Here is a 281,259-nt window from a genome sequence, read left to right as displayed (position 1 = left end):
TGCAGTCAGATCAGCTGACCATGAAATGCTATAAAGCTCCAAAATAGATGGGATGTTGTGAGGGAGTGTCGCTGAGGAAGAAAAGAGAAGATTTTTCTAATTTCGCAAGATGTAAAGAAAAGCAGTCTTCACCCTTCGCCTGAGACTGGAGAGAAACAGGAGATCTTTCTTTTTTTCCCTTCATTCCCTTTCATTTTGTCTTTTTCAGATTTAATTTTTGATTATTAATAACTTTTTCTGTCTTTTTTCCTGTTGCAGATTCTTCTTTTTTCTTTTCTTTTCTTTTTTTTTTATCCAACAGCTTAAAAACAGCGCGTTGTTTCCTGGTGACATTCTGCAGGCAAGATGCTGGACAAAAAACAAATACTTGCAGGTATTTTCCAGAGCGAATCTCCAAAGGCATAATACCAACCTGTGACCTTTGTCAATTATTGGTTAATGTAAGTTTTAAATGATTTAGGTTTCCAGAAAGGATATCTAATGAAATCCCATTTCATTGGAAGCATGTGATAAAAATGTTGACTGATGATTTTCTAGCCTCATATGGGAAACTAAATATTAAATGTTGTCAGATTTTAATATTTTGTAACCTCATTTCAACAAGGCTCCAATTATTACAACAACCGTTCCAAGGTTAAGGAAACAGTGTAATATATACAGCTATGTAATAACTGCATTATAATACAGTATATTAGACTTCAGCACACATTGTAAGTGATATAACATAAAGTCAGACTACATAGAAGCCATTACACAATGTAAGGTTTTTAAACTTTTTTAATCAGCAATCATTTCAAATTGTTATATGAAGGAAAGTTTTTGCCTGCATTTGGTAGAGCAGGTGAGTGCGAGTATTAGAGCACCGATACTCTATAAATACTAATGCAAGACTACACAGCAGATTATAACACACCCACATAAACCCAGCAGAGTGAGAAAGTCAGGTGGAGAAAAGGAAAGTAAAATGGGATTAGTTCATAGACGCGGAGCATCTGCACGGAGGCAGGAATTAGTCAGGTGCACGACAGGAGTGCATTGCTCTGTAGTGTCAAAATCAGTCAGCTGATGTCTGCAAACCACGCCAAATCTAAGTGACATCCCAGTCACTGTTTACTCTCTAAAAGAGCACCGAACATGGGAAACATTGTCGCCCTACAGCTTTTAGTCACTTTCTGCCTCGTCTACGTTTGTGAAAGGAAAGAAAACACAGAATTTAGACAGAGTCGAGGCTGAACCCTCATGGATTTGGTCAGTGACATGTTCACTGTTCGGGTAATGAAATGCAGTGTGAGGTGGAACTTTATATGTTCATGATTATTTATCCGACTGGTGCTTAATTGAATGCCTGCATATATTGAAAAATTGTGCATAGTCAGTTAAGGTTCACAGCAATGAATAACACTGTGGTCGACAAGCAAATCAATTATTCTTTTACAGCTACCTGCAAAATAAAATAATATATATGTCTTTAAACACAGAAACACTGTAATTTTCTTAAATAGAAATGGTTCTGCATGTGCAAAATAAAATCCAATGCACCACTAAACTAAACTAAACAGAACAAGAATGGGAAAAAAAAAATCAAACGTCTTTGCAAATAAGCAAGGCACCTATGCAAGTCTGCAAGTGTGGTGAAGTCCAAGCATTTGCATTCAGCCGAAAGGAAAAAGGCAAGAGTAGTTACCGTGTGTGTCAGACAGCACTGTCCTGGCTCATCCACGTCAACCTTATACACGTTTTCTTTCTCCTGGGCTGAATCTGTTTTTGCTGTTTGCCACACTCGTCTGTGGTTTTTACTTTACATCCCTCAGCCTTCATTTTTTTCCTTCTTTCCTCTCCCCAGCTTCATTTTTGAATATTTCACCCCATTAGTCATAAAGGAAGCTTTTTCTTTACACCTTTTAGACAGTTGACACTTTGATTTGCCAGACAGAGGTGGAACTAATAATATTACGAATTACCGCACTGCATTAATTGCCGGGGCAGAGCTATCAATGCAATTAGTTCCACCATTTGTCCTGCTATAACTAGCCAAAATGCTGGATATAAATAGAACAGTTTAAATGGGGGTGGCAGTGGCTCAGGAGGTAAGTCATTTCCTCCAGGTCATTTACTAAGTTTTTCATCTGCTATTTGAAAGGCTGGTGGTTCGATCCCTGGCTGGTCTAGCCTGTACAATAAATATTCTTAGCAAGAAACTAGCTCCAAGTTGCATCCATCAGAGTGACTGTTAGACAGAAATCACTTAAGCATAGAAAAAAATGCTTGTATAAATGGTGTGAATGGGGTATGTTGTATAAAGTTCTTTGAGTGCTCAGGTAGGGTAAAAGAACCAATCTATTTACCATATATCAAATGTAAATATAAAAGACAGCTCGAGACATGGAAAATCTGTTAGGAGAGATCAAATCTGAGGGACATAAAAGAGAAAAGAAGAAAGTACAAGTAGGTTTAGTCTTTCCATGCCTAATTAAGTGTATTCTAAGTGCTTGTCTTGTCCCCTCAGCTGGCAGCTGTCTCACCTCATTGTCTGTCAGTGACACTGACGGGACGTCTACGTATGAATAACCTTAGTCTGACGTTACTGCAAGTCTGATCCTTAGTTTGTATTATTGATCAAGTTGTGTCTGTAGCCAATTTAGGATCAACTTGGATTACAGCTGGCCTCTGTTCAATCATACCGTAAGGATATTTAAAGCGGCACCAGTAACTATGTGATGCAGATTTGATCCCTGTTACGTTTACTTGACCTTTAACTTTTTGCTCAGTTTTCATTTTTCGCCCTAATTCTTCGTTAGTTTTCTTTTCTTGTCTCACAGCTCTGTTTGTCACCACAAGCCTTCCACCAAACTGCACTAAACATACAAAATAAGCAAAGTTATCAGCTTTTGAAATGAGAAGAACAAATATTGCATTTCATAATAACCTGATGAAGTCATTTTGTGGAGGTCATGCACTCATGTTAACTGACATTAGGTCATGTTGGGGAATAGAAAGATTTTGGTCTATCATAATCCTGAAAATGTGTCTCATATTCAACATTTAAGCCAAACCATTATTACTTACCAAAAGAAACAAGTGGGATGTCAATTCTAATCATAGAAATTATCATGATCATGATTAACCCCCTAACCCTAAATCTCAAATTTCCTCTTCCCATCCTTGCCCTTTAACCTAATCTAAAAAGCCTTCTTTCCTATAATCCCCATCTTCCACCACTCCACCCTCCGATATTCCCGTTTTAAAAGCTCTCAGCATCCCCTTTCCCCCCACAGCTTGTCCCGATCTGCCAGTCACGCTACCCTTGCTGACCCCACTCAGCCCTCCAAGCATGCACATCCTCAACCCCAGCCCTCCGCTTTGCCACTGCTGTCGCTCCTCCCTTCTTCACCCTCCTGCTCCAAACCCATTAATGCCACAAAGTCCATTTCTTATTTCTCATTCATGCAGTGTCCACTGTAGTCTGCTAGGCCATGCTGTGGTCTGTTCTAGCCAAGAGCAACTAATTAAAGTCCTTTCACTGCTCAAATCACAGTTATCTGATTAAAGCCCTTTGCTGCTAATTAAACTGCCATTTCTCTCTGCCATGCTTTTCCCACAGACTCTCCCTCCCTCCCTCTCTTTCTCGGTTCTCTCACAAAACATACAAATCTACAAAACCTTGTGCTCAAATATTGGTCATGTTATACTTCATGTTTTATCGCCTCTTCCTGTCTCGTCCTCTGAATGACCAGCAGTGTCATTTTCAGTTAAACAGCTGCAGCCCGAGGGGTTAAAGTGAGCCACGCAAAGCTTACTCATTATCTGACTCACTCATCTTTGTCCTGAGATGAAATCCAAATAGTTTCCTGTGTCTCTTTTAGCTGTCACTGATGATCATAGCTGCGAGTGATATTTAATCAGTTTGAAATGTGGGAGGAACTTTTTAAATTAATACTCTAATACATTTTACAGTCCTTCTCATTGGCCTTGAGGCAACTATAACTATAACAAATCAGCCATCTCAGCCTTCTGTTATTCTGCTGCTTATCAGAGTAAAGATATTTCACATGTATCTGTGTGGCAAGTATATGATGTAGATTAGGTTTTGTTCAGCTGTTTTGGTTGTTTTTGCTTTTGTTGCCTTGAAACATCTTTTTTTTTAAATCCCACCTGAGTGCTTTTACTGTTTCTGGGAAAGACACTTAACACTGCAGTATCTCTTGTAGCCACTAGTGAGCAGCAGTAGGCACTCAGATCTGTCAGCCAGCAGCAGACTCAAGGATATTTATTTCTCTGGCCGGGACATTACAGAGCAACCCCTGAGCCAAGATGAAAGCCCTCTAAAGTGTTTAGACCACATCTCTGTGTCCGTCCCTCATCCCTGAGGCTCAGCAGCTCAGAGGAGAGGATCGATGGCTCCCCTGACTTAACTGCACGGCAGCTACACGTTCTGTAATGCAGTAATGTAGTTCATAAATATCGACCACAGAGCAGAAATGGCAGGTATAAATCCTGAAGGAATGCCTTGTGGAGGATAATGGGGGAGATGGAGGGCAACGACCAACTACAGGAAACAGATCAAACTGCTGACACTCACCCTGCCACTCACACACACATAGTCCTACCAACAAGATTTCAACACAATATGGGTGTGTGTGTGTGTGTGTGTGTGTGTGTGTGTGTGTGTGTGTGTGTGTGTGTGTGTGTGTGTGTGTGTGTGTGTGTGTGTGTGTGTAGTGAAGAATTAATGTTTCTTGATCTCTGACCACTACAGCATGAAACACTTTCTAATGTCACCTCCTCTGTCCGTCTGACAGACTGCAAAAGTCCAGTGTTTCTCATTTATGACCGACCTCTCTGATGTCTGTCATCCTCCTTCATACCCTTCCCCCTCTCTTCTCTGCCTCCAGCCGTCCAGTTTGATCTCTTTGGTCACACTTCACGATCACACCTGGAAACCTTAACAACAGGATTTCTGAAGGAAAGACCTGTATGCAGTGGTGCCATCTCTGTAGAGGTGTACCTCTGAAGGGACACAGACACACACATGCACACCTTTATCGTATCAAAGACAGGCAGGTCGCTGACAGCGTGGTATAAATGACTGAGGGTCTTGTGGCTATAATACATGTGCTGCTGAAATCTTCGGAAAAACCTACTTTCTTTTTTGCTTGTCTGCAGTCAGTAAAGTTGCCAGCCTATACAATTTAGCCACAGCAGAAGAATTGCCAGGTGAGGCATTAACCTTGGTTCGATTTAAGATAAGCTTGAAATTGATTTCACTTGGATGGCTCTTTGCTTTAATCTTTCCTAAGCTTAAGCTTTGTCTCAGATTTGTTTTCTTATTGTGCTCCTTGTGCTGCAGAGGAAAGGATCAGTAAATCCAGAATGTGGGTAATTGGATGTAAATATGGCAGAACAAAGGCAAACACAAGAGCATGAAAAGATGACAAACACTGCAAGGCCATATGTTCAACAGCAATAATCAAACTAAAACCAAAATGTAATGTGACTGTCTGACTCTGCAGCTCTCCAAAGCACGAACAGCACCTCTCCATCCCTCTCCAAAATCACGTGGCTCCTCTCTCATTAGAAACTGATGCAGATGTCAAGTATCTAATTTATGTGTCAGTGGAGGGAAGATGGGGTACAAAAAGGAGCTGTAATTGCTGAACCCAGTCCCAATTCAGTGGCTGTCACTACATCTCTGGGCTTATGTCAAAGTCATGTGTGTGTGTTGTGTACATGCTTTGTGTGGACACTTTTAGTTCTAAGCTATCACCATGTATTTTTCTAGGGTTTTGTCTGGTCCTTCAAAGAGGTGTGTGATGTGACAACCTGGTTTTGGAGCTGAAGATTCAGTCAGTAAGTTTTAAGTTCAAATGTTTAAACAGTCAGAATTTGAGGACTCAGCTGTCTTGGTTTATTTGAAAAGAACCAGTTAAAGTGTTTGGGGGATCTGACCAGGATGCCTCCTGGGTGAGGTGCTTCAGGCATGTCCTACACTGGCGAGGCCCCAGGCCTGACACAGGACAAGCTGGAGGGATTTCATTTCTCAGCTTGCTTGGTAATGACTCTGCATCTCCCTGGAAAAGGAGGAAGAGGAGCTGGCTGTCTGGGCATCTCTGCTTATACTGATCTCCCCGCGACCTGAACACAGAACAGCGGCAGAAAATGGACTGATGTGTGCGTGGTTGAGCTGGGTTTATTTGCTAGGTCAAAAGAGATTTAGGGAAATAGCACTTGGGGGTAACTTGTCAGGAAATACAACCCTAAGTCCCCAAAAAGATGCAAATAAAAACACAATAAAACATTAAAAACCCAACACTGAAAATGTTTAAAATGAAAATGTTTAAAATGAAAAAAAAGTCCCTTTTTTTAATCCTCAGTGAACATCTGGGATCTCAGGAGACCAGCTGTTGGAATTTTGGAAGAGGAATATTGTCCCATTCTTGTCTGATAAAAGATTCTAGCGGCACAGTCCTGGGTCCTCTTTGTTGTGGTTTCATTTCATGATATACCTAATGATTTTAGTTGGTGAAAGATCTAGACTGCAGGCAGGCCAGTTCAGGACCTGAACTCTTTTAATATCAAACAATGATGTTACGTAATAAATGTGGTATGTGTGTGTGTGGCTGATATAACATTTGCAGGAAAATTACAGTGGCCCGCTCAGTAGTACGTTTGCTGTACACACCAGTTTGTTTGTATTTCTGGTTTGGAAGAACAAATAAAAAAATGTTAATAATAAATATGTTGGAGGTTCTGTTTTCCAAGCTCCAATTGTTACTGGAAATTATATAATAATAGAATAGCAGTAAATAATGACCAAACTTTGACTCTGATTGTGTGAAATGTGATTATCTGTAACATGTACCCAAATATTTGCCTCTATCAGATACTTTAAAACCCAGATAAGTAGCTGCTTTGTGATAAAGCATCATAATACAGACTTTCCAGATTTGTGACTGTGTGTATGTCTGTATTCATTCACAAGCTGTGTCTCTTCAGCAGTCATACAGCCTCGCTGCCATCTTAAGCTAACAGAAGGTGAAGTTGCAAAGCCTGAGGATATGAGACTGTCTAATGAATCTGCAGTCAGCTGACTAATTCTTAGCACTGACCCAGGACACATAGATCGCACACACTCCAGAAACTCCTGCTCAAAATTCTTTTTTTTTCTTTTGTACTTTCAGGTGAAATGATCTCCGACTATATAAGCAAAAAATCAAGAAGGAAGACAGAAAATGAGAATAAAAATGTCCCAGATAGAGATAAACGCAGAAACTAAGGCATGTGGAAAAAAACCACAGGCTAGAGTGAATAGTGTAGATGGGATTCATGAGGCCTGCTTGTTGCTTTCATTACCCTTTATTGATTCATTTAGCAAGACATCAGGTCCCAACACAGCCCCTTACTGTTAGACAAAACTCAGCATGTCACGTAACATGACTGTCTACTGGGAAGAAACATAGAAAGCATGTTTTCATTCAACCATCCACCAACAAATGAAAAATGAAACAAATCAATCAAGCTGGATTAGATCAGTAAACCCTTTTTTTCCCAAGCTGACATTGGCAGCAGTGACCGACGAGTGCATTAGGAAGGTGAAACGTTATATAATACCTCTCAGAAATAACAGGATATGATTTCAAGTAATTCATCTGAGAACAGACTGTAAAGTATACAATATGATGGCAGATAATGAAAGTGAAGCGACAGGCTGTTTGGTCATTTCATCCACGTCAGTGTGTATAAAATACTGTACAATATTATTGCTGCTGGTTTTTTGGTGATGGATGCTGATGAGCACTGCTTTTGACCGGCATGCTGTACTTTTAAAATCAGCACGGCAACAAGCAACAGCTTCAAAGTCATTGGTTTGGAGAATTTTTAGCACTATTTACCCGCCTTTATTTCAAACAAAGATGCTCATAGATTTGATCAGCTTACCAAGTCAGCCTATCTGCACAGTGAGCTGTGTGAGCGTAAACAAAAGGCTGGTCGCCTCCCTCATACACACCTATCATTGTTATTTAAGCAGTCCAGCTGTCAGCTGTTTTGTGTCGGCTGTATATTGGTATTGGCAAAAGGACACAAGGGGAGTGAGCATCTTCTGGGTGTCTTCACAAAGCAGATTCATCTTTTGCTCTTGAGGCGTGCATGAGTGATGTAAAGTCCACATCTGGAAAATCAGCCGGTTTGTAAGATTTTGTTTCTCTTTGGGCTCTGTCACTCTTCAAGTTAACAAAATCAGCATCTGTACTGGTTTGTGCGCATGCTAGTCCCAGTTATGTCATGACTCAGCCACTAGAATTATTTCTTGATTTGGACGCAGCGACACAGATAAGAAATAAATGGGGTGGAATATAAGTCCTGAGTTGTTGTTTGTGTAACCTTTACGAACAATGATAAGGGTACCTTCAGTCTCGTTTCCAGTAAAGATGTGAGTTTTCAAATATGCTACATTTCAGTCCTATAAGAAAGATATTGACCCCTAAGTGATCAGATCAGGCTTAATATTTTATATTTAAACAGCATTTTGGTTAATTGTAACTTGGCTCTTGTTCTTGTTCTTTTCTAGTTTTCTTGTGAGAATGATACAAGAAAGGTATTAAGTATAATCCTTTTTTTTTTTTTAAATTGGGACGCTGTGTAAAATCTTAACATAAATAGAACAAAAAATCATTTAAAATCTTTGTTTAACTAAAAATACTACAAAGTAGAAGCTAAAAATATGAGTTAAAAAGATTTATTTTTAACGTGATACTAATAGCATATTTCAGAGTTGTTTATTTTCTATTTTCTTTTATATTCTATCTAATATGCATTACTATAAAAAGTACCCCGCCCCTTCCTGGTTTCTTAGTTTTCAGCATTCTGTAAAATGTTTCAGAACATAAAACAAATTTTAATATTAGACAAAGATAACTCAAGTTATTCAGTGATGATTTCATTTATTAAGGGAAAAAGTCTATCCAAACCCATGTGGCCTTGTGTGAAAAAAGTAATTTCCCACTAAACCTAAGAACTGGTTGTGCCACCCTTGGCAGCAAGAACTGCAATCAAGTATTTGCAGTAATTCGCATCGAGTCTTTGACATCGCTGTGGTAGAATTTTGCTCCACTCTTCTTTGCAGAGTTGTTTTAATTCACCCATGTTTGAGGGGGGGTTGGTCATGAACAGTCTTTTAAGGTCATGCCAAGGCATCTCAACAGGATTGAAGTCTGAAGTCTACACTCCAAAATCTTCATTTTTGTTTTTTAAGCCATTCACAGGTTGACTTGATGGTGTATTTTTTATCATGCTGTATAACCTGAGTGCGCTGGAGCAAAACTGATGGCCAGAAATTCTCTTTCAGGATTTTCTGGTAGGCCTAAGTCTTCATCTATTATAGCAAGTTGTTCAGGTCCTTAGGCAGCAAAGCAGCCCCCGACCATCACACCACCACCTGCTTTGACTGCAGACATGATGTAAGTTTGGATTTTCTATTTATTCAGGTTATTTTTATCTAATATTAAAATCTTTTTAAAGCTCTGAAATATTTAAGTGTGAGAAATATGCAAAGAAAAAAGAAAAAAGAAAGAAATCAGGAAGGGGAGAAGCAGTTTTCCCAGCACTGTTTTGCAGTGCAGTTCTTTCTTTTTGTTTCATAATGCTCCAAACTGTTGTGGTCCGTCCAGCACTCACATTCTTAAAGCAAAGTGATGCTGCAGGTAAAGGTATAAAGGCTTTTGCCTTGTTGTACTGAATGGTATGCTGCCTGGTGGTTCACGCAGCCATGGCTGTCTGTACACATTTGTTTATAGGGATTAGTGAAAGTGTGGCTGATACAAGAGGCTACACCCAGACTTGTGCTGGCTCTCCAAAATGAGAATACAACCACATTTTGCATAGCATCCCAACCTTTTAGATAAAGGTATTGAAGTAAATATTGTGACAGATAAAAAAAACACAAAAAAACACCTTGGGTTATGTTTTTTTCTTAATTTTTTTCTGTTATAAAGCTTGGGGTGGCAGATCATCTGAAATAAAACAATCACAGCCCCTGTGTGAATGGCAGATGAGTTGATTACAGGACTGCGGGGGGTATGTGTAAGATTCAAAGGGCAGAGCAGGGATGGGGAGGAGGAAATGGAAAGGCTAAAATGCGTCCTTTCCCAGTCAGAGTGAGGTGAGAGGCGGACATATGACTTTATGTGTTAAAATCTGCTTCTGGAAATAAAAAGTCACTTCTGAGTCACATCAAGTTTCAGATTTATGATCCATGTCCTCAACAATGGGGGTGTTATAACTCTGAAAAAGAGGTTGCATGAAGAGCCCCATTGTCCCAACTACACACACAAACACAAAGATCCACAGGAAAAGACGGTCGATAACCATCGCCACGTATTTCCAGTCTTCAATGATCTGCAGAGAGATAAAGACGTTGGATATTAACCACTTGTGTTCATGAGTCTGAACTAAAGTGAACTGAGATTCAGGTAACAAGTGATTATGATTAAACCTTACAAAAGAAAGAAGTACTTTCTTTTATATATATATAAGCATATAAATCATGATATATATCCGATTACTTCTTCAAAACACCTACCCCTTCATCATCATCCTCACTCTTCATCTTCTCCGCAATATAACGTACTCCATCCACTGCATCCTCCACGTCAATGTTGCTCTTGAGCGTCATCCTCTTCCTGAACTCTGTGTTCTCTGAGCAGTCACTGACCCTCCAGCCATAGCGCTTGGCTGACTCCTCATTGACAAAGAAGGATGAGGAGGAATCAGCCATTCCCACGGAGCTTCCACCTCCAACTTCTGTTCCACACTGCTTCCGGTCAGAGTACTTCTGCTTCTGGTGTTTTTTCCGGAACCGTTCACGGATGTTGGAACTTCCTGGTCTCCGCATGAAGAGGAAAGAGGGGAGCCGGTACAGAAAGACACGCTTGACCCAAGGAGGCATGGTGTGCGTACTGGGTGACCGATGGTGCACATTGAGCACGCAAACGCTGGTGACAATAGAGAAGGTGACCAGCACCATTGTAAACATTAGGTACTTCCCAATCAGAGGCACTGCTAGAGACGTAGGTGGCACAATCTTTGAGATAAGGAGTAAAAACACAGTAAGGGCCAGGAGGACTGAGATACAAAGAGTCATCTTCTCACCACAGTCTGATGGGAGGTAGAAGACAAGAATAGCCAGCGACGTGATCAGGATGCAGGGAATGATCAGGTTGATGGTGTAGAAGAGAGGTTTTCTCTTGATAATAAAATCATAAGTAATATCCAGGTATCTAATATCGTTAGGGTCTTCATTCTTGCGTCCAGGCAGTGAAACAATATCCCACTCGCCACTAGGCTTGAAGTCATCGCGTGAGGCGTAATCACTGAGGAGGATGAGATCGATCTCCGTGTGGTCGTAGGTCCAAGAGCGAAACTTGAGAGTGCAGTTCTGCTGGTCAAAGGGAAAATCACGGACTTCGATTTTACAGGCCGACTTGTAGATCGCTGGTGGGAGCCAGGCCACTTCACCATTATTGGAGACCAAAGCGTTGGAGTAGAAGGAGACTTCATATGTCCCATCAGCACTGAGGAAAAGGCAGGAGATGAGATAAAGTCAGTAAAGTCAAGCACTCACAAAAAGATTGCCCATATCACATCATTTAAACCAGTGCTTCTTATATTTGAAGGAGCCAGCTGAGGCGCTTCAAGCATACTCACAAAGATACGCCAACTGAAACAAGAGAACACTCAAGGACACTTGAGTGTTTTAATGCAAATCATTTTTGCTTAACTTTACAGGTAACTTGATTTCCTTAGACAGACAAAACTGTGAATAAAAACGAAAATATAATTCCTAAAATAAAGTCTCCGCTGTTTGCCCCTTTTCACCCAGAATAATGTGCTTTCTGTGGACATCTATGATTCGGACACAGAGTTAGGTTGGAAAGCTGACACGGTTTGAGTTGATAGAGCGTGCTCTGCTCTTTCAGTGAAGAAAAATAATCCTCTTGTGAGAGTTTGTACTTCTTAACAAACACACCTATGTACAGTATGTTCATTTTCTTATTTCCAAAATGCTTTCAGACAGTGATGTGGTTTTGGTGGTATGAGTTGCTGAAGCCACATTCAAACAAAATTACTTAATGAACTTAAATTAAAGTCAACAATAAGCGTTAATTACTGTGTAAATAAAATAATTGCTCCTATAATGATTGATAATCTGGTATCTGATCATTCTTCAATATCACTGATATACCCAACTCTGCCTTTTTACAACATTTGGCTGTTTCAGTCTGATAATGGCTATTGTCAGATTTTAATTAGCATTGTGCTTTGTTATACAGCTGCACACTTTTAGCTTCAGTTGATAAGAAACACTGTGCTGTCGGACACTTGTCAATATCCCATCACATTTATTAAAATAGTCTTTTAATAGCCTTTTATTCTCTGAATAAAGTCAAGAAATCCTGTTACAGACTTTTAGCGCGAGACAAACATGGATTTTATGTTAATTCATTCACCAAATGCTGAGTAAAAGATTGCCTGACTGCTACCATGAGGCTGCAGAGGTGACGCATGCAACAGTTTGAAGTCCAAAGGATGCATTTAGCATCTCAAGGGAAGAGCTTGGCCTGGGACACATGCTGGCATCAAGGCAACACCTGTCCCTCACAACTCAAATCTGCTGAGACTGACTTTTTTTCTTCATCTCATCAGGGCTGCAGGGGATGCATTATAAATAAGTGGCCTATCAATTATAAAGTGGGTCAGGAATACAACCATCCCACTTGCCTCTAATGCTTTGGGGCTGCTGTGTATATCCAGACTAATAAAAAATGCAGAGGTCCCACCTGCTTACTGTGACCTCAGGTCTCCCAAAGTTAGACCTCAACCTGAAGTTAGATAGATGACCTCTCACTGGTCTCTTAAGCTATTATGCTCTTCAGGTTGTCCTTCAGCTGATGAGCAATCTCCATTCATAAAATTTGAATGCCTGCAAGCATAAGGTCAAAACACAAGAACAGTTCAAACAACTGTAAGACTCTGTCAGACTCAAGCTTAGTGGTTACAGTAGCTGAGAGAACAATCACGCATGTTTTCTGAGGTTTCATTTCAAACTCAAGTTTCCCTTTTTATCCTGCGCACTTTGGGAACTTTTCTCCATGTTGGCCTAAAAGCCGAAGTTCAATCATAAAACACCATGATCCGATGAAAATCATGACTCAGAGTTCAAGAACAGTTGTTGGAGATTTTGTCATGACACAAGAGGTTGTTTTCATGTAAATTATTACATAAGTTAAGGGGAAACTTGGATAAATCTGGGAAGAGAATAAAAAACAGCTGCTTGTCCTTCATTAGCAACACTGAGATGCCCTAAAACAAGGTTTCCAAACCCTAAATGCTCAGTAGATAACTCAGTACCCTGCAGCTTCAGAGGTGCGTTTTAGGCATTACATTATGAGCACTGACAGACAACTTGAGTATCACTGACTGTCTCTTCATCACAGCACTTGTTAGTAGGTGGGATAGATTAGCGAGCAACATTGGTACAAGGAGATGAGGTACAAGGAGGAAAAATGGGCAAGTGTACGGATTTGAGTGAGTTTGATGTAGGTGACTGGGTCAAAGTATCGCCAAAGTGCCAGGTCTTGTGGGTTGTTCCCTGTTTGCTGTGGTCAATATCTATCAAAAGTGGTCTGATATCCATGATGAAGCAGAGACAAGGTAACAGCAGCTGAGGGTCACTGATGCACATGGACAGCTAAGGCTGGCCTGTGTGGTCCAATCCAACAGACGAGGTGCTGTAGCTCAAATAGTCAAAAAAAAAAGTTCATGCTGGTTCTGATAGAAAATTGTCAGAAACACAATTGATTGCTGTTTGTTGCGCATGTATCTTCACAGCCACAGACTAGTCAGGGTGTCCATGCTGAAAGTGACAACAATGGACACGTGAGTATCAGAACTAGACCATGGAGCAATGGAAGAAGGTGGCCTGGTCTTTCGTTTACATCCCGTGGATGGCCGGGTGCATGCAATGCTTTGGGCAATGTTCTGCTGGGAAACGTTGGGTCCTGCCATCCATGTGCATATTTGACACATACCACCTAGCTAAGCATTGTTGTAGACCATGTACACCCTTTCATGGAAATGCTTTTCCCTGATGTCTCTGGCCTCTTTCAGCAGCATAATGTGCCCTGCCTCAAAGCAAAAATGGTTCATAAATGAGCTTGAGGTGTTGACTTGGTCTAAATTGTCTAAGGAGCTTGGAAAGAAAAGCGTCTGGACTTCTTTAAGTTGCTTCAAGCAACTTAAAGAAGTCCAGACGCTTTTCTTTCCAAGCTCCTTAGACTACAATGACCTGGATGACTGAGAACCTTCACAGACTTGGTGTAAATTGTACAGATATCAATCCAATCAAGCAACTGGGAAATGTGCTCAACAACAAGGTCATGAATGCTCCAATCACAACTTACTGGACTTAAATATCACAGAGAGCTGGGGAACAGCTGCAATCACAGCATTGTAAGATGGTGAAAGATGTTCCCTTAGGCCTCCTCCTCGATTCAGAGATGGTCTTTCCCTTTTCATGCAAATCTTACTTTCGCCATCTTACAATGCTGATTGCGGCAATTCCCCAACTCTCTATGAATGGTACTTATGGTCTTTGATCAATGGGCTTTAATCAGTGGTTGTTGATCATTGGTCATGAGAATTTGCATATTAACAATCAAGGAACTGACCTACCAGCCCATTGTGCAAATGTACTATTTGTAAGGTTAGGGAAACCTGCAGTCGCCAGAGACAGAAGAAGTCACTTGATTGACTGACAAAACTTTTCTCCCACTGAAAACGCTATGTCCAGATGAACAGAATCAACCTTTTGGGATTTAGTTACCTGGATGACTGAGCATGCATCAAGACACTGCAGAAATGAGTTTATTAAATCCTGTGGCGCGAAAGCGGAGAACGCCTACAAAAAGATTTCTGATGCTGCAAACAAAAAAGAAATTCATCTTTCAAATGAAACATTATGGTCTAATGAATAAAACCATTAACAGGAAACAAAGCAGATTACCACTACTGTGGTTTTTCCTCATCGTAAGCCCACATCAACTGTGGGCTCAGTGTAATTATTCCTACAGCCTAAAGAGGCAGACACAGCTTTCACACTCATATTACCTTTCTGCAACAACTGTTCTTAAATTCAGAAATAAAATTACTTTTACTATTCAAAGAATTATATTCTCAAATTATTTCTCCTATGGGCAGGTAGAAAAAACAGTACCTATTTATGCATGCTTGTGCAAAACTGCTTGACTTTGCTTGACTGTGTCAAGCAAACAACATATCAGGAATTAACCTAAAGTGCAGGTTTCTGGAATGTGGCCCAGAGAGAAGCTGTACAGGCACAGGGAGCAAACTTAACACAGAAAAGCCAGATGAAAAAACCTCTGATCACCACACAAAACAAAATTCAGCAAAAACTCAAACTGCATTTGGCTATGATGCTTTTGTTCTGTGGTACAACAAAGGAAGGACTTTCCCACTGAATACATTTTAAACGGGGAAAATCAACAGTTAATGTTTTTCAAGAAACTAACAGATGGCGATGAGACCCATCTGCTGACCTATATGGGTGACAGACGACGTGACGTTCACAGGCCTTTGCGTCTGTCAGCCGACTCTCCAGTGAATAAGAGCAGTGCAGCTTATTTCTCCGAGTTCCTCTTTTTTTACAGTGCAGAAGTACTGATGTATTGATTTTTCCCTGCAGCCATTTTCCAGAGTTACAAGATAAATTCCAGATGTGCCAAGATATTCTCACCTCATCATTTTGTATACCTGTGCTCGCAGTACAAAACAATCAATAATGTACAAGGATATCCTGCTCTCCAATGTAAGTAAGTTGGAAAGTCTGGATTTCTGTCAACACAGTAGTTGCAGAATTGCGCAGGAATAAATCTGAAGCTTTTCTTTCCAATCATAAACGAACTGCAAATGTTTACAGGAAGTCTAAAAAACCTGAAAGGTAAACATTTAGTGTATAGTGTGAAGCAGTCTCTACTGCGTACTGCAAGGTTAGCCTCAAATGGAGCAGTGAATATTGATTAAAAAGTAATATTATTCAAGTGCACCAAAACTGGTGACCTTACGGATTAACACTTAAGAGATAAAAACAAATTGTTTTACTCTGTCTACAACAGGCCTGATTCTGCCATTGTAATTCATAATCTCCTTGTGTGAATGATTCATACGCTCTCTAACATTCAGTCTTCATTATTATCAGACTGTCTGCAGACGCTCCATACAATGCCATTAAAAATTTGTTGGTTCATTATTCACTATTTATTAACCTAAAAGAAGTGACAAGTGGGCTAAAAATGAGATAGGAGGATAGACTGAGTAAGAGGATAGAATTGGAAAGCTTTTAGGGAAATGGGGCTTTTGTAAATATTAAAGTGAAGTTACTCAAGCTTTCTGTCTGTTCCTACTTTCATCACTTAGTTTTACACACACACACATTTATTGCGTCTGTCACAAAGAGGACATACTTGTTGTAAAGGACAATGTCAGGCAACCAGATGTGCTGTGACGGGAGTCGGATTTTCTTGATTCCCTCGTACTCTTCAGGATCCCACATTAATCTGTAGTCATTCCAACCCTGGTGTAGAAAGGCACGTAAGGGCATGCATGAACATACAAGTAAACAATTAAAATCAAGAGCCACATACAGTTATGGTCACAAGTTAACAAATATTTATTATGGGCTTGAATGTTGTGGTAATTTGAGGCTTTTTTGGGTAGTCATCAACAAGCTTCTGGCATAATTCTGGCCACTATTTCTGTCAGAACTGATAGAGTGGATGGAAATTGTTTGGTTTCCTGACACGACTCCACTTTCAAGAGTAGTCCCCAGAGTTTCAGTACCTTAAAGGTAGACTGCTATATCCACTCCAAAACCAGCTGTGATGTGTGTTTGGGATTGTTTTCTTGTTAGAACACAGAGTTGTCTCCAAGTTTCAACCATCTAGCTGCTGATTTGAGGCGACGCTGAAGAATTTGGAGGTAGTCCTTCTTTATTATTGCATCCAGTTTGTGCAACAGTACCACTGGCAGCAAAACTGTCCCAGAGCATAATGCTACCACCACCATACTTGACAGCTGGTATATTGTTCTTAGGTATTAAAGCCTCACCTTTATTCCTCCAAACATAGTTCTTGTCAATGTGGCCAAAAAGCTCAATCTTTGTCTCATCTAACCATAGAATATTTCTCTAGAAGACATTTGGCCTGTCCTTGTGGGCAGCTGCAAATTTCTGTTGAATGTGAAAGTGTTCATTTTGGAGCCGAGGTTTCTTTGTTGATTATAATTTCAGTCCATGGTAACTTCAGTGTGAACAGTGATGCTGGTGTTCCAGCAACTTCCAGTTCATGGCAGGTTCGATCCTTTGTGATTCCTTGCTTGTTCCTAAACATGCTAACTAATTTCCTCTCATAGGGTGACTGTGTGGATTAGAGGAAATCCAAAAAAAATTCATACTTGTGCACCTAATTCTTGTTTTTTCTTAATCATTAAAGATGTATGTGACACTCTAGAAAACAGTTCAGTGAAGTCATTAAAAGCCCAAAATTACCATGGTACTCATGCCCATGATTTCTGACAAAAAGAGACATCTATCATTAACTACATGAATACATACAAATGCATTTAAAGAACATGTCACGGTCCGCAGGGCAGACCATGTGTGAATGAGTGAGGACCCAGGCATGAACACAGGCAAGGAGACAAAACTGAACTTTAAACGAAAGGCGAGCCTTTATTGAGGCTTATAGAAAGGCAAACCAAACAGCAGGGACAGTGGTTAACCTAAACTAAAACCTTAACTGGAGAAACTTTGGCTACGTTCACACTGCAGGCGAAAGCGCATCAAATCAGATTTTTTTGACCCTATGCGACCCATATCCGATCATGGTATGACAGTGTGAACGGCACAAATCCGATATTTTCAAATCCGATCTGGGTCACTTTTGTATGTGGTACTGAATCCGATACATATCCGATGTTTCAGAAAGCGACTGCTGTATGAATGGCCAAGTCGCATTAAATCCGTCTTTTACATCACTGACACAAGACAGACGCCAATTATCAGCGCCGGAGAAGCGCCCGATAAGACATCGCGAAAGCTTCTTGGCCATCCGGTGAAACTGCTGGGAAGACAACGTTGGAGAAACGTTAACATTTTATTTGTACTGCATAATCTGCAGATTCAGATAGAAATCTGCAACTATCCTTTGAAGCACCGCTCCTCTAAAACAGCAATAAGGATAATTATTAGGTTATCTACATTATTATGTAAATAACAAAATAACTTAAAGCAAAAATTGGGAAACGTGAAGTCCGAAGTCTTTATATTAAGGGCCATCAGTCAAACAATATTGTTTGCTCTGGGTCTAAACAGAGCGCGTTGTGTGTGACGTCTTCTTTTGCGCATGCGGGCCGCTTTGAGCGTTCACACTAGCATTAAGACTAGCATTAAGACCTGCAGTGTGAACGTAGCCTAAGGCTACGTTCACACTGCAGGTCTTAATGCTTAATGAACGTAGCCGAAAACTATGACTACGACAACTGTGACAACTATGAACAAGACCTGTGCTGGAACGTAAAGGAACTATGAAATATATACTAGAACAAGCAACATGACCATGACCATGACCTGCACAGAGTCTTGAAAAAACACTGGACATGACCTGAGGGAAGAAACACAGACAGGGGGGGGGGCAGCAACCATAGAACACAGAAACCGAAACCAAAAGACTAGAAAAGATAAAAAAATGACAAAATCAAAGTTCAACAATGATACAAAAACTCAAAACACTGGGTCACTGACCCAGGACCATGACAGTACATTTATAATTGTAGTGGTTCATGAACCGATAGACCCTAATGGTCAAATTTTTCAATTGGTCTGATCCTCGGAAACAAACAAACAAAAAATTATGAGCAAGGTGCTTTGACACTAACCTGGGTGAGCCAACAGTTGGTGGTCATGATCTGCTCTCTCTCATTCTGAAACACAGGCATGGGAAAATTCTGTAAGCAGTGGCTCCACTGACAACAACCAGGTTAACGTGTTCCCCAGTCATTTGACATTAGTAGGGTATGCCTCTTTGCTCACAGTATGTGAGGTTATGGGTTTGTTTGTGTGTTTTCTTACCACATTGATCAGCTGGGCTAGAGACACCTGGATGTAAATGGTGACCTGCTGGCTGGTGTTGATAGCTGGCCTGATGAGTTTGTTGTAGCGCTCTGGTGACAACAGGTGATTCACCAACCGTTCCTCTACCTCCGCACACAGGATAGCTGCACACACAAATACGCACGCAGGGGGAAAACAGTCAGAAGTACACTACAGAGGATATCACAACTCATTACAACCCAATATAACCTCCTATCAAAGGCATGTTAGAAAAGTGCTAAGCACTGACTTGACTATGATATGACAAGCAAGTGTGAGCACAGTCTAATACACCACTGGTTCCACTCTGTAAATGAAAAGCAAACAGTAACTGGACTGGTTCTTATTGAGTATTTTTCTACCTTTAATCTGAACTCTATACAGCATCGTTCCACATCTGTTCTTTCTGTCTAATATTCACACTCTAATAAAGCTTTAGGATCAACTTGGGGTTCAGTAACTTGCCCAAAGATACTTTGGCATGCAGACTGGCGTTGTGAATCTCTGGACTGTTTCCAGAACTATTGTATACAGTCTTCATCTGTTTTCTTAAAATAAATTAGCTCCAATTTTATAAAGTAAAAGATAAATTGCATTATTAAGAATGAACATATTCCATATTTCTTCCTCATACGTAATAGTAGCTACTCCAGTTTATTCTGTTTCACGGAGATAAATGTCCTCTGGCTATCATACAGTCAGAAAATGTCAAGAATAAGCCAGACTTATTCGTAATTTCATCATCTCAGTCGAGTGCTTGTTGTGATGATGCAGCCAGATCAAGCTTACAGTAAGCACATCTTTACTACCGTGCAGCTTAAGTTATTGGGTACAGTGAACTGGGGCCTTATGTAGACCTTGAATTTAACACAACCTTGAGCTAAAATTTACAGCAGAATAAGCTGTTGTTTGGTTGACCATCCATTAACTTCACTTTGAGTCTCCTGCAGTAAATACCTCCTTGTTTGCAGCCCTGCATTTTGGCTGGGTGACTATAAAATATATGTGTATGCAATTAAAGCATTTTAATGACCGCTAACACACTCACGATTCACATTTAATTTCAGTGGGACTTGAATGAGAAAACACAGATGCCCAAAACTCTAGCTGGTGAAGCGATGTTTAAATCTCGTGTTGTCAGGTTTCGCCAATTACGTGCTGCAGTGATGCAGCCCGCTGCATGCTCTCATGCGCTCGTGTGTATGTGTCATGAGTGGGAGTGTTACTGTCTCACAAACAGATCACATGTAATTGTATTCAGTCACAATTCAATACACAAACACAAAAACATAAACAAGTTTTGCACCTGCTCAAAGCACCTCATGCCCAGACATTTCATCATATAAACTACTGACTGTATATTCAATTTTAAGAGGAATAAATATTGGTGTTTTTTAAGGAATAAATACTAAATAAAGAAAATATTATGGATGACTTATCGCATATCTGTTCTGTTTTATGTTTAACTGCAATTTAAGAAGCCATTGTCTTTTGTGCTGCCACACAAACAAGTCTTGTCACATAAATTTCCATTTAAAAGCTTTCTATGCTGTCCTGTTTTGTCCTGAACGTGTTGTTTCCTGGTATGATTTGCCTTGTGTGTTTTTATGTTATTTGAGGTCTGGGAGGCTTTTGTGGCAGCATTTTTTTTCTGTGTGTGCCTCATAAATAAACTTGACATGACTGTTGGCTATGCGTATACAGTGTATACAGGAGAATGACGAGCAGGGGAAAAAGAAAAAAAGTGAATTGTATTAATGCTTTGCAAAGCAACATAAACTACCAGCTTCAAAAAAACAAGTTACATAGTACATGTTGAATCTTAACCTTTATCCTAAAAGCACAAACAAAACACTAGAGAACCAGAAAAGTAAATAACGGGGTTTGTGTCAGTGTCTTAATGAAGAGTAACGCTGCCAGTCCTCTATTATGCAGTGGTGTCTGTTTAGATGAGTCATCTTTGGCTTTGCCAGACACAAAGCAGGTAAACTGTGATCTGCCTTAGCCTGGCCAAAGCAAGTAACACGGAAGTTGCGAAGAAGCAAGTCAAAATATCATAGCAGTCTCCTATTATTTGCACCTGTGGTTAAAGTTTGAAAATCCTAGGTAATTTTCACCAAAACTGACCTCTGAACCAAGATTTTTATTAGATGTGCCTTGTTCTCTATGACAATACCCCATCAGCCTTTTACTGCTGAGGGGCAAAAACAAATTGCTGTTTGAAACACAGTATATTTAAACAACTTTAGCACTGAAATCTATTTTCTAACCATATTCTACCCCATAATGGCATTGTATGTCAACTTAGAAGAACACACCTGTTCAGGCACTTCACTTGTATAGCTTTGCAGCCATGCTCTCAACTGTCTTGTCAAGATATACTCAAGAAACCAATATGTTTTGAAACATGTCAGAATCAGACTGAAAATAAGAGGATCTGAGCTTTAAAGGCAGGTGACAGAAGAAGAGGTATATGCTACACTTGGTCACTTTACATTAACCTTCAGACAGGAGACAGGAGAAGTGTCCGGTGTCTGAGCAACTATGACAAGAAACCCCGAAGGTAAACCTCCTCAGAGACAAAAAGCTGCGTCTGTCAGGATTAGAGGGAGAGGAGACTCGTGCCAGGAGAAGAGGACAATAGAGACACGACAACATACAATGGAAACATCAGAGCGTGAGACAAAACAATTCCCAGATTAGTATAATCATCAGATAAAATTAAATAGGATCATGCTATATTATGGTGATGAGTAATAACAGGGATTTATGAGTTTCATTTTTAAAGGGATTAAAGCCTGACAACAATTCACTGTTTACATGCAATAAACAGCCGTATGAGGCCAACTTCTACTTCTAATTCAAATCAACTGGTTATCAGATTTTGGTGGCCTTCAGCTCTTCTGATTTCAGAGTTTTAAGGTATCAAGTACCAGAAAATCAGTCTGTTGTGACTGAGTTTTGGTTCCTGTTAATTTCATTGTTATTTTTATGTTAAAATATTAGTCCTGTGTCTTTTGCTGTTTTTAGTGTCTGGTTATTCCAATGTTGAGTGTTTTGGTTCAGATCTTGGTTTTTATTGGTTGTAGTAGTTTTAAATCCCTTAGTATTTCCCGTCTCTTGTCCACTCTCTCATGTCTTTCCATTAGCACCTACACACAGGGGTTTGTTATTCATGTCTGTGTTTAGTATTTTGTCTTTTGGTTACTTCCTGTTAGTTTTTGGCGCTACTTTCTGTTTTTAACCTCCTTTGTGGTGATCAGCCCCACAGTAAGAGGATAGTCTGACTGCTTTGAGCAGGCAAATAACACACGGCACATGACTTCACTGTACTCGAATGGCCTCCATGGATGTGGTGGAGCAGGAGATTCCCATCGTAGATGTCCAGCTGGAAAATCTGCTGAATCCATGTGATGCTCTCGTGTCAAAATGGGCCAAAATCTGTGAGGAATGTTTCCAGCACCTTGTTGAATCTATGCCACGAATAATTACAGCAGTTTTGAATGCAAAAAGAGTTACAGGAAGGTTTACCTAACAAAGTGACCAGTGAGTGTATAGTCCTGTCTTACTCTTGTTACAGTGTCTGTTTTTGCTGTCCTGCTTGGCTCCTGCATGTTTTCTTTGTTATGTTCTTTTGATTTTCATATTTATTGTTCTTTTTTTATTCGCTCAGTACTTTTGATCAATGACTCAACCTCAAATGTCATATATGTGAGTCCTCAGTCGCATACTCTTTACAGATCCATTTTATTTTATTTTTGTTTCTATTTGTTAATTATCACATTTGCTTTGCATGTGATTCTATTTATAGGACGCAACAAATAAAACATGTTTAAAAGCTTATCCCAGCACAGGAATAAAGTTCCAGTGAAAACAATTTTGTTGTCAGATGGGGCAATTCAAGTTAAGCACTGCCAATAAACCATTTCCCACAACTGTTTTAAGATTATAAAGACACAGTATTTTTTAGAGAAGTCTCTAAGCTCTCACAGTTACTTTGAAAATTAACATTTTATTGCTATCGTGACTAAAATCATTCTCATCGCCTTCGCTATTTGCTCTAAGTGTTTCAATCTTTCTGAAGCAGAGAACAATCAGTAAAAAAGTCATTTGGAGCAGGAGCAATAGACAAAATTCAAACACATCTATACACTATACAAAAAGAGCACTGTAGTAGAACAAAGTGAAATAACTAAACAGATGTGGTTTCTAATTTGAATGCACAGTTTTGTAGCTGTTTGACCCTAACGCGTTACTCCTTCTCTAGTGACTTCAGCTTGTGGCTGTTCCATGGCTGCACTCTGATTTCAGCCTGAGAGAAACAAGAAACGTCACATTGCCTTAAAAATGTAAAGGGAGGCAGTATAAAAATAAATCCAGCACAAAGCATGAACAAACTGGGAAAGACAATTTGCTTCATGTGTCTGAAAATGATGAAGAGATGCGATATAGATGGTGGGTTCGACGGTAATGGCTAAAATGGTAGATGATGCTAAAATAAGATGCGGATACGGCTTAAGTAGAGATGGAGCAGGAGGGAGTCTACCAACAGGTCTCATCACACATGTATGCACACACACTCCTGTCTGCCTCACTGCACTCTCCACACCTCAATAATTCATTACCGCTAAAATAAAAATGCCATCATCTTACTTGCGCGGAGACGCAGACACAATCAGAGATTATTCTCAAAGTCTTTCTCGCTCGCATAAAATCGACACCGTTTCCATCACAACATGGAAATAATTAAAAAACAAACAAAAACAAGCTTTCAGGCATGCCGCTGAGTTTGAGTGATGCAGATGGACAGAGAGGTTGTGTCATCAGTCAAGAGTGCAGAGAGGAGAGGAAAAAACAGTTCTACATCCTGTAGGTTTCTTTTCAGGTTAGTGAATTATTCAGCGTGTTACCATCTGCAGTGGCCTTTCAGAGGCCAAAACAATTTAGGATTCAGCTGTCTTTGGTTTTACTCAGGATGCTGTCCATATCAGTCATGTTATAAAATACAGGCCTGCGTGCATACACATCCACAGAGTCTCACATCCACGCATTTCATATTGTTCGTAGCAACTCTACTGCCTGAGAGATTTTTGTGTTTTTTGCGCCTCGTGGGATTTCTTTTACTTGTTTTGCCCCGAACTTTTCCTCATCCCAGACAGTCCTTCTGTCTGTGAGAATAAAACAAATTCTCTTATTACAATGATTTTCTTTTAATCTGTCGCAATCTCTCCCTCGTGTCTTCCTGTCCTGCTTTGCTCTTTTGTTCACAGCGTGACAGGAACATGTGCAGATTTAGGATATAAGAGAGACAGCAGATGCAGTAAAAGTGCCTTTCTTTTGCGCTCAGCTCGCTCAGTGTCACCTCTAAGTGGAAGCATTGCTTAGGTGTGCACCACCTGGTGCCGCTTTCATTTTTTCTTTTTGCTTTGCAAAGCACTTCGATACATCTTTTCATCGGCATGCATCTCTCCTTCAAAGAGCAGCATCCAAACAATCCTGCCAACGCAATGACTAATAGTTTACTATGAAGTGTTGACTCAGTGATGCTGGGCCCTGCTGGCGAGATATACATCTGCAGTTATGAGAAACCAGTTTTAAACTCATGAGAAACTACAAGCACAAACTAGGAGCTGCACAATTCTGCCCACTCACGTATAATGCATCACGCATGAGCTACAGAGAAGCAGAATCAGGGTATGGTGACACTGATGGTTTCGTGCAAAATGTTAAAGATCTTGCAAGCCTACAATGAGCAAAACATCTCATAGGGTAGCTGTAGCACACATTAGCACTGTGCATTTACTGCAAATGATCCTGAGAGCACAGAAGGCAGAGAAATGTGTGATGCAGCACTGAAAATATTAGATAAGTTGCAGTATAGGAAACAAACAAAGTGTGAAAATATAGAGTAAGGCAGAAAAGATGGTGTGCAGGAACAGAGACACAGAGTGAGAACGGTAGGGAAGCCAACACAAAGGAGCAAATGCATCCCAGCAGAGTGGCTGACTGGATTTCGTCTGTTTAGAGTTGGAGCCATGAGAATGTTTGGTTGAAGTGACAGATTCATACAGTGAATCACTGGCAGACAGAGCACAGGTGACACTGAATAAGTTACAGAGAACAAGCAAGTCTGAAACCATGAACTTCACTTTTGTACTTTTTTAAATAATATGAATGCACTTAGCTAATCCTGCTTAATTTCTTAGCTGTTTTACTGAATACTCAAAAAAATTAAAGTGACTTTCTTTTTGAACTTACAACATGTTTAATATTGAGATTTTTATTAATACAGCAACTGATGAAATACACCAGGAGGTAGAACAGGTCATCTACTAATTGCATGCTTGGTGTTTTGATCCCTGGTTTCCCCAGTCTGCATGTCAAGGTATCCTTGCATCCTTGTGCTCTCCAATGTCCCATCAGCGTATGAGTTTGTGTGATTGTCAGATAGAAAAAAGTGTTTGTATGAATGTGTGACTGAGGCATGTTGTATAAATCGCTTTGAGTGTTCAATCAGAGTAGAAAAGAATCAGCACATTTACCATATTCCCCCGTATGAATTCATATTATCTGCGCGTATACTTTTCTTCCAGTAAGAACACGCCCTATTCATGGCAGGGGGGGTAAATTAAACCCTCAATTACTGAATTTAATTCCACTGCAGTAGTTGTAACACTGTTTTTCTATCTCTCTGTCTATCTGAACTGGAGAAGCAAACACAATGGGTACTGGGGTTTGCCTGGTAGAGCTGCACATTGATCCAATTTCAGCACCACTGACAGCTCAATAATAGATTCCTCCTGCCTGATTTAGGACCTCATAAGTTACTTTACTTGTCTGTAGGTGGGGAGATCATCTGATAGGTGTGATGTAAGTTAAAGTAAGCAAACTCTCAATTGAAATGTCTGCTATTGTTATCAAAGTATCTTTTTCACTTACTGGCAATGAAGGCATTTCATGTAGGTTAAATAGCAATAATTGTATCTGCACTTACAACCACGCAGTCAGCTGTTTCGCGAGTTCTCTTCAAAGCACGGTGCCAATTTGTTATTTAAATTGCAGGCTATGAAGTCTTGAACCAAACTAAAATGAGTGAATGAATGCTCCTTACTCAGATTTCACACCCTTGCCCTTAAAATGCAAATGTAATTAAAACTCCGTGGGTTTTCTGCCTAAAGGACAAGCGTGTTAGTTAATTGAAGCGTGCTGAAAAATCACGTGCTAAAGGGTTTGACGCATGGAAATGCCGCTACTTATCCCCACTGGCCTGCTTTCCCGAGACCACCTCTGTCTGCAAGGTAAAAGTGTGGCTTAACCATGCAAGAAATTAAACCCCTTAAGAAAGCACTTATCAGACCTGTTATATTAACTGGCATGCATTTGTGTAAGAGAGGGTGTGCAATTTTGCAATGGCCAACCCAAGCCAGATTTTAATGCCCAATAAAGTAAAGTCTCCCGTCCCGTTCCGAGAGGATTGGAAAGGATTACTCACTTGTCACGGTGAAAATCAGGAGAGCCAGGGCTGCTTTCACCGGGGCTGCCATCTCTTCCTCCCCTCCAGTGCGGCACACACACGAAAACTTGCAGATGACGAGTATTTCCCGCGTTTTCCTCTTCTCTGCGCTCACTTTGCAGTAAGTAAAGTGTGAAACCGAGAAAAAAAAAGAAAAACAATGAACAGGGTGGATTACAACGGTTTCATTGCGAGCGGTGAGTGAGGGTTGGGGGACATTGAAAAGAATACCGATTGCTGTTAGAACCGAGAGATAAAGAGGCTGGATGCTTTCTGCCAGAGCGCACCGACTGTACCGCTGGTCCTAGAGCTGTGATTGCGCGCAGTGGAAACCGGCTGTAGAGATCAGAGCCCCCCTTACAAACAGCACTTTCTTTGGAAAAGTGAGTTGAGGAGCTAGCGGGAATACGTCAATCCCGTTATCGCCAAAGCAGCCATTCTTAAGATAAAAGATTTAAGTACCCCGGTGACCGCATCGCCCTGCCCGCCCCAGTGCGCTCACTGACCGGGCGTCAGTTTCGCTCTGCACCTCCTTGATCGACTCAGTTTAACATGTGTGACAACAAACAGGAAGCGATAACGGTTAGAAACCCCCCAGGGAAGATATTAAACACCCCGAACCAACCTTATTTCCTCCAGTTTATGGAGAATTCAAAGTGGAATTTTACTTTGTAAAGTTGTTGTAGAAAAAGTAGAGAAAAAATAAAGTCAATCTTTTAATTAATTAAATAATGATTAAATGTAGTTAATAACGCCGAAGCAGGTTCTTGGCAGTAAAACAGAAGTCTTGTTGCCCCTGTTAGCATGTATATATAAAATCCTGGAAGGCTGCCACTTGCAGTAATACAAAATGAGCATATAGGATATTCAGCTGTCTTTCTCCCACTGGGCGGTCAAAGGTCAGGGTCCACTAAAAGATAACTCAATAAAGGTTATCATGGAGAGATTCAGAAACCACACAGCTTTTGTCCAAATCCACATTTACTCTGAACACCAGTTTCACCAGTCAAATACAAAACAACTGGAACAACTTTCTCAAGTCCGACTCAGAGTTTCTGAGGGAGGCTGGAGCTTATCCCAGCTCTCAAAAGGTAAGATTGGGATTATAGATCATACCAGTCAACAAGGTCAACAAAGGGACAAACATAACACTGTCACATCCACACCTACAACCAGGTTTTAGAATCACCAATTAACCTAACATGCATTTCTTTGGATTGTGGAAGGAAGCTGGAGTCCCCAGAGAAATTGCACGGGGATCAATAAAATCCTTCATCACTGTCAGTCATCATCAAACCAGCTGTATGATTTCACCAAAACACAAAGATACAGAAATTTTAAAAAGGGAAAATCCCACTGACTTTATCAAATCTGTTTCCTCACAAAAATCTGAGAGGAGGAATTCAGATATATTTGATCTGTGGCTTAATAAGTCAACTATAGTTATCCTACAGTGGAACTGGCCTCAGCTGGTGGGTCTATGGGTCTGGTTTGTGTGTGTAATGAGAATGGAAAAGCTGCAGGCTTCTTGAGTCTGCACACATCAGTGAAGTATAACTACCCAGAACTCCCTTTGGTGATGTGAGAGGAGGAGAGGGCAGAAGGAAGACGTGGTCTTAAATTTGCTAGACAAAACGACTCCAGCTAATTACATGGACAGAGAGGAGGAGGAGGAGGAATAAGACAGGAAACAAAGAGGGGAAAATGAAAAAAGCTGATTGAAGATCATATATTCAATGTGAATTAAAGATCAGATTTTTTTCCCAAGAATTAGTGGAGGAGATGGATCACAGTTTCATGCCTTAAGCAAGACCTGGGGATTCTCCAACATCAGCGAAATTTTCAAAATAGTATATTTAAAGATCACTAATGTAATTCACACAGTAATGGTTTAAAAGATAGTATGAATTTTAAAAAAAAAACTCAAGATGTGCTATCAGCTCCTGACACGTTATGCGATCATTTGAGCATCAGACAAAGAATTTTCACACTTACTTCATACATGAATTAATTTAAAATAATTTTAGCTTCAATAGAGAGTGCACTGGCTTCTTTATTAGGTACAGTTGAACTGCAACTTTTAGTTTAGGCATGTTGTTGTTGCCAGAGGAGCTGGTCTGAGCATTACAGAAACTGATTATCTACTTGGATTTTTTTACCCACACAATCATATCTAGAGTTTACAGATAATGGTAATTGGTAGTTATCTGGATGAATGGCACAGAATAATGGCCAGACTGCTTTGAGCTGATAGGAAGGCAACAGTAACATAAAGAGTCAACCAAGGTATGCAGAAGAGCATCTCTTAATGCACAACATTTTGAACTTTGCAGCAGATGGGCTTCAGCAGCTGAAGACCACACACCGGTCAACCACTCCTGCCAGCTAGAAGAGGAAAAATGGACAATAGATGATTGGAGAAACATTCACCTTATGAGTATCAATTTGTGCTGCAACATTCAGATGTTAGGGTCAGAATTTGGTATAAACAAGATGAAAGCATGGATCTGTCCTGCCTTATATCAGCAGTGCAGGCTGCTGCTGGTGGTTGTATAATGATGTGGCACCAGCTGAACATTTTTAAACAACACAGCCTACCCAAGTATTGTGCTGACCGTGTCCATGACCACAGTGTATCCATCTTCTGATGGCTGCTTCCAGCAGAATAACCCACCTTGTCACAAAGCTCAGATCATCTCAAACAGGGTTCTTAAATTCACTGTACGCAAATGGTCCACAGTCAAAATGAGGATGCAGACAATCATAAATACGTACTCGTGTTTACTGTGGAAATCTATGCATCTGGTGAGAAGTTTGATAGAAGGAATAAACTCATATTTTTGGAAAAAAAAAAATGTATCAAACTTAAAAAAAAAAAAAAGCTTAGCAAATAAATAATCTTACAATAAAGTTTTTAGTACCTAATCCTGCTAATTTCATTGTACATCCATTTATATATGAAGAAACTGTGAGTTAATGTTCCTTAAGTGATCAGCTAAGTGAACTAATCACATAAAGTGATTTGGTAGTGGCACTTTTTAACGGTGTGCCTCGGAAATCCATGACACAGCTTGCATTAAATCAAACATTTGCTAAGCGTTACTTTTTTTTTTTTCTTAATTTGAACAGTAACAGTAAGTGTAATAACTGATACATTGATACTGATACTGAGGCGATCGTGGTTCAAGAGTTGGGTGTTTGTCTTGTAATCGGAAGGTTGCCGGTTCGGGCCCCGGCTTGGACAGTCTCGGTCGTTGTGTCCTTGGGCAAGACACTTCACCTACCGCCTACTGGTGATGACCAGAGGGGCCGATGGCGCAATATGGCAGCCTCGCTTCTGTCAGTCTGCCCCAGGGCAGCTGTGGCTGCAGCTGTGGCTACAACTGTAGCTTGCCTTCACCAGTGTATGAATGTGAGAGTGAATGAATAGTGGAATTGTAAAGCGCTTTGAGGGGTCCCGAAAAGCGCTATATAAAAGCAATCCATTATAGTTATTATTCCATTGTGGCTTCATAGTCTGTGTCTCTATAAGGTTTCCTGGCAACAGCAGAGACCGAAAGACACACCAAAGCAGCTTTGATCAGTCAAAGTATGGATACAGGACCTCCTGCAGTGTGCTGTGGTGTCTGGCAGTGCATCGTCTCGAGCCTCTGTGGACTTGTTGTGGCACACGTCCCCCAGTGTATAGAATTTTGAATTTTGGTGGAATTTTTAGTGCTCTAGTAACATCCATACAACATAATAGTCACAGCTTCATATTCAACCAAATAGCATTAACCTCCCATCAGACCCCATTATTGCCACACATGAGCAACACACGAGCATCCGCCTCCCAAAATCCCCACCCGTCGCTGCTAATGAACATTATCTCTGCATCCTAAAAGCAATGGAGAGGAGCAGAGGGAGGCCAGATTTAATCAGGGTTACTTAGAGCTCACTGCTGGGATTGCTGTGGCTCTGAAGAGCCTACCAGAAAACACTCATGTACATTTAAAGGATAAAAATCTTTGTTCGCCTTAGTCTTGCTTTGTGCATAGTGTAACTGGGAGATGAACATTATTACATGCATCCGCATACAAACACACAAATAGACGGGACTGTGGTAAAAGCTTTTACATCTCACAAATAACACCTGGAAAAACCTTCTTAGATTTCTCTTAAAAGCCTACTCTTGTGATTTTGGAGGAATTAAATGCAAACTATGCATATCTCTAGTATTTAAGTCATATTATTACCAGATAATTTCACAGATTTTTAAAAATTCCTTAGTCTTTTTGGCTTCCCCTAACATCACATTGATTTCCTCATAATGATTTTTTTTTTATTCGCCTTTTTAGAAGTCAAAGGTCAGTTGATAAAAACAGGATGAACAACAATAAACCCTACATCCAAAATACACTGCAAAAAAGTGTATTTATTTAGCCTGATTTCGTCTGAATTTTGCCTGCCAGGAAGGTGATGCTAATAATAAGTTGTCCAATAGCCTCTTGAAAGTTAAAACATACATATGTTTCACATTATAATTTCATGTAAAAACAAACAAAAAATGACATCATTGGAAAATTGAAAAAAAAAATCCTAAATCTTATATTTACACAGTTATTCTGTCCCTAATCCAAACCTTTTAAAGCACACATCCAAACTGTCAAGACTTCAGAGTTCATAAGGATGTCTGTAGTTCTGCAGAAGGTGTTTTTGTTTCAGTCTAGTAATGTTTCTGCCTCTTTAGGCCACCACCACAGTGGAGTTTAAATTTGAAATAAACATTTAAGATAATTGTTGAGTGAAGTGCAAATTGTTTAGCTTGAATTTATAGATTTCGCTGAGGAATTACAGCCATTTTTAGGTTCAAAAGTAATTTAACATTTGACTAACAAGTAGTTTCATGGCAAGGTGAGTCCTGTTCACTTATATTTTCATGAAAAACGAAGCAGATATAATATCTGTTGATTCAAAGTGTTTAATTGTATTTTGTAGCTTTTCACTGAGGTACAGCAACATGACGTTTTTGATGCCAAGAGATGGAGGCCGTCATTAGATGGAAAAAATAAATGAATGAAATAAACAGCAAAAATTTACAATGGCCAAATTAACAGTGTGGTGTACTATTAAAAAAGAATGAATACAGTGACCTGCTCAGGAAAGAGGACAGAAAACTGCTAAAGTGCACAGCAACATAATTAGTTCCATGAATAAGAAAAATTCAACAATCAGGAGACACCTTCATGAATGGAAATACAGAGGGTTTACAACAAGGTGCAAACCACTGGTTACACTCAAGAACACACAGTTCTGAGACAATAATAAAACAATTCTTTGGACATTGAAACTAAGATCATCTAAGATGTACCGGAAAGACAGGAAGAAGAACAAGAAGCACAGAGAAGGAGATAAACTGTATGATCCAAAGCTTCCCACACTATTTGCCTAACATGGTGGAGCCAATGTTATGGCACGGGCCTGTATGGCCCGTGCCATAACATTGGCCAACAGACAGCCACAAAAACATAAACATGTTTCTTTTCCAAACAACTCATGAATTTAACTTTAAAACCCTTGTGTTTGCAGTAAACTCACATTAAGTGCATCTATTCCCCAAAAGCTGCATCATTGTGCGCTTTATAATTGAGCCTACTGACCAGCATCCCCATTATTTTACAGTTTGTTTCTTGCCTCCAGGCAGCAGAGTCACTAGCAGTGTTCCCAGGTTAAGAGGCATATTCCCCTGCTGCATTAAAGTTCTCATAAATTCAGATCACAAGGGGATATTTTTGCCTCAGCCTGACAGCATGAGATGAGACCACTCTTAAAGCCTGTCATGCTTGGTCATCACATTGTTCCAGTGGGACAGAATCAGTATGATAGGACAAAGTGGCTGTGTAGTGAGAGAAGGAAGTCATTGCCTATATCTTGTGTTTCTTACCCTCATCAGTAGCCCTCAATCTATGTCTTTTTCTAACTGTATATGCTAGTGAACCATTCATGTGCCTGCTTACCTTTTTACCTTCATTTCTTTCTCCTCTAGTCTTCATTGAATCAAACAGCGTATAACCTCTAATGAGTTCCCTGGTGGCTGGAGAAAAATGTCAGAAGTATTACATGGATCTTATCTGGGCAGAACTCAGTTAAGTGCTTTGGAGGCTGCAACCTTGGAGCATATCCCCAAACTTCTATTGAGCACCTGTGCAGCTCTACCATGTACTAAAGGAAGCGGGGTATCTGTGAGAGCCCAAGGATTAAACCATGAATATACGGATGAATTTTCAGCCTCATATACCGCATTGGATACTGTTCTTATACGAATGCTAAGCTACTATTTATCAAAGTCTATTATACTGGACACAATTAGAGTTTTTGCAAATACTGGTGATGTGCCTTTGGAGCATACTTGTAGGTATGTGGATTAAATTTTAAAGCATGCTTATCAGTCTCAGTGTGTTCAAGGCAGTGTAAAAATAGAGCAACAGTGAGCTTTTCACATCATCTTTACTGCGGGCCAGAAAGAGAAGCCTATATTCCATATGTTACAGGTGCGCAGCACTGTTTTCTGTTTGCAAAGTGCAATCCCAAACAAATGGAATGGGAGGTAAATGAAACACAGGACTAAAAGCATATGACCTCCTGTCATCTCTATATGTAAACATTTCAGTGCAGCTCTGCTGACCACACCATAAAGAACCAGATGTGACTGGATTATCTGGGGCATACAGCATGCAGCTTAACACATGAGTCTATAGCATAGGTCAAAGCTGGAGTGTGAAAAGGATGCTGCTGCAGTCAAGTCCTGACTAAAGCCAGCAGGGCAGCATTATGGTTCTTTGTTTGGAGGGGTTATGATACTAGGAATTGAAGAACCTCATTCTGAAAGCCTGCAGATGTACAATGTTCTTCCAAGTGAAGAACATGCTTCTGAAAGCCTGTCAATGCTTAATGTTCCACCAGTTGAAGAACCTTCTTCTGAAAGTCTGCCAGTGACTGATGTTCCCTGAGAGGAAACTCCTTCTGAAACTCCATCCGTGTCCCAGTTAGTTGTATCTGTTATCAGTGTCACAGAGAAGTCTGAAGACCTTAAAATCCAGAAGAAAAAGAAGAAGAAGAAAAAAAAGGCTTCTTCCAAAAACTCAAAACTCTCTTAGGGTTCTCACAATACCTCCGCAAGTCCAGTAAATGTTGTTAACATAAAATGTTAGTGTTATTATTTTTAGGAAAACTTAACTCTTTCTTACTGTTAGCATATTAACAAGAGTAACTAAAACTGGTGTCTGTGTATGTGAGTATCAGTGAGTGAGTGACAGACAGAGAAAGTGGGGAACTGGCATCAAATGAACAGGTGAAATAGTTTTTAATCTTGAGCTGTTTTGTTGGTTTTATTTTAAGATTTTGTGATAGTGGGAAAATAAACTATACAGACTAAAAACAGAGACATTAAAATAGTTTAGATGAGTTGAAATGTGGGAGAAACTACTACAGACAGGTAAATGGTTTCAGTTCAAATCATCCAGTCAGAAAAGATGATTCCAAAATTCATCAACTGCCTCCAGCTACCCAGATTTGAGCCACCAATCCACCAATGAAAAATAAGTCTGAAATTAATGTGCCAATCAGAATGCTTTAGCATTCCCACACATTTTAATTCAAAGTGCAATGAAGTTTCAGCCTGTCTGCGATGATTTGGAGTGCCTGGTGTTGGTGGTGGTTGGCCCACTGTATTTTACTGAGTCCAAAGTAAATGCAGCCATCTACCAGGAGATTTTAGAGCACTTCATGTTTCCATCTGCAACCCAGAAGACGGACAGATGGTGATTTCCTTTTCTAGCAGGACTTAGAAAATGTCTGCAACCACAAAAATAGTTGCTGACCACATCATAACTTTGCTTGACTAACCAACTCACCTGACCCAATCACCAACGATGAACACACCTTTCATCGTTGGTGAAAGGACATTTCTATGTAATAAATTATTTTTGAATCATTTTTGATTGATCTAATAATCTTGGATACTGGATATCAGATTTGTTTTTGAGTTTTAACCCATAATCATCAAAAGCCTTGAAATATTTCATTTCATGTGTAATGAATACAGAACATGGAAGTTTAGATTTTTGAATTAAATTAGAAAAAAATTAAACTTTTTCAAAAATCAGATTTCTTTTTGAGATGTAGAAGCACAAGGGCCAAAATTTTGTGTGTGTGTGTGCTCTGAACCCCATACAGTGTTACATCATTATGACTCAGTCTCTCTGACTTCAGCACTCCTTAGTCAAGCTGCTTCCCAGCCTGTAGCCAACACTTTGACCTGAAATGACATGTCAGTAAACAAAGACTAACATGTTTGCAAAGCTACACACACACACACACACACACACACACACACACACACACACACACACACACACACACACACACACACACACATATGCAGGTGAAAAGACACACAAGAAGACAGAAAAGCAAGAAACCAGCATTTTCTTTCCCACTGATTCCACCTCTGTGCTAAAAGAGAAATTTCATATCTATCTTTAAAAAAAAAATGTGCAAAAACAATTAAATTTTCTATTTAAATGAATAAATAAATAAATAAGCTTGTTTTCTTTTAGAAGACAGCTTCAGAGTATTTATCCTCAGAATAGAATAGAATAGAATAGAATAGAATAGAATAGAATAGAATAGAATAGACCTTTAGCCCTTTGTCATTGTACATTTACAACAAAATTGTGGGTCCACCACACCAACTGTGCCAGAATAAAATAAAAACCTTCAACAGCAGGAATAAATAACAAACAGGAGAATTATATACAAAAATAAGAGCAAGCCACACATTAGAGAACAAGTTGCAAAGTGCTTGGAAGTAGTACAAAGAAAAAAGTCTTGGTCTGAATAGAGTCCGTGTGAGTGGCCTGAGTGATGGGGGTTACTCAGACCATGGCTCAAATTGGTGAGGTGGGTGGGCAGGGGTGGGGTGTGGGCGGATAGTGTTTGTTAACAGTCCGAATGGCCTAGGGGAGAAAGCAGTTTAGCACCAATGGTGAATAAATGTATTTATCTTCTCCTGTGGTGGGGATAGACAGCAGCTGCAGCTCTGGGTAAAATGACCATCAGCCTGCTATTACATTATTGTAACCATTTACTGGTCATCTTTGAAGCCCGTGGCAGAATAATGCTATCTCAGAGCAATCAGAGTACAGCATGTCTCTAAGGTTCAACCCCTATAGCAAACTAGAACCCCAAACAAGTATGACCTTCTGCAGGTGACCCGGTCATTGGAGTCACCCTTTATGCCTCGAGCTGTCACGAGTTCATCTGGCACTATAAAATGAAGCTTGGGGCCGGTAGTCGATTTGAAACCATCATCAATCGTGGATCCACTTCAAAATCTTGCTAAGGCTTCTTGAACTCTGAACATGAGCTCAGGTAATGTTCTTTAATGTTGCAGAACGCACAGTAAGGCTTAGGCTCACCCTAATTTGAGAGCTGCACTTAGCTTAAATTCAGCCTTTCTCTTTAGGGGTCCAAAGCATACCCACCAGACACAGAAGATGAAAATCATAAAGGACTCAATGCTTGGATGCACTAAGAGTTGGGCTGATGTGAGATCCAATGGTGGATGATTAAGAAGACACTTCAGCATAATGTGGTTGCCCCTTGGCACTGCTGGTATCAGGTTTGATGGAGTTCTTTGACTGGGAGCTACAAATATCACTCAGTGTAGATATGATTGGTATTGTGCCACTGGGACTGGTGCAGAGGCAGGAAGCAGGTGCACATCGCTGAGCCTGGAAAACAGTATTGATGTCATAACCCAGAGAGACTTTATTTTCCAGAGAGGGAGAAGGTTCCTGCGGCTCCATATAAATGGTAAGGATCAAGACAAGGGAGAAGCTGTGGCTTACCTACCACTTCTTACCACTTCCCCCTGAAGAGACACAGAGTCTTCTAGCGCCTAAAGAAAGGAGGTCACAAGTTTGGCAATGACTGACTGATATTCCATTTTCTTCACTAGCTGCTTGGTCAGGGCTGTTAACATTCCTCTTGTAAGCACCACCTCTATTTGGCTCGAATGTTAAATGTTTGCACTCAAGGTCTTTCCCTTTCTGTTTCTGTAAGTGAAGTTAACACTCAAAACAATTTGTACTGCCAGGAGGTTGGAGTCTGAGAGGGGAGATATTCTGCATCATAGAAGGCCAAGGATTTTGATGTCCAGTAGTCTCTGTGAGATTGATTAGACTGTGGCATAACAAGGGTGCTGAATCTGTCGTGTCTACTTGGAACTCACCCAGCTTACAGGACTGAAGGAGTGCAGCTTCTGAATGATTGTGTTCTTCCATGATATCACTTTGAAGTTGACTTTGACCTTTTAGATACCTCTTTATCTTTTCTGCTTCTCTTACATTTGTGTGAAATGTGGCTTCTGGAGTTAGGGTGAACTCACAGTGAACACATTTTTATAGTTCAATCCTTGAATCCAAATTAATGTTTTTGCCAGGCGTTCCAGAAAGCAGACATACTCACAATATACTGAAGATCATAGATTGAATAACCCATGTCCTTCATGCACACAACTGAGTTTTAATAGTCTGTGTTATTGTCCCTTATCATATTTTCATCCTCACTTAGCAGATGGGAAAAACAGGAGTTGCATAGGTCATATATGGCATCACCTTATCAGCAGGTAAAACTTGCATATCTTTTAGATAATGGGGTAAACTGAAGTCAACATCTGTGTCAGAACGTAACATATGTAACTCATATTGTCTGTTTGCACCCAGTGTGAGATGCAGGTCACTACTTTCCTATTTTCATTGTCTCAAACCATGCCTTAAAACCTTTGCTTGACCACAGTAATAAATTGTATAAACTGTCCTTATTTGATATACTGGAATGAGCAGACATAAACCCAAGAATAAAAAAGTCACCACCAGACAAATCATCAAGCCAGCTGGCATCAGATTTGCTTTTCAGCCTTTAAAAAATATATATAAAACTCACTGAAAAGTGATGTAACACCAAAACCGTGGAGGCTTTAAAATGATAACCAACAGGGCAGAGAAAGTGACAATAATAGAAAGTGGGAAAATATGGCTGCCCTCATCTAAATCAAACTATGATTCGAGTATTGGATCATCAGTCACATTCATTGCCGCATTTCAAGTGTTTTATGTGTCTGTTCAGCTTTGTTGATTTATGTGTGCACATGTATTCACTCTGATTTCTCATGTGTACTTCTATCAAGATGAGAAACAAATACATCTTTGCTTTATAAAGGTTTGCTTGTCCTTACTGGGGTTTCGTTTTAGAGTTAGGAGGAGGTTTGGAAGTGAGATAGAACCTTGAAGATGAAACATTTTCAATGCAAAACAGAAGATGCAAGAATGAATTTCTTATGCCAAAGACACATTTTTTGTCATTTTGCCTTCTTCTGCAGCACAGTGGATTTTTTTTAACAGGTGACCATGATGTGATTGAAGCGCAGACTTTCAGCCTTATTTCAAGAGGGTTTTTTTGCACAAATTTGCATTAATCTTGGTTTCATCTGTCCAAAGTCAGAGCTGTGCAGGCTCTTATAGATGTTTTCTGAGCAAAATTCAATGTGGCCTTCCTGTTACTGCTTGTAAACACTGTTTATTTGCATTCATAAAGGCATCTCTTAACTGTTTCTTCACTCTGATAACGGCCTCCCTCATCTCGTTGGGTCTCACATTTAAGGTGAAAAGATATGATATACAGACTCAACACTCTGAGTCATCTTCAAGTACATCTGTTTCATTTGACGTGAAATAATGAAAAAAAAAAAGGCTTCACCTGGCCATGAAACTGCCAACTGTGACAAATGGCCCATTGAATTGAAGCTGAACTCCTAAAACTGGACAATTACTACATATTGTAATATTTTTTCTAAACCATAAAAGCCAACAGATAATGATGGCAGCATTTACAGATTAAAGAGTGCTTTCATGGAATTTGCTCCACTTTATTTTTCACACTGTGTCCTAAGAAGGAATCATCTGGCAGAGTGGGAAGACGACCAGAGACACCCGTGAACGGAAATGATGCACTCAGCCTTAAACCTCACCTTTCCTCCTGCAAACTGCATGAAACCGAAAGCCTCTACCTGACGCTGCCACTTCCACTGAGCCCCGAGTACCCGGGCTATTCCCACACCCAAGCACACATGGCAGACATGATTCTGTCTCTGTTTCTGTCGGGTCCATGTCTCATGTGTCTCTCTCTTACACCCACATCTCATTTTCCACGAGTGACAGTGATGGCCTTTGACAGCTCAGAACATGACATGGCCAGCAGCCACCCAGCATGGCGAGAGGGAAATCCCTATAAAATAAATATTACACACATATACTTCACTCAGGGAGACAGGCAGGGGACTACCTGACCTGCTGACACGTTCACATTTAACCCTCACACTGCTGAACAAGGAAAATGTAAAAAAAAAAAAAAAATTGGAGAAAGGAAGCTACATAAACACCCGTATACGTGTGTGGGTATCGGTGTGGGTGTAGGTGAAGCAGGCATCTCATTTTCTTTTTATATATACAAGCAAGATGGAGAATCCATGTACCCTGTCAGCTTGAGACAGCCTCCTCAGAACACAGGGTCTCACCGACAAACACGCACACACACACACACACACACACACACACACACACACACAACTACAGTTCTAGATTTGCACATTAGAAATGTTGGCTGCTCACAAGGAAAAACTCTTGCCTCTGTTTTTCAGAGAAAGGGTGTGGCGTCTGATTTTAAATTTTTTAAAAAGCCTTATTTTTGCTCCAAAGATAAAAAATGTCTAGGATCAGCTTCTCAGCATCTTCTCAGACATAGTAGAACAGGCTGCCCAAAACATGTCACCAACCCGGGCACATCCTCAGGACAGAAAAGGCAGCCACTCATGAGTGAGCGGAGAGCAGTCAACCAAGCAAACACGTGGACATTCAAACCAGAACTTTTACCCGAGGTTTTGGGCAACTGAAGTTCTACTGTAGGAATATTTTGTACTATCTGAGTACTATCAAGGGTGGGTATTGTTGTGGAAATTGTTTTTGACTTTAACTTCTATATTGTAGTTTTCATTTTGCAGTTCACTTCACAATTACTTAAAATGTTGGAAGAAATTGAATGTTCCTACATTAAGAGGGCTTTATGTGCCATTAAAATTTGGTGAACTTGCCTCATACAACCATGGGCAGGAAACAATAGCTGAGTGGCAAAGAGAACACGAGACAAGGCAGATTATGCGCTTCACGGGAGCAACTGGGTAGTTTTAGACCAAAACCCCCTTATTTCCCCTTCAATGCAGCGGAAGCAAGTCAAAGGAGTGGGTGGAGATGCATAAGTAAAAAGACAGTGGAGAAGAAAAAAAGTGGTGAGCACAACTGAAGGAGAGAGGAAAAACAGGGTAGTGCAGGAAGCGGTCGACAATCACCAAAGTCATTACAGGAAGGACAAAAGTGCTAGGAAGGAGAGAAAAAGGCAGAACATGAGGTTGTAGATCAGAAGATGCAGGTCTAACAAGAAGTGTAAGAAAGAGGGACTGAATGAAGATTTGTAGGAAGATGATATATTTAAAGAAAAAAAAAAAAAAAAAAAGTATGGGGGGACTTATCAGCCCCAGGTCAAGAGGCTTCTCACTTAATTAAACATGAGTGCAAAAGGGTTTTAGGCGCTTGATCATCAGTTTGAACGGCATCAGAAGTGTTGGATCAGCCCCAATAACTGTGACAAGTTCTCAAGGGAGGTGGGGATGGCAGTCTTGAAGAGCAGTTACACCACCCAGTGGTCACCTGAAAGTTGTTACACCTTCTGAAAAATAGGGAGTCATCCACAGCAGCGGTCTGTAGTTTCATGTTTAGAAATCCAGCAAACCAAACACGATTTTTGCTGCTGAATGTTAAAAAATAAATAAAAAGGAGAAAAAAAAAAGAATATACAAATTACTACATTTAAAAAGTCCATATCAAGCCTTTTATTTGGTATACAGATATTCATAGATTTATACAGTTTATATATATATATAGAGAGAGAGAGAGAGCAAGTTTTTTATATATATATATTTAACATGTGCCACTGCAAAGTCACAGACAAAATTATTTTTGCCAAGAAGGAAAAGAAAAATATATGTGCTTAATTTCAAAGTAGTGCTGTGAAGCTTTTAATGAAAGATGAACAAAATTGGAATGATGAGGTAACTGCAAGGAAGGAAAATAACCATTAATAATAGCTGAATAATAATAACCATAATAACAATAATAATAATAATAATAATAATAATAATAATAATAATAATAATAAACTGAACAAATAAGCAACCAAGAACTATAGTGGCAGCATGGACCCTTAGTGTCAAACTAGAGAAAAGGTTTAAGTCTATAACATACATACACACATAGTATGCATACAGACAGTGCATAAGCATACAAACAGGAAGTAAAGTCAGTCACTCATGAGAGCAAAAAGCTCTCACATGTTGTTTACTTTTCTCAACAGAAAACTCAGACATGCTTCAGGAGATGTTTAAAAAAAAAAAAACAAAAAAAAACAAAACAAAACAAAAAAAAAACACTCACACTCTCTCTCTCTCTCTCACACACACACGGCCCTGCATTACAGAATGGGCCCAGCAACAGTTGCACAGGTGTGGTGCATGCACGTGTACGCGCCCGCACGCGCACACACAAACACACACTACAGCGGGAGATACTGGAGGACTTCTGTGCATTTGCATGGTAGAAAAGTGCGAGAGGAAGTCATCCCATGAAAATGACATTACATGTACGAGGAGATGCAACATTTTGGCAAAGAATGAAAAGAAAACAGGAAGAGAGAGCGCTGCACAAACATATAAGATTATGGTCACAAATATATAAGGTTGTGGTGTGAGAGTGTGTGTGTGTGTGCGCGTATGTGTGTGTGTGAGAGAGAGAGAGAGAGCAGGCAGTGCTGAACATGTCTGACAGACATTAAGGAGTGTCTGGCTCCCTCGTGTGGTCACTCCGAGTCTCTCTGGACCTCTGAGGCATCCGCTCGACAAATGGGGCACGTCCTGTTGGCCTGAGGGAGAAAACAGCAAATTAGGTTTGAGAGATGGTCCTTATATTCAGTCAGGATACTGATTTCATGTTCCCACACTTAGATATTTTATTTTTTAATCAATATGCAACCCTTTTAACCCAATTTACACTGAGGCTTTGTAGAGTGCAGCGTGTGTCTAAATCATAAGACTAGTATGATCAACAAGAACTTGGTGTTCAAGAGCCTCATTTAGCATTTTCAGTGGGAAATCACGTGTTTATGAAATCTTCAGCACCTTCTGACTGTAGTATCCTGGGGTTAGTGCGAGTTCACAGATTTCAGTAAATCAGATGAGATGAATTTAGAAACATTTCAACACACTTGGACTGAGACTTGCTTCTGCTATTTATCAGATCTCTTGAAGAGTGAGATTCTCACTAGAATCCTATAATTAAGAGGTGTCTGTGTATCTTAATACATGTGTGCTTGGACTGATTAGGTTTGTGCCTTTCAGCAACTTCCAAAAAGTTTTCCAGGTATGTTATGTAACACTTTGCTGGGTGACTTCTGCCCTGTTCACACATGGTCATGAATGATGTTATTACATTTAGAAAGCTCTAATTTACACTTGACATTAGAATCCATCACCACATGTGTCTCAAGTGACAACCTGTGAGCGTCTCTCACTTTCCTGCTTCATTTGCAAAAAAAGAAAAATGTGTGCCACTTCTCTCTGCAGAGACCAAAGTGATGCAATTTTCAATACTAGTTTGCCAGAAATTAATGTTAGAAGAAGAAATCACAACAATATTAGACTCTGTTTATTCTTTGATACATTCCTGGCAAACCAGATCACCCAAGGTGTTTAACACACTCATAAACTGTCTTTATCATTTACAAACATTAAAAGGCACTGTGTATCTCATTTGAGAGCCAATGAGCGCACTATTATGCTTGCACAGAGGTCATCAATGAGCAGGGCAGTCTTTCATAATGAGGCCTCAGGCACAATTTCATGCTCACTTGAAAAACAAAGTGACCTTATGTGGCTGAGACCAGCTCAAAATCTGGTTTAGGTTATCAGATCATCCCTTAAAGTGTCTTGAGAGGACTCAAATTTACACTTGGAGTGAGCACTTATTTTGATGTTAATGCCATGTGTGAACAGTGATGTGAATCTGTTGCCAAACAATGCGCAATAAGCCTTGGCTAACTGTAAATATGTGTGTGTAACAGAGATCAGCATAAGCTGGTGGGCTTCATGCTGGACACACGTACCCTCAGCCACTTGTCGACGCACTTTCCGTGGAACTCATGACTGCAGGGCAAAACTCTAAGCAGTTGACGCGACTCAAAATCACTCATACATACCACACACCTGCAATGAGATAGCTATTAACACACAAATTACAGCAAAAGAAGAGACCTTTTTGACACTTTCTAAATGACAGACAGTGCATTCAGGCAGATTTAGTTAGGCCAGTAACTTAGGGTATCTGTGGAAATTATTTTGAAAAAGGTCACTTGGATGTACGCTTTACTAAAAAATATGCACATTTTGAATGTGAACATATTTCTCATGGTATCCAACCCCATTAGAGAGAGTTTATGGGTGATATTAGTGTGTTAAGCCCTCAGAAGCTTTCAAAACTATAAATATGCTAAATAAAATGTACAAAGACAGTCTGTTATCGATAAAAGTCCACAATGAGATTCTCAACCCTGAGTAGCTGAAAAAAATAAATAAATAAAAAAATAATTAGGATAATTGTCCATTATTAGCAAGTACATAGTTTCTAAAAGGGAAGTACTCACAGTGTTTGCTCAGACTGATGGTTATTTGGATTAAATCGATAAGAAGGAAGCTGTTCTATGTCTCCCTTGGTCAGTCCCCGGAGTTTAGCCTCTCCCAGGCGCTCAGCAAGGTTCAGCAGAGCCTGTGGGAGAAAACATCAGCGACAGTAGAATTAGAGTCTCTCCCCCACCCTGCACACCAGGAAATGCAAAACCAAAATGCTAAAGAATGGCAAGAACAAACCTCATAATTTTCCACTTCACCATCATCGACATCCAGCTCTAGACTGATTGCAGGACCTGGCTGGACTGGCAGCATTGATCTACAGAAGAGCGATTTAACACAAACCAAAACATTAATAACATAGTAGTTAATTCAGCTCTTGAATCATCACAATACAAAGTTACTTTTTGTACTTCACATTGCAATAAAGTTATGTTTTGTTGTCACTGCTTGGCTGTATAGTACAAAATAATGAAAATTAAGTCAAGGTGGCTCACAAACAGTCAAATCCAGGAGTGGAAATTGAAAAGTACCTGTAAAAATGACAAATATCATCTTGACCTTAAACACAGTTTGGATGAAGACTCATTAGGGGATCAGTAAAATCTAACCAATAGCCTGCACTGCAGTCATTGTATTCTTTGTTTAAATAAATAAACTCTGTATTAGTTCCTTAGCCTCAAGGGGATTTTCAATGACCATGCTCAAGTCTTAATGGCTGCATCTCATATCTCGACTTTATTAATTTGCTTTTATTTTGTCGGTGTGGACAAGATTTGTTCTTCGGTTCTTTTAAACACGCAGCAAAATTAACATATTTATCAATAACACACTAATAAATATTCACATTCCAGCAATAAATATCAGGTAAATTAAAAAGAATGAGCCGATTTAAAAGTCCTTTAATTCTGCAGCTGTCCACCGGTAATGACTGAAACACATACAGTAAGAAAGAGGGAAGTCATCAGTTTTATGTGGTTGTAGGTAAGTAGCATAACAGCAGTGGCTGCAGTGACTCCAGACATGGTCACAAAAGTATAGGAAGACTTGGACTATCATGTGGACATATGCTGTCTGTCTGGAGGGGGACGCACTGAGGTTTTGAACAAAATTTTATATTCAGCCATGTATTTTAAAATTTACCACAAGCTTCTATGTCCATTACTTCAAAAACAATATAATCTTTTGAAATCAGATTATTCTTTCTGATACACTCTGGATATTTGTCTAAAGATAATTTTAAAAAAATCATTCTAAGTGAATTTATTCCCCGTTCTACTTACAGGAAGTAAGGCAAGAGGCTGGGGTGGTAAGGCGAAGGTGGCAGCTGCTGGGAGCGGTACCGTCGCCCTGGGAGACGGCGAGGAATGAAGTTTGGATAGGACTAGGTGGAGAGATACAACAAATACAAGTCAGATGATTTGCACAGCATTACATTTTTTTATATAACACTTCAGTGGGATGAAATAAACATATTTTATAAATTATTGTAAATGCTCACCACTCCAAAGAATTCCTGTGGCAGGGGGTCATGGGACAGGAAGTGGAGTTGTGTGGAGTGTGGGGTGAGTGCAGGGTGGGTGGCAGGAGGATAGTGAAGCCCAGCACCCAAAGACAGATGCTCACCAAGCAGCTCAACATCATTCTCTATCCTCTGTAACGGCTGAGGAGATCAAGGACAAAATGTTAAAATTCAAAACATATAGGTGATATTGCCCAGGATTTTTCCTGTTATTACAGCATAAGAAGCAACTTAACAACTTAATAAATTTAATTAAAGAGTCTGAATGGGATTAAGAAAGAAAGTTTCAACCTTTGAAATACAAGTGTTTACAAAAGGGATAAAGAAAAGAAATAACTGAATTCAGAAAGAAAAAAAAAACAATTGAATTATCTCTGAAATCGTTTTTTAATCAGTTAATTGGCAGCTGCTTTAACATGTAGCCAATGCAAATGAAATAAAGTTTTAGATTAAAGCTGTGCAAAGACAAAATGTGCACAAAAGAGCTGTCAATACCACAGTTTCAGTACATATACTCATTTGTTGCCAAAACTCAAGAGTACCACAAACTGCTTCAACTCTAGTGTTTAAAATATGCATCACCCATTTAGCTTGAACTTCGTAAGACGTTTTTATAAAGTTTACAGTTTTTGAAATTCCAGGAGGAACTTTGAAAGCTTCCCAGAAAGATCTCGACTGACTAACTACTAGCTTAAATTAAAACACCTAATACAAAAGCTGTATTTGATACCAAGTTATCAAAAGGTTTCCCACTCACCGAACGGGCCTGCTGTGCTGGATATGGTCCAAACTGTCCAGGCTGAGGCAAATGAGGTGGATGGTGGGAAAGATGTGTGGGGGTATGGGTGAGATGAGGTGGAGGGAGCAGGAAGGCCGGATCACTGGACAACAGTGATGGGAATGGGTAGGGCATCGGTAAGTGCTGTACAGAACAAGTCTGAAGGACCTAGCAGAAACACACAAAAGTTTCACTTGTTAAAGTATGTTACAAAAAAGGATTTCTTAAATAAATAGATAAATAAAAATAACAGAAGAAGATTAAGTAACATTTAACAGACATGATTTGAATTCATGTCGATAAAATGCTTATTTACACCTATAACTACTTTAATTCCAAAACAAAAAATGAAATACAGCCCTGTGAAAAAGTAAGTACACTTTTGCCACTTCCAAATTAGGCAGTGACGTAGATGCCAGCTGGTGCTAATCAAATGCACTAGATTAAATGAAGATCAACAAATTATGATCGGCTCTTTAAAAGCAGAAGTTTTGGCTGTTTGTTGGTTAATTAGAAAAGGAAAGAACAAGCATGGGTTGCCAAGAGAAAGACTCTCTAAAAAACACATCTGAACAAACTACAACACTTCTGAAGAGCATAGATTTTTTTGTGTTCAAATCATGCATGCATAAAATGTATTCATAAATTGATAATACTTTTGTATGCTTTTGTTCATACTTCACGGAAAAATTCAGAAACCCCTCTGACCATGCGTGGGATCAAAACTACTATCCTTTTTTTCGCACTATAAGACGCACTTAAAGTCCTTTAATTTTCTCAAAAATCGACAGGGCGCCTTATGTATGAATTCTGGTTCTGCTTACTGACCTCGAACCGATTTTATGTGATACACAACGCTCAAAAATCTGTCAAAAAATGTTTTAGTACGACTCTGGTAAGCTACGAAGCCACACCACTTGATGGATTGTCGGAGCATTACGACTACCGTAGTCAGGAGTCCCAAAGTCAAACGAACACTGCGACATCAGTAAGAGTTAAAAACTGTCTAAATTCTTTCATCTTTAATAAAACGGTCAGCGTTAACAATGAAGTTTAATATCCAGGCATCCATGAAAACAGAATGTATTAAATTTAATGGAGTTAGGAGCGAGCTCGCTAGTTTCCGCCTAAACATGATATACCATGTTCTGACTGAGAGATTTCTGAAATAATTAAAATGTACAGCTCTGCTTTCACTTCCAATATAAATAAAAACATGAAACTAAACAGCAGTGACTCAATAAACATGAGGGTTCCGGATGGTTGGAGACAAATGCAATAGCATGGCAGGATGCTGTAAAGGGACCAAACTTCAGGCAGGAGAACAACTGAGAAAATCCATCCACAATACGAGGTTAGTCATTAATATACAACAACATGGGAATAGAGCAGCAGCGAGAGAATTCAACATTAATGAATCAATGGTACGGAAAAGAGGAAGCAAGAAGAATGAGTTGAGTAAAGTTTGAGTTATCTGACCGTTTTGTTTTGCCTAATGCACCTTATAATCCGGTGCGCCTTATGGTCCGAAAAATACGGTACTATTTATTTATTTATTTTTTATTACCTCCTTCAGGTAATTATTTGCAGTTTTCCCAGAACATCAGCCACAAAATTCTCAGAATTGCCATAAAAATAACTTGCATGTAAAGAAAACAAAATACTAAAGAGAAAGGCCATCTTTTCTCTAGACTTTATCCTTTTAACAAACATATTCTTCATTTAATATAATCTTTTTTATCTTTTCTTTTTCTTGTAGCCAAACTTTTTTTTAAATTAGTATTATTTTCTACCTTGAGTCTCGGATGAAATTATATTCAGCTCAGATATTCAGTTTAGCAGTTTCTCCCTTAAGAAACTGTCACTATTCTCCCCATTTCACCATAAGGTTAAAAAAAACAAAAAAAAACAACAACAAAAAACAGAAAATCACCAAAAAACGTGCAAAAAAGCAAAAACACTCACGGGAGGAGGGACGCTGCACACAGGATAGTGTTGACCACTGAAGACCACAGAGCATGCTGGGATCTGCTGTGGGGCAGAGCGAGGTGGCAGGCCAGGTGGCGCTCCCGGTGGTGTCACAGGATACGAGACTGGAGCCGAACCCTAAATATGGAGATCAGCAGAAAAAAAAAGGTCTGCCACTTTATGGCTGTAAATTTTAATTAAAAGCTGGATAGCTGGAGTTAGCAGACTTAATCCACATTGTCCGAGTTGTAAATAACAAATTTTAAAACTTCATGGATCACTGCTAACACCACAGATTTATACTTGTTGTGGAGCACAAATCAAGCAGATGATAACCCTGAGGTCTGCATTTCCCTGCAGCTGAAAACTCGTTATTCCATTTTTTTCTTTTTTGTGTTATCATTAAATCCATTGTTCATTATGTTTTCTTTTCTAGAGACAAGTTCAAAATGCTTACTTTAAGACTGCTGGATATGTGCATTAAAATATATGTATTGATTTATGTAAAGATTATGTATTCATGCATGTAGAGATGAATAAAACACAAACAAGCCAGATATATTAACAGACAACCCTGCATTAACCTTTTACCTGTATGATCAAAACAAAATTATATTACTAATTAGTCTCCATCTACAGCCATAAATAAGTTTTTACACCCACGAGTGATAGGCTTTCATTTTCACATTGACTTGTTTGCATCTTAGAGTGTTATTTGCACCCATCTCTCAATCTTAAGCAGAGTTAAAAAACAAAAGGAGACAAAAGCACAGAAAATGATTCAGTTAACAGGAATTCAATTATTTTTCTTTCCTAAAACAGGTTACATCATCTGCTTTGAACCCACCTGCTCATGAAGATCCAACACCACACTGCTTTGTTGCTGGGAAGGGTGGGCGTGTGGGTGCTGTGGATGAGCTGCAGGGTGCAGAAGCCTGGGAGAAAGGTTTGGAGACTGGTGAAGAGGCCTCGGGGAGGGATTTGGAGGATGGTACCCAGGGCGTTCTTCAGGCCCGGGCCCTGCCCCAGGCCCTCGGGGAAGCTGCTGGTTATAGGGTGGGTAGCCCTGTGGAGGAGCCGGATGGCGGTAGTTTTCATCCTGATGGCCAGGTGAAGGGCCGTTATGGGAGTGCAGGTGGTGGTGGTGATGATGATGATGGTGGGCATTGGGGTGATGGTGGTGATTGTTGTTGCTGTTGTAGTGGTGATGGTTGTTGTTGTTGTGGGAGTGGTGGTGGTGGTGTCGGGTCAGACGGTCTCTCCGGCCACGCTGACGTCTCATTGGAGGGCTGAGGTGGAAGAAAGAAGGAAAAACTAAAGAAGAGGCAGAAGGAGTTATGTTGACATTTGCATCATGAAAGACCTGATAAGCCACCTATGGCAACATGACTAAAACTTTAATTCCTAATCATTTAACCAAACAAGAGTCAAAACCACTCAACAGGCAGATTAGTATTCAAGTTATTAAGCTTTCTGAAATGGAATTTTTCATTCAGATATTCAAATCAATTCTAACATTCAGACAAACAGCCAAATACACTATAACAAGTGAAAATTCACAAATGCATGCAGATTGCAATGCATCAGAGCAAATTGCTGTGTATCTGATACCTTAATACATTCAAGTATTTTGTTTTTGTAACCTCAATAGACCTTCCTGATTTAACACATCTGATTAATTTAATTATACTAGAAAATATGAGAAGACAATACTAAAATTTATTCCAGTCACATAGAACACAGACACTAATATGCCACAAAATATAAGTTGCCAGCTGCCAACTAATAAAACTGAGCATAATAAATATTAATACAGACAAATTCAAAGATACTATTGCAAGATCTCCAATCTGTCATAAGTCATTACATTTACAGGCTGAAAAATTAAATTTATTAATGAAGTCTGTTTGTATGCATTTGTGTCAGACACAAACCTGCGACGGTTTCGAAGGGGGGTGTGGCATCGCTCTGGCATGTAGTGAGGGTGTGGTCTGCGACTCGGCGGCAGCTCCCAGGGGCGAATGGGAGAGGAAGGAGTTGAGGGTGGGGCGGAGTTTAAATCTAACATGGACTGCTGGGAAAGACGCTGCCTTTTTGGGCTTGGGCTGTCTTCCATCTGGACACAGAGGTGAGGGAGGAGAGGAAACCACAAATGTTCGGTTAGAGGGGAAAAAAAAAAAAAAAAAAAGTGAGAACAATAAGGGAGAGGATGAATAAGAAAGAGAGCACAATGAAATACAAATTCTATTTAAACCAGAAAAAGAGCAAGGAAAACAGGCGGTGGTCATGTTTCATACTTACTTTGTCCCGATCCTCGCTGCACACGTTATCTGAATGAAAATGTAGCACTCCTCCTGCCGGCCGCACAGATTTTAAAAAAAAAAAAAAAATCATAATCAGATAAGACAGGACTGAGGAAAACATCACAAGACACATGGACATTTGCAAGCCAAGCAGACAAAAATACACCACCCGCAACACACAAACATACACAGGTAACTGGCTGCCTCTGGCATTTTATTTTCCTTTTCTTGCCTAAACATTTCTACAGACTTCACACCACAAAGTCCAACGTAGAAAACAAAAATGTGACATTTTGTTACACAACCAGAAAAGTGCTTTGCCCTCCCATAGGGTTTGTCTTCTAAACAAACTTAAATTCTCTGCTTTAAATGAGCAGACAAGAAAGCGAGTCATCTCTGGAAGATGTCACCCTGGACGTCTCCTCGCTAGCTGTCACAGCCAAGTCACTCCCTCTGATCTTACATGAAAAGCCCGCAAGCACGCACACACGCGCACACACACACACACACGTATGTATAACACGCCAGAGCAACTTTTTGATTTTTAAAATGTGACCTACTTCAAATGCAAATAACTACTTTACCCACTTTTGTAGCATAAAGAAGGAAAATTATTGATAATGAAGATAAGGAAAATAACTAACATAAAAAGCGATAATAGGTGCTATTCCTATCATGCAATAGTTCCAAACATTTCCTGAATTCAGCTTCTCAAATGTGAAGATATGCATTTATCCTGCAATCTAAAGAGATCTTTTGGCAAATTATGATGGACATGCTCATTACTACTTTTTTTTTTTGCATTTCACAATACATTTAACAACTGAACCCCCTAGCATTAGCCCATAAACAGGAGTGACCCTATACCTGCTGACTATCCCCTTCACGTACAAAGTATTAGCAAGAATCTTGGCTTCAAATGTCATGTTGACCCACTTTTAGTGTGCTAAAGATTTTCTAAGCAGGTTAGTCAAGCACTATCAGGTTTGCAATGACAGCTTTGTTTCTGATAAAGAATCTATTTTATAAGATCAACAGAACATCACTAAAAGGGATTGAAATTAGTATGTGCCCCCCGCCCAAAAAACCTAAAACTAAAAATAACATTGCTGAATAAACCACTAATGCTATAAACGTAATCTCAGAAAAACACAGTGCTCTCCTATCTGTTTATCTAACAGTCCACATGTGCAGTCTGGAAGCAACATGTGCATGCAGACCTTTCAGCAGCTTAAGAAGGATGTCCTTGAACTTGGCTGACAAGAGTTTCCTCTAAGCAGTTCCCCAAAAAACCTTTAATCACCAAAAAGAGGAGGGGGGGGGGGGACTCCTCCCCTCATGCTTTTCTGTTTCTTCCTCTGTAAACCTCTCTCATCCAGACAGCCCTTTCTGCCTCCTCAGAAACAACAGATCTGAAGGCAGCCCCCTACCCCTTTCTTGTCTTTGCGACGCCACTCCAGAGCCATGTGAAGTCTGCCGATAGTGACAGCTCAAAGATGCCCCGCTAGTGGCTGCGGAGAACAGAGGGACGGGTGATTGAGTGTCTAGCCAACATTTGGGCCAGTACATTGGCTTACATGTTTATTCATCAAACCATTTGATATTGCTAGGGATGATGCAATGATCGGGGACCATTCTTAATTTCGTTGTTCTCATGACAATGACAATAAAGTTTCTGATTCTGATTCTGATTCTGAACCATCCCTTTTTCTTTAGACCTCATAGGGTTCTGGGCCTCAGATGGCCATGCAGTTTATGCAGAATTAGGCCGGTATATGCTGATTCATCCCGGGAAGCTAGGAGAGGGGATGGTGAGTCTGACTAGACAGGTTCTGTTGGTGTGTAGATGCGACCTTGCTTCCCTTTGAGCATGGCTGCTGATGGGAGACTGACACCATTTCTTTTACAACAGACAATTGAGTCGAGCAGGGTAGTGAACTCAGAGCATCAGCTGTCATCAAGAAGCAATTTGTTCATGCTCTTTAGCTGAAGTTCAAAAACTTCAAGTATCATGTGGGAGAGACAGGATGTAATCAGAGAACCACTCGATTTACAAATAGAATCTGCAGATGAAGATGTGTAAATATGTAACTACAATGTCAGCCAGCTATTACAGCTATACCAAGTGATGACATTGCTTGAAAATGGAAGAGAAAAAAATAGGAGGAGAAAATAACAGAGGTAAGGCAGTTAGATACATTTTTAACAACCCCAAATCCAACCCTGTCACATTCTGCATAAAGTGATGCCAAGAGGCGTAATACAGTGACATGTACAAACAAGACCTGGCAAACAAAAAAAATCTGTGATGCCCTTAAATATACACAGTGTTGCTTTGCTTACACACAGAGAACATTTTACACACAAACCCCTGCCACAAAGGATGAGGCATGTGCAGCTGCTAAGAGGAATAAGAAGACAGCTCACACAGATGGGAAATATAGTGCTGAAGTCATTCACACAAACCCTACTTTGGTCTGTCAATTTGGGAAGCGTGTGTTTCTGTGAGAGTCTGTCTATGTGGCTCATTTTGGCCGTTTGGCAACAGTTTCTTCTATTACGACATGGCACCATTAAAAGCCTGCTTTCATTCATTCCCTGCACTTTTGTTTGCCTTTGAGGGAAGCCAGTCTAGTTTTACAGAGGGCTTCCAGTCACTTTTCACTGGAAACTTGCTGAACACTAAAGAGTGGTGCCAGTGGTGAGATAATAAACAAAAAGAGGCTCATGTGCAATCTCAAATGTTATTTTCTTTTATGAGAGTTTCATTCACTTTTTCCTCTTCTGTTTACATTTTTTTCTGTTGTCTCGTTGACGAGTTTGGGTTTGGTAAAGAAACACCGCTAACTGAATAAACCTTTGATGGAAACCGGACAGTACAATTAGATTTGATGTGAGAAAGTGATGAAACAAACAATGAGCCCACACAACTGCACTCAGCAACATCAATCTTTACTTGTTAATGGCTAAATACAGTAAAGAAAGACATATTTGACTAATCTGAGACAATATCAAGCTTTACTCAGGGTAAAATGCAAGTTGAAGAGTATAATGCTTAAGGATGAAACAAGGAAAACTGTATAATGCCAGCCTGCACCACAGCACTGAAACTAAAAATAAATCACTATCGAGAAAAGGACAAGCCTTGTTTCAAGGCTCCAACTGCTCTATTAATCAGACTCCTCTCATACATGTCTTGCAGAAACTGAATAAGAGCATGTGGGATGTCTTAACCAGTGGGCTCATGCATTTGTCTCTGATCTGATAAATGAAATTGCACTGCTGCTCTATAGCGAACACGGTTACAGTCTGAAGAACTTAAAGATTTGTTTTATTCAATGTCAAAAGCAATTCAACTTTATCGCTAAATATCTCTATCTAGATAACAGTAATCTGAATGTTTTTGGTGTTACTTTCCTTATACTGTTTAACTGCATTCATACGAGTAACACGATGTGATCTGGAGGCCTTAAGCACAACTGTGCTTGGATTAGCCTTAGGAAAAATCTGCAGTGTGAAATGTCTACTAATAGCCAAGATCATTTGCATTCTGAGAATAAAGCCAGACAATGACATACAAGGAAAAGTTTGTGACCTATTTGCACTCTATTTCTAGAGATGTGTGAACAATGCACACTCCAAGACACACTGCAATAAGAGATAACCCGTTTCCTTGATCCTTAACATGCATTTTACATTTTTTTTGTATTTCTGTAAAGATTAATAAAAGCAATTCTACAAGTTTAACCTTTGTATTTTTCAAAAAAACAACAACAACAACAACAACATGCTCCCTGCCAATTTTAAATATACTTTTCCCCAAATGTGAAAAAAGTCAAATATGGTTATTCAAACATCAATCATTAACCGTTACTTGGATGATAAAACTAAGACATATAAAAGTCATAGTCTTCCAGTTAAGCTACAAATAAGTTTATACAGGGAGAAGTTGCAGGCCAATAGAATAATATTATTTTTGATTTATCTGCAGTGCTTAGTTTCTACTGTGGGCAGGGCAAGTTGAATTCTGGAAATAAAGTCAGCTCAGGAGGTAGAGTAGGTCACCTACTAATCGGAAGGTTGGGGGTTTGGCAAGATAGTTTGGCAAGTTGGGCAAGATACTAACCAGAAGCTGAATGTCAGATAAAAAGCACTTAAGCCTAGAAACAAGTGTTTGTGTGAATGGGGCATGTTGAATACAGTGCTTTGAGTGCTCAGAGAGAGCAGAAAAGCGTTACATAAGAACCAGTCCATTTTCCAATGACATACAAGACAAAGTTTGTGAACTTGGTTTTCCCTATTTACATGAGTAAACGCTGACCAAACCTCTAAAGAAAAGAGACTGCTGCCTACCGAGCAGCGACCCATAGCTGGCCTTTCAAGCAACAGCTGGCAGTGAAAGCACCAAGCCTTTTAAGCTGCTAGTGATGAGGCTGCATCCCTCAGAGGAGGGATCCATCCTGTGTTAGTATGTAATGTAGATGCAATGTATCTAGCCGGGCTGCAGGCCCCGACTACTTAACCCTGCTTACCGGCTCCGGGATGCCTGTGAGCTCCGTGTGAAGAGTGGCGCTGCGCCCCTGCGGACAGGTAGCTCCCCTGGGTGTGCTGCTGCTGGTTCTCGGGGTAGCTACGACCTCCGTGGTGCGGCGCCCAGCTAGAGTTGCTCTGCTGCGGGTAGTTCACCCCTCCGCCGCTGGCGCTCATCAAGCCCCCGTTACCGATCGCGTTAGCGCCGCCGTTGCTTCCAACGCTGCCGTTCATGGCGAAATGAAAGAAGCCAGACCGAGACCGCGAACGAGTCCTCGGGGGGTCCATGGCTAGAAAAGGACGACGGCGGTGGTGGATGTAATGTGACGTACGGGCAGGTGCCTCGCTCTTTAGACCGCTTTTCCGTCTCTCTCTCTCTACCCGCCCAGTTACCTCTGACGATCACCTGCTACTGCGAGTGTTTTCTGAGGCATTTAAAGCTATTGTTTTAATGAGATGAGACACCTGAAGGCAGCAGGTTCAGGGAAGCACAGCCCTCGTATGTCGCACAAGCACCATCTGCATCGACTCCATCCACTTTCTCCTTTTTGCTATCGGTGCCGCTCAACTTAACGAAAAACCGCTTATTATTTTCTTAAACCATAAGGATTCAAAATTAATACAGCTGCATACAGTACAACAAAATTATGTTTTAACTCTCCGTTATCGTCAGTGCTGTCCTCATTACTAGAACGGTTTAATCATTTTCTGCGTCTCTTTTGTGTTTTCACAGTCAACAGTCAGGCTTTCCCCACATTAAATAAAAGTATTTTATAAGCACTGGTCGCACAGAATTAAGTCTTATATCAGTGAAACCATTGCCGAGACTTATGCTGAGGAACAACTGAAAATAATAGCCAGCTCTGTGCCACCAAAAAGCCAGCTAAATAAAACACTTCGATCCGACAACACAAAACATAAGCAAGATGGCTAGCTGTAAAGCGTTAGCGAACTAAAAACAAAACACAAAAAACGGCCGCCCGGTAGTTGCTTGCAAAATAAAGTTATTAGCATAAGTTTTTCAATAAATTAGAAGTAAACCACAGCGGCTTGCCTACAGTAAACAGAAAAGTTACACCCCTCTGCGTTTGCTAACTATACCTACTCGTTCATTAGCATAAATTCGATTTTCCAGCTAGCCCAAGGCTAACAGGAAGCGGGGTCTAGAGGGGAAAACAAGTCCAACAGTGCCGACATTACGAGCTAGCGAGCGTCGTTCCGTGTCAATGTCAGGCTGGTCGGTGAGCAAAGCTAAATAGCGAATATCCTATCTACATGAAAAAGCGAACAGCTACCTCGTCCGTGAACTGAGGTGGACAGTATATGTCTAATTTAAATCCCCTCTCGCATTCGCTATCGAGTGTTTTCTCTGGTCAGCGGGGAGTGTAGTGGAGATCAATCAATGGGAGGTTCGCATCGCTGTCAAGTCATCATCAATCGATAGCAGAACGACATTTTGCTAAATTGCTTTCTACTTTTCATATAAAATTATACAAAGTCGCTAGAAAGGAAAAGTGAAAAGTGACGAGAGCAAAATATGTCTTATTAGCATGCGCCAAGGTCGACTTTAACTACTGGCTTGTTTTCGGAATTGACTATTTTTGTCTGGCCAACCGCAGGCGTCAGCTCCGCTCATTAATTATTCAGCAGCTTCAAAGCAGAAATACTATGAGACAAGGCTTTGAGAGCCGCTGGCATCCCGGGGCTTTTTCAGCTGGATGTGCTCCACATACACGGATACTCACCAATGCACTGCGTAAATCTAAGTCCGTTTATTCGGTTTCCACGCAGAAAATATTTATTCTTGTGCTGTGATCACAAATTATACAGTACTGTCCAAAAGTCTTGAGTCATTATTCTTTATATTTTTCTAAGAAATGAGAAATAGGGGCAGCAAACATACAGGGAAATACAGTATATCAGGAAAACAGAGTTTGTACAATGGTCATGAGATTGAAAGTCAATATATGTTATGGCCACCTATATTCTTCAACACAGCCTGAATTATCTTAGGCAAGCTTTCCTGCAATTTCTGTAAGTCCTCAGGGAGAGTCTTCCAGGCTTCTTGAAAGACAAAGATCTTATTTGGATATTGGCTGCCTTTTGTTCTGTTTTCTGTCAAGACGATCCCACACCGTTTCAATAGTATTGAGATTCAGGCTTTGGGGAGGTCAATCAAAGATAGCTTAACTGCTTTAACTGCATCGGCAGTGTGTTTGGAATTATCAATCATTCAGGCCTGTTTCCTCAAAATATTGAAGGACTCACTGCACACCATACTGAGACATGCCAAGTCTTAGGCTAATAGCTTTTTGGGAATTACCTTGTTAGTGCAGAAATAGTATTTTATGCTTGTCAAACTGTTATCTTTGGCATTTTTCATAGATTTGGCTTTTTTTTTTTTAAAGGAACAAATGATGTGCCTTTGTGACAGTCTGGTAGTAAGAAAAATACGTTACAATTCCATTTTAAATTGGTTTCTTGCTAGGGCCTCTGTTATTTGTAGATACAACACCGGTTCAGCCCTAGATTTAGGTGCCTTTTTGTGCTTAAATGATTCAATGTAAAAAACAATATTCCAATGTCCAAAGAAAAACTTTGAAAGACTTTTGCTCAAGGCTACTTTAAAACAATTACAGAAAAGTCTGGCACTTTAGAAGGAAAACAAAACGAAATGAGTGATTCAAGACTTCCAGTTTCTCCTTTACAGTATACATGTAAGATAAGATAAGATAAGATAAGATAAGATAGAACTTTATTAATCCCTCGGGTGGGTTCCTCTGGGAAATTCGACTTCCCAAAAAAGCACAGCAACGACCGAAGTTACAGTTACAGAATTGTTATATATATATATATATATATATATATATATATATACATATATATATATATACACACACACACACACACATATAAATACAGAGACAAATATAAATAAAATATACAAAGGGGATAAATAGAATAAATAGGAATAAAAAATAAATAAAAATACAAGTGAATTGCACATTTCAAGTATTGAGTCTATTGCACTGTTGACTATTTACAAAAAGTATTGCACAAGGTATTGTACAGTGAGGTGAAGAGGCACTACAGCTTAGTTGTTGCCCCCTCCTTTGTCCTCCTGTTTCCCCTCCCTCTCCCCTCCAGAGAGGAGTTAAACAGTCTGATGGCGTGTGGGACAAAGGAGTTTTTAAGTCTGTTAGTTCTTGTCTTGGGGAGAAGCAACCTGTCACTGAACAGACTCTTCTGATTGTTTATGGCCGTGTGCAGAGGATGCCCAGCATTGTTCATAATGTCCAGCAGTTTCTTTAATGTCCTTTTCTCTGCCACTGTCACCAGAGTGTCCAGCTTCATGCCGACCACAGAGCTAGCCTTCCTGATCAGTTTCTCCAGCCTGGATGAGTCCCTCTTTGCTGTGCTGCTCCCCCAGCACACCACAGCATAGAAAAGTACTCCAGCAACCACCGACTGGTAAAACATCCTCAGGAGCTTCCTGCAGATGTTAAAAGACCTCAGCCTCCTGAGGAAGTACAGTCGGCTTTGGGCTTTTTTATACAGGTGCTCTGTGTTGCATGACCAGTCCAGTTTATTGTCCACCCACAGCCCGAGGTACTTGTACTTGTTGACCACCTCCACCTCCTCCCCCTCTATCTGAACCGGCAGTGGACCTTCTCTGGACCTCCCGAAGTCCACAACCAGTTCCTTAGTCTTTGAGGTGTTGAGTTGCAGGTGGTTTGTGTGACTCCATGCGACAAAGTTCCTCACCAGACTTCTGTACTCCTCTTCCTGATCATCCCAGATACACCCCATGATGGCTGTGTCGTCTGCAAACTTCTGAATGTGGCATAATTCAGAGTTGTAGCAGAAGTCAGAGGTGTACAGGGTGAAGAGAAGAGGGTAGGTATGTCTGTGTAGGTTCTCAATCATCCAGGTCCTGGTAATCTAAGGAGATACACTCAGTTGTACATCTGCATCTAAAGGATAAAGGTCACTCTTTCAAGGACGTCAATGATCACATTTTGGACAGAGAAGACAGGTAATTTGAAAGAGGAGTGAAAGAAGCCATCTATGTCCACTGTGAAGGACCATAAACAGAAGGGGTGGCTTACAACACCAACTGTCTGCCACCTACGATCCAGTTTTGAGATCCCTAACCCCTAAGGGAGAACTCCCACTAGGGCTTAAATACCTGGGATTCTCCACCATTTGGTCTTAGAAGTGAAAAAGCTTCTCAGATGAGAGGTGAAATGTCCAGTTGCTTTGGTTTCCAAGCTCCTTAGACTACAGTATTCATGCTTTTCTTTACAATATGCCACTTAAACATCTAGGCAGATTTCAAAATAATACAAAAAAATTAAATATTACTAGGAAGGCAACTACGGTACATTCACAAAATATTACATCTGAATAAAAATCTAATTTAATATAATCTAATAAAAACAAAACATGTTCAAAACTGTGTAGGTGTAAAACACTTAAGTATTAAACTACAAAACTAAATATTAAGTACCAAAGTACATTCCTGTATAATTTTCAGTTTTCTGTACTGTCATTAAATGTTGATAAATAACACATCAAAAGATCACAGACACAAAATGACTTCTTTGCAAACTTGTTACATTTATTAGCACCTAAAAAATAAATGCATTAAAAAAAGATCAGCTATCATTTTTTTCTGTGGCGTACTCTTTGTTTTGGGGAAAGAAGATTTACACTCCTGATATCTATGTCAGCATGGGGATACAAATACCCACGTTTTACCCCTCCTCTTTTCTTCCACCTTTCTGCCTCTCTGCTCTTCTTGCTCTTTTTGCCACCTGTCTCATCCCTCCTTTTCTTCTGTGGAGGTGCAGTGGACTGTTTTTGCCTGTCATCGGGCCGACTAAAGGGGACTCTGGGATAGACTTCGTCATCAGAGCTACAGCGGGACTTTATCAGTAGTCCTCCTTCCCGCCTGGCCTGAGCTTCCCTCCTCAGACGCTTCACCTCTCGTCTCTCCTTGCGCCTCTCTTGCCACGTCTTCCACGTGCCAGCTCGGGTGTGCAGCTCCTTCTTTGTCTTTGTCCACCCCTGGACTGATCGATTTTCCTCACCACTTGTCCCTGTTTTTTCAGACAGGTCTGAGAAAACATGTGCAGGCTCTGAAAACACAGAAACACAAAAGACGTCCTTGACAAGTCTGATCCTGTTTTAACTGAATAACAGGTGATTAAAAGCAGCTGTTGAACTAATAAATCTTTTCGTTTATTTCCTGATCAAACGCGGTGTGAAAAGAACGCTTTATCAACCAACTGTGCAGTTCTTCTTAACTCTACAGAGATAATGTTTTTCAGTTCATTGTATTAGTTTTATGTTTTAATTCACTTAATTCACAGTGCTGGTTTCAGTCATTAAAAGGCAGCACTGATAAACCTACCAATCCCACCCAAGCAGTAATTGGTGCATTTAAATAGTGAAGGGGCATACTTTGTTGCAGAGCTGTTAGAGATCAAGAAAATGTGTCCAATAACTAACATTTCAGACCCAGAGTTACACTAATCCAAAGAAAGCACCTTCACAGAATTCACATGTCAATCTATTCTCACCAAAATGAAGCACGCTGGTGCATTTTGAAAGTGTTCCCTCACCATTCAAAAGAGCCAGCAAAAAGCATAGATGCCCAATAACATCATTTGTCTTTTGATAAATCGTTTCATTTGAAATGTTTTTCTGGGCAGGATGTGATCTGCTTGCATTTTGTATCCCACTTCTGATTAAATACCCAAAGCCTTGTATCATTATCATGATTCTGCGATGCTTCTTGGGCAAGGTGAATAACAGTCTGGATAGAATCACAAAAAAACTAAGTATGATTAAAGCAATCCCAAAGCAGAAAAATGGCTGGCATTTCCAATTCAAAACCAACAAACATTTAGGTCCAAACATCTCTAGACAATGACATTTTTAAAATCATTTTTCCTCTTGTTAAGATTCAATATTGAGGAAGGGTACAAGAGGTGATCGAAGAATAACCACACTGGTCCGGCCGGGTGAAGTCAAACGAAGATTTTAATGAATACACGCGTGGGAAGAAAACTCTGTACGCAGACAGGAAGTAGTCTTCGACTTAATCAAAGCATGAACAGATATTTTATAGCATCAGGGTTTATTTACTGACGCCCCTTCATGCGTCACATACATTTTATACATAGATCAGATCAACATCATGACTTTTCACCTAGAAAATCATCTTCTATTTTCATGGCTAGCCCTTCCTGTCTACCTTTCAGTTCTTGTCTTGTTCCTCTTTCTTGCCGAGACACCAAGAAACGGTTCCTCTTTTACCAAGACAATTTTGCAGTTACAGCCAAACATAACTAACCTCTCCTCTAAATAAATCTAATTTAAAGTGTGTGTGTGTGTGTGTGTGTGTGTGTTGACCTCACATGCTCTTTGTGTCACCTCTTACACTTCTGACCTTTTACCAGACCAGAAGCTCACTGAGACTATGTGTATGTCTTCTACTAAATAAATGTTTTAATCAAGAACCTCTACTAAAACCTTAATATAAAATGATAAAGCTATCTGTTACATTGTTAAAGCCTCGTCTTAGCCTGCGGCTCAAAATAACTTCCTGTCTTCTTTCTGCATACAACTTCCTGTCAGCCTGCAACTCAGTCTTTCTGAAAGAGACACTGTCTAAACCTTGGAATGCAATATCCATGCTGCAAATTATATTATTAATGCAATAACAATTATTTAACAATAGCAGTAAAATAATTTCCCTCCTCGACACTCCCCCTTTTGACCTCTGAAAACCAGAGGTCACAATACATTGTGTCCTCACGCAGACCCTTCTCTGGTGGTCTCGAACCTCGAGATCTCCAGGATCCTCGCCCCTCCTGTGGTCGCCGAGATCAGTCTTCTGCAAAGGAAACAAAACACCTTTTCTTGCATCTCCCTAACTTATCCTATCTGGGACTCTTTAATTAAAAGCCTGATCCTAATTATCTTCTTAACTTATTGACTTGTATTTGTGTATACTCTTCAACGTTACTCATCACTTTAAAATTCTTTTAAGCGCTGGTTTCACGTCCAGTTGCTCGCTCTACTTTCCCTTATCTGATCATCAACATCCTATGCACAAGTTGTCGCTGCTGCAAGTTAATCTACTCCAAAAGAAAACAACCACTTCAATCAATTAAGTTTAAGCATATAAGCAATTACTCCTGTATACATTTCATCATAACTAAATGCTGCCTTGAAACAACTCCTATGTGTTAACACTAACTTCATTTTAAAACCTCACATTTCCTATGTTATCACCTGTTTTGGTATAACCTTTTTATTTCATTTTGCTCCCTTAATGTAACAATACCATCTAATTCTAATGTATCAGACTTAACCAAAATATATGCTTTCCTTCCTCTTTGGTCCTTCTTTAAGTTCAGTTAAAAGCTAAATGAATTTAAGGCCTTTTGCCTGGAATCAATACTGTCATGTGTGTTTCTTAACTCTGTGTCTGTAAGCGTGTGCAATCCTTCATGAACTCATATTATCCTCACAGTAGATTGGCTAATCATAGCGCTAGCCAAAGGCTCGTGACCCTCCAGAGACAAATTTGAGCCACAACTCCTTTAAAAGCACAAAATGCAATATGTATAAAATAGTTATAACTGCACCTGAAATACAAAGTTAACATCATCATAAACATCTTATGGTCATCAAAGCAATGGGCAGGGCTGCGACCCAATTTAGCCCTGTCTGCACAAATTTTAGCCAACTTGTTTTTCAAATTTAGGTTCATCCTCTCTACCTCTTGCAAATCTTTATTTTTGAAGTGAGTACCATTGTCTGATCTAATTCTCTTGGGAAACCCATGCCTTGGAATGTAATGATTAAGCACTTAATCACGCTTTTCGCGTCTTCACATTTGGTCGCCCATGCTTCGGGCCACCCAGTCAAAACATCCACACCCACCAACAAATACCTCACCCCTCCTGGGCCTGTATCAATCATGTCGGTATAATCAATCACGACCTCTTCTCCTGGCCTTCCTGGCATGAGAACCTTACCAGCTTCAGGTTTTACTGCTGGCTTTGGGTTGTGTGCCCCACAAATTAGGCACGTTCTGGCCCTTTCCAGTATCATCCTTCTCAACTCAGGATGCCACCATCGGCACAAATTTCTCTCCATCTGTTTCACTCCCACGTGACCAAGCCCGTGAGCCTCATTCACCTTTTGTTCCGCCATTTTGGCCGTTAAAGCGGGACGCCCATCTGGCCCCCTCCACAAACCGCCATCTTGCCAGGCTCCTTTGTTTTCCCACACCCCCTTTTCCTCTGGGGATGTCTCCTCCTGAGCCTGTCTAACTTCTCCCATGCTATTAGTGCTACCCTCCTCTTCTGGGGTTACCTGCACCAGTTGTCTCTGTCCTTTGTAGCCCGCTGCTTCCTTTGCGGCTTCGTCAGCTTTCTGATTTCCTCTTGCCACCATACTGTCTGCTTGTGAGTGGCCTTTGCATTTTATAATACTTACCTCGTCTGGGTCCTCCAGGGCCTTTTTGTGACAGATGGGTGCATTAATGGCCGTTCTGAACCCGGCTCTCTTCCACTGAGCCAGTTCCACATGAGCTGCTCCAAACGCATATGCTGAGTCAGTGTAGATGTTCACTCTCATGTTTTTAGCCAACCTCAGGGCTCGAGTTAGGGCTATCACTTCAGCTTTCTGGGCCGACTGTTGTCCCTCGATTTTTCCTTCAACCTGGGCTTTCTTAATACAGTCATGTGGTTCTCCTGACCCCATTAGGTCTGCCATATTTATTCCTTCATGTGTGAATATCAGATTTGGCGCCTCTAAAATTTTGCTGAACCTTTGTTGCGTCAGTGGAGTCATTGTGAATGCCTGTGAGTTCACATAGGCCACTACACTGTGTGTAGTAAGCACTTTCAGTGGGTGTTCCCTCACTATATGTGCTGTTTTCTGAATTATCTTTGCTACTCCTGCTGCGTGTTGTGTGCATGTGGGATGCCTTGCTTCTGTTGAATTTAATCTTATGCTGACATACATAAGTACATCCCTACCTCCCCCTTTTTTCTGAAACAACACACCATTCACAACTCCCTTTGTTTCTGAAACATCAAGATAAAATGCCTCATCATAGTTAGGTGTGGCCAGATCTGTGGCTCTTGACAAATCCTATTTTAGTGAAAAGAACGCTGTCTCTGTGTCCGGCGTCCAAGGCAATTCAGCCTTCAGATTTCGAACACCAACTTTCTTGATCAAGTCCCTTAAAGGGGCCGTTTTACCCGCATAGTTCGGAATGAACTGCCTGCTGTAACCTGTCAAGCCAAGAAAGGAAAGCAACTCCTTCACAGTTCTTGGTTTTGGATGTGTCAGAATTTGGTCTCTGTGTGTGTTCATTAGCCCCACTGATCTGTGTACGATCACCCGGCCCAGGAATGTTACCTCTGGCCGGACCAACTGAAGTTTTTCTTTGCTCACTTTGAAGCCACACTCCGCCAATCTGTTCAACACCACGAGCGATGCTGCCGTACAGGCCGCTGCTGACGGGGCTGCAATAAGAAGATCATCAACATACTGTATTAATTTACAGCCCCCTGGCAGTTGACATGGGGACAATGCCTCTTTCAACACCTGATTAAAAATTCCTGGTGAGAGTGCAAAGCCTTGTGGTAGGCGTGTGTACCTAAATTTGCGACCTCTGTATGTGAATGAGAAAATGTCTCTGAGTGACTCGTGCAGTGGGAGACAAAAGAATGCATTCGCTAGGTCAATACATGTGAACCACTTTTGGTCTTCAGTTATGTGCTTCTATTATGGTCTGTTAAATGGTATGTCATACTTCAGCCGGAACAGGACAGGCGAACAGTTAGCTAGACCCACATCTGTGGGCCCTGCGGACCACAAAGTACCAGGCAATTTTGAGAGCTCAGCTACTGCATCAGGATGATCCATTCTTTCCCTGCCATGTATTCTGGAGATTTCTTTATGTTCTAAGATCACTGCATCGTTGGACAAACAAGTTATGCGATATATTTTACATTTTGGTGCATACCAGACATTTGGAATTTGGGTGCCTTGCCAGCATGCGTTGTCCAGCGCCCGCTTGACCATTGGTCCCAGATCTCTTGGCCCATGACCCTCGTGGACCGCCAATGTAATGTGAGGGGCTGAATCCTCTCCCACATTGTACCAAGGCAGTTGTTCATCAGTAAATTTCACAGCCGCGGCCACACCTTCTGGTTCAACATAAATGTTATGTGTTTACACATTCCACGTCTGTCCCTCAAGATCAGACTGGAACTGTTCCCGATAGATATCGTTATCTTCCCTATCATAAAAGAGTGTAACGTGGAAAGGATCTCGCGGTGGGGAATAGACGGCCAGGCTCATTATCCAGGGTTTCCACAGCTGATAATGTCTCAGAATACCTTCTTCCACTAGCCTCCCCCAGTAGATTTTGGCAGTGGGTTGTTCAGAGTTCTGGACTAGATATTGAGTCTTTGAAGGTGATCCCAGTTTCACAAGCAGGTCCCTGCCCATGAGATTTTCCAGGCACCTGTGAGGACACCACATATTGGTGCTTCAAAGTCTGTTTTCCCAGCTGTGTCAATGCTGGATCATCATCATTGACAGCATAGGTTCTGCCGTCCCCACGCTGTTCAGTTTCTCCGGGCTCCATCAGTATTGCTCCCCCTCCCAGCCCCAGTCGGCTACTGGGTACTGGGGGGCTGGTGCTGCATTCGGGTTTGGAGCCTGATGTGCTCCCCTATAAGCAGCTCTTTGTCTTGGGCCTCCTCGTGCCTGGGATTGATAGCCTCGCCCCTGATAGTTCTGCGGCGGTTCAGGGCAATCTCGGGCCCAGTGTCCTTCTGCTCCACATCTCAGACACGCAGTCCAAGACACCCTGCCAGGATTCCCCGGATTCCGAGCCCTTTGTCCTCCCCTCACGGATCCACCACGCCCTCTCTGCGGTCCACCGGTCCCCCAATTCCCTACTGGTTGACGCTGCCTTGGTGCATTGACGGGCCAACGGTCATCAGGGTAGAGACCCGGATCCTGGTCTGGCCAGTCAGGCACAGGATCGCGCTGAGACCATGCCACCATTATTTTCCTTGCGCTCTCTTTATCCTCTTTCTTTCTGTCACCTGCCTTGTTTCTCGCCTCCGTCAGCTGTATCTTTACCAGCTGCGCCTGTGCCTCCTCCAACTCTTTCTTTTGTGTGTTCGTCAAATCCTGTTCCTGCTGAAGTCTGTGGGTCACATGTCTCTCCCACTGCACCGAGTCTGCAACGGCAAAATCTGGGTTCTTTTCCAAGTCAACTGCAACCTGATTGGGCAGCCCTGCCAGCACTGCCGAACGACACCACGCTCTACTTTCACCCTCCTTCCCCGGATGTATTCCTGTTTCTGACAACCATTGTTCCTTTGCTTTAGCTAAAAACTCTCTGGGTGTGTTTTTGGGATCCCAAATAATTTTTGGAATGGCTCCAGAGTTAGGAGTTGGATACTTCTCCCGGACTGCATCTGCTAAGTCATTCTGCACCTCATGATATTTCAGGTCATTTGCATATCTGGTTGTTTGAGCTATCTGCTCTACATCTGCTAACCCACCACCCAGCATACAACGTCCGGCCAAAGTGCGAAAGTCGCCCAGCGCTAATTCTTCTCCTTCCCAATGTTCTCCCTTGGTTATTGGTGGAAGTTGTTTAACCAATGCTTCCAAATCTCTCACCTTATAGGCGCGATAAACTGGTTCGTTCTTTGGACCTGCTATTAGAGGCAGACTTAAACCAGGGTCAGGAGCTCCTTGTTCAAAACTCACTCTTCTACTCTTCCTCAACTTTCCTTTCCCCTTTGAGCTCTTAAATATGGGCTGTCTCTGTGCTTGGTCTCTCTTCACACTTCTTTTCCTCAAAATTAGGCTTGTACTTGGTCGGGGTTCAGCTCCTCCATCTTCGTCCTCCTCATCGTCTTCTTCTGATGACGTCGCACGGTCTTCATTCTCCTCTTCTGGCCCTCCCTGCATTACTCTCTGCTTTATAACCTCCAATACCGTTAATGCCTCTATGGACGCACGTAGGGCCTCATGCATTTGTCCATACACTTCTCCTTCAGTTTTTAACACCAAGGTCAGAGGTATTTTATCACCCAGCCCTTTCTGTTGGGATATAATAGGTTTACTTACCTCAACCTCCATCGCTTGGCACTCTTTCTCTGCTGATTTTGATACTCCAGGGGAAGCCAAGCGAACAGCTTTCTTAAGCTGTTCGAGCTGATCCTTCAGAGGTTTGCATCCCCTTTTCCTACTAGGTGTCGCACCCGAGCTGTCAGCCATTCTCTGAAACACAGACTTACCTCTTCCAATGGTTCCTCGGATTAGTGTTTTTTCATTTATTTTAAACCCATTAACGGCGCTGCGCGTCCCTTATATACTTTACAGCAACACACCCTCAAGGGTCCCTCAACTTGTCCCGTACTAATAAGTCTAAAACCAAGAAATCACCTTTATGACATTATGTCAAAGCTTTCTCCATGTTGCACAGCCTGCCACAGGTTTAACAAAAAATCGCTGCCCGAGAAGGGTCCCACATATCAAGGTGGTCGTTTTCACAAACTTCCAGCAGACCCTCAAATAAACAAAAACAACGACCCAGGCAGGCTTCCAGTTCAGCCTCCTCAATTTCTATGCACACTGAAAACTCATGGGGAGATTCTTCTGTCTCCCCGTGTCCTACACAATTCACCTCCAAATGATCCCCTACAATTGAAATTTCAGTGTGGAATGACGCAGAGATTAACATTTCCTTATTTATTCACTATATGTAACCTGAATTTACTCTCTCTTATCAAATAACAAAGGTTATCTTTTCAATTTGTTATTGAACTACTAATTAAGTTGCTTTTTATGGTGTCAGTGATAAACTGCCCCTAAAAAGTCCACTTTATTGCGTGCTCATTGAGTTACTCCTATCAAAACTATTTAACAAGTTCAATTTACACATACTCATTAATCTGTCACGCTTATTAGTGGCTCATGGTTGCTGAAAGCCTATGTCTGACTTGACCACAGAGTTAGAGCATCATTCAATCCTCTCAGGATGACCACTCCACTTACTCTGCATCCAGTCAGCTCATGAATTAACAACCCTTGCAGACTGTAACCCTTTTATTTTTTGTCTATACCTTCAAATCCACCTTAAATCTTCTTTACCTAAACGTTGGTTTTAAACACAAACAATTCTTATATTCTATTTTGAAACGCTGTCACCATTCATATATTTACAGTGTTATTATTTACTAAGCCAGCATTTTAATTGCAGACATTTATCCACATTTGCAAACAATAGTTATAGAGCTGAATGACACACAAAACCGAAAGCATAGTCCTCTCATGCGCTCTGCATCAGCTGCCTCATTTGCATGCACACACACTCTTCATCTAAGAATAGCAGCAGGCAGTCAGTGCATTGCTGACTCGACCCACAGAGATCTTTTTTAATACAGAGACGTCTTATATTTACAACTGCACAGATTTTATGCCTTTTAACACCTACCGAATTTCGAAAAATTTAAGTTAACGGTCTAACCGATAGAAGTCCAACTTTTTTGTAATCAATTAACCAGTATCTGTCCAACAGTTTCTGGCCTCATCTCTAAAGTCCCTAACTCAATTTAAAAGTGTCCAACACCCAAGGTCCAACCTTTGCTGCCCAAAAAAGCGCAGATACCGTTCCAAACGGTAAGGAGACTCTATCTCCTAGCTTAATTCCGGGATGCCCTGTACCCCACAGCTAAACCACACTGAACTAACCCTCTTCGCCGAGAGGTCAATGTCGCGCGTCCACGACAAGGAGGGAGCGTAACCTCCGGGCTCTGCGCTTCCTACCAGTCCAACTGGCGTTCTTGAGTAATTTATAATACTTTGGAACAACAGTAAGACACCCAACCAAGTGTAAGACTGAAGCAGGTCCAACCTTATAACCAAAAAATAACCAAATTCCCTAACCTACTAAACGGTCCAACCGCATTCAATCATTACCAGCAGTCCAACTGCTTTAAATCCTCAGATTCTTATCAAAATCAAAACAGACATCCACCAGTAACTTCAGTGAGTAGACTTAAATTTTATCATATCCAATTTGGCACACTTTGGAAATAATTCAACAGGTAGTGCCTTACCTTTTGGATAAGCCGGCTTATGCCCACTCACTTAGACCACTGGAATTCACGTCTGCCCGTCAGACCACCCAAGACCCCGGATTTCTCCGTCCAAACCTCCAACTCTCCTTCCCCAATAACCGGACGAAGCCCCCAAATGTTAAGATTCAATATTGAGGAAGGGTACAAGAGGTGATCGAAGAATAACCACACTGGTCCGGCCGGGTGAAGTCAAACGAAGATTTTAATGAATACACGCGTGGGAAGAAAACTCTGTACGCAGACAGGAAGTAGTCTTCGACTTAATCAAAGCATGAACAGATATTTTATAGCATCAGGGTTTATTTACTGACGCCCCTTCATGCGTCACATACATTTTATACATAGATCAGATCAACATCATGACTTTTCACCTAGAAAATCATCTTCTATTTTCATGGCTAGCCCTTCCTGTCTACCTTTCAGTTCTTGTCTTGTTCCTCTTTCTTGCCGAGACACCAAGAAACGGTTCCTCTTTTACCAAGACAATTTTGCAGTTACAGCCAAACATAACTAACCTCTCCTCTAAATAAATCTAATTTAAAGTGTGTGTGTGTGTGTGTGTGTGTGTGTTGACCTCACATGCTCTTTGTGTCACCTCTTACACTTCTGACCTTTTACCAGACCAGAAGCTCACTGAGACTATGTGTATGTCTTCTACTAAATAAATGTTTTAATCAAGAACCTCTACTAAAACCTTAATATAAAATGATAAAGCTATCTGTTACATTGTTAAAGCCTCGTCTTAGCCTGCGGCTCAAAATAACTTCCTGTCTTCTTTCTGCATACAACTTCCTGTCAGCCTGCAACTCAGTCTTTCTGAAAGAGACACTGTCTAAACCTTGGAATGCAATATCCATGCTGCAAATTATATTATTAATGCAATAACAATTATTTAACAATAGCAGTAAAATAATTTCCCTCCTCGACACTCTGTACACCATCACTATGGATTTAAATCAAACAACTGAGGTATGACTGAAGTGCAGACTTTCAGCTTTAATTCAAGGGGTTTAATTAAAATATTGTCTGAACTGTTTAGGAATTACAGCTATTTTTATACATAGCCCTCCATTTTCAGAGGTATTTTCAGAATTAATTGGACAACTTACCTATAAATGCTTTGTGCTACCATGATACATCGAATATTCCTGTAAAGCTCACCTTTTCGTCTTCAAATCCGTTTTAATTTAGTCTCAAGCACAAATGGGAACACAGTCATTTAAAAAGTGCCTGTAAATAGGGCCGCTACCAGGTCAAAGGTAAATAAAACAGGTTAATCAGATAAACCATCTCCAGCTGACATCATTTGTATCTCGTGGTGATTCACTAGAAATCTCAAGGAGGAGGAGGCTATCGTTAGACTGAAAAATCAAAATAAACCTATCAGAGAGATTGCAAGCACTTAAGAAGTGACCAAAATCTTTAAAGAATCTGGTCCATTCCTAAAAAGGATGAATGCACTGGCCAGCAAAATGCATGATGACAGAATTATTTCCATGGTTAAGAAAAACTCCTTCACAACATCTGACAATGTGAACAACACTCAAAGAGGTAGGCGTATCATTATTAAAGTCTACAATCAAGAGACACCTTTATTAATGGAAATGCATAGGGCTCACAACAATGCGCAAACCACTGGTTACACTCAAGAACAGTAAGATCAGATTAGACCTTGTCAGAAAACATCTAAAACAGCCTGCGCAGCTCTGAAACAAAATCTTTGGACCAACAAAACCATGATGAACTTGAACCAGAGTGATGGGAAGACAAAAGTATGGGGAAGGAGCAAAACAGCTCATGATCCAAAGCATATCACATCACACAACACATATCTTCCTAACATGGTGGAGGCAATGTGACAGCATGTGTACATATGACTGCCAGTGGAACCAGATCACTGATGTTTATTGATGAGCTGACTGCTGATAGAAGCAGCGGGATGAATTCCTAAATGTAAAGGACTCAACTCTCTGCTCAGATTCAAACAAATGCTGCATAACTGATTAGACAGTGCTTCACAGTACATATGGATAATGACCCAAATTGTACTACAAAAAACCCCCAAAAAACAAACAAAAGTCTTTCTGAAGGCAAAGAAATGGGATATTTCAATGGCCAAGTCAGTCACCTGATCTAAGCCTGACAGAGCATGCTTTTCAGTTACTGAAGCCAAAATAAAGGCACAGCCTGAACTGACAGCAGCTGCAATAAAGGTGTTGCAGAGCATCTCATGGGAGGAAAAACAGCATTTGGTGATGTCGGTGGGTAGTAGACTTCAGCAAGTCATTGAATGCAAAGGATTTCACTATATTTAAAATATTTAAAGTTAGTGCATCCAATGACTTTTGATCCCTGCAGTTATAAAACCAAAGTCTGCACTTCAACACATAATGATCTGATTGTTCGATTAAAAGTCAACTTGGGGGATGTACAGAAAACATATGGACTTGACTGTATATATAAATGAACAACCCATTTCAGGAGATAATTTTGGTTATAATTCACGCTCAGTGTTCAGTTTACATCTGCTGTTTTCGAACTAACAGGCAGCTCCAATAAACTCACATGTACAGCCCAAACAAAGATACACCGATTGTAAAATAATAATGTAAAAACTCTGATATCAGCTTCATCACCTTTAACTCTTTCCTCTCGCCTGGTCCGAAGTTGGAGAATGTCTTCCCTGGTGTCATATTGGTAAACATAAGGCAATGATGGAAAAGTGCCCGTAACCATCCTCCTTTTAGTGCACTCCTGATACAGAAGACAGGCAGTGATACACATGAGACAAAAGAAGAAAAAATGAGTTGAAGGATGGATACAGGACAGTGGAAAATGGATGCAACTGAGACTTAAATAGAGAGAATTTAACTAAGTTTGATTCAACACAAAAAAAGAACAGGGGGAGAAAAGAATTTGGTGTAGCGAGGTGAAGCAAAAAAAAAAACGAAACAAAAAAAGAGTAGCAAGTTTAGGGAAAAGACAAGTGAGAGACCAAACAGATTAGGCAATAGACATAAAGGCAGACAAAGATCGAGTAAAAGTAAGATGAGGATTAAATGTATTTATCACTTACATAACCGTAATGTCCTCTTTTAGAGCAGTTGTAACAATGAATGCGGCACTTCCTGTGATGGAGGCTGTGGCTTGCCTGTGGCCTGAGGGGAACCGCTACCCTAATCTGGAAGAAAAAGGTCAAATGAAGGACATTTCTACAGCGATAACAGACTTTCACTGATCTCTTGGCTATTTTAGCAGTACACACCTATCAACAGGCTCCTGATAATGGGTGTATTCTGGTCTGATCCCCAGCACGTGGGATCTTCATTGCATTTGATTCCCCTGATCTCTTTCCCCCATTTTCCATCTATTTTGTCCTGTGACTATCAATGAAAAGGCAGCGAATACAGCTTTCAAAATTGCCTAATTAAACCGGTCCCCTGCCACCTAGTACCTAGATCAATTCTATTGCTTACTTTAGAGAAAAATCATTAAGAACTCCAATTAGGTTTACACATTGAGCCAGAAAGGCTTGTTATTATGCATTTTGCTGAGTAAAGAAGATTAGATTAAAAAAAAAAAAAAAAGAGCAGATAAAGAGCAGTCAAAACTCACTGTCAAGTGGTATTGTCTCCATGTATCAGGGCAAGCCTGAGGAAAATCCAGAAAACAGAGAAGAAATGTTTTCTTTAAGCAACAACGAGGAAGACAAAGAACTGTTTGCAAGAAATAAAACAACACTTCATAAATTGAGCCCACACAATCATGAGGTTACAGAATCTGTCAACAAACAACTGTCAAATGTTTTCAACGCTTCCTTCAGCACAATAACACACTCTGCAACACCAACACTCAAAGGGGCCAGACCTGCGAACTCACATCAGAAAGGTGCCCTGTCATCCCGCAGCGCAGGCAGTGCTGGTTCCATACTGGAGGCAGATCACATGGCTTGAGCCCGTGTGAAGGCAGTCCACATCTACCACAGGGGCGACTTGGACATTTCCTTTGGATGTGACCTTGGATCCCACAAAGGACACATATAGGATATTTCTGTCAACACAAAGACAAAAAAAACAACAAAAAAAAGATTTTTAAAATGGTCCTCTTGAGGAACCTCTGCAGGTGTCCATGGAAACAGCACTGATGAGTGAGTTCATTTACCTTGCGGAAGGAGCAGCTTTTGGCAAGGTGTCCTGTCCTGTTGCATGCACGACAGAACAGGGAACAACCAGGCGAGAAATAACGGCTGGTCAGAGACTGATCCGCGCCACTCTAGATAAGATGATCCAGGAATAATCCAAGACAACACAGAGATTTTTAAAATTAGGTTAAACCATAATTTTGTCTCCACACTGCAAAATCAAAGGTACAGAAGGCAAGGCAAGGCAAGGCAAGGCAAGGCAAGTTTATTTGTATAGCACAATTCAACAACAAGGTGATTCAAAGTGCTTTACAGAGACATTAGAAACAAGAACAAATAAAAAGCATGATTTAAAATTGATTAAAACAAGCAAATAAACTAACTAACTAATTAACAAACAAACAAACAAACAAACAAACAAACAAACAAACAACAGTATATAAAATCAAAACAGATAAAATCAGAACAGTAGATAAAATCAGTAGTTAAATGTAAGTTTTGAAATTTAAGCTTAAAGTGTGGATTTGGTGCTTTATTCAAATGCAGCTGAGAACAGGTGAGTCTTCAACCTGGATTTAAATAAACTGAGTGTTTCAGCTGATCTGAGGCTTTCTGGGAGTTTGTTCCAGATATAAGGAGCATAAAAGCTGAATGCAGCTTCTCCGTGTCTGGTTCTGACCCTGGGAACTGATAAAAGACCGGATCCAGATGACCTGAGGGATCTGGATGGTTCATACTGGGTCAGGAGGTCATTGATGTATTTTGGTCCTAAACCATTCAGAGCTTTATAGGCCAGCATCAGAACTTTAAAGTCTATCCTCTGACGGACAGGCAGCCAGTGTAAGGACCTCAGAGCTGGACTGATGTGGTCCACTTTTTTGGTCTTAGTGAGGACTCGAGCAGCAGAGTTCTGAATGAGCTGTAGTTGTCTGACTGATTTTTTAGGTAGACCTGTAAAGATGCGGTTACAGTAATCAAGCCTACTAAAGATGAATGCATGGACTAGTTTTTCCAGGTCCTGTTGAGACATCAGATCTTTTATCCTTGATATATTCTTGAGGTGATAGTAAGCTGACTTTGTTATTGTCTTAATGTGTTTTTCTAAGTTTAGGTCTGCATCCATCACTACACCCAAATTGCTCGCCTGGTTTGTGGTTTTTAGATGTATAGATTGAAGTTCTCTGGTGACCTGTAATCGTTTTTCTTTGGCGCCAAAGACTATTACCTCAGTTTTGTTTTTGTTTAGCTGGAGAAAATTGTGGCACAACCAGTCATTGATTTCCTCAATGCATTTACCAAGAGCCTGTACAGGGCCTCGGTCTCCTGGTGACATTGTGATATATATTTGTGTGTCATCTGCATAGCTGTGATAGTTTATTTTGTTGTTGTTTATAATCTGTGCCAGTGGGAGCATGTAGATGTTAAACAGAAGGGGTCCCAAGATGGAACCTTGGGGAACTCCACATGTGATACTTGTCTGCTCAGATGTGAAGTTACCTATTGATACAAAGTATTTCCTGTTTTCTACGTATGTTTTGAACCAGTTTAGTACAGTTCCTGAAAGACCTGTCCAGTTCTCCAGTCGTTTGAGTAATATGTTGTGGTCAACTGTATCAAATGCTGCACTGAGATCCAGTAAAACTAGGACTGACATTTTTCCACTGTCTGTATTCAGACATATGTCATTAAACACTTTGGTCAGAGCGGTTTCAGTGCTGTGGTTCTGTCTAAAACCTGACTGGAAGGCATCGTAGCAATTATTCTGTTTTAAGAAGTAACTGAGCTGTTGAGAAACTGCTTTTTCAATGATCTTACTTAAAAACGGGAGATTTGAGATCGGCCTGTAGTTGTTCATTTGTGTCTTGTCAAGATTGTCCTTTTTCAGTATAGGTTTGATTACAGCAGTTTTTAGTGATTCTGGAAACACACCTGATAATAAAGAAAAGTTGACGATCTGTAACAGGTCTGACTCTAAAGTCTTTGAGACCTTTTTGAAAAAACTTGTTGGCAGGACATCTAAACAGCAGGAGGAGGAGTTCAGTTGACCTAAGATGTCCTCCAGGTCTTTGCTGTTAATAGGTTGAAACTGTTTCATGGTGTTTAAACAGTTTTTTGGTGGACACAGTACATATCCTGGATCTGCTGTTGATGTACCAATTGCTTGTCTAATTTTTTGGATTTTTTCAGTGAAGAATTTGGCAAAGTCATTGCAGGCCATGGTCGAATGAAGTTCAGCTGCCACTGACACAGGGGGGTTTGTTAGCCTGTCAACTGTAGAAAATAAGACCCGAGCATTATGGCTGTTTTTAGTGATGATGTCAGAGAAGTAGGACCTCCTTGCATTCCTCAGTTGTAAATTATAATTGTGAAGTTTCTCTTTATAAATGTCATAATGAACCTGGAGGTTTGTTTTTCTCCATCTGCGCTCAGCTTTCCTACACTCTCTTTTTTCATTTTTCACCAGTGTGGAGTTTCTCCATGGAGACTTTTTCCTTCCAGAGATAACCTTCACCTTAATGGGAGCAATAGTGTCCATTACATTTAACATGTTAGCATTGAAGCTATTGACGAGCTCATTGACTGACCCTCTGGACAGGTCAGGTGTTAATGGGAAGACCTGGTTAAAAATTGCACTACTGTGTTCAGTTATACACCGTTTTGTGATCACTGTTGTTGATATATTTGTGTGGGCTGAGATTTTACTTTCAAAGAAAACACAGTAATGATCAGACAGGCCCACATCAGACACAGTAACCTTTGAAATGCTCAGGCCTTTGGAGATCAGTAGGTCAAGAGTGTGTCCTCTATTATGTGTGGCCTCTGTTACATGCTGAGTCAGCCCAAAGTTGCCCAGAGTGTTACTCAGGTCTTTAGTCCCTTTGTCCTGAGGGTTGTCCACATGAATGTTAAAATCCCCAGCAATAATTACACAGTCAAAATCAACACAGATCACAGACAGCAGTTCACTGAGGTCATTAAAAAAGTCTGTGCAGTATTTGGGAGGCCTGTAAACATTAAGAAACACAACTTTGGATGGGGCCTTCAGCTGTAAAGCCACATATTCAAAAGACTGAAAACTTCCAGGAGATAGCTGCTTACATTGAAATGATTAATTAAATAAGACAGCAACCCCTCCTCCTCTCCTGCTCGCCCTGACCTCACTGATAAAACTGTAGTTAGGAGGGGTCGTCTCGATGAGAACAGCTCCACTGTTACTTTGGTCCAACCAAGTTTCAGTTAAAAACATAAAATCAAGGCTGTGCTCAGTGATTAAATCATTAATTAAAAATGTTTTCCCAGCTAGAGATCTAATGTTTAATAAAGCCAACTTAAGTGTTTTAGAGGTATTACTTGTCCCCTCGTGTTTGGGAGCAGTCTGTGGCACACAAGGTATGTTTACTATGTTTAAAGATCTTTTAGAGTGCAGCTCTCTGTGTTTTGACCAGGCCACATGTCTCCTGTCACCTAAAAGTACAGAAATTTTAAAACCTTCTAGTAAACAGGGTCCCAGCTTCTCCTGGGAAAAGTCATCACTGCCATAATCCTCACAGCCCGGACCCTTCACACATCACGCATCAGACTGCGGAGACAGGGCATGAAGAGGAACTAAGGGGGGCGAGGCTGGGCAATGTGACTTCGATTGCTCTGTTGAGGGTGGGGCTCGATGGCGAACCTTTGGCCGCTCTGGTGGGGGGTTTATGGGGGACAAAAAGGGATTGGGACGGGGGGTAGATCTGAGCCCAGCAATTTGTTGAAGTTATTTGACAGAAAAAAGAATGCTGTACTCATGAATATACATTGATTAGAGTGTAATTACATCTTCAAACACACCAATGCCTTCCAAAACCCTTAAATCTCTTTTTCATTATGTCTTTCTTCTCCATCACTGCTCTCCCTCTGTTCCACCTGATCCTCTTCCTCCTCACCTCAAACCTCCTTTCCTGACTTGAAATCGGAGCTCTAACACACAAAAGCATGCATAAAATGCTTATTTATTCCCAATGTTGTCGCAATTGCTCCAGTCCAACAATTTTAGATCAATGTCAAAGAATGTTTCACTAACACTGGTTAATTGCAGCTAACAGAGGTTAACAAGGGCTAATAGCAGCTAAATGAAGCTAATAGCAGCACTTACATAGAGAAAAGTTCAGCATCTTCAAAAGCTCACCTCAGTGTTGCTGTCATTGGGCAGACGTGAGCTTCACTGACTCGTTGATTCATATTGGACTTATTTCACAACATTTTACAGACTCCCCCAGATTAAATTAAAGTGGACACCCGGCATATTGACAGCTGAGGTAAACTGTGGACTGACAGGCTACACTCACTGCAGATGAGCTGCAGTGAGTCGTCCTATAGTATTCATGAAAGCTGATAAAAATCAAAAGTTACCTCAAAAGTTACCTTGTCTTTCACAGATACAGCCCAGCTTTCTTTTACTGATTTTCGCACGTTGCCCTTCAAATCTGTGTTGGAGAGAAAGACCAGGGGGAACATTAATAAATACAACTAAATATTGTGTGCAATAAAATATCCAAATTTAAGCTGATCTCAGCATAGTTACTGAACAGAAACATAAGCACCTAAAAAAAGGGAATAAAAAGAAAAATAGGGTTTTTCAAAGCTTGGTAATCTTTTCTAAGCATTCAGTCTCGATAAAGCAGGAGCTCTAAAAAATAATGAAGGGCACCTGACCTTTCTGGACTAACTATCACTTATGTGTAAAGAAAACCTAAAACTTTACTGCTCCAGTGGAGCCCCGAGCTGGTGGGTCAAATCAAAGTGGTTGTTCTGTGCAGCTCCCTGGTGTGAATATGATAATCTTCATCCAAAGCACCAAGCTAAGCAAACTGTCTCTGTATACACTTTTTAAATAAATTGCACTCCCACACATTTACAAAAATAACTGCACTTACTGGGTCCATTTACTCTTTTGGTTGAAATGCATTTACAGAGATGTGTTTTTAGTCACCTTTATTTTTCTTCATTTTTATCTCTATGCTGGAAGCTGGTACATCCACAAAAGAATAACTAAACTGTATCACCACAGCCCATTATAGAAAACAATACAGCTCATGGAAACATCAACAGTAGCATAATAAGTAAGCAATAAGTACGTAGCATCTGTTTGTTGTTTGCACTAGCTGCATTTCAAAGCTGTTTTCTCTCTAATTAAATAATTATTAAAGTACATGTATTAAAGTCTTTCTTTTGATCGCCCGCATCCAGTTTTTTTGTGAACCAATCCCCATACCAGTGAGCACAAGCATGTGGTGACAGTTCGTGATTTCTTGGGCTCCCATTTTTGTTATCACCCCTTATTTTAATTTAAGTATTGATTACGCATGTAATTAATTGTGCATGGTTCAAAGACCTATTCATGCCACAAAATTTAGGTGTTTGATGACTTTTGCAGATCAAAATGGCTAAATGTTTCCCTGGGGTGGATTACTTTTCTTTGACCCTCATGTATTATATTCACTAGAATTTGTTGTTTTCCAGTTACAGTACCCTTGGATGTGATTTGGTGTACATTTCTCCAATTGTTAAAACACAGGCACAAAAAAACTTCAGATATTTTGCCAGAAATTGCTGAAACAAATTACCTTTCAACATAAAAAAAAAATTAATCTAAGCAAATCTCAAAATGAAAAATTGCTTTGTTAAACTAAACAAGGAGCATTTTAGAACAACAAGTTAGTACATAATTTTTACTGGATGTTTTTAGTTAATGCAATAATGTTTTTATATTTCTTGTAGTTTGCTTTATTTTGTTTGTTTGTTTTTTTGCTTGTGCTAGCATCGTTTCTGTCAGGTAACACTTCCAAAAGGTCCACTATGAGAATAAGTATGATTAATTTTAATGCTTCTATTCATTTACTTATTGCACGCATAGTATCGTGGGATTGTTTTGGTCTGTGGTATGTATTAGAATCAAATTAAACTGATCAATCAAATTAATACTGCACGGCCTCAGTAATCTTTTGGAATTACATTTAAATGTACATCAATTTTCAATTTTCCACATATATATATATATATCAATAATATACATTAACCAGACAAAACTTCAAAGGTGAAGCCATACAGTAATATGTAATCTACATATAGTCACTGTGAATAACATCCATCCATCTGGATTAGCTGAGCTTTAACGCACATTACAAATAGGTAGTGGAATAATCGCATTTACTTTTATTTATTTTGTTATTGCAGATTTTGGTTGGATATCACTCCTGTATTGCACTTACTTCTGACTTTTTGCTTTCATATTTAAACTCTGCGAAATCTTCCTCTCGCGCTTGCATTAGGACTACGGAAATAAAATGGCAGGAAACTATATTCTTAACCCAAAAGCTGACCAAGTCAAGTTTCACCTTCATCATCTAATTCCTCCCCGGAGCTGTTCCTGTAGCTCAGATTGAGCTGGATGTTTGAGTCCTCCACCTGTTCCTCCCCTTCCAGGATCATCCAGTCCTCTATGGGCTGATCCTCATCTTTATCGTCCCGTAGGTCATCACTAGAAGACACTTCCAGCTCAGCGTCCAGCAGAGCCCTTTTTCCTCCAGAGGAGAATGGAAAGACCAGGAGGAGCGGAGGGGAGCTTTCTCTGCTCTGCCGTGCAGCTTGTTTGCAGCTCATCGAATGTCTCATACACCCTCCTTCGTCTTCTGAACTGCTGGACCCCCGAATAAAGAAGTCTTCGGAGCCCTCCTGCCCATCATCAGCTTCATTTTCCTCAGTGTGCTCCATAATCAGACCTGACACAACCTGTAGCTGAACAGCGCCACTCACAGGCGACTGTCTTCACTGCTAGCAAACAGCGATAACTGACTGATGGGTGTTTTACACGTTTTTATTAACGTCTTTTATCCGACCGAACTAAAACCGTTTTGGTTTAAACCGGGATAGTTACCGCGCGGGTGTGCAAACATTAAAAAAAGTATTTTGTCGCGAGCTAAGTAGCACCGCAGTGCACGAGGCAGTTAGCTAAAGTAGCAGCTAAACATTACCAAGTCAAATAACTTCAGTAAACATGATATCCGGCTACCTACACCTTTAACTCCCAATACTTCGCTTTCAGGTTCATGGCGTAAAATTATTGTTCCTTCAATACAGCGCAGAAAAAGCTTGTTTTTCTCCCATGCTTGTTTACTTGTGTGGAGCGGTTTACCCGGCGTTTCCGGAAAATGTTGGACAACCAAAACAGAACCCAGCGTCCAAAGTCTGTCTAGGAGTTTCCAGGTATAGTCAGTGATAAAAGAGGAAGAGGTCCACGTTTGTATGAAAAACTACTTTTGTTGGGTTTAATTGTTAGCGATTGAAGTTAGACCATTTTATAATATGGACTTCAGTCTGCAGCGTAGCTACAGCTGTAGGATTAATTTTGTGAACTAAAAATAGATTATTTAACTAAGAAATGTAATCACATTAATACATTTTGAACTGAAATAGGACTATCAGCCTACATTCAGTCAAGCGTAATCCTAATTAGCAGAGGTGGGACCAAGTCATTGTTTTGCAAGTCTCAAGTAAGTCTCAAGTCTTTATCCTCAAGTCTCAAGTCAAGTCTCAAGTAATGTCAGGCAAGTCAGAGTCGAGTCTCAAGTCACTGGTGTAAAAGTCCGAGTCAAGTCACAAGTCTGAAACTTTGAATTTCAAGTCCTTTCGAGTCTTTAAAAAAAAAAAAACAACGAAAAAAAGCATGTTGCAGTTATATGCTAAATGTAAATATTAGACCATGTAATTTTAAAATCTGTGTTTTTCTCAACACATGACAAAATAGTGAACTTAGAAAATATACACAAATTGTGAAATTGCACCTCTTTAAAATGCAGCTCAATTAAACCTAGCTCCAAGAATAATTTTCACCGACAGTTCTGAGATAAGCTGCATGTTATTCTTGGATGCGGTTGTAGGACCAGCTTTAAAATCGCATGACAAAAATATCATACACATTAAAAAAAAAACTGTATCACCAACGTAGCCTGGACAACATTTGCTAGTTAGATGAAGTCAGCTATCTCATTGTAGCATATTTATATGCATATTTATAATTATACGGTTCTTGGAGTGAGTGCACACACTCATGAAGTTTAGTAACTTCAGGTCACTGCAACAAGCCCAGGTACAGTTTACCGACAGATGGGTACAGGACCTTGAAACGCACCGTGTAGAACGAAAGACCATCGTACGTATCATAAGTTTACCAGTCTCACAAATCGTCGTCATAAATATACATTCCTTAACCGTTTATTAATAGGACCTTTGAGCTCAACGGTAATTAATTAGTAGTGGAAATAATTTCTGGTAGCATCACAGAAATGTAGCAGTGACAACAATATTGTATGCTGTAATCGTACTGGACAATTAGTGATACAAAAAACCTGTTTTATCCTGTGAATAAAAGCATATGTTTTTGTCAATGTACCATAATAACAGAAGCGAAACGCAATATCATGTCAGGACAATTCACTATTTATGCACAATAAATAAAGGAGCATAGCGCGACAATTTCTGTTCAGCGCCAGACTTGCTTGTAACCTATATCACCAATTATGTTAAGAAAAATGACGCATTAACTACTAAAAAACACTGACCTTCGTGTAAATGCTTGGAGCAGACTAACCTGTGAGCTGGAGTGTTCTGGGACGTTATATTTGATCTTTGAATGGCTGCAATCCAGGCCATCCGTCGCATCTTTGTTACTTCGGAAACATGGCTTGAACAATTTCTCTTCAACGACATAATCCGATAACAACCGATCTCTTTACCCGTCGGCTTCCCGTGGCTGTCATGCGACCGGTGTTCCAGATCAACTGGCGTTTAGATCAACTGGCGTTGGTCGAACAGATGTGTGGCAGTCTTGCGTTTCAGGAGCTCCTACCGACAAACCAGCAAAAAAACGCCAAATGTGTCATCTGTGACACTTGTGAGGTTGTCTCAAACACACTCCGTCAGTCTTGATGCTGTTGAACAACAAAATGTTTAAAAATGTGGCGAGTTTACCTGGTGATATCCTCATGCGCGACTCGATCGCGAAAACAGCAAACAAGTAACACCACGCCGTTGTTGTTCACAGGACAGCAAGAGTAAACGATCGGGAGACCCTTGTCGTCGTTATCGTTCCACTCGCACGGTTTATTTCACCGAATTCAGCGTTTTTGCTCCACAACTAAAGCGAGCAGTTTGCTCTGTGCACCAACATGGAGTCGAGTCAACCAGCGCCACCTCTGGCCAAGTGCCACAGCCTACAGCCAGATCAACTGGTGACACACATCTGCAGCACGTTTGAATTCGTGTCATGCACATTTGTACCTTTCAATTGTGTCTGTTTGTGCGTCATGCAAATAAACCTTTGAAATGATATCATGTATTTATTATCAGCCTACATTTGTACAAAATGCCAAATGACATACACATAAGAATCACCATCCTGATATCAACACTTTTGCCCATAAGAAAAATGTCGTGAACAAATATATGACACACCAATATTTCACCAGTGTTGTAACTCACATGTCGCCAGCATAGTCTGCCTGTGTCCCCCCTCTGCAAACGCACATTTCAGAGTTGGATGTGATATACAGTCTGCATAAGTGTGGTCAATCCCATAACGATCCGTAAGGGGATGGCAGCTACGCTGAATGTACAGCAGTCACACAGTGATCAGCAATAAACAGTCCCCAAAACTTGCATATAATCCCCAATGTGGAGCCCATCTACTGACTACCACATAGCAGCTGGACCAGTCCCCAATGCAGGTCAGTCCACTGCTGCCACCTGTGGCCAAGTACCATAGCCTACCACTAGATTAACTTGTGACACACATCTGCACCTGCTGCTATGATCACATTGAGTAAAGGCTGAGTGGCTGCACTCACACGTGGTGCATCTAAATCTACCCACAAATATGTTGAAACATGCAATGCCAGCAATGTGGATTGTCAACACTGAAAACAATCAGTAAGCAAAGACAACAGGGATCATTTGTTTCTGTTTATTTAGCACCCACAACATTTGTAGTCGCCTTCTGCACAGGGGAAGTCCACACACACCGTGTGGTACCACTTTCCACAGAAGGTGCAATCTGCAAGATTGAATGTGATTGTCAGGGTCATTGTCTGACTGTTTATTACTAATCACTGTGTAACTGCTGTACATTCACAGTAACTGCCATCTCCTTATAAATGTTTATTAGATTGACCACACTTATGCAGACTGTATATCACATCCAACTCTGAAATGTGCGTTTGCAGAGGGGGGACACAGGCAGACTATGCTGGCGACATGTGAGTTACAACACTGGTGAAATATTGGTGTGTCATATATTTGTTCACGACATTTTTCTTATGGGCAAAAGTGTTGATATCAGGATGGTGATTCTTATGTGTATGTCATTTGGCATTTTGTACAAATGTAGGCTGATAATAAATACATGATATCATTTCAAAGGTTTATTTGCATGACGCACAAACAGACACAATTGAAAGGTACAAATGTGCATGACACGAATTCAAACGTGCTGCAGATGTGTGTCACCAGTTGATCTGGCTGTAGGCTGTGGCACTTGGCCAGAGGTGGCGCTGGTTGACTCGACTCCATGTTGGTGCACAGAGCAAACTGCTCGCTTTAGTTGTGGAGCAAAAACGCTGAATTCGGTGAAATAAACCGTGCGAGGGGAACGATAACGACGACAAGGGTCTCCCGATCGTTTACTCTTGCTGTCCTGTGAACAACAACGGCGTGGTGTTACTTGTTTGCTGTTTTCGCGATCGCGTCGCGCATGAGGATATCACCAGGTAAACTCGCCACATTTTTAAACATTTTGTTGTTCAACAGCATCAAGACTGACGGAGTGTGTTTGAGACAACCTCACAAGTGTCACAGGTGACACATTTGGCGTTTTTTTGCTGGTTTGTCGGTAGGAGCTCCTGAAACGCAAGACTGCCACACATCTGTTCGACCAACGCCAGTTGATCTAAACGCCAGTTGATCTGGAACACCGGCTATTGCAGTTAATAATACAACGGCTTCTTGACATTTTTGTGTTTCTTTTTATCGCTGTATAACTGATTTTAATTGAAAGCCTGCGTGCGCTAGTACCGCTTGCCACGAGTTCCCAGAATCCTTTGCGGTTCTACCCGTGAATGACGTCACATTTTCAATCTCTATATAATATGCATGTTAAATTTTATATTTGGGGTAAAATATCAAGTCTTTTCAAGTAAACCGGTTCAAGTCCAGTTCAAGTCCCAAGTCATTGGTGTAAAAGTCCAAGTCAAGTCACAAGTCTTAGAACATTTTTTCAAGTCAAGTCTAAAGTCATAAAATTAATGACTCGAGTCTGACTCGAGTCCAAGTCATGTGACTCGAGTCCACACCTCTGCTAATTAGAGGTTAACTATAAAGGTCTAGTGTTATATTACAATCAATGTAATAAATAAATAACTAAAAAAAAGAAGTGCACCCTTTGTCAATTTTAAGGCTTTACATATCAAGACATAATAAAAGACTCAAGAAGTTTATTGTCATTTTGTATGATGTTACCCAGCCTGAAACGAAATACGGTTTCTCACCAGCCTCCACAGTGCAATAAGCAATACAGTTTAAACAGAATAAACAGATTAAAAAGAATAAGTTTAAAAAGAGCAGTTAAAAGGCAGTAATGAATTGCAACAATAGTTATGGATAATAATAGCATAAAATCAAAGTTCTAAAACAAACTCAAGTGACATTCGTTCGGATGGATAGCAGCAGTCCATTCACTGAAGGGGATGGTTAAATTAGGTAGTGTGAGTATCTGAGGAGTGTATTGTATGTGTGTACGTGTGTGTTTGTGTGCGTGCGTGTGTAGACAGGGACAACACAGTCCGCTTGTGGATCTTACAGTGTAGCTGTGTGAATGGCTGTGTGGGTAGGGAGGGGGCACAGTCCATTTATCAGAAGGCTTATCAGGTCTTAAGATAAAATATAAATACAATGAGATGAGTAACACGTGACTTATTACACTGTCATTATTTATTTTTTATTTAAAAAAAAAAACTAAACCAAGAATTGTGTGGAAAAACTAATAACGCCACATGATTCAGAAGTCTCTCACATGATTGTGGAGGAATTTTGACTCACCGTTTGCAGTATTTACAATATTCCTTCAGTTCATTTGAGGGTTGCACATTTTCAGCTGTGCACAGCTCTTAAGGTCCCACCAGAGGATTTCAATCAGGTTTATGTCTGGACTTTAGCTGTGCCATTGCAACGCCTTAATTCAGAGGAGGGGGTCTCTGTCATCCTGTCATGCTCTACAAATTTTGTTAGTCTTGCAATTATCTTACATCACTGCACATAGCAGAGAACAATAAACAATCAAAATTTAACCTAAATGTTGCGCTGAAAAAGTATACCAGCTGCAGCTCCCCTGCTTCCCACAGCCTTGCCTTGATGCTTTTCTTCAGAAAGTGCCAAACATCTCCACTGTGGTTTTTATCTGTCCAAAGGACATTAAACCAGCAAACCAGAACTTCTGCTTTTATAGAGGTTTCTCACTTGCTGATGATCAGTTTGCATCTGGCTGCTTCTTACCATCTTAATTCTGATGTAAGTAGTTGGAGTGCACACGATAATCTATTATAAAAATACTAAATTTGTGACGTTCTTACACATAAAAATGATTTGATGTGCACACCGAAAATAAGTTGTATGCACCTGATGATTTACTATAATATTTTTGTAATAGACAGATGTCAGCTACACAGCTTGCTTATTGCTCTTGCTTTAAACGTTAAAACTGATTTATCATAAGCACAAATCATCTGCTGCTCAGGCTGTGCATTGTGTGGATTAGCACATCTTTCATATGCAGCAAATGGTGTCTGTACGTGAAAGAAGCCAGGTGTAGTGTTTGTAAATATTAAATATCTCACGATATTTCTATGACAAATAACTTTAAAAGCACATGGACTGTGGGGACTTAAGGGGCTCCGCCTTGGGGACTCTGATTCACCACTTCTGTATTCCTAAAGTCCTGGTACAGCCCTGCTCACACGAGCTGCTGCACGTGCGTGTGCGTTCAAAGCGCTCCAGCAGCTTTCCAGCGCGCAGGTGCTGAAAGTATCAGAGAGGAGCCTCTGACCTGCCACCGCGCACAACTTTAGTTTTTCAGTTTCCAGGTTGGTTTAAAATGTTGCAACCTCCACAATAACCGCACCCAGAAGCAGAAGTCCAACAGATCTCAAAGCATTTTCCACACTTAGACAAAAGTCTGTGATGGAAGTGCATTTTGGACAGGCTCCGCTCACCGTTATGCACAGTAAGTAGCCTAATGATGTTTCCTAGTGAGGGACTTTACCAGCACCGTAGCCCAGACTAAGTTATAGTGTTACCTCTTTAACTTTAAGTAGTACGCGGCAGTCGCATAAATGGGTGGTCCAAAGTATAGCACAATTTAACTGATGTTTCTTCATCCGCTCCGGTGCTCAGGGCACGGTGGAGTCAATCAGCTTGGCGGTGTCTTCATTAACGGCCGCCCGTTACCTCACGTGGTGAGACAGCACATCGTGGAGCTCGCGCAACAGGGCGTGCGTCCCTGTGAGATCTCCCGCCGCCTGCGCGTCAGTCACGGCTGCGTCAGCAAAATACTGGCCAGGTAAACGGAGTCTGTAATGTACGAAGGAGCATCAGGGCCACGTGATTGTTAATCAATGTCAGATTGAAATATAAAGATTGACGCCTTTTATATAATGCTTTATATAGTGAAATCGTACTTCATAATTAGTTTTATTAACCCTTGTTAATAAAACTAATTATGAAGTACGATTGTGTCTTTTTTTTTTTTTGCTCATGAACGCAGTTTGCTGATATGTGATGAGGGCGCTGAAGAGCTGAAAGCTGCATTTGGTCAAAAAGAAAAAACACGAGCTTGGAAGAGTAAAATAAAAACAGCTGGTAATGGAAAGGTGTACGGATACCGATGGTTAGAGGGCATATGTTGTATCACAAGACGCAAGAAGACAGCTGATCAAGTTGTTTCACTAACTCATCTACACAGTCTAGGAGCTGGATTGGATTTATATAGCCCAAAGCGCTTTACAATGCCACTATTCATTCACTCACTGGTGGAGGAAAGCTACGGTCGTAGCCACAGCTGCCCTGGGGTAGACTGACAGAGGCAAGGCTGCCATATCGCGCCATCGGCCCCTCTGGCCAACACCAGTAGGCGGTAGTCTTGCCCAAGGACACAACGACCAGGACAGAGAGCCCGGTGATCGAACCGGCGACCTTCCGGTTACAGATACACTTCCCAACCTCCTGAGCCACGGTCGCCCGTTTGACTTGAAACAACTGTTATTTGACTTGAAACAACTATTTGTTTTATTTAGTAGTGTTAGTAGTGATGTCTGCTTGGCTGTTTTACCACTTTTCCAAAAGCAAAGTGTATCAATTGAATATGAAAACCACATATTTTAAACAATTTTTTTTAGCTTATTTGTAAAACTTGTCATTATCTTTTTAATCTATTCCATGTCCTACTTATATTAATGCAAATATTTTGTGTGAGCACGCTAGTGAGTGTAATTTCTTTGTGATGCTGTGATATTTTGTTGTTGCTTTTTTAAGCTTTAAGCTGGACTGTTAAACTTCTTGGTTTTTCTCACTTCATTACAGCTTGAGGTTTTTATGGAAAATGTAAAAAAAAAAAATTACAATAGCTGATTAAAGGTGAAAATCCTTGAAAGGTGACTTTTTGATGTGGTTGTTATACAGCATTGCTTTCAGGTAAAATGTTAGCCCAACTGATAGTTACTGACATTGTTTGTTCAGGTACAATGAGACAGGAAGCATCAGACCCGGACTGATCGGGGGCTCTAAGCCCAAAGTGGCCACTCCCCAAGTTGTGCAAAAGATCCTCCAACTGAAACACCACAACCCCACCATGTTCGCCTGGGAGATCCGAGACAGGCTGCTGCTGGAGCAAGTGTGTGACCAGAACAGTGTGCCCAGCATCAGCTCCATCAACAGGTACAGTGTGTGAACTCACGTGTGTCTGACTACACAGATTTTAAAAGTGAAGAAAAACGTTGAGTGGGTTATTTCTGTCCTCACAGAATCATCAGGAAGAAAGTTCAGTCCGAATCTTGTGAAGCTGGTAAGACTGTTTCTTTTACCCTCTAGTGCTCTCACAAATGTTTAATGACACTAAACCTCTGCCTCTGCAGTGTCCTCAGCATCATCAGTTGCCATGGGAACAGCCTGTTCCTCCCCAACCAGCTTTTCCATCAGTGGGATTCTGGGAATCTCAAAATATAGCTGCAAGATACCAGAAGGTAATGTAATCTGTGAGCATGATCTGCAATTGTTCATGTTGAAAGTTCAGGCTCACGAGTATTCTATTAATTTCTATATTTTCACTTCTACTACCAATTTCTACACTCGATTGCTTTATCTGCTGTTAGCAGCTCTCCATTTTTGTCAGACATTATTATGGAGCAACTCCTGCCTGCAGCATCACATGTAAGTCCAGAGAAAGGGAAATGGGTGGCTGCTCAGTGTCAATGGAGCAAAGATTTTGGGAGATGGTGTAGCGATTCAGTTGCTCATAGAGGTTGTGAGACACAAAATCTCAAAGGAACTTGAGCAGGGGATGCTCCAGGGATATGAATCTTAATGCTACAGAAAAGATTCTGTTACAATCGTTCAAACAAAAGGTGAAAAAAGCAACAGAAAGAAAGGAGAATTAATGACAGAAATGAGAGATGCTGCAAGAGGTTGAAATAAACCCCAACACTGAAAAAGGTTGTAGGTGAATATCTGGACCCAGGAAGCTTTAGTTTAAATAGAAGATAATAGAATATAAGGTCAAGTCCAGGATACACCGTAGTTTGTTAGCCATCATGGATGGGCAGGTAGTAAACAACCATGAACTGCAAGAGATTGAGCTCCAACTCTTCATACAAGTGCATTTTAATAAAAAAAAAAAACATGAGTTTTGTTTTTGTTAATTTTGAGAAAACTGGAAGATAATCAGATCCTGAGGTCACAGAAGCAGTTAGTGATGTCTGGCAGACAGTTTGTGGTGATGTGGAGCTGAGAGAAAGTTTAGGCTATGCTTGCATATATTTTTTCTAAGTGCTATTGAGCCCTGGGAAACACATTTGTTGACAGAGATTAGAAGAGAGGAGAAACTTTTAAACTGTTATTACTGTGTTTCATATTGAGTCATACAATCTTCTCATCTGATTGTAGTCATGTTGGTGTCACAAATCTAGAAACGTTCATATCTGCTCATGAGCTGGTGCCTCTGGAGCTTGCAGACACTAGCTGGATAACTGGTGAAGAATGTAAAGTTTCTCTTTTTAAGCAAATCTACACATTGTTCAGATGTCTTTGAAAGTCCTATTTTTAATACCTTTCCAACAAGTTTTTTTCTTGATGCACCTTTTTAAAAATACATATATATTTTAAAGTCATACCAAGAAAACATAATTTCTGCAAGAAAAGTCAAACACATTGTTTGAAATTGCATCCTTAAGATAGACAAACTTCACTGGCCATTTCTTTTTCTACTGTAAGAGCTCACACACATGGATGTATTTACAGAGGAGGCTCAGGGTTTAGAGCCTATTCTTCTCCGCAGCTTGTGACCACATGGCAGACAGATGTGAAAAGCCAGCGGTCTTATGTTAATATTAGTCTGACTAAAACAACCTCCGCGGCAGGAGGTCCACCTCAGCTCCCCAGGCTTCTGTCCTCAAAGCCAGCAGGTTCTCTGCTCCTCGCTGCCTCCTCCTCACCTTGGCCTCTCATTACAGGCCCATACACCCTCACATCTCCATCACTGCGAGCATTAGAAGAGGAGATTGCATGGAAAAATATGCATAGTTACCCCTGGAAACGCAGGCATGCATGTGTTTCATCATTCGTCTAATTAGCACAAGTGAAGATAGAAATGGAGACAGGAAGGGAAATAAAAGAGAACCTGAGCTGGAACTGTTTTGTTTTCCAGCAGGGGACATCTCTTGCAGCGTGTACCAAGACCAGCCGTGTTCATGTTATGACACCTGGGGACAGCCGGACCCCTGCATGATCTCTCTGTCCAGCTTAACCTCTTATACAAGCCTGCCAGCTAATCGTAATCCAGACGTGATGGGTCAGTATTTACTGAATTATGATCACTTATCTCTCATATGAGGTCAGCTTTGATGTGTCTTTCTCTGTCTCATACATCCTCTTGTTTAGGACCTTCGTGTCAGTGCAGCTGAATAAGGAGCCCTGAGAAGAAAAAATATCACCGCTTTAGTGCCACAAACAGGATGACTGCAGAACTCGTTTAACTGTAATTCTATTTATTACTATCACCGAGATAGAAATCTGGATCATAATCGAAAACATGTGGAAATAAAACCAAGATAACAAGCCTCACCTTTCATGTTTTATTCACATTATTTGAAGCAAAGAACAGCCTAATAGAGCTTCATCAGTCCAACATATTATCCCCCATCCCTGTCGCCCCTGTGGCCACTTTCTCCTCTGTCAGTGGTATAGGGTTAGCATCATTAGGGGCCTCATGATGGAGAGCAGAGACTGCTTTCTCTCCTTTGTGTGCATCTCCCTGGCCTCCCCTCCAGGATGAGGGATTAAAGTAGAAGATGGGAGCTGCTAGAAGGAGCAGTGGGGTCAAAAAAAAAGAAACACCGCTGAGAAAGAAATCTGCTCAGCAGTAGACATCAATCTGCATGAAGCATGTAGAGAATATTAACAGGATGACGAATGTGTTTTTGTTTTGGTTTTACTAAGTATATCTAGACACGTGCACAAATCCCTCATGCACCACAAAAAATTTATGAAGCACCATGGCAACATCTGTGTGCAAATAATTCAGCATGTGACCACAATAAACCAAAGCTATCAAATCAGCTTCACCTTTAAACTTAGAAACCGCAATTCTGTTTATAAAGCAACAACAATCACCTCAAGGTGCTTTATACTGTAAGATAAAGACCCCACAATAATACAGAAAAACCCCAACAATCAAGTACTTGGTGACAGTGGGAAGGAAAAACTCCCTTTTACCAGGAGGAAACCTCTGGCAGAACAAGCGATGGGACGGGCAGCTATCAGCTGGGCGTAAAATAAATGTTCATGACAGAAAAACTGAATAAACCTTAAGATGGTCAATAAACAAGGCCTGGTTTAGCTTACTGGTGGAGCAGCTGCCCGATTTGTGTTCTTTGCTGTATGTCAAATATCAAATAAAGGCAAAAAAACCCCAAATAATCCTAAATGAAGGTCAATAAGCAAAAAAGTGGTCCTCTTCCTCAGATTTTATATGCCCTGGACGGGCATATAATAAGTGCTATAGATACAGATTAGACAGAAATACAGTACAAAGTAAAAAATGACAGGAACATGGAATAAATTCCCAGATTTATTGGATAGGTGAAATATGCCCTCAATCATTACACATGCTTAAAACTCAATTGGATACCAGATTTTCAGATGTATCTTGGAACGCAGCTCTTCTTCTCCCTGTACTAGTCACAGGCTAGTTGTCCACCAGTGTCACTGCGTTAAGTTGAATTAGCAAAAATATACCCTCATTTGGACCCGATATGTAGCGCATGTAAATCACCTCCCGGTACTTTAATCCAGATGTTTTAGTCAGACCCTGACCTCAGTGCATTCTGGTGTTCCATATTTAAATCACTCAGGGAGGCTTTAAACACACCAGCTGAGCCCAGTCCTATGATTGCCATATTTAGTGTGAAACCTGGTCTAAAAACATCCATAATACTCTTTCTTTTGATTGCCTGTTAGCCCATCATCTTGTTATTTAAAACTGGAACGATTACCTCCACCACCCCTTGCCAGGTGGATGAGGGACACCATGTTCCATTTGAAGTGAGAAAGGGTTAAATACAATACTGTTCAAAAGTCTTCAGTCACCATTCGTTTATTCATATTTTGCTAGGAAAATGGAAAATGGGTGTCTTTGTTCAGTTCTCTGTTGAGATAATCTCATTCTGCTTCACTAATGTTGAAGTCTGGGCTCTGGGGAGGCCAATCCATGACTGATCATGTTCTAGTGTGTGTGTGTGTGTGTGTGTGTGTGTGTGTGTATCCAAGTATAATTCTACTGCACTGACAGTATGTTTGGGATCATTGCAATACTGAAAAAAGAAGCAGCTACACTGTAAAAAAAAAAAACGTTGCTAAAACTTAAAAACTCAAGGCAACCGACTGCATTTACGTTTTTAGGTTCTGATGGATAACTTATAATTTCAAGTTTAGGAGATAAGTTGCTTTAGCTAATGTTTTTGTGTTGACAAAATTAATAATTGTCCTTTTTCTCAACTCATATTTTATTGTTTTTGCAACGTATTTCCTAAAGTTTACACAAGGTATTAGTTTTAGTTTCGGCAACGTATTTCCTAAAGTTTACACAAGGTATTAGTTTTAGTTTCGGCAACGTATTTCCTAAAGTTTACACAAGGTATTAGTTTTAGTTTCGGCAACGTATTTCCTAAAGTTTACACAAGGTATTAGTTTTAGTTTCGGCAACGTATTTCCTAAAGTTTACACAACATATTTTTTTTTGTTTTGCCAATCAATTTCCTAAAGTTTAGAAAAAGTATCTTTCATAGTTTTCATGAGGTGCTCCCTGTTGTACCAATGAATGTTTACACAGTTGATTTTCAAATAACTTTGTGTTCAAACACAACTGCACCACTGACAATGTTGACTTTTGAGATCAGCCATTTTTAACATACTGACAACATTCAGCCACAAATAAAGTCCTTCCAAAAACACAAAAAAAGTCAAATTTTTGTAACAAATGTTACTCATCCAATTTTAAAGGTGGTGTTGTCAGACAGAATATCAAACCTATCTTGATAGATAGTCACTAACAAACGGATTCAAAACATCAGATGGCAGGATGTGAACAACTTCTATCTGGTTTCCATACAGCAAACAACTTTCAAACAAATTTTTCCACCACTTGTCTTTTAATAGTAATCAACACTCCAATTTCCTGTGAAGTTCAGTATCGCGCCACATTTGTTATAAAACTAGTACAAATGTACCTAAAACCAGATTATAAAAATTGTTTAAAACAGCTCAAGTTAGAATAAAACCTTTCAACATTTTATAATAACATGTTATACATGAAATCTGCAATCAGCCATGCAAGCTACATTAAGTAAAGTTAGAACAGAAGACATTGATTCAGAACTTTCTGCACCTTAGTTTTCTTAAAGACAGAAATGAACTTTTTTCAGAGCAACTTGCCACGAAACCCAAAAACTGTAAATCAAAACAAATTGCCATTCTGTTTTACACAAGTTGTATTTGAGTTGAACATGTTGTCAAATAGGTTAGACTTTGGTTAAGAGCTTGGTTTTGAAGCTTCTTATCCTCTGGGAACAGGTAGATGTCAACTCCATAAAAATGTGTTGCACAGCTTCAAATGTGTACTTGAGTTCTTTGGGAAACTCCATGTTGAGCCCATAAAGTAGGCCAAACAAGTAGGCAAAGGCAGTGGGAAGGTCTGGCAGATCATCAAGAATAATGTCCTCTTCCAAAACAATGGCAGTGTTGACCACTGTGGACTGCGAGTTGGGTCCCACGTAGTCCTCCAGAACAGTGAGGATGCCCACCGTAACACCTCGGGTTGCCCTCTCAACTGGATCTGTATCCTATGCAAAATAAAAAACAACAGTACATATAAGTCTCTGAAAACCAAAACTGAAGATTGAGTAGATTTGCATACTCACCAGACATGTTAAGAAGAGTTTGGTCTCGTCGTCGCGAACAAATATCGGTAACCCTTCCAAACTGATGGTTCGTCGATGCTGGACTATGTTTGAGACCTAAAACAAGGAAATCAAATAAGACTCAGTCTCATTTATAAACCTACCATTTTGTTTTTAAAACACATTAAGTGTTGTTGCTCAAAATACAGCCTTAAGAAATAAGATGTTGAAATGAGTTATTACAGATTTTATTATTATTATTATTGGTCATGTTTTTGTCAGATTTTTTTTATTTATTTATTTTTTAAGTAATTTTGATGTGCAACAAATGTAGCACACTTATTACAACATTTATAACAAAAAGTGCCATGAGTGGGATGAGAGTTGAACTGTCTGTCATGACCTGCAATCTGCCAAACACAGCGCTGCTTGTTAGCTTATAATCCCATTCAGGACACACTTTTTGAAAACTAACAATTTTTACATCAATTTAGTAAATATTTAATAAAGTATCTTTCGTTACAGTGGGAACTTCAGGTTCCTCATAAACCAGACACAAATACATTTTTATATATTACCTGTTCATCAAACTTCTGCAACAGGGAATCCATGTCATTGCGGAAAGCAGCTTTTCTAATTCGATACAGCTTAATCAGCCGAAGTGAGTAAGTGTCGAGGGCAGTCAAGAAGGTCCCCATGAGATCCTTGGTGGTAATGCGTGAGAATTCCGCACAAATCTACAAAGCAACAAAAAAAATATAGAAGAAAACTTTTAAAGGTACATTATATAAAAATCACATTGTTTTCAAATTTGGTTAAAAGAGCTTAATTTCAAAACATTTAGTCTCGGTTGATCTATTGGTCAGGCCTTGATTGGATTTTTTTTTTCCTTTAGTGGTAGTGGTGGTACAAATTATAACTGACGTATTAAAAAAACAAACAAAAAAAAACCCAAGAAAAATCTGATCGGCAGATCTTACAGTAAGTCTATAGAATACCTAATCAAATGTTGATAAGACAAAATAATGGTTTCAATTATTACAGGATTCATTGCAGAAAAGAAATAAATCAATAAATTGTATTTTAAATTCATTGAAAAAATTCCATTAATTTTATAGTTATGTAGGAATGAAGTAAGAATAACATCCTGTGGTCAAATTTGTATACTTTCATAACACGTAAGTGACTTTCTCAATCCTGTTCTGTGAGTTTCATGGCTGTTGCCTGCTAAGGGTCAGCACCAAAAGATTCTAGATGCCCAGTGAAGACACGTCATTGCGGCGACCGTGGTTCAGGGGGTTGGGAAGCTCATCTGTAACCGGAAGGATGCTGGTTCTATCCCCAGCTCTCTCTGTCCTGGTCGTTGTGTCCTTGGGCAAGACCCTTTACCCTACCGCTTCCTGGTGTTGGCCAGAGGCGCGATATGGCAGCGTCACTTCTGTCAGTCTACCCCAGGGCAGCTGTGGCTACAACTGTGGTTTCCCTGCACCGATGTGTGAATGTGAGAGTGAGTGAGTAGTGGAATTGTAAAGCGCTTTGGGTGCCCAGAGAAGAGCGAAATAAAAGCAATCCGTTATTATACACAGCAAGTTGACAAGTAAATAGATTTCACTTCAATAGTTGTTGGTAATACCAAAATTAGCTTCATATTTTTAGAGCCAAGTATTTTTTTTATATTTTACCACTAGCATTGTTAGCTCATCGCGAGCCTTCAACCTTTTCTACAAGATATTGGAGTGATACAAACAGATGCTTTTAAAGGTCCTATATCATGTAAAATCAACTTTTTGGAGCTTTTAAACACATTTTAATGTTATTTCCTTAGATTAAAAACCCTCCAGAGTGGTTTTTGGCTTAATTCAGGCATTTCTTAGTTGTCTCAGTGAATCCTTTCCCCATAACCTTGGCTCAGCTCTCTCTTGCAAAACGACTGACTCGTAACATTGGGATTAAAATTTCTTTCTAACAACTCCAAATGCCTTGAAATTTTTCTGGGTGAATAAATGAACGTTTTCCATTTTAGAAATAAGACCACACTGGGGAAAAAGGGAAGAAGAAAAAAAAAAAACGGAAGTTTTCCTTTAAATATTTAAGAGATTATCTTACCTGTTCTTTCAAGAAGAGAGCTGGCCATCTGAGCTGCATTTCCTTGACCAAGGGCTGCATCTCCACAACTTCTTTCCTCCTGAGAGAGAATGTGATGTCCATCTTTTGGGTGATGAGTGCCATGTTCTTATCCCTCTTCTTCATTTCATCTTCCAAAATGCATCTTTCATTTTCAAGAGACTCATCATTGTAGTTTTCTGGGCCATCAGGGATAAAGTTGACTTCACCTCGCTTTGGTTTCTTTAAGGAAAATCTATTTGAGCCACTGTCATCTTCTTCCCCTCTTCTTTTTCGATTGACTGCAACTTCACTACATCCAGCTTTACTTAGCTTGGAACGGTAGTTGCCAAGCTTGAACTTAATGCTTGTTGCCCAACCATCATATCCTGTGCCATTGCCAGGCTCTTTGAGGCAGGGATGTTTGGAAACTAGCTCCTGTGCAACAGATGTTATTTCATTCTTGTCAGGGTACGCTTTGATTGCAAACATTTCTTGTGCCAACTTGTCTAGAATTTCCATCTTGATGTCTCTTGTTACACTTAAATTTGCCCCTGCTTTCTCATATACCTCATTGCCCTTGCGAAGTTTTAACGCTACATCATAGGAAAAGGTTGGGATAGGAAATGGATTTGGCCACTGTGAAGTGCTACGCATGTAGGTCTTTGTGGATGAGGATGGGCTGAAAGAAGATGCTGAACTCACACTGGCTGTATCAATAGATGAGATAGCGCTATGATCAGATGGAGTCTGTGGTGGCGAGGCTGATGCATTTTCCTCCCAAATGAGGTGCAACACTGCCCGTCCAGCAGGTAGCTCCTTAATATCCATCAGGTTGCAAAGTGCGTTCCCAAAATCTGGGTCTTCATATTGTATTGCAAAGTCACCTTCAAGTCCAAGCTTTGCTTGTAGTTCATCTTGAAGCTGCTTCACAGATTCTGGAACAGTGGACAGTTGGATTTTTCTGATAAGTTTTGGACTGACGTGGACTCGCAGTAACAGGGCCTGTGAAGACAAACCAAAAAAAAAGGGCGCAATTCTAAATAATTGACAAATTCAAAGTAATCAACTGAAAACTATTTATGAATAATACATACCATCACTTTCAATGCAGGAGGCACGTAACAGGTGTCACCATCAGTTGTCCATCTACGCAGTATTCAGCTAAAGGGTGGTAATCATTCAAATCTTCTGGGTCAAGTATTTCCAGATCTTTGTAGCTGCTGTCAAGCCGATATGATCTGTAGTGTTCCATAAACCAAGAGGAGAGCTTTGTAGCAACAAATGACACTTTCCCAGAGTCTACCAAAATGTTCAGTATCTTGTAGAATTCAGGTAGTCCACTCAGTTGTCCTGATGAAATGATCATGCCTTTAACATACTGGGTCCCATACAGATAAACACATTTAGCAAATGACACAGCTTTTACCTGTGGATATTTCAGTTTCAAGCACTTCTGAAGATTTTCATTCAAGAAACAGATGTCAACTGTGTCAATATTATCAACATGCAGACTTGGTTTAAAAAGACTGTGACCATCTAACAAGTATGCCATCATTTGTTGATGCTTTGAAGAAAGTGTTAGTAGTATATTCTTAAAACATTGGACATCATGCACAGTTTTCTTGAAAAAGTTGTGCTTAGATTCAAATCGAATAGTCCACAAATCAACTAAGGGACCAAAACAACGCACAAGATGACTATAATGTTCAATATAGTGGTGTTTTGGCTTCAAATTAAAATCAGGAAAAGTCTCTATCAGTAATCGTCGATGATCCAATATTTTGGTGTCCAAGTATGACAATATTTCTTCTGATAGAGTTGTCGAGACAACAATTTCAACAAGCTCCTTAAGGTCCATCAATACTTCCCATGATGGCTCATGTTCTGGTATACGGGTCCCAATGATAAAAGGCAGCAAACGCAAAAGTGTCCAGTTTTCATGTCCATTGCCACTCACTCTTCCTGTTCCAAAACTGGCTTTTGTAATTTGTTGTGGCTTGTTGAGATTATCAGAGAATTTATATGGAAATGATTTTATACGTTTGTTTAATCCTTCAAATGTAATAAAACCCTTTCTGATTAAATCTTGAAGACACAAACACAATTCCACAGGGACAACACCTTCAAAGAAATCATGTAATATATCTGGAGGAAATCCAGTGACTGGATGAAAATAGGACAACGCACTTAAGGCACAGGAACCTTTGACACCACACACACTTTGTCTTTGACCATCCTCAAGCTCTTCTAGAAAAATGTTATGCTGTTCCACAGTTCTTAATGGAAATTCTGTAGGATCAAGAGCTGCAATCTGATGTTTATCAATACTACAAAATCGACAAAATTTGTCGACATTAAAGGACTCCAAAAAGCCTGCAAGGCTGTGAGCCCCAAGGTTATCTGCACAGACACAAAATACAGTTCCCTTTAAAAAACTATTTAAAGATTCAACATACACCCCTGTGCTTTCAAGACATTTTAAATCCTCAATGAGTGGATAAAGAAAAGCATCATACCCAAACTGTTTAACGTCTACACTTTTACCAAGAAGAGCAAGCTGTATTGAGTGTAATGTAGAACGAAACCTTGCAGATAAGTTGAGTACAACCCAATAGACAGCAGTTATTTTATGAATTTTTCGAGATGTTCCTAAAGGGTTGCATATTTCAAAGTCGTCAATATACAAAGCTAAACTAATGCAAGTATCTTGCAATCCTAAAAGCTTGTTGTTTTTGAAATACTGCCCATCTCTAAATGATCTGTAACCTTCACTAATTTCTTTATCAAATGCTAACTTTTCAAAGAAACTTTTCTCTTTCAATAAGTTCTCCAAGACCTGGTTTACTGAGACATAAACAAATGTATTTCTAGTTCTCGCTTTGTAGATGTACTCTGTAGGCTCAATTACATGAAAATTATTCTTGAAATAAATATTTCTCTTGTAATCAGTAGATAATGCACCTTTTGGTTCTGTTGAGATAATTAATGGGTTGGTTTTGAAAAGTGCATCATTTATATTTTTAATTACATCATCATCTGCCTCAATGTTCTGTTCAGCAAGCACCTGTTTGATTCTTTGAAATGAATGAACCTGAGAAAATTTTAAAATGTCACTAATTTCCTCAATAATTCTCTGCAAAGCACTTTTAGAAACATGTAACAATGTTTGCATGCATAGAAAAAGTCTAGCTATTTTATGTTCAAGACATTGGTAATCTACAAACTCATTGTCCTCTTTATCACTTGATGCTACACCTGAACCACTTGGTAATGTCTCTGGCTCCTGAGAGGTATTTAAGGATTTATCAGGGGAGCTACTTTCACTAGGACATGCATTTGCATGAGAAATCAGTCTAATACAGTTTTTTATATCTTTTGAGTTTTTGTGCTTTCTGCTTGTGTGTGACGTAAAGGTTGTTAAATTGTTGGTAGCATAGTCACATTTTTGGAAAGGACAGGATACAGTCTGATTTTTTTTTAAGTGCCTTAAAATATGTGAAATAAATGTATGCTGTGAGCAGTTTTCCTTAAATTCACAAAAATCACAAAAAAATGTTGAGATCTCCTGCCTTTTCTTAGCCCTGTTGTGTGATCTGCTGAGGTGAGACTTCAATGCCCCTCGTGTCCTGAACGAACAGACGCAGTCACTGTAAACACAGGGCAAATGAAATCCTCTTCTATGTCGTAACTGGTGATGTCTTAAGAGTACTTCTTGGCTTGAACAGACAAAAGAGCAGAACTGGCACTGCATACAAAAGCTATAATGAGAAGAGAGGAGAGGACAGTGTCAACAATTCAAAAGAAACCTGAATTAATCTCAAATTACCAAAGTTACATTACCTGATAATGCGTTTGGGGCGGGGGGCAGGCACTCCTGTTCTGATTCCTCTCCTTACCAACTCCTCATCAGTCCCTCATAAATCAGGACAAGCAGTGGTCTGGAGTTGGCTTTTAATTCTCTAAATAAATAAAAATAGCAATTAGTTTTAAAATAAAATACCAGCTTCCTGACAATACTTAAGAATTTTTTTCTCCTGTCCTAATTTTTTTGGCTCACTAAAGTGAGCTGATTCTGCCTTGTAAAATGCCATGTGAAACACAGTAAAACAAATAATTTACAAAACATACATTACATCAAATGTTTAATTTATTTAATTTATTATTAACAAATTGTATTCTACATGGAATGCACCAACAGTATACTGGGATGTATTATGTAAGCCAAGGATAATTTTGTGTGATTGGTTTTACAACTTAGAATGACAAACATTGGATTGAGAGTATGAGTGGGATAAAACTCCTGAAGCATCTGTTTAAATTATCAGTGCATTTATTAATGGTGCTCCATAAATAAACCAAAACAATGTTGTTTTGCGCATAACAAAAAGCTCACAATTGTGCAGTCAAAATGTAAAATAAAAGATGCTGAGCATAATAACAAAGACAGATTTTGCAGCTGCTCTGTTTCCAAGTTCTACTGCGCAACTGACAGCCTGGAGTTTGAAATCCTCTTTGTAACCGTGTCTCTTACAGGCGCCATTTATGGTCCTTACACGCATAATATGGTAATATTACGTTGAAGCAGAGTACGTATCACTCTGCGAGGCTCCTCGGTAGCCGTAATGCTCCAACAATCCATCAAGCAGTGCAGCTTCATAGCTTACCAAAGTCGTACCAAAACATTTTTTGACATATTTTTTTAAGCTGTGTACCACATAAAATTGGTTCGAGGTCAGTAAGCACAACCAGAATTCATACATAAGGCAGACTGTCGATTTTTGAGATGAAAGGATTTTAGGCCGTGCGTCAACGCGTTAGCCCGGTTAGCTCACTAACGCCACCCAGCCCCACGCACGGGGTGATCCGCGGTAACTAGTTAACGGAGATTTGCCCCGTTAATGCAGTTATGGCATTAACTTTACGCTGACAGTACTAAAATAGTAATCTTCAAATGTTTTCTTTTTACCGACCAGCTCCTCTTTGATAGCTGCCGTGTCCATCTTGTCGTTGCCTGCAGGTGAAGCGATGGGGGAGGGGGAGTTGTGTTCAGTGAAGGAGAGAGGCGGAGTAACACAGCGTAGAGACAAAAGTGGACGAAAGAGAGGCAAGCTTGCGGCTCCACGAGTATAATGATAATGTAACATAGACTATATCGATATAAACTATATTGTCACATCTCATATTTCATTTAGTGGAGCTCGCTGGCCATGAGGACTCCACCACCCCGTTCACACAGAAACTAAAGCACACATTTTATTGGCTAGATGTGATTCGAACAAATTAAACGACATGGCAGCAGGCGCCCCCGAACTTTATTTTATTTTATTTAAATAGCGGCGGGGGGTTGCTGCCGTTGGTCATGAGTGAGCCAGCCTATTTTGTTTCGTTCGGTGGTATGGCGGCCACAGACTGCACTTCATGAAATACGCATAGGGGGTGTCGCGGAGGCTTGTCAGATATGAGCGCGCCTCTTTAGTAGCGAAGTTTGTCGGATTTTCATTGTTTTGTGACATGGCACGTAGTTTGTGACATGGAATCTTAAATGATATAGTAAACACATACCCATAAGCCACAAGGCTTCTTAGCCAAGAAAGTAATGCTATGCTAAGTTTCGGAAAAATACGAAGAACTTCAGTTGTGATATTTCTAACAGACAAATTGAGACTGTTCAAACATATACTGTCTGATATAATAAAAGAAACATTACTTGCCTTTAGAAACTTGAGATGAACAGCTCCTAGCCTCACGTTCTCATTAAGGCAGACGGGCAGGTGGCTTTCAGTCCTTGCAAAAGCGCAAAGTAGACCCCGTAGCATCCAAAAATATGAGATGCGCATGCGTACTCAGGCACAGAAAGGCGCCAACAGCTTCAACTCATGTAAAACTTGAATTCATTCATTTTGCCAGCAATAAATTTCATCTGAGACCAACTTTTGCTCCAAAACGTTAAATGATTAGTTGAAACCCTTAATGTATTTGAGTTTATGGGCCAACTGAACTTTTATTGTTGAATTGTGAAAGAAATGACTGTAAGCTCAACAACTGCAAGTTTGATTTTTTACAGTGTATCAATCAGCTGCTTTTGAGATGGTATTGTATGGTGGATTTAAATTTGGTGGCACTTTTCTGCATTCATGATTCCATCAGTTGTGATAAAATCCCCTATTTGGCATAGCTCAACCTTTTTTCCCTGTTTCCCTTCTAGCTTCTTGACTGCCGCTCTTCCACTGAGACCCTTTCTGATGAGGTTTCAATGAACAGTGAGAGAGAACAAATCGTGTATTTTTTGTGACAAACTGCTAATAAAAATAGGTAAAATTGGTTCTTTTCTAAGTCCTTGTGTAGACACAAGACTTTTTCATCCCTTGAGTTTGGTGTCTTTTTTTATACTTGAATGATTGAAAATTCCTCTCAAAATAGAAGGACTGAAAATGAGCTTGCATCAGTAGAGGGCAGCACTTCTGTGAGTAGTTTGTCTTGTAAAGTGACTCTGTACCAAGGATGCATTAACAGAGCTAGTAATGCATCCACACCCACTTCTTATCATAACAGCACAGCTCCGGAAACACTTCAAGCTAAAACTCATTAAGGCAAATCACTCAGAAGAGCATTAACACTTGATGGGATTATGAGACAGTGGAACAAATGCAAAGGCAGACAACTCAAAGAAGGCTCTTATTTTAGGGTTCTGATCACTTTGTTATGATACAATAGCAGCCAGTGTCTTAATCAAGCCGGTTACTATAGTGACTGTAATCCAGTGTCACTAATTCCAGATGTGTCTCAAGAGGTTTTACCGTCTGTTCAGGTTCTTTAACCCGTTTGGATCAGGAAAAAGGAAGAACAAACCTTAAGAAGGCTTATAAACACAATAGCTGAAAAGCTAATAATTCTATCTAACATCCTTGACTTTTAATGGTTGAGCTTTGTTAATGAATTTGTCAGTTTTACCTGCTCATCTTGGCTCAGGTCATATATTGGGGGTTTTTTAAATACCTTTTTTTCTTTGCAATTACCAAATTTATTAAAAAGCCCTATTTAAACATTCCTGGCAGTGTGGCTAACAACTCTAAAGCAAAAATGCAGGAAGTGTCATGCAGACAGACACGTGCAAGTAATTCCTCTAAAACACATTTTAGCTGAACAACTGCTCAAAGGTTTTAATGGCTGCCAATGTCACTGCCTGCTATCATACTGGTAAATGTCAGGGTAAAAGGTTAAAATGCTGCTTGGCATCAGTTAAACATTAACCATGTTCACCACAGATTGAATGCACTTGGAAAACAATGATGCTTTTCTTACCTCCCAAAATCCCAGACAATCTGAAGTAAGAGCCTTCTGCTGGTGTGATTAGCTGCACCTGAGAGTGTTACATGTAACCTTTATGTAACGGTTCATAAACTGTAACAAGTACCGTAGACACACTTCTACCTTACTACTGCTGAGGATAATACGATGTATTGAAAATGTATAGCTAACACTGTTATTTCTGTTATCTGCTACACAATATCGAACTATTTATTTATCTAGCTAGCATCACTGAATTTTAAGTAGTGATGCAGGTTTCAGCAATTTACTTTTTTTTTTTAAGTTTTCAGTCTAATTTTGCCCTTGTCCTTTACACCTTAAAATATATTGATACCATCTCCTTTGTCCCACACGCCATCAGACTGTTTAACTCCTCTCTGGAGGGGAGAGGGAGGGGAAACAGGAGGACAAAGGAGGGGGGAACAACTAAGCTGTAGTGCCTCTGCACCTCACTGTACAATACCTTGTGCAATACTTTTTGTAAATAGTCAACAGTGCAATAGAATCAATACTTGAAATGTGCAATTCACTTGTATTTTTATTTTTTATTCCTATTTATTCTATTTATCCCCTTTGTATATTTTATTTATATTTGTCTCTGTATTTATATGTGTGTGTGTGTGTGTGTGTGTGTGTGTGTGTGTGTGTGTGTGTGTGTGTGTGTGTGTGTGTGTGTGTGTGTGTGTGTATATATATATATAACAGTTCTGTAACTGTAACTTTGGTCGTTGCTGTGCTTTTTTTGGAAGTCGAATTTCCCAGAGGAACCCACCCGAGGGATTAATAAAGTTCTATCTTATCTTATCTTATCTTATCTTATAGTCAAGTTTAAACCATTCATGTATGTATTCTGTGTATTGTATATTTTCAACTTTGTGATAAATCTGTCTTAGTACATGGCGCCGTGCCAGCTCTCACACGACAAATCCTGCTGAATGTTTTTAAACAAGTGTTGCTTATCTTCTTTAATCGTGTGTTCAACCTAAATATTACGCTGACTTGCAATATTAAGAGCTTGTGCGTGCGTGTGTATGTGTGAATTCCTCAGAATCTGTTTGCAGTCCCATTTACACCTGAATTTAATTCTAGGTAAGAATTTATTATGTTTAAAGTTAAGATAAATCTCCAAGAAATAAGTGAAGTTAACTGAAATAATCTTTGATCTGATGTGAACGTGTGTGTGTGTGTGTGTGTGTGTGTGTGTGTGTGTGTGTGTGTGTGTGTGTGTGTGTGTGTGTGTGTGTGTGTGTGTGTGTGTGTATTTTATTGTGGTGTAAAGCTTTTTAGGGATATGCTCAGGTCCAAAGTACAAAAGCACAAGTTAGTATGAGAGTTCTTATAACACCAGCTACTTCCTTCTTTATATATTTACTAACATTTCCTCATTCTGAGGGAGAGGACAGTGCTGAGGCTGAAGTTGGGGGAAAGAAAGGCTTATCTTTGTACATTTATGGCCTCATGATCAAAACTCTCATATTCTGGACGCCTAGTCTCAATTCATACCCGTTATCAGAGCCTCATAAGGAAACAAAATCAGAACAAAGCTTTTCCAGGACTCAGCAGTTCGCCCTTGACTAGTGACTGCACTGTAAGACATAAGCTGAGCCAAACCAGGGCAGAAGAAGACGTTGACTTGAGAGACTACTGGACAATGTCAGTGCCCCCCAGAGTTGTCCACAAGAGGAGGGAGACGATCACAGCCCTGCCTCTCTACTACTCCGGACACCTGCTGAAGAAACACAGTAAAGACAAGGTAAGAACGAATATGGGGAATAAACATGAGGAAATGTAAATAATTAAGAACAAACAAACCAAAAAAAAGCTGCAGAAGTGTAACAAAAGTAAGGACTTATAATGGAGAATTAGCTTTGTCGGCCTGTTACTAAATCACTTACTGACCGACAGTATTTTAATGCTGTAGGTCAGAGAGTTGGGTCTTACTGCACTGCACTGTAATGTTGGTTGCTGAGTACAAGCTACATATCTGATTATTAATCCGCTAGATTACATAAATTTGTGTAGCATAATCTGATTACTCTTGGACTACTTTAAAAAGTGGAGACAAAGCAAATTTTGTGTTACTCAACATCAAAAAACATAAAAATGTTTTATGTCTGTACTCTTCATGCAGTCATGACTTTCAGCAGACACACAGTGCTGTGGTACACATAAACTATGTAGGACACATTTTTATGAGATTGTTTTATTGGTTATCGAAAAGGTTTTATAACTGTAAAATATTTTAATGGCATGAAAAATGTAGAGAAGCAATTTTTGACATTATTATTCAAATGTAATCTGGGCTGACTGTAGTTGTTTCAATCTGACGTAAACTGTTACTGCCTTATTGTGGAGAGGGGACTAAATTTAACCACCTTTTATCACCGGTGAGTGAGTAGCTCGGCTCTGACGGTGCATCATATTTTATAATGGTAATCCTACAATAAATATACAAGACATAGAGGTCTGTATATAAATACCTCATCTGTAAATTATCTTACAGCCTTTAGATACGTGTAAATACAATCATGTGACAAAGAGCATTTTTGAAAAAGCTACATCCTTACTGTTTCCACAGGAGTTAAGAGGGTAAGAGGCAGCCATGGGCCGTTAATCAAATGTACTTGATGAACTGATCACCAGCAAGAGTTTTAGCAGTTTGCTAGTCTGGACCATTCTGGTGTGTTTTAAGACAATCTACCCAGGGTCGATGTCTCATCAAGATCAGAAAAATTTCAACAACAACCAAGAGCTACATTTCAGACTCTACAGGCCTCAGTTGGCGTGTTAAATGTTAAAGTTTACACCAGAACAGTTAGAAAAAGACTGAACAAGTAGTGCATTTTTGGAAGGGTTGCCAGCAGAAAGCCTCTGTTCTCACTAAAGCAAACATGGCAGCACAGCTTTGATCCGCAAGGTTGCATCTGAACAAACCACGAGACTTCTGAAACATCGTCCTTTAGACAGATGAGACCAAAGTAGAAATGTTTGGAGATAATGTACAGCAACACGTTTGGAAAAAACAAACACAACATATCAGCACAAACACCTGATACCGATTGCAAACATGGCGGTAAAGGTATCTGCAAAGTTCACAGGCCCTGTGAACTTTGCAGATACTGAGTTGACTGTGAATCTCTCTGTATACTAAATATACAAATGTGAGGCCATCTGTCTGACAGCTAAAACGTGGCAAAAGTGGGTCATGCAACTACACAATGGAGAGCACCAAATCTACTAAAGAATGGCTGAAAAGAGAAAAGAATCAAGGTGCTGCAGTAGCTCAGTCAAAGTCCAGATAGCAACTAGATACCGAATCAGGAAGTGTGCATAGTTTTCCACATGACTGCGTAGCTGAAAAACTGAAACAGGTCAAGTGTAAGTAGTTTAAGTGTGATGCCTGATATGTTCATCAAATGACTTTCAGGATTTCAAGAAATACTATGGAGAGCTCCGTGGGTGTTCGCTGTTTCTGTACAAGGATGACACACAGGATACCGTAAGCAAACACCTATGCTTGTTCACATTGTGCGCTTGACTTAATCACTGAATCATCTTTTGAAAATATGTGGAGTGTTTAATTCCAAGAATTAGGAAGTAGCTTTGAGGGGCAATAAGGAAGTGCTGGGAGCACTGACCTGATTTTTTTCTCAGTATACAGAGAAGTTGGACCTGGAGCAGCTGAAGTCGATGGAGTCAGACTCTCCATATCAGAAGAAGGAACCCACTGTGTTCACTCTCAGCCTCAGCACAGAGAAGGTGCAACTTAAGGTCTGTTGTGATAAAACTCACTTCAAATGATCCAATTACATCTAATATCTAATCTTATAATTAATCACTGGATGGATCAATACTATACATCGCACCAGCTTTTTATCAACTGTGTGTGTGTGTGTGTGTGTGTGTGTGTGTGTGTGTGTGTGTGTGTGTGTGTGTGTGTGTGTGTGTGTGTGTGTGTGTGTAGATGGACAGTGCAGACATGGGAGAGGTGTGGAGGGGTTTCATCCTGACTGTGGTCAAGGTGAGCAAACACACGCCGATCTAATTGATTCAGCACAATTATTTCCATTTATACAGGATATTACACACACACAGTGATGTAGACAGTGGTATTTAAATAATGTTCACCTGGTACAGATAAAGTCTGAAGTCCTTCGCATTATTACTGCACAGCAGAAATCGAGACCCAGGCAACATTTTTCTGTTCAGTGATGATGACCCTCAGTTTCTTGTTTGTAGCTGAACGCCTGGTGTTGTCTTTTGTGATTGGATGTGTTGTGCATTCAAAGATGCTCTTCTACCTTAGTTGAAATGAGCCGTCAGGTATATGGTAAAATCCCAAAAGATCAGCAGTTTCTGAAATAATCAGACCTGCCCATTCAGCACCAACAGCAAAGGCCGAGTCACTTAAATCACCTTTTTTCCTTCTCAGTTTGAACTTCACCAGGTTACCTTGACGGTGTCCACATGCCTAAAATGTGCTGAGTTGCTGCCATTTGATTGACTGATTAGATATTGGTGTAAATGAGCAAGGTGCCAGATAAAGTGGCCAGTGAATAAACGTTTATATATTTTTAAAATATATCAGGATATATTTTTGAACATGTTACAGATGATCTGAATGGTACTGAGGTCGAGCTCGTGTTTCCTTGCAGAAGGAGCTTCCCAGTAAGCTGCAGCTGATGCCTGGTCAGGTGTTACAGCTGAAGGAGGTTCTCACTCAGGAAATAAAAAGAAAATCCCCATCGTCACGTCCACCGCTCCCACCTCGACCAGGTTTCCTCTCAGGCCCGCCATCCAAAGACAAATTGAGCTCTGAGATTGCTGAGTAAGCACTGTCTGCTGTTTGTGTAAACACTGATCATTTGTAGGTTCAGAAAATTCTCAGATAGACTTTAAAAAGTGCTTCAAAACAGTTAAAATACAATAAAATAGAAGTGTGCCTCCTTGTTTTTCCTTTGAATCCTGTAGGTGTTTCTTTGATGTGACTCGAAAGGAGGCTGAGAAGATGCTAGAGGAAAACCCAGAGTGTGGAAGCATCATCCTTCGCCCGTCCACCATGCCCAACAACTACGCCTTGACCCTCAGACAAGTGTCATCCAGGTCTGCTAATCTATTCAAACCTCTGATATACACCACTGAATGCAGAATACCTGCTCATAAATGACTATTGAATTTTGACCATTAATCTTTTTGTATTATAAATTTTCTCCTGTACTGACTGATTTCATCAGCACATCAGCTATAAATGTCTTGTTTTATATCTCTTACAATAATATATATTACTGAGTTTTAGAACTATTTTAATATTGTTCCTGCTAATTTCGTAATGTAACGTGAGTTTGAGTGCTTTGAAAGATGCCAACAAACAATTTATTCACCTTATTATTATTATTACTGGTAAGTCTGACACATTGACACAGAGAATGAAGTGTTCACCAGGAACTAACTGGCGATAAAAACAGTATTGAGTGGGACAGACAGAAAGTGGAACGTAATATGAACTTTGCTCAGTGAAAGCCCATTGAGCAAAAACACAGTGTGAAGAATTTAACTGTAATATAATCATCACAACGTTTCTTCTGTTTCAGCGGGCCTGTAATGAAGAATTACAGAGTGACCCAAATAAACGCCGGATTTGTCATTGAACTGGAGACACCAGTAAGTCCTTACAGGCTCTCACAGCTTCTCACCAATCAGAATATATTTCAGCTAAAGGACACATTTACACATAAAGTTCCTTCAAAGCCACAGGAGCACAAGTGATTCAAAGAAGAATCATGAGCGTGTAGTGAGTGAAATTAGAGGCGGACAGATCAATCGTGTTGTTAACGATACTGGTTTTGGATCAACACTTTAGTAAGTTGTTTGGAGACATTTACCTGATGGCATTAACACATAATCAAAACACAATGCCGAAACCCGGGATTGAACCAGGGACCTTCAGATCTTCAGTCTGACGCTCTCCCAGCTGAGCTATTTCGGCAACAAACATGTTCAGCAGAAGGACCTATGTGTTCGCCTCACTTGAACAAACCTCAGGCTAGTTTTAAGTCATGATCCATGCCTAGAAACTCACAGGAAAAACAATTAAAATGGGATTAACTTCAGATGAAACCAGATTTTTTTACTGGGGCAACCCACATACACAATTCTGTTCAGGTTCATGGATGTAGAGGAGGACATGCAGAGGGTTGGTGTTGCAGAAAAATACTGTAGTTCACCTTTTCTAAAGATTTATTAATCAGTTAATCAAAGTACAATGCCGAAACCCGGGATTGAACCAGGGACCTTCAGATCTTCAGTCTGACGCTCTCCCAACTGAGCTATTTCGGCACTGGAGTGCCATTATGATGCATGCTCAATCATCCAGGTAAGTAAATCTCCAAAAGTTGATTCTGTTCATCTAGACGTAGCGTTTTGTGGGAGAAATGTTTCATCACTCATCCAAGTGACTTCTTCAGTCTCAGCTGACTGCAGGTTTCCCCAATCTTATAAACAGTACATTTGCATGGTTTCAGTCATTATGTAATGTAATGTTTATAAGATTGGGGAAACCTGCAGTCAGCTGAGACTGAAGAAGTCACTTGGATGAGTGATGAAACGATTCTCCCACAAAACGTCACGTTCATATGAACAGAATCAACTTTTGGAGAGCACTGGAGTATCACCAAGCATCCATGACTTGCACCAAAAAAGGCAAGTGATTCAGTAACTGACATCACCCAGGTGCTGCTGACCAACAGAGTGCCAGTGGAAACTGTACAACTGTTAGCACAAAGACAGAGGAAGAGGAAAAAGGGAAGGCATATGAGGAGGGAGCAAGAGAGAAGGAAAGGCAGGAGTGTACATATGTGCAAATGCATTTCTCTTACTAAACCATTTACTGGTTAAATAAGGGGAAATAAACAGACTTTTCAACAGCATAAGATTAATTGCCAAGAACTACTGTTCCAATAAAGAAATTATTGATCAAACACGAATGTCCTTACTTTCTGTGCCAAGTAATTTTAACTGAGTAAATGACTTGAATTTGGTAGTCATGTGGGAGAGCACCAGACTGAACATCTGCTAAGAGGGCAGTATGTCCTCTCAGGCTTTTTTTTAAACATTTAACCATTTTAGATACAGGTCAGATTTAAAAGGCAGAGGTTGTGGTTCAGTTTTATTAGGCCATTATCATCCTTTCTCTGATTAAATGTATAATGCCGAAACCCGGGGGCCTTCAGATCTTCAGTCTGACGCTCTCCCAACTAAGCTATTTCGGCAATGCACTACACATGGAGAATGAGAGAGAGCACTGTGACCCGTCACCTGACCAAAACAGTCAAATAATTTCAACATTATCAGTTGTTGATCAAATGATGACCAAAAACTCATATATAAAAGCAAAATGCACTTACAGAAAGGACACAGGATTAATAAATGCTGCAGAAAATCATTATGTGATTTATTGCATAGAGCAATAAAACTGCAGAGCTAATAAAGACTGAAGATCTGAGGGTCCTAGGTTCAAGTCCAGGTTTTGGCAATGTAGTACATTTCTGTGGAGCACAAAGTTCAGATTATTGCCAGTTTGCAAGTCTCAGCAGAACAGTGAAGCTTTACAGTGTTAAACAGGCCGCCTGTAATTATCGTTGTTTTATTATTATTTTATAAGCTGTAGAAGTGTCATAAAATCTGCTGTCTGTAATAGAGGAATGACAGATACTTCTGATAAATCAAAGGGGAGCATCATTAACCGAGTCTATCTTTGGCTTTTTTTTTCACACGTCCTCTGTAGGTGACCGTCAGCTCCCTGAAGGATGTTCTAAAATACTTCATTGAAAAAACTGAGTATCGGCTTTGTCCTTTCATTCCATCTCAGCCCTATGACACTTTGATCGGTGAGAGTACTGCTTTTAAAAATGGTTACAGTGAAGTGGGCAACTCCTAACCACCGATTGTGTTCAATAGAGGCGTCACCAGCTCCCAAGTGCCTCAACACAACCGCACGTGCACCTAAACCACTACCAAAGGCACAAGTGCCCCCTATGCTGCGGTCACGGACCAAAGAGGAGATTCTGCCAAACAAGCCTGATGAGGGAGAATATGTCATTCCTGATGATCCCAATGACTCCAGCCTGAATCTAGGTGAGCAGAGTGAATGTTGATTTAAAAACAAAACAAACAAGCGAACGGGCAGAAATCAAGGCAAATGTAAGAGCAAGTCTAAATGACTTGAATGCTTTTGTTTAAACCAGCTCAGTTGGATGATGAGCTCAGGAGAGCCCTAAAACAACGGAGAGAAAACATCTATGTTTCGACTGATGAGAAAGTCTCCCCTTATGAAACAAAACTGAATGGAAAAACAACGATCTAACACGGCACAGTGGACGACCGAGAAACCGACAGTGTGAAGTAGGGACTGGTGTAACCTGACAAGTATAACGTAAAACTTTTACCTACAGCTCAGAGATCACAATGTTCACGGTGAAAATGGCTAAATTCTGCTTTATTGAAACGAAATTTATACATTTTTCTCCAAGATGGGAGAGTTTGGACCGTTGCTTAAATATTGTGACCAAATGAGCGGACGGTGCTAGATGATCAAAAGGATTTCTGTGTTTATTTCAGTGACCACTAATATCTGCATCCGTCATTGCAATCCAGCTGAGGGGTGTCAATAAAAAAGCTGAACATTTCATCCCGTAGTCAGTCCCAAAAACTTTGTAAAAGATTAAATGTTTGTTCAAATCTTTGTACCTGTGGATGGATCCGTATTGGAACTTTTACACTGAGGGTTCACCAAAGTAATCAACCCCCTCGGGAACTTGGATGTTAATGAATGAAAAGTCATGCCCTGGATGTTTAGACTGGGCTGAGGGCGGCCATCAGCGACACCGCTACAGCTAAAGTAATAATACCAGAAGCAGGAGGGTCTGAACATGAGGATGAAACATGTTTGAGAGCCCGAGAATATTTTTAAAAAGCTTGGCCAATGCTAGATAAGATTTTCACATTGCAGAGTTGTAAGATTATCAGTGAAGGTCTTTAATATGTTCTTGATGAAAGATTGTTTACATGTGCAACGTTGCATCACTGTACTCCATTTTTGTATTTTTCATAAGTTTTGTAAGAGTGAGCTTAAACGCTGTCACTGGGGTTGAATATGATTCCAACTCTGCTGAGTGCTTTCTTGCTTTACTGATTGATTGATGACTATTTTCACAATACAAAAGTGATGACTCTGATGTCAAAAATCTCACGTAGGTGAAAACAATCAACTGCCGAAGTAACATGAATAGGTTTTGCAGATTAGCTTTGGTTTTTGTCTCAGCTTCTGCCTGTTATTCATGTTTAAATGTGTAAAAAAAAAAAAGAGAAAAGAAACAAAAGCTTAAAGCACTGTTGTTTATTTCGGATCAATGTATAATTAAATTGTAAATATAGAAAACTGATGTTTCTTCTTATTCTTTATTAATAAATTAAAAACAAACAAACAAAAAAAACCCACAGACACAATCCAGGATCATTGTTATTTTTTTTTATTTTCCACACACAGGAGTAAGCCAACATAAACTTTTGAAATGTTATAGTTTTATAAGTTATTCCATTAAGATTGCACTTTATTTTATTTTTTATCTTTATTGTGGATCATGTTATAGGTTTAAAGTTTAAGGATCATTCATTACTCAGTAAAGACAGCAAGACTGTGAAAAATATTCAATAAAAAAGAAAACCAAACACACTATCCCTTTTCGTCTCACTCCTTCACTATAGTGTTTATTTTTTGTTGTTTTTTAAGAGTAGCGGTCTCTTCCTGTTTCACATTTCTTATATTCAGGTCCTTTACACTCTGTTGTAGCAGCCTTCGTGTGAGAAATACAAATAAAATGTCTGTAATAAGTTAACATCTCAGGATTTAAAAAATAAAACAGAATAAATAAGATGATTGTTCCCTAATGTAGACCTGCCTCCGCCTGCCCTTGTCGGTGTTACATTACTTTTCGGTGAGTGACAGCTGCAGGATCCTCTCCAGCTCCTCCTCCTCCTCCTTACGCTTCCTGTAGCAAAATAAGAAGTTCATCTGTCAGAACACTGACAGCATCATCACTTTAAGATGACTTTCTCCACAGGTTTAAGGCATCTGAAAAGCTGTTCGGATCGTGTTATAAGTGTAATCTGAAGGTGAAGTGTCTTGCCCAAGGACACAACGACCGAGACTGTCCGAGCCAGGGCTCGAACCGGCAAACTTCCGGTTACAAGACGAACTGCCAACTCTTTAAGCCACGATCGCCCGATAGTGTGTTAAAGTAGTGTTAAATGTAAAGTGGTGTATTTGATATCCCCGTGTAGGTGTTCCTGCATCATCTTAACCCTTCAAAGCATGAATCACAAAATAATTGTCAGAAAATTCCAATTTTTTAACAATAGAGTATTTGGTGAATCTTCTGATGAAATTTAAAAAACATGAAATATTAATTTGCATATATGAGTTAAAATTTGTATCATATTTTATAATATTTTTTGCAATTTATTCCATACAAATATCTCCTGCAGTTTATTTGGGTTTTTCAGGGGGTGGGGTTAGGGAAGGGAGATCACACTTGTGATGTAATCTCAAAAACTCACTTAACAAATATGATTTGGCTTTAAAGGGATCAAGCACATTGTTGTGATGTCATAGCTTTGCAATGTGGGAGTGGGGGGTTTGTTTATATTAAGTTTTCCTCCACAACAAACAGTAAACATTTTAACTCTTTTCTTTAATCAGTTTGTACAAAAGAACATTATCAACTTAGGTTTGCCATTAGCCAAATTTAGGTTACTCGTGTTTTAAAAGCATTAACTTCTTGGCTAATGCTGACTGAATGCTCCCTGGCCATTTGCGATGCTGATCCTGGAGCAACATTAGTATTGATGATGCAGGAACAACACCAACACACCAAAAGATTGAACAAATGTGGCTTGTTTGGAAGGACTGAAAGAAGAAAGCCTCCTCTCTCTAAAAAGCACATGGCAGTACAGCTTGGGTTTGCAAAGCTCCATCTGAACAAAGACTTTTGGAACAATGTCCTTTGGACAGACGAGTGGTGATGATCTGGGCTTGCTTTGCAGTCACAGGGCCAGGGCACCTTGTTGTCATTGAGTGGACTATGAACTCCTCTGTATACCAAAGTATTCTAGAGTCAAATGTGAGGCCATCTGTCACAACAGAATGGCTGACTCAACCTGATTGAAATGCTGTGGTAGGGCATTAAGAGAAACCCTGCGAACCTCGATGAACTGAAGCAATGCCGTAAAGAAGCGTGACGTGAGAGACTGATGTAGAAAATAATTAAGTCAAGTTATTTATACTGAAAGGTGTTTCTACAAGCTTCTCAATCACATGGTGTACTCCGTTTCTCACAGGACCATAGCTGAAAAAAAAGTTGTCAATCTAAGAAAACTGCACAGTTCTTGCTGAAGCGCGCATGAATTATGAAAATCAAGAAATTTACTAATAAAAATGAATTTTTTGTTGAACAGGTGAATGTATTTAATCAGGTTACCACCCAAACGAAAGGCACCAAAAGCAACGTGACTTCACACCGAATTTGCAGCTCATTACCATCTGACACAAAGGAGGATGGAAGAGTAACTCACTGCTAAATGTGCATTAACTCACCAGAGATGACTGAGGATGACCGACTGAAAACAATACACGAGTCTGAGTCGTTGTGAGTCCTAATCTGGGTCAGAATTTTTTAATTTTCACCTTTATTTCATAAAATTGTGTCCGTAGAAGTTCACAAGACTGCAGAATGAGAAGTGACCCCCCACAGCCCCCCACTGTTTTGCTCATTCAGTGGACTGAACCTTTCACTTCGGGCATTTAGCATCTGCTGAAATCCCTCGTGCTTCATAAAGACACTTTTAAACTGCCTGTATAGCTAGTAGTTTGCAGGTTCAATCGGGCCTCTTTGACAGCAGCTGAACTATGAGCCGCCATTAACACCAGAAATAATTAGACCGCTACAGCTGAAGGCTGATATAGTTATAATAACATCAGATAAACTACTTTGCTATTTGGCTATGATAGCACTGGGTAGCATTAATGGGGTGCTGACAAGCAGTATTTTATCCCTCATTATCTTCCTCTCCTTTTTTTCATATTTTATTTTTCAAGCTTAAAACATTTTTAATGTTTCCAGCCACGTGAGAGCAAGGAAACTTGTCTGCAGTGTCCCCCGCCTCTAGCCCAGTGACAGATGGATAACCCTGAATTAGATACGTGGTTATGAAAAAGGGTGGTTAGATGAATGGATGAATCCATCTGAATCCAACTGCTTCCCTAAGCAGGGAATAATTTGTCAGCATCATTTGTTTTTTGAGAGATTTTTGACAGCTAAAGTGTCGCAGTTGTTGTTTGTCACACCATGCTGCCAAAATATGAGTTTGAGATGAAAGAGCAGAGGGCGGCACTCTCTGTGTGCACACTCCATTAAATTAAAACAAAAATAAAAAAGATGACTAATACTTTGTAAGCTCTACAAATTCTAGCAGGTGTGAGAGGTTTTTTGTTTGTTTGTTGTCGTTTCTTCCTTCTGTCTAACAATTATAGGTCATATAAACCCACAATTTCAGAAATGACTCATTTCCTCATCCATCTCGTCTCCACTCCCACCTGTCTATCTCCTCCTGCTCCCTGCAGGACAGCTCCATGGCAATTCGCAGCTGCTCGTCGAAGCTGGTCGCCACACCGTAGTGTGCGGATAAGCGCGGATCGGTCACTGTGCTGTAGGAGAGCGGGGAGTTGGCGGTGGGGTCCAACGGAGAGACAGAAGAGGGCTGGCTGGGGTCGGCCATCTCCTCTCCCTCTCTGCTGGCCAGTGAGATGGACAGAGACTCCTGGATCGCCCTGAGATGGGAGAGAAATGAGGACACCGTTAAATAACGACGGGTCTCTTAACAGGAGACTTTTCAAGCTGCGCTTCATTACAGGATAAATTTAAGCTGGTGCTCTCAGGAGAAGGTGGGAAGAAAAAGCTCATCACTGAACTCTATTTAGAAATGTGTAATTAAGTCACTTCACAAGCCAGGGATTTCCCTACATAACAACAAGGAAGATAAGTTAAAACTGTCTGATTTTTCTTTACAGTAACAACTACAAGAGAGTTTGTGAGGTCATAACCTTTTAACCAGACATGTCAAAAGGTGAGTGAAAAGTATATGATCAGTGCCATTTGTTTCCATTGTGAAGAGGAGGAGCACTGGCAAGAAAAAGAGCCTGTTAAATTTGGTTGCAGAGGTGTTATCACTTTCTTAGAAAGTGTAAGTATTAAAGTTTAATACCAGAGAAAACATATGGAGGATATCTACCTGCATGTCCTCATATCTCTGGCTGTTTTCTGAAGCTTTCATTCAGGCATAAAACCTTTAACTAGTGTGAGCAGCGTGAAAGTGTCCGTGAACTGAAGCTGGGCCTGGCAGCTGATCAGTGTTGCATACGATTTAGACAGACTGACTGAGATAGCAGACGTTTAGTCTCATCATTTCATTTGCAGAACAAACAAAAGTCAGAATGTCCAGCCAACAGTCCACGGACCAGTCATTAACATGTGTTGCATAGATGAGTGACTCAGCTGCCAGGTTTATGCTCCTCTCTGTCAAACACGACAATCTGGAAACAGTCCTTAGGTGTGTTGTGTGCCATCTCAGAACGTTTGAAGTAATTATTAAGGACATGGCCAGTTTAAGAAAAGAAGATGGGTAAAGCCTGAGGATAAGCTCACCTCTCCAGCTGAGAGTCTTCCTCGTACAGGGGAGACTGTGGCACCGGACGGCTGTTGGTGAGGGCCTCCCAGATGGTCACCTGAAAACCAGACACAAGGGTTACACCTGGCTTTAGATTTAAGGACAACCTACACAGAGACTGTGCTGAGCTTTTAAATAATTCACAGTGGAATGAGTTTGAGATGATAAAAACACTGTAACAGTATTATGACCCGAGACCCTTTGTTTTTTAAAAGGTGCTGTAAAACGTCACATGAGAAGGGCAAATTAATAAACTGAGAGAAAATTTAAAAAAAAACCCAGAAAAGTCTTGAAAGGAAAAGAAGAACAAGGCTCTGTGACCCAGAAGGGGATTTGTTCTGACCTGGTCGCTCTCTGTGCCGGCGTCCAGCAGGCTCTGCTGAATGGCAAACTGCAGCAGGTTGTCATCCTCGTCCCTCATTGGCTCGCTGCGGCCCGGACCGAGAGTGGTGTAGTCGGGAGGGGGCTCAAACACTGAGGGGTCCACCTCACAGTGGAAGGGAGGAGTGGCCTGACCTGTGATATGAGAAAGTACATGATAATAACAATGATAATGATTACATGTCAATTTAAAGTCATGTAAAGGTATCAGGTACCACTAAATGTTAGGTCAGTAGTTACCAGCTTCTCCGGGGCTCTCTGGTTTGTGAACCGTCACAGAACTGACCGGCTCGTCACAGCCGCACAGGTTGCTGAACGTCACTCTGGCATTCAACACATGAAACAGAGGAATCTCTGAAAGGCAGACGGAGAGTTCAGTCAGACATGAGATGTGGTGGCCAGCAAGGACTTAAACAAAAACATATAAATAAAACTTCTTCCAAACCCACAAAAGGTGATTGGAGGCTCAGAGGTGATTGCATTTCTGGGATCTTCAATATATTTAATATAATTATATACTTCATATAAGCTAGGATTGCACACCCTAAACAAGACAGTTGCCATTTGGATTTAACCAGTTTTGACCGATGATTTGATACATGTGATTTTTACACCCTGGTAAACATAGAAACTAAAGTCTTTGCTCTCTCCTCTTTCATTTATACAGGTGCTTGCTCTTGTTATTGCAAAATAACTACCGTGAGATAATGTCAAGTTGGCAAACTTTCAAAAAGTCTCAAATAGTGCCACTAACAACATATATCTTTAACCACACTCACCTATCTTGACAGGGAAGCCTGGTGGCAGGCGGAGGGTGATGAAGTCACGCAGCTTGGCAAAGTGGGCGTTCGAAATGGCCATGAGGTCTATGATGGGTGTCACTTGCTCGGCCAGGGACAGAGGGTGAGACTCGCTCAACCACAGCGTTGCTTTAAACCTAGAATGGAGGCAGAACAACAAAAAGAGAAATAAGGGTGGTGATGAACATCTGTGCATGGATTTGAGTTGTGTATCTTACCTCTGAACTTTGCTGGTAAGCTCAATGGGGCGTCCAATGTCGCGGCCGTTCAAGTTGAACTCCGGGTTGAAGTATTCCTCAGCTGTGATGGCTGTGGGGTTGTGAGGACTGGCGCACTGGGACACGTTGCTCTAAGAGAAATATGGAAAGGGAGCAGTAAGTAACAGTGTTCATTAAAGGAGGCTGAAAGCAGTGTAGGTGGTGTGTGTGTAGATGTTAATGCACGGGCGCTGCTGAGACTTACCCCATTGTGAGCTGTGTGCTGTTCAGCAATCCCCAGGAAAGACTGCAGAGGAGTCTTTGAGCCTGAGTAGGAAGACAAAAAGGAATAAAAAGAGATCACTATAAAAGTGCTACAAAAATCCATTAAAATTTACTCTGTATGGTCTGTTTAAAGTGGACTGTAAATTTCCAGCCCCATATTTTTATTCCAGCACTTTATTAGAGCAGCTCTGCAAGACCCATAGTTCAAAATAGTCCTTATTTATCTTTTACTGTGCCTATGGACTGATGATCTATCTGACATGGAGCATTCTGAGCAGTTAGATGCTTCGGTTTCAATCTCAGAGGGATTACTCATACTTATTATTTAAAACCTTGACCACGTTTAACATGAACATTCACACTTGTAGCAGTGTATATATGACCAGAAACAAGTAAAAGCATAATAAGTCCACTTAAGGAAAGTATCCATGAAGAGCTAATTTTCTAATACAATCAACATTTTATTACAATAAATTGGTGAAAAATCACATTTTTCAGTCTCCACGATCTGTTCAAGATACACACCTCAGTTATGAGGTGTATCTGTGTGTATCCGTTGTTACCTTTGCTTCTCGACTTGTCCTGGTCTGACAGATGTTCTGTCCTTGAACGAGTCACCAGCTCCACATTGGTAGCGCTGTAAACCTATACACAACAACGCACAAAGGAAAAGCACCCGTGAGCATTTTAGTTTGCTTTCAGTCAGGAGTATGAGTGTCTGCCTGTCTAAATTCAAAAGCACAGTTTGAAATAAATAATTAAATACATCTAAAACTAAATGGGCTCACTCGCACTTACCTTAGCTTCATACCCACTGACGACCTCGCTCTTCTCAGAGCGCCAGCCCCAGATTCCAGACTTGTTCCTAAACACACAATGACAAATTAAGTACTCATTGTGCTAATATAATATATATTTCTACATGACTAACTGTGAGGATGCACTCAGAGTTTATGCACGGAAACATGAAAAATGAGATGTGTAGAAATAATTTAAGAATTCTGCGTATATGTATACAGTATGTTACCGCTCAAATGCAATATTGCGAGTGTTGAGGTGCGTGGAGACAATAGGCGATGTGAGTCTCTGGGCTGTGTTCTCTTGAGATGGCTGCATTGCTGCCAGGAGCGAAGGCGCATCACGAGGGGACAACACAAGCGGCTCTGTGTACACGACCTGCTTCTCATGGTCCACCTCCATGACCACTGCCCCATCGTCTGAGAAGAGACGGACAGATAGCACAAACAGCTAGGCTGTGTAATCAGGGTGCATACAAAACTCAATCAAGATACAGGTGCAAGAGGAAAATGACAATAATTCTGACAGAATGAAAGCCATCACAAAGCTAGAAGAACAGAATTGCTTTTTAGTCTTTCAGGGATGGCCTACATCAGCTCAGAATCTATCTATGTTAGTTTCTAAGTTAAAAGGCTTGCATGCTATTGTGGCCTAAGGTGCAAAAAGCGCATACCTCCACCCTTGAAGATATAGCTGCGTCGTCCTTTCAGCCAAGTCATGTGTTCAAAACCCAGGAGTGTGGTGTCCACACGGAGGCAAGAGCCACTCTTCCACACCCGGTAGACATCACTGGGGCACACTTTTGACACCAAGGGCACTGAGATGGAAGTTGAAGAAGATGAGATGCAGTTACAGTGAAGTAGCACTAGAAACAATTTGAATACCTAATGAATAAAAAGCTGGCTGACAATAAAGCTGACAATTTTTGTCTGAATTTATTAACTATCAATGAGAGAATCATATATGCTATAATCTGGTTGGTAGTGATACTCTAATTTTAATCCGCTGAACAACATCTGTTTGCGGCTGTTGTGGGAGCTGTCCAGCTAGTTGTGGTGCTGAAACTGACCTCTGTGGATATGCATTAATGAGCCACACTCACCCCAACTGGTAAACTCCCATTTCATCTCCACATAAAAGTCTCGTGCCTGGAAGACACAGAAGACACTCTTAGATCTTCTCAAGTCGTCTACCGTTTATGCCTTCAGATTCAATACAGCTCAAGAGCTGCTAAAAACATACACTGACACATCAGACTTAAATTCTTCCCCATCAACCTTCAACCAGGCACCAAGGAATTGATGAGGGTTGTCTCAGTTCAACGGGTCAGGTGTAAAACCCAAGAGATTACATTTGTGCAACCAGATGGATCTACCTGTCTTAGTTTGCTGAGCAGCTCGGGAATGCCCGCCAGTCTCTCAGTGGCACGCTTGAAGTCTCTGTACTGAAGCACCAGCTGTACAAGCTCAGGGTCCCCCGTGCTCACTGCCTCCTGCAAGACTGAAACATGCATTTATTTACAGAGGGTGTTTCTCTTTCCCTCAGTAGCCTGAGGGTAGGAAACAGAGAAGCAGCAGAGCACTCACTGGTCCAGCCCTGTGCGTTGCAATGTGTAGGGTCTGCAGAGTGCCTGAGCAGCACCCGGGTTGACTCCAGGTGGCCCAGACACACAGCAAGCTCCAGCGGGGTGCGCCCTCTCGGATCCAAGCGCTCCAGATCCTGCTGCAAAACCAAACACACAAGCAGCAGCAGCATGAGCGCAATGCAGTTCGACATGCCAAAAAAAAAACCCATCATCAATCACCAGCTCCAAAAAACAAAATCAAGTCTTACCTCTTTCTTCTGTAGCTCTCGATCCAGCTCCAGGTACTGATTGTTCCAAACCAGATAATGCAAAGGAAACGCTTCTTGAGCCATGTTTGACGACCGTTTGAGAGTTAATCAGCAGGAAAGCTACGACTTCTGCAGCGACACCACAGCAGACGGGTGCTGCGCTGATCGGCACCGCTGCTTAGCTAGCTAGCCTCGTTTACAGCAGGGAATTGTAAACTCTGAATGCAAGAGGTGTGTCACCAAGGGGGAAAAACCCTTCCACTCACTAAATATACCAAAGTTGCTAGCGTTAGTCAGCAACTAAACGACTACTGTACCTGCCTATGGAAATTAGTGGGCTGAGTTAGCTAGGCTAACTCAGCCCACTAATTTGTTGTAGTTAACGTTAACTAGCAGCTAGCTGGGCTAACGTTAGCTAACTGGCTAATAACATCATTTCCCTCTCGTTTTGGCGCCTGTGTTCCATTATTCGTAACTGAAGACAGCCTAAAATGCGCCTCAGTGTCCGCTCATTTTTTCCACAGTGTCCTTAAAGTAGTAAAATAGCGGGTGAAATTGCCGGCTGATGGAGTTAGCTAGCTTCTCCCCCGCTGCTGCTACTGCAACCATTCCCCCCTTTCTTATCGCAGGGCTGTCTAAATAACACAAGACACGGCCTTTACTCCGCTTTCACATCCAGGTCCCTCGAGTTGGGGTATCCGAGATGATGCTGGTGACAGTTGATGTCGGGACGGCACTCGTTTCCTGCCAAGCAAACGCCTAATAAAGGCGATTACATCTGTCAGTCTGCTGCGATCCGGTACAAATATTCCTGTGTATTTACAGCCGCAGCGGCAGTTTTCTTTATTATTTATTTATCTAGGCGTCGCTTTATTTCCAGGTTATTGAGAGATGCTGGGTGGAGCCACCGAGGAGTGGATAGATGGTATAAACAGGAAAATACTAGTGATGTAATTGCAGTGCATCTTCCCCACTTTCAGCTCAACAGAAATCACGAAACCCAGCCATTGTTTATCATTCTTTTATTTATTTTTTTCTTGAAAAATAACACAAATAACATAAAGTGAAAAAGGCTTCTGAAAATAATTACAATGCTACAGGTTCCCCGTTTTGATAATCTAAAAGAGGAAAAACACATTTACACAAAAGTATACATTTATATTCTTATATTCATTTTTAAGGGATATGGCCAGGAGGAGCAGTCTGGGAGGAGACCTTTGATATAGAGCCATAACACTATAAGGGAACAAAGAAATGAGCAGAACCCCCACCTCCCTAAACAAAACATCTCTACACTGAATCTGACAAAGTCATGTGAAAAGTAGATGGTCACATTTTTTCCTCTCTTTTTATTTGTAAATGAAAGCAAAACAAGTGTATCAAAGACAGGTGGGGAGCGGTTTAATCTAGAATAGTTTTGCTCTAAATGTTGTCTCTGTACAAAAACAAAGCAAAAGGAGTTTGGAAATTATAGCACCTGAAGTCTAACGTTGTTTGAAAATGCACCATTTATCTGACACCTTATCCTTGGCTCGTCCCCTACACTTAATGCAACCTGCCCTTTTGTTGGGGTGAGGTCTTGTTGCCATGTTGATTGCCTACTCACACTTTTAACTTTCTTACACACTTAGCATCCATATACACCATACAACTGGACTTGTGTCGCAACCAGTGACTTACAAAGCTGAATAAACATCTGGTAAACATAGGTCATTCCCGTAGCTCACGTTTCCCAAGTCTGACATCGAAGTCCTTTCACCTTTACTTTCCTTTTTTTTTTTTTTTTTTTTTTTAAGTATCAAAGCATAGCTGTTGTGCATGAAGCGCAAGTCATCAAACAATTGAACAGAAAAAGATATTAATATGCTTGAAGCACCCAAAAGTAGCTGAAATCAGTTAAGTTCAACAAAACAATGCATGTTTGTTCTGCGGATGAAACTCAAAGTCTCTGCTTATCTTTCTCAAGGCAGAAAGCTTGTGATGACAGTCATGACTGGCTCTGTCCAAAGAAGAGTTGATGACTTTGATATCCACAGGATGTATAGTCTAATACAGCTTGTAATTGCCTGCATTCTCCCACTTAGGAAAATTAAAAAAAAAAAAAAAAAAAAAAAAGATGTTTTCTCCACTCACCACGAAGTCCCAAAAGAACAGCAAAAAAGCTCCTGAGTCCTTTTTTCCTTTTTAAGTACATGGCAAAATAAAATGTAATGAAAAGAAGCATCGTTCCAGCTGTGACATGCCATTTGACCCCTCCCAACAGCACCAGTCAGCGAGCCCTCCCAGTTTAGACCCCACCCTTCCTTTGCGTGGCACAGGTGCATGAGCTTCCCTGCCTCTCTCTGTTGCACAGATTCACATCAGGATCCACTCCCTCCGCTTTTGCATCTCAAATCACGTCTGCAATGACAGAAGGCGAGCCGCTTAGGATATCCGCTGGATCAGTTTTTCGTCCGATAGGCAGTAGAGTGTGTTGACCGACAGCTCAGAGATGAACGCCTCACAGGCCTTGCGGGAGACACCTTTACAGCCTCGTAGGTCAAGCAGCATGATGCAAGAGAGGCGGCGGAGATACTTCAAACACGTATCTGTCAGTTTACTGCAGCCTGGAAAAGAAACGTGAAAACATTTATCTCCAGTTGAATGAAACTTCCCAGAAATGCTGTCCAGTCCATATACTTCCCAACAGTTTCCTACCTCCCAGATTGAGTTCTGTGAGTGTGTTTCGCGTGGACGAGCCCACTGCAGTCAGCAGATTGATGGAGTGGTCGGTGAGACTGTTGCAGTGGGACAGATCCAGTTTTGTTAAATGGGGCATGTGGCGGATCACCAGACGCAGAGTGGAGTCGCTAATGTCCAAACCTGCTAGCCGCAAACACTGCATGGACCGCAACTGACTACGATTGTCACAGCCTGGACCAGAGATGAAAGAAAACAAGCAGAGACATTCTGTAAATTTGGTAAAGGAAAGGGAGAAAGGAAAAGGAAAAGACACGAAAAAGAAAGAAAACTATACTAAATCTATTACTTGATAATGCACATCGTATGATCCCTTTGTACCCTCTGAGGCTCCCCTTTCCTTACCTGGAGGAGTGACTAGATCCCTGATCTGAGCATCTTTGACGGCATCTGCATATCGCAGATCAAGTGAACGGAGTAGAGGGCAACCAGAGGAGCACAGAGCTGAAACAGAGGACCAGGAACAACCTGCCAGCATCAGATCCTTCAGCCCTGTAAAATGGGTAAGATTTAAATAGTGTTTAATGTCATACAATCTAAAAATTGAGTCCCCCTTTTATGTGTTAATATTTTTAATACATCTATATTGTCCCTTTCAGAATTCAATAATCCTGGAAGAAAACTTGAGTGTGTACCAGGCAGGCGGTCAATGAGCCAGCTGAGCTGTTTTTTAGAGATGTTGGTCCAGGAGAGGTTGAGTGTGACCGGCTGTCTCTTTATGATGCCTGTCAAGGCCTGAGGACTAACCGTGCGCTTGATGCTTAGGTCAATCCGCGCCCAAAGCCGCTTGTCTAAACACCTACAGATGAAAACATATGCATAAAGAACATATCTGTGCATTTGTAGATATATGGGTCAGCGATACAGTCTAAATAAACCATCTTTTAGGCTTTCAAAAGGGCTCACTGGGCCTTTTAACAAATACAAATCAAAGTGGTCTGAATTGATTTTAAAGACTGAAATCCAACTGAATCTTACTAAAATCTTTTTAACATTTAAAAAGTAGAAGCAAAATTATCCTGCCTCTACAACATGAAATTGAAATGACCCACAAGACGGCCCAGTTAAACATACCTCGATCGTGTGATTCACACCTGTAGTCTGGCATAATTTAACAACTTTAAAAAAGGTCCAGATTCAGAGTTATCATAAATATCAGATAAAAATGCTGAGATCCTGAGGTGATCAGCCAGGTAACAGTCATCACTTTGCTGAACTACAAAAAACAAAAGTCCAGTAGGGTTTGTAAAGCTCTCTTAAAAAGTGTGAAGCTTTTCTTTAACTTAATGCAGAGACCAGCTATAGAGGCCACATTAACCAGAGAACAAGCCATCATTTGTAGCCAGCACAAGTAACGTCAGTGATTTGTAATTTAAATTAGGTAGAATGGGCCTGAACGCGTATGTTTTACTTTGCTTTTTATGAGTGTAGTGAAACAAAAAACACTTTAAGGAGATTTGTTAGTAAAGTGTCAGGGAAGAGGTCTTACCATTTGTACCAGTTCTTGCAGACTGCCATGCAGACGCAGAGATCTGCACGATTTAAGTAGCGGAAGACAGACACCCACACCTCTCTCTCACAACTTGGGTTATTCCCGACACTCCCCCTTTCTGCTTCGCCCCCTCCTTCCTGCAGGGCAGACAGAGGGACGCGGAGATGGGGAAGCTCAGAAGATGAAGACGAGGAAGCTCCATTGTTCAGTTTGGCTGGCCTGGTCAGTCTCATTCTTTTTGAGGCCTCAAGTCTCTCTGAGTGGGAAGTGCGAGTGCCAGTGTGTCCACTGCGAGTCTGCGGTGGTGTGTGCCTATTTGAGTGCTGATCAGGACAGGGGCTGCGATTTCTAATTGGGGGTCTGAGGAGGGCTCTGGGCTGGCTGTGTACTGTGGAAGTAGCAGTGTGAGGGGCGACAGCCTCTAATTTGGGGACAATAGCTGACGGGTCCTGTTTGGCTCTGGTTGGCCTTTGGAGTGTGACTTTATTAAGATATGTTGCATCTCTGTCCCCTGTTCGACTTTCCTGCTCCATCTCCTCCTCTTCATCCTCATCTGCTCCATTTTGGTTGGCCATCTCAAACCCGTCCTCTTCTCTTTCTTTGGCTGCCTGTCCTTCCCGTCTCAACTGTGGCTGGTTCTCTTTATCACCTCCCCTCCCGCTGTTCTGCCCACTCTCTTCTTCTTCGTCGTCGTCACTGCTGCTGCTGTTGGTGCTGCTGCTGCTGCTGTCCTCACTGTCCTCTTCCAACTCTGCGTGACTCTGACCACCTCTGATGCCTTTTCCTGCCCCTCCTCCCCGCAGCCTCACACCTCGCCCTCTCCCCCTGCGGGGCTCTCCTTTGGGTGCAAGCACTAAACCATGGGAAGACTGCTGCTGCTGCTCAAAGGACTCGGTCTCTACTGGATTGCTGTGGTAAGAAGACCCATTCGCCCAGGTGGAACCTTGACCTCTGCCCTGAGGTAGTCTGCTCGCTGGAGAGCGCAGACGAGGCAGCACCCTGGAGCCCAGCAGCCTCGGGGAATGAGCTAGAGATGACGATTTCTGTTTAGAGGGAAAAGGCAAATATCAATAAGACATGACATGTTTCAGACATCAAATCTAGTTCTACAAAAAATGGTTTTGCATAATTGTGTCATCTGCTGCAGATATAAAACATTGAAAAGTTGATAAAAAAAAACTTCACAAATGCAACAGTTTCAAATGCAATACAGAATAACTGCAGAAATAAGTGCACCACTTACTGTTAACATTTTGACCCGATCCAGTTTCAGCTGCAATAAAAAGAAAAGATGTAGGGAAGAGTCAGCTACAGAAAAAACTAATCTATGAATAGATAAAGTGTTAGCTTATTATTTAAAGTCAGAGACAGTTTCCCCAAACAGGTGTTTCAGTTGGAAAATCAGTAGCAACTAAAAAAAAAAAATACAAATCAATGTGAAACAAACTTAAGTATCCCCAACTTACTCTCTTTTTATATCTGAGCTGAAGCTCAGTTGCTCGTTTGCGGCTCTGTTGATGCTGTAGTAGCAGTTTCTGAGAAGGCGGTGGTGCTGTTGGCCGGCCTTGGGGTCTGCTACGTTTTGCTGGACCCGCCTCTTCACCAACACCAATTCCTTCCCTGTATGAAAGTTTGGACTGTGGCAAGGAGGTTGAGCCTTCTGACTCTTCACTTTCCTCATCGCTGGAAGACTGATATGGGAGTGTCATTATTAATTAGTGTATCAACATCAACTATAAGGCAACAGGAAGTGGCTGATAAACAATAAAGGGAAAAGAAAAAAAAACACGTCTGAAAGAATGAACCAACTAAAGCAAGAAGGAATCAAAGTAAATGTAAGAAATATATTTAAGCACCTCTGATGCTGAATCTTTTCCTTGGTAACATTTGGGACACTCCCAACAACTCGGTAAGTCCTTATTGATCTTCCCCTCACCAGGTTCCTAAAACACAACAGGTAAATGTTTGAATTGGAAACTACAAAACCTGATCACAAATGCAAAAAGCATCAATGCAATAACTGTGTAATGTCCTTAATTTATACGCTAGATCAGAAGCAGACGCACCTTAATGCATTGTCGATGGGCGATTTCTGAACACACAGAGCACTCCATGAGGGTGTGAGTGATTGGATTTGCTTCATCTGACTCCCCCTCTCCACATATGGCACATCGTGCTGTGTTCGGTAACGCAGGCTAGATGGTGGACAAAATAAAGCCCGAAATTTTACATATAATGCTGACAGGACACTTGTTAAGCCTTGATTATACTTTCGGTGTCTATGAGTCGGCAAGGGTCTGAGTGATGTAACCTTTGGCACACACCTGCCTGCTTTTTTTTTTTTTTTTTTTTTTAACTTAGCTGTCAGGTCTTCAGCAACTGAGTATAATCAAAACTTTAGAATGATTTTCCAGTTCAGTTTGTCAACACACTTTAGAGTAAGACGCTTCTGTAAAAGTATGTTTTAACAGTTTTCAGTGTTTCTTCTGCATGCATTTACAGATGGACAGCATAATTATTTCAGTGTATATAAATACAATGATGGGTATGAAATCTTACTGCTAGACACTGTCGCATGACGCAGCTCTTCTTCATGCGCCCAGGTCCACCGAACTTCCTCATGTCATGGCAGTACTGGCAGTTGCCACACTCCTTCCTGCAGCAGGCAGCACAGCGCTTGCACCTCACCCGTCTCCGTCTCAAGGCGGAGATGGAAGACCGTTTGGTCTTCTGACCCAGAGGCTTGTGGAGGGTGGGTCCCAAGCGAGGACGGTAAAGAACAGGTGTAGGAGGAGTGGGAGGCTGGTACCATGATGGCTACATATACAAGACCAGCAGGCAAAATGCATGTTATGATTGAGTCCCACAAACATCAGGCAGATGATTAAAAATAAAGCTTAGAAAAATAGTTCACTACTCACCCTTTCAGGCCATCTGACTATGGGCTCTCCAGTGTAGGCTAGCTTAGGGCTGTCATCGGCACAATCTGTCAGAACAGCCTAGACAAAAAAATATGGAAATGACAGATGAGTATTTGGTCTAAATATATTAAATAGAGCATGTGACTACATTCTAAGTTGATCAACGCAAGGAACTTTGGTGACACTCACCCTCATGTCCTCAAGCAGGCCTGCAGCATTCGCAATTCCTTCAGGGACGCACTTTTTGTGGCTCGGCAGCTCCTCCAGTTTTCCTAAAAGGTTCCACAGTCCTTCCAGCTCAAAGGGGGTCAGCACGGGCCGGGGTTTGCTAACTTGGATTGGTTTTTCTTCTTCGGCATCTTCCTCCTTGATCTTGATATCCTCATCTTCATCATCAGTGTCATCTTCATTGGAAGCACCATTACCAGTGTAGGCATTGTTTTCGAGGTCAGCTGGTGTTAAGCCTTAAAAAAGGAAGCATGTAGTGTTTAAAGTTAAAGTAAGTGATAAACAAATGTTTGTGTTCTGTAGGAAAGAAAAAAAAAAGGGGGGGGGTGGGGGCAGCGGTCTTTATCTGAGTACATTTATCCTTACCTATACCGAGGGAGTACTTCTTGAACTCAGGGGTGAGGTGCGAGATGTCTGTCAGACAGTAAAGGTATCTCTCCAGGACGTACCAGCACATCTCATAGTAAAACGGGTACCTGAACTTTGCTGGCACCTAGGGGATGTTGATAAAAACAGACCAGGAAGAACTGCTAAATCTTATATAATAATGATATATTTATGTCTGCATTTCTGTTCCTGAACTCCCCCTAGTGGATTGGTTCAATCTTTATGAAACTTGGCCCATAAACTACCTCGGGTACCAAGACTAATAACATCACAATATGGCGGTTGATTCAAATATTTACGGCAAATAAAAAACTGCTGGGTTTTTTTCTGCATATTTGTATCCAGAACCTGCGTGACTGAGGCCAGTTTGTAATATACACCATTTTTACGCAGGTAAATAAAACGTCCAAAGAACCACAATGGACATAAAAGCAACCAAGTAGTCACATGAACAATGGGTATGTCAATTCATTTGTTTGAGCTAAAGTGTTGCCTTGCTTTTTCAATTATTTCCTTCTTCGTTTCTATTTCTATCACAATTAAAAGCTCCTATTATTGATTATAAAGTGAAGGTTAAAGTGTTTGACCTGTAGCAAAATGTTGAAAATGTCCTTTTCTCTCTAAGAAACCATGTAAAGGTTCATTTTAAACACTGCTCAAAATCATATTTAACCCTAATTTAGTACTAATTAAACTATTTATGCTTATATTATAGGTAGATCAACATTTACAAATAACAGAAACCATATGTATAGCAATCAATGTAAATAAATGACGGAAATATGAGCCATACCACATACAGGATGGGGACATTGATATTACATGTGTTCCTATAGGAACATGTAGGAAGTTACATGCTTGTAATGCATCTACAATGGTTCCAAATTGTTAATAATTAAATGTCTTTTTTAAAATTCTCAGCTGCACCTATGCAACTATATTATTTATGTTTTTTGTTTTGTTTAACAGCTACTGTCAAGCACCACAAAAAAGAAGCATTTGTCACACGGTAGCTGTGGTTTTCACTTCTTCTTAGAAATATATATTTAAAAAAAATATGGTGTCACTGCAGACACAGCAGTCCAGATACAAGCTGAACACCTGTGTGTGTGGGCTAACCCAGCCGGATACCTAACCTGTGTTATAGCTAAATTTAAGAAAGGAAAAGAAACTTGACATAGTCTCAAAATAAACTTCATATTTTCCATAGCACATTTTGATTTCATCTACCAGTTAAAGTCACAGCATCTCCAAATTTATAATATACAACAATCTCTCACACAATTTGAGGTCTAGTTTTTCCTTTCAGACTTTTTAATGACCTGCAGTAACCCTGTCAGTGGGCTACAATTGTGTGGATAGTGCTTTACAACCCCTGGATTCATATCCAAGAACCAAAAGATGCATACATGTTTCAATTTCAAGAAAATGACAGTACTGGCATCAGATTTCTACAGTGGGAATACCCGAAAAGGTACTAAATGGTTTTTTTAGACTTGTCTTTTTCGCCCCTTGTAATTTCCACACGGCCCTGAATCATGTATTACATTACTCTAAAATCTCAAATGATTTATAAAGACATTTAAACAGTGAGCTGTTTAACTGCTGCTCACCCGTGTGCGATCCTCAATGGTGTAGATGTTGAGCTGCATCGGGATGTTAAAGCTGTGAAGGAAATTCCCCCCAAACACCAATGTGTCCTCTGGTGTGTACACAGCATGGATCCACCCTACACCATATTAAACACAGGATGCTTGTTTACATGTGTGAGAGGCTTACATACATTGTCTCTACCCTCGTCTGTAACTGTATGTACTAACGCTATTATTCTATTACAGAACAGACCTGATGGGATGACGAAGGTGTTCCCTTGATGGAGCTCTATCCTTTGACAGTCATGGCACTTATCCCCCAAGAAGATGTCTCCCTGTTTTCCTGATAAAACCCAGTTCTCATACATCTCCAGGTTCTGTGGTGAGGGTGGAATCAGCCAGAACACCTGTAGGGGGAAAGTAAATCTTAGTTAGAATCTGCAATGCATGCCAACTAAACAATTTGATCTTCCCTCTAGTCTGCTAACAAGAATTGAATTTATTAAAGGAACTGGCATGCACTCATAAAAATGTCCCCGTCAGTATTTACTGCATAATAACAAGAAGTGTGATAACATTAGATCATACTTTGATTTATTCTGAAAGCAAGACTGAAGAAAAGGACTGTCCCAGATTAAGTTTTTACCCAGCTGTTATAGGCACTGCTGTTAGAGTTTCTGTAAACACAGCAGCCTACCTGGATTTTTTAAATACAAAAGCCACAATTGTTAAGTTAGCTAATGTACCTTTACTATTATGTTCAGAATTCCTACACGCTTGTATCCATTTCAGAAAAAGCTCCAACTTATCATTTGCAGTAACCTCAGTGTTTGCATCTTCAGTAAAATACACCTTTCTTCTCCTTCTTGCTTATTCTCCTTTAATGCCACCAAATTTCTCTCAATGGTAAAGGCTGTAAAGTGGGAAACAAATTCTCCTTCTGGAAACCCTCTGTGAGTGCAGAGATGCACACATAGCTCCTTTGCTGCATGTGGGCCTCATAGTTAGCGTTGCAACTGTGCAACAACAGCCTACATACACATAGAAATGTGCCTGTTAAAACCACCAAAGTTAACAACTATTCTGATGGACACCTCGTTAAATCTATAGTTCTTGTGCGGTGTGACATTCAAACTGACCTTTCCTCCTCTCAGAATGTGGTACCAGACGGAAGTGCCTCCAAAGTCAATGTGGAAATCTGTGAAGCAGCCCTGCACACTCATGAGACAGTACCTGAGAGATATGAAGGCAGGATTGAAAACCATCAAACAAGATTAAAATGTGAACAGAAGCTGCCATACAGATTAGCTAGCTTACATTTGCATTGATATAGGAGAGGGTCATGATGGTGGTTTCTCTACAGCACAGCAAATGTTAAATGTTGTTAGTTTACTCACTTCTGTACTTTGGGATAGTGCATGTCTATGATGGCATTGGTGGAGTCCCTCTGCCTCTCCTTGATATGACGGGGCCACATGTTGTCCACCCAGTCAATAAGGTCCACCTGTGTAATACAGAAGTACACAATTAAAATTTCAGCACCAAACCCGAGACTATTCTGATGATCAGCACCACTTTCTGCTTAACACATCACAGTTGGTCAATAACTAAAGGTGAAGTTACGGATCCATTTTTTTTTCCCCCAAACAGTTGCTTCAACAAGTACAGTTTCTGTAAACGTCATGTGTAAAACTGTGCAAACTCTCACCGAAGCAGGCCGTTTCACCAGGTTTTCCAGTCTGGTGTGACTGAACTCTAGACTGATGACATTGTAGAGTTTTTCTCTTTCTGATGGTGGCGTCTCATAGTACCGTCGCCACTGAGCCATCGACATCTCAATTCCTTTCTGGGTGTTCACATCCATAACGTCTACAATACGTCGACTACCTGTAAGCACATTAATGTCAACTGAGATCATTGCTTACTTTGCATAACACTCACCAGCAGGGCTGGGCGATATATCAAGTTTTTAAATACATCGATATATATTTTTATACGAGATATGAGATGTGAAGATATCGTTTATATCGATATAGTCTATGTTACGTTATAATTATACTTGTGCAGCCGCAAGTTTGCCTCTCTTTCGTCCACTTTTGTCTGTACGCAAAATTACTCTGCCTCACCTCTCTCCTTCACTGAACACAACTCCCCCTCCCCCATCATTTCAACTGCAGGCTACAAGAAGGACACAGAGGAGCTGGTCAGTAAAAAGAAAACATTTGGAGATTACTATTTTAGTGCTGCCAGCGTTAATCTTGTTAAAATGACATTAACGCTGCATTAATGCGACAAATCTCCGTTAGCGAGTTACCACGGATCGGCACGTGCATGGGGCTGGACGGTGTCAACGTGTTAACGAGCTAACCGCGCTAACGCGTTTGGCCTAAAATCCTTTAATTTTCTCAAAAATCGACAGTGCGCCTTATGTATGAATTCTGGTTGTGCTTACTGACCGATAACCGATTTTATGTGCTACATGGCGCTCAGCAATCTGTCAAAAAATGTTTTAGTACAACTTTGGTAAGCTACGAAGCCACACCGCTTGATGGATTGTCAGAGCATTACGGCTACCGTAGTCAGGAACCTCGTGGAGTACTACGTACTGTCCTTCAACATGATATTACCGTATTGTGTGTGTATAAGGACCACAAATGGCCTGGTTACAGAGCGGATTTCAAACTCAAGGCTGTCAGTCACGCAGTAGAACTTCGGAACAGAGCAGCTGCAAAATCTGTCTTTGTTATTATGCTCAGCATCTTTTTAGTTTGCATTTTGACTGCACAATTGTGAGCTTTTTGTTATGCACAAAAACAACACTGTTATTTTATTTATGGAGCATTATTATTTAATAAATGCTGATAATTTATTTTACGTACATCTATGCTGAATGTTAATAAAAGTGCCTGTGTGACATCTGGGACAGCTTGGACTAAGAACTCTTTTTTTGTTCTTACTTTATGGCTTAAAAATTAAAAATTAAAAAAATTAAAAAACGAGATATATATCGTATATCGCCATTGATCGCCCAGCCCTACTCACCAATTTATAATGGATATTTTGTAAACCTTTACTCCATTTTTTCCCCCAATATGCACAAATTTTTGGAAACAAAACAAACCAACAAAAAAAACAAATAAACAAAAAAAACATTACTACGTTTTGGAGCCACAATGAGCAGAACAGTACACAAGTTAAAAATCTACTCTTCAGTGCTCTGTGGGGCTGTTACAATACAAGAACTATTTTCTAGATCATGGGTGCAAAAATTTAAAAAAAAAAAAATAAATCAAATCAAGAGGCATTTAAAAAAAATAATAATAATAAAGATTATAACAATAACAATAAGATTAGTAAAAACAATATTTTTAAGTTGAACAATGTAGTGCAAAAACATTTTACAAGTATAAAAATATTATTATAAAGTGTAATTATATTTTAAGATTCCATCTGGCAGTGTCATAAAAACAAAAAAGAAAATATTTAGGCTTTCTGCTGTAGTGCTGTGGTTTTAGTGACATGGCTTTATATTTTTCTTGCCGATAAAATGTTGCTGCTTAGGTGGGCTGCCACATTTTCTGGTAAAAAAAAAAATTTAGTGAATGCAATTTTTGATGCAACCCTCCCAATTATCCAAGCTTAGGATTGGCACTAGGATTGGCACTAGGAGTACACTAGCGCGTTACCCCTGAGGCTGGGTTTGTGGCTACTGGTTAATTGCTTCCTCTGAATGGGGATAAAATAGGAACTTACCAACAAACAACTTGACATCACTCACGCTAAAATCAGGATCTGGCATTCTGTAAGAGAGGTAATAATTTTACTATTACTTTTCTTTGGTGAAAGACACACAGTGAAAAGAGTTTTCTAATGAAACCAGTCCCTTACTGCATGCCAAGGCCATCAGTAGTCTTGAAGATAATGGGATCCCTGAGTCCTTCCCTCTGGATGTATTCAAATGTGAATTCTAGAAAAAAGATACACATATCAAAAACAAAACAAAAACCCCCAAGGGACAAGAAATTTGTAGATAGACTCTTACAAAAAAATAACACATCAACTCATCTCACAGAGCTCTAGATATAATCACAAAAGGTTCTGTTTTAAAAAAATAAAAAATAAATTTCAGTACACTAGTCTCACCTTTACCCTCCATGTGTTTGATCAAGTCACTGCCGAATCTCTCACACTCCAGCTTTTCATCCAGGTCAAACATTCGTTTTCCTTCAATTTCATCATCGGAGATTCCATCGTCCTGATAGCGGCGCTGTGTTCGCGTACGCTGAAGACAAATAAAGGTTTTCAGTTAAAGTCTGTGCCATCCAAACCCTTAGAAATGGCTCGGGGTTTAGTTTCACAAAAACTTAAACTTAATAAAACTTAATAAAGTTTTAACTTCACAGAATTAAAAAAAAAAAAATAGACATGTTTGTTAATTTATCATTTTATTCCTTTTATCTTCATATGGCAAAAAAAAAAAAAAACCCTGCTCACAAACACCAAACAAATGAATATACACTAAAAACATGTTTACAGTTCATATTTGAAAGCTACATATTCAATGTATAAGACAAAATAATCAATTACAGACACTGCAAGAAATATTTTTAAAATACAACATGTAACGTAGATCTAATGTCCCCATTTGTTTTGAGATCAGCGACTACAGATAATATATAGAATTTCTAAGAATTTGAATGTTTTAAAAGTAATTTCCAAACACTATACAGATGTTGATTATCCCGGTACTCTAGGCAGTTTATATAGTAACCTTCATCCAGATTGGTTAACGCATAGAAGAGAAGCTAGTGAACAGACATACATGCATACGCTATAACTATTAGAGTAAGATGTACTCTGGGGGCTTGAGTCTCAGAAAAATATAAATTATATTAAGGTAAAAATTTGTACGGCTTCATGAATTATGCGACACAAATCAAGAATTACAGCTACGCACAACAGCCATCCACCAAGAAGAACAACCGGACTTTCCAGTATTTTCCAGCTTCATGATCTTAACTTCACTGTCAACAGATATCTCTCAAAACAAGGTCCCAAAATTGCAGTTTACCAAACAGTTTCCAGTGCATAAAGAGCAAATAAACAAGGTGCAATTTTGTCTCAAACCCACATCCAGCATAACTCTCAGTTATGAGGGGGAATCCCCTGTCAGCATAGCCACATGGGCCTAGACCTGGCAGAGGTTTTGATAAAGCCTTCAGCCTTTGGCGATAACCCTGTGACGACTGTGATCAATCAGCAGAGTATTGTGAACCTGGTGGAGTTTTGTATAATAAGCTTAATCATTTACAAATGTGGTACAAGTGGGTATTTAACTGTGTTCATGGTTACTACACAACAATAACTAAAAGAAATACAGTTTGACACCTTGAGTTAAATACTCATAGAAAATGAAGAAAGAAATGTTTGAAAGTTTTAGAAAATATAAAACAAAAAGAATTTAGACTTTAGCCTAGTTTCCACACACTTCATCACATATAGTAAAGGTATCTTATTTATAATAATCAGCTGATACTGACGAGATCTGATTGGAGGCACACACAAAGAAATAACTGAGAGCTGGATAAATTAAATGTGCTTGAGAGGAAAACCACTGAAAAACAGCTGTATATTACTACAATATACTTAAACTATTATAACACTAATAACTGGATTACCTTTTGGCATCAAGTTAAATTTCATTATAGGCATTTAACAAGACTTTAGACCTATACCACAACATTTTTAAGAAAAGAAAGAAACTGAAACTAGCAATATCAAAGCTTTAAGCAAAGAGCTGGATAGATGTAAGCCCATCCAAATTCATCAATCAGTCAGACACAAAAATCAGTTCATCTGGTAAACAAACAATACAGTATTACAATAGCAGGGGTTAATCTTCTACACACTGCCCCCCTTTAACTCCCCTCCTGCCATTCATCCTATGTGCACTGCTTGGCAAAACAGATGGATGAAGCACATGAATTCTGTTCTCAGATCTCCCCACCCCCATCTCTACACCACAAATGTAGTATTATTTAAGATATAATAGTCCTTACTTTCAAAGAACACACAGTCCCTATTACTATTAAACTAAAGCAAGTCAATATTACCAACGAAACCAAAGCTAAAGCTTCCAGATAAAGCAATAAAAGAAGAAAGCATAATTAATAAAAATAGTATTAAGCAACCACTTTATGTGTGCTTTTATTAGGTTTTCGTGCAATAAAATAATAATCAACAATGACAAGAAGTCTTTTTAATAATATAAATATACCTAATATTGAACCTCTGCCCCGGTAATAACAGGAATCAGCTGGTGCCATTTTTTGAGTACAAACCGCAGACGGTAAGCTTGGAGTTTATTGCTTTACATCGACAGGGAAGAGGGTGAAACAGGGTCACAGCACAAATGCTGTCAGTTTAGACACTGAACTTGACCTTTTCCTGAACCCAGAGCCTTTACACAGGTTCACTGCCGTTATCATTAGGGTGCCACACAAAACAAAAATGGGACCATTACCGTGAACACAATGTGCCAAAAAAAAGAGAAAAGAAAAGCAGGCCGCTCTAAAGAAAACATATCAGTTCTCATTCACTAAATCGCTTATTGTCCATTAAAAACCCGCATTGAAAACGAAGAAGTTGCCCTGCTAACATAAAACAACGAATCCGGGGATTTAACAGTTGGGTGAAGTTACTTACCAGGCGCTTGCTGTACCGTGTATGAGAATCCTCCATTATTCTCTGGAAGCGAAACAAAAGTTTCTGGTCACACAGATGAAATATCCAACCACTGTCCGAGTATTTTAGTTTGTTTTTACACCCAGTCGGACAGAAACACACCCCCTCTCAGCCAGATACCCCTGCTAACGTTAGCCAACAGTGTTACTGTAGCCAGCAAGCTACGGTTAGCACAGCACATATAATTACCAACATAAACGTTCATCTCGCGTCATTCTATGATGATAACTGCCTATAAGAGTAGCTTAATTTTAACACAAATACCCGGAACCACCGTCTCAATTTTCTTCCGTTTTTTAAGTGGCCTTATCGGCTAGCGTAGACTAGCTCAGTTGGCAAGCCCTTTCTTGAGTCGTCCGCTATCGCTAGCTAGCTATCGTTAGCCTCTGTACACGGTAGTTGTAAGCTTCTTTATCATTACCTCCGCGATTTAACTCCTTTTAGTCGCAGCGGTCACAGTAATGCTTCCCAACTAGAGCGTCCAAAACCTCCCAGTAAAGTTTCTCCCCATGTTATGGGATAATAGCTGTGTATATTGTTATGTTTATTATTGTGCGATAAAGTTAGAACGGTTCGAAGCCAAGAGACGCCATTTCCAGCTAGTCAAAAAACATACACACGAAACGGAAAAAAAAGGAAAACCCTCAGGACCCACCCCTATTTACTCCACTGCTCCGAGAAATTAGCATGTAGGCGCTCTCATTGGGCACAGGGTGTGTCACTTAGAGCAGATTAGCATATGTTAACATACAAGTATGTTTAGTTTGTCTGCTCCGGTGTGACCGGTAAATTAATATTTTATATAAAACAAATACTACTGGTATTTTAGTATTAAAATTTGTATTAAAAGCATTTTATATTATTAGACACCAAGTAGTGTCTATTTTTTTTTGTTACCCGATCTCTACATCTGAAGATTTTGTGCCTTTACACTGTGTTCTGACAGCATGAACAATGAAAGTAATAAGAAATGGACCACACACCTTGTGATATCTGGCATAATTAGAAAATTATTCCATAATTTTGGAATAATACTAAAGGAGGACCTAAAATTATCAAAGCTGGCTACAGTGGGGGGCATTAAGAATGAGAGATATTGCTCTTGTAATGAGCAGCAGTGTGTTGTTGATGTCAAACTGATTTGAACTGATGGGGGCGCAAGAGTAACTCGAATGACCACTCGCTACAAGGTGTGCAGAAGAGCATCTCTAAACCCGTTGAACCTTCAAGCAAATGGGCTACAGTAGCAGGAGACCACTTCTGTCATTTAAGAACTGGAAACTGATGCTACAATTTACACGCAGTTACCAAAACTTGACCATTGAGACTGGAAAAGTCTCCGTTTGTTCTGCGACATTTGGCTGGTGTCTGAATGTGGCGTGAAGAATATAAAAGCATGGATCCGGCAAACACAGAACAGGAAAACGAGCGCACCCTCATCTACTGCTTGCCCCGCATCGTGTGGTTGGGCGGGGCTTGCAGCTGGTTAGGAAGAACAGCGAGATGGGGATGAAACGAGGTCAGGAAGGGTCTTCATCCGCGGATGCAAAGTCGTGCTTATATCAGCTGCTGCATTTACGTCTTTGACATAGGAAAATAGCTCCACACGGCCGATTCTATGCAAGTCAGGGTCATCGGGATCCCTCCACGCAAAGAGGCGATCAGCTGAGCCTCATGCAAGAAGCGAGCCGCACACAGCACTTGATGTAACGCACAGAAATTTTATTACATAACAGGCTTTACAGAGACAACACAGCCAGTGAGCGACTGACAGCCGCTGTTACGGAAAACACCATCAGACAGATCTCACACACAAAGTCACGCACATTTTTAATCATAATTATGACAAACAGGCCAGAAAATACCACTAAACTGGACACTTTGGAACAGATCATTTTGGAGCCGAGACAGTAAAATAATTAAATATGTATATTAAAAAAAATAAAGAAAAGAAAATGATTAAAATGTGTTCTTCCAAAGTTTTATTTTATCCTGAAAAAGATAATTTCTCTAAATATGGGGTTTTCCCTTGATGCACCACCAGGAGGCGGTAGAGTATATGATTACAAATCACGAGTCAAGTCACCTGGCTGTGAACAGTCAGGCTGAGACATCGACACACAATACATTTCAAACACTTCATATAGCAAGAAAATTGTTTACATTTCAATTAATAATAAAAGAGAAAGTGAATGGGACGGATGTGATTTTTTGTTTTTAAATACTTTATTGTATATAAATAGGGGGGGGGGGGGGGTATGAAGGAGCATCAGGGGAATATTCCTAATTTTTGGAGAAATCCTTCGTGCCTACAAACACCACACAGAGACAAAAGAAATGCAGTCTTTAAGCATTCAGAGAGTCCGCATAAACAATAGCACTGAAAGGCTGATGCAGGTGTTTTTTTTGTCTTTTACCTGTGTAAAACGGTTTTTATGAGAAGAAGCTGTAGAGATAGGAGAACCCAACGATCCCAATGATGGCACAGCACAATGTAATCATCATCTTTTTCTGGAGACGCAATCAGAAACACACAGTCAGACGATAAAGAGAGGAATCAGGCTTTACTTTGCGAGCCGACGCAATTATCAACATTGATCGACACTGGTTTGAGGAAACAATTGAGCAAAAGCAGAACAAAGGGTTATAGAGGTTTGTGTGTAACTGTGTGTGTAAAGAGACAGGAAAGGTGAAACGACTTACCCCCTTTTTTGACACGTGTGCACCAGTCTTTAAAAGCTGTACTTTGCAACACTGTGGTTAACATGCTGACAGCAGCTACTACACTCCAATAAAACACACACACCACTTTGCAACAAGCAGTCATCAGAATGTAAAATTCAGTTACATAATTCCATTTCTGCAAGTCAAACACGACAAATAAACACTGGGTAATTTAACACATAAAATCTTTAATTTCTGATAAAATCATTGACATTTACACAGGTAAAAAAAAAAAAGCTTCAATTTTCTCTTATGTTCCAGTCTGCGCCAACGGCTCAAATAAAATGGATTGTGCCCCTAAATGATGATGATGCTGCGGGATTCTCATTTTCAAATGCTTCATACAAAACCACAGTTTAAAATTTAATTCATGCTTAAATTACAACATTGTTTTACTGAAATCGGCCTACTCCCTTATGTCAGGGCTTCTCCTCATGACTGGTTGGTACTGATTTTATGTACGGCTGGAATCATGTGCTTTAATTACCCTGTTAAAGCCACTGGATGACAACCTGTGCACTTTGGTTTGGTAAACTGTCAGTTCCAAAGATTGTCTGAAATGAAATGAATGAAATGATGATGGACAACCATTACTGAATCCAACAGGGAGGTACATGTTGCTAAAGCTAATGTGATCTAATACACAGCCCTGCAAAAATCCTGTCGTCTTTTTTTTGAAAATACAAGTTTTCTATGTACATTAAAATGACTTCTTTAAATAAAAAAAGGAGGTATAATGTTCATTTTAGTTGAAATTGTTCATTAAGACTCGATGGGCTTTTTGGAGGACGTACTTTGTGGTGCGGATGAACTGGTTACAGTAAGAGGTGTTTGTAATATTGTCCCCACCCCCCACATTCACTAATGAGGGCAGTCTAAATGTTAGACACACCTATGAAGTAAAGAGCAGCACACATACAGCCTCTGTTAAAAATGTCAAACCATTACATCCTAAGGCTGTGTAAACAAAAACTGAACATTATCACCTTCGCAAACATCAGATGTACTGCAGGACTGTGTCTAAAACTGGCAACTCAGTAGTAAAACCTAAAACATGCCTGTTAAGGCATTTCCTAGTAGTAAGACAAGACTAGCCACGGATACTTTACAGAGTGCCCATTTGTATGTGACGTCATAAGCAACATGTCTTAGAACAGTAGAATAAATACAAAAAGACTATTCTGGCACTTACGGGAAACAAACCACTAGTGTTACTACCAGACTCTCTAAAACTCCTTTGGCATTGAAATATTTCTACAGCACTTTAACAGGAGGAGTAACTGTGTCTATACATGTAAAAGCTTTGGTTTGGGTTGTGAAAAGGATCAAATTTCAGCTGCTACAAGTAAGCAAGTAATGAGCGTTCATCACACGCGCCTGTAAGTTCATGAAATGTGTTCCCATAAGTGCAATCCTTCATATTTGTTTTTTTAACAACCAGTGATAATTACACATATCTGAGCTACGCATTTGGAAATGTTAAAGTGCTGGAACTCCCCAAACCCTAACAAGAACAACAACAAAAAGAAATCCCACAGCAGTGAAAGTTCACTGGGGAGATTTTCAATCATAAAATCATATCAAGGCTCAAATAAATCAGGGGGTTTATGTGCTTCTGAAAGCTTTCAGATGACAAACGCTTCCCAGCTGATTCTTTGGCAGCAAATGTTGAACAGTGAAATGTTTAGTGACACTGAAGTGATGTTTTATTTCCCAATTCCCTTTTCGCCTTCACAGAGGTACAATAGACAATGTACCTCATATGTCAGCTTTGGTCTTGTTTCCTCATTCGCAGGAGAGCATCCTCAATTGTCCAAAAGTGAGGGAGACCTTCAGTGTGTTTTATTCGATTGAAAAGATCTGCAGGTTAAATATTCTTATACCCATATGGAGTGATCAGGATCAGTTTTTCCTTCTGCAGGCAGGCTGATGAATAATGGTGAGGATGTTGAATACACAGATGATGAGATGATGGCAGCGATCAGCCCTATAGTGTCTGGGTGAGGATGATGATGAGGATAATGAGAAGAACCACGGCACAGACCACAGCAATAATGATGATCTTCTACAGAGAGGGAGAAACATACACAGAAACAGCGTTGATGATGGGATACCTACAACTGAAAAGCACCCACAAACTTAACACCAGCAGGAACTAATTCGCCACTACAGTAACCAGAGGCAAGAGGCCCAGAACAGGAGAACAACAACACACCCAAAGTACTTCAAACAAGCACACACACCTCGAGTAAGCCCTCTGGATAGTAAGAAAACACACACTGAGCCTCAAAGGAAGTGCAAACTCCTTCCCAAAGCATGCCTAACAGACACACACCCATTATACAGCAGGTATTTGCTCAATTACTCACCCTTAGCGCTTCTCTTACTCAAATAATTCATCATCATTTCTTTAATCCCACTGACAATCCGATTGCCAGAGCCACTATGATCACCAAGATCACCACAATCACAATTATTATCACCAGTTTCTGTTGGGGACAATTAGGACATAAATTATCAGATCCAATGTCAGTGTAAAAACAGCAGGACAGCAGGTCTTTACTTGACAACAGCAGATGTATCGGATAACATCGATTACTCTTGAGGCTTATTTACCACAAAAACTCTGCACATTAGTATTGCACAAGACTGAAACAGGGTCAGGGTTGATTGTTGTTGTCCTGAAAATACAACAGTTTGCCTTTGCACACACACACACACACACACACACACATAATCTGTAACAGCCAGAAGCAAGCACACAACATCTCCAACCCTACAACACAGCAGCGGTTGTGGTTACAGCCTTCATGTGTAAACTGCACATCAACACAGTGAGGATGAAGCTGAAGAGAAAGGACAGAAAGAAAAGAAGCTCTGTGTGTGTGTGTGTGTGTGTGTGTGTGTGTGTGTGTGTGTGTTGGTGGGAGGGAGGGAGGGAGGGAGGATGCTTTTTATTCTGCTACGTGTTGCTGGGCAGGTCACAGTGGTGTTTAAAGCACAGGGTTCCACAGGCCACAGGTTGGTAACGGAGCAGGTAGAGGGGATCGGAGAGCACAAGTCACCACAGGGGGAGGTGGGAATGGTCTTCAAACAGGTTTCCCAAAAGCATCCTCTAGTGGAAGAGGAATTCCAACTATTCCCAACCTGAAAATAAAAAACAACCATGAGCAGGAGTTGCCTTCAGGACTCCTGCTTGACGATTGTCGGGTTGAGGACTGTGTGCAGGCCTCTCTAGGATCTGGATCCTTCTGAGGACAGGAAATGACACCGCACAAGAGCTTGTGACAGGTTGTTTGTTTTTAACCATCCCACACACTGATGGTATGCAATCCAATGGTAGTTAACAGAGCTGTATCATCTCCACACTAGTTAATGCTATCAGTGTGTATAAATCTAAATTAGGGGAGTTAATGTTACAGATCTTTTAAGGGCACCTGCCAGGCTGAACAGGGTAAACTGAAAGTCTAAACATGAAAAGGAAGGTTAACCAGTAGAGACTGGGAGACATCTTTACTTTGTTTTGGTTTCATTATTGCTTGAACAGCTTATTGTGGACTGTGATTACCTCTGGCACGAAATTCAGAAAAAAACCCAATAACTGCATTTAATGAGTCACTAACATGTAAATGTTGAAGGTCAAGCTTCTGTTTGAAATCAAGTCTCAGAGGTCAAAGTACCTCTGAGACTTACCTTAGCTTTTAAGAGAACAATTTTCAAAAGCCAAAAGTCGATTATTTTGTGAACAGAGTTAGCACTTTTCACTGATGATGACTTAGACTTCAAAAGTTAAGATAATATTTTTTTTGTTTAGCCTGAAGGACTTTTTACAGGGTTTACTACCCTGTACAACCTGCATTACACCTGCATGACGGTGCAGTTCTACTCAACATGAGAGAGAAGAAAGCAGACTACATTTCCATATGCCGAACATATTCTAATTCACAATCAGTCAGGCTGGAGAACGCAGTTTTTTTTGTCCCATGGTGTCAAAGTTATTCTGTTTAATTGTAATTTTTAATCTTTGTCCTGCTTGTTCAGAACTAACTAGATTTGTAAATGCAAAGTTATTAAATAAATAATTCCAGTGCTTTTGGGAAACCTGACCATTGTTTTCGATGATTATCACTCACACGGCGAGCCTCTTGCTGAAACTTTGCAGCTTTTTTAGTGTCTGCAACAGCGCGCTCCACAAAGCCCACCGACTGGTCCATGTTGCTCTCGATCCTGTCAATCATTCCACCCTGATGTAAACGGCATCAGAGGTAAAGAAACGTAGCAGTGAAATTAAACAGAAAGAGAGAGAAAAAGACAAGCACCAGCAATGCAACAGTTGTTGCGAATGGCAACGTGTGCGAGTACTGGGTGAGGGAGGGTGAGAGAGACATGGTGAAGGGAGGATATGTAGGCACACTATGTGGTTTAAGTGTGGCAAACAGTGAGGAGTGCAACAGTGTACAGAAGATAAGCAGGGAAAAAAAAGACAAAAGCAGCTTGGTGCTATGACTGGAAAGAAAGAAAAAAGAAAGACATTACCTTGCGTGCTTTGGTCTGATACCTTACAGCTTTTTTGGTCTGCTCCTTTGCTGCTACTATGTGGTCCACTGACTTGGATATATTCTGCTCTATGTTTTCTACCATGTCACCCTGAAAAACATGCAACATTCTGTAAGGTACTGACACTTAAGCAGAAATGAGAAGCAGATTGGGTTAAATACAGAGGAATAAATCCGGTTAGAGGGGTATTACATGTTCACTGAACAGTTAGATTGCCAACACCTGCACTGAGGATCTCAGGGGTTTGTTTTGAATTCTGACATTTAATTTTAACTTGAATCACTTTTTATAGCCTCATATAGAGATCTATAAAGAGAGATCCAGGACATCAGCCTTGGTGGAGAATTAGCTCTGCAAGCACCCTTCTAGTTCTCTTCTGTAATTCAAACTTTCAAACGTAAAACTGGAATTAAAACTGGCAGGAAAAAAAAAAAATATCCAAAACAATCTCACAGCACAACATGAAACATGTGCATAACAACAACCCTTACCTTACAAAGCCTTTTCCTCAGACAGCATTTTGCAAGCAACAAGAAATATGTGGTTATATTTAGTTAAGAGGCTAACAGTAATGTCCCTGTACCAGCTAGTTAGACGTTTGTTGACCTTGATGATTTATTCTATTATTATTTGTATTGGTACCGTTAACGCTGAGCGATGGGATGGAGGTGACAGTGACAGAAGAGCGCAAAGAGTAAAGGAAAGACATACAGCTGGAAAAGAGTAAACAGAGTAATGATGTGCAAAGAGTTGGATACAATGAGGGCTGAACACAAAGCCATGGAGAGGATTTAAGGATGAATTCAATGAATGAACAAGCAAATAACTAGAATCAAATGACAGGCAGGTGGATGCAGAGGACCGTACCTGGCTCTCGACCAGCATGGCGATGTCTACAAACATATCGTGCAGCTCCTTAATACTACTCTCCAGACGGACGATGTCTTTGTGTCTGGCTTCAATCTCATTCAGGGCTTGTTTGGAGATCCCCGAGTCTATAATCTGCGCAAAGGAGAGGCTTAACATTACCGAACAGCATCAGTTTAAACACAGGTGGCTAAATGAATATTTGGCATTGATTCAAATCAATGTGTATTCACTTAAAACGGCACCAAGCTAGAAAACAGTTGTTGTGATACAGCCTAAAAATCTAAAATCTATTCAAGGACACCACTACACAACAGTCCCGTCCTGCCCAGCAGTTGGATTCCTTAACAGTTAAGTGAGGTCAAAGTCTAGCCTGTTTGTTACAGGAATGTGAGACACCGTATCTGAAAATATCAAGTCAAGCTGTGCGTCCTTGTGCAAGAAATTCCTCCCTACTTGTGTATTTTTTATCAACGTGAGCTCAGAGAATCTTGGCTACATTTTCAAGTTTTTCCAGCTGCTGCGTGTAGCCAAAGCAACACAACACAATGCTCCTTATCTCAGTGTGTCATGAGCAGACTGAGTGCGAGTCAGGTCGACTCCTAAGCGCCAATAATTAGCTGACACAAGCAGTTTAAGTTTTACTGAGAAACTGACAACTCGGCTTTCACAGTTCAACCACATCATGGTGGAGTTAACGTTAAGGTACGTTAAGGAAAATGCATATACGTGCACAAACGCACACTCTTACCCCTGCAGTGAACACAGAAGCATTACCACCCTCCAACATCTCCTCTAGTTCTTCATCCGTAGTTGCTTTTCCAGCTGGAGAGGAAAGGGAAAAAGGAAAAGGAGCGGGATTAATGACAAAGGCGACAATGGAACCGTCAAATGTCTTTGTTGGCGTCGTTGTGACTCACTGATCTCGAGCTGTCTCTGAATACGTCCTTTACTCCTCTCCCGGAAATCCACCTGAGCTTCATTATACTTTGTCATCACCTCCACAAACTTCCTAGACAGCACTGCATGCTGGGAGGTAACAGAATAACAATGGAAGAGCTTATAAGTAACACTTTTAAATGATGAAAGCAGAAACCTGAAGACAAAGACGTGTATTTGTCCCGTCTTCCTCCCTTCACGCCTGATCAGTTGCGGCAGATGGCTGCCCCGCCCCAAACCTCGTTCTGCTGGAGGTTTCTTCCTGTTAAAAGGAAGTTTTTCCTTCCCACAATCGCCAAAGCACTTGCTCATAGGGTTTCATTTTATTGTTGGAGTTTTCTGTGTTTTCTCTGTACTGTTGTAGGGTCTTTACCTTACTATATGAAGCACCTTGAAGCAACTCTTGTTGATTGATTGAAATGGAATATTTTAGAAATGCTAAACATTTATTAAAGTCTTAAAGCAGAAGTATTAACAAGCACCCTCTTCTCTTAATTCTCTCTTAACCTACTTTTACCTAAAATACAACAAATAAGACCATCAGAAAAAAATCAACCTCACATACAAAGCCCAGCATGAGGGGGAAGTTTGCAAGAAAAGCGCTTTCTCAGAAGGTTACTTGAATCGTCTGAAGGAGATGATTTACCTGTGATTTACGTATCCGCGTGTCAGCCGACACCCTCTCCTGCTCTTCTGACTCCAGATTCCTCTCAATGGCTGGGAAGAAGGCAGAGTTACTTCACTTAAACAACCTTGAACTGATTAAATATAACACCACTATTCACTTGTTTACTAATCCAATAGACATACAAGTTATTCATAATGACAGGCTGTATGTAGAAATGGGAGCGGGACTCACTCTTGAGTTTGTTCCTCGCACCGTTGGCCAACTTCTTTATGTCATTGGTGATCGCCTCCAAGTCCTCCTGTGTTTCTGTGCAGGATACAGCATAGTGCAGATTTTCAGTGCTGATGCCTTTCCTGATCAATGTTGTGTTATTTTGTAACGCAAAAAAATGAAGTAAATGTCAGAGCTGGTGGTGATTTCTTACTCTGATCTGATGTGGGAGCAGACAAGATGACAGAGTAAAGCTTTTTCACTTCTGTCACATTCTCATCGATTTTCTCAATGTTGTTTCTGATTACCTCGATCTGTAACACAAGGACACACCGCAAATGGCAAACACATGCAAATCACACCATCTTAGAACACGCAGGTCCTCGTGAATGCAAGTGAAGCAAAACAATCACACTCAGTGCATACATACACCCATAGCAGCACTTACCTCAGAAAAGAACTCATCCATGAAGCCTGCGTTGTCCACAGCAATCTCCACATCATCATCATCTTGATCACACACCTATAAGAATAAACAGAAAGAGCAGGACTAAGAGCGTGAGGTGGTAGGCTCGCAGGCCCTATGTTTCTCAATAGCTTTTCATTCTTCATGTAGAACAAGCCCATCCAAAATTTTTCCTTGTCAACCTGTTGTCTTTAGGTTAAGAGCCGACTAGTTGCTGCACAATTATGGTATTAATGATTTAATCCATATTTTGGGGCATCGCCAGAAAGAAAACCAGCGCTGTTAACACTGCACTGCATTAAAGGTCCATGCAAAACCCCCTAAAATTAATTTTTAAATCCAAAACCAGCCATTTGTTTAGGACATCAGTAAAATGTTAACTATTCAAAATGCCTTACAACAACCTGCAAGAAGACAAAAGGGCTGAAACTGAGTTTATACAACTTTAATCAGAGGACTTCCTGTTTGGTGATTGTGGGCAGCATTGTCCTGCTTTCATGTTTCATGCAAAAAAACAATTTTGACCTAATTTCAGTATGGAGAGGTAGTTTAGTGCATTTTCAGCACATTATTATTAGTTACATAAATCAACAGGATAAAAGACAAAATAAATCTCTTAGCTTGTGTGTGCATGTGAAGCATGTGTCCTGAAGTAGTGACATTGGTTGAAAATGTGAGGTAGTAAGTCCTGCAGTCCACTACAAGGTACACTAAAAGTTTTGTTTTACAAGGGGTAAAAATACTGTACATTTCTGAAATCCCACCAAATCAAAGTTAAGACTCTCAACTTGAACAAACAATTTAAGCTCAAACACCAGAATCTTAATATTAGCAAAAAAGTATAATTTAACCTCCCTCAAAGCCATAAAATGTGGAAGCTGCAGTTTCTGTCATTTTGAAAAGAAAGTCCATGTGCTCTGTTAACCCAGCCGCCACACATGTAACATCAATGGAAAGCCCGGATTTCCCCTAGACTCCATAAATTGTGCTTGACATAGAGGTCTCAGACTCATGTCAACGACAGAGGACAAAAATGAACTGCTGGGTCTTGCAGAAAAATAACCTCGATATCGGTGCCTCCAACACTGTCAAACAGCACCACAGACTAGCTTGCAGATTTCCCAATCCAGATCTGGGAGGATCACATCCAGAGGATGCCCAGTAGTTGTCTGGAGTGCAAACAGGCATGTGGAGGTCATCCATGCAACTGAGCTATTTTATAACAGTTGGATCATCCTGTAGCTCTAACCCATCTAAGACTTTTCTCATGTATTACATATTACTTAAGCAATAAAGTATGTTTGCCATGATATTTGCAATTAGATAGATAAAAAGAATACATAAATAAATAATGACATAACAAACCAGCCATGGTTCAAAACCAATCTTCCATCCACTGTCTTAACTACTGATCCAGCATCCCCCTGGGGGCTCCAAACCTCTGTTTAAATAATTCAAAGCTACGTCCGAGTCCATTAAACTCTGCACTTGTTATTTTTTGTATCTCTAAAACCTTACAATAACAGCATTTAAATTAAACCTTTAACACCGGTGCAAACTTAAAAAAAAAAAAAAAAAAAAAAAATTAGGTCAGCAGTGGAGGCTCCAGGAAGTTCCTGTTCCCAGCCAGAAGTTAAGTCTGGTATTCACCTATAAAAACCACACCCTGAAACTTCAACACTTTGGTCCTCGCATGGATTATAATGTGGTTAGTTGTGAGCTTTAGAGGTGCTGCTAGGGGAAGTATTTCCCATCTCAACGTCAAGCTAAACAAACTGGCTGGAGTCTGGTGAGAAGAAGGATATCTCTATCTGTAGGGTAAATACGAAACCTCAAACAGCATTAAAGGAAGTGTATTCAAATCACACTGCTAGACGATATATTGAATTTATAAAAATAAAATAAGCAGCTGTGCTTTCTTTAAACAAAGTAGAGTCAAAACAAAACAATTAGCTTAATTTAAGTTACAACTTTACACATTTATTTTAGAGAGATTTTCTGTTTAATTTCTTTTTTCTGAAGTTTTTCTGTTTGGGTTGGAAAAGCCACCGAACACAGTTTAGACCGTGAGTCTTCATGCAAAGCTATACTAATGAAATTGCTTCCTGGTTAGCAGCTCAGCCTGACCCTAATCAGTTTACATCCAGCATTTCATCAGAATGCTTCACGCTGCTGACTATACGTGTCACAAGTGACGGGCAGTAAACACAAGTCAGCACTGATGGTTTGCTACGCACGCACCAAGCACTGGCAGTGAATATTTAACATCTAGGACCAGAGGCAGGCTCCAAGACGTCAACCCAATTTTCACTCTAAGCTGACTTTAACAAAACTGAGGCAGAGTGAACGGACATCACGGCCACGCCGTGACTGCGTTTGATAAAGTGAGAAAAGAAAAAGCAGCCCTATTTGCTTCCTCCCTTCTAATTACTTCTGCTTTTAAGTTAAATATATTCTGATCAGACACCCGATGAGCTGTTCCAGGCATTTGTCCAGAGTTTGTGCTTTGTAACAGGTGACTCTGTGTGACCTGCAGAGGTCCACAAATTTGGAATAAGCTTCAAAGCACTGATTTAGGTTAGTATAATAATGTATGTTGGAAATTAAAGATGTATTTGCTGTATATTATCTGAGGTTTGGGCGTTGTATGTTATGGAGAGGCCCATTTCACAAATAACAGTCTTATATATTATCATTTCGGAATTTGTATTTTAATAAATTTGTGAAACCTTTGGCTCTTCAGGTGTGCACCCAGGTCAAAGTCGAGGCTTGGAAAATGTTAAGACGTCATCGGTTTAATGCCTCTGATCTCATATTAGCTGACTCACACACAGTATTTACAATAGTAAGCTCAATAAATATTACGGTTCATTCACACTGCACCTGTCCTGTGCACCTGTTGTGCTTCTTTTCACTGCCATATTCAAACAGTAAGCATTTTCTTTTGCGGTCCTCAGTTTCTGGACAGTTTCAACATTTCCTGACATTTTACAGACAAAAATTATTAACTGAGAGAATAATCAGCAGATTCATCAGTATTGAAAGTAATCATTAACCCTTCTAGGCAGTAACATTTACTGCAACTGCACGAATGCTGACTTTTATACTTGGCCTTTAACCTTCCAGCCTTCATCGAAAATTTGAATTGCAAATGTAGCCGAGACCATTTGCTTCAGGCTGGCGTACCTACAGCAGTAGTTGAACCGAGAGTTTCCAGGACATAGTGCTTGCTTTTGAATCTCTCAGAGAGTTATTCATCAAACGCACCACTCAGGCTCACGCACACTCTCACACTGCATTTCTGCTCTTGTGAGATAAGACCAAGCACTCACTTCCTTCCAGTGTCTCTCATTCAGCAAAAACAAGAGGAAAGGGAGTGATGTGTGCACCAAACCAAACAACCAAAGACCACAAAGACACGCACACACACACACACACACAGCTTGTAAAAACATCGTGATAATGACAGGAACAGTCAGAGGCAGTGACCTTATCCAAGTCATCAAGAAAACTTTAACAGCATTACTCAATAAACTCACTTGCTCATCTTAACACTTTACTTCACTTCAGAAGACACAAAGAAATTCTTGGATCAAACTACTACGAACCATTTCAGCTTAAAGTTTGGGAGATGGTCAACTCTTCATGATTGGTTTGCGAGATGTCAAATATTTGGGAGGCATGTTTAGACAGGTGAACAAGGTTTATGTAACAATATCTAACACGAGCTTTAAATGGTGCTGCGAGCCAAAATCCAGCCCGACTGTTGGTGAATTAGATTTGCTCGCTTAGAAATAAAAAATAGAATAACAAAAACAAAAAGCATGACAGCTATAATCTCATGCAGAAGATTGCATTTAAGATTTTGATGGCTGCACAGTGGGTAAAATTAGGTCAAGTGGACATCACGATTAGAAAACATCAAACACGCAGCACAGAATAGTGATAGTGGAGTTGAAACTATGTGGGCACCAGTAGAGCTACAGGACAAGATCGACCAACCAGAAAAAAGAAACAAATATAAAAACAGCAGAGGTTTTGATGATCAATAAAAAGTTAACAGCCAAGCAAAAAGAAGAAAACCACTTTGGAAAGTCATTTGTAAGGATTTGTTGTTTCTTCAGGCTAATATGAAGTTCAGTTTTTTGACAATTTGTCGATAAATAATGCAGAAAATAATCAGATAAAATCCATAATAACAAGAAATGTTAGTTACTGCTGTCTGAGCAACAGCATTTTCTGTGGGATGGTTTAAAAATGAGCTGCTACCTTTAAAAGCAGTAGCACAGGGACCTGGGGTCAGATTTACAGCAGCGTGGTGACAGAAGCCTATTTAGTCCATCAGCAGTTGTGTTGATGCAAAGCATCTGACAAGGGATTTAAAAACTCCATATGGCAATGAAGACGGCATGTTTACGCTGTTACATTTTTACCACTGGGTGTAAAGTGCTTTCAGTGACTGATAAGACTAATAAAGTGCTACGTAACTGCACTCCATTTACGATTTGTGCCGGTCAGGCTAGGAAGCAGAGCAGCACCAGAACCCCAGCTCGTCACTGAAGACACAGAACTGAAAACCAGATGAGCTTAAATGAAAGTGCATTTGAAAATACTATGAGGGAACAGAAAGGCAGAACAACAGAAAGTAACAGTCATGTTAGTCTAGCTCACAAGTGAGGTTACCAACTTCTCCTCTCAGTATTTCTCTAAAAATAGTCAAATAAAACAAGCGTAAAGTGGAGCTTGGCCAATAAGCTGCCACATGTAACAGTACAATAACTTCAGCAAATTACGATTCTACACTTCATACGGTTTATAAAAGTGCCAAGGTCTTCAGTACGTCAGGTGATGTGATAATGATGCCAGTGGCGTAAGCAAACATTGACATGAACGCGCACATACACACACACAGCCTAGATTACTGTCGGCAAGTTAAACATTAGAAAGGAAACTCAAGGAGGGAAATGAAGACAGGGGGATAAGGTGGGAAGATAAAGAAACACAGGAGTAAAGGCAGGTCGAGGTAGTCGGAAAAGACGCAAGTATTACTGGAGAAAAATTAAAAATGTCACACGGCCTGCTTATAAACACATGTCTGACCTAGTTCTGCTTACATCTGTACTTCCTTTAATGTAAAGCCAACTGTGTTGTGATAAAGATATCTGGGAGTGGGGGCAAGTGAGGAATACCACTGCTCAAACAATTTTAAAACACAGCAAATATTTGACCAGCAGTTTTAGGTAGCTATAGCAACACAACATCCCTCAACACACGCCATCATGAGTTACTGTACAACAGCAGCAGCATAACCCAATTCAGAAAAGAAGAGGCCAGTGATATGAAAATGTGGGAGATTCGCGCTGTACTGCACCATTATTGATATAGACCCACTGGCCACTTTGCTAGAACCCCATTCCTTCAGAACTGCCTTGATTTTTCATGGCATGCCAGAAACCTTCTTTTCAGTCCATCCTGACAGGATTGTATCACAATGTTGCTGCACATTTGTTGGCAGCATGTCCATGATGTGAATCTCTCGTTTCACCGCATCCCAAAGGTACTCTACTGAAGTAAGATCTAGTTGACACGGTCAACACAATACTCAGGTAAACAACGCTCCGTTGATATTAAGGAACTCAAAGTGTGTAAAGACAACACCCCCCACACCACTAAACCACTACCAGCAACCTTAACTGTTGAGACATGCAGGAAGATCCATGCTTTCATGTTGTTAACGGCAATTTCTGACCCAACTACCTGAATGTTGCAGCAGAAATCAAGACTGTTCAGATAATGAAACGTTTTCCAGTCCTCTATTGTCCAATTTTGGTGAGCCTGTGTGAACTATAACCTCAGTTTTCTATTCTTAGCTGACACGATTGACATCCAGGGTGGCTGTAGCTCAGGAGGCAGAGCAGGTCATCTGCTGATCGGAAGGTTGGTGGTTTGATCCTTGGCTCCCCCAGTCTGCATGCCGAATATCATTGAGCAAGATACTAACCACAAGTTGCTCTCCAGGGCATCCATTGGAGTATGAGTGTTGAGTATGTGTGCAGTTAGAAAGCACTTATAAGCATAGGAAAAAAGAAAAGTTGCATGTTGTATAAAGCGCTATATAGGAGTCCATTTACCATTACCATTTACATCCGGTGTGGTCTTCTGCTGCTTTAGCCCATCTGTAATAAGTGGTCATTTGAGTTACTGCTGCCTTTCCATCAGCTAAAATCAGTCTGGCCATTCTCCTCTGACCTCTGACACCAACAAGGGATTTTCGCCCAGAGAACAGCCGCTTACTGGATACATTCTCTTTTTCAGACCATTGTCTGCAAACCCTAGAGGTGGTGTTGGGGGGAAAAAATCCCAGTAGATCATTTCTGAAATACTCAGACCATCTCATCTGACACCAACAACTACACCACACTCAAAGTCCCTTAAAAAAAAAGTCACCCCTCTTCTCCATTCTTCACCACCACCTGCCAACACGGCTAAATGCACTCAGTTGCTGTCATGTAATTGAGTATAGGTCAAATGTCTGATTATCTTAATTTCTAAATAAATAGTTAAACAAATTATCAAGGTGCTGGGACCAGATCCTTCATTCTTCAAGAGCTATAATAAAGTCCTCCCTTTTATCGAGCAACAGTTAATCAATACCAATGAAAACAGAGTGACTCACCTAAGTTATTTTTAGCCACGATACACCGGGATATATAAATTAAGCTCAATTTCACTGGAATTACTTGGGTAAATATGACCTGTTGAGCTGCAGTTCAGTTAATAAGAATTAACCTCTACTTCAAACCTTATACTCAGAAGTGAATGCACAAAACACGTCTTTCATCCAGCACTTCCATTCCCAATCATTATCCAAGCTGTAATGTCACTACAGCCATCACATGAGTTACATCATCATATATCTCACTATTGTTGTTTGTTTTGTTTTTTATATATGCTATATATTTATGGTAAAGGTTTAAATCAAAGAGTGTAAAATTTTCATTTTACAAATCCTAACCTCAAACATCTTAAAATGGTCGTTTTTCTTTTTCGGAGTGTACAGAGTCAATATTGATGAGTAAAAGGAGACACTTTCAGAAAACTCAACGTTTCCTAAACACTACCTACCGCTTTAAGCTGCTCCAATCGGTCCTTCATTTTTAGGCGGTTAGCTTCACAGTATTAAAATAAAGAAATAAACACAATATTGTGCAAAAAGGGTTTAAAAAAAAAAAGAACTAGTCCCAATCTCTCAAGTTCTCAGCCAGCTGCCAAGCTAGCTGTGCAACACAGACCCACCGCCAGTGAGGCAGAAAATTAAACTCCCCAAAAGTCTTGACAGATGTCCTGAGAAAACGACTTTTTTCTGAAAACAGGAGTCTTTCCGTCGCTTTTCCATACAATATGGCTGCTGGGTTTGAAGCCAGTGTTTTTTTCTTGCTAAATCTCCTCGCTCAGGGGATTAAAACAACAGTTGTGTGGAGCCGTATAATCTGTTTCTCCGCTGGCTACCAGTAATCATTCTAAAACGCACTTTTATGGCTAACGCATGCGCAGACAAGTCCCCCGATCGCGGTGATGAAGCCACGCCCTGAGCCACCTGCACTCGTGATGCATTCAGGTATTGTAGGAATAATAATCTAACTAACCTGCGGATTTGTTGGAAACTCTTTTAAAAATATATAATAAGGAATCAAATGTGATTATTTTTGTCTTATGAGGGAATTTAGAGAAAGATATGGAGTCACAGAAGATAAACATCCGCAGAGTCTCACAACAGCTAAACAACATGCTGTTAAATATCAAGTTGCCTGGTTGAACCAGTATAAAGGTATGAAGGTAATAACGGAAGTCATAGTATGTTAGTATGCCCAGAAACATACTAAGGCAACAACTCTAACATACCAATTTCCACTATACTTTGGGGCTTTCTGTGATATTATTGGTTAATTAGCATGATGTCATTAGTTTCACTGGTATGTAGTAATAAGTAAAAGTCCATCCCTCTTCTTCCACTTATCCAATCCAGAGCAGTGGGAGGGCCGGACTCCTTGTACACCGTGGAGAGGCTGCCAATCTACTGCAGAAGTAATGCAGAGAGACAGACAACAGCAAGTTTTAGGATCACCAGTTAACCTAGAGTACCTAGACAGAACATGCAACTCCAGACAGAAAGGCCCCAGACTGGGTTTGAACCATGATCTTTGTTCTGTGAGACAAAGGGTTTGTTTTTCTACTGCTGGAGGAAATAAAGTCAAATGATCAGCAACGAGATCATCGATCCAGAGGGAAACATGAATACCTGACACAAATGTCATTGCACAAGTTGTTCTAATGTTGTGCCACAAATGTGAAGACCACTGTATTGCTGAAGTCACTGGCAATGTTTTACAATAAGTGATCATAACTTCACCGTCTTTCTACCATGAATGTCTGAACCAAAAGTCATCACAATTAATCTATAGTTTAAGAGAGTTTCAGTCAAGAGCAAAGTACTCAACTTAAATTAAAACCAATTAGAACGTGTTTACATCTATTAATCAGGTCTATCTTTGCTGTGTCTTTTCTTTTTTATTTCAGCACATGGATCATATTGCCATGCCAGTATGTTTACACCTCAAGGTCATAGTTCAAAGAGTTATGAGAGTTAATGAGTTTTGAAGAGGAAAACAGCATGACTGATATGGTGGCCTGCAGCATTACTGGAGAATTCACCACCTTACTCTTTACAGCAAAGTCTTTACTGATGCCCTCTATTCATTTGCGTTTTGGGATGTTTTGCCTTAACCATCGAGGGCACTATAAATAAAACATCACTTTTTATCCCCCCTTAGAAAGCCTTGGAGAGAGCTGAAGACAATTTAATTTTAAAGTAAGCTCATGTTAAAGCAAGTGATCAAGCATACTTATTTATGTATTTATTTTTAATTGTGGTGTTTGATACTCCCAGTTGCACAAGTGACCCAGGACAGTAAAATATAAATTATAAACTAAATCATAAACACTGTTTATCCCATCGAATGTAGAAAAAACTCCCATGGTTGTTTACAGGCTTTTATTATTAAGGGGGACTCATAATATAATCTCTGGTGTAAATTATCTTATTTAGACCATACATTTTATTGGTTGGTTCACTTTACTGTGAAATATAATATTCCCTATTGGAAATGACAAATCTCGCGGTTTTAACGTAAAGTAAATGTAGCACTAAGGGTTGACGGCATTACAGCAGCGTTATTGGGGTGGTGTGTGTGTGTGTGTGTGTGTGTGTGTGTGTGTGTGTGTGTGTGTGTGTGTGTGTGTGTGTGTGTGTGTGTGTGTGTGTGTGTGTTAATAAAAATCAATCAGATCATGGTTACGGAGGTTTTAAGTCAGCCAACCAGGGGAAAGGAGCAAACACATATCTTCCTAAGCTCAGGCATCTCTATCCTGTTATAATGACTGCATATTTTTAGTGCAATACGTGTACTCGTATTTTCACATGTGCAGTGTGTTCAGCAGCCAGCAGCAGTAAACATGAATGTAGGCCTAATGTTACAGCTGGGTGTCAGGGATCAAAATCACACTCTCCTCTCTCCCACCGTCACCTAACGCATCGTGATCATTTCCTTCCAGCTAAGCCGATAAAGAAGAGTTTTATTACAGCTTGTAACCAACTGTTGAGAACTGGATATAGATGTCTATTTCCTCATTTTGCGGTTTTCTTCTTCACTACGCTTTCAACACACAACGACTAAATTGTGAAACGTAAAGTGGGACCCGAGTCTGAATCAGAACATATGGCGCTGCATGGAGGGTGAATGATGTTGCACCCAGATCCGTGTAGTAACCGGCACACGTCACAGTGAAGGTGCATCAGAAATCTATTACATAACCCTACAGGGCGCGTTCATTGTGCTCTCAATTTAAAAAGCATGGGGGAAAGGGAAAAGCACGAGTGACACCTAGTGGTCACGAGCTTAAGATGAAACCCTCCATCACTGGCATCATCTTGTGTGAGTTTTCATAAAAGCACACGTGCGTCCAGTGAAGGATCTGGGACTCAGGTAGCTACTTTATGACTTTAAATGGTAACAATGCGTTCAGTCTCCTTCCACTCACACATTTCTTTTGGCTACTCCACTGAGCCTCACTGTGCAGAGTGATGTTATAAGATTCATTTTTTGTTCTGCTGTCTCTGAACTCACCTTGTGAGTTGAAGACATGTCCCATCAAGCATGGCTGGTAGCATTAAAATGAGCTCCAGTGCCAATCGTAGCAAATTATAGGAGGCTGCGATGTGGAAACCTGAAGACTGCGCTGCACAAACATGCTCAGTAGTGCAACTTGGAAAAATTAAGGTTTAGCGTTTTGTTCAAATAGATATGAGCATGTCAGCGGAAGAAGCCACAGGCTACGACATGTGCCTTGTAGTCATTACATTTTGAAATTGTGTATTCATGTTATTCGTCTTTATTCTGCAGATAAGGAGGATTGGCAGAGACCTTTTTCTGGAACTTATGCATGAATAATTTAATAATCTATAGCACTTTTTTAAGTGCTTCAGTTTCAGTAAAATGACAATTTAAAGTGTACATACTCTGTTAAGCATACACTCTTACATTTAGAGCTCCAATGAGAAAGCCCCTGCTGACCAAAAGAGCACAAAGTGCTGTCTCAGATTTGTCAAAGACATCTTGACGATCCTCAAGACTTTATGGAAAATATTCTGTGGACCGATGAGACAAAAGCTGAACTTTTTGCATCTTATTACATCTGCTGTAAAACTAACACAGCATTTCATAAAATCACATCAAGAGTAAAAATGGTGGTGGTAGTTTGATGGTCTGTGGCTGCTTTGCTGCTTCAGCACCTGGATGACTTGCCGTAACTGATGGAACCATGAATTCTGCTTCCTATCAAAAAATCCTGAAAGAAAATGTTCGGCCATCAGTTATGCTCTGAAGCTCAAGTGCACTTGATTTAAGCAGCAGAAACAGACCAAGTCCACCTCAGAATGGCTTAAAAAACAAGTAGATGATTATGGTGCGGCTGAAGCAAACTCTGGATTTAAAACTCACTGAGATGCTTTGGCGTGACTTTAAACAGGCCTTTCAGGCTTTAAAACACTCCAGTGTGGCTGAAATAAAACCATTGTGCAAAGAGTGGACCATAACTCCTCCACAGCGATGTGAAAGCCTCATTATCAGTTATCACAAACACTTGATTGCAGTTCTTGCTCCTGAGATTGGCACAACCAGTTATTAGGTTTAGGGGTGCTGCTTTTTCACACAGGATCCTGTGTGATTGGATAACATTTTCTCTGAAATGAAATCAACGATTAAAAGCTGCATTTTGTATTTACATGGGCTATCTTTGTCTAATACTAAAGTTTGTTAGATAATCTGAAACATGTGTGACATATATGCTAAAATACTAAGAAACTGGGAAGGGCAAATACTTTTTCACAGCACTGTTGAACATACTTCCATGCAAACATGGTGTAAACTAGGGCAAAAATAAGGAACAAATTATTGAGAAGCTTATCTATAAGAGTACTGATTCAGAAATCTACTCTTGATTTCTTTGACCTGCTCTTTTTCCAGGTTGGGATGATTTCACATCATCTGTTCAAAAGGCAACTTGCTAAGGAACATTTAACCAAAATATTAATGGCAATATATGTGTATGCATTTGACCCTGTATGGATTGCAGTAAATTCAAAATAAATTCTCACTCATGCACCCAATTCTTGTTTTGTTAAGTCATTAAAGATGTATGCTGTACATTCACTCTATCCCAAAAAAAAAGGACTGGTCAAAGAAGTCATTAAAACCCCAAATTGCCATGACATTCATGCCCATGCCTTAGATCTTTTTGGCTATATCAAACTTTATAATCAGTTATATTTTAAAGTGAAATCTGAAGCCAATGAAACACAGTCAATAGCCAGCTTTTGCATTCTTAAACTCAAGATTCATCTAACTGGAAACAATGTTATCTGACACAAATATTTAAAGTATTTGGTGCCTTTCAAAGCTTTGAAGGAGCAGTTTTTTCCCCCCATAATGCCCTACAGTCTGCATGCTTTTTCAATTTAATGGCACACTCTTAAGATTAAATGGTTTGTATATCTCCTTTAGCTGTACCTGAAAGCAAAGCATTCATTATTACCACACTTTGTAAAGGCTCACCAAGACACAGGCTATCATTGTCTACTTCAGGTTTCCATGTATCCACTTGATTCCAACAGTAGTAATTAGTAAGTTTGGACAAATGTCAATATAGCATTATCTAGTTGTATTTGACCTACTGTGGGCAATGTTGCAGACAAAGCTATGGCATGAGACTTATTCCATATGAAACATTTACTGGTGACTGCAGGAGAGCACAAAAGTAAATGCTGAATTCTATTAGTTTCTTGTAGCCATCTGAGTTTCAGGAACCTGTATTGTGCATCAAATAATCCTCATCAAGATGCTTGAATATGCTAAAGCCACTTTTTAACTACGAGGCGCTCCCTGTGACCTGAAATCGTTGGCGTGCAGGCAAATCACAACAAACACGGCCGTGTTATACCGAGAATGTTTTTATTCAAAGTTTACTCCCCTTAGTGCTTCCAGTACACCGTACAACAGCATTATGTGAGCTGGGTAAGTGCAATGGAGGGTGCTCAACGATGAAGAGTAGCACGTTGCCATGCCAACAACAACACTAGGGTGGGTGTGTGTCATACAGTGAAATTAGAACCACAACTTTTCCACCAAGTTTTTTTCTTTTTTTACTTAAGTTTTAAAACAAAAAAAATTCAAAAATAAAAAAATCTGAAAAGGGATTTTACAGTAAGGGGGCAAAACTCCAACGACTTCCTGTCCACGGGTGGGGGAGGAGGGAGGGACAAATCTAGGTAACAGGTTAGAGGTCATCTTCTTCATCTGGGAGTGCTGTTTGTGATGCAACCTGGATATGGAAGAACAAAGTCATGTTTCAGATTGTTCCACATTTAGAAGATGCGCAAGTAAAATTTACAATATATTCATCCAAATCAGACAAATGAGTCTGTACAGTGATACTCACTTGAAGCTCTTCCTCATACTTAGCAGCAAGGGATGGGTCCATCTGGACCTCTGGGGGAGCAAGGGCAGGCATTGCCACAAACTCCAGGTTGGGATCACCGATCAACTTCCTTGCTAACCACAGGAAAGGCTTCTCAAAGTTGTAGTTACTTTTGGCAGAAATGTCGTAGTACTGCGGGTAGAACAATTTGCAGCAGTTAGAAATTACAAAACTCAAAAGTTTATTCTACAATTCAAAAATACACATTTTTGCAAGCAGTTATTACCTGCAGGTTCTTCTTGCGGTGAAACACAATGCTCTTGGCTTTGACTTTCCTGTCTTTGATGTCCACCTTGTTGCCACAAAGAACAATGGGAATGTTCTCACAGACACGGACCAGGTCACGATGCCAGTTGGGCACGTTCTTATAGGTGACTCGAGAAGTGACGTCGAACATGATGATAGCACACTGAGCTGTTGAGGAAGCAAGAAAGCATTAATGTATTGTTCAGCTAAAGCCAAGGTACATGAATTTTAAAAACGTGACACTTGAGCAGCGTGCGAAGGATGCAAGGAGCACCTTGAATGTAGTAGCCATCTCTCAGGCCTCCAAACTTCTCCTGACCAGCTGTGTCCCACACATTATACTTGATCGCTCCTCTGTTGGTGTGGAAAATCAGTGGGTGCACCTCTACTCCAAGAGTAGCTGAAATTTCAAGCAAAGACATAATGAATAAGGAGAATGAAGGTGTAAATGGTGATGAGATAAAGGCCATGCAGGACATGTTGCTCCCTGTAGTTCCATTTAACACATTTGGCATCTTACATCCTGCTTTCAAATCTATTACCACATCCAGACTAAAAGAATGAGCTGATTTCCTTCCTGGCAAGCGAGTACTTACCAACATATTTCTTCTCAAACTCTCCTGTGATATGCCTCTTCACGAAAGTCGTTTTCCCGGTGCCTCCATCTCCTACCAACACCAACTGCGATGCAGAACGTACAGTTAGTCTAGACTGGTTGGTACTGGTTCACCACACTGACCGTTGTTAGCACAGATAGCGGTGCTTCATTTAGTTAAAAGGCTGAGAAATGGAACATCAATTTATGTTAGATAGCAAGCACTTACCTTAAACACCGCCACCGGAACACACTGTGCCATTGAGTCCGCCGTGGTTGCGACTTTTCTGTTAAACAAAACGAGGCGGGATGGTTGATTAGCACGTTGTCCGTCAACACCAACTAGCAGTGCTAGCAACTACTTTAAATGGCATTTCAAGAAGATAAAATATGACATAAGCTATGATTTGTTGAGATGTTATTTTGGTCCTTTGAGCAGTTTTCTACGATTTGATCGTTTAGCTAAACTCCATAGCTTGTTACATAGCCATAACTTCTAGCATTTTCCATCCAAGCTAACGTTCACGCACACGTAACGAGTAAACGTGTAACGGTGCAGCTATGTTGTGGAAAAAGGTTTAATTCATGTTGTGTGTCCAATGTGTATTTGCGTTCAATCGAAGATTCGAAAGCGCGCTTCTAAATGCGTATTTCAATACCAACGGCTGCTAGCTAGGAAAGCTAAAAACGTTAGAGTGAGTGCGCCACACGACGGGCGAGCGCACTTTTTCTTGTTCGACTGAAACAATCCGACTGGAAGCCCATCTAATGTGTTCCACGCTACACTCCAAGTCAAACCCAGCCTAAATAATTCTCTACACATAAATGCAACTCCACGCATCCACAATATATTTTGCCAAAAATACTGAATATGTATTTACAGGAATACGCGCGAGTCCCAAGAACAAAGCAGAAAAAATGAGGGTTAGCCGTGCATGCTAACCCGTTAGCTAGCACAGCATGGAAGCCATTCTTTTCATCGAGCTAACAGCTAGTTAGCCGCATAAGAAAAACCACCGGCCTTCCCCAGCTGCCCCATTCCTCACGTGGATACAGCTACAAAATCGCAAAGTTAAAGTTGCCCATTGTTTTAACTGACTTTTTATCCCAACGAATGCAAACTTGAAATATATGATAGCCCGCATTGTGAGAGGAATTCAGAGACTCACCGGTAACACTTCGAAGAGAGGAAAGAGTAAATGGCTGCGTTCGCGGGAGATTCAGCGTGGACTATGAGTCAGTTTCCGCCCTTATCATGTGACCCTTGCAGCGGCAAAAACGCATCAAGAAGCAACACGGTCCTAACTGAACGTGATTCAGCATTCAGTCTTTATTTAAACACACTTATCCAACCCTAAAAGACATTCACATGTAGCTAGAAAAGCACAATTTCCCACTACAGACAAGCAGCTGAGGCTGGGCAGCTGGGTATGGTTACGAGCTGTTTATTTCTGAGGTAATTTGTTAAAAAAAACAAAAACAAAAAAACAAAAACAAAAACAAAAACAAAAAACCCACAGGATAGCAGCAACGTCCTCGTTTCATTGAACAACTTTTGGATGCACATGCGGCAGACAAAAGAGCCCAATACCCAAAATGTTTAGTGTTAGCCAAAGCTTCGTAGGTCAGACCAAGTAATGTTGGTACACTTACCACACAAAAGTCAGTGAATGAAAAGTTATTTTCTTTCTTTGTGTACTACAAAAATAATAATCAATTTCTATAACTACCATCTGTTTACCAGAGCTGGCTTCAAAAACACAAGTGCGTTTTAATTTCGAAAACTAGAATGACATAGTTGAAAGTCAGTTGGTCAGTTTTTTATTTATTAAGCAACTCGAAAACGCAGATAATCCAGTGAACCCTGAATAACCATATTTAATTATATATATTTTTTTCTATTGACTAAAAATTTAAAAGTAATTTATTTGCATCACAACTGCAGCCGGCTGGAGGCTACAACCATCTAACAATAGCCTAATAAACCATTAAAAACACAGTCATTAACTCACTTAACATAAGGGATTTGGTCCAACAAGAGTCAAGTTTTGGATATAATATAAAAGACAAAAAAAACCACAAAACACATCTTCTCAGTTTCAGAGGTTTTTCCCCTTTAATTTCAATTCGGTTAGTTAAATTTGCAACAGGTCTGTCAATATCTTTAAAACAAACATTTCAAATAATATACTCTTATATTGCAAGCTTTGACGTGCTACAGCTCAACATCAAAAAAGTACAACTACACCCAAGAGGCATACAATTTGTGCGTTTTTTATAGAATTTCTTCAGTGTATGAGGCTTTACCACTCGGAACCCGCTGGCATAACTGTAAAACCGCCAGTAATCTCTTTAAATGCATATCAGGAGGACATACAGGACCTTCCCACAGTGAGTCTATCTGTACAGATAGTCTGCTTGTATGTTGGCTGCTATCTCAGCCTCCCATCGGTCTCCGTTGTTGAGTAGCTTCTCCTTGTTGTATAGCAGCTCCTCGTGGGTCTCTGTGGAGAACTCGAAGTTCGGACCCTGAAGAAGGAATTCAATTTTTTTTAAAGACATTAACTGTCTGTTTTGAAGGAGGGTTGGGTAGAATAGTGGAGTTTTTCAGTTGTAAATTTATTGTACTGAACTAGAGTAAAGACAGTGAAAGATCCCCACATTATCATTTGCTTGTTCAGCTTCATCAAACTTGGAGGACACTTGTTTTTACCTCAACAATGGCATCAACAGGACAGGCTTCCTGGCAGAAGCCGCAGTAGATGCACTTGGTCATGTCGATGTCATAGCGTGTGGTCCGCCTGCTGCCATCGGCTCGAGTCTCAGCTTCAATAGTGATAGCCTGAGATCAATAGAGAAAGGAAAGGGAAGCATCATGTTTATTGGCACAACAGTAGGAAGCATTCAAATATCAGCAACATTCATTTTACAGACATTTTGAGAACTGACTACAAACAAACAAATAAATAATACATAATCTAGATAATGTTTTAGCATAAGTGCCCAAATTGAGGTATTTCAAAACAGCTACTGAGTGAAGAGACATTACACCCCTGTTTACCTTCAGAACTGTCTCACTCTCACCCATGTTTTCTTCTGGAAAATGTGAAATATGTACAGTGATTTTTTTTAAATATGTGCAACACCACATTGGGTAGAGAATTTTATACAATTTTAGTATGACCACATTTATTCTTCAGCACAGCCTGAACTCTCTTAGGCAGTGTTCATATCATTTCTTTAAGCAGTTGTCAGGAATAGTTCTTCAGGCGTCTTCAGAGCCATTAAGCTTTTCTTTGGATGTTGGTTGGCTTTTGTTCCGTTCTCTATCTAGATGATCCCACGCTGCTTCAATAATGTCGAGGTTCAGGCTCTGGGGAGGCCGATCCATGACTGACAGAAACGTACAGAGTGGAACACTATCTAGGTATGCTTCTACTGAATGGCAGCGTCCTGGGGATAATTACCATGCTGAAAAATGAAGCCAATCAGATCAAAATCTGATTATACTTTTCTGGGTTCATAATTACATCCATTTTGACCAGATCTCCAACACCTTTGGCTTAAAGGCAGCCCCAAACCATGACAGAGCCTTCACCGTGTGTAGACACTCACTGCTGTAGCTCTCTTCCGACCTCCTCTGCATGTCATGATGACAATTTAGACTAAATATGGAGCCATCACTCCATCAAACCTTTTGCCCCTGATTTTCAGTCCCAGTTCCCGATTAACTTGGCATACCTCAGCCTCTTTTCTTTGTTTGCATTCCTTAACACTATCCCTGCTAATAATGAAATGTTCCAGCAGTCTATGTTTTCCCATCAAGCAATAGTTTAAACTTTAAGTTTTTGTTCTTTCTTTTGAGATATACATGTATTCATATAACCAAAACATCCTGAATGATTAGCAATTCATGATCCACTGGTAGCTTCAAAACAATAATCTGGTTTCAAGAATGTTTCTTGACAGACACCCTACCACTGAGCCCATTTTTGGTCAGGTTTTGGTGAACAGTAGATGGATAGAGTGTAGAGCAAGATGCATTTCTTAGGTCCTGTCTCAGATCTTTCCCGGATATAAAAAGTGTCTTATGACACAATTTAAAATGGATTCTTTGCTAAATTGTTATGTGTAAGCTGTAGGCACAGCAACGACTCATCCTTAGGTGTTTTTTTTAGTCTTGAATGATTCATTCATGAGTGCTAAGTGGCTTAAGAAAAAAAGTATTCCTCAGAAAGTGGTTAGGTACAGGACTAGAGTGCATCGAAAATAAGGGAAAAAGCAGCCAATGTACACAGAAACAGAAAGCCATTGCTGAAGAGCTCTTTAATAAATTACAAGAAAATCCTGCTGGTCTGAAGCAAAATAGAAATCAATGAGGGCTGACTGAAGACTTTTTCATAGTACTGCAGATGCAACAAGGTGCTTAGAAGCTTAGAAGCACTTGAAACCACATGAGAGCACAAGGCAGTTCTGGTGAGATTTGGGGATTATGGAAGTTATTTGTGTCAACAATACTCGGATAGAAGGTGATGTTTAAATGAGCGGTAAATGTGTTCAAAAATATCTGCCACACTATTGCACTTGTGCCCACTCTAGCCTCAGTTTCCTGTTCTCAGCTGGAAACCTTCAGCTGCTGTGACTGGTCTGCTTCAAGGTTTCAACATGTTGTGTTTTCAGAAATGCTCTTCTTTTCTTACAGTGGTTGAAAAAGCGGTTATTCAATGTCTTTTTATCAGTCCCAGAGAACTGCCGCTGCCAAACCATCAGTTTCTAAAAACCCTCAAACCTGATCATCCATGGCTAACAGCTATGCCATGTCAAAGTGATGTCATTCATTTTTCTCGTTCCGTATAACGCTTTGTTTGTACTTCAGTACATCTTCTAGACAACCTCAACATGTCAAAAAAACCAAAACACAACTATCATAATAAAAGGGACTGTGTGTGTATGCGTTTACCTGAGCAGGGCAGATAGCCTCACAAAGCTTACAGGCAATGCAGCGCTCCTCTCCGTTAGGATAGCGGCGGAGGGCGTGCTCCCCACGAAAGCGGGGCGACAGAGGACCCTTCTCAAATGGGTAGTTGATGGTGGCAGGTTCACGGAACAGATAACTCATGGTCATTGCCAAACCTGCGTGAAGGCAAAGAATAAAATAAATAAATAAATAATAATTAAAATTTAAAAAAAAACTTAAAGGGCCCACTGTCTCTGACACACATTGATTTGCAAGATTTGAGTTAGTTGAAAAGAGGTCAATTACTCACCTGTACTGAGGAATGTACTGTTTAAAGGCGTATGAAGCCTGAGTTTTTGACTCATATGAATAAGATGGATGTATACTGACCTCATTAACTTAATTTCTGGCCATGATTAATAACAGTAGATAAACAAATCAGGCACTTTATATAGATACACTTTGGTAGAACTGGGTTGGAGCCCCTTCTGCCATCAGAATTGCTGTAATTCTATTCACATAGATTCAACAAGGTGCTGGAGCCTTTCCTCTCAGATTTTGGTCCATATAGACATGATAGCATCACACAGTTGCTGCAGGTTTGTCAGCTGCACATTCACATTGTGAATCTCCTGATGGATCACATCCCAAATTTGCTCTTAAACTGACATCTCGTGACTGTGGAGGTCATTTAGGTGGTGGTTTAGTGAACATTGTTGCAGTCAAGAAACCAGTTTGAGATGATTTGAGCTTTGTGACATGGAGCATTACAGGCTACAAATCTAGGCTATCAGCACAGAAAACACAATCAACGGGACCTCTGAAGAGCTCGGTCCAAAGCAGGGTTGTGGCAGCCCGGTCAGTGATGGATCTCATGTCTGTTGGCAGCTCCTGAGCATTTACATACTCTGACAGAAGAATAAAAGGAGAGAGGAGTAGAAGAGTAAATACAAATTTGGCATGCTGATGTGGTCACTGCACTGGAGATTCATATATATGTACAGCTCTTGGTGTGTGTACTCACTGTAGCCGTCTCTCTGCACACTGAGACTCAGCGGGCGAATTGCACCGCAGCCATATCCAAATGTACCTGGAGAGACATACACGTGTGATCTGAATATTTTGTGCACTTAAATATTACTGTGTTAATGACACCTGCATTAGTACCTTGTTTGGAGTAGCAGTGGAGAAGACGTAGACTCAGTGCTGCAGACATCTGAGCAGAGAAAGCTTTTAAAAGAGTAAAGAATAGTTAGAAGAATGAAGATTCTCAGAGCAAACGTGAAAAAAGAAATTCACAACTGCACAATACCCAAGAGCTGCATCTGAGCCTCTACAGGCCTCAGATAGCATGTTAAATGTTAAAGTTCATGACAGTATAATTAGAAAAAGACTGAACAACTGTGGCTTGTTAGTAGTGGCCGCTAGGAGGAAGCTTCTTCTCTAAAAAGAACAAGACGACATGGTTGAAGTTGGTAAAGCTGCCCTTGAAGAAGACTTCTGGAGCAGTTTTTTTTAACAGATGAGACCAAAGTGGAGGTTTGGCCATATTGCACAGCACTACCTTCAGCAAAACTCAAACACAGCACAAACACTTCAAACCAACTGTTCAATCATGCTGGTGCAAGGTTTCTGATTTGAGCTTGTTTTGTAGCCACGAGAGATAGGCACCTGCAAGGTGCCTAACTCCTCCGTATGTCAGAGTTTTGTAGAGTGAAATGTGAGGCCATCTGTCCGACACCTAAAGCTTCTCCTAAATTAGGCCATGCAACAGGATAATGACCCCAAGCACAGCAGCAAATCTACAGCATGGAAGTCCAGACCTCAACCTGACTGAAATGCTGTGTATAAAGGAATGCTTGCTAATGCCAATGAATTGAAGCAGCTGAAGTTACTGCTGTTAACTACTGGCTCTGTAAACTACTCATAGAATGATTGTGATGTTGAACTAAAACAAATGCCTGAATCCTACATTGTGGATATCCTACTGTGGTGATCTGAAATGTGATTTAAAATCAGAGTTTTTTCTTTTGTATATTTTATTTTACATCCAGGAGTTAATATATGCTAAAGAGTATACATTTTCATTATGTACATTTATGTACTGTCGCATACTAAGTGTAATTACATAGTTATTGCCTGAGACTATTGTTGTTGAATGAAAAACTCAAAGAAGGTTTCAGCAGTGGACCTGTGTGAAATCAGCAACTTGCAAAAATAAATCAAAACGGGGGTTAGTGATTCTGAGAAAAGCAATCGCAACAAAGTTCAACATTTAACCATCTGAGCAGCTTTACTAATGAAATTATATCAGACTTCAGAATTTATATGCAGTGAGATTTACTGATCAATGATCAAAGGGGAGATTTATGTCATTTATGCCAAATGTATTCTGGGATTTGGATCCAACAAGTAAAGTATGCATATTACGCACACACACACAAGCACACATGCAGCTATTACCCATTTCTTATTTTTATACTTATTTTATACCTATATTTTTTACACTTGTTTTTATACTTATTTTTTTCCAGAACTTCAAGCATTACTTGTTTTGTTGTGTTTCTCAATGTTCTGAAGCTTGCAATCCATTTCTTTCTGTTTTATCTCCTTTAACCTTTTCTCTTGAAGAAACTCTACATTTGTGTGCAGTCTCTTATCACACCTTGCTTTCAGCACTCTGTATTTTATCTCCATGTCTTGGAGTTTGCATTGCATCTCTCTCTGTTTTATGCCCTGTTGTTTCTTCTCTTGGAGGATTTCTTTTTTTTTCCCCCAGAGCTTCACCAGGCTTTACTTGCATCTGCTGATTCCTTTTGTCTGTTTCTTGGAGATCCCATTCTTTCCATCCATCCATTCGCTTCCACTTATCCTTTTCAGGGTCGCGGGGGGGCGCTGGAGCCTATCCCAGCTGTCATAGGGCGAGAGGCGGGGTACACCCTGGACAGGTCGCCAGTCTGTCGCAGGGCCAACACACAGGGACAAACAACCATTCGCACTCACATTCATTTGCACATTCACACCTAGTGACAATTTGGATTATCCAATTAACCTATCCCCACAAGCTGCATGTCTTTGGACGTCCAAAGACATGCAGCTTGTGGGGATAGGTTAATGCACGGTGGTTAGCACTGTTGCCGCACAGCAAGAAGGTCCTGAGTTCAATTCCACCATCAGGCCGGGGTCTTTCTGTGTGGAGTTTGCATGTTCTCCCCGTGTTTGCGTGGGTTCTCTCCGGGTACTCCCATTCTTTTTCCTCAATAATACTTCCCTTTTCTTGAAGCTAGTAGGACTTTTTTTTTTTTAATTGGGCGCTCTTTTTCTCATTTTCTTGCATCAGGAACATAATTTTCAGGTTACTGCAAAGTCCCGTAAAACACTCCCTTTTCACCTGACTGTAAAGGGTTCGCTCAGTGGAGCCAATATTGCAGCAAATATTTTTATAAATGTCGTATTAACCCAGAAAAGCTTCTCTACAACAAGAGAGGAGTGAAAAAAGGGAGACAGACTGCCAGCTGATCCGAGTCATCCTGTAATCTGGCGCCCCAAATCCCAACTATTACGTTAGCGATTTGCTACATTCACGGGACGCTGTTTGAATCGGAAGAAATGCACTCTCGGATTATCCCTCGATTATTGACCAGTATTCGCCGTGTAAAATCGTAAAATACACAGGAAAGTCGATCAGCTGAAAAACCTATAAGCAGGGACATTACATAAAGACCTTAGTATTTCTTAACATGTAAACCCAGAGAGAAATCAGTCGATGCCTTTACTGTATCGGTGCTAGTATAAAAATACGTATACGATCAAAAAACAATCCACCACAGAGGTTTAATCTGAACTACCTGTGTTTTTCGGACACATGAAGGACCAGCTGTCCTGACCAATGACAGGATAAAGCCTTTAACCCAGCCGCTGGTTCTAACATACAGTCTACACGATTCACCTGAACGCCTCCTTTCAAATAGCATAACAGTTAGCAAAATTAGGCTCTGGTACACTAATGCTGCCAGGCTAATTTCTTTAATTAAGCTTTATTTAGTTTTTATATATTTCCGTTCAGATGAAAAATGTTTTAATGCGCTAAGCATTCCTCATAAAGGTAAACTCATCGGTCAGCAACTTTGCAACCATGTTAGCCAGTTAATTTACGGTAATTTAGTATAATCGAGCTAACATGACAATAAGATGAACATAGCCTATTCTCAATGCTAGCTAATTTGCGTCATTATTAATGTAAATCTCTTTTAGACTTACCACTGGCACAAGTTTATGATGATCAACACTAAGGAGGCAATAGTCCCTAAACTACTGCGGTAAAGTGAGCCGTCATTTGTGAGCCGCGGTCAAGCCAGCCGCCTCCTATCCGCCGCATAAATTTCCTTGCGCTTTTACACCAGTCTTTACGGTAGCGCCTTTTCGCTTTATATCCTGATTGAAAGCCTAGACTCGCGCACACATGCACGCGCGCGAACAGTCACACGCACGCGCGCACACAAATTACAATGGAACAGCCCAATACAGCCATCGTGACAGTCTGTTTGCATATTCAAAAATTCATTAAACATCATTCTTGAAAGTTGATGCCAACCTTTCAACACAATCCTCTTCTCGGACACCTACTTTACCTCTGGGCCAGTTTTTACCCAGATTTACTGTAATATTACTCAGAAATCACAGTAAACTCATATTCAGTGCAATACAGTCAATGCACTACAATTATGTTTATTTCAAAAATTCATTAAAAGTCATCCTGAATAGTTGAGGTCCAACTTTCAACACATCCCCCCTCTGGGACACCTACTGTACCTGTGTGCCAATTTTCATCCAGATTTACTGTAGAATTCCTCAGAAATTAAAGGAAACTTATATTCAATTCAATACAGTCAATACAATAGAATTATGTCAATTTTCAGAAATTCATTAAAAATCATCCTGAGTAGTTGATGTACAACTTTCAACACATCCCCCCTCTGGGACACCTACTGTACCTGTGTGCCAGGTTTCAGCCAGATTTACTGTAGAATTCCTCAGAAATTAAAGGGTACTTGTATCCAATGCAGTCGGCCAATAAACTACAATTATGTCAATTTTCAAAAATTCATTAAAAATCATCCTGGGTAGTTGATGTACAACTTTCAACACATCTCCCCTCTGGGACACCTACTGTACCTGTGTGCCACGTTTCATCCAAATTTACTGTAGAATCCCTCAGAAATTAAAGCAAACTTATATTCAATTCAATACAGTCAATACAATAGAATTATGTCAATTTTCAGAAATTCATTAAAAATCATCCTGAGTAGTTGATGTCCAACTTTCAACACATCCCCCCTCTGGGACACCTACTGTACCTGTGTGCCAATTTTCATCCAGATTTACTGTAGAATTCCTCAGAAATTAATGGAAACATTTATTCAATCTAATACAGCCAATACACTACAATTGTGTCAATTTTCAAAAATTCATTAAAAATCATCCTGAGTAGTTGATGTACAACTTTCAACACATCCCCCCTCTGGGACACCTACTGTACCTGTGTGCCAAGTTTCATCCAGATTTACTGTAGAATTCCTCAGAAATTAAAGGGTACTTGTATCCAATGCAGTCGGCCAATAAACTACAATTATGTCAATTTTCAAAAATTCATTAAAAATCATCCTGAGTAGTTGATGTACAACTTTCAACACATCCCTCCTCTGGGACACCTACTGTACCTGTGTGCCAAGTTTCATCCAGATTTACTGTAGAATTCCTCAGAAATTAAAGGGTACTTGTATCCAATGCAGTCAGCCAATACAATTTAATTATGTCAATTTTCAAAAATTCATGAAAAATCATCCTGAGTAGTTGATGTCCAACTTTCAACACATCCCCCCTCTGGGACACCTACTGTACCTGTGTGCCAAGTTTCATCCAGATTTACTGTAGAATTCCTCAGAAATTAAAGGGTACTTGTATTCAATGCAGTCGGCCAATACACTACAATTATGTCAATTTTCAAAAATTCATGAAAAATCATCCTGAGTAGTTGATGTACAACTTTCAACACATCCCCCCTCTGGGACACCTACTGTACCTGTGTGCCAGGTTTCAGCCAGATTTACTGTAGAATTCCTCAGAAATTAAAGGGTACTTGTATCCAATGCAGTCAGCCAATACAATAGAATTATGTCAATTTTCAAAAATTCATTAAAAATCATCCTGAGTAGTTGATGTACAACTTTCAACACATCCCTCCTCTGGGACACCTACTGTACCTGTGTGCCAGGTTTCAGCCAGATTTACTGTAGAATTCCTCAGAAATTAAAGGAAATTTATATTCAATTCAATACAGTCAATACAATAGAATTATGTCAATTTTCAAAAATTCATTAAAAATCATCCTGAGTAGTTGATGTACAACTTTCAACACATCCCCCCTCTGGGACACCTACTGTACCTGTGTGCCAAGTTTCATCCAGATTTACTGTAGAATTCCTCAGAAATTAAAGGGTACTTGTATCCAATGCAGTCAGCCAATACAATTTAATTATGTCAATTTTCAAAAATTCATGAAAAATCATCCTGAGTAGTTGATGTCCAACTTTCAACACATCCCCCCTCTGGGACACCTACTGTACCTGTGTGCCAAGTTTCATCCAGATTTACTGTAGAATTCCTCAGACATTAAAGGGTACTTGTATCCAATGCAGTCGGCCAATAAACTACAATTATGTCAATTTTCAAAAATTCATGAAAAATCATCCTGAGTAGTTGATGTACAACTTTCAACACATCCCCCCTCTGGGACACCTACTGTACCTGTGTGCCAGGTTTCAGCCAGATTTACTGTAGAATTCCTCAGAAATTAAAGGGTACTTGTATCCAATGCAGTCAGCCAATACAATTTAATTATGTCAATTTTCAAAAATTCATTAAAAATCATCCTGAGTAGTTGATGTACAACTTTCAACACATCCCTCCTCTAGGACACCTACTGTACCTGTGTGCCAATTTTCATCCAGATTTACTGTAGAATTCCTCAGAAATTAAAGGAAACTTATATTCAATTCAATACAGTCAATACAATAGAATTATGTCAATTTTCAAAAATTCATTAAAAATCATCCTGAGTAGTTGATGTACAACTTTCAACACATCCCTCCTCTAGGACACCTACTGTACCTGTGTGCCAATTTTCATCCAGATTTACTGTAGAATTCCTCAGAAATTAAAGGGTACTTGTATCCAATGCAGTCAGCCAATACAATTTAATTATGTCAATTTTCAAAAATTCATTAAAAATCATCCTGAGTAGTTGATGTACAACTTTCAACACATCCCTCCTCTAGGACACCTACTGTACCTGTGTGCCAATTTTCATCCAGATTTACTGTAGAATTCCTCAGAAATTAAAGGAAACTTATATTCAATTCAATACAGTCAATACAATAGAATTATGTCAATTTTCAAAAATTCATTAAAAATCATCCTGAGTAGTTGATGTACAACTTTCAACACATCCCTCCTCTAGGACACCTACTGTACCTGTGTGCCAATTTTCATCCAGATTTACTGTAGAATTCCTCAGAAATTAAAGGGTACTTGTATTCAATGCAGTCGGCCAATACACTACAATTATGTCAATTTTCAAAAATTCATGAAAAATCATCCTGAGTAGTTGATGTACAACTTTCAACACATCCCCCCTCTGGGACACCTACTGTACCTGTGTGCCAGGTTTCAGCCAGATTTATTGTAGAATTCCTCAGAAATTAAAGGGTACTTGTATCCAATGCAGTCGGCCAATACAGTAGAATTATGTCAATTTTCAAAAATTCATTAAAAATCATCCTGAGTAGTTGATGTCCAACTTTCAACACATCCCTCCTCTGGGACACCTACTGTACCTGTGTGCCAATTTTCATCCAGATTTACTGTAGAACTCCTCAGAAATTAATGGAAACATTTATTCAATTCAATACAGTCAATACACTACAATTATGGAAATTTCAAAAATTCATTAAAAATCACCCATAATAGTTGAGGTCCAACTTTCAACACTTTCTTACTCTGGGCATCCTACTGTACCTCTGGGCCAAGTTACATCTCAATTCACTGTAATCTTTATCAAAATTTGAAAGAACAATTCTATGTAAATGCTGGCTGTGTGACCTTTCAAAGTGACACTAAATAACAGAACTCAGGCACATCAGGGAATAATCCAAAAGGCAGATTTATTAAACAAAAACAACATACAAAATATCTCTAACCCATACTACATAACCTAAAAAGAAACAAAGGGACACTTAGAAGCACAAGGAAACAATACTGAAAGGGCAAGAGACACAGTCCAAACACAATCCACAACTAAAATGCCAAAAGAACAAGTCATCCCACATAGCAGACGGGTCTTTCCTGGATCTGGTGTCAAGCCGGCACTGCTGGCTGACTTCTGGCATGGTAAGATGGCACTGTTTATGTGATGGCATGCCACATTTGGCCTGATTGGGTGAATGTGACATGTTGTATAGAGCACTTTGAGTAATATGGGTGAGTAAAAAAGTGCTGTATAAGAATCAGTCCATTCACTGTCTGAACAGAGTCTCGTCATGTTACTTTTGCACTATTATGTTCCAGCACATGTTGTTATTACATGGCTTACATGGCTAAGGTACACATTAGGCTGACATCTGGGGCCAGAGCTGAAACTGTTCTGGGCCAGCACAGGGCCAGCAGTGTGTCTGCAACTGGCCTTGTGCTGGCTCATGTGTGGGCCACCTCTGGTAAACCAGATCTGGGCCACCATAGGGCCGTCATTCTTTGCGGTACGCAGGCCATGTGTAAGCACATTGTGTGGGACAGATCCAGGCCATGCCAATTTTGCTATGTGGGAGGAATTATGTAAAAATAGAAACATCATAAAAATGAAAATGAACATAAAGTAAAATGTACTGAAAAGAACATCAGTATGGCCATCATTATTTGCTTGGAAAGTCTAAAGTTCCATGGCTTTGAACAGCCAGAGAACGCAATGCCCAGCTTAGAATGACTAAAAGTAACTTCTTTTAACATTCTGTCATTCTGCTTCTATATCAAAAATCCACTAAAAATAGTCATTTGAAAAAAAAAATTCGCCACTTTTCATCAGTTTGGGTTCCTCTGTTTATAGCAATTTTTAGAAAAGAACCCAATACCTTTGTCACTATACAGTTGTACAGTGAGATACAGAGCATCTCCTACTCATTGCAAACATGCTGGGAGGGTGGCTCTATCCGCCTTAGTGCAGCTGCTGTACCATACTGTGATGCAGTAAGTTAGTAGGCTCTCAATGGGCGAGTGGTGGAAGGGTGAGCTGTAGTCCACAAAGAGCATTCTGGCGTAGCTCTGCCGCTGTTCTAGTTGACTCAGCACCGAGTGGAGGGTGATGGCATCTTCTGTGGATCTGTTTGCACGGTATGCAAACTGGTGGGGGTCGAATTCTGGGGGGAGGTAATCCTTGGTGTGCTGAAGGACTAGTTTCATGATTACCGGTGTGAGGGCCACAGGGCAATAATAGTTCAGGCTGGTGATGGGAGACTTCTTTGGTACTGGGATGATTGTGGCTGATTTTAGACAGGATGGGATGGCTGCTTCATCCAGTGAGAGGTTGAAGATTCTGGTGGAGATGAGGGTGAGCTGGTGGGCACATGGTCTTAGCACTTTACCACGTATTCGTCTGGACGCCTTCCTGGGGTTCACTGCTAGGAACACTCATCTGACATCGTGCTCCGTTACAGTGAATGGAGCGGTGCAGGAACCAGTTGAGGATGAGGATGGGAGCAGGTCTGAGGCAGATGAATGCTGCTGTTGTGGTGTTTCAAAGCGGGCAAAGAAGCTGTTTATGTCCTCTGCTAGCTGCACACTCAGGTTTTCTGTTTTCACAGTTCTGCCTCTGTGGTTTATGATGTCTATTATTCCATGCCATGTGTTGTTGCTGGACAGGTGGGACCCCTTTTCAGGTCAGCTCGAGCAGACCTGTACAGAGCTCTGTCAACAGACCTACAGGGAGTGCAGAATTATTAGGCAAGTTGTATTTTTGAGGAATAATTTTATTATTGAACAACAACCATGTTCTCAATGAACCCAAAAGACTCATTAATATCAAAGCTGAATGTTTTTGGAAGTAGTTTTTTTTTTTTTTTTTTTTAGTTATTTTAGGGGGATATCTGTGTGTGCGGGTGACTATTACTGTGCATAATTATTAGGCAACTTCACAAAAAACAAATATATACCCATTTCAATTATTTATTTTTACCAGTGAAACCAATATAACATCTCCACATTCACAAATATACATCTCAGAATCAGAATCAGAATCAGAATCGTGTTTATTGGCCAAATACAGTGGGGCAAAAAAGTATTTAGTCAGCCACCGATTGTGCAAGTTCCCCCACCTAAAATGATGACAGAGGTCAGTAATTTGCACCAGAGGTACACTTCAACTGTGAGAGACAGAATGTGAAAAAAAAATCCATGAATTCACATGGTAGGATTTGTAAAGAATTTATTCGTAAATCAGGGTGGAAAATAAGTATTTGGTCAATAACAAAAATACAACTCAATACTTTGTAACATAACCTTTGTTGGCAATAACAGAGGTCAAACGTTTACTATAGGTCTTTACCAGGTTTGCACACACAGTAGCTGGTATTTTGGCCCATTCCTCCATGCAGATCTTCTCGAGAGCAGTGATGTTTTGTGGCTGTCGCCGAGCAACACAGACTTTCAACTCCCGCCACAGATTTTCTATGGGGTTGAGGTCTGGAGACTGGCTAGGCCACTCCAGGACTTTCAAATGCTTCTTACGGAGCCACGTCTTCGTTGCCCGGGCGGTGTGTTTTGGATCATTGTCATGTTGGAAGACCCAGCCTCGTTTCATCTTCAAAGTTCTCACTGATGGAAGGAGGTTTTGGCTCAAAATCTCACGATACATGGCCCCATTCATTCTGTCCTTAACACGGATCAGTCGTCCTGTCCCCTTGGCAGAAAAACAGCCCCATAGCATGATGTTTCCACCCCCATGCTTCACAGTAGGTATGGTGTTCTTGGGATGCAACTCAGTATTCTTCTTCCTCCAAACACGACGAGTTGAGTTTATACCAAAACGCTCTACTTTGGTTTCATCTGACCACATGACATTCTCCCAATCCTCTGCTGTATCATCCATGTGCTCTCTGGCAAACTTCAGACGGGCCTGGACATGCACTGGCTTCAGCAGCGGAACACGTCTGGCACTGCGGGATTTGATTCCCTGCCGTTTTCGTGTGTTACTGATGGTGACCTTTGTTACTTTGGTCCCAGCTCTCTGCAGGTCATTCACCAGGTCCCCCCGTGTGGTTCTGGGATCTTTGCTCACCGTTCTCATGATCATTTTGACCCCACGGGATGAGATCTTGCGTGGAGCCCCAGATCGAGGGAGATTATCAGTGGTCTTGTATGTCTTCCATTTTCTGATGATTGCTCCCACAGTTGATTTTTTCACACCAAGTTGCTTGCCTATTGTAGATTCACTCTTCCCAGTCTGGTGCAGGTCTACAATACTTTTCCTGGTGTCCTTCGAAAGCTCTTTGGTCTTGGCCATGGCGGAGTTTGGAGTCTGACTGTTTGAGGCTGTGGACAGGTGTCTTTTATACAGATGATGAGTTCAAACAGGTGCCATTCATACAGGTAACGAGGGGGTGACAGAAAAGCTTCTTACAGAAGACGTTACAGGTCTGTGAGAGCCAGAGATTTTCCTTGTTTGAGGTGACCAAATACTTATTTTCCACCCTAATTTATGAATAAATTCTTTACAAATCCTACCATGTGAATTCATGGATTTTTTTTTTTCACATTCTGTCTCTCACAGTTGAAGTGTACCTCTGGTGCAAATTACTGACCTCTGTCATCATTTTAAGTGGGGGAACTTGCACAATCGGTGGCTGACTAAATACTTTTTTGCCCCACTGTATATGTGCAGACACATACAGGGAATTTGGTTCCGGTAGATGGTGGCTCTCAAGCACAGCAATGTAAATCTCACACACACACACACACACACACACACACACACACACACACACACACACACACACACACACACACACACACACACACACACACACACACACACACACACACACACACGTGTCTATATATACACATTACACATACATACACAAAGCTATGTAAACCAACTATAAATAACGAATCTAACCTTATATACATAAAATACAGAAATGAATGAGGTGGAATGAATACTACAAAATGTACATAAGGTGCAGCTGCAGTCTGGCAGTGGGAGCAGTGTGACAGGTCAACGGTTAAGAAGGGAGATGGCGTTCCTGTGTCGGGTGGTCCTGGTCTGCAGGCTTCTGTACCGTCTGCCAGAGGTCAGCAGATCAAAAAGTCTGTGTCCAGGGTGTGAGGGGTCTGCGATGATTTTCCCTGCCCGTTTCCTGGTTCTTGAGAGGTACAGATCCTGGATGGAGGGCAGGGGGGGCGCTGATGATCCTTTCTGCTGCCCGTACAGTCCGCTGCAGTCTGCTCCTGTCCTGTTTAGTGGCTCCTCCATACCAGACTGTGATGGAGGAGCACAGGACAGACTCAATGACCGCAGTGTAGAACTGGATCAGCAGCTCCTGTGGAAGACTGTACTTCCCCAGTTGTCTCAGGAAGTACATCCTCTGCTGGGTCTTTTTGAGGATGGAGTTGATGTTGGTCTCCCACTTCAGGTCCTGGGAGATGGTTGTACCCAGGAACTTGAAGATCTTCACAGTCGACACAGGGCTGTCTGATATGGTGAGGGGGAGCAGAGTTGAGGGATGTCTCCTGAAGTCCACTGTCATCTCTACAGTCTTAAGAGTGTTCAGCTCCAGATTGTGCTGACTGCACCAGAGTACCAGCCGCTCAACTTCCTGCCGGTATGCAGACTCATCACCATCTTGAATGAGGCCAATGACAGTGGTGTCATCTGCAAACTTTAGGAGTTTGACAGCAGAGTTATTGGAGGTGCAGTCGTTAGTGTAGAGGGAGAACAGTAGTGGTGAGAGGACACATCCTTGAGGGCACCAATACTGAGGGACCGGGTTTCAGAGGTGATCTCCCCCAGCCTCACTTGTTGCTTTCTGTCTGTCAGGAAGCTGGTGATCCACTGACAGGTAGCTGGTGACACGCTGAGCTGGGAGAGTTTGGAGGAAAGAAGTTCAGGCACAATGGTGTTAAAAGCCGAACTAAAGTCCACAAACAGGACCCTGGCATAAGTTCCCGGGCAGTCAAGGTGTTGCAGGATGTAATGCAGCCCCGTGTTCACTGCATCATCCACTGACCTGTTTGCCCGGTAGGCAAACTGCAGAGGGTCCAGCTGGTGGCCTGTAATGTCTTTCAGATGGGCTAACACCAGTCTTTCGAAGGATTTCATGACCACAGACGTCAAGGCGACAGGTCTGTAGTCATCCAGTCCTGTGATGGTGAGTTTCTTGGGAACAGGGATGATGGTGGAGCGTTTGAAGCAGGAGGGAACTTCACACAGCTCCAGGGATCTGTTGAAGATGCGAGTAAAGATGGGAGCCAGCTGTTCAGCACAGGTTTTGAGGCAGGAGGGTGAGACGCCATCTGGTCCGGGGGCTTTCCTGGGCTTCTGTTTCTGGAATAGTCGGCTCACATCCTGAGTGTGTATTCTTAGTTTCAGGGAGGAGGAAAGGGGGGTGAGAGGTGTGGTGGAGGTCGTTGAGTCTGGGTTGGAGAGGGTGGTGGTGGTCGTTGAGTCTTGATTGGGGAGGGGCAGGGTGAAGGGGGGAGAGGTGGAAGGTGTGTTGGGGGTCAATGTCTGAAGCAATGTCCCTGGGGAGGGGAGGGTGGGGCGTGGGAGTCTGTCCGTCTCAAACCTGCAATAGAAAGTGTTTAACTCGTTGGCCAGGTCTTTGTTTGCTTCAATAGTGGGTGGGGGGCGTCTGTAGCTGGTGATTTCCTGCAGGCCCCTCCACACTGACGCAGGGTCGTTGGCTGAGAGCCGTTCTTCCAGCTTCTGGGAGTAGATCCTTTTAGCTGCTTTGATCTCCTTGGTCAGTGTGTTCCTGGCTTGCTTGTACAGGACCCTGTCACCACTTCTGTAAGCGTCCTCCTTGGCCTTGCGAAGATGTTGGAGTTTAGGAGTGAACCATGGTTTATTGTTGTTGTATGTGCAAAAGGTCTTTGTTGGCACACACACGTCTTCACAGAAACTGATGTATGATGTCACAGTGTCCGTGAGCTCATCTAGGTTCTCAGATGCAGCTTCAAAAACAGTCCAATCAGTGGAGTCAAAACAGTCCTGCAGTTCCTGCTTTGCTGCGTTAGTCCACTTCTTCACAGTTTTGACTACAGGCTTGGCACGTTTGAGTTTTTGCCTATAAACTGGAATAAGATGGTGTCACGATCCGCTGTGACAGACCGTGTGGAGAGTGCGTGGAGGACTCAGGTGCGGACACGAGTGACACGGGAGTAAACTTTAAACAAAAGCGAGCCTTTTATTGTGGCTGGTAACGCAAGAGAAACAAACAAGAATAAGGGCAGCTCAAAAGCAATAACTAAACAGAAACATAAACTGGGAATGAACTAAGGTAAGGCTATGAATACAACAGACCGGGCATGGAAACATGGAGGGTGGGAACACAGACGACGCGACACAGACTGTATGAAACACAGAGACTAAATACACATGAGGGATGATCAGGGGAAGTGGATGCACACGGGGAACACAGGTGACACTGATAATCATAACAAGACACGGCAGGAGTGAACGTAACACTGATGGGAGATGGGCAAAGTAAAACAGGAAGTACACAGAGGTTCAAACGGGAGGAGAGAGAGCACGGGGAGAACGCAGACATAACGGGCTGGGGAAAACATAGAATAAAACACAAAGAGAGACGAGGGCTCATAAATACACAGAGGGGCACACAGGGGGTAAGAGTCACGAAGGGAAAACACATAAGGAACAACGTAACAGATCAACCCAGGAAGCATGGCCTAAATAAAGAACAAAATACAAAAATACATGAAAACTAAGAATACTGGGCCCACATGGCCCAGGACCATGACAGATGGACCATGCAGTGATCAGAATGTCCCAAAGCTGCCCGGGGCACAGAGCGATAGGCATCTTTTAGAGTGGTGTAGCAGTGATCCAGTATGATGTTGTCCCTGGTGGGGCAGTCTATATGCTGTCTGTATTTAGGGAGTTCGTAGTTTAGGTTTGCTCTGTTAAAATCCCCAAGAATAATTGTAAAGGAATCCGGGAATTTCCTCTCCAGGGTAGTAATCTGGTCAGCCAGCTCGCACAGTGCGTTGTTCGCGTTGGCCTGTGGAGGGATGTAAACTCCGACCAGCATGAAGGAAGAAAACTCCCGCGGTGAATAAAAAGGTTTACAGTTGATGAGAAAACTTTCCAAGTGTGGGCTGCAGTGTTTCTGTAACACTGTGACATCAGTACACCAACCTTCATTAATGTAGAAGCAGACTCCACCACCCTTTGTTTGCCCTGAGAGCTCTGTTTCGCGGTCCGCCCGGTGAAGTTGGAAGCCCGGCAGATGTAAGACAGCGTCTGGGACTCGCTCACTGAGCCAGGTTTCAGTGAAGCAGAGGGCAGCAGAGCGTGCAAAGTCCTTGTTAGTCCGGTTTAAGAGCAGTAATTCGTCGACTTTGTTTGGAAGAGAGCGGAGATTCGCGAGGTGAATGGAGGGGAGTGCCTTGCGGAATCCTCGCCGACATTCAAAAACAAAACAACAACAAATCAGCGACCAATATAGCCACCTTTCTTTGCAAGGACACTCAAAAGCCTGCCATCCATGGATTCTGTCAGTGTTTTGATCTGTTCACCATCAACATTGCGTGCAGCAGCAACCACAGCCTCCCAGACACTGTTCAGAGAGGTGTACTGTTTTCCCTCCTTGTAAATCTCACATTTGATGATGGACCACAGGTTCTCAATGGGGTTCAGATCAGGTGAACAAGGAGGCCATGTCATTAGTTTTTCTTCTTTTATACCCTTTCTTGCCAGCCACGCTGTGGAGTACTTGGACGCGTGTGATGGAGCATTGTCCTGCATGAAAATCATGTTTTTCTTGAAGGATGCAGACTTCTTCCTGTACCACTGCTTGAAGAAGGTGTCTTCCAGAAACTGGCAGTAGGACTGGGAGTTGAGCTTGACTCCATCCTCAACCCGAAAAGGCCCCACAAGCTCATCTTTAATGATACCAGCCCAAACCAGTACTCCACCTCCACCTTGCTGGCGTCTGAGTCAGACTGGAGCTCTCTGCCCTTTACCAATCCAGCCACGGGCCCATCCATCTGGCCCATCAAGACTCACTCTCATTTCATCAGTCCATAAAACCTTAGAAAAATCAGTCTTGAGATATTTCTTGGCCCAGTCTTGACGTTTCAGCTTGTGTGTCTTGTTCAGTGGTGGTCGTCTTTCAGCCTTTCTTGCACTGAACATAAGTTCCCTGCAATTTCTGAAGAATATTACAGTAAATCTGGCTGAAACTTGGCCCAGACGTACAGCAGGTTTCCCGGAGGAGGGATGTGTTGAAAGTTGGACCTCAACTACTCAGGATGATTTTTAATGAATTTTTGAAAATTGACATAATTGTAGTGTATTGGCCGACTGCATTGGATACAAGTACCCTTTAATTTCTGAGGAATTCTACAGTAAATCTGGCTGAAACCTGGCACACAGGTACAGTAGGTGTCCCAGAGGAGGGATGTGTTGAAAGTTGTACATCAACTACTCAGGATGATTTTTAATGAATTTTTGAAAATTGTCACAATTGTAGTGTATTGGCTGTATTAGATTGAATAAATGTTTCCATTAATTTCTGAGGAATTCTACAGTAAATCTGGATGAAAATTGGCACACAGGTACAGTAGGTGTCCCAGAGGAGGGATGTGTTGAAAGTTGTACATCAACTACTCAGGATGATTTTTAATGAATTTTTGAAAATTGACACAATTGTAGTGTATTGGCTGTATTAGATTGAATAAATGTTTCCATTAATTTCTGAGGAATTCTACAGTAAATCTGGATGAAAATTGGCACACAGGTACAGTAGGTGTCCCAGAGGGGGGATGTGTTGAAAGTTGGACATCAACTACTCAGGATGATTTTTAATGAATTTCTGAAAATTGACACAATTGTAGTGTATTGGCTGTATTAGATTGAATAAATGTTTCCATTAATTTCTGAGGAATTCTACAGTAAATCTGGATGAAACCTGGCACACAGGTACAGTAGGTGTCCCAGAGGGGGGATGTGTTGAAAGTTGTACATCAACTACTCAGGATGATTTTTCATGAATTTTTGAAAATTGACATAATTAAATTGTATTGGCTGACTGCATTGGATACAAGTACCCTTTAATTTCTGAGGAATTCTACAGTAAATCTGGCTGAAACCTGGCACACAGGTACAGTAGGTGTCCCAGAGGGGGGATGTGTTGAAAGTTGTACATCAACTACTCAGGATGATTTTTAATGAATTTTTGAAAATTGACATAATTCTATTGTATTGACTGTATTGAATTGAATATAAGTTTCCTTTAATTTCTGAGGAATTCTACAGTAAATCTGGATGAAAATTGGCACACAGGTACAGTAGGTGTCCCAGAGGAAGGATGTGTTGAAAGTTGTACATCAACTACTCAGGATGATTTTTAATGAATTTTTGAAAATTGACATAATTCTATTGTATTGGCTGACTGCATTGGATACAAGTACCCTTTAATTTCTGAGGAATTCTACAGTAAATCTGGATGAAAATTGGCACACAGGTACAGTAGGTGTCCCAGAGGAAGGATGTGTTGAAAGTTGTACATCAACTACTCAGGATGATTTTTCATGAATTTTTGAAAATTGACATAATTGTAGTGTATTGGCCGACTGCATTGAATACAAGTACCCTTTAATTTCTGAGGAATTCTACAGTAAATCTGGATGAAACTTGGCACACAGGTACAGTAGGTGTCCCAGAGGAGGGATGTGTTGAAAGTTGTACATCAACTACTCAGGATGATTTTTAATGAATTTTTGAAAATTGACATAATTGTAGTTTATTGGCCGACTGCATTGGATACAAGTACCCTTTAATTTCTGAGGAATTCTACAGTAAATCTGGATGAAACTTGGCACACAGGTACAGTAGGTGTCCCAGAGGGGGGATGTGTTGAAAGTTGTACATCAACTACTCAGGATGATTTTTCATGAATTTTTGAAAATTTACATAATTAAATTGTATTGGCTGACTGCATTGGATACAAGTACCCTTTAATTTCTGAGGAATTCTACAGTAAATCTGGCTGAAACCTGGCACACAGGTACAGTAGGTGTCCCAGAGGGGGGATGTGTTGAAAGTTGTACATCAACTACTCAGGATGATTTTTAATGAATTTTTGAAAATTGACACAATTGTAGTGTATTGGCTGTATTAGATTGAATAAATGTTTCCATTAATTTCTGAGGAATTCTACAGTAAATTTGGATGAAACTTGGCACACAGGTACAGTAGGTGTCCCAGAGGGGGGATGTGTTGAAAGTTGGACATCAACTACTCAGGATGATTTTTAATGAATTTCTGAAAATTGACATAATTCTATTGTATTGACTGTATTGAATTGAATATAAGTTTCCTTTAATTTCTGAGGAATTCTACAGTAAATTTGGATGAAACGTGGCACACAGGTACAGTAGGTGTCCCAGAGGGGAGATGTGTTGAAAGTTGTACATCAACTACCCAGGATGATTTTTAATGAATTTTTGAAAATTGACATAATTGTAGTTTATTGGCCGACTGCATTGGATACAAGTACCCTTTAATTTCTGAGGAATTCTACAGTAAATCTGGCTGAAACCTGGCACACAGGTACAGTAGGTGTCCCAGAGGGGGGATGTGTTGAAAGTTGTACATCAACTACTCAGGATGATTTTTAATGAATTTTTGAAAATTGACATAATTGTAGTTTATTGGCCGACTGCATTGGATACAAGTACCCTTTAATTTCTGAGGAATTCTACAGTAAATCTGGCTGAAACCTGGCACACAGGTACAGTAGGTGTCCCAGAGGGGGGATGTGTTGAAAGTTGTACATCAACTACTCAGGATGATTTTTCATGAATTTTTGAAAATTGACATAATTGTAGTGTATTGGCCGACTGCATTGAATACAAGTACCCTTTAATTTCTGAGGAATTCTACAGTAAATCTGGATGAAACTTGGCACACAGGTACAGTAGGTGTCCCAGAGGGGGGATGTGTTGAAAGTTGGACATCAACTACTCAGGATGATTTTTCATGAATTTTTGAAAATTGACATAATTAAATTGTATTGGCTGACTGCATTGGATACAAGTACCCTTTAATTTCTGAGGAATTCTACAGTAAATCTGGATGAAACTTGGCACACAGGTACAGTAGGTGTCCCAGAGGAGGGATGTGTTGAAAGTTGTACATCAACTACTCAGGATGATTTTTAATGAATTTTTGAAAATTGACATAATTGTAGTTTATTGGCCGACTGCATTGGATACAAGTACCCTTTAATTTCTGAGGAATTCTACAGTAAATCTGGATGAAACTTGGCACACAGGTACAGTAGGTGTCCCAGAGGGGGGATGTGTTGAAAGTTGTACATCAACTACTCAGGATGATTTTTAATGAATTTTTGAAAATTGACACAATTGTAGTGTATTGGCTGTATTAGATTGAATAAATGTTTCCATTAATTTCTGAGGAATTCTACAGTAAATCTGGATGAAAATTGGCACACAGGTACAGTAGGTGTCCCAGAGGGGGGATGTGTTGAAAGTTGGACATCAACTACTCAGGATGATTTTTAATGAATTTCTGAAAATTGACACAATTGTAGTGTATTGGCTGTATTAGATTGAATAAATGTTTCCATTAATTTCTGAGGAATTCTACAGTAAATCTGGATGAAACCTGGCACACAGGTACAGTAGGTGTCCCAGAGGGGGGATGTGTTGAAAGTTGTACATCAACTACTCAGGATGATTTTTCATGAATTTTTGAAAATTGACATAATTAAATTGTATTGGCTGACTGCATTGGATACAAGTACCCTTTAATTTCTGAGGAATTCTACAGTAAATCTGGCTGAAACCTGGCACACAGGTACAGTAGGTGTCCCAGAGGGGGGATGTGTTGAAAGTTGTACATCAACTACTCAGGATGATTTTTAATGAATTTTTGAAAATTGACATAATTCTATTGTATTGACTGTATTGAATTGAATATAAGTTTCCTTTAATTTCTGAGGAATTCTACAGTAAATCTGGATGAAAATTGGCACACAGGTACAGTAGGTGTCCCAGAGGAAGGATGTGTTGAAAGTTGTACATCAACTACTCAGGATGATTTTTAATGAATTTTTGAAAATTGACATAATTCTATTGTATTGGCTGACTGCATTGGATACAAGTACCCTTTAATTTCTGAGGAATTCTACAGTAAATCTGGATGAAAATTGGCACACAGGTACAGTAGGTGTCCCAGAGGAAGGATGTGTTGAAAGTTGTACATCAACTACTCAGGATGATTTTTCATGAATTTTTGAAAATTGACATAATTGTAGTGTATTGGCCGACTGCATTGAATACAAGTACCCTTTAATTTCTGAGGAATTCTACAGTAAATCTGGATGAAACTTGGCACACAGGTACAGTAGGTGTCCCAGAGGAGGGATGTGTTGAAAGTTGTACATCAACTACTCAGGATGATTTTTAATGAATTTTTGAAAATTGACATAATTGTAGTTTATTGGCCGACTGCATTGGATACAAGTACCCTTTAATTTCTGAGGAATTCTACAGTAAATCTGGATGAAACTTGGCACACAGGTACAGTAGGTGTCCCAGAGGGGGGATGTGTTGAAAGTTGTACATCAACTACTCAGGATGATTTTTCATGAATTTTTGAAAATTTACATAATTAAATTGTATTGGCTGACTGCATTGGATACAAGTACCCTTTAATTTCTGAGGAATTCTACAGTAAATCTGGCTGAAACCTGGCACACAGGTACAGTAGGTGTCCCAGAGGGGGGATGTGTTGAAAGTTGTACATCAACTACTCAGGATGATTTTTAATGAATTTTTGAAAATTGACACAATTGTAGTGTATTGGCTGTATTAGATTGAATAAATGTTTCCATTAATTTCTGAGGAATTCTACAGTAAATTTGGATGAAACTTGGCACACAGGTACAGTAGGTGTCCCAGAGGGGGGATGTGTTGAAAGTTGGACATCAACTACTCAGGATGATTTTTAATGAATTTCTGAAAATTGACATAATTCTATTGTATTGACTGTATTGAATTGAATATAAGTTTCCTTTAATTTCTGAGGAATTCTACAGTAAATTTGGATGAAACGTGGCACACAGGTACAGTAGGTGTCCCAGAGGGGAGATGTGTTGAAAGTTGTACATCAACTACCCAGGATGATTTTTAATGAATTTTTGAAAATTGACATAATTGTAGTTTATTGGCCGACTGCATTGGATACAAGTACCCTTTAATTTCTGAGGAATTCTACAGTAAATCTGGCTGAAACCTGGCACACAGGTACAGTAGGTGTCCCAGAGGGGGGATGTGTTGAAAGTTGTACATCAACTACTCAGGATGATTTTTAATGAATTTTTGAAAATTGACATAATTGTAGTTTATTGGCCGACTGCATTGGATACAAGTACCCTTTAATTTCTGAGGAATTCTACAGTAAATCTGGCTGAAACCTGGCACACAGGTACAGTAGGTGTCCCAGAGGGGGGATGTGTTGAAAGTTGTACATCAACTACTCAGGATGATTTTTAATGAATTTCTGACATTTCCATAATTGTATTGACTGTATCGGGCCGTTACATTGTAATTTGTGCGCGCGCGTGCACGTGTGCGCGGGTATAGGCTTTCAATCGGCACATAAAGCGAAAAGGCGCTACCGTAAAGACTGGTGTAAAAGCGCAAGGAAATTTATGCGGCGGATAGGAGGCGGCTGGCTTGACCGCGGCTCACAAATGACGGCTCACTTTACCGCGGTCCTAAACTGTGCAATGCTATTAATGCTGCATTCAAGGCCTCCACGTTGATGTTGTATTCACCGTCACCTAGGAAATCGCAACATTATTTTACCTTTGACAAGAGTTATACATTTAATAACGAAAAGAAAGAAAGACAAGTGACAAGACTGTTTGCTGTTCTGTTGAATAAGCCTTTAACTGTGAAAGCTAAACCAGGGAAACTATGAAAAGATTGGAAAGCCACGCTGAACACTAAATAAACTGTATGGTTATTCTGCAGCTCTCAGCTTCAGAAACAAATAGCAGAAACGTCGCCTACCCGTGTCCGTCTTTGGACTGGAACATCTCGTGGAAAGGGAACTGCCGGTAACAAGTTATTTAATTTACCTGGCTTCCTAAAGTACGCATAGGCCTTCTTGTTTCCCACCCGCAATTAGGAAGTCCTATAAATGACAGAAAAGCCCCAATTGCACAATTATCACTTATATGTGATGACTGATGAATCATATTTAAGCAGTTTAACGGCATTTTCATGACAGTAAAAAAAAACAAAACAAAACAAAACAAACCACTCCATAATTTTATCGTCATTGTTTGTGACGCGGAAGTTTATGTGAAAACTGCATTTGTGACGGTGAGAAATGAAGGCGTGGTGAACAAATGAGAGCATATGAGAGAAAGCAAGAGAGAGAGAGAGAGGAAGTTTGTCTTCCTCCTCCATCACTGGAGGATCACTTCACCTCTTCAGCAGCCAACTAATCAAACAGGGCGGAAATGTAAAAGGTAGTCACATTTAAATGTATATTTTAAAAGCTTTAACAGCTGTGGTTATGTTTATGACTTAAAATCGGGGGCTGGGGGGCTTGGTACACTTCTTTACTCTCATTCTCAACTTGGAAAATGCAGATTTCATAGATCCCGAGTCAAATAAGAGAGAGAGGGTGAAAACGTGCACAGAGACGTTTGCAGAGTGGGGTTAAGCTGTTTACCATCTTGGATGTTTGAGATTTTAAACATCTCTGACGCACACATCCTCATCGGTTGCATACTGGATGACGAGCCCATCCTCTTTTCTTTAGCTAAGATGTTGAATTCTTCGAGTCCAGCCCAGAAGAACCTCAGTGAAGAGGACAGCTCTGGATCTGAACCGGAGACAGACCGCTTTGGCTTCATCTTAACCAATGGTTCCACAGCTGGGTGAGCACATCCACCTTGCGCCTTGTGTACTCTTACTGTGCTGTTGGTGATCTGTTCAAAACCAGGGGATCTAAGTTTTCATTCTCCCATTAAAGAGATTTTTTTTTTTTTTTATTATAAGGGACTAAAAGACGTGCAGGGCGACCTTGTCGAGATCACACAGATCAGAAAGCCCAGGGACTTTGGTAATAGTAAGGTTTGCACCTGCTGTCAGAAGATATAATTTGAAACTAAATATTAAATATTATCAGATAATTTAATGGTTGTTGCTTTGTCTTTATATGAGCAAAGACAAAGGTTCCAGATGAGCTAAGAGTTTCTAATGTGGGCACACAACACCCCCTGAAGCAGCACACAAAGTAATTTTCCTCCATGACAAGACCAGGAAGTGTTGAAGCAGTGTTTAAATCTGCCGATTTTAAGAGACAGAGGAGCATTTGCACCCCCCCCCCCCCCACACACACACAGCCAGGTGGACTAAATGCCATTAATAAAGAGTTAAAAGACAAATTGTTAGAGCAGAGATGTTAAGATTGAGAGAAAAAGTCACACAGAGTGAAAGAAAGGAACATTCAGGCTATACTGGTGTAGTGGAGAATGTGTAAGAATGCATGTCAGTTGGAAACACGTCAAGAAACAAAGAAATCAGGATGACCCCTGCAAATAATGTGGCTTTACGGCAGTTTCGTAAGCAGAGCAAAGGGGGAGGAGATGCTTTAGAATGATTTAGCTGAGCGTATCAGTGAAAAAGCCAAGTGGTTTCAACCACAGTGGGCCTTCTTCAGGACGGAAACTGCACAAACAGATTGTTTACACTTGATATTCTTTACATATAATCCACAAAAAAAAAAAAATATTGCAAAAAACATAATGACTGAACTGAAAGTGGGTGTGTGTACTTGAAAAATAAAGTGCAATTTTACTTTCAGAATCAGCTGACTGTGCGTTTGATAATAGCCCTGGCAGGGGATTGCACACGAGGCGGTGTAAACTAAGCATTAAAACTAACTGAACAAACTGCAACCTGTCATCTTTACTTTCTTCATTGATAACATCCTGACCTGTTGCCATAGAGACTTCACACTGCTAACGTGTGGTTTTCCTGTTTCCTGTCTTGTTTTCGGAGCACTGTGTGTCTGTAATGACAACACACTAAACAGTGTGCAGCGACACAGCACTACAAAGGTCTCCAGAATTTAAATTGTTCAGCAAACAGGTGAAACGTGTCAAAATACTTACCTGGTGATTCATGTGCTGTGCTGTGTCAGGAGTTTGGGCCCGCCACCTGAACTGGTCAGGCAGAGGGAGGCCAAGTGGATAAAGATCATTGACCAATGGGATCGCATCTTGTCGAAGAAGAGCAGTAAGGTGCGTCCCGTCAAAGATGCCCGAAAATAAACCCTGGCACCAAATGATGGGCGATGGGCCTTATACATGACAGACATTGTGACACATCAGGAAAAAGCACAGTAACCGTTTGTTTTCCGGGTCTCTCATTAGGTCAAAGTGCAGTGTCAGAAAGGAATCCCTGCCTCGCTCAGAGCCAAGTGCTGGCCTCTGCTGTGCGGAGCTGCCAACAGGATGAAACAGCATGAAAACCTCTACGAGGCAAGAGAAACAAACACTCTCACTGGGATGGTTTAAGAAAGTGCAAGAGTCCAGCTGCAAAGACTTTATGTAAAAGATGGACATAGCCACCATGTTGTCTCTCGTTGGAGTTTGAAGTGCTGGTTTACTATTTGGCCGGCAACATGTTGTTCACGAGTGATTGATGGATCTAAGTGAGAAATTTAGGATACTACATACTTATAGAGCAGCAACATCACATTCCCTAAATCATGCCGTCTTTATCATTCGTTTAACTATAAATGGGACTATAATTGTATTTTGCATTAAATACCACTTCAGATTAGCGACTAAGGCCGTAAACCTATCAGGAAATAATTTAATATGACCAAGAGGGTCATTTTCTAATTTTTTTCTACGCAATCTGACTTTTTTTTTCCCCCACCAGGAGTCTTCCCCTTCTGGCAATTAAACAAAATGCAGGTTTAAGGCATTTCTACATTGCTTTCTGTTAGACCTGGAGGCTATATTGTCCATTGTTTATATACAGTCTATGCCTGATCATCTATATATACTGTTCTAAGTTGTGAGATCTTGTGATCACTGTTTTCTTATATTTTATTGAGTAAAAGTTAAATTATTTATAATATTGAAAAACAAACTAACTTACTTAGAATTTTAAAGACTCAAAAATCTATTGTTTGGTATGCATTTTATGTTTTTTGTCTCTGCATCAGACTCTGGATGAGCAGCCGGCTCTGCAGAGCTGGGTGGATGTGATTGAGAGAGATCTGGACCGGCAGTTCCCTTTCCACGAGATGTTCCAGTCCAAAGACGGACACGGGTAGGCGACGTTTCTGCTATTTGTTTCTGAAGCTGAGAGCTGCAGAATAACCATACAGTTTATTTCAGCGTGGCTTTCCAATCTTTTCATAGTTTCCCTGGTTTAGCTTTCACAGTTAAAGGCTTATTCAACAGAACAGCAAACAGTCTTGTCACTTGTCTTTCTTTCTTTTCGTTATTAAATGTATAACTCTTGTCAAAGGTGACTGAAACCTCTGGCTGTGTGAGAGATGATTGTGGTGTGTGTGTGTCTGCAGGCAGCGTGGTTTGTTCCGGGTGTTGAAAGCTTACACCCAGTATCAGCCAGATGAGGGTTACTGTCAGGCTCAGGGGCCGGTGGCTGCAGTGCTGCTGATGAACATGCCTGCTCAGGTAAAGGCCATTAACAGTTTAGCTTCGGTCTGATAAATCAGCTGCAAAGACATTAAAATAATTAGATTTCAGTGGAGAAACAACAACCTTCATTTAAGACACCGACTCTACCTTGCTTGTTTCATCGACCTGTTAAGCTTTTTATTTCAGAGGTATAACAGTATTAATGCAATCCTGAGAATACAGTGCTAATTTTCTATAATACGGAGCAGTTATTGGCCTAATGTTCACCTTATGTAACCTGGCAGGAGGCCTTCTGGTGTCTGGTTCAGATCAGTGAGCAATACCTGCCCGGATATTACAGCCCTCTGCTGGTGAGGACATGCACATCTTCTGTTTTTTACATTTTTTACCTTTTATAATACATATAATCAACACGTAGGCGAGTAGATGTTGATTTCAAGGCTGATTCTTGATAAGTTGTGCTATAAATATAACCCAAACACAAAGATGAATCATGTGTTGACCCTGAAAGCTGGGCAGCTGTCTGAGCCTACTGTGGTGTGCTGTGTAGGAGGGAGTACTGTTCGATGCGGCCATGCTGACCTGGGTTTTGAAAAAGACGTGTCCAGCTGCACACAAACATCTGCAGAACCACGGAGTGGAGCCCCTCATGTTTGCCACCGACTGGCTGATGTGTCTGTTCACACGTCACCTTCCATTCAACACGCTTCTCCGAGTCTGGGACCTCTTCTTCTGCTATGGTAGAGCTGACCTCAGGCTAACACAACCCCCTTAGGACTGGCAGGAATAGCAGCTTATTAAAAGCGATGGTTTTGTCCACTATATATAGAAGTGTTTAAATATCTGCACAATTCTTACATTTTTGGTCACTGCCATCATCTACCTGATATGTAGCATTTTCACCAGGTCTTCCTCTTTCGCCCTCATCTTTCCTCGTAGGGGTCCGGGTGCTGCTACAGGTTGCAGCGGTGCTGGTGCGCCGGGTGTTGGGTCGAGCTGAGCAGAGGAAGCAGTGTCAGGGCCAAATGGAGACTCTGGAGAAGTTGAGGGGTGTTAAGGAGGAGGTCCACGATGAAGATGACGAATTCATAGCAGAGGTAAGATTTCGATTTTTAAACCTGATAGGCTTATAGAGAAGCATCTTGTTCTCTGCCAATTACCTCAAGATAACAGCTTTCATTTGTAAAGCAACAGAGCAAGTAAATTAAACTAATCATGGCCACAAATAGTGTAAAAAGATACACCTCAAAAGCAAAAACCTTTCAAAAAGATGGCTGCAAACCAAAGAGATGAGGCAAATAAAATTAAAAAAAAAACCCTGAAGAGTAAATTTAAAACATGTTTCTATCATTAACTTTGTTTTATTTAATTTTTTTACAAAATGGCACTATTCTATCAAATAACGTAGATATAAATCTTGGTAAGTTACTAAAACAGCTCAGCCACAAACATGTCTGATCCACTGTGGCATGAACGTGGGAGCTCTGGAGGTGTCCTGTGGTGCTTGGAATTAGTGTGTCAAAATTGCTCAATTGGATTATGATCTAAGGAATTTGGAGGTTAGGGGTAACTGTTCAAGGCTCTTTGTGGTGTTTCTCAGGGATCTTTAACAGGTTTTGTATTGTGGCGGGACACACTGTGTTGTTGGGGTACAAACTATCTGCAGAGTTTCCCTTCTTGTTTCAGGTGTGCTCTGTGCCACTGTCGGGTAAAGATTTGGAAAAGCAGACGGAGAAGGAGCTGGAAAAGTGGAGGAAAGAAAAACCATCGTCCACGTTTGACCCCAGAGGTCGCTGCCATGGATACCAGAAGGCGTGGGCTAGAGCTCGGCAGCATGAAATTGAGAAGGAGAGGAAAGAGAGACAGAAAGGGAACCTCTCTGTCCCACTAACTCGCTCAGCCTCCTCTCTCTCACTGTCTCCTTCCCTCCTTCACAAGAAGTGGAGGAAAGTGGGAAAAGGGAACACAGTTGACTCTGAAGGCAGTAACAAAGTAGTGAGGCATCTTTCAATGGGTGGAAGGGAGGACTGGAAAAGCTGGAATGAGTTTGACTTTAAGAAGGTACAAGGAGTCAAAGAGGAGGAGGATGTAGTTTCAGAGGGACAAAAAGAGGGACAAACTGAACAGAAGGAAATTTCACAGACACCTGACAAGATTCAAGAAATCAAAAATATCCAAACAGAAGAAACAGCAGCGGGAAAAGAACAGACTGAAAACACGGAAAAAGGAGTTGCTGAAATTGAGGAAAGCAGTGTCAAAGAGACAGAAACAGGTGATGTTAGAGAGATGGAGAAAAGTGTTGTCACAGAGACAAGTGTTGTCAGGGAGACAGAGACAAGTGTTGTCAGGGAGACAGAGACAAGTGTTGTCAGGGAGACAGAGACAAGTGTTGTCAGGGAGACAGAGACAAGTGATGTCAGGGAGACAGAAACAAGTGATGTCAGGGAGACAGAGACAAGTGATGTCAGGGAGACGGAGATGAGTGTTGCCACAGAGACAAGTGTTGTCCGGGAGACGGAGACAAGTGTTGTCGGGGAGACGGAGACAAGTGATGTCGGGGAGACAGAGACAAGTGATGTCGGGGAGACGGAGACAAGTGTTGTCGGGGAGACGGAGACAAGTGTTGTCAAGGAGATGGAGACAAGTGTTGTCAGGGAGACAGAGAAAAGTGATGTCAGGAAGATGGAGACAAGTGATGTCAGGGAGACGGAGACAAGTGATGTCAGGGAGACGGAGACAAGTGATGTCAGGAAGACTGAGACAATTGAAGTCAGGGAGACAGGGGAACGCAAACTCAGTGATATGGATGAAACCAAGCTGACTGAGATAAATGAAAGCAAAATGCTTTCAGAACAAGAAGAAAAGATTGCCCCAAATCAGACTGTTGAAAATATTCTTCATCCCCCTGATTATGTACCTCACTGTGAACAAGAAGAAAAGCTGGACGCAGAGAGTGAATCACAAGTGCTAGAAGAACAAAGTCATAAAAGCAAAGACCAGGAAGTAGAGCTCAAAGACACAAATGAAGAGGCAGAGAAACACGTGGTTGCTGTGGAGGAAAACCACAGTGAGACACCGAGAATAGCCGAAGCACATACAAACACAGAGGACGAGATGCAAATAGGTGTAAACGCAGGCGAGGAGCAGAGGATACAAGCTGACGTGAAATCAGAAGAGAGTGCTGACACTGAAAGTGTGCAACAGGTGGAGATGAACGCAGACGTTACGGAGTCTAAAAGTGAGACAAGTGTGGACACAGACAGAGGTGTTGAAGCTTTAACTGTTGATGATCAGAATAGTGCAGCAGAGGCAGAATCACGACAGGAAAAGGAAGAGCTGATCAAGGAGACAGAAAAAGGTGCACTTGAAGTAAAATACCACAGTACTGAGTCATTAGTACAAACAGAAAAGGAAGCAGAGTCCCACACCCAAAGAGACACAGAAAATGAGGTTCTGACACATAATCAGGAAAATTCAGCCACACAGTGCGATATAAAGGTAGAAATTAAAGAAGTCGATTCAGAACAACAAGTAGATTCAAAGACAGAAATGGAGCTAGAAGAAGAAATATTAATGCTGTCTTCATCTGAATGCACTCAACAAAAAGAAAGCACTGGTGGAGTAGATGATCCAGAGACTAAAGCTGAGATAACAGTAGGAAAAGACACAGTGGAGGCGTCAAATAAGGCAACAGAAGAAATGATTTTGAATGTACACTCGGAGGCACAGGTTGAAAGTGATTCATGCATCTATACTCAAAAAATCACAGAGGAAACACCAACAGAAACTCAGACTTATGAGAAGCCTGCAGACTCTGCAACACCCATGGAAACGGAAGAGTCTGCAGCACCAGCTGATCAGCTCAACCACACCAGTGAGCCTGATGAGGAGAGTTCAGTACAAATTAGTACCTCTGAGACAAAAGCACCTGAAGAGACAACAAGCCAGGTTACTGTGGATCCTGAAGACTCAAATCAAAAGGTTCAACAAGTGGAGCCCACGCAGGAGGAAGAAATTACTGAAAAGATTAAACAAACTCCAGCAGGAGAGGACGATGTCTTCATTTCTTCTGAGCCAACAAATGTTCCCCAAGTCCAATGTTCTCAATCTGCAAAAGAGCCCCCGGTACAAACCCCTGAGCGTCGCAGCAGTCGATCATCCGCTGATTTCTGCGTTCGCAAGTCATCCACCTCACGTAGCTCCAGGCTAGCCCGCAGGCTTTCCGAGGATCTCTTCACCACCCCCCAGAAAACTTCAGAAAATCAACCAGAAGCCAAACTCACAGAGTCACAGTGCAATCCTAAAGCTGTGACCTCAAAACAAGCTGCTCCTGATCTGCTGCCGCCTGCAGCAGCAGCAGCAGCAGCAGCAACAACAACAGAGGAAGCCCCCACACAGCAGCAGCCACAGCCCGACACCCCTAAACGTTTTGGTCTCTTCCGCAGACTGAGAGGTGAGCATCACAAAGACAACAAGGCTAAGAAGGCACCCAAAATGCAAGTGCCGAAAATCTTGATTCAAGACTTCAGTGATATGCCAGGGACTGGGAATGCAGCTGAGGAAGAGGCGGAGGACAAACTGAACTCCAAGGAGAGGAGGCGGCGGCGGAGGGAACAAGAAAGAAAGGAGAAGGAAGAGGAGAGGTTGAAAAAGAAGAAAGAGAAGGAGCTGGAGAAGGGGAAGGAAAAGGAGAGGAGGAAACCACAGACGAGAGGGAAAAGTTTTCAGGTGCAAAAAGAGAAACGTAGTGACGACGCTGCTCATCCTGCAAAGACTGACTCACAGACAATTCACAGACATTCTGCTGGTTATGCCGAGGCTTATTTTTGACATTACTCAGATTCTGCATCACTGCCTTTCTCTCTTTGAGCTCCACATTGGTGGATATGTGGAATTCCCTCATCCTAAATATTTCTCATACTTGAACTTTTCGACATGTAAATAAATAATAAATGATGTTTACATATATTGAAAAATAAGTTTGCTTTATTCGGTGGGACCTTTTACACTGCACCTTAATTACAAACTGGGCAAACACAAAATTAAAATAAATTGGAATTGCTTCATGTCTAGTTTTACATAATGAGAATTTAGAGGCTGGTGGCCTCTGCATATTTAACCAGGTCCAGGTACTACTTGTTCTGGCCAGTAAGGATGAAAATTTGTGTTCATTTCTTTATCTTCAAGTACTCCAGGTGTCTTTGTTTAACAGTGCACGCACATGCACCCACTGTCAGTTTAGTCCATGTCTCCTCTAGCCGATCAGTCTGCAGTTATTTAATTTTCTTCCTCACTGTCGCTGGCCAGCACCTCTTGAGAAGTCATCGGCTGTGTGCTCAACTGAGACGACGGGGGAAGCACCGATCCAAAGAAGAGCGACCGAAACTGTGAGAAAAATCACACACAAGGGAAATATATTAAAGACTACAATTTATCGAAATGTTAAGATACCAATATTTAATTAATTTGAGAGCATATGCAAACATTCAATCACTTGTTTATTTTTTTATTAAATATCTGCTTAAATGTGCACGCCTTTGTTCCAGAGGTTTCTGTGGTTTGTTCAGAAGCAACTCTGCAAACATAAGGTGTGCTGCCATGTTTTTAGAGAGGATTGTTTCTTTCGCCTAGCAACCCTCCAAACAAGCTATTCTTGTTCAGCGTTATTCTAATCACACCCTTATAAACCTTAACATTTGATATGCTAACTTGAGGCCCATAGAGTCTGAGAACTGCACGGTCTGACCTTTGGGTGAATTTGCCAGGACCTTCACTTCCAACAACACTGAGAGCTGTCTTGAAGGTTTTCCACTTGTGAATAATCTTCCTCACTGTACAGTGATGGAGTTCAGGTTGACTGGAAATGGTCTTATAACCCTCACCTGATTGATGGGCAGCAACAACTGTTTCTCTAAGGTTATTGCTGATGTCTTTCCTCCCTGGCACTGCATTAACAAACACCTGAATGCTCCAGACCAGAAAACAACCAGACCTCTGGTTTTATAAAGGTGAACACACTTGCTGTTAATCAGTTAATCAAGTGGATTTGATTAGCAGCACTTGGCTGCTACTGTATTTATCTTCACACTCAATTTCTGTGGAAGCAGTGAGGATATATTTAGTTACACACACGCACTGCTTGTGTGTAACATGTAAGTAATGATAATAATTCATGAGTTGTTATTAATCTAAAGTTGCATTTAGCTAATTTTAAGACCTAATAAGAACAAGTTGATTTTTTTGTTACAGCCTGACACATAAAACTAAATTAAAAGAGCGTGCGTGTACTTTCTTTTTCACGTGAGGACTGTATGTGGACAGTTGTGACGACTCAATTTTTAAAGAATCTGCTTCTTTTTGTATGTGCGAGAATATTTTACTTCTGTCTTTTTGATTCATTGAAGTGAATCCACAGCCTGTTAACACGCCTGAGAAACCTAAGGCATACCTTTTTATTAGGTAGTCTGTCTAAATCATCTGTTTCTTCTTCTTCTGCCTCCTCGATGAGAATCCTTGCCTTGTGGCTGACTGCTGCAGGCCGTTTTGAACGTGTGTCACCAGATAATGAAGGCGGGGGTGGACCTGTGTTTGAGGGACCTGGCGCAATACTGGTATCCATGGCGATTAGATATGAGTCCATGTCATCATTCATGAAGTCATCGGGAGGGGGTGGAGCTGCTGTGTGTGCTCTGAGGGGTGGAGCAGACGGTTTGGAGTGCAAGTCAGATAGAAAGATGACACACAAGATTAAAAAAAAAAAAAAAGCTTTTCTTGCTCCTTTTGACCTTCATGGTGACCGTTTGATTTTCTGGACTTGCAAAACAATAACATCAACATGACTAACCAGCTTCAATTTTAGAGCTCAATATCATAACAATTAAGCCTACGGCATTCTAGTTTTTCACTCCCATAAATATACTGAGTGCATTTATTGTGTGAAGATGCAACTACAAACAGCTGTTAACTGTGACATGAGTTCTCCAGATTTCGCCTCTCAGCCTCAGAATGACAAGATGTGAAACCCTGAATAAACACAGTTTTTTTAAAGAGTTTATTCAAACTGGTGGACTAAGAACCTGGTCTAAACTCCTGGAGCAAATAATAAAAATCCATTTCCAACAACTGGAAATGTCGAGTATGAAATGTAAATGGGCTCCTCCAGCATTTGTCTTCATTTACACTCTGATCCACCAGGTGGCGCAGTAGGGTAAACATTTAGAATTTCCTGCCTGTCACCGAGCTGTTAATAAGCCATTGTGTGAAGGGTACACTAGTTTTGTTTTCATTTTTCTTCCTGCTCACAAGCAAGAGAAAAAAACGTCCCAAATCAACAAAAATATGTTTTGTCGTTTTTACCCTTTGCTGCTATTTTTACGAAGGCTGGGATCATCAGAAAGAGTGGCCAGCACAAAGTTTCCTTCCAGGACACTGTCCGTTACTGAAAGCACCACAGGGCTGTCACACAAACAGACACAGAAAAAAATTATGTTATTAAAAAGGAAGAAACAAGTAATCAAAAAAACATAACCCACAGGTGGCGATGCTCACCTGCCCGGCTCGTCCAAGTACATAGAAACAGGGAGGCCAGTTGATTCTGCAAACACTAGTAAACCCTGAATGAGAGATACTAGTTAGTGACTTTGCAAACTATGCAAGCATTACAAGAACACCACAACATCTTGTAAGTGCTTTCATCTGGTCTCCAAATAACTTCTTTCACACTCTGGTCTGATAACCACCTCTCTCCCCCTCCCAAACTAACTTACGCAACTCTCTCGTGATTTCCCTATATAGTTTCTCTCACCCGCAACTCCTTCAGACAAAAAGTCACACTGTTGTGAGCTTGGGCAGCAAAATGATCAAACTCGTCTGAAGCCAAACACAGCTCGGTCAGCATGGCTTTGGACGCCTCTGAGAGAGCAGAAAAACAAGAGGACAAAAAGCTGATTTTAAAACATAGCAATGCATGGCATTATTAGATGTCAGTTCCTGCTTTACCACTACGCTGGCGAAACTTTTTCATATCAGTCTTGTCACCTGCTTCTTCCTCCACATGGTTCCTGACCCACATCCGTTCATCACTCACTGACACAGTCACTTCGTCCAGAGATGGAGGAAAATGGACGACTGTGTCTACCAGCAGCCTGAGAACAAGAGAAATCAAATCTAGCTACAGCTACAAAGTTACACCTCCCTTAAAATATATTTTACTATTTAAATCTATTTATTCATTTAATCAACCAACTGAAATGTAAAAATGTTTTTCCTGGTGTTAAAAAAAAGCTACACAGTGTTTGTCATCATCAAGTACAAGGAAATAAAAGATTAAAAGCAAGTGGGAGACTGTCATTGTCATGATTTGCAAAATAAACTATGAAGAAAGATTTTTACAGACCTGGGCTGGGCTCTGAATACATTGGCATAGCTGTCCTTATCAAACACTGCCTGCAGGCTCTCGCTGTCCTGGAAAGACAGGTTATGTGTTTTCAGTAGGCCTGTAAAGAAAAATCACGTCAAGTTTGTGAGCAAATAGAAAGCAATGAGATGAAAGCACGATGGGCTTCATTAAATACAAAATATGTGAATGTAAACAAGATGTAAAAATACAATGTAACAACTTGTTTATAGAGGTTATTAAAAGAGTTGCTTTACAGGCAGAAGATAAAATAAAAAGACGCAAAACATTATTTATAAACTGATGTGAAATCAGAATTTATGGATTCAAAGTGTCACAAAAATCCGATATGTATTAATGTGTAGAAGTCCCATTTTTTTAAGTGCTCTTGACCAAAGTTCTCCAGGCCTTCTGAAGGTCTTCTGGCTTCTTCTTCATTCCTTTTTCAGTCCAGTGCTTTCACCTGAGCATTTTCCAATCTGTGTATTTTAACAGATAATTTAGCAAATAACTCATTTTAAATTGTATCTTTAGGCACTTTGTTATTAGCAGCCTGTAACAGATTCCCATTACTTTAGTTGAATCTATGAAAAATGCCAAAGGTAACAGTTTGAGAGGCATAAAATCGCATTTTTGCTCCATGAAAGTGATTCCCAAATAGCCAAAGTATACACAGTGGATGAACAGTCATGGCTTAAGACATGGAAAGAACAGGAAAGAAAATCCAGCAAAGACCCCATACAAGACCTGAGAGATGCATCTGGCCCTAAATCTGATCCATCTACTGTTCACTGAAGTCAGATCAGCAAAAAATGTGGCTGTCAGGAGAAATTAGACAATAACTGTGACAGCTGCATCAGGTCTTATGAACTAATGACTCTAAGTTTGGTCCAAATAATCATCATTATATGCAGAGGAGGTACAGCAGTGAGTGTCTACAGCCATCTGTAAAATACAGTGGAGGCTCTGTCATGGTTTGGAGCTGCTCGAAACATAATATCTTTCTATAATGGTTACAACTTTTATTTATGAATTTCTTCACGAATGAAAGTCGTTCAAAACATTACTGCTACTTTCAGTGCTATTGATATTTATTTAAGACTCTTGTTTTTTAATCATATCTATCTAATAGACTCCAATCTGTTCATGTAAATGAAGAGTCCTCTTCACATGCTAAGGTTAATTATGGAGTTCCACGGGCTTCCCTTCCTTAGGCAGTATCATCAGAAGGCATAGCATACATTTTCACTGCTATATAGATGACACTCAACTTTACCTATCCATGAAGCCAGATAATACACATCAATTAGTTAAACTGAAGGAACGTTTTAAAGACATAAAGACCTGGATTACCTCTAATTTTCTGCTTCTAAATTCAGACAAAACTGTGGTTAATGTACTCGGCCCAAAAAATCAGAGACAGATTCTTACTCTGGATGGCATTAACATGGTCTCCAGTAACACTGTGAGGAATCATTTTTGACCAGGATATGTCCTTCAATGCACATATTAAACAAATATCTACCACTGCTTTCTTCCATTTGTGGAATAGAATAGTTAGAAACATCCTGTCTCAGAGTGATGCTGAAAAACTAGTTCATGCCTTTATTACTTCTAAGCTGGACTACTGTAATTCATTATTATCAGGATGTCCTAAAAACTTCCTGAAAAGCCTTCGGCTGATCCAAAATGCTGTGGAAAAAGTGCTGTTAGGAACTAGAAAGAGAGAACATATTTCTCCTATACCGGACTCTCTTCGTTGGATCCCTGTTAAATCCAGAATCAAATTTAAAATCCTGCTCCTCAAATACAAGATCTTGAATAATCAAGCCCCATCTTATCTTAATGACCTTATAGTGCCATATCACCCCATTAGAGCTTGCTGTTCTCAGACAGCAGGCTTACTTTTAGGCCCCTCTTCTGTGGACCCAGGCTCTGTTCTCTTTGTATTATTGTAGTCTTTATCTTACCATATAAAGTGCCTTGAGGCAACTGTTGTTATGATTTGCTGCTATATAATTAAGACTGAATTGAATTATGAACCCAAAAAAGTATCATCAGATTTTTATCCACCTCACAATATCAACTAAAAAATGTCTGATTGGCAATGGCTTCATTTTTCAGCATGGTAATAATCCCAAACACACTGCCAAAGCCGTTAAAGCATACTTGGATAGAAAAAACACACTCTCAGTCGTGGATTGGGCTCGCCAGAACCCGGACCTCAAAACTATTAAAGCAGTGTGGGACCATCTTAACAGAGAACGGAACAAAAGGTAGCAAACATCCAAATAAGACCTTTGAATGAAGCCTGGAGAACTATTCCTGAAGACTACTTAAAAACACACCAAGAAAGCTGCCAAAGAGTTCAGACTGTGTTGAAGAATAAAGATACTTATAGCAAATACTGACTTTCTAACTCGTTACAATTAAACAGTTTTTGCCTGATTTACTGTATTTCCATGTATGTTTGCATGTTTCAATAAATCACTGCACCTATTTCCTCTTTTATTAGCAAAATATAAAGAAACAAGGAGTGACTCAAGAGTTTTGCACAGTACTGTATAGTTTAATAAATACATGTAAAAGCCATATGAAAAAGGGTAGTTTTTCATTTAAAATAGCTACAGTTGAGGCACCTCTAAGTTTCAAAGAGATTATAGAAGTTTTGTTTTAGTTCTGTGCAGCACTAAGTGACCTGCAGGCCTGACATTTGTACTCAGTGAACTTATCTCTAATATATTTGGGTTCCGCAGTACTGGTGGACTTATAAATGATAAATAATTATATTATAAATACAGAATTATAAACACTTATATTTATCTGTAGGTCAATGCAAGGATGTAATAATAATAATAATAATAATAATAATAATAATAATAATAATAATAATAATAATAATAATAATAATAACAGATTGCATTTATATAGCGCTTTTCGAGCATTCACTCTCACACACAAGCTACAGTTGTAGCCACAGCTGCCCTGGGGCAGACTGACAGAAGCGAGGCTGCCATATCGCGCCATCGGCCCCTCTGGCCAAGACCAGTAGGGGGTAGGTGAAATGTCTTGCCCAAGGACACAACGACCAAGACTGCCCGAGCCGGGGCTCGAACCGGCAACCTTTCGATTACAAGACAAACTGCCAACTCTTGAGCCACGATCGCCCTGTAATGTAAGAACTGGATGTGTTCCCTCACCTCTGGGTTTGAAACCAGCACCATTCTACATGCCTGAATGAGTTGTAAGCCTTCTTAAATCATATATGGAAAACACTTTGAATGATCTGATAATGAAGTGAATCACTGATACCGTGCTTGCAGTGCAGGGTGAAGGTGAGACGGTCCTTCTGTTTGTCGAGATCGATGTGACACTTTTCCACCGTCTTCTCCAAAGTTGTCAGAGATCTGAACACAGACTGTACACTCTGAAACACAGGGGGGAAATAATGCTTATCAATATGCAATGACACACTCTGGTACAATCAACAGGAATCAACATTTTAGTCACACTCAAATGGTATCTAAATCAATATGTTTGCTGTTTCTGACAAGTGACACACAATTCACTCTCTAATATAACTGCTAAGTACAACTGTTAATACGAGGAAGCTGTGAGGTTTTTGCAAAACTTGAACACAGATAACCACAACCGTTGGGTGGTAACACGACAGGAAAGGAGGCATTTGAAGCTGTCAGCAGATACAAGACTACGCTCTCAATCCCAAGAATAAGATCTGCTATTCCTAACTGTAGTTACATCAGGGAGGCCCAAGTACTGCCATCATGCAGTTAATTTGAAAAACAGCAGCAGCAACAAAAAAAAAAAAAAAAACAAGGAACAAAAAAATCATTATGAGAAAGTATGATGTTTATCTTTAGTATGTTTAAAATCAAAGTAATCAAGAAACTATCAGCCACATTTCCATAACATGGCAAACTGCGACTGAGAATTAATGTAAACCAGTGAGAAAAGGAGAAAAAAATATATAGAGAGAAAGTTAAAATTTACATTTTTCACATTTTGGTAGTGGTCACATGAATGCAAACCTGACCAAACTATTAGACAAAAATCAGACTGGCAGCTTTAGTTTCAATACATCTTTTGTGATCGAGTGGTTGAACTTTTTGTGATGGGACTTTCGGGTTTAATGCAAGGTCAGAGTAGTTATTTAAAATGAACTGTGAGCTTAAAAAGAATTCAAACTAGACTAGAAAACAAAAGAAAAGTAACTGAAGTGATACTTATCACAACCTGCCTGAGGGGCCTTTGGTAAGCATGTTTATTGAGATCCGTGACAGTCAAGTGACTGATTCTATGCAATCCTGAGATAAACTAAATACAGTCTTACTGCTAGGGGCTTGTAATCCAATTCAAAATGTGAGTAGTTTGCATGTCTAGAGCATTCAGGTGTGTGTTAACACAATCCCAAGGATGGAACATGTCAGCAGTGATCTTAAAGAAGCCATTGTTGATGCAAAGCAATCTGACAATCGTTATAAACCGATTTCCAAATAATTTGACCACGGTGAGGACAATTACAAGTGGAAAACATTCAAGACAGCTGTCAATCCTTCCAGGTGTGGACGTCCCTGCAAACTCACACCAGTGACAGACTGTGCAGTGAACAGAGAAACTGCAAAAATAAAAATAAAAAATCCAAGAGCTACATTTCAGACTCTACAGGCCTTAGTTAGCAGTTAAATGTCAAAGTTCACAACAGTACAATTAGAAAAAGACTGAACAAGTTTGGCTTGTTTGGAAGGGTTGCCAGCAGAAAGCCTCTACTGGCTGTAAAAGAATATGGCAGCACATCTTAGGCCTGCAACTGAAGAAACCACCTCTGTTTGGTGAAAACCAAACAGCATATCAGCACAAACACCTCATACCAACTGTCAGGTATGATGGTGAGAAGGTGATGATTTGAGCTTGTTTTGCAGCCATAGAACACTGACACCTTCCACTCATTGAGTTGACCGTGAACTCCTCTGTTTACCAAAGTATTCCAAACTGAAATGTGAGGACATCGGCCTGACAGCCAAAACTTGGCCCAAACAGCATCGTGCAGGAGGACAAGAATCCCAAGTACTAAAGCAAATCTACAACGGAATGGCTGAAAAAGAGAATAATTAAGCTCTAGACCTGTCCCCAACTGAACTGCTGAGGTGGGACCTTAAGAGAACTGTGCATAAATGAATGCCCGCAAACCGCGATGTCCTGAAGCAACACTGTAAAGAACAGTAGGCCAAAACTCTGAGACAATGATCTGAGACACTGGTGAAGTCAAACAGAAAACGATTACTTTGAAACAATATGAGCGACTCATAAACTTCAAGTGATTGCTCCTATAGGTGGTTCTACGAGCTACTGAATCATGGGGTGTACTTAATTTCACAGGTCTAACTGTGAGTAACAAAGACCTGTGGGAACTCTTTTTCACAAGATTGTAACTGGAACCTAAATGCCTTCAATACGTTGCACACCTCTGATATATCATAACTGTTGTAGATAAGAAACGAATTCTATAATAACTTTGGGTGTTATGTCATCATGAAAGTTTGGGAACCACATTATCTACTAAAATGTAATTAATGTCACACCCAGACTATATAAAGCCTTGAAAAACAGTAGATTATCTAATTCTCTCACACCTTTATTGCCATCTTGCAGCGGAAGTTATCCCCACTAGTAATGGAGTACCTGCACAGAAAAACAGAGGTATAAAAGGCAGAAGTTCACTCATATACACGCTTTCTTTTTCTCTCACACAAAGATGCCATTTATAAACACAGGCATGTAGTCTGCACCTGCTGAAGAAGAGTGGTGCGAACAGGAAGCAAGCATAAGCCGACCGAGAGGAGTTCACAGACCGCAGGGCCAGCTACGACACGAGAGAGAGAGAGAGAGAGAGAGAGAGAGAGAGAGAGACCAACAAATCAACTTTTTTCATTGACGCAAAGTGTGCACCCACAGGAAGCAACAAGCCTATCTGCATTGTAAGAGGAAGTGATGGTGTGCAAGTCAGTGTCAGAACAGCTCACCCCATCTTCCTGAGGCTCAACATACAGCTCATCGCCGATCCTGGACAGAGAATGGACGGCTTTGGCCAGTACTGGACGGTACAGACACACCCACCAACAAACACACACAAGATAATTATTAGCAACATCTAATCAATGACACATGTTCTAGTTAGAGACTGTGTTTAATATTCAGGAAATGTTTGCTACCTTTCACGTTTCCTCCCGTTACGATACAGTGCATCTCTGCAAACTCACTTTTCCGCTAAGTTAGCACATTTGGCTAAAAGTTAGCCAAAACGAGCGGCTAAGCATCACCGAGAAGTACACAAGACGGCGTTTTAATCGTTTCCACGCCGAGAGCAAATCTTCCTACCGAAAGCATACTCCGTTTATTTCCAGTCTAAGTTTATTTTACTCGGTTAAGCAGTGTCTCTTTCATCGATATCAGCGTTGTTTACGCCGCCATTGCCCGCTTACAAAGTGCGGACCAATCAGATACACGGCAACTTAAAGGGGGCGTGCGTTTGACGCTGCACATGCGCACTTAGTTTCTAAGTGAACATTTCTGCCACTTGTGTTTTTCTTCACTGCATCTTCGGGGCTGGTTTTTTATGATCGTCCGGATTAGAAATATATAAAGATAGCGTGACGAAAAACCAAAAAAAAGGTATAATTGTAATGGATAAAGATGTACATTGTTACTAATTGTTATATAAACTTTACTTAATGATTAGCAACTTGATAATTATTAAATAAGTTCATGTCAGAATAGGAAAGTAGCTTTTCAAGTACTGTAGTGTACCTACTTAATCTTATACTCTAAACCTTCAGTCAGAAAGAAGGCAGTACAATTACTGTGCTTTTAAATGCATAGTAGTTGGCTGAAATATAATTAAAACAGTTAAAAGTTTATCAGGGCGGCAGCATTTTTTAATGACTTGCAGTGGAGAACAGTATAGCTGGTGGTTAACAAACCTATAAGAAAGATTGCATGGTGTTCTCCAAGCTGAAGTACACTGCATGTTTGGAGAATCTATTACTTTATTTCGACAACAGTAGCAAAGGCCTCTGTGACAGCATTTTTCACAGAGTTGATATAAAATGGGTTATTGCAAAGCTCAGTGCAGACATTTTCCTATATCTTTAATTTGGCAGGCACATTCATAGCGGCTGCTCTTAAGAACGCCCTATAATTATCAGTTACAGGTCACAGAGGGTGTGTGTGCACTTGAGTGAGCAAGCGTTACAAGTAGAGAAATGGGAAGGAAGGGAGGGCAAAATACAAAGATGGGCAGAAATACACACAGTGGGAGAGAGTTAGAGTCAGCAAACAATTATCTCACCTTACTGGTCTTTCTTGTTGGTCTGCTTCAGTTTGTAATATCTGAGGAACGCAGCCATTCACAGTCTCTCCTCCCATTACCAGTGATATAAGTGGCTGCTGGAGAAGAGGTGTGACGACAACACCAGTAGTGTAATGGAACTATGGGCATTTAGTAAAAGCGAGAGACTTTTGAAAACAGGGAAAAAACACCAAAAGCTTATATCTCTTTGTTGCAGAACAACAGAAGAAGACTTCTGCTGCTCTTCTTGAGGATTGAGCATTAGTGGAGGCAGCATAAGAAGCAGCAGTTTACACAGAGAAGAAGAAGAAGGATTTGTACCTCTGGACATTTAACTGGAAGAGGTGGATCTTTCTTCATATTTGCTATGAAGCAACTACATTGTCATGGAAAGGGATTGGATTATTCAGAAAGGCGAAAGCAGCCATAACAGGTGTCTTTCTAACAAAAACTGGACCAAAGAGTGATATCTTCTACACAAAGGTATTTTTCCTCTTGTCATGCTGGTTGTAAAGCGACGAATTATATTATTTGCATAGAGTCCGTCCTTGTGTATCCAGTTTCACTGTGGTGTTGACACGCGTTTCTGCGACTTCTGGATTTAGAAGACTTAGAGGTTGTGTTACTAGATGTCTCAGTCACCTAATCCAGCAGACTCCCAGGCCCTGCTGCAGTCCATGCTGCAGAAACTGAAGCTGCAGTCGGAAAGAGAGGGCCAGGGGCACCGGCACACTCTTGGACCAGAAAACAGCAGCCCAGGTACTAATGGCATCCCTTCAAATAAGGTCAGGAGCCCTGCTGCAGACAGCAACTTTAACTTCAAATTTAGTCATCTACAGCAGCCCGGTCATGGAGGTGGGGTGGACAGGGGTTTTATTTCCTTCCCCTCCCAGAAAGACAACAGTGTTGGTGACACTGGTGATAGCAGGGTTATGGGACAGGCGACACAGCCTGCGATCGCCCCAACAGTAACAGGGCAGCTGTTTCCTACCACATCACTTAAAGATGCTTCCTTTGAGAGGACTGATAGTGAGAAGTGGAGTTTTGGCAATTCTGCAATGAAAAGAAGCATGCCTCCTAACACAGATGCTGCCCAAAGCATGGGAGTGAATGAGAACCAGGAGCAGGGCTTTAAACCTAAAGTCTACCTGTGGGCCGCGAAAAACACAGACCCTTTCGCAGGAGGTCACGACAATAAAGCGTTAATTGTAGGAAATGGAGGATTTGGAGCGATGGCAGAAAACAAAGATACGCAGGTTGCCTCAGACAGTCAAAAAACAACAAACAGTAGCGTGAGGAGGAAACAGAGATCATCTGAGAATAAAACCAGAAGGTGGACGCAGAGGCTCAAGGAGCGATGGAAGGACAGACAAGGAAAAAAGGGAAAAGAAGAAGAAGGAAGCATAGGAGACCAGAAGAGTGGGGAGGAACCTGAGGTGAGTAGTGTGGTTTTGTTATATAATGATAAAAAAAGAAATCTTGAAGTGACACTGCAACTTGTTTTTTCACGCATATTTCACACCCAAACCAGGTTACAGAAAGCCTCATCAATGCGTCAAATAAGGACGAAAGGACCCTCCGTTCACTGGACACCAGTGGAGCCAGTAAAATGCTTCCTGCACGCACAGAGGACGCCACTAACGACAGCCACATCAGGTAACAGGCACACAAATGATCCTAAATTGCACAAATACATCCAAACCTGCACTCTAGCAGCATGGCACAAACTGAAAGCCGAACAGTTTTTTTTTGGCTTTATTTGCTCTGAAACGTCAGCAGTAAGATATGTGAAGCATTTGAGATGTTTCCAGCCATCAGACATCTTTACCCTTGATGTGTGTCTGTGGTCTGAAGTGCCAAACACACCCTGTCACTGAGAGCATGTGTCATTACAAACTTTCATGCTGTGTACAATGAGATTTTTTTAAAACCTGCTATTAAAGGAAACAGATGTACACAGCAAGTAACTCATAAAGAATGATTCTCTCATTAGGACTTAACACACAAGATGGAAAGATACTCGCTTACCGAAGCCAAGTTTGTTTGCTTTATGTTTTTCCTACTAGAGACATAAATAATTAAAATAACTCCCATATATGTAGCTTTCATTTTGAAGGATTTGTAATTTCCTAAAACAGGTAGACTTAGCTAGCTGGATCTTGAGGAAGATTAAGGAACACTACAAAAACATAATCAAGCGATGTAGAAGTGGTGCAAAACTGGTCTGTAGTATATGTAATGTACAGGAAATGCTGCCTGAGCCCTACTTGCTGGAAATGAGAGCATGAAAAGTAGGCCGTAGAGAATATGAAATAGCTTAGAAATTGTAAAATTGCAAATTTGACCAACGACAAAAGATAAAAACAAGCCTTAAAGCCATATAAAAACATCTGATACTTGACTGGTGGTGTCTCAGGGGCTAAAAACAAATAACAACAGGCAGCAACAACAACAAAAAAGGTTTATAAAAATTTGCTCTGGTCAGCATTTCTGTTGTATCGAGTTAGCTTGTAAGCTTAGTTGGTCCATGAAGGCCCATGTAAACTACTGTAAACTACTGTAAACTACTGTAAACTACTGCCACAGTGTGTGTCATTGATGTGTTTTATGTATATGGCTACATTTCTAGGGAAACAGTAGAGCTCTATGGCGCAGTGGACTAAACAGTAATACTTGCTAATAGAATTTAGTCAAACATGAGGCCCGTGGGTGAGAATCGAACTGGCAAAGAAAATGTGAAGTAGGGCATACATTTTTGACTTTTAACTGTATTTTCATAAACTTTACAGCTTGTTCTAGTGATAAAGACCTTCCCCACAGTCATTCATTATACAGTAATGAAGAACAGATAAACACAAGTTCCTGTTCTTTTACTATCTACTATAGGCATGTCTGGTTTTTACAAGAAGACCACAGTAAGGTAAACAAATAAAATAGGACATTTTCTGTGTATTGACAAAAGCTTTCTCCAGGACAGCCTGGACAAGGAGCAAACAGAACTTTAAGAATTTAATCTGCTGAGAGATTTCTTTCATTAAAGTTGTTGGATAATGACAATTTTTGTTATTTTGTTTCTGCACACTGGGGCTTTACAAAAATGTTGCATTAGCTGTTTAGGAATTTCAGGAGATCAAAAGTAATTGGTTGTACTAAGATAATTTTAAATATAAATTCAGTTTTTAATACTTGGATTAAAATTATTTGCATACAGTGACCAACGGAACAGTTTCTTCCCCCAAGCCGTCGGACTCCTGAACACTCAGTGACTGGACTGACACACACACGCACACCTTCATGCATGTGACTACCAAGCACTTATATGTAGTATCTCATATTAACCACACACACACACACACACACACACACACACACACACACACACACACACACACACACACACACACACACACACACACACACACACACGTGCAGACACCCCTATAGACACCAAGTTACTTTTGCACAATACTCAGCATTTTGCACATTTCCATTGCACTGTGTTGTGTCTATATTGCCCTGTTCTGTCTAGTGTTGCACTGTAGCACCAGGGTCTCGGAGGAACGCTGTCGCATTTCACTCTGTACTGTACCACTGTACATGGTCGAAATAACAATAAAAGCCACTTGGTGCGATCGTGGCTCAAGAGTTGGCAGTTCGTCTTGTAATCGGAAGGCTGCCGGTTCGAACCCTGGCTCTGACAGTCTCGGTCGTTGTGTCCTTGGGCAAGACACTGTTGCCTACTAGTGGTGGTCAGAAGGTCAGAGGGCCCGGTGGCGCCAGTGTCCGGCAGTCTCGCCTCTGTCGGTGCGCCCCAGTGCAGCCGTGGCTACAATGTAGCTTGCCATCACCTGTATGTGTGTGTGAATGGGTGGATGACTGAATGTAGTGTAAAGCGCTTTGGGGTCCTAAGGGACTAAGTAAAGCAAATACAGGCCATTTACTTGACTTGATTTGAAATGCTGTGTTTCTTCCCTTGCGATGCTCTGCCTGACCTTTACCGTAGTCCCCTACAGCTGTTCGTGGGTCTCTCTGGTTTCAGTTTAGTTTTTGGTAACTGAAAAGCATCCTCTGTTAGGCTCAGGTGACTGACTTGGCCATCAAAGAATACCCATGTCTTTGCCTTGAGAAACTCTTGGGTTGCTTTTGGAGTATGATTGTAATCTCCATTTGCACCATGAAACAGTGTCATGATCAGTTTTGGAGCATTTGGTTGAATCGGAGCAGAGAGTAGAGCCCTGCACACTTCACAATTTATCCGGCTGCTTCTTTTAGCAGTCACATCACTAATAAAGACCAGTGACCCAGCTCCAGCTGTACATGCCTATACTGTAACACTGCTTCCACCATGTTTGACAGATGATGTGGTACACTCATGAGGATCATGAGATGTTTCTGTCCTTCTCCACAGTTTTCTCTTTCCATCATTGTGGTGCAAGGTCCAAAGAATTTTTCAAAACCACATGTTTTCTGGCAAAGTCTAATTTGGGCTTCTTGCTCTTGAGTGTAATCAGTAGTTTGCACCTTGTTGTAAACCCCCTGTTTCTATTCACGAAGGCGTCTCTTGATTGTAGTCTTTGATAATGATACACCTACCTCCTTGAGAAAGTTCTTGACTTGGTTAGTTGATGAGTTGAGTGAAGTTGTTTTTGTTAACCATGGAAATAATTCTGTCATCATTCACTGCAGTTGTCTCCTTAGGGCCTTCAGGCATTTCGGTGTTGCTGAAGGAGGCCACTGTATTCATTCTTTATAAGAATGAAACAGATTGTTGATTTGGACACTGCTGAAGCTTTTGCTCTCTCTAAGATGTTTATTTTGTTTTGTTTTTCAGCCTCCCTCACTTGCACAGACATCTCTTTGGGACTCATTTAAAAGTACAGTGAAAAATAAAATGCAATTTTAACACTTTGAATCAGTTTGAGATATTATGCTTTCTTCACTTGTCATAAAATAACAAGGGAGCAGGCCTCTACTGCTTGTCAGTCAGTTGTCTCATTAATTTTGAACCTCTATGCATAAAAATGACCCTTTCCTAAAAACTTAATGCCAATTTCTTTCTAATAATGTGTTGATTGTTTGTTTAAAATCAACCGTGGTGATGTACAGAGGTAAAACCTCAAAAATACAAAGTTATGGAGCTAACTGTATTCAAGGACCTTTTATAACATCACACCTCATCTGAGTGAACTCTGAAATGTTATTTTGGGTTATTTTAAATAAAAATCTCTTTGTGCTGTTGGTAGTGATGGGATTTGTATACTGAATTTTTGAGTTTAATGAAGATTTTGTCCCGTTTCAGACCTGCCAGTGACTTTGAATTGGGCCTCGGGTCATTCAGTCTGCTGGAAGAGATCACTAAGGGCCAAGAGTGGGCTAAGTTCCTCAGTCCCAGCCTTTCATCCTCATCAGCAAATCAGAGACCATTAGAGGACCCAATGGGCCAACCCCCAAACCAACTAAATCCTCACAGTAGCACTCCGTCAAATGGGATTTTGAACCAACTTGGCAGTGGGGGCAACCAGTGGAGCTTCAGGAGCACAGAGTCATCACGGGCCACAGATTTCAGCATGGCGCAAACATTGCCTAATGCTTTCCCAGCTGCAAGTACGGACATTTCAGGTGGAAAACTACATCAGACTGACCCTTCAGAAGCAATGGAAGATGGTCACAACTACCCACATATGCAGTCTGGAGCGAGCAGACTGGAACAGCAAATAAGACCTCCATCATTTGTAGTGGTAAGATATTCATAAACAAAAAATATCTCATGTTCATCCAGTTAATATAAAAAAGAATATCTATATTATCAATATGACAACTTTGTGATTCTCCCCATTCTCTCTTGTCCTTTGCAGTCTACAAAAAATCCGCTTAACAAGGCGTTGAAGAGCCGAGTCACCCTCAACAGAAAGAGACAGCATCAGTCGGCTGACAGGAGAGACGACAGGCTTCAAGCCGACAAAATAAGTGATGGAGAGCAGACAGACAGAGGTCAGAACAGCTTAATACTCCAACAGCAATATTAATAATCAGTTATTATTAAAGAGTTTTTATTGTTTGAGCGATTTAATTTGGTGGCTGTTCAGGAAATCAAGTTGTCTCTTTTGTTTTACAGAAGGGGACATGTCTTCACTGAATCCTACGAGCAGCCAGATGATGGTTGACACAGGAGAGTCAGAGCACGAGAACGTAATACCCTTATACACCCTAAACTCTCATTCAGCCTCTCTCTCCCCAACTGCTTTTAATCCTTTGGCTCGAGCGCCCCATGGTGTCCTCAAATACCCCGTATCCCCCGAGTTGGAGTCCTCAATGGAGACAGTGAATAAAAGGGTAAGATAGTGTGTATCGCAGCGCCTCCTTGTGGTTGGAAATTTTAAAATGTCAACATCCACAAATAAAATTAATGAAATGATTTGAAAAAACTTGAGGAAATCATTCAGTCTCTGTAATATTTAATCAGATGCTAAATTCTCTGTAACTTTTTTGTGTTTCGTGCTTCTTTCTCGGTTCAGAGGAGAGTGGAGGAGAACCGCCGGGTTCGTTTTGCGGAGGAAGTGGTGGCCATAGAACCTCCAGACATGGATCTGGACACTTCAGACTTGGAGGATGACTCAGCAGCTACAGATGAGGACTCGGTGACAGAGCAGGAGTGTGAAGTGCATCCGGTAGCGGCAGGGGAGGAGGCACCGGCCCGGCGGACAGCCCTCCCTGCGTGGATACTGGCTCTGAAGAGGAAGAACACAAACAAGAAACGCAGATAGTGACTGTAAAACTGTCTGCGTGCTGGGTTCATTCTCACGGACTTTGCGTTCTATAAATTAAACAAATAAACTTAAGGGGATACAGTTTGTCTCAAGAGCAGGTTGCTCTGCTTTGAAAACTTTTTTTTTTTAATGTGACAGTATTTCAAAAAGTCATATCTGACCAGTAGTAGGCCTGGCGTGGATACGTAATCACTTTTTCCCTCATTTATTTTCTGAAATGTTTTGATTTTAAGATGCAATAAGGGAAATAAATACTATATTGGGATATACATATATATATATATATATATATATATATATATATATATATATATATATATATATATATATTTATATTTTCTGCAGTGCACACAGAAAGCTTTATAAGTGGATATTTTTGTCTTTCTTTTTCTTATTGTTCCTGCTTTATTAAGCAAAGTTTGAGCAGAGGTTAAAGACTTTTCCAGTTGCACTAGTGATCCAAACTAAGGACTATGCTGCAGTAACCCAACAGCTGAATGTGCTGAAAGCATTTTGTTGATTCAGATGTTCCTCCTTGTGCTCCTTCAGTCTTACACATGACAGCAGTCTGCTATCTGCGTCACTCACTTACTGTACTCACCACCCCACCCCACAGTCCATATCCTGTCTCAGGGTAATGACTCCCAGTCCAGCCATCATAGAGAATAACCCCAAAGGAGGAAGAATGTGTGAGCTGGAGTGGTCAGTGGTTTCTGATCAGCTGCTCCTCTCTATTCAATACCACCATTTAAATTTGGAGAGATGGAGACAAGCACCTGAGCAGTGAGTTCACTTATTCTAGTGAGAAAGCATCGACTTTGTATAAAAGATGAATGTAGCCACTAGTTTTTAAGCCTTATTTAAACAGCACAGTCCCGTCCTATTTAAACCCTGAGCCAGGGCTGGAGCTGACCGAGGAACCAAGGACACTGCACACTCATATGGTAGTATGAGTGTGCCATACTGTCAATCAAAAGGTAGCTCCTCCATAAAGCGAACCCCGCTTTTTCTACATGTGATCACTGTTTATGAAATGAACATCATTCTGTCTTGAATAAGACTTAAAACTAGCAGCTGTGACCATAAACCAGGTTGGTATTTAAACAGTTCGTTTTCATAGCCAGAAACTGCTTTTATCTTTTATATACTGTGTATACAGAGTGAATCATCATCTCACATGAACCTCTGTGAATTTTTTTAACAGCTGAGGCCGTTTTATTTCTTTTTAGATGTAGCAACATGAGAGGCTGTGCAGTATTGAGACAAAAAATAAAGCGTCAGAGCTTTAGCTATCTGTCTTCTTTGGTAGGGTTAGACGAGAACTTTGTTATTTCTGCCTTTTTTCTTTTTTTTTTACAGAATAAACAAATAAAATAAATTTATACAGTCATGTGAAAAAGAAAGTGCATTTTTCAATTTTAGGGTTTTATGTATCCGGGCATAATGGTAAATCATCTGGTCCACAGTAGGTTCTAAAATTAGATAAATACAAGCTGAAATGAAGAACATAGATGACATATACTGTGTCATTTTTTATTTAAGAGGAGAGGTTCTGGCACTTTGCTGGTCTGGAGCCTTAAGGTGAGTATTAACATGATGCTAAGGATGACACACATCAACAATGACCATAGAGAGTCAGTTGTTGCTTTCCATCAATTTAGGAAGCTTCATCAGGCCCATTGTATATTGTTGCATAGTGAGAAAGACTATTCACGAGTGGAAAGTCACCTGCCAATCTGTGGGAGGGCACATCCCAGAAAATTCACCTTGGGTCAAACTGTGCAAACTGTGCTCAGAGACACTACAAAAAGTGGTGAGCTACATCTAAGACTCTATAGCCCTCAGTTAGCATGTAACATATTAAATGCTAAAGTTCATGATGCTCCAATTAGAAAAAGACTGAACAAGTTTGGAAAGGTTGCCAAGAGAAAGTGTCTCCTCTATAAAAGAACATGGCAGCACAGTTTAGGTTTGCATCTGAAGAAACAACAAGACTGAAGTTTAGAGAAAAATCAACAAAGCAAATCTGCACAAACACCTCATGCTTGTGCATCTATGCTGGAAAAGTTGAGATAACACCCACATTTTCTCTATAGCTGACTAGCAAATAAACACCTCCCACCAAATCTCATCTCATCTCACTCACATTATTCAATGCTAATAATTATATTCAACAGGTGTCAGGTTGGTGCAGTGGGCAGGGGCGTTTCTGTGGAGTTTGGATGTTCTCCGTGTCCCTTGTGTTTCTGCTCCAACTTCCTCCCACAGTACAAAGACCTGGCATGTTAGGCTACTTGGTAATTCTAAAAAGGCCATGGATGTGTGAGAGAGAAGGTCCTTAAAATTATGGGATACACTGAATCATTTTGTGTATTTTTCATGTACAGAGTGCTTCGTGGTGTATTGTATCATATTCTATGATTTCCATTACATGCATTATACTAACTTGTGTTATCATTTTAGTACATCAAAGCTTCACACTAACTGCTGTTGTTTCCTCTGTGGCCTCCCCTGACAGATATCCTTTCTCATAAATCACTGTCAGCACCATTAAGAAGCTCTTTAGCTGATCTATTAGTGTCCTGGTAGTGAAGAGTGGGTGGGCACAGACGGATGACGGGAAAATGAAAATATGTGACGGAGAGAAGTAGAGGGACTGTCTGAGATGAAAATCTGTCAGAAAAGCAGAAGAATAATCTTTTTTTCAATTGCATAAACAAAAAAATGACTAAAAATTGAGAGAATAAGAATCACTATAATAGTCCATTAATCTGCACAGTAACTGTTGCATAAGTATGCAATATCCACCAGATGTGGACTAATAGTGGACCATTTGTAAACCTTAAGATCACACACACACACACACACATACACACACACACACCAGGATTTGCTGTGTCTCTACACCACTTAGAGACTTGGACACTTTTACTTCAGACAAAAGAACAGACTGTGTTTGTGCGTACATGACAACAAAGAAAGATACTCCAAAGTCTTATTCAAATAATTTATTCTCAACAGTGTTTCAGTATTAGACATATTTTTTCCTATTTGGCTTGAGTCAGGAGGATTTAATCGGCTCCACCTTTCAGCTGACAAACATGAGTTTGACGATTATCATAGTTAACATGTTGCTAAATCAAAATGTTTGGAATAAAAATGGATTTTATTACTATTACAAAGAGGCTCTAGTTTGACAGTTATTGTTGTGAGCTACAAGCCCTTACTTCTTATGGAGATGGCAACAACATCGTCCTCCTTTACCCTGTTCTATATACTTGCCGATCTAAAGCTGAATACCTCTTATAATAAGGTGGAAAGGAAAAGAGGAAGGGGAGCCCATGTCTTCACATTGCTGCTGTCGGTTAGAGAGGTTGGTCATAGGTGTTGAGAGAAAGTGCTCCAGAGTCACAGGAGCTCTTCATGCATTTGAGTGACAGCTGGCTCCCTGGACTCTGAGCTATGGAAGCTTCTATCTGAGCCTCTGACACCTGCACGGACAAAGCAAGAAGGAAAATCTGTGATAAGGTTCTGATAGGTTTTTGGACAAACATGTTGCTGTGCCATGAAAAGCAATACCTCTTCAAACTTTTTGGCTTTGTACTGCTCTGCCCCTTTCAAGAAGTTTAGTAAGATGATGTCACAGAGAACCGCGCCCTGCCACGACAGATACAAAAGATCAATGAGAGCCGAGAGCAACATGAGAACAATAGATTAGGTTGATAAGAATTTCATACCAGTCCAATCGAGGTAAAGGCAGCTACCAAGTTGATCATAGTTGGGATTGTGTTAAACTTTCCTGCCTGAAATAGATGGAGTCACTTTAGATGGCATGTAATGCAGTTTCATACACACAGGCTCTCTCCATAATGTTTAATTTTAAAATAAAGTACTATTCCTTAATGATTTTCTACACTATTATAACTGAAATGTATATTTAAAGATGGTGATTTATTTTCTAAACATTTACAGTCCGGGATTTAAAAGTCATATTTTTACACTTGGCTAGTATGCTTATTTTCTGCTCTGGTGAGAGAGGACGGATCGCGCTCTGTGCCAGCAGTTTAGTCTGAAGACTGAATTCTTGGAAACATCAGCTGAGCTATTTTCAAAGGAATATAGATAACATTCACTCACTGTGCAACAATGTGTAGGGCAACACATTGACCCTACAGCAGTAGAAGACCACACTAGGTGTCACTCATGCCAACTAAGAACGGGAAATCAAGGCTATAACCCACACAGGCTCACCAAAATTGGACAATAGAAACTTGGAAAAACATCGCCTGGTTTGTTCTTGAATCTTGATATCTGCCCTAACATTTGAAGGGTAGTGTCAGAATTTGGTATATACAACATGAAAGCATGGATGGTGGTGTAATGGTAGCAAAGATATTTTCTTGGCACACGCCTTTAGTACCAACTGGGCATTGTTTGTGCCACAGCCTACCAGAATATTGTTGCTGACCATTTTCATCCCTTTATGACCACAATGTACCCATCGTCTAGTGACTGCTTCCAGGAGGAAAACACTCTGTCATGAAGCTCAGATCATCTCAAACTGGTTTTTGGAACATGACACTGAGCTCACTGTACGCAAACAGCCTTCAAAGTCAACAAATCTTAATTCAGCGCAGCACCTTTAGGATGTTGTGGAATTGGAGATTTGTATCATGGTCCATGATGGTCCATGATACAAATCTCATGGAAATCTGCAGCAACTGTGCGATGCTCATACCAACAGGGACCAAAATCTCCTATGCCATGAAAACGAAAAGGGTGTTGAGCCTGGTGTTAAAAGCATGTACCCGATAAAGTTGTTGGTGAGTATATTTGCTTATGCAATTACTGGAAATTTGGAAGCTTCAAAACGTTTGTGCTGTGTTTAGAAAAACAGCCTATGCAATAGGCTAAGTCTAGAGTCTAAGCTAAGCTAGCTCTGTGCTACAATAAGCTAACGTGGTGGTAGTAGGTTTCCCACAATGCTCAGCTCAACAAAATGATTTTAGTTCATGTTAAATTGAGACTTCTGCAAAGTTTCTTGATTTTGTCATGTTTCAGTGTTTTTTTAATTAATAAATGTCACATTTTCTGAAAATAAATTACATAAAATGACACATGGAAATTCTTTGTTTTAGCCAGTTGTTATCACACTTTGTCTAATATTAAGTTTGAAGACAACTCACTTTGCCAGTGACCATGACATCAAAACGGATCGCAAAAGCCTTATGAAGAGTCCGAAATTCAGTCCCATTCTCTGTTTTGAAATATTTTGCATATCTGTATTCAAAGAAGAGAAAAGAGTAACTAAAGACTGATTTTTTAAAAAAAGAAGTAAACTTGAAGAGGAAGAATCATTATCACTACCTGAAGTTGTATCCTTTGGACACAGCATTCTTGGCAAATGGAGCATCGAGTCGTGTGAAGGAGTACTTGGGAATACATTTTTCAATGTTTAAGTCCAGGTTACATTCCCACTGAATGTTTATTCCTATTTCTCCACCCTGAGACAGAAGGATTGGGAAAAGAGAGACACCCCTTGAGGTTCAGCACTTAAATATGTAATACCAGCTTTGGCTTTGACGTAAATATGTGTCAAAGCTAAGGCTGGTATTGAAGTGTATGGAATTGGATTGACTTTAGGTCAGAGAGAATTAATGTGAAATACTTCCAAAAATATCTGGCTTTTTGAGCTAAGTGTTATCTTGTGCACTTAATGATGATTGAGGCACTTCAGAAGCTTTGCATAGGAAGGACAAGACCGCTGTCTGTAACTTGAAACATCCTAACAGTGACAAGACCTTCATACGACCTTGTACACTCATGCTTACCTTGCTTAACAGTTCGGTTATATTCTGACCGGTGTAGTTCAGCACATCCCCCACACGAAAGATGGGGCAAAGGGGGTTGTCCTCTGGATGGTATTTACATTTCTTGATTTCATTGGCTGTCATTGTGGGTGGAAAGTTCCCTCTGAGTAAGGAAAATGATTTTATGTTTTTTTTAAAAGACACTCATAATATATTGATGTTTTTTAGCTGCTTCGGTTAAGGTTTGTGGGGTTTACCTGGTGACATTAAAAAGAGGGAAACGAATACTGTTTTTGATGAAAATAGTGAAGGTGTTCACATCCATTGGTTCACTGTGGGAGATAAACACAGAGACAAGGGGACAAAGATGACACTTTCAGTGAGTGAAATGTATTTGTGTGGGATGTGCGTGCACTCTTACATTTTGATGGCATCATTTTCAGCTGGACACCATCCTTCCATCTCACACATGCCATGGGACTCATTGGAGTTTTTAAGGCAAGCACCTGTTATTACACCTGGTGTGTAAGAAAGAAGAGGAAGGAAACATTGTGCTCAGGTAACTGAATGGAGATACTGTTAGCCATAATAATGATCAGTTATACAGTGCTGTGAAGTAGTATTTACCCCAAGTGTTTTTGTACATTTGCCACACACATTTCAGATCATCAAACACATTTTTATGTCAGACAGTGATAACCCAAGCACATACAAATTGCAGATTGAAAATAATAATTTCATTTATTAAGGGAAAAAAATGATGTGTGAAAAAGTAATTGTCCCACTTAAATTATTAATGTTTTGGAAATCTGAGTTAAGTTTCATTACATCCAGGCCTGATTACTGACCAGACCTACTGAATCAAGAATTTACTTAGATAGAACCTGTCTGACAAAGTGGGCTAGGTCAAAACATTTCAAGAAGCCAAACAACATGCCACGATCTGAAGAAACTTGACAACCATCTGTTTGTAAAGGGCTACAAAACAATTTCTAAGGCTTTCGACGTGGAAGAGCCTTTATCCACAGACAGAGAAAATTTGGACAAGCGGTGAACCTTTGCCGGAAATGGCTGGTTGACCGAAATTACTCCAATCGCATCGACGACTCACAAAGAACATCAACCAAAGAACTGCAGGTCTCACTTGCCTCATTTAAGGTCAGAGTTCATGATTCAGCAATAAGAAAGAGACTGGGCAAAAATGGCATCCATGGAAGAGTAACAGTGAGCAGACGATCACAAAGGCTCATCTCAGATTTGCAGAGAAACATCACGATGAGCCTCAAGACTTTTAATCAAATATTCTGTGAGACAAAACTTTAACATCTAGTGCAAAACTAACACAAAATTTAATAGAAAGTTCATCATACTAATAGTCAAACACGGTGGTGGTAGCGTGATTGTCTGGGGCTGCTTTGGTAGACTTGCCATAATTGATGGAGTAATGAATTCGGCTCTCTGAAAGAAAATCCTGAAGAAGAATGTCCAGCCATCAGTCCATGCCCTGAAGCTCAAGCTCACTTGGGTCATGCAACAGGACAATGATCCAAAAAATAACAGCAAGTCCACCGATGTCCTCTGAATGGCTTAAAAAATGAACAAAATGAAGGTTTTAGAGTGGCCTAGTCACTGTGGCCTAAGTCTGGACTTGAGATGACCATTCATCCTCAATCAGCAAATAAGAGTGGGCCAAAATTCCTCCAGTCCACAAGGACAAGGACTCATTACCAATTATTGCAAACACTTGAGTGCAATTCTTGCTGCCACAACCACTTATTAGGCTTAGGGGTGAATTACTTTGTCAGACAGGGCCAGAGAGTTTTGGATAACGTTTACTGCAAATTGTTTGTAAACAATATAAAACTATAAATATTTACCCTGCTTTTTGATTTAGGTTCATACTCTGTGCAGTTGATATTCTTCTAAAATATGCTAAAGGACATGGCACCTGGTTGTAAAGACTGAAATATTTAACAATGAGCATTGTCTGACTTTCTGTTACCAATATGTTTCAATATTATAATATTAAACCTGCAAAACATAGGAACACATTTCAATTTTCACCATTTACTACATTGGGTTTAAACAATATCAGGTGGTATAAAGATTCTATCAATAAATCTACAAGTTTAACAAAGGCTGGCTCATTCTACTATAAATATATTCTTATATTCAATTAAAGATTATTTGACGATACAATAATATCACAAACATCTTTGCACATTATTTTGAAGATATTATTTATATTGATATTATTTTTAAGAAGGTTTGTTCCTGGGTATTAAGTGCTACATTCTGCCTTATGTCTCAAAGGTAGATAAAATAAATCTATGATTCTTTTTAAACTTCACTTCTACTTTAAAAATATTTTTGTCCCGGTTAAAAGAACAAAGAAACCCTGTTTTGTTTTTTTTTGTTAAATAGCGTAATTCATTTCCTCAGTTTTTAGCACCATGCCTTATTTTATTAATTCAATTTTTGGGTTAAAAGATTTTTTCATGATTATTTTTTCATCTAGTATTTACTTACCAGCCAATGCCACAAATCTGATTTAAAGATAAGCAAAGTTACAACACCACAGACTTGACATCAGCACGTTTCTGTTTCTGTTGAAAGTTTCTGTTTAAAATAAATCTGACTCACCGTTGTAAAGGTTGCTGCCAACATGCTTCTGGCAGTCTTCATCGGAAGAACATTTCTTCTCAGTCTAAAAACAACATAAACACAGAAACTGAATGCATGCTAGACAAAATAAGAAACATATAGAAATGTAACATCAGTGGATGAACAGGAACACATGGACGACTGCTCTGGTGCTTTTACTACTGAAAAATAAAACTGAAAATCACATCTCTAAGATAATAATAACGGATTGGATTTATATAGCGCTTTACAATGCCACTATTCATTCACTCACTGGTGGAGGCAAGCTACGGTTGCAGCCACAGCTGCCCTGGGGCAGACTGACAGAAGCGAGGATGCCATATCGCGCCATCGGCCCCTCTGGCCAACACCAGTAGGTGTTGCCCAAGGACACAACAACCAGGACAGAGAGCCCGGGGATCAAACCAGCGACCTTCCGGTTATAGATGCGCTTCCCAACCCCCTGAGCCACAGTCGCTATATATCAGTCTAAATATAACCCGATATATCAGTCCAAATATAACTTGAAAAATGTTGCAGTATTACCAGCTGCTATTAATGCACTGTGAGGTCAGTTTTTAATCATCCTGTCTGCCACTGACAGATAAAAGGCTGCGTTTAAGAGCCTACAGATCTGCCTGTTTACGTTAGAAACATTAAAGAATACATATCAGAGATATTACTAATTGCATTCATCTTATACTAACATGAAGCTGTTTCCATACCAAATGAATAAATGTAACAAATTCCAGAATAGATTCAAAGACTCCCGTTCTTCCCATTCTATATACAGTTTTAGCATTGCCTTGAGAATCGAGTCTCTGCCTGCCATCCGGAGGCAAGGCCCTCCTACCTGGTCACACACACCGTCTCATTACAAAATGGTAAATGGCTTGCATTTGTATAGCGCTTTACTACCAAAGCGCTTCACATTACATTCAGTCATTCACCCATTCACACACACATTCACACACTGGTGATGGCAAGCTACATTGTAGCCACAGCTGCCCTGGGGCGCACTGACACACTACTGTGACAAACTGATGACTTCTCCAGGTTATACTCTGCCTAAGAAAAATGGATGGATGGACCATACTGCCAACACTACACTGAGAAGGAGTTAATGGCTCAAGGTGTGTCCTCTGCCCTTCAGCTCATTACTGCATCCTACCGCCACTCACAGGTAGGAGTAGAATGTAATTTGATGTCAGTGCAAAAGAGACTAAAACTTTAATTAGATTTGTCAGAAAAAATAAATATAGTCATAAATCTTTACTGATATATATGACCATGTTTTTGCTGTAGGGCTTTCAGTGAATTAGCTGAAGACTTCCTGTTGATTCTCTGGAGACCAAAAACACCCCGTAAGTATAAATGCCAGGCAGATATCTGCTGGAATATCAGTTTGCAATAATATTGATCCTGATATGTTGACAAAAAATCTGCAATTTGGTTTCCTTGTTCAAAATATGCAATATTTTTGACGTATTTTATGCTGCCTAGGAATAAGAAGACATAAGTGGTTACAATAAAACCAGCAAGCCTTAAAATCGACTGAAAATTAATGGTAAGATAGTAAAACGTGACAAAAGCATGCGTTTGAATGTGTACTCACCTCTGTACATCGTCCTTGGAACTGATTTTCAGTGACGATGAGTTTGGTGATGATGCAGAACACGCCTGAACCCTAAAACAACAACTGAATGCTTATGATATGCTTTGTGTTTATTTATTACTACACATATGAGACTGGGAAGAAAGCTTGCTCATCATAAAAGTTATTTTAACAACACTTTCAACTGCAGCATCTTAACTGCCAACATTGTTAATAACTCATAGAAAACTACAAAGTTTAAATATGTCATGTTATCATCACGTCACTCACCTGAGGGGGCGACACGTAATCAGCCACGTCCATCACACGATTCTGATAGTTCTCATTTTGGTTTTGGTTTTGTAGATAACCAAAGCCTTTGACTTTGGTCATCACGGAGGACTCAATGTTGGTGTCGCTTGACTGATAAGCTTTCTCATGGATGAAGACCCAGCTGCATGACACGGATCAGTGAAAGAAATATTTTGTAATTTAGCTAAGGAAAACTCAATTTACACCCATGATTACACACATTATTACACTCTGAAAAAAACTCAAAAGAAAACTACAGATCACTGACCCGACAAAATAGGTGATGATGAGCAGCTGTACAATACGGTTGATGATACCCACAGACCAGCTCTTTACCACCACGGATTTGGTGGTCTCGTAGGTGAAGAAATCAGTCAAGAACCCCCACAAAACGAAGCCCATTGCTGCTCGTCAGTGTGACCCAGGTAGCAATGACTCTGAGAGAAAAGTGCAACTCTTCTCCCCAACAGGTGCCTTCTTGGAAACTTGATGGTAAATCTTTCACAATACAGCTCTCCCTTCTGGTTCAAATAAAGAAATAAGATCCTAATTTTCACCCTGCTTGTATCATCTCTCAGTCCTGCCTGTGTTTATCGCCTTCCTTGCATGCTTAGTTTTGTTGGTTTATGACACAAATTGGACCTCCCCCTTTCTTGACACAAACGAGTGGGAGGAAAATGTCTCCTCTGTCCCTCCCTCTGTCTCTTTCTTCTCCACAAATCCCCATCCCCAAACACACTAACCATGCACAGACAAATGCACAATTAGACTGAGGCAGTAATCGATACCCCATATGTCCACTGTGATTTGCTCACAGCATGCTTTCAGTAATAATGTAATCATTTTCGTCTTTCATGTGTTAGTGTCTGACTCAGAAGGAATCTACCACTCACACTTTCCATTTCACTTTTAGTAACCATTTTATTAGCAGCGTGAAGAAAAAATGATAAAATTGGATGCTTTAGTGGTTTAGTTCATGAGAATAAAATTTTGCAGACATTAGAATAAACCAGACAGAAAGCATCAGAAGGCAGATTTTATCTGTTATTTAGTAACAGATGTTATATTGCAGCAGAGATAACCTCCTGGTTGGCTGGGGCCTGTCTGTTTGGATTTTGCATGTCCTCCCTGTGTCTGTTTCTTTGATTTCCTGTTGTTAAGTTTCTTCCTTCCACAGTTAATACTGACTGAGGTGTAGATGCCAGTATGAACAGATGTCTTTACCCCTGTTATGGACCACTGACCCCTCCGGGATGTACATCTTACCTAATACTAGCTGGGATATGTGGTATGTTAGAAAAATGAGCGCTGCAATGGATATGGTAGAAATAAACAGTAAATATAAGGTCAGACAGAACAGTGAATGGTCCAAAATACAGTCCACAAACTAAAAAATAACCATAGCAAAGACTATCACAGGGCTGGAAACGAAACAGATACTGTGACAAAAAGTTAAAAAGAAAACCATGATAACTAACACAAGACATGAAAGGAAACAAACCTTCAAAGTAAAAAACAGGAAGTAACCTGAAGACAAACACTAAGCACCGAGACAAGAAGAACACATTAACACGAGACAGAGTTACTATAATTTGTCCTCATTTCTTTATGGTCTGTGATGAACAAGTGGTGCTGCTGATTGTTTATTGATTGTTCATCTTATTAAATGTGATATAAGTAATGCTCTAAATAGAAGAGATGACTATGTTTGCTTTTAGCCACATAGAGAGGAAGGACCTTCCGTTCTTTAACTAAACAAGAAAGCCTGAGTGCAGAAAGTTGTTTGTACTTTCATATAAGTGGCTGTGAAAAACTTCTGGAAATGTCATCATTTAAAATGAAACCACTGGGGGAAATCTTAATGTTCAATATGACTCCATTATATGCAATTTTGTCACCTTTCTGCACATCAGTGGCATAGAAAAAAAGCAATGTGCTTCCATACTTACAGATGACGCCTCAATAACAGCACTGCAACAAATTACAAAGAGCAGTATTACTGACAAGTGTGCAATAAGTGCGACATATGATACGATCGGTTTTCAATACATTCACAAGGACCAGCAGCATTAGTGCCTTTTACATTAGAGAGATAATGTAATGCAGTGACAGCGCTCTGTGTGTGTGTGTCTATGTGTAGATAGTATGTAATTACTTAAGTGGATCCATTATGTTTGTGGTCAGCTAATGGTGACCTAATACAATGTAAGATACATCTAAAAACACACACAAGCATGCGCTGAACATGCAAACAAGATCACAAGCTTTCATGTAAATGTCATGTTTATATCAGCAGAAAACTGAACACTAAACCCTATTCGTCAGAGTGTAATTGAATGGGGAGCAGACTGGTGAAAGGGGAAACTGCAGCGGAAAAGATAATTATGTCACAGGAAGGGATGTATGCAAACACTTTCCACTCTGATTTTCTTTGGGCTCCACATTTAGGACATGACTAAACACACTGACACCTGCACGGCACCCAAACACACCACATGAAGAGCGTACGCAGCTCATTGTAGCGAGGTTACTCTTTGCCATGAATCTTAGCAGACACATTCATGCTCTCCAGAGGATTTATTCTACCGACTTGGAATATAATCATATTCATGGTCAAGGAAGTCACATGCAATATGAAGTACATATTTAAAATTCGAACTTAAACATCTATTCATCAAATGTGTTGCAAAGTGAATAGAAATTATTGGAATATTCTAATAGTTCATCCTTTAAATTTAATCTAGTCAAAGAATCACTTCAAGCTGTCAATTTGTTCAAGTAATCTGAATCAATTTCAGCCCATGCTTCCTGAAATCCTCCCACAAATGAAATTAGTATAAAAGCCACTTCTTATGTAATATAAGTTTAAGCTGTTCCCACAATAGCTCAATAGGATTATGATGCAGTGCAGGTCATCATAGACTCAATACCTTACTTCTTTCACTCTAAAAAGTTCCTCTAATACTTTGGTGCTTTGATTCATGATTAAGGTGCAGGAGGAAACCACAAAAACTTTAAGGGAAGCACCTGAAAATAACAAGTCAGTTAATCCTCACATATATCAGTGCATCTAGTTAGGACGCATGTGCCACATGTGCAGTGTGATTTGAATTGACATGTGTAGCATAATTGACTAAAAATTACTAAAATTGTAAGGTATGACTCAAATGTCAAACTATGGATGCATTCCTTCTAAAAACTCAAAGACTGTTAACAGACAGAAGAACAACTGAAATCACAGTGACATAACAGAGAGTAAAGGAGTATAAAATGACAATCACACAAGACAAACAGAACAAACCTCAGCTTTTTAATTCAAATTCTGTTTACTTATTAAGAGAGCTGGAAAGGGTGCATTCAAAAAAAATTAATCAAAGGAAACCAAATTAAAACAATAACACTGAAAGCTCTGCCTAGTTGCAGCTTCACAGAGCCACTTTGCAACACCTCGAGTTTCACATGATGATAACAAATATCAAATGATAACAAATATCCAAGGCTATTCTAAGGATATGTGATCAGTACTACAGGATGTGGGAAGAGTACCTTATTGTCAAAAGCCACATTAAGTGGAGATGAACTTTAGAGCTGGTATCGTTTAGCTCTTAAAAACCACTCTTCAAACCACCTTGTACTTAGGCTTCAGCAAATCGCTAAAACCACTGTCTCTTCAGCTTTGACTAGGGCAGCCAGTTAACACACACTCTCAAACCACCCCGCCTGGTCAAGCGAGCAAAAGTGTAGGTAGGTCCTATGGGAGTATCTTAACAGCTTAAGAGGTTTGGTTTTCATTCTGTGTTGAAAAATTACACTAACATACGCTGATCATATTAATTTCTTCAAGGATTTTTGGACCACATGGCTGAGTTTTTCTGGAGCTATTTTCATTTGCAGAGTTAATCACATGTAGCTCAATTGTCACTAAGATACATGTTTAATTCTGCTTTCTGTGAGCCCTGTATAGACTTCTGAGTGATGCTGATTTACATATAAATTTTTTAGTAACTACACTGTGGAGGGATGTTTTTAAAGTATTTCATAGTTCACATAGATAAGAATTTCCCCACAAGCTCAGACAACAGCCACTAGTACGGGTTGGGCACCCATTTGACTTCAGGACTGCTTTAATTCTTCGTGGCGTAGATTCCAGAAGATGCTAGAAACATTCTTCAGAGATTTTGGTCCATATTGAAATGACAGCAGTCACTGTTTGTTGCACTTGTGAATGTCCTGTTACACCAAATCCCAAAAGTGTCCTGGTCACTGTGGAGGTCAATTGAGTATGAGTATAGTTTGCTGTGTTGTGCCTTCAGAGGTGCCCTTTTCCATAACTTGGTGGTTGTTTAACATGTGTATTTGCCTTCCTACCAGCTCAAAGCAGTCTGGACATTCTTCTCTGACCTCAACAAAGTATTTTCAGTCAGAAATCTACTGCTTACTGGACATTTTCTCTTCTCTGACCAGTCTGTCAACCCCAGAGATGGCTGTGGGGGAAAATCTCAGATCAGCAGTTTCTGAAATACTCAGACGAGCCTGTCTGGCAGTAACAAGCATGCCATGTTCAAAGTCACTTAAAATGACCTTTCTTCCTCATTCTGCTCAGTTTGAACTTCAGCATCCAGTCACAACCATGTCTACGTTTAGACTGTACTGCCAATCATATGATTGAGTGGCTGCCATCTGATTTCTTATATTCCTCCTATACTGGCTTCTCTTCGTTGGCTCCCTGTTAAATCAAATTTAAAGAATCCAATTTAAAATCCTGCTCCTCACATACAAGGTCTTGAATAATCAACCGATCCTATCTTAATGAACTTATAGTACCGCATCACCCCATTAAAGCACTTTGCTCTCAGACTGATGGTTTACTTGTGGCTCCTACAGTATCTAAAAGCAGAACACCCCTCGTCTGTCAAACCAGCTTCCAGAGACAGACACTCTCTCTACTTTTAAGATTAGACTTATAACTTTAGCATATAGTTAGGGCTCCTCTCAGTTACACTGCAGTAGGTCTAGGCTGCTGGGGGATCCCCATGATGCATTGAGTTTTACGTCTTCAGTTACCCTTCTCACTCACATTTTTGGTTTGTTAACATGTGTTAACCTCTCTGCCTTTAATCATTAGTTAATGTTAATCTCTGTCCCCCTTTCCAGAGCATGTCTTTGTCCTGTGTTCCTCCCCTCACCCCCAACTGGTGGTAGCAGATGGGCGCTCCTCCCTCAGCCTGGTTCTGCTGGAGGTTTCTTCCTGTTAAAAGGGAGTTTTTCCTTCCCGCTATCGCCAAAGCACTTGCTCATAGGAGGTTATAATATTGTTGGGGGTTTTCTCTGTATTATTGTAGGGTCTTTACCTTAAAATATAAAGCGCTTTGAGGAAACTGCTGTTGTGATTTAGCGCTAAATAAACAAAACTGAATTTAACTGAATGGCTGAAACGGTGTATGTAAAGAAACTTTTAAACATTCTAAACAATGAATGAATGTTTACATGTTGTAAATAACACTAAATGGACCACATTCATTAAATGTGCTTTACAAGCTACTTTACACGCAAACGGCAGCAAGCAATCTCTCAAGGTGACCGTTTGACCATCAGTTCAGAATCTTTTTCCATGAGGATCAAAGCACCACCAACTGAGTTTTTATTGAAAATGATTCATTTATTTATTTTGGCCTGAAAACATGACACTGGAAAAGTCAAAGAAATTCCCGTACATAAATTTTGCATCTGCTAACTAACAACCCCTGCAATCATCGTGCTATGTAACTAAAACATATATGCCCACTGGTTTGATGGAAAACCCTTCAGTATTTCCAAAAGGTATGCCAGCTCATCATCAAACTACTCAAATATCATTACATGGTTGAAGAGTCAGTCACAAAAATGTGTTTGTACTCATAAAACGAACCACGAAGAAGCAAATACAACTCAAGTCTGTTAATTTGTCCGTCAGTGTGGTATCAGCAGAGAGAGTATAAACGCTTGGTCCTTGGTGTGTGTGTGTATACGAGGTGGAAAAGTGTGTCTTCAATCAGACTCTTCCTCGGAGCTTGCAGGTGTTGACACCGCCTCTTCTTCTTCCTCATCGTCTGATTCCTGTTTAGAAAAAAGAAAGAAGAACTCAGTGTTTACAATCATGTCAGAACATGAAGGAGTGCTTTAGTCTAAATGAAGCAGTTTCACTATGTTTACATCAACAATTTCCATTGATTTAATGCGCAACGCTCAAGTTCTCTGATTGCTCTCTGCATCTGTGTTATCGAGAAGCGAATAAAGCACATTTCTTTACAGTTAACTCAAACTGCAGGCAAAATCTCAACTAAACAGGAAAAAGCAAGTCATCAAACACTGCCTCGTAGCTCTATCGCAAATATATTCTAACAGAAACTGCAAATATACACAGACATGTTCAAGAAAATTCTTAGTCTCCTCATTACTGTTTTCTTTGCATTTGGTTAAAAATGCAATATAGTGATACACAAGATAACAGGAGCTTTCATTCTCACACTCATTAGCTCTCTATTGCCTTCCCTCTCTCCTACCTGCCATCTTTTTAGTAAGCGGGGTGCTTCAGTTCCAGGTTTTCCCTGATACACTTCGTCCCGCAGCTGTCCCTCAATCAGCTAACGGGATTTAAAGGTTTCTCCTCCTGAAGAAAATGTCTACTTCTCACTGAGCAGCCATCAGTGTTTTGACTTTTAGCTAGATCAAACATTTCCATCGCATTGTGGTTTCTGATTAGGTAAAAGAAACTAAAAGTCATCCTACATCATTCAATAAGAGTCTGAGTCTGTTCTGTCTGATGACGGCATTTACAGTCACTGGATTTACCTTCTTCCTCTTGGACTTGCTCTTGTGGTCAGAGTCTGATGAACTCTCCTCGCTGGTCTCGATGAACTCTCGGCTCTTAAAGCTGTCGTTTCCTCCCCGCTCCTTGTCCTTGTCTGCTCCGGCAGACTTCCTTTTCTTATCGTCCTTTTTGCCTCCAGACTTTTTACTCTCCCTAATGGGTGAAAAGTGGAAGAAAATATAACAAATTTAGCCATTTTTCTGCATCAAGACTTCAAAAAAAAACCAAAAAAACCAAAGAGTTGACTTATTTTGTTGCAGGCCTTACTTCCTGGGGCTGGAAGTTGCTCCTCCGCTCTCTTTGTATTCTTTCTTTGCTTTATCGTACTGTTTTTTCGCCTCGCCTGCCTTTGCTTCCCACTCCTACAGAAAACATTCTTTAGAGGTTTCTCTACACATTTATTCTGGTTAATTAACATACTTAAGTGGACAATAGATGCATTTTATTCGTGTGTATTTTTTTTTAAGTTAAAAAACCAAAACTAAAGCAATTTCTCTTAACCCTCACCTGCTTCTCATCTTTGCTCAGCTGTCTCCACATCTCTCCCGCTTTCTTAGAGATCTCTGTGATGGAGATGCCGGGGTTGTCCGACTTGATTCGCTCACGGCTGGAGTTGAGCCAAAGCATATACGCACTCATTGGTCTCTTGGGTCCGCCAGCATCCTTCTGCTTCTTCTGCTCACATTGAAGATAAAAAGGAATTGAGTAAAGAAATGATTGAAACTGCACACCTTTATGTACAGTGGTGGCTTATTTTAGCCCTTCTCTCGCCTCTTTTCGTGGCTTTCTCTCTTTTTTCTCCTTCACCACTTTGGCTTTTTTGGCCTTTTTCTTCTTTGCACTCTCATCTTCGCTCTCCTCTCCTCCTTCACTGCTCTCGCTTGCTGAGGCATTGCTGTCATACCTGATTGAAGACAAGGAGATGCCAGTAGTGTTAATAAGTGTTAATAAGCTATCATATCATCCAACTACGTTTTAGGAGAGTCACGTACTCTTCTGCAATCTCTTCATCTTCCTCTCCAGGGTTGAAAGACTCATCTGAAGAGAAACAAGAAAGAAAGAAAAAAATATCACTATCCAACGTTCCCCATCTTCTGAGTATGCTCGCTATCCTGTCATATAGGCAGTCATTACTCACCACTTTCACCGTCTGATTCGTCGCTGTCGTTGCCCTCCTCCCTGATCTTGCCCTCAGCCTTCATCCTTTCCAAGTAAGCATCGTGTTGGTCATCATCTGAGTCGCTGTATTCATCAATCTTGCCCTTCATGCCCTGGAAATACACTACAGGGTCAAAAAACAAAACAAACAGACAAAAAACAAAAAACACAGTACCCACGAGCCTCTATCTACTCTGAGATAAAGTTAGCCACCTTTTCCTTATTGCTTAGTTCATTAGCAAAAAACAGAAAAGAAAGAAACATCCCACTAGGCATTACAGATATTGCAACTGCTGTTTTTTTCCAGCATGTTTAAAACCGCCAAATATTTAATGTACAGTGCTATTAAATCAGCCCGACACATGACTGCAACTTAACACATCACTTCGGCCCTTTTTGCTAAATAAATAACTTAATTATCAGAAGTAATTTCAGCTGATCGCATTTCTGTCACAAAGAGAATATAATGCAGGTTTAAAGGTTTAATCTGAGGGGGCAGCTAGCTTATTAAGAACAGGAAATGGGAAGAAAAACATTTTTCCTACGGAAAATTTTTAGCTTTTATGCCAACTTTTTTTCATTTCCTCTCTAGTTCTGCTGTTTTTACTGTTGTTATTGCACATTTCATGGTTTAAAACATGAATGTAGATTTTGGTTTGGAAAAATGAAGCCGCTGCAGAAGTGCCTAGAAACCTGCATTATTTGTGATGGCCACCAGAGGGCAATAGCTGTGGGGGGGAAGCGCACACATACAATAAAGATTTGAGATCCTATAGCAGCCTATGTGAAAACAGCTTTTTGACTCAACCTTTGAACACATTTTGCGAAATCTTCTTCACACCGTAGAAAATTGTGTTTAAAAATACCCTTAAATAGAAAAAAAAAGCAGTGTGTTTTTGAAGGTGTGGCTACCTTGTGACTAGCAGGTCTCTGCTGTACAAGAGTCAAATGCCTCTTTTCCACTAGTAGCAACGCGTAGTACCGGACGCGTTGCTATAATGACCATCATACTGCGATGGCACTCAACTGTAATGGGAAAAAACCCCACCAAAACAGAGTAGAGTGGAGTCAAGTCGGTACTTGTGGAAAAAAGGCACACAGTGTCACAAAGATCCACCACAAAATGCCCAGCTTTAAGATGTGACTTCAGAAAATAATGGGTGATGTCATGGTGGCCATGCTCATCTTATCTAGAATTTTAGGTGGTTCAGGGCTTTTTTGGTCCATTTCTGAGGTCTTCAAACTTCTGGATGGACAAAAATTTAGTTTGCCAGGACATGGAAAGGGTTAACATGAGCCAAAACCATTGGACACTGTGATTCTAATCAATTAAATGACTCATGTTTGCATATAAAGTGAAGTATAAGACCACACAAAATCTTAGCTTAGCATCTTCTTCTTTAGCTTGAGGCTCGCTATGCTGTAATGCCATCCTGGAAATAAAATTCAAACTATTTTCTTCTTCTCCATCTGCACGCATCCAAGTCCACCAATCGACAGACAAACAGGGAGGCTGCTACTTGAACACCAACAAGAATTAGAGAGGAGCTCCATTAATTTTCATTGACCTCTGCTGACCCCATCACCACAGAAACAGATGGGATGGCCTCGTTGAAAGAAGCTCATATATGTCAAAGACCATTGTAGGTAATGCAATCAGCGTCGCCTTTGTAAGGCAGCAGTCTTGATGACAACTGTACTCCGTGTTAAAGCACACCAAAAGCCCCCAGGCCACACATTAGTCAGCACAATGCAAACACACACACACAGAACGCGCGCACACACACACCAACCCAAAGAGGTATTGGTCAGCGCTCCCTCACCTCCATGTCCCATGATTAGTCATAAATCACTCAAAATATCTCAGGTTCAACAGCAATCATATTGGTAATGTCAAACCAAATCAAGATCATTGGACGCCATCCTCAGAACACGCACACACATACCAGCAGCACGCCATGCAAGCAGGAAATCACTCCAGACCAATAAAATCAAGTGCCTAATCCACACGTGACGCCCATGACCATACCCACCTTCTTCTACAGGTGTACAAGGACAAACACAAAGGAGAAGGGCAACAAGCATCAATATCGGGGATAGAAATATGATCAAACTTAATGTACAAACTGAGAGGTGTTTCAGTGACTTGTGCATTACCTCTTTGAAACCTCTGTTCTTGATGTTGAGCTTCTTAGCATTAACAAAGTCAAAAAGTTTGCCGTACTCCTCTCTAGAAGGGAAAGAGACAAAGTAGGAGTTATTTATTTTAAATTAATCAGAATGGCTTAACAATATGATCAAAAACCAAATGTCTCACAAGCCTCAATTCAGCATCTAAAACTGCAGAGCTTCCCCTGCCCTGCAATGGGATGGCTCTGAAGCTGAACGTCCTTAAAATAAAAGAACTCATAATGGACTTCAGGAGGCACAGACAGGTCCACTCCCCTCTGATTATAAATGGAGAACGGGTGGAATTTGTCTCCACCTTTAGGTTTATGGGCACTCACGCCAATCTTATCTGGACCCACAACACAAACGCGGTGGTAAAGAAGGCCCAACAGCGGTCCTGAGGAAGAATAACCTGGACCAGAAGCTGCTGCAAATTTTCTGAATTTCATAAGTCATGTTGTTTAGACCCTGTGGCAAAAGCAGCACCCACTGTGTTAACCTTTCCAATCTGCTCCCATATGAGAAATGCATTATCACCAATTTAAATGTGAAAACGGTTCCTTCTCTGAAGTTCGATTCTCATTTGAATATACTACTGTCAAAATCAAGCCTCAGCTGTCCACATGCAATCTTGAAACATTAACATGCTTTTACAACATATTGTCTCGTTTTGATTACGGCAATGCAATGCACATGTCTCCATTTCTCGACTACAGCTGGAGTAAAATGCTCTCGCTTGATTTTTTAAATCAGGTTAAAGCAAGTAAGAGCACATAAGCCCAATTTCAGCTTCCCTTCACTGGCTTCCAGGTCATTTACAAATCGATTTCAAAACCCTTTCATTTGTTTTTAAGTCTCTTAATGGTGGTGCCCCATCGTTTCTTTTTCTGATCCAGCCAAATGTCACACTGCTTCTCTCAGGTCAGTAGACCAGCAAACCTGTGGTTTGCCATTGCACATCAAGCAGGCTCCTTTTCTTGTTGTTTTTAAATCCCTTAAAAGCACACTTTTACTCCCTGGCTTTGAACCCAGTGTGAGATGTTGACTGTGATTTTAAGTTATATTTTATGTACTCCTTTATTGTTTCACTTCTACAGCTCTTTTGTGTTTGGTGTCTGTTACCTTTTGGCCTGTGCTTTATTTCCTTTATTTATGGTTTTATTTTTCAGCACAATGGTAACCTCTGTTGTTGTTTATAAAAGTGACATTATAAATATGTAGTATGGCAAGTTGTGCTGATGGACAACGATGTCGATGATGGCTCAGCTGTCTCCATTGGTCAATTATGATATAGGTTCAGATGCCAAAATATGGAGACCCTTGTCCACCATTAATGCATTCAATTAAGATATTTCTTACTATGATATTCATAATAACATGAATCTGTCTCAATCCATCTCAATATTGCTTCATATTTCATCTCCACATATACTCATTTGTAAGACATTTCACTGGCGATCCCACATGGGGACAATCAGACCATGGCAATCACCCAACCCTAGAGTCATCCATAGGAAATGCTCATCCTCCTCCATATTTTGGCACATGAACCTATATCATAACTGAGCTCCTGTCTGAGCAGTACAGTGCTGGCAAAAGCTATAAACAAAATAAAAACATGGTATTAGCAAGATCTAAATTTATGAACAACATCCTTGCTTCAGAATCTGAAATTACCTACTGTCCTTCTTTTGATGGGAATATAACCCTCCGTGTAGGCACTTAACTTAGGTTCCAGCAGCTTCATGTTAAGCTTGAGTTTTGTAGTATATGGCACAAAATGAAATGAAAGTCTGACAACTCTAATGCAGATGATGACTTTTAGTGCTTGGAAGGATCATGTTACATTAGTGGCGATAAGATGGAGATGCTGAATCAGCAGAGTGGTCAATGCAAACAGCCAGAAACCAAAATGGATTTACTCTCATCCTCTAAAGTGAGTTATTAGAAGAAGAAAAAAAACCCACACAATGTGAACGAGTGTGCCAGAGTGAAAATCATGCCCAGACTTGTATATGAATGAATATTCCCCCAGCATGAAACACATATCCAGGATACCTTTGTGTTTTTATGATAGGTCTGCTCCTGTTAACAAAACCTCTCAATGCTCACCTCTCAATGCTGCTAAAAGTGTACTGGTTCCCTTGCTTGGTCTCAATCTCAAAGTCAAAAGAACGTGTTGTGGTGGTGCCTCTGGCAAAGTTGACACAAGAGATCTCTTCAAAGCGCAAGTGAACAGGGGGCTTGTGGACGTAGATGAAACCCCTTTCCAAAGGATAGAGGAGGCCTGAGGATGCCTTGTAGGAGCAGGTGATGCACTGGGCTCCTGAGTGTCTGAGGAGGAAGACATCAACGCCCAAAGAGTGACACAGTTATACTTAATTTTGCAAAAGAAAAAAAACAAACAGTGTTTTTGAAAAACAGAAGTATATGAGATGCCTACCCTTGGAAGTTTCCAGGTACTGTGATTTTACGGTTGACCAAGGCCTTCATCACCCTGCTCACCATCTCATAAAGAGATCCTGACATGAACTTACTGAGTTTACCCTCAAAACGACGCTCCACATCTTCTCTGTGACACACATGGGAAAGAACAAAGTTTAAAACCTTAAAATTAAGTTTTGAGAGTTTCTAAATGATGCAAAGAACTGTTTCTACTGACACTACTGACTCAGACCCTTGGTTCCCCCTAGTGGACACACACTTTACAACATTATTCTTCAGTCAAAATTAGCTGAAGCCAATCTAGGTCTAGATGCACTCACTCGCTCATGTTGAGGGTTAGGCTAATATCTTCTTCCTTGGAGAAGAGCAGAATGAGAAAGTGATAACGTGTCTGCCCCTGCTTGATAGGAGGATCCAGACTGATCTATAAAGAAAACAAAAACGCCACAAAGAGAAAGCAGGTCAGAAAATGGGAGCATTAAATGCTAACACTGTCAACAATAAAAGTCACACAGAAAAGTTCACATACCACAAAGAACATCTGCCTCTGATCCTTGTGTGGCAGCAGGAAAAGACGGAGGACGGTGGTGTAGGGAATCTTGTAGTCGAACGTTTTACCGTGCAGGTGAAGAAATGTCGGGTAGATACGGATGTCATATCTGAAGAAAGGAAAGTTAACTGGTTAACTCCTAATGTGAATAACTAACTAATGTGAATCATATAGTGAGTTCATAAGTGTGACTTCATGAAAGTGCAAGGTTTATGCACGCTTTATCCAAATATACAAAGGCCATTTTATTATTAGGTATATCAGCCTAACTGCTTGTTAACTCCAATATCTGAACAGCCAATCACCTGGCAGCAACTCAATGTACTTCTGCATGTAGACAATGTCAAGATGACCTGCTGAAGGTCAACGGTAAAAAAAAACAACAACAATTCCCTGGTGTGGTTGGTCTCAATTTCTGCTGCGACATTTGGGCGGTATGGTCAAAATTTGGTGTAAACAACCTTTAAGAATGGATCCAGTCTGCCAGTTCAGGCTAGTGGTAGTGTAACAGTACGGGAATGTTTTCTTTGTACAATTTGGCTCCCTTAGTATCAAGTACGTTCAATATAGTGATAAACTGGCCAATTTTTTGGTTTAAAATCAAATCAGAAAATCGGTAGGTGACTGGATTTGGGTGCTCAAATGTCAATCTTTTACCTTCCTCTGGGTGTAAGACACTGCAGCTCTTTGAAGATACACACAGCGTCTCCTGTAGCTTGGATCACATCAGCCTTAGATAACACATTCTGGGCAAATGCCTGAATGAAAACACACAGTTTTAGAACTACTGTAAACAAAAACAAAGAAAAGCATAAAGAAACCAAACAAACAAAAAAGCAGAAGTAAAGCATCCTTTGTCACCTCCACGGGGTCTTGCCGTTCATCAGACTGACTGGGTGGGACGTAGAATCGGACCTCCATAAGGGAGACTTCTGTGTCGTCATTCTGGTGAAACTCCAGAGTGACTTCGTTCTTCCCTGTGGCACACTGGGAAACGTTGGACAGTGGGACCTCAAACGCTGTGTTGTCATTGACTTCGAAGGATAACAGTGGCCCTGTGAAAGGCAGAAACAAGACAGTTAGGAGAGAAACAACTGACCTCATCTTCAGAGCTCTCTGAGTTGATGTTAAACAGCAAACTAATCTTAAATTGACTGTTGATTTTCACCTCACTTATCATCATCAATATTTCAGACATTATTAGTGCAGTGATTCTGAAAAATTTACCTGAAAACTTGGCCGTTCCCCAGTTCCAGCCCTTCACACACATGTCCTTCTCTGTCAGCTCCACCTTGTAGTTGGCCTTGAAAAACTCTGAAATCTTCTCAAAGTCCTGGTGGGGTGAGCAGAAAGAATAACAGTGGGAAAAAAGGTTGACAGAAGAGAAAGAGGTGAAAACAAAAGGAAGAGAAAGCCTCAAAGTTAGCAATGCCGTCAAAGCACTGGCTCCACATGGGTCAAAGCTTATAAAAACACCACCTAAGAAGAAGGAGGAATGGGATAATTAATCACAACGCAATTGTAACTATGTCCGCCGTTTGGGCCTCTTGGGAACACAGGAGATGAATGTAATCCATCCACCCTCTCTGTCTTCTTTCCCTCTACACCACCACTGACAATCAGCCTGTTTATTTATCCTGCAGGACCCCTTACAACTGGAAAGAAATCACACAGAGCGACAAACACATGGTCAATCACACACTCTCTCTCTCCCACACACACACACACACACACACACACACACACACACACGGAGTCCCAGTAGTGCAAACACATGTGGAAGTGATTGTGGTGTGTGAGTGTGTGTAAGGTAGAATGAGACTCTGTGGGAAACCGAATTTACGCACCTGGATATCTGCCTGTCCATGAGGTTATTACAGCCAATTAGAGCCCAGAGATTCAGAATTGTGTGTTTGTGTGTGTGTGCGTTGAAGTTCATCAGCATGTTTGTTGACCAGCATTAAGGCATTTTTTAGATAGGAGAGCAGGCGCAAGCAGATGTGTAAATTCATAAAATCAGAGTTTGTGCAAGTTCTCATCTCCTCGATGAAGCTTTGGCAGATTTGTTACTGCCCAGCTCATGAAGTTATAATAAACACAGACCACCAAAAGACAGACACACACACACACACACTCACCCAACATGACCACCCTGTCTGCCTTTTATTAGTACATTTTAAATCCCTGCTTTTCCAAAAGCCTTCATCCACTTTGTTAAAAGATTACTTTCATTATGTCAGTTGGATATTTGCTTTATACAGTTTACTAAGACTAGGCTTAAAAAATAAGTACGGGAAAAAAATTAGAGTTAACCGAAACTATTTCAAACAATGTATTACAGAACTAAGTAAAATAAAATAAAAATGTAGAGCTAAATCTCTTTAATTTGACTCCGTCATTGTGGTCAAATCTTTCATCATGGCCAGTCTGATGAGGTGGTTTGGTGGTTATGTTTATTGAGACTGGGATGTCTACATGACTGTGAGTCAAGTGTTTGTATTGCAACTCCTGTTCTCAACTTCTCCCTGGGAAAAAATGAAAAAAAAAAAAAGTAAAAACATACCCATAGTAGTAATAATGATTATGATTATGATTATAATAATAATAATAATTATAATAATAATAATAATTAAGATATCTTTAGTGTAAAATCTAAACAAGCAAACTCTGGAAACAAAGACTAAACTGAGTAAAAAGTGAAAATTACAACTATTATATAAGAATCCCCCCCTTGCCATTTTCTTCATTTAAAATCTTTTCATAAGGAGCTCTTGTACAGCTGTCAAGCAGCTGTATAAAGTACTGTCAACATCTGGACTGAAACCTCAAATACTTGAAACAACCACTCAAACAAGATTATTTTAAACGGAAAAGAAAAAGTGAGCTTTCAATTAGGACCGAACCTAACAATTATTTTATCATTGATTCCTGGAACAATAAGGATTAGGGCCGCCCTCCAAAAACATTGTACCAACTAATCAGTTGATGACAAGAGTCTTGTTTTTGTTCGGTTGTGCACAGTCAAGTCCACCACAGGAAGTGGCTACAGAAAGACATCGACTGTTCATCGATGCAGTTACAGGCGGGATGTCGAGGCTTCTTTTGAGGAGGTAAAAGACACTCAAGAATGTCCAAACTCTGCAGGCATCATTTGTCAACATTAAACACGGTTTATCTAACATTAGACAGTCAGCATCTTGCTTCTCTAACATCAGACACAAAGTTTCCTCATGAAGCACAGAGCGAGCGCTCTGTTTTTTTAAAGGCTTGCTACTATCTTACTTTTATGTGCTATGCAATGTTGCCCTGCATTAACAATGTTACTTAAAAGATTTTCAGCCCTGAAACGATTTTGACATAATCAAAAACAACATAGATTGAAACGAATAAATTAATGTCAAACAGCAAGACCTTTACTATTATAGTCTGTTTAAAAGGTTTAAACTTAAAACATTTGTATTTGATTTGGATCTTTGTGTTTGATTTGGCACAGACTTTGCCAAAATCAACTAGCCTTGCAATCCCCCTACGATTGGTTTTACATGCATTTATAAATACATGTTTTTAAGCACGTGTGGCTCAATCATGTTTATATGTAGGCACCATCAAAGGCCAATTTTAAGCCAGGAAAAATCCTGTAGGAGGTACAAAGACTAAGCAACTCATTATTTGAACTAACAGCTGGCAGAAAAACCTTTGGGCAGTGCTAGTTTACGCTATAAAATCTCAAAAAGCTGCAAAACAACAACATAAATACTGAGGTGTTGTCTTGCTCTATCCTAACACACAAACAAGCTGCGTTAAAACAATACTGAGCTGTGATTTAAACGATTAACTACCTATGAATTGTTTCTGTTACCTGTCAAACTATTTCAACTTTACATGCAGGGTGGAAGCCTTTAGTACCTGACAGTTTGACGCATGAGGCCTAAACACTTTTGAACCCCAATAGTAAAATGCATCCACAGTGGGCTGCTGCATACATTCAACACCACACTCGCAATGTCAGCAACAGCGTTATGGGCCAGCTGCACTCTAAACATGTGAGTGACATGAACATAAGTGAAATCCATGCTTTTCTACACCTTCTGCTCCTCCACATGACAGTTACAGGTCAGCTATATAACAGACTATCTGGCAGAGATTCACCATCTTGCTCAAGAATGCTTCACAGGGACAAATGAATCAAAGAGTCTGCTCCGCACGCCAGCAGCTAAACCTCCAGCCAATTCTCGATTACCGACACTAACCGTGGGATAATAAACAATGACATCACGGCCTGCGCTCCAGGTTGAGAGGATCCATCTTGAAAAAAAATACGCTGATTAACCCCAGGAGACAGCCGCAGACTCCAGGTTAATACTCGCTCCTCCATCTCAGAGTTGTACTTGTGTGTTGACATTCCCCACACACTCAGAGCAGCAGGGAAAAGGCAGAGCAGGGGAAAAAAATGGAGTGATAAAAAACAAACACGACCACAATTTTTTCTTGTCTGTTTTCTGAGCCAAATTGTTTCAGTGGATTGATATAAACACTGACTCACATGAGCCGATGATTACACTGTTTATGGAACACACATGCTCGTTTCCCTCATTAATCCCATTAGGAGCTTCGGGGAGAAGAGCAGATTCATTCGCATACTTCTGACACACACGCACCCTCAAGTGGTGGCATTTTCGCAAGATGGTAGTGTTTTTCCTGAGGAAATGTCAGACAGGGAATGGAAGTTGTTTATCAGAGGTCCCCTTGCTTGGGTTACATCCCTGGCTATAAACACAGCGCTGAATAAACCAGCAGTGTGTGTCACTCTGAAATATTCCACTGCTGCCTTGTTCTCCTCCAAGTAAGGTAACAATTATTTCCCAGAAACGGAGAGAAAAGATTTAGATCCCAGGAAAAAAAAAAAAAAAAAAAAAGGAAGAGAGAGACAAACTTCAGAGACTGATCAGAACCACACACACACTTACCCAAATCTACAAAACAACCTGGAGGCATGCAATGTGCATCCAGAACTCACCGTGTCCCTGAAGCCATCATATTTGTAGACGTGTCCCGTGCTGGTGCCAAGTTTGATGCCATGGCCTAAGCACACCCGCCTCCACTGGGCCAAATTGAGCTCGCTGGCAGGGATGCTATCCACCTTCCCCGTCTTGCTGCTCTTATAAACCACATTCTGCTTGCTGAAACGCAGCCGTCCGTCATTCTGCAGCGAGATATTGAAAAATGAAAAACTCAAATATTTTATACATAAACTAAAAAACACTGGTTACAGCTTTCCAAATGGGAGCTTGCTCACATCATAACATTTATTTTTTAAGTTTGATGATTAGTTTAGATTTAGATTAATTTACAAAACCAAAATCCAGATCTTCTTATTGTTTCCGTACTCGTGGGCATGGATACCCTCTTTACAATAGTGATTTTACAAGAAAAAAAAAAAAAAGAAGAGTAAATGTCTTTTCAGCAAAACAAAAATTCCACAGCTGAGCCGATGACAGTTTCATTTTTTTTCACACTCATGGCTAAGAGTCAATGCTAACAGCATTTAAAGGCATCTTATTTTTACTAGGTTGTGTAATGATACAATAATACAGTGCCATAGAAAATAATTTTCCCTGTTTCTGACTTCTTAGTATTTTGTCACATGTTTCAGATCACCAAATTGTAACATAAGATAAAAAAAAAACATAACCCAAGGAAAGACAAAATGCAATTTTTAAAATGATGATTTTAATTATTAAGAAAAACAAACAAAAAACTAAAATATCCAAACATATCTGGCACATCGTAAATCATGAATTAACTGCGATTAACCACATTTTTTGGAGAGCTGAGTTCAATGCCACACCAAGGCCTGATTACTGCCAGACCTGTTTACTTAAGAAATCACTTAAATAAAACCTGTCTGACAAATCGTAGTTGCCTAAAAGATCCAAAAAGCAACACATCATGCTACAGTGAACAGATGAGAAACGAAGTAACTGACATCTATAAGTCTGAAAAGGCTTATGAAGTCATTTTAAGGCTTTGGGACTCCAGTGAATTACAGTGAGAGCCATTATCTACAAATGGAGAAAATCTGGAACAGTGTTGAACCTTCCCAGGTGTGGTTGGACTATAAAAATTACTCCTAAAGTGCATCAATGACCCATCTAGTAGGTCACAAAAGAACACCCAGAGCATCATCTAAAGAATTGCAGGCCTCACTTGGCTCAGTTAAGGTCAGAATTCATGACTGAACAATAAAAAAAGAAAAGAAAAAAAGAGACAAAAATGGCATCCTTGGGAGAGTTACAGGGTGAAAACCACTGCTGACCAAAAAGAAAACGAAGGCTCCTCTCACGTTCGCCAAAAACATCTTGATAATCCCCCAAGACTTTTAGGAAAATATTCGGTGGATTGACCACACAAAGGCTACCCTTTTTCACTTTTTACCAGAGACTCCTTAAGGAGAATGCCCATCTAAAACAGCACATTTGTGACTGAAAACCTTCCAGTGTGGCAGATAAAACAATACTGCACAATTATTGCTCCCAAGCAGGGCACAACCAGTTATTAGGTTTAGGAGGTAATTGAACCAGGGCCAGGCAGGTTTGGGTGGCTTTGTTTCCCTTAATAAATGAAATCCTCATTTTAAAAACTGCATTTTATTTTAAATTTACTCAGGTTATCTTTCTCTAATATTGACATCTGTTTGAAGATTTGAAAAATCTGAGTGACACAAATAGGCAAAAAACAAAACAAAAGAAATCAGAACTGCAATTAAGAGCACAGGAGCTGATGTTTGTCTGCGATGCCACTTCAAAAGAGACTGTAATGAAGACCTGAAAGAATTTGAGAGCAGAGCTGCTGGGTGAAGATACTTACCCAGGAGCCTTTAACCTCCTGGTAGATCTCGTTGAACTCCAGTGTGTCTCCCATTTTGGCTACAGGCGATGACTGATGCTCTACAGACAGACAGAGACGGAAGAAACGGCACTAAATACAACCAAACATCTACAACGAGGCTTATGTCACGCCTGGCTTTAAAACCATTCCCAGATTGTGGCAAGGTGGGGTCTGCATTTTGTTGTTGCTCCTCACGGTGGGAAAGTAGTGTGGTGTTGATGAAAACATGAGCAAGCACGCAGCGACTGAGCCAAAACACCCGAGAGGCAGAAAGCAGCCATCCTGTGAGTGTGCAAACGGTAAAAGCAGCTTCGTGTTGAATTTGGGTCTTTTCGTGTTATTTAATATTTCCGTTTATTAGTGTTTAAAAAACTGAGTGAAGTTCTGAGCCAGCTAACAGCTAACTATGAACAATTAAAAGAAAGCTCTGCCCGGCGAAAGTTTACGAATATCGTTATCTTATGGCGTGAATGTGTCAGCGACAGTTGGGTCTTTGTGTTTCTCGAAGCAACCCTTAACTATCATCCATGCTGCGCCACTAACAATAGCTAGGCTAACTTCAACTGCACAGGGTACGCTTCTTTTATACAACGATGTGGGACAGTTTCCAACTGAATCCTCAAATTGAATACGGCACGCGCTAGAACGCCGCCCGCTCGGGCTGGTCCTAAGTTAAAATCCAGCGCTCCATCAGCACTAGGCCGGTAAAAAGAAATCATGTAAATATTTGGGGTTATTGTAACAAACGACGTCACTCAAAGTAATTAATTGTGCGCCACGCACTCCCTCGTTGCTTATACATATCAAAAAATTAATTTCTATAGAAGCGAGAATGCAGAGTTTAAAAAAAATCAGGTCTTACTGTGACAGTGCTCAGCAGCTTCGCCTGTTTTCCCGCGTGTAGCATCGGGAGCTAGTCACAGGAAACACTCATACGGTGGCTCGTATTTGCTTCCGGTTTTGAGACGTTACCCCCTTCTTCCTTTGAATCACTGAGGTGTTTGGTGGGTAGTAAATTACAAGGATTTGAAGTGGTTTGAAAGCTGAGGTCTGTGTGAAACTTGGACAATAAAACAAAAAAGCCCAAAAACATTTTGTTACGGAGTCTGCGCAGGACAGAATGCGTTGCAGTAACCGCTCATCACCACTGGGTGGCACAGAGCACAGGTAATGAAGCTAGTATGGCAGCCTTTACTTAGTGCCAAAAGGTTTAATAACATAGTATTAAACACAAACTATAACAATACTGATGGGTTTATTTTTTAATAAATTACAAAAAAGAGTCAAATAGGAATATTGCATCATTCTAAATAGTTATTTAGACTCTTATAATACGACATATGGACAGAGATAGGAAGGCCCCGGATCAAATAGGCTAGTACGCATGGTCCAACAAACCTTATTGAAAACCTTAAGGCAAAAGGCACAGTTTGGCCTTTATTTCGTTTTAAATCAATTTAAGAAAATGCAACATAAGGCAACCAAACAGAAATCGGCCAAATAAATGAACCCTCTTCCCCTTCAAAACAGGGCCTCGGCAGGCCTGAATTAAATCGGGGCGCATTTAAGGCCCTTATCGTTTGAGGTGAGTTTAAAAGTGCATTTTCACATTCTCACACACACACACACACACACACACTCTCTCTCTCTCTCTCTCTCCCTACATCAGCACACGAGGCTGAAACAAACCGCCGAAGCTTTTGGCAAAGTCCTTGAGGACCCCCTCCTCCGTCTCCTCCACCTTAATCCAGCCTTGAGGATACACTGTCAGTCCGTATAACTAGACTACTTTATTCAACCACATGAACCGGTGGGCCTGACGGATTTTGGAATATCTCAGCGATTACGAAAGAATTTTACTTGGATCCGGGACAAATAAGAGTATCAGCAGCGGTGCTTCGGGGCGCGATACGGTGCTGCATACCACGGGCTGATGTTCTGGCTGGCACGCTGAGTGACAGCTGGAGGTGAGAGAAGAAGATCCAGAATAATCTCACTGTCAATAAAAAACTAAGAGCTGAGGAATGGAGGGAGAAGAAAAGAAGCGCGGGACAAGCAAGCAAACACTTGCCTTCATTCTCCCGCAAAGAAACAGAAAGGAAAAAAAACAAAACAGGCGTAATGTTTTTAGACGCAATTATTTCCTTTATTATTTGCGCCCCAGTTTAATTAAAATACAGCCTTGAATTTTTTTGTTATGTTATTTCACTTTATTTGAGATTTTTGTGCAATATTATTAGGCCTACTTTAAACGAATAGATTTAATGTACATTTTTAAACTAATTTGGTCTCTGCGTAAAGAGGACAAAAGAGAAAAAAAACATTTCGACTGTTTGGTAATTTATTTTTTACTCCAAGTGGAAGCGTAAATGCTTAGTTAAATGAATAATGATAATTATTATTGTAATAAAAGGGAAAAAGAGAGAAAACATCTAATTCGTTCCGTATTTCCCGGACGATTTGAAGGTCACGCTGGCCTCAGCTGAACGGATCAAATCGGACTCGCACCTTGTTAAAAGGAAGCAGATTTAAGATCAAACGGCCGCGCTTACATCGGGTTCCCGAGGATGACGAGAGGAGAGAGAGGAAGAAATGAGTTGTGACAAGTCTCGTGGTTCAGCGGCTCTGTCAAGTTGAGCCGTGATGCGTCAACCCGGTGAATCACCACCATTTACTGAAGAGGAGGAGGCGGATAACGAAAGAAGAAGAAGGAGAAGAAGAGACAGGGATGTGAAGGAGGGGAGGAAATAAGTGGAAAGGGTAGAAAAAGAGGAGGAGGAGGTACAAAAAGGCTCCGCCGTCATTCAGTCTGTCGCACAGACCACACGCACCATAGTCAGCGGATCGTTAATATTTCAACTGAATGTAACAAATATTTCACTTTAAATGACTGGATCGGCATCACCTGTGTTTCACTTTATCTTCTCCTGAGCAGATTTTATTGAGCCGATTAGACGAAAAATAAGAAAAAGGTTTGCGGTTCTGTTTAATCTCCAAGAGGAGAGAGGAGATCATTATCGGGTTCTTTCTGCGCTTAGTGGATGAACTTCTGAGAGCGCACCGACGTGGATAAAAGGATTTGAGGAAAATGAGGAGATTCTGCGGAGGTAAGACCATGAATCTAAAACCTTTTATGGAGGGATGATGGGAAAAAGAAAAACTTTGTTGCCAGACAGAGTAAAATTACAGTGGAATTAAGTGGAATTTCCTTTTTTTAAAAACATTTCTTTCTTTTACACTTAAACGTTTGCTTTATTATTTAATAATTTGTTTTGCCTTGCATCTTCAATCATGATTAAAAGTTGTGGCAAAAGCGCCGAGTTTGGATATTTTAGTGCGTAATCCCCGCAAATATGATCCTTTCCTGTGTAGCCTAAGGGTTTAACATGCGCACGTTTCTTCCACTTAAAACCAAACATCAAATTATCCCAAATATCAAAACAGTTTTTTTTTATAATACTGGAAAGAAATCACATAATTTAATTTTTTAATATTTATTTTTCTTGTTGTTATTTTAAATATAAAATGAATTTAAAGGTTGTTGTGAGTCATCTCTTCACATTTGGAAATTACTGGTGAAGGAGCACACGTGGGTTTAGTGGTCCATCATCCAATTCTCTGAGGGTTATCAGAAAAAAACAAACAAACACAGTAAAAAAAAAAAAAAGGATGGAAATATGAATGGAGCGAAAATATAGGAAATGTAATTATAGGGTAATTTGGTGTTAAATATCCATGTGAGAGGGATGGCAGGAAGAGAGAAGGAAAAAAAGAGCGAGAAAGGCTGAAAAATGTCTGTGAGAGCGAAAGATGGATGGGGAGGGGTCTTATTCACAGTAAAAGGGAAAAAAATGACTCGGGTTGAGGGGGTCAGATGCAGCTAAAGCTCCTGTCTAGTTAACTGTCACTGATATGACAAAGTACATGATTCACGTTAGTCACACACACACACACACACACACTTTCCCTCTGGGACCACTGGTGCGGCTGCTGCTCCATGTCTAGGAGACGAAGGGAAGAGGAGAAGTGAAAGAAGAAGGAAAGATAAGCAGCTACTGAAGGATGGCCCATGACGAAATGATGCTCTCTGTCCCGTCTTGAGTCTCACGTCAGGTATAGTGTAACTTTAGAAGGACAATAAACAGAAAGCTGACTACAGAACAAACCGATACTTGGAGCAAATAAATACACAGAAAGCTCGGCTGTCTTTGTCTCACACACACACACACACACACACACACACACACACACACACACACACACACACACACACACACACACACACTTTGAATTTATCTTGTCACAGATGCACAGATACACGCTTTTCCTCATCACTGTCTGACTTTTGCGTACACACACGCAGACAAAGACTTTTATTGCCCCAAGGCTTGAATTAGTGTCAGTGTGTTTCAGATAAAAGCTTTAGTATGTGCTGGACCCATTAACTCCAAAATGCTGGTTAAAAAGGACAAAACAAAGTCAGGGTGAAAAGAAAGAGAGGTAGGGATAAATGGAGAGAGAGAAGAGGAGGTGGAAAACAGGATAAAGTGAGCCTTTCACATCTTTTTATTCGCTGCAGCGCCATCCCCAATTCTTCACGGTATACGTGAACGTCAGGAAGATGTGTGTGGAGGGGGAGAGAGACAGATAAAAGTAAATAGAGAAGGAGAGAGGGAGAAGGAGGAACTGGCGGTAGAGGGGTTAATGCAGTGCAGATTGACAGAAGTTAGCAGCACCCAGAGGGAAAGAGAGCGGAGAGAGCAGGGGGGGACTGATATAAAATGAGTCGGTCACGCTTTGAACAGTTACACATGCTGTTTACATTTTTCCCAAATTAACATGGCCCCTCGCTTCACAAAACTCTCCCTCACCGGCTCCCTCGTGCTCCCCTCCACCGACCCCTTTTCCTCTTCCTCCTCTTCTTTCCCTCCGTCTATCCTTCAAGGCTCCAAAATATCTTCCTCACTTCCAGAAAAAAAAAATTGCAGTAAAACAAACAAACAAAAAAAATCTGTCTTTTATATCCTATTAAAGTAACCAATCGCCGAGTTTTAGTGTATGTGTAGCCAGTATTTTAAAGTTACAGCGGTTCTTTTAGGTTTTTGTCACATTGAGCGACTATTTAACAATGCGTCGTATAAGAGAAACGCATAAACACTTCAGCTGGAGTGAGTAATGCGCAAGGGAAGCCGAAGAATGCATATAACTGAGTAAAAGGTTCTTGACAAAGTGGCGTAAATTGGTGAATTTACACAGGCGCATACACACAGACACACAAACCCAGATGATACAAGAGTCAAACTGCTCAGAGCACAAGCGATAATGATAAGGACCCGTATTCCACCAGCACATGGGTGTTTCTTTAAAGAGAATCGGTGTATGAATCTAAAAGATAATATATAGGGACAGTTGTCGAATGGATAAATTAAAAGGTTGACCCTAAGCTGACCTTAAGGGTATAGAAAGTGTATAGAGGCACTTTCAGGAGGTCTGTTATCGACAGTTGTGCCTTTTAATCTGTTAGTTATCTTCCGAAAGACGAAGGTAAGGACTGTAAATCCCTTGTTTTGCCGCTATTATTTTCCCTCTCCTGTGAGATGATAAAAAGCGGTGAAGCTGAAGAATTTAAGAAGCTGGAAGTAGAGAATATTTAGCATTTTTTCCTTTGTATTCCCAATCCTTTTATACTCTTCAGTGCTACCTCGTATTTCGATAAACAGCTCCGTATTTCCCACCTCTGCTCTTCGGCTTTCCATCAAGGCCGTAGAGGAGCAGGGGAGTCTCGATTCGGCAGCGGATTCTCGTCTGATTCTGTTTACGGGGTGTTTTTCTAAGCAAAATCTGTGAGTTTGGGGATGGCAAGGGGTGGGGGTTCGAAGTAAATTAAAAACTGAAGGTCTGACAAAAAAAGAGGGAGGGAATGAGAGATGTTGATGGAGGGAACGAGTGGAGCCAATTAGTGAAAGGAAGAGAAGGGAAAGGTAATTAGGGATAGAAAGGAAGGAGACTTTAAAATGGAAGTTTGATGTTTCAGAGAGATTTAAGGAGAGAGTGGTGGAGATGAAGCGACAAAGAAATTGAAACCAAAAATGGCGATAAAGCATGGAGCCACTGGAATCCAGTGATATAAAAAAAATAGGAGGGGGTAGATTGGCTTATAAGGAGAAGAAGGAGACAGACAATGAGGCGAGAAGCGCAGCCGAGCAGAAGATGTTGAGTTTACAAATTGCGAGAAATGGTTGCAAAGAGAGATTCTGGGCATGAACATGATTTTTATTGGATTTTTTTAATGTGTGTTTTCTTTTGCCTTTGTTTTGGGGGTCATTGATGTTGTTTGGCAACCCCAGAGTGTGTCCAGTGCCAAGAGGATCAATTTGAAATTCACCATGAACAAACTCCAGAGGAAGGAATCTCATGAGGGAAGGGATGGGAAAAGTTTGCACATGTGTGTGTGTGCTTGACTATGAAAAGGTTTGTTTATATGTATTACTCTGTATAACGCCTGTGCATGCACGGATCTACACTCCAGTGTGCAGTCTTTATACATGTGTGTGTGTTGAGTTAGTGAAGGAATGCACATTTGATTGAGTACAGACTGCACATAAATCTAGCCTTTAACTGTACACAGATAGACAAAACTGACCCCGACCCCAGAATGTCAACCTTCTGTCCATCTGGCCTGTGTTCCCCCCATCCTTTATATCAGTAAGGCGATGCATGGCTTTCCCCCTGGCATCCACTGGTGTGTTTATGTTTTTTTGTATATGTGTGGCTGAGGACAAAATTGCCACCAGGTACAGTGCAGCCGAATAGTTTAAAACAATGGAAAAAGCAAACAGCTCTCTGATTTTTGGCTCGGATGCTTCCTTTCTGTCATCAGAGCCACATTGAGGCTCCAGCTCAGCCTCTGCCACGTTAGCTGGAAGACAACAAGCGTACAAGACAAGGCAGAGGATCCGTTTTTCATTTAGTGGCTCCAGGATGTGGATTTCAGTGAGCACATATCGATAATTTGTGAACTTGTTGATGTTGGCAGTGACGCCCACGCTCACAGTGTCTGATGAGGGCTGTAAGACTGAGCTGGAGCTTGAATTTGTTCTGCATTCATATAATGTCGGCAGGCTGGGATGGACAGGAAACGCTGGGGGCGGCTGCGGCTCAGGAGGTAGAGCCGGTCGTCCTAATAAGAAGGGAAAGAAACGTTTCTTGGGAAAGATACCCATCCCCAATTTGATGCATCCATCTGTGTTTGAGCTCGACGAAGTGCTTAAAGTTAATAGAGTAAAGTGTATGAATGGGTGAATGTGGCTTTTAGTATAAGCGCGCATAGAAGAGGTCGGTAAGGCTAGAATAGCTTTTACTATTTGTTCCATTTTTGCAGTGTTATTTTATTATGTTTTTGTGGTGTTATTATTTGTAGTGCTGTCCTAACAAATGGAAACAGTATGATTTTAGTTTACTTTTGCTTAATTAATTCTATTAGTGTTCGTATTAGGATTATTTAGAAGTCCCCTGCCAATGGAGGAATTACATCTAAGCAATTGTTCCCAGATGTTAGCGGACTATGTTGTTGTTGTTTTTTTGAGCTGTCAAAAGTTTCTGATATCTCTGACTCAGAATCACAATCATTGGCTCACATGAATAGTATTTGCAGGGTCTGCTGCCTGGTCTGATCATGACGTGAGTCCGGTCATTTTAGCAAATATTGAACAGATTATATCGGGATATCTTTCTTAAAGTCTGGAGAGAAAAAAAGCATACTAAAAATCAGTCACGGAGCTGAAATATAACCTCAATATTCCAATCACGGATTGCAGCAAAGTGGAAAATATCTGGAAACATCAGTTATTTCTGTCCCTAGTGATGTTTGATATTGTCCTCTGGTGGAGTAGAGGAATTCTTCACAGCGACTAGATACAAATAATGTGTGACGAGTGAGGAAATTAGCATCCATCTCTGGATTTTGGTTCAGGAAAACATGGCTTGGGTTTGCAAAAGGTTAAATCTTGTACTGTACACACAGCACTTATATGTATGTATGCACATGACAACATCCGATCCTATCCAATCAGCATTACACAGGAAATAATAAACATCATGAATCTAGAGCTGATTTACAACATCTTCCATGTACTTAGGTTTCATCTCTGTTTCAGACCTCTTTCAAGTGGTTAGAGCGATGGAGGGCAACCTTTTTTGGCACCCGAGTGAGTTTTTCCTGGACCAGACCGGAGAGATTTTCTTGCACATGGTTTTCCCACAATACCAAATTCTGTTTAAGTGCTTGTTTAAAACCTCAAATGGTGATGCATGCTGGGAAAGATGAAATACCAGTCCTCTCAGATGGAAGCGACACAACACCCACAAACACTGGGTCACTGGTTTACCAAAACAGCGTCTGGAGTGTAAAATGTCAAATGTCCTTTTATCCTTGAACACATCCTTGCGCCCTAACATTCAACTCTGAACCCTGACCCCGTGTTGGTGTTTAATTCTGAACTATCTGGAGCGCACAAGCTCTGCTGCCAGAACCTCACGTTCAGCTCTGCTCTGCAGATGGCAACCAGACTCCAGAGCGCCAGAACTGACTTTACACCGGCGAACAAACTGAAGATAAAAAATATGATCTGTTGCAAATAAAGGAGCCCCCCCCCCCAACCCACCTCACCCCATGTGTGCATATGTGTAACTCTAATAGGTACACGTGTGTAGACTCACACAAACAACTGCGTGGAAGCAGGTCACGGTCGGCCGTTGTAGGGAACTCCTGTGTTGCTGTAATGCAATCCTCCCATGGAGAATGTTCTGGTTTCAACCCTGCCCTGCGGAGTGTGCTTCCACTGCCAGGTACACAGACACAGCCCCAAGCCTACAGGGCTCGCCTTGAAGTCAGGCTATATGCCGACTATACTGCCGTTACTCAATCTAATATTATATAACGACAACATGGCTTTCGGTTTGAGTTATCTGAGTTTACTTGTACAAAAGAGCGGTTGTTTTTAGCGGCAGCAGAGGCCGCTTTAAGACATGTCAGTGCTCAATCAAAACAACAAGAGCCTTTCACGTCTGGCAATCATCTCCAAGCATGTGGCTGCAGACAAAAGGAAACGGTTTGGAACAGTTTGGGTTGATTTTTGCCAAGAAGATTTTTCCTCCTTCATCCCAGACTCCTTTTTTCGGTACCTGTTTATTCCCTTTGAAAATGACCCCTCACTGCACACTGTGAGCCCTTGTTTTCTTCAAGCTTGTTTACTTCAAGAGTCAACGATGTTGTGTTGGTTTCGGGGTGTTTTGATGCTAATGGGGGATGTTCAGTGGGAGGAGCCAGCTGCTTGATGAGCTCCAAATGTTTAGCCGTTGCTGAAAGATGCTTAGTGCCTCTGACAGGTGACGAGGAGTGAGGAGGAGGCTTGGCTGAGAAGGGTTGCCCTGGATGACTAACTTCAAGGTGTGTGTGGGAGTTGCCATGGGCTCAGAAAATAGTCTGGGAAAATGCCTTGATGTAGTCGGCAACTTGGGGGTCAACGGGTAGGGGAAGAGTCACCTGGTGTGAAAGAGTCTTGTTTAATCAAGCAGTTAGGGCGTTGTTTGCTTAGATTTTGCCCTGTCACTCAAAGCATGACACACATTTTTAATCCTGTTTTAATTTGAAACTGTCTGTCATCTGCTATTAAGTGAGGCTATAGTAGAAGCAGTTGCCATGTCACAGTGCTTTTTTAAAAATGAATCAAATTAAGTAACATAATTAATCCTACTTGTTGCTGTATTCTAGTGGTTTGTTTTTGTTTCCGATTTTTGGGTGAGTCATAACTAATCACTTACTTATTATAGAGAGCTAAATCTCTTCCTCAGTGCAGTTATTTCTGGGATGCTTTTGCATATCACTCAGTTTCAACCCAACCCTGTGTGGGAGTGCATACTGATATGGCAAATATGGTGAGTCAGAGAAGGAAAAAAAGGTGTTGACTATTTAAAACCGAAATCATTTATTTATTTATTCTATTTTATTTATACCCAAGTGAAAGCTAGGGGTAAATGTTCTGCAGGGTGTTGAAGCAATTCCCTCAATTCTCAAGTCTCATATTAGTCCTGTGGGGCCCCCGTAGTGAAATATCAAAGGGAGAGAGAAAAGGGAAATTGAGGAGCAGGCGAGCTAATCAGGGTTAATTGTCTGCTGTTATTCCGACCTAAGGCATGCGAGAGATAAGATCGCTGAGAGGAGAAAATGAGGATAAAGGTATGACAGGGAAGATAGGAACGCTGGAGAAGAGTGTGACTAATCTAGAAGCAGAAAGGGATTGCACTGGTCAAACAACAGGAGGCTTGAGGTGTGTCTAAGACAGAGGAGATTGAGCATAAGAGAGAAAGCGGACGCACACATGAACACACACACACACATTGTGCAATGCATATTTCACACCTGTTGAGCAGCAGCACGGTTTGCCCATAATTACAAGCATGAATCACGGCCTGCCGTCCGGGTGTCAGGAGGATGGAGGGGGGGGAGAGGATGATGGAGAGCAGAAATGAAAAGAGGAAATGTTTGCAGGGCTCCAATGAAAGGCTGAAGCAGTGCTGAGAGAGTGAGTTAGCGAGCAAAGGAGAAAGTGTGAAAGTGTCCAGAGAGAGAGCGCATGGGACGCAGAGAAGTGGACGTACATGAAGTTCCTTAATGTTGAAAATCACCTTTCAGCTCCAATTTTCCAATTTTCTCAGTTTGAAACCAGAGACAGGGGCACTGAAAGGTTTCCGCTCTTACAAATACACTGCCGCCCCCCCCCCCCCCCTCTCTCTCTCACACACACACACACACACACACACACACACACACACACACACACACACACACACACACACACACACAATCATTGTATACACTCTCAGCAATGCGAATTTAATCCACATATATAATTACGGCTACAAACATTCTCACAAACACTCACACAGTAACATGAAACACCTACACAAACACTCTGAAACCTAAACAAGAAGTCCACAGCAAACATACAACCCATACAAACACATTAATGTTTGTGATTGTAAAGAAAGCCACATGCCTTTGTTTTCGGGGTTATCGGTCAGGAATGAACGCGTGTGTGCGAGAGTGTGTGCATGTTCAGGCGACTGCTGTCCTGACAGACTGCTGCATTGAACATAGGAGCCATTTGTCTGACTGTCTGAAGCTATTAAACAAGGTTTTATTTGAAGCCAGAGTAAACCTCCGACAGCCAGAAACCTCTAAAATTAGATTGGAAACGGAAAAAGCTTTATTGGCAGTGTCAGATGACTCTGACCTGGCAAAATGTAAACAGACAAGGCCATCGTCATAGAGACAAAGGAATAAACTGGAATATTGTAAAAAAAATTCCTATAAACAGTGTGATGCGACCGGAGAAAAGCTAGGAAACTGTTGCTGGAGGTGATTTTCTTTTTTTCTGTTTTTTTTTTTTGCTTGTTGAGCTCCCTATCATCAAAATTCATTTAAAAACTCATCATCCAAGTTAAATAATGACAACACGTCTTAGAAAATAAATTTCACCTCTCTGTTTTTACGGCAAATACCTCTACAGCGTGAGCTATTTAACGCTTGGACACCCAAGACGTGAAAGTCATTAAAGACACATCTCACAGTGTTTTCTTTGTTTCTCCATAGTCGAGCACCAGCTCGTCTTGCTATTGGCCGCTGCCATGGCCACCGCCGGGGATGCTCTCCACAACCTGGCCAGCGAGAGGAGTTCAATACAGAGCACCTATGAGCTCACCAAGTACCTGGAGTATCAGCTGAAAGAGATCAAAGACGTATATGTGAGTAGTTTTGTGATATGTTCAGTCTTTTACCAAAATGTCTGCATCAGAGAAAAAAAGTAAATAATTTTCAAATAGGAATGCATATGCATGAAATACACAGGAATAAATGAGAATGCTTAAGCAAAACAGCTCAAAACTCACAAATGCACTATTTATCATAAGAATGTATTTAACAGTTACGATGAATATGATCCTTCACAACAATGAAAACGATAGATAGTTAGTGAACATCTAGCAGATAAAGAGCCACATATCTGTTATGGTTCCTTATGAAATTATGGTGAAATTACATGTCATTAAACAGGCATTTTAGCCATTTGCAGTAACTTGCTTGCAGTTAATGTTCATATTCACACTGTGGACGTTTGTGTAGTTAACAACTGAAACTACACACAATTTTTGGCCAGAAAGTCCAGAAAGTCCTCAATATGGACAAAAACACTGGGCCAACTACACATTACATCAACAGAAGCAACTCAGGCTATGGAAACTGATGCCATGAAGCACCAGGTGCACAATTTTTGTACTGATTTTAATGTCAGAGGAGATTCAGAGCTCTGCATTTATTTACTCAGCAGAGCTTTGGTGACTTTTACATGTGATCCGCCTCATCACTTGGACATCCCCCTCTGTAACGTCACCTGTGGTAATGGGACTAAACACCCGTCAATTCAAAGATTAAGAGCTGTGGCTAAATGCTTTTGCCCACAGAGTGTATAAGGCAAGGACTAGTTCCCAAAGGGAAGCCTGATGGATGTTATATAGATAGCCACAGATGGCATTTCTCCACTTTCCCATGAATAAAGGAGTATTTCTTTTCTTATATTTGTAAACAAGTACAGCTCTTTGCAATAAATTAAACTGATTGACATTTAGCTGACATGTGGCTTTTTGGTAATATATTATAATGTCTTTCTCTCAGCAAAATAATTAATGAAGTAGCTTTTTCTTTTTACCAGTTTCTCCCTCGGGCGATTTTGCTAGCTGAGCTGCTCCCTGTGTGAATTAAATTTTTGGTTTGTAAACCACTTCAAAGTAACTTTCCCAACACTGCCAGGCCAAAGATAAGAAAAATAATAAACGTAACAGATAATGAGAACTGGGAACAGTAGCTTATTTTGAGTTTAGTTTTAAAATGGCTACAGTTGGGGTATATCTAAGCTCCGTGGGGAGCTGATTCCAGCTGTGGGCAGCAGGATGGCTAAAAGCCATTTCACCATGTTTGGTTTGAGTTGACCAATCCCTGCAGACTTGAGAGACCGTGCAGGCTTGTGCTCAGTAAACATATTTGTGATATTTTTTGGACAACACATTGGGACTTAAGGTGAATTCTATATTTAATTGACAAACAGTGCAAGGATACAAGAAACTGGAGTTATGTGTGATCTTGTTGGTGTATCTCTGTTACATTTTGAAGACTGTCTAACATATACTACAGCAGTACACCTGACAAGAAAACAGAGCATGAAGGAGCTTTAATGCATCTCCCTCCTTTTTATTGCCAAACATAATTACATCTGTCTTCATGTAGTTGAAGGATGTTTTATTGCATTCAGTTGTTTACCTTCTCATGGTACATGGTACATGGCACGTTTGTGTGACTAGTCATATGGTGAGATTGAAGCAACCCTGTTGGACTCTATACATCATGGCGACCCCTTCATATTCATCATTATTAATACTAACTCTATACCCTGCTTTTTAAATATGATCTTGACTAACTAAAGAACACTCCTGAAAGCACTTCCCACTACTTCTGTCTATATAGATGTAATTCCTGATGAACAGCATCAGATCCAAAAATAAGATCTAAGTAAAGTGATCTATCTAGGGTGTACCCCTCCTCTCGCCCTATGGTAGCTGGGACCAGCCCCCCCCCCCCCCCCCCCCCAACCACCACCCTGACCCTGAAAAGCATCAGCAGAAGAGAATAGATGGATGTTATAGGCAGATAGTAGTGCAGGCGGATGTGGCTGAGGAGGCAGAACGGGTTTTCTACTCATTGGAGGCTTAGTGGTTCAATCCCCAATTTAATTCTGCATATTGAAGTACTCTTGAATTTGTAAAAACACTTCTTTACTTGTTTTCTGACTCCTGAATGCTGACAGGACTGCAGCTGAAAGTCAAAAACTGTCTTACATTATGTAGAAACACCTTAATTTAAGCAAGATGTTACTATAAAAAGGTTTGGGTATTTATATTAAACAGTGATGCTGATAAGTCTATTAACTTGCATAGGGTGAATTTTACCAGCTTTCCTTTCTGGCTTTAAATGGGCTGCAATTATATCACACTTCTCCGACCCTAATGCGTGAAGCACTAGAGTGTATTAAGAACAGTGCTTTTTAATTCTACAGCGCTTTTAATATTATAGTTTTGTATTCATTGGTAGAATATGTCATTCTGCTGTAACTTTGTCTGCTTGTCACTGGACATGTGCCGCAGATGATGCCTCTCATATGCGAACAGGCTCATGAAGAACCATTTAGCAGAAAACCTCCTACATTTGAAGAAACACAACCAAAAAAAAAAAAAAAATCATGCTGGTTGTTTTTTTGCATGTTACTTGCTGAGATCTGGGATTTTGTCAAGACAAGCAAGAGAAACTGCTATTTCAGATCAGACAGGTTTTTACTCAAACCCTCCGGTTAGCCGAACTATTTGGAAACTAATTTGGAGGAGAAAACAAAGCCAAACTGCAAAACAATTGTCAGTCCTCACAGTTTAGTGGGTGACTTTCCCGCTCAGCCTTTGTACAGTGTATTTGCATAAACTGTGCACTGTTTTTCTGTGTAGCACCATGGTATTCGCCTTCCTTTTAGTTAAAAAGGAGGCCCCCTAAAGCACTCAAATAGACTGGCTCTTGACTTTTTTTTTCTCACCCTGACAAGTTTAGCTTTATAGCAGTGAAGATATTGAAATTGTTATGATGAATGATTGCCCAATTTGTAATAAACTATAATAAATCTTCTCCTTTCCTCTTCTCATTTGTCCTCCAGCTGACCTATCTTGGCCCTCCATTTAATGACAAAGACTTCTCCCCTCCGCGGCCCAACAGCACAGCTCTGACACTGCCGAGTGCTGCCACTCGAGTGGACCAGTGGCACCGCCTGGAGAACAAAGCACGACTGGCCCAGAACCAAAAGGCCTACTCTGTCCTTCTAGGAGCTGTCAGGGAGCTGGCCCGCTCAACCCTCTGCCCCTCACTCAAGACCTCCCTCCTGCACTTCTGCATGGGTCTGGATGGACTTCTGGGTTCAATATCTGCACTGATGACCGCGCTCGGTGACACAAATCCTACACAAACTCCAAACATGAGAGGTAACGCTGGTGAGCTGCAGTATTTGCAGACAGGGACAGGAGGTGGCCGACCAGCTCCGCTCATGAGCCAGAACCTGTACAGATCGAGAGCCGGATCTAGATCGGTGTCTGGTCAGCGTAGTGGCCAAAGAAGAAGTGGGGCAAAGTTAGTCAGAGGAGTTAAGGAAGATGGTGTCACTAAGGAGCTGACAGAAAAAAGAAGAGGAAAAGAGGCAAGGAGAGCAGAGGCAGCCAGAGGAAGGAGTAGCGGATCGAGGGAGAGGGCAAGGGGAGAAAGACGGAGAAGAGAGAAGAGGGAAGAGCCAGAGAGAGGAAATTGGGCAGCCAGTGCAAAAAACGCAGCAGGAAAGGAGGAAGAGGAGAGATGGGTGAGGAGGAGAAGGCTGTTAAGTATAGCTGAGGATGGAGAGGAACAGGAGAGGCAGTTCGAACCCGGGTTTGAAGTGTCATATGTGGACACAAAAGGCTTGGGATCTCTTCAACAACAAACAGAAAACCAACAAGGAACCAACGACCATCAATACAGCTACAATCTGAATGCACATCATCCAGACACGCTCAGAGTGGAGGATGGATTCATTCTAGAGGGGAGCAGAGGGTCAGAGGAAGAGGAGGACAAGCAAGCATACGCAGATGCTACCTCCTCTTCCTCCAGTGGATATCTGAAGCAGCGTCGGTCTCCTCGCTCCCTCCTCTCCCCGACTCTCGAACCTCCTCTGTCCACACTCTCCCTCCTCTACCAATTCGGAGCAGGCAAGGAGCACACCCTCCTCCCCCAGCCTGTCCCTCTATCTTTACAAAGGGGCACCTCCCTACTCTCGCCTCCCTTGAATCCGCTCTTCACCTCCTCCTACACCTCCGCCTCCTCTTCCTCCCCCTCATCTTCCCTGCTGCCGGCACGGACGACAATGAACGACTTTACCAGGAAGGTGGAGGGTTTCTGGATACTGCGAGAGCTTCAGAGCTGGCTGTGGCGATCGGCGAAGGACTTTAACTGCCTCAAGAAGAAGCTCCGAGGCTGAGGCACTGATAAGACTTACACGCACGCTCACAAACACACACAGACACACAAAAGTGCAGTATATCGGGAATTATTTGCACAAAATCTGAGTGGAATATAACCGACGGATTTAACAGACAAAAGCACATAAACACATGCATTCATACCGTACTGGAATAAGTGAATGAAGGACTGTTTGGCAGGTCACCAGAAGTGCTAATGGAATATAAGACACACAAAGCCAACACATTACCAGCACTGTCACCCGCCTAATGCACATAGCTGCTCATTGAGTGAGACACACTGAGGCTGGGCTGAGTTACCGGACTTCACGGCTCATAGATCAACAGAAATACCACTGTAGGTGGTTAGACACACACATGCAGACGAGGGCAGACTGAGTGACAGGCGGTGAGACAGACAGTGCCTCCATTGAGTGAAAACTGATTCAGTGACCCCCAGATGTGTGAATCAGCAAACATTCATTTTCTCTAAAGGAAGAAGGGAAAAATTCTGAATGGGCAAAAGACAAAAGGGGAGGAAAAATGGCCGGAGGGATGATGGGGGCGCAGAGGAGGAGAGAAAGAGGCAGAAAAGGAGAGGAAGCTGAGTCAGTGGGATGACTCTGGAAATAACCAGCAGAGCGGTACTGCTGCGTAATCACAAGTCAACTGGTCAGTTACAGTAACCCTACAAGAGCGCTACACATACTGCCCGGACACATACGCACACACACACGCTAATTATTGTGGTGTTTCCTGCCTTAACACACCATTCACTTTTATCCCGTCAATTCAGCTCTTCACATATTTCACTTCACAGCAAGAGATGTTAATAACATTTGAGACAAAGCAAAGAAATACTTCCACACTACACTGCAGTGGAAAATATACTGTGTTGCTTCCTTACAGGAAGCTTGATGAGAACATCTAAACCACTGTCAGATTTGTACAATAATATGATTCTAGAGCCAGCCTTCAGTCAGCTTTCTTAAGCATAAAAACAGGGTAAAGAAATCTACTAACCTGCAACTCTAAGGCTCACATTTGAATACACATTTTTAATGTCTATTTTTTTAAGCCCAGGTAAATATGTAAAATCACCAAGTTGCAAACCAGCAAAGCCTACACGTGGTCTCAAAGTCTTGAATAAAATGTTGCATAACTTCAGCATCCATGTAATGCCACAAATTGTAATTTGTATATGTATTTTATATCAAACGAGACTTAATTTAGTGTCAACATTTTGTCCCTGTTCTCAACTTTCATTTATGCTTCTAATGTCTTGTCCCATAGCTATAGCAACTGATTGTGCTTTCTCAAACGCAAACAGAAAAAGACTTAAAAGTGGACCCATTATGCTTGTCTTTATTTTATTTTATTTATTTTCATACATGGATGTCTGTGCAAAAGTCTTGCACCACCCCTTACTTCTTTATATTTTGCTTCCAAGAACGCAGCTTTTGTGATTTTTATAGTGGTCTCAAGCTTCCTGGCTTTTTAAAGGTCTTTCAGATTTTTCCTTTGCACATTGGAGGAAGCTGAAGAAGTGGAGGATAAAAAAGAAGTGGTGGAAAGGCTAAAAACTAGAAGATAAATAGTCATGCCCTTAAGAAATAGATGAAATGAAGCAAAGACCCAACACAGGACCTGAGGGCTGCATCTAAAAAAAACACAACATGAAACACTATCATGGATTGGCCTCCTCAGAGTCTGGACCTCAACATTACTGAAGCAGCGTGGGATCATCTCGACAGAGAACAGAACAAAAGTCAATCATGAATGTCCTTCAAGAAGCCTGGAGAACTATTCCTAAAGACAACTTAAAGAAATGACAAGAAAGCTTGTCAACAGAGTTCAGGCTGTGTTGAAAAACAAGGGCTGTCACACCAAACTAGAAAAGTATATAAAGAAATGAGGGGCGGCTCAAAACCTTTGCACATTACTGTCCAGTTTTAGACATTTTTTTCCTGTGATGTCATTGACGGCAGATATTCCTGTTCTGTTCAAACCTTCCATTTGCAAAAGGCATCCAATCAGAAGAAAATGGGCTTAAAGAAGAAAGGAGCTAAAACAGCTGGCTTCAAACTGCAGAGTCCAAATAAAATATGTACTTTTAAATGAGCATAATAGGTCCACTTTTTGAGTATCTGAGCTACAGATACAGGATTTTTTTTTTCAGAACTGGAGATATGGGCTTGGTTGTGTTTTTGCTACAGATTTCTGGTGACTGATTGTAGTGACAACATCGTGAAGCAAGTTGGAAAACTGCTCTGTAATCTCATTTTCAGTGCCAAAATGATGAACTTTTTTTCCCCTTAAACTTACTTTACATTCCTAAATACCAAAAAAGCAGACGTGGAGGTTAACAGATGGCTTTTTTTCCCCCAGAATAAATGTTATGTGTTTGCAATGTGCCTTAGATGATATGGCTAAAGGTTATGGATCATATCTATACTATTTATTGAACAAGATGTTTATTTATTTTTCTCCAGTGTGAAAATACTGTGTTGTAACTTGAGAGAGAATAAATACTAGCTTTTGTACAGAGCGCGGTGTTATTGGTCATTTGGGAGCCCGTTGGGAGAAGAGAATAAAGAAATGCATATGGGATTTTTGTTTGCAATGGTTTCAGTTTTATAGGGATGGTTTCGGGTGATTGGCACAAGGGGAGAGGAGTTTGGGGTCAGGGCGTTCCCTGAAAAACAAAGGCCGGCTCACATTCGTCGCAAAAAAAAGAAGAAGGAAGGAGTGAGAGAGGCAATGTATGAGAGTTTTTATTTGTCTGTCCGGGTGAAAATTTACGATCGTTTCCCGTTTTGCTTTCATCTCTCTCTTCCCACCTCCTTCTTTGATTCTTCCTTCACTATCTCACGAAGCTCGTCTTCCCTCCAGAACAGCCCCTGACCTACGACATTGACTGATTTACATGAGCACAGGTACAAACACTACCCATAATCCAACCAGGGTCTCTTGTTGTGTCTGTGTTTGCCCCGTCTCTGTCACCAACTTTGCCTCTTATGTTTTTTTGGTTTGTTTTGTTTTTTGCATGGCCATTGTCTGCTGCCCACAGTCTCTCAGCCTTTTATTGCTTCTTCACCTGTTATCTTCTTTTTTTGTCTTTCTTGTTTGGCCTTATTGCTCTCAACTGCACTTTTTCTTTTCCCATGTATTTTGCTGTTCTGTGCCTCCCCTCAGGCCAGATATTAAAGGATCAATGAGAATCTCCCTTCCATCACCTCCAAGGTACACACCTGCACGTAACCGCACACTCCCCTCCCTGACACACACACATGCACGCACACAGTCACAAACACCCAAACGTGGACGAAAGTGCTGGCAAACAAGCGCACGCATGAGCCTCAAATCCAGAATTAGCTCACTAGGAAGTGACTTATATGGGAGGCTTACTGTGTCAACGCTGATGCATCATCGTCACGCACGCACTAAGAACTCTCGCTAAGAGCTGTAAAGGGTTAAAAGGCATGACACATATGTGTACACACACACATAAACACAAGGCGCCGTGTGTTTTTTTACAGTCAGTAAGCAGTGACCGAGCGGCTGCCAGCAGTCGACAAAGGCAGCTTTGTGGGGCCTATAAGTGTGTGCGTTTATCTGTGTGTGTGTGTGTGTGTGTGTGTGTGTGTGTGTGTGCCCCTGTGTGGGCTTGCAAGTGCAGCACGTGTGTGAATCATTATCTCTATGTGTCAGAACTTCGCTGGAATGAGGCTTGTCATGCATAGCTATCTAACAGCCATCACTCACTATCGTCTCTCTCTTTCTCTTTTCGCCGCTCTCTGCCTGTCAGCGATGCAGAGACAAATTGCTGTAACTAATACATAACAGGATAGCCGAGCCCTGTTAGTATGACTCAGTTGGCAGGTCCTTCGACGTGAACAGATACTGAGTGACAAGGCATCGACATTATTGGCTTGTTTCATCTATCAGGCAGTTACTGCTCACACAGGCCTGTCTGTGTGACTGACAGAGCTGTGATCTAATACAGTGGAGGAGCTCAATTTTGGGCCATCTTTTTTGAAGAAGAAGTTGTTTTTATTTCCTCTTGGAGAGCTCTCCTTTTCTTTTCTTTTTGTTTGGTTTTCTGGTTTCATTGCTCCCTTTACTCCTTTGCACTCCAAGGAAAACCAAGCTTTTCCTCTCCTTTATCTCCGTTTTGAGTTCAAACGCCCCTGGTGGCTCGTTTTTTTTTTTTCCAGCCATTTACCATTTAGAGGGATTATCCGTGTATATAAGTTTGGAAATATCAATATCAATTTTCTCCCTCAAAGAATAGCAGGGTAATAGTAAAAGTCAAAACTCAAGCTTGTTTTGGCTCGGGGCCTTCATCAGGGTCACATGTTGACAAGCCAAGACACAATGATAGAGCAATAAAGTTGCTTCACCCACTCTATGAAGTGGGTGAAGCTGTGCCAGATTCCACTTTTCTGTAATAGCACTTTTTAAGTTCATTTGAAATATAACTAAAGGTACGTAACAAAAAGATCAATGAACAACTGAGATCTGAAATATATGACAAAATGTGTAAGTCATATGGAGAATTTCAGTTATCCGGCTGGGTGGGAACTTAAGGGCAGGGGTGTGAAATTCATTGTTGTTTTTGGGACACATGCAGCTTAGTTTGATTTTTAATGGCCAAACCACTGAAATCCAAAATAAATTTATCCCCCCTCCATTGTTTTGCTTTTATTTATTTGCTTTTACTATAAAGAAGTTTAGGTACAGCTTCAAAAAATTCACGTTTAATTTAAACCCTTTATAAAACTGACTCTGAACAACTTAAGTTGTCTCATGGCTCAGTCACACTGCATTAAAAATAGGAAAGCAACCTCTTTGTGACTAGAAAGACATCTGGTTGTCGTCCCAGTTATTGTATTGATTTTTTCACATTTGTTGGACCAACTTTCAATCAGAAGACCATTGCATGGGTCACCTGGCGGGAAGACAAATTGCCATTTTATTGCTGTCCTCAAACTTGCTTCAAGGACAGCAACCGCCTGTGACTGGTTGCAGACCTGGTCCCTACCTTGGAAGCAACCATTTCAAAAGCAAGAAGACCCCCTTGCAGTTGCTGTAGTTGCTGGTTGATTGCCAGGGTCACACATAGTTTATCTGTTTCTGGTTTGTGTTGCAATTTTCACACTTTTGCTACTACTTGGAGAATACTTAGCGAGTGCAGATAAGTTGTTGTCTTCCAAACTACGGACTACTGAAGACATTTGCCAGTGTAGTATTGCAGACCTCTTTGTGACAAATTTTTCCGTGTGATTACCAGTCAGCGAATACACATTTTTCCCCAGTGACTGGTGGTCACGGGCGGGTTGCTGATCAGTCTTTAGGCCTGCGCAGTGTTGGGGAGTAACGGAATACATGTACCGCCGTTACGTATTTAAAATACAAAATATGAGTAACTGTATTCCGTTACAGTTACCGTTTAAAACGGTGGTATTTAGAATACAGTTACTTTGTTGAAATAATGCTGTTATTCCAGGCGGGGCGGCAGCGTTATGGGTGTCATGGTTGTCATGGTTACAGGGTGACGCTCTCTCTGGAACTGTGTGTTTCCTGGGTGACAGAGCGCCTTTTTGTTGTTGTTGTTGTGCTAAGCTAATAGGCAGAATGCTACAGGCATAGCCCTAAAGAATTTAGCCTCATGGGCAGTGTAGTCTGTGCTGCAGGGAGAATGGACTGCCATACTCGTTATGTGTCTGTGAGCGCGAGGAGGAAGAAAAAGGAGAGTAGAAAAGTACGAGCTGTCATCGAGCAGAAACGGGAGCTGGAAGCATGTAAATATAATAATAACTACTGCAGCCAAGAAGAGTGCCTGACGAGCCCAGTTGTAAGTACGCTACTAAGACTCGACTGTACACTGTGTTCATGTTTTCCTCCGAAACAATAAGTTCCGTTGGAGCAGCCTTTCAAAGCCTCTCTCTGCCTCTCGCTAGTAAAGTTGACCCAGACAACAAAGTAAAGCTAGTTTTCAGCTACGAGCCCGACACGAACCTAACGTATTAGCCAGAGGTCCTTTACTGCGTTCAGAGCCGCGGACCTCCCGTAATAGTAATAAATCACACAGCAATAGTACATTCATGTAGTTGTAAAAAGCATGATAATATATTAAGTAATCCAAAGTATTCAGAATACGTTACTGTCATTGAGTAACGTAACGGAATACGTTACAAAATACATTTTGGGGCATGTATTCTGTAATCTGTAGTGGAATACATTTTAAAAGTAACTTTCCCAACACTGGGCCTGTGTGAATGAGGCATAAGAAAAGTAAGTTGTCTCCGTTTTTTACCTTTTTAACCTTTTACCTCCTTACTTTGCAGTAGTATACCAGACAATATATAAAGAAAGAAAGGAGTGGGAAACAGTTTTTTTCTTTAAGGGCGACCGTCAATAATTTCTGGTGAAACATACAGCCCAGGATTTATGTCTTTCTTTGTCATTTTTTGCAAAGTCATCCAGTCGGCCATCTTTGGGAGTCCGATTCAGGCTCCCAGGCCACATGCTTGAAATCCCAGCTTAATGCAGAGTTAAACAGTTTCATTTGAAAATAACCTCCCTGCTGATGTGTGCCAAAGAAACGGGACTGCAGCAAAACAATGCAGGGTCACCCCAGAGGAGAAAAAAAGGTTGGATCAGGTCCAACTGCTGAGGTAAATAACGATGACGTCATCCACTAGTGTGTTCATTCAAATCTAGGTAACCGCACATCCTGAAAGATTACATTGTAACAAGAACAGCATATTTATGTTGTTTACCTTCATTTTGACAAAAGACTAAACATTTGTTGATTGGATACATTTTTCCAAAATCCTGGCAGTGAGGATTACACAGCGTTAAGCCTGTAAACACATAAATTTTTCACTAAGGCCCGATTCCCATGAACACGTTTCAAATTCTTTGAAGAACTTTGCCATTTGCGGTGTTTATTTTTTCCATTGTTATCTTACTGTAATACATATAATCTCTGTCTGTCTGGGTGTTTCTTTGTTTCTTTGTCTGTGAACTCCTACACAATCAGGAGTTGAGCAACCAAACTTGACGCACAGGTACATCTTAGTCCCCTGAAGGTACTTATCTATATCAGATTTTATGATGTCATCTTGTTGCCTAGCAACCACTTAGCAAGCCTAAAATGACGAGTTTAACTTATATGCACTTATAAAAAGTTACACTGGGTTAAATATGTACACTTGGGTTTTAAGGGGTATTTATTATTTTCTTCTTTTTTTGGGGTTGTATGGAAGCCCCAAATGCAATTTCATTGTTCTTGACAATGACAATAAATAAATAAATACTAAATACTAAATACTAAAACTTTTATTTAATGTCAGAGACAACAGAAGCCACCCTGCAATGGACCTATTTTTAGTCTTTATACGTGTGACTTTATTATTTTTAGGATCAGAATCGTGAAAGAAAATTGTCAAAGGATCTTTGCAGCAGTAAAAATACTCCTAAGATCTTCCTCAAAAATAAATTTGTCACATCTTTTGTTCAGGACAATAATACTTTAAATGGTGATAAATGCAGTCCTGGTTACTTCCTGAGTGCTTGGATGTAGAAGAGAGTGCAATTCCTCTTTGCCCTTAAGAGGTGAGGTTCCTCTGTGGACATGCTAGATCCAAATGTGTGTGTGTGGTGTGTCAAATTCAAAATACATTACTGGCATCAGAAAGTCACTTGTGGTGGTTTGAATGTTGTAAAATACAACCAGAGTACATCCTCCTCTCCAAGATATTACTAGCTAATCGTAAACCATCAACAGTGTGTGAAATAAAGGCTAAAGTCTCCAAGAAATCCAGTGTATCCCTGTAAATTATATACATGCATTTTTCAAGCTCTTCACGGTTCTCATCTCCCCCCCCCCCCCCCCCTGTCTGTAGTTCTCGTGTTTGCTCGCCATGCTTTTTTGTTTCCTAATCTTTTTTCCATATGTCCCACTGCCTCCCTTTGCAGCGTCCATCCGTATGGCATCCTCTCTAACCACACCAGAAGCCATTTTGTGTCATTTCATGTCAGTTTTGTTTCATTTTCTCCCCATGTGTCCCACTTTTCTCGGCTACAATCAAACCCTTTCACCCTTCCCTCAAATTCCCTCGGCCACCCCCGCGTTCTCTCCGCCTTTTTCCATCTGTCTATCTCCTTCCTCTTCTTCTTCTTCTTCTTCTTCTCTCAGTCTCTTCCCTCTCCCTCCCTCTCTCTTCTGCTCACCTGCAGCACATAAAAATTCCTCTTTTCTTTCTCCAGAGGATAGTTCAGTCACTGTGGGATTTACTGCATTCCTCTATGCTTTTGCTCCCTCTTTGTCTCCATATCTGTCTCCCCTTGTTTCTCTCTGTTTTGGCAGCACAACACAGCAGTGGATTCAGCCTATCTTGTCCTTTGTCTTTTTAACACATTTATATCCCTCTTTAAGTCCATCTGTGCTTTCTTTCTCCATCCCTTCCTGTCTTTAACACATACTAATCCTATACCTGTTGATTCCACGACCACACCCTTTCTTTTTCTCCTCTGGAGCACCCACTCTACCTGCTACACCTAGCCTCTCCCTCCTGCTGGGTTTCTTCCATGACCTGGAACATCACGCCTCCACTTACTTAGCTGGAGGGCGTTGGGTTGGGCTGCAGGTTCTCACTGCTGTTTAGGGGTTGGTGGGGGTGGAAGATGGAGGGGGCGCTTCAGGGCCTGGGGCCTGGGAAGAGGTTGATTTATGAGTTAATCAATCGGTCGTCCGTGTGAGTGAGTAAAACCGCAGAGGTGTGTGAGCTCTTTCATGTTACTGTCTGTGCTTGTTGACTCAGTCCCTTAGGAAAACAGCAGGAGCTGTCACTCCCCATGTTGTTCAGCTCCTCGACATGTTTTCAAAAGCAATTACGGAGAAATGGGGCTGGGTTTTCATTCACCTTGATGGTTGAATGCCTCGTCTGTGTGGATGTTGGTGTATGGTGTTAAGGTCTTACAGAAGCCTCACCTGACCGTGAAAAGCCCTGACATCACGTTTGTGCATCGGCGGGGAGAATTCTGTCCGAATCGTTATTTTATGGTGTGAATGTCATGTGCCAAAATAAACACAAAAACAGATCAATGACAACAGCGGTTCTGCTTGTTCAGCTTTAGATGACTGATCTGACAAGAAGGCAGAGATCACAGAAAGTTGTGTTTATACTGTCTCATCAATTGTGAGCAGCTTACACAGCTGCCATTCAGCTCCATTGTTCAGATTCACAACTGCTCACAGATTTTTTCAGACAGTGTACTAATTTAAAGACATCTAAGCAGCTGATCCAGGACATTTGCTTATCTCTGAATCCACTTTTACTCTACTTTGGTTTGTGAAAGAAAACGACCTTTGACTTTGTCACTTGATAAATGATGGTTTAAAGGAGTGTAAAGGAGTGGTGGAAAGAGTCATCACTCCTTTACATCATCTGTCTGTCATACAAGCTGCATGAATTTAGCTCATGGGAGCTTATAAGCTGGGAGTTGATGCCCTAAGGACTGATAATAGGAGTGACCTGAACACTCGACTCCTCTTGAGTGGAAAACTAAAATCATATACAGTTTAAAAATAATGCATTCTTGTTTTGCCCGGGTCGAAATCTTTGAACGAGTTGACTGCTCTGTGATGTAATATAATGGTTTCTTAGTTAAAACAGTAACTCCAATGCTAGATTAGCCAGTTACTGCCATTTTTATAATCCTCACAGCCAATTTCAAGCCAGTGCTCTTCTGCACTTGATGAAATTGAGGCTAATGTAAAACTATTTTTACTTTGTGGCAGTATGCTGGCATGGCAAAGCACGATCCATCGAAATCTTCCTCAACAGACTCCATATATTATTGTAGGGTCTTTACCTTACAATATAATGCACCTTGAGGTGGCACCTTGTGATCTGGAGCTGTAAAAAATAAAATCCAATTGAATTTAATTGAATTTAATATTTAAAAAAAATGCACACAAAGCATCAAAAATTACCATTAGGGTGTGACTCTGGATGCATAGAAGTGGATGGGACCCTTGAGCTCACCTGACCTCAGGCCTCTGTAAACATTTTCCCCATTATTTTATTTTCCCATTAGTTTAAATGTCATTCTTATTAAATACAGTGTTATATTTATCTTTTAATTAATTAATTAATTGGCAAGTTGCTAACATATTTTCAGTCATAAATGTGACATTTAACAATCACAAAATTTATTTATATTAAATTTACATTAAGTTACATTAAAAAAAATTAATTCTTTAAATTCAGGACATATTACCTCAAACACACCCTTTTGCTTTTCAACAGGTTTGTTCAGCTCGAACTCGAACAGTAATTATAGTAATTATTAGTTATAATTATACCAAAACAAGATGCAGAGAAGACAGAACAGAACATTTAGTGAATATATCTGGAGGTAAAAATGGTAAAAGGTTTTTGTCTCTCCAGATTTTTTAGGGTCTCTCACTCAGTCTCATTTCTGCTACCTTGACTGAGGTGTTAGTAGGTTGTTCAGGAAACTCCCCTGTAAAAAGTGTTCATTATTTATTTATTGTTTTTATTTTATTTTATTTGTCTTTTAATGGTGTATATTGAGCTCAACCTTTCTGGATTTTCGTGTCATTTTTCTTGAGGCTATATACTTTTAATGTACGGTACTTTGGTCAATGCTGTTGTTATGATGTGCTATATAAATAAACCTGACCTTAATAATTGTTATTAATCAATAATAATTATTAACCGCGTTGATCTGCACGTCTCCTCGCATGTCTTGTTAGAGAGCGCTACAGTAGTGGAGATAATGGCCTCCGCTTAAGGCTTCAAGTTGGGATTTTACAACTGAATGGTGGCTGTGTCCATCTTTTACATACAGTCTATGGATATAAGGGTCTCTAGTGATTCATGAGGGAGGACAAAATCCCTGCCTCAGGTAATATCGAAGATGTGAAGATGGAAATGGAGTGCAGCAAGTAAACAATGACTTGAATCAGATCCTGAAACTGTTTGTTGATAATCTCATGGATTATGAATAAGCATGTCGGTTAAGTAATATCTAATGTGACTGACAATGCAGTAGGAACTGTATCCTACCAGTGCCTCATTTTTGCTCCAAGAAAATCATCACAAGAGCACAAAGTCAGCTGTGTAAAAGTAACAAACCCATGCACCTCCATGTCCAGCAAGTCCAGCAGAAAAGTGATGGTAAAGTCCCCATTTTTCAGACGTTGTAACACCAAAGCAGAAAGTACTGTAGTTAAGCTGAGGTTATGTTTTAATGGTTACAGATTAAACAATCATTAAGAAGAGCAGTTATACCAGAACAAGGTGTCAAGCAACATGATCTGAACACCTGGCCAATCAGAAACGGTGTTTAGATGTCCTCCTACCCACAGGATGTTGCTTTTTATCAGCAGATTTCAGCTTCAGAGAACCTTTGCATGTTTCCACGTAGTGTTGTGTATTTTCTTTGCTCTCCCCCCCAACTCTCTCTGTGTTTTTCCTTCTGCTTGTCCGTCTTTCTGGGGGTTTACATTTAATGTATGTTTGTGTGCGTATGTGGTGAGAGAGTGATGAAAAGGGAAAACAAGCGAAAGCTACTTTAGAGAGAAAAGACTGGGGGAAAGCAGAAGGAGCCAGATGACAAACAGATGATAAAAGAGACGTTTGATGGCGTCTAATAAGTCCGATAACTGACATCCATCCTGGCAAAAAGCAGAGATGAACAAATGCAAAACAGAGGGTGCAGCAGCAGCAGCAGCGGGACGGACGGGTGGGGGAGGTAGACACATGCATCCAAACCCAAGGTATGACAAGGTATGCACCTTTGTTCCCAGAGCCAAGCTATCCTGAGGTGATTCCAGCAACCACAGCCAGGAACTTCCCTCTGTGCATTTGTTTTGCTCATTTTATGACAATCATATTCCTCCCCATCCCTCGTAAAATCTCATTTATGATTAATGGCTACAGTTGGGAGTGTTTGAGCAAAAAGTTTTTTTTCTCTTTTCTTTCCCTCGAGGGTTTGGGTGAGAGTCAATGAGGCGTTTTACATGTTGCTGTGTCGCGGTCTACGTTACATGTTTGACGTGTCACGGTTTGTTAGAGACTAAAACGCCTGTTTTGGACCGGCTGTCCACCCACGCAAAGAAGACTTACAGTGCTCTCTCTGTCTCTCTCTTACACACACACACACACACCCACACACACATCTCTATCCTGTGACTTGAAAATGGGAGAATGGTGCTAAAGGTAAATAGAAGGCTTTTAAACTGTCTGCATGACACAAAAAGACAGGAGATTATGGAAGAACTACAGACTCCCTCACAGATACACACAACGTCGCACACTTGTTTTTTGTCACTCAAGGGGAGACATTACATTCATGCCCTGGAGACTTACCCCAACTTTAGTCCTAACAAGTCCATGCTACATCCCTGCCTTTAACCTTTAAAATTACTGTGTTTATACTGTGTTTTTAAATGCAAACAAGTCTCGTGAAACACACAAAAGACACCAAATTTAGCCTTCCTCATCCAGCTGAAACCTGATGTAGCACACAGGATGTCTTTCTTTTCTCTAGATTTGACTGCAAGACCTTTTTTTTCTGGAATAAATCAGAAGTCGCTCTTGCATCTGGTTCAGAAGGTAGCACCTCGGTTTCTTGCTGGCTTGAGCAGGCAGCATCACGTCCCCTTAATCCAGGCTTCATTTTATTGGCTTTCTTTTGGCTTTAAAAAAAATCCAGGTTTAAATCAAAAGGAGATCACACCCCATCAGGGCCCCTCAACTCTAGAACGACCAGTCTGAGGAGATAAGGCTCGCAGAATCAGTGATTTCCCTTAAATCATTCCTGTTTATAGACCTTCCTTTTATATGATGTCATACTTAATTTTTTTGACTGTCTTTTAAAATTGTTTTTCCAAGTGTTGTAATTACTTTTATTTATGCTTATTTATTAAATCTTATACTGACATCTGAATAACCAACAATTTTTAAGTGTCCTTGGTTCAAGTGGTTCTTGGTTCCCACTTTGCTACCTCATTTAACTCCTGCTTCACAGACACAACACATTTCCTCACACACCTGTTCGTGGCTTCCTCTTTTGCTTTCTTACATTCTCACTGACCCTGAACTTTTTTTTTCTCCCCCACCATGCACCATTTCTAAAGGCAGAACCGAATAGTGGTCCAGGCCTGGAGAGTACACAGGGCCTCTTACAAACCTCACCGTAACATGATGCTGTTTCTTCATTCCGTCACGCTGTCTGAGTTTTCTTTAATTGCTTTGTGGTGTTTTACCATTTGAGCATATAAAGACAAGAATGGACCAAAGCAAACTCAAGCTGGGCATGCTTGTGTCTGCCTGAAAGTGCGGACAAGGATGAGCAAGTAGGAAAAAGTTTAGGGAAAGAGCGGGAGTCCTGACCAGATGAATGAAAAGCGGAGGGGGGGAATTCACATCCTCTTTTTGACGCCTTGTTTAAAATCTGAACTTTTCATCTCGAACCTGCAAAAACATCACTTTACCTATCCAGAGGAATGATTCCCACGATGTGTAGCAGGGCTGATCCCCAGTTTCTATTAATGCTGGCAGATTTGTATTTTTTTATGCTTACAAAAAAGGAATAATTTCACATCTGCCGTGCAACCCCGCCATGAAGCTATTTAGTGCTAGGAGCAAGAACATTCAAAGAAATCCAGAACAAGTTGTTTTGAATAAGTTTGTGCTTTCATCTACAGTTTGCTTGGCAGATGGAACAAAGATCAGATGCACTGGTCAGTTTTGCCCACGGCTTTCTTAGTTCTGTGTGACAGTCAGAGTTAATTCCTCCTCAAAGACCTCAGTGGGAGCTAAAATAACGAGTGACTAGAATTAGATTTTGTTCAATGCGGCCCGGCTTGATTGACACGTTCTACAATCAGATCAAAGTGCTGACAGCTGGGACTGATTTCCACAAACGGTTGTGGTTTAGTGACACAAAGATGAACGGATGGCAAAGCAAAATCCAGAGAAACAGAGGAAAATGGAGAAATGTGGGTAAAGAATGGGTTTTCTTGGGCAATATTTGTTTTCTATTAAACTGATAGTTGTTATTTTTGACCAGTATGGGAGGCAGAAATGTGAGAAATTGAACTTACCGCAGAGATGCTCAGATATAGTTTCACATTCTACAAATACAGTCAGAGAAGCTGGCAGGAAAGCTGTTATTAATGAAATATTGATGTTCTAATTAGTTTAAGATGAATGCATTGGACTGAAGTTTCACTTAGGGCAGCTTTAGAGCTACTTTGATTTTTAGCCACTTGGAGACAACACAACATTTTGACACCCTGTAAGGATTATTTGATAAACATGTTAGCAGACAGTTGCCTATTCACATTAACTTGGACTCATGCATCACATCTCAATCTTCCTCTTTTTTTTATCCTTTATTTATCTTTGTTTTGCTCTTGGCTATCCACTAAGATCAATAAAATAAAAGCTCTTTCTCTGCTAAACATCCCCATAAGCAGTTTTCGAGAAACCTGGACATATGGACATACTTTATTTTTTTCTGCTTGAAAGGTACAGAACACGACTATCAAGTGCAAACTCAGGCCAGAAACAGCTGTGCACTGCTGCTAACACCACATCAACTTTTTCCAAAATCTGCAAAGACAACATGCGAAGGTGAATGGGACGCCTTCAGCTATCAGGCCCCTCTGCTCTGGAGCCTGCTTGCACTTAGGATTCAGGATATAGTTGGCCTCTCTACTTTTAAGATTAGACTTAAAACTTTTCTTTCTGGTAAAGCTCAAGTCGAGGCTGGATCAGATGATGCTGAACCATCGCTTAGTTGTGCTGCTATTGGCTCAGACTCCTGCAGGACTCTTCGATTGATGCTACATAAAAAAAACTGAGTTTAAAGATAACTGGACCCAGAATGAGGTTAAAACTGAGTGTAAGCCAATCACAGACCAGCAGCTTGATTTTTAACAGGTGAGAAAAGGAGTCTTTTTTTCTACCCGTACCTGTTTCTACAGTAGAGTCGCTGAGGCCAAAACATTTTTCTCCGAAGTGCTCTTTGGGCTGGTTTCCAATTTTGCTGTCCTCTTTGTGTTTAAACTTAAACACTAAAAGAAAGATCTTGTGAGTGTCCTCATTAGGTCTGGGATTTATGCCAGTGGGGTGGGAATGTAGCCTCTGGATTTTATTGTTAAACAGTAAATATGTGACAGTACATCTCGGGGCATGTTCCAGGGTAACACATAGGTTATGTAATGAGTTGTGTTAGGTTGTGAATTACTTTTTAGAAGGAGTAAACTAGTAACGCAATACATTACTAGTACTTTTTTAAAAACATCTCCACCCACCTTCTAGTCACAATTTTTAAAAAGTATTCTTTATGGGTTTTTTAAGCTTTTATTTTGATAGCTGGGAGAGGTCTCTGCGCAAGCCTTATGGCACATGGGTTACCTGCTCAACCCAGTGAGCGGAAAATAATACTACAGCTGTTTTTATACACGCACTGCAGCAATGATCCTTTCTAAACATTCCCCAATGGAGCTGCATGTGAAATCACAAATGTTCAACTCAGTCAGATGAGACAGCTCCCTAGTACAAAGCCAGTGTAATATTCAGTTGCACCCATGTAGGAATATGCAGGTTACACTAAAGTTCACAGTAAGTGTCATGCTGTCTCTTGCATGTTCATTCCAGGAGTTGCACCTCGCCTAAACCAAACAGAGTGATTCCAGCAGCGTCCTGTGGCATGTAACATCCGAGAAACTTTGGACCCCAATCTTCCAACTCTGTGCAGAGTTCATGTGTCGAGTCAGAAAGGTAAAGTTACAGACCACAACAACCACAACAACAAATACGTGGGAAAGTCTGTAGATGCGAGCGAAATGAAGTTGGGTGATGATTGGGGTTTGCTTCAAGTGTCCCTATCACATTACCCGCAGTCATCTGTCGAGAGCATCTTTAAGGGTTCGGTTGGCTTAAACCAGCCTAGGCTGTGCGAGGAGCCGCTCGATGGCGTCTAAGGACAAACGTGTAGCTATTTGTATCACTAAACACGAAAGAAAGTCTGTCATCATAGCCTCTATCTGGCTGCATCGCAATGCCTCCCTATCTCCCGTATTCTGCGTATTTCACGTGTCTCGACTTGGTGAAAGGTACGAAAGGTACGATAACAGCAAGCGAATTCAAACACTCTTTTCTTAAAGTCCCCTTTTGTGCTCAGAAACGTGATGACATTATGTCGAAACATCGATATGTTTGTTTGTAAGAGGGGTCTCACCTGTGCTAATCCATTAAAGGTGGAGGTTTTTTTGGTATTTTTCAGCGTCCAAGCCGAAGGGTGTTCGATAGATGTCCTGTGCTGTTGAGGACGTGAAAAAGATTGAAAAAGACAACCTGACGAGCTGTCTTTCTAAAGCACGCTGACTTCATTACTCTGATCAGACCTTTTCGGTTAAAGTAAGGGTGAAAGTTTAAAGTTGACTGGGTTGCTGCTAATTTGAAACCAGGTGGCAGTCTGAAATGTGAAGCTGCCGCAGTGCACTCGAGGTTCCTTCAAAGTCACAACATTCCTACCAAGAACCTGAAGTTTTGGAGTGAATGAGTGAAGAAAGACAGGAATCCGCGTATGGCCTGTTCAGACTGTAAATAGAGTAACGTGATGAGCGTGAAGAATAGCAAGAAGAGGGATTTGGGGTCAAACACAAAATCGGGGATCTCAAAACATCTAGAGAGATCGTGTGTTTTCCTAACCTACGCAAAAACCCATCCTCGCATCTCCCTCTCTTAAGCTCTCGTTGGAGTTTCATTAAAGTATGCTTTTAAGTTAATGCATGATCTTATCGTGCATCTCCATTCAGCTCAGCTCCTCTCTCTGCCTCTCTCGCTCTATTTGTTATCACTTCTAATCTTCTTCTTCCTTCCACTGTCTCCCACCGCTTCTCTCAATCCACCCTCATCCCCCTCCCGCCTTAACACACACTCACCTTTTCACTTACCCTTCGTCGTGCTCTGTCTGATTTACTCCGCCTGCTTGAAGGCACTCATTATCTACTTGAAGTTATGGAGCTCCTTAAAAGGCAGAAATAGAAGAAGGGCAAGAGGAGCGGGTAATACTTGAGGCCTGAGCCACTAAGACCTCCGCCATTCCCTGTCCGTCCTTCAATCTAGCTTTTGTTTTGGCTTTCGTTCCCATCCCTCCATCGAGAGTTAGTGTTACACCAGTAGCCCTGTCTCTTTCTCTGCTCGCCCTGTTCATGTTTTCTTTCCCTGGCTCATCCATCATGTGCTGTCGCCGGCGGTTGTAACGCTGTCGTGTAATTATCTCATATTTATGCGAATATGCTTGTCCTGAGCTACTGCCGCGTTGGTTTAATGCACACTCAGGGCTCCTTTCAGCCCAATGCGTCTAGTTTCAAGAGCTTCATGTCATAACTCAAGCCAGGAGTAGACTTTTGATTGGCCCATGGGCTCAACTGCACAGCGGGATCTCTTTGATTATTCGCCGACTTCAGGAGTAGCAAACCATTTTAAGACAGCAGGAGTCCTTGTGGAAAAAAAACTGAATGTGCTAATTACTTTTAGGCACCTACTTGCCTCACAGGGTACAAATGCACCATAAGCAATTTGAAGGATCCTTCTTATTACTGGTGTTTCAGTGCTGTGCAAACATGCAGTTTCGATTTGTGGAGCCACAGCGGGAGTCTAACCCCTAACCACAGAATGGCCACGCCATGCTCTGCCCATTGAACTTCAGAGCAGGAGCGTGCGGAGAAACAGCAGGGAGGGTAATTACTACCTACACACAATGCCCTCAAAGTCTTAATGCCCTCCCGAGGATAAATCAGTCAATGTTTGATCTGGACTCCATTTTCACATCTTCTTTCAATTCTAAACAAAGTCTTATTAGATATATAAAAAAATAACTCATCTCATGTAGACCATGTATTCTTGCCAACATGCCGGGCTCCTTGTTCCAACAAACAACCTCCAGGCTTTTCTTCATCTCTAATGGCAGATAATGCAAAACATTTAGAGTGCAATGAATGTGTGAATGTTTTGTTTTTTGTTTTTTTTACTTTTTCTGAAAGAAAATTCAAAGTATAATGCTGCTATTCTGCACATTTTTGAGGAAACTGTTCTTAATCTGCAGGAACTAATTTAAGTATCTCCGAATGACATCTTATGGGCAGCATGAACTTCAGTGGTGGATAACAGACTGGAGCTTTGCATAGGTCTGCAAGCTCCACGACTCCAAAATATCTACCAAATCAAAAACCTTACCTGATCTCCAGAAATTTTTAGAATGGTGCCTGGAAGTGCACATTTGAAATACATCCTGGATCTTTTCCTTGGTAACAGCAACCTTTCAATATCATACTGGGGATGAGTGTAAGTGGTGTGGTCGCTGAAAAAGTGTCACGCTCCTCAGGTCTCTTCAAGCAAAAGCTCTATATGTTGACACAGTAACCCCAGGGATGAATTCATGTCTTAAAAACCTAATTTGCACCTGTTCATGCTCCTGAAAGAGATCGCATTCATGCCACTTGTGATTATCCTCATTGACGATCGGTCAGGCTGACAACAAGCTGGTTCTCAAGTTTTGTGAATGGTGAAGTCAGAAATTCACCCAACGCTAGTGTCAAAAGCAACATCTCACGAGTTATCCAAATGTAGCAGCTCACAGGATTTGGTTGAACCTTTAGCTTTTGAAGTTTTCTGTTTATTTGAGTATTAAACACCAAACTGACTTTCCCCCTTTCCCTCTGGAAAACACGTAATCCTGATTCTCACCATCAAGGGTCGGCTGGCTCTTTTTTATAGATGTAGTAAAACACATATTCAAAATCAGCAATCAAATTATTATATATAGATAGTATATGCCCCCTATTCATTTAAGCAAATTGAGAATTCAACCTGGTATTTCATGCCGGTTTAACTACAGCCGTTATGGCTTTGCTGTCTTTTTGAAACACAAAGGGATCCGCTGCAGCTGATTTTCTGCACGTGTGTTTGTGATACTATAAACCAGTACGCAGCTGCAGAAATTCAATGATTTGTGATTGATGGTATTTTCAAAAGTTACACAAAATTTAGACCAACATTTTAAAAAGTGCAATCCTTAGTAAAATATATGGGGATTTTTTAAATAAAAAAAATCACTTTAATTTCATCTAGACTCATTAAATATATGTTCTTTGTATAGTTTTCATGTTATATGGACATTTGTGCTTCTATGCATGGTACATTACACTGCACGCCTGTTGAAAAACACATGTCCTGGCTGTTCTTGGGGTTCATTCTTTTGATACTACTGTTACAGGACCAGAGGGCCGCACCCACTTAAGGAAGATATATGAAGCTCTGCAGAATTGGTGTGTTGAATAATGGGAACCTACTTTCCAAGTTGGATAAGAGTTATAGCATTATTGAGGTTCAGGATTGAGAAGCAGTAGAAATGCCTCCAAGCTTGGCTCGAATCAAATAGATGTGTCAAAAAAGCACTCCTGCTTTGTTTTCTGTGTTA

At 40.6% G+C, this 281,259-nt stretch overlaps 17 protein-coding genes, 1 long non-coding RNA gene and 2 other non-coding genes across 34 annotated transcripts; 6 read left to right on the top strand and 14 right to left on the bottom strand.

Moving 5' to 3' along the window:
* Positions 1–9,959: 9,959 nt before the first annotated feature.
* On the bottom strand, positions 9,960–27,228 carry LOC113006639 (neuronal acetylcholine receptor subunit beta-2-like). 2 transcript variants are annotated; one of them, XM_026142718.2, is made up of 7 exons: positions 26,964–27,228; positions 26,712–26,846; positions 19,199–19,344; positions 19,006–19,050; positions 16,536–16,645; positions 10,577–11,567; positions 9,960–10,392 (listed from the first exon to the last, which is right to left on the bottom strand). In XM_026142718.2, the coding sequence occupies exons 2-7, from the start codon at positions 26,761–26,763 to the stop codon at positions 10,228–10,230; spliced, it is 1,509 nt and encodes a 502-aa protein (XP_025998503.1). In that variant the 5' UTR covers positions 26,764–26,846; positions 26,964–27,228; the 3' UTR covers positions 9,960–10,227. The 2 variants fall into 2 exon arrangements, with proteins under 2 accessions (XP_025998503.1, XP_080163782.1); XM_080307656.1 differs by having other exon boundaries at positions 9,967–10,392; positions 26,712–27,028.
* A 13,464-nt stretch (positions 27,229–40,692) lies between these two features.
* LOC113006630 (E3 ubiquitin-protein ligase RNF38-like) lies at positions 40,693–56,058 on the bottom strand. The gene is made up of 12 exons (XM_026142706.2): positions 54,664–56,058; positions 50,130–50,182; positions 49,763–49,944; positions 48,676–49,117; positions 47,826–47,966; positions 45,840–46,028; positions 45,062–45,223; positions 44,844–44,944; positions 43,801–43,879; positions 43,578–43,699; positions 43,041–43,140; positions 40,693–41,801 (listed from the first exon to the last, which is right to left on the bottom strand). Exons 1-12 carry the CDS (start codon positions 54,947–54,949, stop codon positions 41,739–41,741), a joined length of 1,920 nt encoding a protein of 639 aa, XP_025998491.1. The 5' UTR covers positions 54,950–56,058; the 3' UTR covers positions 40,693–41,738.
* A 3,203-nt stretch (positions 56,059–59,261) lies between these two features.
* LOC113006609 (zinc finger CCHC domain-containing protein 7-like) lies at positions 59,262–80,216 on the bottom strand. 2 transcript variants are annotated; one of them, XM_026142681.2, is made up of 8 exons: positions 79,384–80,216; positions 77,399–77,472; positions 73,027–73,137; positions 72,745–72,915; positions 72,481–72,516; positions 71,942–72,046; positions 71,502–71,619; positions 59,262–59,802 (listed from the first exon to the last, which is right to left on the bottom strand). In XM_026142681.2, exons 1-8 carry the CDS (start codon positions 79,757–79,759, stop codon positions 59,327–59,329), a joined length of 1,467 nt encoding a protein of 488 aa, XP_025998466.1. In that variant the 5' UTR covers positions 79,760–80,216; the 3' UTR covers positions 59,262–59,326. The 2 variants fall into 2 exon arrangements, with proteins under 2 accessions (XP_025998466.1, XP_025998474.1); XM_026142689.2 differs by having other exon boundaries at positions 77,411–77,472.
* Positions 80,217–86,338: 6,122 nt separating this feature from the next.
* Positions 86,339–90,424, top strand: LOC113028379 (paired box protein Pax-5-like). The gene is made up of 6 exons (XM_080289844.1): positions 86,339–86,651; positions 87,827–88,024; positions 88,111–88,151; positions 88,222–88,329; positions 90,012–90,152; positions 90,242–90,424. The coding sequence occupies exons 1-6, from the start codon at positions 86,458–86,460 to the stop codon at positions 90,262–90,264; spliced, it is 705 nt and encodes a 234-aa protein (XP_080145970.1). The 5' UTR covers positions 86,339–86,457; the 3' UTR covers positions 90,265–90,424.
* Positions 90,425–92,740: 2,316 nt separating this feature from the next.
* LOC113015650 (uncharacterized) lies at positions 92,741–100,928 on the bottom strand. Its single transcript, XM_026157735.2, has 7 exons — positions 100,833–100,928; positions 99,703–99,821; positions 96,957–99,620; positions 95,863–96,864; positions 94,335–94,493; positions 93,778–93,873; positions 92,741–93,699 (listed from the first exon to the last, which is right to left on the bottom strand). Exons 3-7 carry the CDS (start codon positions 96,957–96,959, stop codon positions 93,379–93,381), a joined length of 1,581 nt encoding a protein of 526 aa, XP_026013520.1. The 5' UTR covers positions 96,960–99,620; positions 99,703–99,821; positions 100,833–100,928; the 3' UTR covers positions 92,741–93,378.
* A 3,764-nt stretch (positions 100,929–104,692) lies between these two features.
* Positions 104,693–111,665, top strand: LOC113029504 (signal-transducing adaptor protein 1-like). Its single transcript, XM_026180397.2, has 10 exons — positions 104,693–104,923; positions 106,598–106,669; positions 106,825–106,941; positions 107,135–107,191; positions 107,826–107,998; positions 108,142–108,273; positions 108,762–108,831; positions 110,954–111,056; positions 111,127–111,303; positions 111,414–111,665. The coding sequence occupies exons 1-10, from the start codon at positions 104,822–104,824 to the stop codon at positions 111,530–111,532; spliced, it is 1,122 nt and encodes a 373-aa protein (XP_026036182.1). The 5' UTR covers positions 104,693–104,821; the 3' UTR covers positions 111,533–111,665.
* trnaf-gaa (transfer RNA phenylalanine (anticodon GAA)) lies at positions 109,084–109,156 on the bottom strand. The gene has a single exon. It is a non-coding gene; the product is annotated as a tRNA-Phe (tRNA).
* On the bottom strand, positions 109,434–109,506 carry trnaf-gaa (transfer RNA phenylalanine (anticodon GAA)). The gene has a single exon. It is a non-coding gene; the product is annotated as a tRNA-Phe (tRNA).
* Positions 111,666–112,681: 1,016 nt separating the features above from the next.
* ankrd13d (ankyrin repeat domain 13 family, member D) lies at positions 112,682–121,889 on the bottom strand. Its single transcript, XM_026142635.2, has 16 exons — positions 121,244–121,889; positions 120,997–121,132; positions 120,786–120,910; positions 120,513–120,558; positions 120,084–120,227; positions 119,640–119,829; positions 119,411–119,477; positions 119,176–119,257; positions 118,593–118,654; positions 118,349–118,479; positions 118,110–118,267; positions 117,571–117,684; positions 117,293–117,465; positions 116,928–117,007; positions 115,820–116,053; positions 112,682–113,216 (listed from the first exon to the last, which is right to left on the bottom strand). Exons 1-16 carry the CDS (start codon positions 121,325–121,327, stop codon positions 113,153–113,155), a joined length of 1,890 nt encoding a protein of 629 aa, XP_025998420.1. The 5' UTR covers positions 121,328–121,889; the 3' UTR covers positions 112,682–113,152.
* A 361-nt stretch (positions 121,890–122,250) lies between these two features.
* kdm2ab (lysine (K)-specific demethylase 2Ab) lies at positions 122,251–137,981 on the bottom strand. 2 transcript variants are annotated; one of them, XM_026142623.2, is made up of 23 exons: positions 137,768–137,981; positions 137,308–137,349; positions 134,746–134,884; positions 134,491–134,569; positions 134,356–134,402; positions 132,311–132,489; positions 132,000–132,106; positions 131,742–131,835; positions 130,856–131,009; positions 130,624–130,739; positions 128,990–129,116; positions 128,585–128,859; positions 128,396–128,473; positions 128,034–128,291; positions 127,541–127,669; positions 127,331–127,417; positions 126,941–127,165; positions 126,718–126,747; positions 125,472–126,517; positions 124,618–124,781; positions 124,328–124,474; positions 123,941–124,156; positions 122,251–123,849 (listed from the first exon to the last, which is right to left on the bottom strand). In XM_026142623.2, the coding sequence occupies exons 2-23, from the start codon at positions 137,341–137,343 to the stop codon at positions 123,668–123,670; spliced, it is 3,915 nt and encodes a 1,304-aa protein (XP_025998408.1). In that variant the 5' UTR covers positions 137,344–137,349; positions 137,768–137,981; the 3' UTR covers positions 122,251–123,667. The 2 variants fall into 2 exon arrangements, with proteins under 2 accessions (XP_025998408.1, XP_025998401.1); XM_026142616.2 differs by lacking the exon at positions 137,768–137,981 and adding an exon at positions 137,536–137,556.
* A 1,066-nt stretch (positions 137,982–139,047) lies between these two features.
* Positions 139,048–155,266, bottom strand: stx3b (syntaxin 3b). Of its 3 annotated transcripts, none has more exons than XM_026142662.2 (11): positions 154,863–155,266; positions 147,720–147,794; positions 147,486–147,585; positions 147,293–147,367; positions 147,080–147,150; positions 146,415–146,523; positions 146,246–146,319; positions 145,495–145,629; positions 144,204–144,314; positions 139,764–139,857; positions 139,048–139,655 (listed from the first exon to the last, which is right to left on the bottom strand). In XM_026142662.2, exons 1-10 carry the CDS (start codon positions 154,890–154,892, stop codon positions 139,780–139,782), a joined length of 858 nt encoding a protein of 285 aa, XP_025998447.1. In that variant the 5' UTR covers positions 154,893–155,266; the 3' UTR covers positions 139,048–139,655; positions 139,764–139,779. The 3 variants fall into 3 exon arrangements, with proteins under 3 accessions (XP_025998447.1, XP_025998434.1, XP_025998441.1); XM_026142649.2 differs by lacking the exons at positions 139,048–139,655; positions 139,764–139,857; positions 144,204–144,314 and adding exons at positions 141,492–142,135; positions 142,440–142,559; positions 144,607–144,717; XM_026142656.2 differs by lacking the exons at positions 139,048–139,655; positions 139,764–139,857; positions 144,204–144,314 and adding exons at positions 141,759–142,135; positions 144,607–144,717.
* A 5,020-nt stretch (positions 155,267–160,286) lies between these two features.
* Positions 160,287–163,433, bottom strand: ran (RAN, member RAS oncogene family). Of its 3 annotated transcripts, none has more exons than XM_080289202.1 (7): positions 163,324–163,433; positions 161,900–161,957; positions 161,672–161,756; positions 161,350–161,475; positions 161,056–161,243; positions 160,791–160,961; positions 160,287–160,673 (listed from the first exon to the last, which is right to left on the bottom strand). In XM_080289202.1, exons 2-7 carry the CDS (start codon positions 161,930–161,932, stop codon positions 160,629–160,631), a joined length of 648 nt encoding a protein of 215 aa, XP_080145328.1. In that variant the 5' UTR covers positions 161,933–161,957; positions 163,324–163,433; the 3' UTR covers positions 160,287–160,628. The 3 variants fall into 3 exon arrangements, with proteins under 3 accessions (XP_080145328.1, XP_025998387.1, XP_080145323.1); XM_026142602.2 differs by lacking the exon at positions 163,324–163,433 and adding an exon at positions 162,840–163,118; XM_080289197.1 differs by lacking the exon at positions 163,324–163,433 and adding an exon at positions 162,552–162,711.
* Positions 163,434–163,760: 327 nt separating this feature from the next.
* ndufs8b (NADH:ubiquinone oxidoreductase core subunit S8b) lies at positions 163,761–189,160 on the bottom strand. 2 transcript variants are annotated; one of them, XM_026142589.2, is made up of 8 exons: positions 188,729–188,767; positions 170,888–170,940; positions 167,795–167,857; positions 167,652–167,717; positions 167,446–167,535; positions 166,631–166,803; positions 164,384–164,512; positions 163,761–164,199 (listed from the first exon to the last, which is right to left on the bottom strand). In XM_026142589.2, exons 3-8 carry the CDS (start codon positions 167,841–167,843, stop codon positions 164,068–164,070), a joined length of 639 nt encoding a protein of 212 aa, XP_025998374.1. In that variant the 5' UTR covers positions 167,844–167,857; positions 170,888–170,940; positions 188,729–188,767; the 3' UTR covers positions 163,761–164,067. The 2 variants fall into 2 exon arrangements, with proteins under 2 accessions (XP_025998374.1, XP_080145335.1); XM_080289209.1 differs by lacking the exons at positions 170,888–170,940; positions 188,729–188,767 and adding an exon at positions 189,088–189,160.
* Positions 189,161–189,350: 190 nt separating this feature from the next.
* Positions 189,351–197,618, top strand: tbc1d10c (TBC1 domain family, member 10C). 2 transcript variants are annotated; one of them, XM_026178603.2, is made up of 10 exons: positions 189,351–189,483; positions 189,780–189,897; positions 191,166–191,265; positions 191,398–191,505; positions 192,201–192,307; positions 192,564–192,678; positions 192,927–192,992; positions 193,193–193,382; positions 193,582–193,739; positions 194,329–197,618. In XM_026178603.2, exons 2-10 carry the CDS (start codon positions 189,785–189,787, stop codon positions 197,470–197,472), a joined length of 4,101 nt encoding a protein of 1,366 aa, XP_026034388.2. In that variant the 5' UTR covers positions 189,351–189,483; positions 189,780–189,784; the 3' UTR covers positions 197,473–197,618. The 2 variants fall into 2 exon arrangements, with proteins under 2 accessions (XP_026034388.2, XP_080145291.1); XM_080289165.1 differs by having other exon boundaries at positions 189,405–189,897.
* rad9a (RAD9 checkpoint clamp component A) lies at positions 197,611–207,564 on the bottom strand. 2 transcript variants are annotated; one of them, XM_026142570.2, is made up of 12 exons: positions 207,268–207,564; positions 207,079–207,149; positions 206,845–206,918; positions 206,689–206,737; positions 204,350–204,464; positions 201,038–201,137; positions 200,680–200,786; positions 200,447–200,553; positions 200,191–200,255; positions 199,999–200,097; positions 199,091–199,331; positions 197,611–198,027 (listed from the first exon to the last, which is right to left on the bottom strand). In XM_026142570.2, the coding sequence occupies exons 1-12, from the start codon at positions 207,299–207,301 to the stop codon at positions 197,920–197,922; spliced, it is 1,170 nt and encodes a 389-aa protein (XP_025998355.1). In that variant the 5' UTR covers positions 207,302–207,564; the 3' UTR covers positions 197,611–197,919. The 2 variants fall into 2 exon arrangements, with proteins under 2 accessions (XP_025998355.1, XP_025998350.1); XM_026142565.2 differs by having other exon boundaries at positions 200,641–200,786; positions 207,268–207,550.
* LOC113006513 (uncharacterized) lies at positions 207,002–216,573 on the top strand. Of its 3 annotated transcripts, none has more exons than XM_026142553.2 (7): positions 207,002–207,156; positions 208,621–209,839; positions 209,935–210,059; positions 213,703–214,141; positions 214,259–214,394; positions 214,519–214,736; positions 214,919–216,573. In XM_026142553.2, exons 2-7 carry the CDS (start codon positions 209,033–209,035, stop codon positions 215,165–215,167), a joined length of 1,974 nt encoding a protein of 657 aa, XP_025998338.2. In that variant the 5' UTR covers positions 207,002–207,156; positions 208,621–209,032; the 3' UTR covers positions 215,168–216,573. The 3 variants fall into 3 exon arrangements, with proteins under 3 accessions (XP_025998338.2, XP_025998317.2, XP_025998325.2); XM_026142532.2 differs by having other exon boundaries at positions 209,917–210,059; XM_026142540.2 differs by lacking the exon at positions 207,002–207,156 and adding an exon at positions 207,640–207,727 and having other exon boundaries at positions 209,917–210,059.
* Positions 216,574–218,163: 1,590 nt separating this feature from the next.
* On the bottom strand, positions 218,164–226,157 carry p2rx3a (purinergic receptor P2X, ligand-gated ion channel, 3a). The gene is made up of 12 exons (XM_026180388.2): positions 225,798–226,157; positions 225,509–225,671; positions 225,239–225,310; positions 223,624–223,687; positions 221,402–221,498; positions 221,238–221,312; positions 221,002–221,143; positions 220,538–220,674; positions 220,357–220,450; positions 218,908–218,973; positions 218,750–218,827; positions 218,164–218,661 (listed from the first exon to the last, which is right to left on the bottom strand). Exons 1-12 carry the CDS (start codon positions 225,929–225,931, stop codon positions 218,536–218,538), a joined length of 1,248 nt encoding a protein of 415 aa, XP_026036173.1. The 5' UTR covers positions 225,932–226,157; the 3' UTR covers positions 218,164–218,535.
* On the top strand, positions 219,793–224,807 carry LOC145420206 (uncharacterized). The gene is made up of 3 exons (XR_013901510.1): positions 219,793–219,993; positions 221,424–221,539; positions 224,680–224,807. It is a non-coding gene; the product is annotated as an uncharacterized LOC145420206 (long non-coding RNA).
* A 5,010-nt stretch (positions 226,158–231,167) lies between the features above and the next one.
* ssrp1a (structure specific recognition protein 1a) lies at positions 231,168–246,531 on the bottom strand. Its single transcript, XM_026142522.2, has 18 exons — positions 246,452–246,531; positions 245,569–245,648; positions 243,719–243,904; positions 239,929–240,034; positions 239,563–239,756; positions 239,359–239,459; positions 238,681–238,810; positions 238,472–238,575; positions 238,150–238,278; positions 237,819–238,040; positions 235,695–235,767; positions 233,518–233,650; positions 233,372–233,417; positions 233,151–233,283; positions 232,887–233,054; positions 232,647–232,741; positions 232,361–232,532; positions 231,168–231,625 (listed from the first exon to the last, which is right to left on the bottom strand). The coding sequence occupies exons 2-18, from the start codon at positions 245,620–245,622 to the stop codon at positions 231,557–231,559; spliced, it is 2,115 nt and encodes a 704-aa protein (XP_025998307.1). The 5' UTR covers positions 245,623–245,648; positions 246,452–246,531; the 3' UTR covers positions 231,168–231,556.
* Positions 246,532–247,023: 492 nt separating this feature from the next.
* clcf1 (cardiotrophin-like cytokine factor 1) lies at positions 247,024–264,268 on the top strand. 3 transcript variants are annotated; one of them, XM_080289162.1, is made up of 4 exons: positions 247,024–248,696; positions 251,937–252,060; positions 257,243–257,394; positions 260,397–264,268. In XM_080289162.1, exons 3-4 carry the CDS (start codon positions 257,278–257,280, stop codon positions 261,738–261,740), a joined length of 1,461 nt encoding a protein of 486 aa, XP_080145288.1. In that variant the 5' UTR covers positions 247,024–248,696; positions 251,937–252,060; positions 257,243–257,277; the 3' UTR covers positions 261,741–264,268. The 3 variants fall into 3 exon arrangements, with proteins under 3 accessions (XP_080145288.1, XP_025998286.2, XP_025998278.2); XM_026142501.2 differs by having other exon boundaries at positions 247,024–249,702; XM_026142493.2 differs by lacking the exon at positions 251,937–252,060.
* Positions 264,269–281,259: the final 16,991 nt, after the last annotated feature.

This window comes from Astatotilapia calliptera, chromosome 2 (assembly GCF_964374335.1).
Source record: "Astatotilapia calliptera chromosome 2, fAstCal68.1, whole genome shotgun sequence".
Taxonomy (NCBI): Eukaryota; Metazoa; Chordata; class Actinopteri; order Cichliformes; family Cichlidae; genus Astatotilapia; species Astatotilapia calliptera.
The sequence above is the reverse complement of the archived record's forward strand: the minus strand, read 5'-3'. Positions and strand labels throughout refer to the sequence as shown.

What these genes read in the sequence shown, in the direction of transcription:
- LOC113006639 (XM_026142718.2), bottom strand. Translation starts at nt 26,763, where the DNA reads ATGGCAGCCCCGGTGAAAGCAGCCCTGGCTCTCCTGATTTTCACCGTG. An exon ending in CCTGATTTTCACCGTGACAA is followed by an intron (nt 19,345 to 26,711) that starts GTGAGTAATCCT and finishes TTGTGTGTGCAG; the next exon opens with CTATCCTGTGTGCGGAGGTA. An exon ending in GTGAGGATGATGATGAAGGG is followed by an intron (nt 10,393 to 10,576) that starts GTAGGTGTTTTG and finishes ATCTCTCTGCAG; the next exon opens with ATCATTGAAGACTGGAAATA.
- LOC113006630 (XM_026142706.2), bottom strand. Translation starts at nt 54,949, where the DNA reads ATGGACCCCCCGAGGACTCGTTCGCGGTCTCGGTCTGGCTTCTTTCAT. An exon ending in TCACAGGCATCCCGGAGCCG is followed by an intron (nt 50,183 to 54,663) that starts GTAAGCAGGGTT and finishes TGCGGCCGGCAG; the next exon opens with GAGGAGTGCTACATTTTCAT. An exon ending in TGTGCAGCGTCCCTCCTCCC is followed by an intron (nt 46,029 to 47,825) that starts GTGAGTGTTTTT and finishes TGTTTCTGCTAG; the next exon opens with GTCCTTCAGACTTGTTCTGT.
- LOC113006609 (XM_026142681.2), bottom strand. Translation starts at nt 79,759, where the DNA reads ATGGAGCACACTGAGGAAAATGAAGCTGATGATGGGCAGGAGGGCTCC. An exon ending in AAGACAAGGTAACTTTTGAG is followed by an intron (nt 73,138 to 77,398) that starts GTAACTTTTGAT and finishes CATCTTATCTAG; the next exon opens with AGTGGCGCGGATCAGTCTCT. An exon ending in AAAGAGGACATTACGGTTAT is followed by an intron (nt 71,620 to 71,941) that starts GTAAGTGATAAA and finishes CTTCTGTATCAG; the next exon opens with GAGTGCACTAAAAGGAGGAT.
- LOC113028379 (XM_080289844.1), top strand. Translation starts at nt 86,458, where the DNA reads ATGTTTCTTCATCCGCTCCGGTGCTCAGGGCACGGTGGAGTCAATCAG. An exon ending in GTCAGCAAAATACTGGCCAG is followed by an intron (nt 86,652 to 87,826) that starts GTAAACGGAGTC and finishes TTGTTTGTTCAG; the next exon opens with GTACAATGAGACAGGAAGCA. An exon ending in GTCCGAATCTTGTGAAGCTG is followed by an intron (nt 88,152 to 88,221) that starts GTAAGACTGTTT and finishes CTGCCTCTGCAG; the next exon opens with TGTCCTCAGCATCATCAGTT.
- LOC113015650 (XM_026157735.2), bottom strand. An exon ending in CTCTCTTCTTGAAAGAACAG is followed by an intron (nt 94,494 to 95,862) that starts GTAAGATAATCT and finishes GTTGCTTTGTAG; the next exon opens with ATTTGTGCGGAATTCTCACG. An exon ending in TGCAGAAGTTTGATGAACAG is followed by an intron (nt 93,874 to 94,334) that starts GTAATATATAAA and finishes TCCTTGTTTTAG; the next exon opens with GTCTCAAACATAGTCCAGCA.
- LOC113029504 (XM_026180397.2), top strand. Translation starts at nt 104,822, where the DNA reads ATGTCAGTGCCCCCCAGAGTTGTCCACAAGAGGAGGGAGACGATCACA. An exon ending in AGAAACACAGTAAAGACAAG is followed by an intron (nt 104,924 to 106,597) that starts GTAAGAACGAAT and finishes AATGACTTTCAG; the next exon opens with GATTTCAAGAAATACTATGG. An exon ending in TCATCCTGACTGTGGTCAAG is followed by an intron (nt 107,192 to 107,825) that starts GTGAGCAAACAC and finishes GTTTCCTTGCAG; the next exon opens with AAGGAGCTTCCCAGTAAGCT.
- ankrd13d (XM_026142635.2), bottom strand. Translation starts at nt 121,327, where the DNA reads ATGGCTCAAGAAGCGTTTCCTTTGCATTATCTGGTTTGGAACAATCAG. An exon ending in CTATATCTTCAAGGGTGGAG is followed by an intron (nt 119,830 to 120,083) that starts GTATGCGCTTTT and finishes GTCTCTTCTCAG; the next exon opens with ACGATGGGGCAGTGGTCATG. An exon ending in CTTACCAGCAAAGTTCAGAG is followed by an intron (nt 118,268 to 118,348) that starts GTAAGATACACA and finishes CCTCCATTCTAG; the next exon opens with GTTTAAAGCAACGCTGTGGT.
- kdm2ab (XM_026142616.2), bottom strand. An exon ending in TGATGTCAAGTTGTTTGTTG is followed by an intron (nt 132,490 to 134,355) that starts GTAAGTTCCTAT and finishes ATGTGCTTACAG; the next exon opens with GTAGTCGACGTATTGTAGAC. An exon ending in CCCATCGACAATGCATTAAG is followed by an intron (nt 127,418 to 127,540) that starts GTGCGTCTGCTT and finishes GTTGTGTTTTAG; the next exon opens with GAACCTGGTGAGGGGAAGAT.
- stx3b (XM_026142649.2), bottom strand. Translation starts at nt 154,892, where the DNA reads ATGAAGGACCGATTGGAGCAGCTTAAAGCG. An exon ending in GATTGGAGCAGCTTAAAGCG is followed by an intron (nt 147,795 to 154,862) that starts GTAGGTAGTGTT and finishes TTATTCTTATAG; the next exon opens with GTGTGTGATCAAGATGATGA. An exon ending in CTTCTGTGTTCACTGCAGGG is followed by an intron (nt 145,630 to 146,245) that starts GTAAGAGTGTGC and finishes TCCTTTGCGCAG; the next exon opens with ATTATAGACTCGGGGATCTC.
- ran (XM_080289202.1), bottom strand. Translation starts at nt 161,932, where the DNA reads ATGGCACAGTGTGTTCCGGTGGCGGTGTTTAAG. An exon ending in GTTTGAGAAGAAATATGTTG is followed by an intron (nt 161,476 to 161,671) that starts GTAAGTACTCGC and finishes TTGAAATTTCAG; the next exon opens with CTACTCTTGGAGTAGAGGTG. An exon ending in AGATGGCTACTACATTCAAG is followed by an intron (nt 161,244 to 161,349) that starts GTGCTCCTTGCA and finishes CTTCCTCAACAG; the next exon opens with CTCAGTGTGCTATCATCATG.
- ndufs8b (XM_080289209.1), bottom strand. Translation starts at nt 167,843, where the DNA reads ATGTCTGCAGCACTGAGTCTACGTCTTCTCCACTGCTACTCCAAACAA. An exon ending in CCACTGCTACTCCAAACAAG is followed by an intron (nt 167,718 to 167,794) that starts GTACTAATGCAG and finishes ATGTCTCTCCAG; the next exon opens with GTACATTTGGATATGGCTGC. An exon ending in AGGCTATCTGCCCTGCTCAG is followed by an intron (nt 164,513 to 166,630) that starts GTAAACGCATAC and finishes TATTGATCTCAG; the next exon opens with GCTATCACTATTGAAGCTGA.
- tbc1d10c (XM_080289165.1), top strand. Translation starts at nt 189,698, where the DNA reads ATGTTTGAGATTTTAAACATCTCTGACGCACACATCCTCATCGGTTGC. An exon ending in GATATTACAGCCCTCTGCTG is followed by an intron (nt 192,993 to 193,192) that starts GTGAGGACATGC and finishes TGTGCTGTGTAG; the next exon opens with GAGGGAGTACTGTTCGATGC. An exon ending in ATGACGAATTCATAGCAGAG is followed by an intron (nt 193,740 to 194,328) that starts GTAAGATTTCGA and finishes TTCTTGTTTCAG; the next exon opens with GTGTGCTCTGTGCCACTGTC.
- rad9a (XM_026142565.2), bottom strand. Translation starts at nt 207,301, where the DNA reads ATGCACTGTATCGTAACGGGAGGAAACGTGAAAG. An exon ending in GTATTCAGAGCCCAGCCCAG is followed by an intron (nt 200,787 to 201,037) that starts GTCTGTAAAAAT and finishes TCTTGTTCTCAG; the next exon opens with GCTGCTGGTAGACACAGTCG. An exon ending in AAAGTTTCGCCAGCGTAGTG is followed by an intron (nt 200,554 to 200,640) that starts GTAAAGCAGGAA and finishes CTGCTCTCTCAG; the next exon opens with AGGCGTCCAAAGCCATGCTG.
- LOC113006513 (XM_026142532.2), top strand. Translation starts at nt 209,033, where the DNA reads ATGTCTCAGTCACCTAATCCAGCAGACTCCCAGGCCCTGCTGCAGTCC. An exon ending in ACTAACGACAGCCACATCAG is followed by an intron (nt 210,060 to 213,702) that starts GTAACAGGCACA and finishes GTCCCGTTTCAG; the next exon opens with ACCTGCCAGTGACTTTGAAT. An exon ending in GACCTCCATCATTTGTAGTG is followed by an intron (nt 214,142 to 214,258) that starts GTAAGATATTCA and finishes TGTCCTTTGCAG; the next exon opens with TCTACAAAAAATCCGCTTAA.
- p2rx3a (XM_026180388.2), bottom strand. Translation starts at nt 225,931, where the DNA reads ATGGGCTTCGTTTTGTGGGGGTTCTTGACTGATTTCTTCACCTACGAG. An exon ending in TCCAAAGGATACAACTTCAG is followed by an intron (nt 220,451 to 220,537) that starts GTAGTGATAATG and finishes CTTTGAATACAG; the next exon opens with ATATGCAAAATATTTCAAAA. An exon ending in AAGCCAAAAAGTTTGAAGAG is followed by an intron (nt 218,662 to 218,749) that starts GTATTGCTTTTC and finishes TTGTCCGTGCAG; the next exon opens with GTGTCAGAGGCTCAGATAGA.
- ssrp1a (XM_026142522.2), bottom strand. Translation starts at nt 245,622, where the DNA reads ATGGGAGACACACTGGAGTTCAACGAGATCTACCAGGAGGTTAAAGGC. An exon ending in GTACCTGGAAACTTCCAAGG is followed by an intron (nt 238,041 to 238,149) that starts GTAGGCATCTCA and finishes CTTCCTCCTCAG; the next exon opens with ACACTCAGGAGCCCAGTGCA. An exon ending in ACTTTTAGCAGCATTGAGAG is followed by an intron (nt 235,768 to 237,818) that starts GTGAGCATTGAG and finishes TTTCCCTTCTAG; the next exon opens with AGAGGAGTACGGCAAACTTT.
- clcf1 (XM_026142493.2), top strand. An exon ending in AAGAGATCAAAGACGTATAT is followed by an intron (nt 257,395 to 260,396) that starts GTGAGTAGTTTT and finishes TTTGTCCTCCAG; the next exon opens with CTGACCTATCTTGGCCCTCC.